The sequence below is a fragment of the Dermacentor silvarum genome, chromosome 5 (genome assembly GCF_013339745.2).
Source record: "Dermacentor silvarum isolate Dsil-2018 chromosome 5, BIME_Dsil_1.4, whole genome shotgun sequence".
In the NCBI taxonomy this organism is placed as follows: domain Eukaryota; kingdom Metazoa; phylum Arthropoda; class Arachnida; order Ixodida; family Ixodidae; genus Dermacentor; species Dermacentor silvarum.
This window is the reverse complement of record NC_051158.1, coordinates 71,367,310-71,655,667: the sequence shown is the minus strand read 5'-3', so window position 1 is coordinate 71,655,667 and position 288,358 is coordinate 71,367,310. Positions and strand designations below refer to the sequence as shown.

The window sequence follows — 288,358 nt, the reverse complement described above, 5'->3', positions numbered from 1 at the left end:
ACCATCACTAATTGGCAATATTCATGGCTCAGTTCCAGAGTGCGATGGCTTTCGTCTACAACAGCTCGCAACAAAACGTGATATTGGCCTCACCGGCTGCCTCAACTAAGCTAGCTGCTGCTATCACTTCAAGTATAAAGACGTTGCGCTGCTCCCGAAGCTGACGTCCCCAAATGGTGCAACCAGAGAGTTTCTCACGGCCATGGAAAGTTTAAAAAAGGTGTGACGGCGTTGTTCCAGGGCACTAGCTTGATGCTCCACGGCCAGAACATATATATATGTTAGAAGAATGGGGACGAAGGGGCCGAATTTAACAGATAAGGACGCCAAGGACAGCACAGGCGAAAGTAATGTGTAATGAGTATCGATAACAACAATGTGCCACCGGGGTGAACCCAACCTCCGCATTACTGGTGCGCTGCACTACAAATTTTACAAATTTTTCTAAGGCGCTGCGGTTCTCTGTCGGCATACTTGGGTACTTTAGTAGTATGTATGTAGTATATACAATGAAATGGCGCTAATGTAAATTTACAGTTGCATATTCAGGTGCGGCAACGTTCTGTTGGAGTGGAATTGAAGACATTAAACCTTTCGAGCGACGTCGTCACAGACACCCACGTGCCCGGAACTGGCAAGTAATGGCCACAAATGAGGTATTCAAATGAACATCACGCAATATGGTACCTATATGCGGATATCACCCTCGGTTTTGCTGGGAAAGTTATGTATATACATTCAGCATGTAACGGAAGCAGGCGTAGCATTGGTCATTCAGATGAAACCCGCACTTTTGTCAGCGAGTAAAATATCGCTGGTGATTCAAAGCGCTGGCCATTGAAGGTACATTCCACATTTCATGTGACTTATCCGGTCTCTACGGGAAACATTTTGAAAGTGGTTCACTGTGATGGACCGAACAACGCGACAAACTAGAAAAGGGACTCGCAATGAGACGGAAATGACGTCCTCGGATGTATGCGTGGTAAGGACAAGCACCAAGGACCCGCACTGAGTTAGTGATGCCAACAGAATGGCGAAATGCATCCGGAAATAGTCGAGCATGCTTACCTGAAATATTTAAAAGCTTTCCGCTATATAAAATAAAACGTCACTGTAATTATTAACAGCCTCCATTCACCTGGCTTTTGCACATCTGGCATTCGGGACGACGCTGACGCATTCCAAGTTTCATTCGCTTTAAACACAGGAGAGCGGAATGAACGAAGTGGGTGGTGTTATACATATTTCTTGCAAACATTCTTATCGAAGGAAAAGTGTTAGCTTTAGGTTCCAATGTATGCTACGTTGAATGGTTAAAAGTGGGCTCGGTCGTTGTGCTATGGGGCGCTGAAGAAGCAAGGCGCGCAAAAACTTACTGGGAGTCGAATGCCAGGCCCAGCCTTGTTTTGTTCCCGCCGGTTCTTGCAATTTTAGCAACTTCGAGGAAGTCAACGAGAACTCCTGTAACGGTCCATTGTGCACCCGTGCTGCAGGGCGGTTCTCTGCACACAGAGTCCAGGTATATCTGGTCGCAAATGCCGTCACTAGGGAGCTCCGACTGCTTCGAAAATTTTTGAATGTTGTATGTGCAGATCAGCGGTGGCCCAGATGGAATAGGTGCTGCTGCGTAAAATACGAGAAAACATACACTGTTGAAGGATATGAAAAAAAAACGCGAGTTGAAAACTTCATTTTTGAGAAGCGCGCAAACTGATAACGAGAACGAAACGAAGACGAGAAAAAAGGATAAAGCCACCTTCCGTTTATTTAATAAAGGACGAGATCGCTTTTATTGACCTTTCTTGAATGCCGTGACGAATATCATAACCATAACTCACATGTGTTCCTTTTCAATGATTATATAGCCTCTTACTTCGAAATCAATATTTTAGTTGTTAGACATGTGCTTGTCCTGGTGTCGTTCTGTTGTTGCCAGTTTGTGCACTACAAACACGTAAATAAAAAATATAACTAAGTGAACTCTAATTGCTTGCTAACTTGAATTTGATCGTTCCCACTGCTGCATTAGAAAATAAATTTATTTATTCAGAGACATTGCGTCTTTGTAAAAGATCTTTTCATTTGGTAAGTAAACAGAACTAACAAACCATGAATATACCAGTGCATAATGCCATTGCTGCAAAAAATTTGCTGTTACTCCCGCACAACGGAAACGGAAATGAAAAGAGAACTGCGAATACATTTGCACACGATGCCTTGAATGAAGATGCATTTCGAAATGTGACAATATTTCCCGTGTTAGTGTTTTTTTTAGACTGGCTCTTCTAGTTAAATAGTGTCCCTGAAAAATATCAATATCGAAAGCAGTTGCCGTGTAGTGTTAGCAGGACAATTACTAGGACAATTACACACTATAATCCCACATTACTTTCTGCGACAATGAAGGGAAAGTTACGGAAGACAGACGTGCACAAGAAAAACCACTCCTTCACAAAGTTCCGCATTCTATTGCGCGTTAGTTAAAGCTGAGGAGAACTAATCAACCTGCCGACAACAGCGAGACAAGACAAAATACACCAGACAGAGTTTCATTTGACATATTTTTTTTCTTTTCTCTCCTGCGTTTGCCCAAATTCGAAACCGCCGAACGTTAAAGCTGCGCTGATTCCCCCCCAGTGTCTGTTCCAAGAAACAGAAAGTGCTATGAAACGCAGCCGGACTACTTGGCGCACTAACACATGCGCAGAAGCTCCGAGCAGAAAAGTTGTCCGCGAGTAGAGCAGCGTAACCACTCACAAAAGTGAGGAATGCCGAGATGTCTTCATTTGCCTTCATTTAAACTGCCACTTCGAGAATAGTCCCTTTGCGCAGGAATACAGTGCTGCCGGTGTTCGTGCAAGTTTGCCAATATGGCTGGAAGTATTCAATCTTGTTTGAGTAGAGCACCTTCGGTGACTGCTGCTTGATTTTATCAATCGTGTCAAACCAGAAACCCTCGGGCCGCGCTTTTAATTTTGGGAAGAGAGCAAAATTGCTGGGAGCTAAATCTCCGGAGTGTAGGTTGCGTGTGGAAGAACGAACGAAGGAATAAAACATTTATTGAAAAGTTATATGTTGCATGCGTTGTAAGACATACACGTGTAGAAGAGAAACCATGTTGTTTCTGATGGGAAACTCACTCGAGTATAGTGCTCATTTGCAGTGTGCATTGTCCTTGTACAGTATCTAGATTATTCTGCACCATACCTGGGGCTGGTATTCCCATTCTATTTCTCTGAGACTCGTTAAAACTTGGCTCGAAAACAAGCTGTAGAGGGCCCGGCTACTCCAGACGAATTCCCCTATCCCGACGCTGTGAATGTGTAAAAAGAACATGAGGGAACCTTATCAAGTCTTGGTCTTGCTCAGTCTTTTTTTTTTTTTTTTTTTTGTCTTGAAAGCACTGCGGTGACTCTTGCTTCGTCTAAGCGTAGTCCCCGCACACCGGTTTTGTCCCCAGTGATGATCTTCGAAAGAAAAGACATAGCATTGGCCAGATTGGGGTCCCACTGACGTCATTCAAAGTTCAAGGTCAAATCTTGGCTGAAAGGTGACCGTTCTGACAGACTCGCTGAAATCGAGCACGATTCGCACCAGTGGCTCGACTCGTATAGGGATAATACTGAGTCCCAGAAACTATCTCAAGAGTGGCAGGAACACAGGGAGTGCTATTTTGCAGCACAAGCTGACTATTTGGAAGGTGACAGTGTCAGAATATTCATAAATGAAATTACTTTCTCCAAAATAAAGCTAACCTGGAAACGTTTTGAGACTGTTTGGTCAGGCCCCAGAGACTGCGGCCGGTTTCGTTTTCTTGCCAATGATGGTGCCGCAGCTGCAAATTGCGTTTCACGCAGACCACGACGAGCGCTGCTTTCTTTAAATAATATACGCTGCGGCCTACTCTGATCCTCATGGGCTTCTATTGGTCCAGCTTTATCAAATATGAATTAAAAAGAACTCGATATGATATATTTAAAACGTTGTCGATATCCACCAGGCAAAGAAGCGGCCGTGACCAGACACAAGCTGAGTCCATAGTCGATGCAGTTTTCACTGTGCTCTCGCCGCGCGGGGTTTCACGCCCTCTTTTAAAGCGAAGCTTCCTTTGCCTCTTACTTCGACTTTCCTTCTCCTCCTTTTTCGCCTCGTCCTTCTGTTGCTACCGCTGCTGTCGTTGTCATCTCGCCGAATAGATCTTACCAAATAGATCTCACCGAATTCGTGGGTCGTATACAACGTGCCGTGGGAATCGGTTTTTATTGGTGTTATTCGAGGATGCCGTTCCTGCATAGCGATCATTTGCAATTGAAGAACACGCGACCCACTCACACAATTTCGCTGGGAACTACCGCTCGCTCAAGATAACCTCGTTGCGCTCAATGGTTCACAAAGCACGCATGACGAAGACTGAACGACCGCGATGGCGTGATGACGACTGCATAACAACGACGCAAATATGACAATGACGTGATGACGGAATGACGTGATGATGGTTGTCCAGCCATCAGTGCCGATGATGGTTCGACAACCATGGGATGACAACGCTGAAGTCTCGACTCATTATCAGTCTCAACTCATTAGCTCAACGAAGAAAAACACCGCGGCGGGCACTGTTTCACAAATCTGTATTGCCATCGCCCTGACCTTCGGACCTCCCTTTTAGTACCACCTGTGTGAACATCGCGTCGACTTTTCAATTCCATGAGTGGGCAGCGTATAACTGGCTCTACAAATGCATTTATTCGGTAGGTTTTACCCCTGGTCATGAGAAGAATGGAACTCGCTTCCCGAATCAATCGTCCATGAACGTGACAATTCTAACTTCAGGTGGTTAGTGTCAGCTCACTTTTATTGCGATAGCAATTATATGGACACTCAAAAGCAGATTTCTGCCGTCGGCGTCGCCGTCGCCGTCGCCGTCGCCGTGAGGTTCCGTATGACGTCATTTGGAGAAGAAATCGTCGCCGCGCGCCGAACGCTGTATGTGCGAGTGAAAGGGCGCGAGGGGCGCGTCTTTCACGGGGAGTGAACGCACGGCGGAGAACAAACGCGCGTTCTGCGCCGTGCTCGCTTAAGGGCTGCAGAAGTAGGCGTCTCTGTTCTCCTTCACAATCACCATGTATGTAGAGCAAACGCGCCTTCTTCCAACGAGCGAGAGGCCGTGGGGGAGGGGGAGGGAAGGGAGGCGACGTTTAGCTGCGGCACGCAGTGCCTATTTATATCAGAGGCTCCGGCAACAGTCACCAACGCCGCACGCATTTTGAGCGAACGCGGGCAAAACGCCGATGGCGTCGACAACAGTTCTGCGTGTTGTTGCTACCAAAGCCGCTCACCTTACTTCGTATGACATTGCTGTGTTGCTATCGCATTCATTGCTTCGCCCTTAGGGCGAAACTGTGACATTTTTCTAAACTAACGTGATCAACAGCGGATGTCTTCCTCACCTTGCTGAACCAAACTTGAAACTGGAATTTCGCTGTGTAGTTGATTTTTAATCTTATTTATAATATTTTGCCCTGTACCTTTACATTATTTATTGTAACCTGTGCTATAAAACGCTGTGCTCTGATTTTCCTCGCTTCAATATAGTTGTATTATGTGACCACACCTTCTTGTTCGTGTACTTGTAATATTGCGCTTGTATTATTGCGATAGCAATTATATGGACACTCCAAAGCAGATTTCTGCCGTCGGCGTCGCCGTCGTCGTCGCCGTCGCCGTCGCCGTGAGGTTCCGTATGACGTCAATGGAGATGAAATCGTCGCCGCGCGCCGCCGAACGCTGTATGTGCGAGTGAAAGGGCGCGAGGGACGCGCTCTTTCACGGTAAGTGGTTCTTGAGGGAAAGGGAAAGGTTGGCGCTATCTTCTGCAGCCCTTGAGGGAGCACGGCTCAGCGCCAAACTTTCACGGGGAGTGAACCCACGGCGGAGAACAAACGCGCGTTCTGCGCCGTGCTTCCTTAAGGGCTGCAGAAGTAGGCGTCTCTTTCCTCCTTTACAATCACCATATATATAGAGCAAACGCGCCTTCTTCCGACGCGCGAAAGGCGGTGGGGGGGAGGGGGAGGGAAGGGAGGTGACGTTTAGCTGTGGCACCAAGTGCCTATATATATCAGAGGCTCCTGCAACAGTCGGCAACGCCGCACGCATTTTGCGCGAACGCGGGCAAAACGCCGACGGCGTCGACATTAGTTCTGCGTGTTGCCGGCGCTGCTGCATGTCCAAGTTTATACAGCTGATAAAGCTACTATCATTACTCCGTATAGCTCTCTACAAATTTGCTATCGCAATTGATGCTTCGCCTTTCAGGTGAAACTGCGACCACTTTTTATCACTATATGGATGCTTTGTAAGTACAAGCGGAGACACATTACATGTTTTTTTTTTTGTTCTATCGAAATGTATAACCTTAGCATGGCGTCCTTGTTTGTGATACTTCATTGTTTAATAACATGACCGTGCATATATTTTTTTCTTTGGCTACCCTCCCCTTATGTAATGCCCAAACCCAGGGCCCTTAAGGAACAATAAATGATGATGATGAAGTTACGACGACGATTTGACGACGACTGCGTGGAGCAACGTGATGTGGTTGCTAGAATGATGTCGATGGTATTACGGCGGGATGACGAGGACGGTGTGACAAAGGGCATTATGGAGCTGAAATGACAACGAAGGCATCACGACAGTATCATGACGATGATAAAACGATTGCCCTGGTTTGACGACAATGGCCGTACGGCATTGTTACGACGATGCTGAACGGAGACTCTGTAGTCTTGACTATGTAGCCTAGACGACAATGGGAGCCACTGCGACAAAATGACAACGGAACTACCACGATGGCATGATGATGACTGCATGACGACGATAATGAGGACGATCACCCTACGATGACGCAATGGCGTTGTCGATCTGATGACGACGGCATGAATGACCATTGGATCACGACGCTGGATTGATGACAGCGGCGTGATGACAACGTGATGCTAATACCGGAGTGATTCCAATACAATTACAACAATGTCATGACGACTACTGTGTAAGAAAAAATAGACGCAGCTGGGTTGATGACGATCGCATTACGGCAATGGGATGACGATGCTAAAATAATTACAATATGAAATGATTACAAAGAAAGCTTCCCTTTAAAGTCTTGCCAACACGGTGATCGCAACGCAAGGTCGCGTGCAATGGGGCAGTCAGACAGCGATGGAACTGTAAAACAGCACTTACGTCAGAGAAAAAACGCACACATGCTCTCTAAGCGATATAATGGAGCGTAGAAATTGTTTCCTCCTACTGCCAGACGCTGATTATTTTCGGCTATTGTTACCACTCGTTGATGAAATGCGAGATAGTGTATGACCTTCCTAGAGGACTATGCATGCACTCCAAGTGCTGCATAAACACAATGACAGTTATTTCTGTGCTTTATATATTCGGCAAGAAAATGTACTAGCACGTATGAAAAATGAAAAGAGGTGCGCAGACAAAAGGATGAGAGATTTCGTTTTAGAGAGTTCAGTATGCCATAGCAAGTACAATCTATCAACGTAAAACTGGTGCTCATCGGGAGTTATAGGCCTAGAAGGGCATGCAATTTGTTGCAAAATCTGCACGATTGCACGGCTATGGCCACCCCTAAATAGTGTTAAGAGACTCGGGCAGCAAGGCTAAGTGTTATGCAACCCTTTTGAACACGCCAAAAAGTGTCCATCTCTCTAGGGAGTGAAAAGGCCGGAGATCGAGGCAAGAGCAGAAGCCCCAAGCATGCGATAGAATTATTATACGCTAGAATTATTGTTCGCAGGGTGTTTCATCTAACTCGTGCCAAGCCTCAAAATATCCACGTGTAGGTTAAGACAATTCAGCCAACTTAGTATTCCTCACTATCCCCTTGAGCAACTGTGAGTATTTTCAGTATAGCTTAGGTAATAATAAACGATGAATAAGTGATCAACAATAACAGCAGTTCTTAAAACGTAAAATCTTCTAGTGAGAATTTCTAATACCTTCTTTCCGTGGTATTAGTCAGGTTTCATGTGTTGCAAAGCAAACGCTCGAAATTTGATAAAGTGATGAACCGCTAGTGCGCAGCAATATCCGTGACCTAAACATGTTACCACGGAATATTTGCCCTTGAAATTAACTCCGACTGCATGTCCCGGCCCTGCCGAGCTCGTTTTTATATCTTCATTTTCCTCCATACACAAGTTACTCAAAAATACTGCTGCTTTAAAGCCTCAATGCAATTCAGTGTAACGAATTAATCAACAGCAAGGATTCTGTCTCTTAAAATGAGCCCACGTTGTAATGTGAGTTGCATATTCTAGTGACTGAATCTCCCCATAGTGGGTGGAATTTGAGCATTCCAAGTGTGCAAGATGACACCGCACATTTGAGTGCATGCGCATTTGTTCCATTCTGACTCATAAGTTCTTGGTGCTGTGTATGAAACCGCTCAATTTTCAAGGACTGCCATTCTCCATTGAGTTTGCTCTGCAGCTTTTGTTAGTTACTTTGAGTGCTCCAAAGCGTAATCACCTGGCGGTGTAGGACTTGGCGGAGCAGGAGTGACAGATGATGGAACTGCACGAACAATGAAGTAAGTAGTGATACCAACGTCATCATCGTCAACACGCGTCATATTCCCTGCCGCGAACAGTCGGGCAGCTTGGCTCGCGAGCCACGAGCATGAGGGCGAGCTTCGTCATCAGTCGGGCTGGACGCCGCAGCCATCGTTCCACTCGTGTTTCTACCTACGCCGACGGCAGGACAACACGCAATATACAAACGTCGGCTCCCGTCACGTCGTCCTACTCTTTCTTGACGCGCGCACATAGTTTACCCTTCTTCCGACGACCAATTTTCGCCTCTTAACCAATGGTTGTCTAATGGCTCGAAGCAAGACCTACACCTTCTAGACAAGATTTTCAGGCATGCTTGTAGCACGCCGGCCGAGAACACTGCGGCTACCGGCCGCCTCCACTGTGGACGGGTTGCATTCGCTCGCCTCGCCGCAGCTGGCGCATGCAGTCGTTGTTGAAGACAATGATTGCATGTCCTAGTCTCGCGACTTTTACATATCCTACTTTCACATATCAACATATCCTAGTTTCGGCGACTTTCACCGGTTTGTAAATTATTAAGGGGAGATTCGGCGCTAAATGGTCTACATCTTAAGCGACGTGCGAAATTCGGCAGCCGGCTTTGTCTTCTTGACGTTAGAAAATGTATCTATTTATTTACCCTAGCAGAAATAGAGAAAAAGTTACACATGTCCCATTCAGCTAATGAGTGTGTCACCTTGGTAAGACTGTTATTTTAAAAATGATAAAGTTACAAAATATGTTCTGAATAATTATCTTCTGGACGCCCAATACTACAGGATAGGGGCAGCTGTTTGCAATTTTATGCTTTCTTTCTAGAATTTGCACAACTTGAGTATTTTCTGGTTCTCTTAATGTGATGAGTAATCTAAATTTTTTTCAGTGCGGCCATTTAGAAAATCAAGATGGCAAAGTCTTGTTCATCACAAATTCTCCACCTAGAAACAATCATGCAAACAGTTTTCTCCCTGGGAGTTTCAAAACTATAGCCTTCCTAAAAGTGCTAATTGGCCAAAAATGTAAACTGCGTAAAATCGATTCAAATATCTCAAAACATGCCGAAACATGTTCGCATTGCAACTGCCGTGTAATAAAACTTATTTTCTATCTTCTATCACCCAGATAATAGCCAGACTTGTCGAGGGGCGTCTGTATATCACAGAAAATTACAAACACACAAAATATAAAATGCACATTTCTGGCGAATATTATGATTTTAGCCCCACATCCCCGCTTATGTGTTAATTTTTTTCATTAAATTTGAAGAAAACAAGAGAATGCTCAGACAATAAAGGGTAACATACTTGCTAATAAATTGTTTTCGCATATATCCGAGTGTAGCTGTTTGTGCAGTTGCTCATTATGATATGGGCTTTAACACGCAGGTGTCAGTTTCTAGCAAATTCTAACAGGAAATCTGTACTCTTTCCGCTCTGTTTCACCTCCAGGGAAATTCCTTTTTTTGTCTATTTCTACATGCTTGGGTTTATTATGTAATGATGTGATCAGTAATTCAATTGGCGAACTTGAAGCCTACGTTTCTTTTTTTTTTTAGAGCTGCTACGCATAAGCAGTTTCTCTCTGTGCAATGAATGTTTTTCGCCGCGCATCTTCCCTTCTTTATAAAATGTAGTGGTTAAAATTTTAAAACGCAGCTGAATTATATACAGAAATCCAGAAAAATCGAGAACGACTAGCCAAGAATAACGATTATATTTAGTAGCGCTCCTAATAACACTGTATATCTACTTAATACACCAGGCTTTAAGAAACGCCACCATCAAATCGAAACAAACCAATTTCGGTGTTGTTTTATTCTTAACGAACCTAGGTCATGACGATTTCCGTACATTATGAACAGTGACATATGGCGTTATATTATGTCCCCCTCGTACTACAGCGCGAGCCGCACCACCGGCGAAGTCACAAGTCACCAGTGAATAGTGACGCAATTGACGTCACGTCACGTGACACGTAGGCGTGAAACTTGCCAAAAAGATGTTGGCAAGAAACGCGTGTATGAATCAGAACGCTCCCGAATGCTGTCGCCGATTCTATCTGTTGTCCGCGTTGTCGCTGAACCTTGTGTTCTCAGATTACATTCCAGACGAGAATAGTTGTGTACAATCTAGAACGTGCGCTGAATCCGCTGGAATGTAGAATCAGTCATGCACAGACAGCAGAAGTGGTTCTACCGTAAATGGGATTTCGACGATCGACGACTGTGGTCGCCGTTCTCGTTTGGTTCTGTGTGTTTTATTGCGATAGCAATTATATGGACACTCCAAAGCAGATTTCTGCCGTCGGCGTCGCCGTCGCCGTTGCCGTCGCCGTGAGGTTCCGTATGACGTCAATGGAGATGAAATCGTCACCGCGAGGTAAGTGGTTCTTGAGGGAAAGGGAAAGGTTGGCGCTATCTTCTGCAGCCCTTGAGGGAGCACGGCTCAGCGCCAACGGGGAGGGGTAAGTGGGAGCGAAAGAAGGGATAGAGTGGAGACGCCATGGCTGGGCGAAGCAAAACCGGCAGGCATAGGCGGCACGTATCAGGCCGAGATGGAAGGCCTTGGCGTGCTGCAGAGTCTGCAGGGGTGTTGTGCCAGGCCGGTCAGGCCCGGGGTGGAGTGGGAGGCCGTGAGGCCTTCCCGCTTGTAGAAATGTCCTTAGAGGCGTGCGGAGAGCCCTGACGAGTCAAGGAACTCCACGACGCCTCGAAGTGCAGAAAGGTGGTGTCGGCCGGGGAAGAGGAGATCTTCCTCCTTGCCACAGGGGAGGCCCAGGCGGCGGAACTCCTGCAGGAGTGGGCCCCGCTGCTGGAGGTACGCCGGGCAGGCCAGCAGGAGATGTTCGATCGTCTCCGGCTCCCCGCAGGAGCTGCAGGCCGGGGACGTCGCTCGTCCCAGTCGGTAGCTGCGTGCTGCCGTCCAGCTGCAGCCGATGCGGAGCCGGAGAAGGAGCGAGGTCTCCCTGCGAGCCAGGCCTCGCTGGGGGAGTGGTCGTGGGGGGCATCCCAGTGCCACCCGTTTGTCTGGGTGGTGGGTCGCCAGGTGTCGCCGCAGCCTCAGTCCTGTGAAGTCGCCCTCCGTCACGGCCCGACTGAGGGGCACAGTGGTGTGGTGGGCGTCCTTCGCCAGGGTGTCGGCTGCCTCGTTGCCCGGGATCCCTACGTGGGCGGGGATCCAGTGCAGGGACACCGGGTGGCCTGCGTCCTGCAGCGCTGTCAGCCGGGTAGACAGCAGTGCGACTCCAAGGCTGGCGCTTTCTGGCCTCTGCAGGCCGAGGAGGGCTGCCCTGGAGTCGCAGAGGATGGCCGCTGGTACCCCAGGAAGCTCCTCAGAGAGTAGGTCGACGGCCAGGTGGAGGCCTGCCACCTCCGCTGCAGTCGAGCTGGCGTGTCTGGGCAGTCGACACTGCCTGCTCTTCTGCAGGGCTGGTGCCGTGCAGGCCGCCGTGGCAGAGCCGGTGTCCGGTACCACCGAACCGTCGACGTACACCAGGAGGTGGTCTCCGAGGGTCTCACCGCGAGCCTCCGAACGCTGTATGTGCGAGTGAAAGGGCGCGAGGGACGCGCGCTTTCACGGGGAGTGAACGCACGGCGGAGAACAAACGCGCGTTCTGTGCCGTGCTCCCTTAAGGGCTGCAGAAGTAGGCGTCTCTTTCCTCCTTTACAATCACCATATATGTAGAGCAAACGCGCCTTCTTCTGACGCACGAAGGGCCGCGGGGGGGGGGGGGGGGGGGGCAGGGAAGGGAGGCGACGTTTAGCTGCGGCACCAAGTGCCTATTTATATCAGAGGCTCCGGCAACAGTCACCAACGCCGCACGCATTTTGTGCGAACGCGGGCAAAACGCCGACGGCGTCGACAACAGTGCTGTGTGTTGCCGGTGCTGCTGCATGTCCAAGTTTGTACAGCGGATAAAACTACTATCCTTACTCCGTATAGCTCTCTACTAAGTTGCTATCGCAATTGATGCTTCGCCTTTCAGGTGAAACTGCGGCAACTTTTTTGTTTTGCTGAGCACAAGCTTGTCCAAAAAATGTCACAGTTTCGCCCTAAGGGCGAAGCAATGAATGCGATAGCAACACAGCAATGTCATACGAAGTAAGGTGAGCGGCTTTGGTAGCAACAACACGCAGAACTGTTGTCGACGCCATCGGCGTTTTGCCCGCGTTAGCTCAAAATGCGTGCGGCGTTGGTGACTGTTGCTGGAGCCTCTCATATAAATAGGCACTTGGTGCCGCAGCTAAACGTCGCGTCCCTTCCTTCCCCCTCCCCCACGGCCTCTCGCGCGTCTGAAGAAGGCGCGTTTGCTCTACATATATGGTGATTGTAAAGGAGGAAAGAGACGCCTACTTCTGCAGCCCTTAAGGAAGCACGGCGCAGAACGCGCGTTTGTTCTCCGCCGTGCGTTCACTCCCCGTGAAAGAGCGCGTCCCTCGCGCCCTTTCACTCGCACATACAGCGTTCGGCGGCGCGCGGCCACGATTTCATCTCCATTGACGTCATACGGAACCTCACGGCGACGGCGACGGCGACGGCGACGCCGACGGCAGAAATCTGCTTTTGAGTGTCCATATAATTGCTATCGCAATAATAAATAGTTACATCTTCCACTAGCGTTCTAGCACTTCTGTTCGTCACAGTCATTTTAATATAGGTGCATGCAAATTTCTTCCTTTCTGGCTCAACCACTCTTGAATTTTTGCATGAAATCGCTAAATTTTCAAAGACCGCATTCTCTGTTAAGTTTGCTGTGTATGTTTAGGTAGTTCTTTTAGAGCGCTAACAAGATGGGTACTCACCTGGTGGTGGGGGACTAGGCGAGGCAGGAGGGACTGGAGCGGGAACAACTGCAAGAATAATGACGAAACGTGTTGATAGCAACGTCGTCATCGTCAACACGCGTCGTATTCACCGCCGTGAATCTCAGGCAGCTCGGCTTGTGAGCCACGAGCATGAGGACGGGCTTCGTCATCAGTCGGGTATGGACACCGCAGCCATCGCTCCACTCATCTTTCTACCTACATCGACGGCAGAACGTCATGCTACGTCGGCGGCCATCACGTCATCCTAGAAGTTCTTGACACGCATACCTTGTTTGTCCTTTTTCCGCGGACGGAATTTCACCTCCTAACAAATTTTATTTCGAAAAAAAAACCTAAATGCTCTCACAACGAGGGTATTGCATAGGGCTGTGGCAAAAATTGCATGACAAACTAAAGAAGCGCGATACATGAATAGGCAGCAAGAAGCAAAATGTCACTGATCCGCAACACTCATTGCAACGTAATGAACAAGCACTACATAATAAACTGTACGGAAATAAATCTAACACATTGCGGTGAACGGGGCAGAAGTTCATGACTATTTCTCGCATTCATTTAAGTCGCGATCTTAAGAGGCCGCCAGTTCCACTCAGTAATGGTTCTGCGTATGAAAGATTTGGCAAAATAGTCAGTTTATGGTTAGGCGCAAGATCTACACCTTTTCAACAAGTTTTCCGGCTTGCGTTCAAGTATATGACCAAGTATATCAAGTATATCAAAACGACCACCTAGAATAAGGATTATATTTAGTAGCGCACCTAATAACACCGGAACTGTACTAATAGCACCAGACTTTGAGAAACGCCCCTGTGAATTTCGTTGTTGTTTTCTTCATAACGGGCCTTAGTCATGCCGATTAGCGTTCATTATGTAGAGTGAAATGTGGCTTTATATCATTTCCCTGCCGTACTATACCACCAAGGAAGTGCTCGGTAACAAGTGACCAGTGAATAGTAACATAGCTGACGTCACGTTACGTGGCGCGCAGGCGTTGAACTTGTCAAAAAGATGTTGGCAAGACGCGGCTGCATGCATCGGAACTTTTTCGAATGCTGTCGCCAATTCCATCTGTTGTCTGCGTTATCGCCGAACCTTGTGTGACCAGATTACATTCAAGACGGCAATAATGGTGTACATTCTAGAATGTGCGCGGGATGCTTTGGAATACACAATCCGTCGTGCATAAACAACTGAAGCTGCTCTACCTTAAATGAAATGTTGACAATCGACTACTGTGGACGCCGTTCTCGTTCGGTTCTGTGTGTTGTTTGGCTTTCTGAGCACAAGTTCGTCCAATAAATACTTGCATCGCTAACTAGCCTTCTGGCGCTTCTGTTCATCACCGTCACTATAATATCGGTGCATGCAAATTTGTTCCGTTCTGGCTCATCCATTCCTAAAGTTGTGCATGAAACCACTAAATTTTGAAATGCGCCATTCTCTATTGAGTTTGCTGTGTAGGTTTCGTTAGTTTTCTTAGAGTGATCCAATGTGTGCTCACCTGGTGGTGGTGGACTTGGCCGAGCCGGAGGGACTGGAGCGGGAACAGCTGCACGAACAATGGCGATCACTGTTCATACCAACATCATCATCATCACCACGCGTCACCTTCACCGCCGCGAATCTCGGGCAGCTCAGCTCGCGAGCCACGAGCGTGAGGACGAGCTTCGTCATCAGCCTGGCTGGACGCCGCAGCCATCGCTCCACTTATATTTCTACCCACGCCGACGGTAGGACGTCATGCTACGGCGGCTGCCGTCACGTCGTCCTTGACACGCGTACCCTGTTTATCCTTTTTGCACGGACCGCTTTTCACCTCCTAACAAATGGTAGTCTTATGGTTCGGAACAGGACCAACACATTCTAGACAAGTTTGCAGGCCTCCTTGAAAGAATATGACTTTATAGCACGCCGGCCGAGGACATCGCTGCCACCGGCCGCCGCCACGTCGGCCGCATTGCATTCACTGGCCTCTCCGCAGCTGGCGATTGCAGTCGTTGTTCAAGACATGTCTGTCTTCGTTTGTGCGGTATTTTCGTTTAATTGTAGCCGAAAAGGATGGCGCGGAAATGCCAAAGAAGTGTTGTTTGCAAGTATGTTCCGGCAATTACGACAGAAGAAAAAGGTACAGATGATTCTTATTATGATTACCGTGGCACTCTGCCACGTACACATTTCACGTATACGCAGGTGTGTGCAGAGCATTTGAACTCGTCTTTTCTATAACGAGCACATTTCACAGAACCAATATCGGCGAAGGTGCTTGAAGTGGAACGGGCACCTTCAGACCGGTGCCCTGTTTCTGTACTGACAATATTTTCTAAGTTCAAAGCTCATTACAAACGATATTTGATGTTTATTGCATGCAGACTGTACATTATATATGCCCGTGGGTAAAGGTTTTAAGAACTGCACGTAATCTACATCATTCGAACCCAGTGAGGAACATATCCTTGTCTCGGCAACTGTTCCCGGTTTCTCAATTATTAAGGGCAGATGCGGGGCTGAAAGGTCTTCTTTTGAACCGACATGCCAATTTAGCCAAATTTGGCAGCAAGCTTTGTATTCTTGTCTTCAGAACATGTAGCAAATTTATTCCCCTTAGCAGAAATATTTAAATATATATATAGATGTCCCATTAGGCAATTCAGCCTGTCATCTTCAGAAAACTATCATTTTAATCATTATAAAGTTAGATCATTTTTTTTGTGAATAAGTATCTTCTGGACGCCGAATATTACAGGATAGAGGCAGATGTTTTCAATTTTATGTTTCTTCTGTAGAATTTGCGTCACTTGAAAACTAACCATTTTCTAGTTGTCTAACTGTGATCCAGAAATACACACCTTTTTTATATAGGCAATTAAGCAAGCCAGTATGACCCAGAATTGTACTCTACGAATAACAGGTTAGAAACCATCATACAAAGGGTTTTCATAATGCAGTTTCAATACACTTGTCTTCCTAAAAGTGTGAATTCGTCAAAAGAAGTCTCAGTTTTGCTAGAAAGGCGAAGCATCGTTTGCGATAGCAAATTAGGGGACAGTATACGAAGTAAGGATAGAAGCTTTATCGGCCGTGTAAACTTGTAAACATAAGCATACTAACTAAATTACCAAGCACGGTGTCACGCGCGCACAAGCAAATATGAACGCATCTCACTCGATGACCGCGGAAACACGCTGTCAAAACGCTGTCAAAGCACGGCAACAGCAGCAAACGAATTGACCTTCGTCCCGCCGCTCGCATTAACGCAAACTAAGCCCCGAAAACACAGCACAGGGAGAAAGAACTCTGCCCTCGCTGCAGATGGCTTTCAAGACACAGCCGCTCGGGTGTGTCTCCCCGTAAGTTCTCCCCGTAACAATATCAACACACGCCAATATACACAGGCGTCCACGGCATAAGATAACACATTTTCTACTCTTCTATTACGCAGATAATAACCAAACTTGGCGAGGAACTTCTGTATATCATTGGAAATCCAAAACACACAAAATGTAAAATGCGTATCTTTGGCGAATGTTGTGATTTTAACCCCACATACCCCCTAAGAGGCCAATTTTTTGCATTACATCTGCAGAAAGGAAGAGAATGCTCAGAAAAGAAAAGGCTGGCTACTTGCTGATCAATTTCTTTCGCCTATATGCGGGTGCTGTTGTTGGTGCTCTTGCTGGTTATGACACGTGAATTAGCCGACAGGTGTCATTTTCTACCAGTTCAAACACTAAATTATGCACTATTTGTGCAGTGTTGGACTTCTAGGGCATTTTCATCTTCTTCAATTTTGTCATGTTTCTATGTATTCTGTAATGATGCGATAAGCAATAACCATACAGAACGCGCTAACCTGTCTTTTTTTACCGAGCTGCCATGCATCATAAGTCGTTCTGTATGCAATAGATGTTTTTTCACCATGCATCTTGCCTCCTTTATAAAATTGTGTGGCTGAGATTTTTACAATGCAGCTGAAATATATATATAGTAATCCAGCCAAATCAAAACGACCGCCAAGAATAAGGATTATGGGGACCAGTGTGCCGAAGATTACTGTGAATCTTCCCTTAAGCTCAGAGTTCAAGAAACGCCACTGTGAACTGAGAGTATATGAATTTCGTTGTTGTTTAACATGCCTATGTGCTGCTATTTTCCTTACAATACGAACATTGAAATATGTCTTTATATTCTTTCCTTCGCGAACTAGGACCAGTGACAGCGCCGGGGAGGCACCCGGTGACAAGTGACTGGTAAAAGAATAATGACGTAGCCAAGTCATGTCACGTGCAGGCCTGGAACTTGTCTAGAAGATCTAGACCAGTACCGCGGCTGTGTGGATCACACCTTTATGGAATGCTGTCACGGCTTCTATCTGCTGTCTACAGTGTCCCTGAACCTTGTGTAATCAGATCACATTCGAAACGCAAATAACGGTATACATTCTAGCATGTGCGCGCAATGCATTGGGATGTACAATGAGTTATAATAAATAGCCGACGCGTCTCACCCGTACATGGGATTTCGACGATCGACTACTTTGCTCGCCGCTATCGTTGCGCTGTTTTTTTTTTTTTTGCTAGCCACAAGTTTCTCCAATATATGGTTAATACTATAACTAGCGTTCTGGCGCTTCTGCTCGTCACCGTAACCCTTACGCGACTTTTCTGAAGTTTCAATGAAACTCAGCGGCACGCATGAGTCTACAGAACTATATTTGTAGCTTAAAAGGCGTCCACGTTGTAATATGAGTTGCATATTCCAGTTGATCTATCCGCCCATAATACGTTGAATTTGAGCATTCCAAGTAGTGCATGATATCATGCTTGAAAACCTTGTGGCCCATTATACGCAATGCCTCACGACTTCAAGTGTACCAGAAAGCTGGAAGAACGCCAAGATTATACTCATTCATAAGAACGCAGACGTTAAAGATTTGAAGAATTATAGAACCATTAGCTTGCTTTCGGTACTGTATAAAATATTCACCAAGCTAATTTCCAATAGAATCAGACCAACACTTGACTTCAGCCAACCAAGAAAACAGGCTGGCTTCAGGAAGGGCTATTCTACGATGGATCATATCCATGTCATAAATCAGGTAATAGAAAAATCTGCGTAGTACTATCAACCTGTCTATATGGCTTTCATAGATTATGAAAAGCACTTGATTCGGTAGAGCTACCAGCAGTCATCGAAGCATTGCGTAATCAGGACTACGTGAATATCTTGGCATACGTGAATATCTTGGCAAATATCTACAAGGATTGCACAGCCACTTTGGTTTTCAACAAGAAAAGTAGAAAGATACCTATCAAGAAAGGGGTCAGACAAGGAGACACAATCTCTCCAATGCTATTCACTGCATGCTTAGAAGAAATGTTCAAGCTCTTAGACTGGGAAGGCTTAGGAGTGAGGATCTCAGCAACCTTCAGTTTGCAGATGAAATTGTCCTATGCAGCTATAACAGGGACAAATTACAGCAAATGATTAAGGACCTTTACCGAGAAAGTGTAAGAGGGGGTTGAAGATTAATATGCAGAAGACAAAAATAATGTTCAATAGCCTGGCAAGGGAACAAGAATTCAGGATCGTGAGTCAGCGTCTAGAGTCTGTAAAGGAGTACGTTTATCTAGGTCAATTACTCACAGGGGACCCTGATCATGAGAAATAAATTTACGGAAGAATAAAATTGGGGTGGAGTGCATACGGCAGGCATGGCCAAATCCTGACTCAGAGCTTACCACTGTCATTGAAAAGAAAAGTGTACAATCATTGCATTCTACCGGTGCTAACATATGGGGCAGAAACTTGGCGGTTAACGAAGAAGCTCGAGAACAAGTTAAGAACCGCACAAAGAAGGATGGAAGGAAAAATGTTAGGCCTAACGTTAAGAGACAGGAAGATAGCGGCGCCAGAGAACAAACGGCGATAACCAATATTATAGTTGACATTAAGAGGAAAAGATGGAGCTGGGTAGGCCATGTAATGCGTAGGATGGATAACCGGTGGACCATTAGAGTTATAGAATGGATACCAAGAGAAGGGAAGCGCAGTCGAGGACGCCAGAAAACTTGGTGGGGTGATGAAGTTAGGAAATTTGCAGGCGCAAGTTGGAATCAGCTAGCGCAAGACAGAGGTAAGTGGTGACCACAGGGAGAGGCCTTCGTGGACATGAATAGGCGGCGGCGGCGGCGGCGGCGGCGGCGGCGGCGGCTGCTGCTGCTGCTGCTGCTGCTGCTGCTGCTGCTGCTGCTGCTGCTGATGATGATGATGATGATGATGATGATGATGATGATGATGATGATGATGATGATGAAGTATGCATGATGTCACCTCGAATTCAGGTGATGCCCATTTGTTCCGTTCTGGCTCATATGTTCGTGGTGTATTTACAACAGCTCAATTTTCAATGATGCCATTCTCTATTGAGCTTGCTGTGAAGGTTTCGTTAGTTCTTTTAGAGTGATCCAAGGTGTACTCACCTGGTGGTGGTGGACTTGGTCGAGCAGGAGGGACTGGAGCGGGGACAACTGCATGAACAACGAAGAAAAATGTTGGTGACAGCAACATCATTGTCATCGCGCGTCATATTCACCGCCACGAATCTTGGGCAGCTCGGCCCGAGATTGTGGCGGCATAAGGACGAGCTTCGTCATCAGCCTGGCTGAACTCCGCAGCCATCGCTACACTCATCTGTCTACCTGTGCCTACGGCAGGACGTCATGCTACGTCGGATGCCATCACGTCATCCTACATGCTCTTGACACGCACACATAGTTTATCCTCTTTCCATAGACCGCTTTTCACCTCCTAACAAATGCTAGTCTTATGGCTCGGAACAAGATCAACACCTTCTAGACAAGTTTCCAGGCCTCCTTGAAAGAATATGACCTTATAGCTCGTCGGCCGAGGGCAGTCGATGGCCTGTCCGCGGCTAGCGATTGTAGTTCGTTGTTGACGACATGTCTATCTGCGTTTGTGCGGTATTTTTGTTCATGTGCAGCCGAACAGGTGACACGGTAATGCAAAACAAATATTCTGTGCAGGTATTTTCCAATGACTACGACCGAAGATCAAAGTGCAGATGTTTGTTATTATGATTACCATGGCACTCAGGCACATCATTCACGTATGCGCAGGTGTGTGCAGACCATTTGCACTCGTCCTATCTGGAACGAACACCTTTCAAGCAACCAAGAATGGCGAAGGTGCTTGAAGTGGAATTGACAGGGTCGCCCATGTGTCCTGTTTCTACACCGACAATATTACCTAAACGCAAAGATAAAACTCATTACAACCGACATTTGATGATTTTTTCATGCAGATTGTACACTATTAAATCCCAGTGGTAAATATTTCAGGAATTGCACTCAAGATGACAACACTGAATTTGGGTGCATGAACATTTGTTCCGTTTTGCCTCATCCAGCTCGTGGTGCTGCATTTCTAACAGTTCAGGTTTCAACGACACCATTCTCTATTGAGTTTGCAATGTTGGTCTCGTTCGTTCATTTAGAGGGATCAAGGTGTACTCACCTGGTGGTGGTGGACTTGGTGGAGCAGGGGGGACTGGAGCGGGAACAACTGCATGAAAAATGATGACAAGTGTTGATAGCTACATCATCATCATCACCCGTCATATACACCACCGCGAATCTCGTGCAGCTCGGTTTCGCGAGCCACCACCATAAGGATTACTTTGTCCAAGGAGGTTTTATACTAAAACTTCTTGAGTGGCAGCCACTGTGGCTACCTACGGGAGTGAGTGAAGCCACCGGCGGCCATATTGCCGGGGGCAAAAGAGGGCGGCCGCAGCATATATGTGGCCGCGGAATACTCGCGGCACTCGAGTGCGTTTTCGGTTCTTCGATCAAAAATTGCACAAAAAATATCTGCGTATCTTACATAAATACTTTGCGTGTGATGAGGCAATTTAGTTAGAGTAATACATAATACCACATTTACTTTTTTGTAGTGCGTGAAAGCGTTTTAATGATGAGCTTCTTTTAATATATAACCATTCATTGCCGAGTACCCCAGATCCGCGTCACCAAAGGCATCGACAGCAGCCCAGCAGATGACACGAGGTTTCATTCTAGATCAGAATTCTACATCAACTGCTGCAGAGCTTGTGGATATTCGGGAAGTGATTCATCACATCTGCGGGGAAAGACTTCAAGAGTGGCGCATTTTCACGGACTCAAAACCCACGCGGCAAATCTTGGGATCCTTCCTGCGCCACACCAGCATATCAGGTTCTGGCACTGCAGAGCACCGAGCTACTTTCATGCGCTCAAGAAAAACACCACCGCATAGTGTTCCAATGGATCCCGGAACACTGTAGGCTGAATGGTAATGAGATGGCCGATGCTGAAGCAAGGCGCGCCCTCAGCAAAGGCCTGCCAATTGTAGTGCCGTTCTCTAGACCGGACATCACATGCCTCCTGTCGGAAATAATGAGAAGATACTGAGCCCAGCCAGACGCTCGTCACGTCTGCCTTAAAAGGCTGGATTCCGATATGCAATTTCCTGTTCAGCGTGGAATTCCACCCCCTCATAAATGCCTGATACCCAGACTGCGATTAGGCGTCCCTTTCACGCGCAAATAATTGTACATCATTGGACGGACAGACTCCTCGGACTGTTCAGTGTGTGGCGTTGTAGAGACTATAGACCATGTGCTCGTGGTGTGCCCTGAGTATGCGTGCGAAAGACTGACACTGGCAGCTACCTTGAGGCATTTATACAATAGACCACTGTCGTAGGACCTCTTGCAAGGCGCATGGCCACAGAGTTGGCAGACGATGAGGCAATGCGTGCTCTTTCACGTTTCTTAGGCGACACGAGCCTGGACTCACGCTTGTGACATTTATGCAATGCGTCCTTTCACCGCCTTTCTCCCATTATTATTCCCATTGTAACCCTCTTCCTTCCTCTCTTTCCGTTCCCTTACGTAGAGTAGCAGGCCATATGCTCCATTTTCCGGCCGACCTCTGTACATTTTCCAATCAATAAACTACATTCTTCTTACCCATACTCCGTAACGGAAAAATTAATACCTTGTATCTGCACAAAAATGCGTATTTTGTGAAGACATTAATCGCTATAGTAGTGTAAATGTATTTGATTCGTAGCTTTATAAGCGATTAGGAAAACTTAAACCAATAAAAAATTTATCAGAGAAAGTACACATAGGGATACATAGGGCCCTGTTGGAAATGCACGGGGAAGCATATACGAGTGGCCCAGTTTAAAACTTGGCGGTTTACCAACTTGAAATTCGGGGTGGGCCCATTTAAATTGTAGGCGGAACAACTTCTAATTTGGAGGAGGGCCAACTTGAAATTTGAAGGTGGCTCAACTGAAATAAGGGGTAGGCTAACTTAAACTTGGGGTTGGGCGTACTTCAATTTGGCGGTGGGCCAATTTGAAATTGGGGAGTGGGGCTAATTGAAATTTGGAGATGGGTCAACTTGAAATTTGGGGTGCGCCAACCTAATATTTGTGGTTGCGTCACCCAGAAGTTTAAGGTTGTCCACCTGAAATTTCGGTTGGCCCACCCCTTCTATGCAAGCTTCCCCATACGTTTTCTGTGGAGCCCCATGTATTCCTATGAGTATTCTGTCTGACCAATTCTAACGCGACAGCGTTAAGGTGCACGTGTCGCAGAAAATCTGGCACTTTTGACCTCCTAACAAACAGACTGCTTACGGCTCGGAACAAGACCAACACATTCTAGACGAGTTTTTCAGGCCTGCATGCAAGAATATGATTTTATAGCACGCCGGCCGAGGACATCTCTGCCACCGGGCGCCGCCGCTGCGGCCGTTGCATTTGCTGGCCTCTCTGCAGCTGGCGATTGCAGTCTTTGTTGAAGATATCTCAACCTTCGTTTTTGAGGTATTTTTGTTCATGTGTAGCCGAAGAGGATGGCGCGGTAATGCCGAACAAGTTTTGTGTGCAGGTTTGTTCCGGCAATTACGACGTAAGATAAAAGTGCATATGTTTCTTATTATGATTACCGTGGCACTCAGCCACATATTTCACGTATACGCAGGTGTGTGCAGACCATTTGAACTCGTCTTTTCTATACCAACACATTTCACAGAACCAAGATCGGCGAATGTGCTTGAAGTGGAATTGACACCTTCAGACCTGTGCCCTGTATGTGCACCAACAATATTTCCTAAGCGCAACGACAAAGCTCATTACAACCAACGTTTGATGGGTTTTGCAAGGGTTGGAGTTGCAGTAGTAGCAGCAGACGAGTTGTCGTCACCGGGAGCCATGGCGGAAAGCTGGACGGTGCGGCCGCTGCGGAGCTCCGTGGTGAGGACGGGGAACGGCACGCTCCACCAAAATGTTACGCGAACGAAGAATTAAGGACAGGAGACTATTTACACGTATATTTACAAAACATAGCTGCAGTGCTGGCCAGATCAGCCGATAGCTCGAGAGCCCAGAGCAGTTCGTCTTCTTCGTCTCGGCGCCCGCGCGCCTCGTTCAAACAACGAAATACCACACGCGTGTAGCAATATTATCCACTATATAAGCTCATTGGTAAATATATTAGGAATTGCACTCAAGATGACAACACGAACTAAGGTGCATAAACTTTTGTTCCATTCTGGCTCATCCGATCGTGGTGTTGTATTTGAATCAGCTAAATTTTCAATGACGCCATAATCTATTTAGACTGCTCCAAGGTGTACTCACCTGGTGGTGGTGGACTTGGCCGAGCAGGAGGGACTGGAGCGGGAACTGAAAGAACAATGACGAAAAGGGTTCATAGCAACGTCATCATCGTCATCACGCGCCATATTTACCGCCGCGAATCACAGGCAGCTCGGCTCCCGAGCCAGGGAGTATAAGGACGAGCTTCGTCATAAGTTGGGCTCGGCGCAGCAGCCATCGCTCAACTCATATTTTTACCTACGCCGACGGTATAGGACGTCATGCTATGTCGGCTGACATCACGTTGTCCTACTCGTTCTTGACATACGTACATAGTTTATATTTTTCCGGGTGCCGCTTTTCACCTCCTAACGAACGGCCAGCTTATCGCTCGGTGCAAGGCCAACGTCTCCTAGACAAGTTTTTCAGGTCTGCTTGCAAGCAGACGAGGACAGTCCTGCCACTGGTCGCCGTCGATGCGGCCACGTTCCATTCGCTGGCTTTGCCACAGCTGGCGATTGCAATAGTTGTTGAAGGCATGTCTATCTTCGTTTGTGCGGTATCTTAGTTAATATGTAAGCGAAGAGAACGGCGCGTTAATGCCAAGCAAGTGTTGTGTGCAGATATGTTCCGGCAATTCAAACGGAAGAAAAAGGTGCAGATGTTTCTTATTGTTGCGATAGTAATTATATGGACACCCCAGGCGCATTTCTGCCGTCGCCGTCTGTGTCGCCGTGAGGCTCCGTATAAAGTCCAAGGTTCATAAAATCATCTCCGCGGGCCGTATGATTGTGTGCGAGTGAAAGCTTGCGAAGGTGAGCCGGCGATCACGCCTCAATCTCGCGAACGCAAGGGCGGTAAGAGGGAAGGAAGTGCGCCGTCTTCGGTCCCGCGCTTTAGTGCGGGACCGAAGACGGCGCGTCCATGGAGGACGTGCTCCATGGCAATGTTAGGGTGGGGGAGAGGCCTTCTACACCGGGCAGCCCGGTGGCTGTGCGCGCCCGCCAGGGAAGAGGTATCCTGAAAACCATCTGTGACAGGGACGCAGTCCTCCGTGCGTTGCGTTTTAGTGGCTTAGTTCGTTTTAATGCGAGACGCAGCACAAAAGTCAATTGCCTCGTTGCTGCGGCGGCGCTTCCTCACTCCAGCGTTTTGACAGACTGTCTGCGGTCATCGAGGGAGATGTGTTCATGTTATCCCGTGCGCGCTTGATACCGTGCTCGTTAATTTAGTTCATATGCCTATGTTTACCAGTTTACATGGCCGATAAAACTGCTATCCTTGCTTCATATAGCTGTCCACTAATTTGCTATCGCAATCACAGCTTAGCCTTTCGGGCGACACCGCCACGTTTTTATGATTACCGAGGCACTAAGGCACATATTTCATGCACATGAAGGGTCTGCAGAGTATTTGCACTCGTCCTATCCAGAACCAACACCTTTCACAAAACCAAGAACAGCGAAGGTGCTTGAAGTCACATCACATCACTTTATTTTCCTTAAAAACCCCTATTGGAGTGTTACATAAGGGGTGGGGTTTACAAGATGCAGGCGTTTACAGAAGTCGAAAATGTCAATGGACAGGTTATGGCAGCGATATGGTGGGGAAGGCCGTTCCAGTCGGTTGCTGTTCGTGGAAAAAATGAGTTCATGAAGGTAATAGTACGGGCTCGTGGACGCAAAACTTGGAGAGGGTGACCGATGCAATGGTATTTGCGTGGTGGGGGTGCGCAGATGTATGGTTCTTGTCTTAGGGGCGAATAAAAGAACTTGATACAAAACAATACTGACAATACGACGGCGAGCAGTGGAATTGACAGTGCCACACATGTTCCCTATGCAAAAATAAAGCTCATTACAAACGACATTTCATGGTTTTTACAGGCTTCATGGTTTGTACACTACATAAGCCCATTGGTAAAAATATTAAGAATATCACTCAAGATGACAACGCGAACTTAGGTCCATGAACATTTGTTCCTTTCTGACTCATTCATTCGTAGTGTTGTATATGAAACCGCTAGATTTTCAAATACGCGATTCTCTATTGAGTGTGCTGGATAAGTTTCGTTAGTTCTTTCAGAGGGCTCCAAGGTGCACTCACCTCGTGGTGGTAGACTTGGCGGAGCAGGAGGGACTGGAGCGAGAACAACTGCAATAACAATGATGAAAAGTGTTGATAGCAACGTCACCCCCCCCCCCCCCAGCATAAGGACGACCTTCGTCTTCAGTCGGGATAGACGCAATAGCCATCGCTCCACTCACCTGTCTACCTACGCCGACGGCAAGACGTCATGCTACATCGGCTGCCGTCACGTCATCTTACGCGTTTTTGACATTTGTACATTGTTTATCCTTTTTCCGGGGACCGCTTTTCACCTCCTAACTTATGGTAAACTTATGGCTCGGTGCAAGACCTACACCTTCTAGACAAGTTTATAGGCCTTCTAGCAAAAATATGGCGTTACAGAACGACGGCCGAGTGCACTAGTGCCAAGGGCTGCCGCTGCTGAGGGCGCGTTGCCTTCGCTGGTCTCATTGAAGCTGTCATATGCAGCTGTTGAAACCAGGTCGGTCGGCGCTTGTGTGGCATTTTTGTTAATGTGTAGCCGAAGAGGACGGCGTGAAAATGCGAAACAAGTGTTCTATGCCGGTATGATGAGATGGACTTTCCCACATTGCGTAAACGCCGAGTCGATGCCAAGAACTGGAGACTGTTTACCAATGTACACACGTGGAAGCAAGCCATGCACTTGGTAGTGTGCGCGCGCTCATGCGCAAAAGCTAGGCGTAGCTGGTGTCTGCCGTGCTTTGCAGAAGAAAGGACCACGTCAACACAGGCGAACGAATCTTAGAAACGGAGCAAAGGAACACGTGTTGGCTTAGGTCGGACGTTCGGGAGGCCAACAGTTGTATTAGGGACCCGGTCGAGTGCCAGCGCACTGAGGGAACCTTTCAACGACACGTATTCTGCTCCCGTCACCCATCCTTACGAAGAAGATTCAGCCAGAGCTCGCCTGCCATCCTCTCTCGTGCAGATCATCGAGCGACGCGCCACACCAGCTTCGTGAGACGGCAGTCAAATTTCTGTGATCGCGGTGTCTTACTGAGCTGGAATGCTTCAGAAGGACGCTGGGATATATTATCGCTTGCCCCCGTGTCCTGTGTCCTTGTATTTGCACTTCTTATGATTCAATATATGTTTGTTTGCCGTGATTGTTGCAATTCCTTTCTTGCTGCCCTCGGAATCGTCTCTGACAGTTACGAGAGAGAGAGCACAGTTTTATTTAAAAATGAACCCCAGTCCGGGTCCTACTAAAAAAAACGAGGCCTAGTCTTCAGACATGCAGGCCTAGAAGACTAAGGTGTACGAGCCGGGCCTTCATAATGTCTGGGGAGGAGTCCGCCAGTCACACCTCCAGGGTCTCAGGTCTTCGTGTAGTAGGTATTCGACTGAGGCTCCCGCGCGTGGCGGCATGGGTACCCGGATAATCCCACAGAACACTGGCGTTATCCGTTAAGCCACTGCAAGCCGCCTAGGTTCGTAGAGAGTGTGTTTGCGCACGCATCACGAGGGCCGCCTCGCGTCGCGTCAAGGAGTGGGGTTGATTACGAGAAATTCTGCAGTGGCTAGGCATCTCGTCTAATCATTCGCGCCGGTCGGAACGCGCCAGAGCAAGTAATTCGGTAAGCTTCAGTGAATCCGGCCACTAGACGGATTCACAGGGCCCGGGAGACTTACGCGGGACGTTGCATTTGCCACTTCATTCCCTCTGATCCCCGAGTGACCAGCTATCCACTGTATCCGCACACGTGTGGAAGGGTGGGCATTAAAGTGGTTGGCTACTGTAATGTAATGCGCGTCTGTCGCGAGGGCTCCACAGGCTGCTTGACTATCTGTGCATATCAATATATTACGGGCATGTGGGTCGGGCATGGTAATGGCCTCTACAACGGCAGTGATTTCTGCTAGGCATTGCGTGCTGATGTTGTAATGGACGCCCCAGGACAGTGGTACTCCATCGGAAGCTATTCCCGTCCGGTGGCCCTAGGAGTTCTGAGACGGAGATGCGTCCGTATATAGACAATCCACTCTCCTGTGTTTTTGGGAAGATGTTGGGCTCATGCTTTGCGTGGTCCTGGTTGTCTGTCTGGATTAAGCCTGCTCCCCGTACTCAATCAAATTAGGACGGAGAGAAAAAGGTGCAGGTGTGTTCTTTTAGATGGAAGAAAAGATGCGGAACAAGTGTATACACATGGTTCCAACGGTGGTTATTATGCTGACTACGTGCATTATTGCATGGCGCCCTTTTTATTTTCGTTTATATTCAAACTTTACTGCAAATGTAATATTTCATATCTGAAAAGTAAGCTTAGAAACACGTTACGTGAGTGGTTTTCGCATTCCGTGGCTTAGTTTGCAAGCTTATCACTCGTGAACGACGAGAATTTGTTTTTTATTTTGATTGGCATATAGCACTAATGCAAATAATTCACCTATGCGCAGGTGTTTTCACACTATTTTCACTCGTCCTGTCTGATCTTTCACAGAACAAAGACAGGCGAAGGTGCTTGAAGTGATATTCGCAGTGTCACATATGCGCCTTGTCTCTAGACCAACAATATTGCCTAGGGCGCGAAGTTGAAGTCATTTTACTCATCTTCAGCCAATTTGTTTATGTCCACTTCAGGACAAAGGCCTCTCCCAGCAATCTCCAATTATTCATTTGCGCTAGCTGATTCAGACTTGAGCCTGCAAATTTGCTAATTTCATCGCCCCACCTAATTTTCTGTCGTCCTCGACTGCGCTTTCCTTCCGTCGGAAACCATTCTTCAACTCTAATGGTCCACCGGTTATCTGCCCTACACATTACATGGCCTGCCCAGCTCCATTTTTTTTTCTCATATGTCATCTAGAATATCAGATGTCCTCGTTTGCTCTCTGATCCACACCGCTCTCTTCCTGTCCCTTAACGTTAGGCCTAACATTTTATTGCGATAGCAATTATATGGACACTCCAAAGCAGATTTCTGCCGTCGGCGTCGCCGTCGCCGTCGCCGTGAGGTTCCGTATGACGTCAATAGAGATGAAGTCGTCGCCGCGCGCCGCCGAACGCTGTATGTGCGAGTGAAAGGGCGCAAGGGACGCGCGCTTTCACGGGGACTGAACCCACGGCGGAGAACAAACGCGCGTTCTGCGCCGTGCTCCCTTAAGGGCTGCAGAAGTAGGCGTCTCTTTCCTCCTTTACAATCACCTATATGTAGAGCAAACGCGCCTTCTTCCGATGCGTGAGAGGCCGTGGGGGGGAAGGGGGGCAACGTTTAGCTGCGGCACCAAGTGCCTATTTATATCAGAAGCTCCGGCAACAGTCACCAACGCCGCACGCATTTTGTGCGAACGCGGGCAAAACGCCGACGGCGTCGACAACAGATCTGCGTGTTTCCGGTGCTGTTGCATGTCCAAGTTTATACAGCTGATAAAGCTACTATCATTACTCCGTATAGCTCTCTACAAATTTGCTATCGCAATTGATTGCTATCGCCTTTCAGGTGAAACTGCGACAACTTTTTCATTCCATCGCTCTTTGTGCGGTGCTTAACTTGTTCTCGAGCTTCTTTGTTAACCTCCAAGTTTCTGCCCCATAAGTTACCACCGGTAGAATGCTATCATTTTACACTTGTCTTTTCAATGTAATCCCCGTCAGGATTTAGTAATACCTGCCGATGCGCACCAACCCGTTTCATTTTTCAGCAAATTCTCTTCTGATTAATGGACCTCGATAAGCGTACTCCTGCACAGACTCTAGGGAGTGACAAGCGATCAGGAATTCTTGTTTCCTTGCCAGGCTATTGGGCATTACTTCTATCATCTACATATTATTCTTCAGCCCCACTTTACAGTACTCAAATTATTGAGGATAACGTCCTCAATCATTTGTTGCAATTGATCCCCATCATCGCTGAACAGGACAATGTCATCTGCAAACCGAAGGGTCTTAAGAAATTCGCCATTTATTCTGACTCCTAAGGCTTGCGTACTTCCTAAAATAATTCTCACCCATATATGGGTACTGCTTTTTCTGCACTCACTGTGTTATGTGCTTTAGCAGGCAGGTATCGTTTTCTACGAATACAATCACAGAATTATGTCCCATGCATGTTCGCAGCGGTTCACCTCTAGGGATATTTTCTTTGTTTGGTCACGTTTGAGCGTATCCTGCAATAGTGGGTGCTATAGTTGCATTATACGAAGTGTTGTCTTTGCTTTTCTGTATTTTGTTTAGCTGCGATTTATCATCTGCAGTTTTTGTATGCAATAAATATTTTTGCCATGCATCTCGCCTGCATTACAAAATGTTGTGGTGGAAAATTTTAAAAGGCAGCCTTAAAGTAAATGTAGATCTAGTTTAATTAAAAATGCTCCAAGAAAAATGATTAGATTTATTATCGCGCCTTATGTTATCGTAAATCTTCGAATCACTTCGAACTTCAAGAAATGCCAGTGTATCCGCAGAACACGCTAACTTCGTTTTTTTTTTTTTTTTGTTTGTTTTTTTGATAGCGTGGCTATCTACGGCCAATTTACGTATGTTACGAACAGTGACATATGCATTTTTTTTTCGCTTGCGCTAACACTTGACGCGCCCTCAGCGACGCACGCGGAAACCACTGACCGGTGAATAGCGACGCAGCTGAGGTCACGTCACGTGACGTGCAGGAGTGAGCGTTGTTGGAATGTAAGATAAATCATGTATAAATATGGAACGTGTGTGACCCTAGATGAGATTTCGACGATCGACGACTGTGCTCGCCGCTTTTCCTGTGCTCTTTGCGTTGTTTCTTTTGCTGGGCACAATTTTGGCCTGGGATATTCGAGCACACCTAAGCACTTATCTTTTGTGAATGCGAAATCATTAATGCCCATTTCAACGCCGCTGAGCGGTCCTTCGCGTTATGAAATACTCGCGGGCAAGCGAGCGCGTTGAGGCGCCTGACCAATTAAGGCCTCCTAGGGAGTACAAGGCCGATGTATTTCGATCCGAGGCGTCATGCGACCTTGTCCGACTTCCATAGAATCTAATTGGGACGCTACCGAGTAAACTGCGGTGATTTTGACGTCATCGCTTTCGGCACGCAGCGCTCGGCAATTGAAATTTAGGTCTAGGTAGCATAACTTCATAAAACAGAGTGCACAGACGTGCTATCTATAAGACACTGGTTCAGCCAAGTGAATAAGACACTCGGCTTCTGAGCGTGGAGTCGTAGGCTCGAAACTCACTACCGCCAACGTCTTTCCTTTTTGAATGTAGGCTGTTTTCATACATTAATTTCTTTATAGCGATTACCAAGCCGCCGTTAGAACCCAGGTGAGAGCTAGCGCGGACAAAAGGCTTCCGAGAGCGAGGGCAACGTGGCGTCGTGGTGATGCCCTCTCCCCTCAGGCAACTCCTGGCACGCTATCGCGGCACCCGGTGTTCGCTTTCGGCCGATCTGCTCCATCGAGGCGCGCTCAATCGTGACGTGGCGTCACAGCCAATGGAAATTTAGGGGCCGCTTTTCGCTTGTCCAGGCGACAGACTCCGGTTTTTTTCTCTCAATAGGCCATTTGATGAGTCCGCATCAATAAATAGTTAAATCGTCAACTAGGGTTACATGGCACTTCTATTCGTCACCGTCACTTTAACGTGACATCTGTGTTGCCGTTTTGAAGTTTCAAAGCAATTCAGAGTAATGTATTTAAAGCGATCATGATGATGATGATGATGATGATGATTTATGTACAGAAATATTTCTGCGACTTACAACGCGCTCATGTTGTTATATGAGTTGCATAATCTAGGGACAATCTCCATCTATATAACGTGCTTAATAATAAGATAATAGCGCAAATTTAGGTACATGCACATTTGTTCCTCTTTGGCTTAACACTTTCTGGTGTTTTATTTGAAGCAGTTACACCTTGCAAGATGCCGCGTTACATTCAGTTACCATGCCAGTTTCATTCGTTCTTTCAGAGTGTTCTAAGGTGTACTTACTTGGTGGTGGTGTCGGTGAAGGAGTGATGGAAGAGGTTTCAGCGGTATTAGCTGCAAAGACAATCACCAAAAGCGTTTATAGCGTTGTCGTCACCACCATCCACCGTAATCACGAGTGATATTCCCCACCACTAATCTCGCGTAGTTTAGTTTGTGAGCCGCGAGTGACCGGATGAGCTTTTGTCTTCAGTCGGGCTGGACGCACGCGGTGACCGCTCCTCTCAGATTTCTACATTCGCCCCCGGCAGGACTTCATGCTACGTCGGCACACGTCCCGTTGTCCTACACGTTGTTTACGGTTGTGCACAATTGAAGTGTTTCGCATTGTGCGTGTGTGTGAGCCACAAGAGATGTAATCTACCGGCACAAAACGGGAACGTGCTTTATCGCATGAGGTGCACTTTCAGCTCACGATGAGATAGAAAGAAGCCCTAGAATATACAATATTGCCGTGCAACTGCACGCTCGAGACAGTTTGTGTGTATTCGCGGGCTTGTTTCGCGCTCAGAAAAATACTTTTATGTAGAACGTATTGGGCAACAAAAAGATGTATGGCGAATTTTTCATGGTGCTCTACAATGTTCTCATTAACACTTTTATCTATATATAATATTTGAGAAGTTTATTATTTAATTAAGACTAATCGTATGAATGGGTGGAATGCAACAAATAACTTGAGTATCTCAGAGCGAAGGCAAACAACATTGCACTGATTCTGTCCAGCGACGTGGCATTTGCATATTTTTAAATCTTGGTGCATGATAGTTGGAACACCCTGTATAATTCGGATGCCTTCGCTAATGAGGGAAATTTTCTTTCTAACGCGAAATTCTCGCAATAGAAAGTTTTAAATTACGAGAGAGTCCGGATGGGCTTTTGAAACACATTCAGCACGATCTGTGATTTTATTTCCTCAAATAAAACAACAATTTAAGCACTATTGCATAACTAAAACCAGCTTGCGTTACAGTGGCGGCCATTAAACCATTCACTTGGATCTTCCAGCCTGCAGTAATGTAATAGTCACAGTAATTGCAATAAACAACTTAACAGCATTCACAATAAACAGTCATTGTGATAAACAAGTACGGTTACATTAAGAGGCCTGAGCACCTCACAGGGGGTTTTATTCCGCCCTAAACGCTGCATTGGTCAATAAACACTTGCCAACTCACCATTACCCGTCAAGAAGCTCAAAAGGAAGTACACAGCGAGCATTCCTAGTGCCAGGAGTGCGAGGACAACGACCAGTATCAGTATGACAGGCGTCGCACTGGGAAAGTAGTGGTTTATGCAGTTAGTGGGAACCGAAGTGCCCAAATGTTGGCTAAAAATTTATGGGTGATACGTTATTTTGAAGTAAACACTGCCCTAGCAGAATTTGTAGAAGGGCCACAAATACAATGATGTTGGCCCTACGTGATACCACGTTGGCTTCATGAGGGGCACTGGGAGAAAACCGTGGTACCGTCAGCGGCCGAGTGACGTGTTAAGTTTGATTGCTTGCGGAGTTTCGGCTTCGGCGGCACCGGGCGCTATGCGTTTGCCATCGTTCGCGCACGCAGTTCTGGCCGTTTGTGGCAACGACGTTTATGCAACAATATTTCACGTTTTATTAATTCAGCTTTTTATTGCGATAGCAATTATATGGACACTTCAACCGGATTTCTGCCGTCGGCGTCGCCGTCGCCGTGAGGTTCTGTATAGATAAAATCTTCGCCGCGCGCCGTATGCCCGAGCGGAAGCGTGCGGGGACGCGCGCTATCACGGAGAGCGAACGCACTCAATCTCCCACGCGCAACAAAGGATGCGGAAAGCCAGCGCCGGAGGGAGCGGGGGGGGGGGGGGGGGGGGGCACTTTTCTGCCAACAACCGCGCTCGTCGCTCGACCGCACCGTCTCTTATCTCCACACGGCTCTGACCTTTATGCACTGTGCATTCGCCGCTCAGTTTCTGTTGAAGCGATAGACCGCACGTACCTTCGCCCGCTGCAGCGTATGGGCTTGCTGCCAGCGTTTTGACAGTCGTTGTCTGCAGTCAATGAGTGTGATCTATTCATGTTTGTTTGTGCGCGCTCACACCACGCTTGTTCATTCAGTTAGTAATAGTCGGGCCACATTTTCCAACGCACGCTACACATGTAATGCTGCCCGGATCGGCAGTGCAGCGCTACAGGTGTGTCCCTTCGCACGCGCTGCCCACGGGAAGCGCTTCTCATCAACACCACCGTTTCACACGCGCCTTCTCGTGGTCATCGAGTCTCTCTTCATGTCGGTCTACTTACGCCGCAGCACACCTGCTTACTTAATCAGCTCATGTTTACTACAATTCATATTGCTACCAAAGCCGCTCACCTTACTTCGTATGACATTGCTGTGTTGCTATCGCATTCATTGTTCCGCCCTTAGGGCGAAACTGTGACATTTTTTTGTATGCTGGATGGCAAAAGCCGGGCGTTTTTCAGCAGCCTTCTATGAAACATGATTTATTTATTTATTTATTTATTTATTTATTTATTTATTTATTTATTTATTTATTTATTTATTTATTTATTTATTTATATTTCCCTCAGCGCTTAAAATGATGCATTACAGAGGGGAGGTGCGAATAGATGATTATAACTATACAACACAAACGAATAGAAAACACGAATATGTACTAATCACATAACAATGCCTGGTACAATGTAAACATACCGCAAGTTAGAGCGACACAATAAGCATATCATCGTAACAAAAATAATTATACAAAGAAAAACATAATACATTGGTAAGGCAGATGAAACATAAACCCATGATTAATAGTGTGAGTGAGACGGTAAGAACCTAAAATGATCCAAAATAAGGTATAATACAAAACATACTGTCTGTAGATTAGGTAGACAGGGAAGTAGAGGTAACTTATAAAGAGAACTGGTCAGGAGAAAACAGAACTGCTTCGCTAAACATTCACATCGAGTTAACGATGTGAATGGTGTCGAGCCAGGTGCTGCGTGTGCGGAGAGGACATCACCGCGACGCCACGTCACCACCAGGCCTCGATGGAGCAAATACGGCGACGCGACGCCGCGGGGCTAGACGGGTTGTCGACGGCGAGGCAGTCACTTGACGTACTTCCTCGGTCTCTCCTCGCGCAGGCCGTCGGTGGCAGGCAGTGTTTCCACCGCAGGCTGCTGCTGCTTGCTGGCTCGGGCAGCGCGTACCGCTGTGGTACATTACTCGCAGTGCAAAACTCGAAGGACTGCTCAGTTGCGTTCACTTGTACATTAATGCTTTCGCATTCACAACTCATAATAAGTGCTTAGCTGTCCTCGGATTTTGTTAAGCGTGGCGCTAAAGGCTTTTGTGTCAGAGGCCCGGAAATATATTACAGCGAGTAGCTCTCATTGCGCGCACGTTTCCACGGTGGTCGGTAGCTGTCAGATTTCCATCACCGCTGCAAAGACACCTGCCGGTGTAAAAGTACGCGTGCTCTCGCGCAATCAAGTGGCAGCCGGGCGCGTTTCTCACCAAGTGCCAACTATAACAGTTCTTTGGGACGCATGCACAGTCGCGCCAGAGCTTTGGGGTGTCTGGAGGTTTCCGTGCCACTGTCGAGAGCTCGGGATGTGCAGCCCTCAACTTTTCTCAACGCACCTCCCACTTGTGGCGGCTACGAAAGAGGGCTCCGGCAGTGGGAAACAAGGATGGCAGTCGCCTTCCAAGACGATGTTCCCGCCGATGGGGACAACACACACGTGGCGAATAGGCTTACATATGCAGCTACCTAGACCATCGTTACAAGAGTGCTGAGTAACCGCTGTGTTCAACGGTTCTGTTCAGAATTACGCAATGCAGCAACAAACGCTATTTATGCGTCGTCATTGCAGTAGATATAGACCCTTCAAGCTCGCCATTTCTTTACTGAAGCTAACTTCTTTCTAGAAACATGCGACTATTCGTTTACATCACCAACCATTGTAGATGGTTTCTGCAATTTTTTTTAATGCGAATCATTTCTTGGCGAACATTTGCTACTTTGACAGTATCTATCTATCTGTCTATCTAGCTATCTATCTATATATCTAGCTGCCTACCACTTTGTGCTCTCATGGTGGTTTCGTTAGCTTCGTTTGTACCAAAATTGGCATACTATCACAAGAGTACATGGCGAACATAAATAATATGTCAAGGCATGAATGTCATGACATGCTTGTCATGTAGGTCATGAAACAGCCGCGTACGTCTTGGTGCTCCCATGGTCGTTTCGTTAACTTCGTAGGTACCAAAATTGGCATAGTATGACCGGAGTGTGACGAACATAAATGATAGGTCATGACATGAGTGTCATGTAGGTTATGACAATGACCTAGCAAAAAATACTAACTCTCAAAAACCGCTGAAATGGGTTCGGACGTGGGTACTAAGGGAAGGAAACACTAAAGGATGCTGATAGAACTTATAGTCATGAACATGACTCAGCAAAAATGACAATGACTTAGCAAAAACAGATTAACACTCAAAAACCACTGGAACTGGTTCGGACATGGGCAATAAGTAAAGGAAACACTCAATGATGATGCTAGAAATATAGTCGTGACCGTGACTGAGCAAATATGACATTGACTCAACAAAAGAAGACTAATACTCAAAAACTACTGAAATGGGTTCGGACGTCGGTACTAAGTGAACGAAACACAAAAGAATGGAGGTAGAAGTCAAAGTCATGAGCATGACTCAGAAAAAAATACAATGACTCAGCGAAAAAATTAACATTCAAAAAACACAGGAAAGGGTTCGGACGTGGGTACTAAGTGAAGGAAACACTAAAGGATGGTGGTAGAAGTCATGTTCATTAGCATGACTAAGGCTTTCTCCTTAGGGTCTCTTAGGTGTAGTTAAGGGACTCATTAGTACTCATGACATGAATGTCGTGAGATGCGTGTCATGTAGGTCATGAAAGAGCCGCCTACGTCTTGGTGCTCTCATGGTCGTTTCATTAACTTACTTGGTAGGCTCCCCGCGCACTGCTTCACATGACATCGATTCCCAAAGGGCGTGGTATCTGCCGGATTTTTTTTTTTTCTACGATGTAGTATGAGACTTGTCTAATCCGAAGGTGGAGTCACGGTAATGCACTGCTCCTGAACTGTTATAGTGTATTACCTTGGCTCATCCAGCCGTTCAATGAGTGGCGATGCGGCGGCGGAGCGAGCAGCGAGCGCAGTCGTGGAGCCCGCTTGTACAGCAGGCGCAGGAGGGACATCGTCACCACTGGGGCCGCTGGTCGAACCCGCCTCCGAAGTGCGGGTTTCGTGGGATTCCTACGAGAAGTATTTGCGACTAGCCTACAGATCTGATAAACTTGAACTAACCACATCCTCGTATCAAATTTATACTCAACACAGTAAGTTGGGCGAATTGGTTAGGCTAACAGTTCTACGTGTATACGTACAGCGCGACCCAGGCGAGGGACAAGGAACTGTGCTCAGCGCTCGTGTCATCTATTCCTTGTCCCTCTTCTGTGCCGTGCTGCACATATGCGTACAAATTTATAAATCTGATAAAGTTAACAGTGCGTCGCGTAATTTCAACTTGGTAACCGCGTAGAGCTACCTATATTGTTGCAAACGGGAGGCATCTGTTACACGATGTTGGTTTGCGAGAAAGGCCAGTTATTCTGTGCAAGTGCACTTTAGAATATTCGTGACTCACGCGGTCGCGGGATCGAATCCCTGCCATGCCGGCCGCATTTCTAGTGGGGCACTATGCAAGAACACTCGTGTCCCGTGCGTGCAGTGTGGTGGCACATTAAAGATCCCCTGGTGGTCAAAACTTTATCCGCCGCCATTATGGCGTGCATCAATCAACTCGGGGTTTTGGTACGGGACACCTCAGAATTCATTCAAACCAGCATAGTATCAGTCACCTTTTCTCGATGTACAATATTCTAATCCATGCCGGTCTCCGATGCCGCGGTGGCCGCACTTCAAAAGGGGCGAAATGCAAGGACGCCCGTGTCCCGTGCATTGGGGCACGTTAAAGATCCCTTGGTGGTCAAAATTAATCCGGAGTCCAAAAATTTAATTCGCTATGGTGTGCCTCATACTTAAATCGTGGTTTTGGTACGTATAACCCCTCAATTCATCCATTCAATTCAGCATGCCTTAGTTTATTTTGTAAGCAGAAGTTGGTGTGTCTTGTTTTTTTCATTCAGCACGGTGAGTTATCAGTTTATATTCTCGCAAGAAGTTTAGAAGCAACAGCAAACTGCGCTCGTTCCGCAAGTGGAGCATTTTTTTTATCCCAGTTTCATTTGTAGTTCTGTCAGGGTAATGGGCTAAATTCTGTGGTGTTTGTACAACACACTGATAGTGTTCTGGGGGGCTTGCAAGCGTTTTTTTTTTTTGGCAGTTGCAATTAACCCACACAATTTAAACTTTGGCTACATATCACATATAACGCGTTCGTTATTTCTCTAAGTTCAAAGAAGGTGCTTTGTTTAGCTCACCGAAGCCCCCTACATGACCAACTACAAACATCGGGCGATGAATTAAAGTATAGAAAAAACAAGGGCTCAGTAATTTATTTATTTATGTAATACATACTGCTAGCCTTATATATAAGGCTGTAACAGGGTCGGGAATTACTTGAAATACTTTTGATTGGGCGCCTGAAAAAATAACATTTTGTTGCACATCACGCTTATCATGCGCCCCGGGGCATCTTCACCATATGCAAACTCGGTGTAACGAAAAGTTCTCTCTGGGCATCAGGAAACAGTTGATAACAGCCGTAGGACGCATTCGAAAGCTTACTCAAGAAGCTTTTTTTTTTTTTTTTACAAAAGCTCTAGGTAATTTTTTGACACTCTCGACACTTTGCGCTTGCATTACACGCTTATAAACCTGCGAGACATTTGTATAAGTAGTTTTCTTACAAAGGGTGTAATTTAACTATTCACTTCAAACGTTTCATACACGGAATTTGTATCAGGATCTCCATTATTTACAAATACTGTAGAATTCTTGCCACCTTTAATTCTTACCCAGGGCAGCGGGAAAACTGTATAGGCTTTCATAAAACGCTTTCTAACAGGCCGAAAATTGACGTGTAGCCATTTTCATCCAGCCCCGAATTAACCAACGCACTTTAATATTTTCCTACATTTCCACCCATCCTCCATTCCCTCTAAACACAAACTTGGTGAATAATGGTCTCAAGAAATCGTGGAAGCCGGGATATCACGTTTTTGAGTGCCTCTACTCGCACAGAAATCTCGACTGCAAAGTATGCAAGCAGAAGAAAAGTTTATGAAAGGAAAAGTGTCAGCCACCCACCGGAAGCACGAAGGTATACATAAATGCACACGACAATGAATCAGCAGAATTGAATTTAAATTAACGCTCCCGCTGCCAACATCTTTGTCGTGTCTGTTTTTTTTTTTTTTTTTTTTTTTTTTTTTAGAAACAAGCGTAAAGCATGGACTCCTGCTTACTGTGACGGCCGATGCTGTGCTGTCTGGAAGAGAACATATTAGAATCACGTTAAGTTCATAGGATACATTCGTTTTGCTGCCATAATTAGGGCAATGGAAAGCAAACCGAAACTGTTTATTAAATGCCGTCATGCAAAACTGCCATGCGGAGAAATCAGTTGACCACACATGCCAGGCTCTGTATTCCTTCATATAAGATTTATTGATAAGCTTTTTTTTTAATTCGTGCTTGTTTAAGGCAGTTTTAAGAGGCACATTAAAAAAAGCGGGACAGAGCTGATACACACACAACTGAATTTGCACTCACGAGAAGGAGCTTCTAAATGTACAAATGGAAAGTTATGAACGTCGCAAGCACGGTCTACCTAGCTCAACTTTTTCTCATCGGCTACTTATGTTGTTTAACCATCGCTTTCGGGCTCCCTAGCGATGCTCTGACTGTGCATAACACATTCTGATCTATAACAACTGCTTACTACTGCTGTGTATTCAAGCAAGAGAAAAGAAAGTTTATTTCACAGAAAGCTCTCAGCAAGGAAAGTCCGTAAGCACATTGAAAGGGAAGCGCGAATGATTATTCTCTTCTTCGGAAAACTTTTCACTCTTAAACGTTCGCGCAAGCCTTATCTACGTTGCCCAGACAATGCGCGCGTCATGAAATAGTTATTATCAACCACGCCGCAAAAGACTGAGTGCGTCATCACATGCGTCCATCAAGTCTCACATGATGCAAAATAACGTCTTCATGCGCTACAAGATCAGCAGCCGAATTCATTAAGTTTTTCATTCGTGGATGTTTTAGTCATTGCGTGATTTCATTCACTATCATGTAGAGTACCAGAATTGATTGGGACAGACTTGCTCTTACGAACAATTTTACAGCAAGAACTTTCTTTGTGTAAATATACCTACTCCAGTGTGACAATGCAGTGTAACTATCTCTTCAGTATTGGTATGGGCTGGCACCTGTTCTTGTGAACATTCTTGGTGTAAGAACGTCTCCCTCCATACGAGTCCTGAATTCCACACATTGCACGTTCCAAGTCAAATGCGCACTACGGTGAGGCTTAAGGGATGGACTTACAAGAAGTTCTTACGCTACAATCACCCGTAAGAACTAATTTCAGGGAATGCTGAGGCTGGAGATAATAGCGAGGGTGGCTGACCAATGGCAACGAGCAATTACGAACGAAAAACTGTGTTCATTCAGGCTCAAAACTTCACCTGCATTGCCTGTAAAACGTAGTGGCCAGTGTTCATCAATTTGAGACTAATTGACCTTCACCTCTCGACTGGCGTTAACGCCGGGTGTGGGTTGTAATAGGCACCCAATCTTTCTGCTTAGCACTAGCCTGTAGCAGCTCCACTGGACAAGGTTTAGAACTGGCGGTCATTTTCAGCTGTAAATTCTGCCGTGTTAACAGCTCGTTCTAAATCCTCATCGAACTCGCAAATCGACGACGATCTCTATTCTGAAATAACATTCGGCATAAAAGTTAGAAAAGAAGTTAAGAATGCTCTTTCATGACTTTCAATGCGCTGTAATCTCGCGATGCCTTTTGCGTCAAACAATATTGTTCAATTCATTTGGTTGTTGGTATTTAACTTTGCCACCCACTGCGTTGCCTGAGCAACGATGGGGTTCTACAGCTGAGCACGGGGTCATGCGTTTGATTTCTTGTCACTCTGACTGTACACGGAGGAGTAAGAATTAGAACACATCAGTGTACCAAGCTTTCGCTGCACGTTGAAGCATCCCCAGTGGTGAAAATTAATCTCAAGCCCTGCACGATACGGCATCTCTAGTAGTCTTCTGCTCCTCTGCGACCTTTGAAAACATCAACAAACAACCAACCAGTCAAGCATATATGTATTCTGTTTGTCAACTCCACTAAATGTGTATTTTTCTTAACGCATTCTGTACTACCTTCGCTCTTTCAGATCCGCCACTCTACGCTCTACAACAGTGTGCAAATTTTTCTTAGTTCTTTCTCTGGCGCCATAACGCTGCTAGTAAGCGAACTCAATCATCACTTTTGTTTTGCTAAAATAGTTTGTCAGAAGAACATTTTATCGACAAAAATACCTGTCTCTACTTTTTTCAGTATCCCTAAATTGATCATGTTCCATGTCGGCCGAGCTCACTGAATATTCCAAAATTAAAGCTCAGTTTTTTTCGCCTACATTGTGAATACTGACGCATAAGTTGCTCAAAATTGAACGGTAAAATTCCCTAAGGTGCACCGACGCATTTTAGTTAGCGAAAACAAATATTTCAGGATACTTACCTGTTACACTCCTTGGCTTGTCTACTGCGACACAAAGAGAGGTAAAATAAAAGAATTTAGCGAATGAAGCAGTCAATACTGTTCGTCGAGAAGAAAATATGGATTGCATATGTGATTGAAAAGAAAACCAAAGCAATGTCCTTGTACGTCTTTGCGAAAGAACAACGTGGCACTGCAAGTGTTAGCAAGCGATACGACCAATACAGTAAAGGATGGAGGGGCGAGTTAGTTGGTTCACATTCATCTTCGGTACATTTAAAGTGCAAGAAAAGCCTTGTCCTATACTTTTTCTGTATTTCTTTATTTTGCGGTGCTCTAAACGTTCCCAAGATCATGAATGGGACTGGCTAACGCTCACAGCGATAACTTACGAATACGTGTACATCAAAATCCCATAAGGCGTTTGGTGGGCAGCCGTCTTCGAAGCTCAGCGGGTACAGAACATCGCACGCGTGTCCTGCGGGACACGCGTGCGACTCGCGTGCGACTCCTACCGGCATGTAAGGATTATTTTCCGTTGAATTATTTTTCCTATTAAAAAGGATAAGAAGCCTACCTTAAGCATTTATCAATTATACAGTTCAGCTTCGTGTGTATCTACAGGTGAAGCTGTATATGCGTGTGTGTGCGCACACACACACACACATTTCACACAATGTGCAGGGTGTGAAATACTCCCTTCCTTCTCCTCTTTCAATCCCCTTTCCCCCTTCCCCGCTGCAGGATAGCCTACCGGGTTCAGCCTGGTTAACCTCCCTGCCTTTCCCTTATGACTTCTCTATCTCTCAGACAAAGTGCATGTAGTCAATAGTCGATAACAGATAACTCCCTAAACGTTTTACAGCGTAAGCTGTTATGGGCTCGTTCCAACAGTCGTTTCGGTTTGCGATGGTGTCCGCCGCCACCGCCGTGTAACCGCTATCGTCGGAAATGCGAAAAAAAGTACCCGGTCTCCGCCGGGATCGAGCCCAGGCCCTCTGCGTGGGAGCCGGATAGTTTGCCACTTCACCACGCAAGCGCTTGCTATCAGGCAGCAGAAAAATTCCCTATAAACGTGCCCTAGGCAGGCACGCAGGCGCAGATCACCCGAGCCTCGGTCAGTATGGTGGCGCCATCTAGTTAAGGTGACTGCAAACGCAGTGTGCCTGACATGTAAGTTGCAGTTGTAAGGCTTGATCGGGCTCAGCAGACTGCTGTGCAGAGAGTATTACAAGCCGCAGCTCGCCGTCGACGCCGGGCGGACAGTTCACGTCGTTCTCGCCAAAACGAGGCGCAGCGACTTTGCCGCGAAGGCCCTGTTTGCATGGTGCCGAAATTGGAGCTACTCTTGAGCCACTCCACCAGCTTAGGGCCCATTCACACTTGCGACTAGGCGAGGTCGCGCGACCAAGTTGGTCGCAAAGCGACCAGTCGCAAGTAGTCGCAAATGGTCGCTTTTCTCGAAATGCGACCGCTTCGGGCCAGTCGCTCACTGCTCAACTTTTCAGTCGCGCGACCACAGTCGCAGAACAGCTGAACCAATCAGATGCGAAGGAACAGGACGTCCGTATACGCAGACGCTTATTTTACGCGGCGATGACATTTCAAGCAGACGTGAACGGCATATCGTGATACATTTCGGTTTAGCGACTCGTCGGTCGCATTTGTAAGTGTGAACATCGTTCGTCTTGAGTATAGTTTTCTGGTCGCCAGTCGCAATTGGTCGCGCGACCTCGCCTAGTCGCAAGTGTGAATGGGCCCTTACGCTGTGACTGCGATGCGTGTGCCGCACAGACCTGTGACTTTTTTTAAGCCATAGCACGAAACTACCCTGGTAATCGCCAGTCGCTGACTTGTCTTTACTCGACAATAAACGAAGCAATCTGTCATTATGCTTACGAATATACAACATCCGTACGCCGATATCCAAACGTCTCCGTTTTACAATATGAGATTCTACGAAAACCCTTCCAGCGTCATTGGAGGACGAAATAATAACAAGCCGTACGCGCTGAGCTTTCCACAGTAAACAGGAACACCATTTGATGCAGCTTAACGAGCGGACAGAGACACAGAGAATAAGCTTTATTCAAGAACCCCGGTCCGGAGTAAGCAAGTTGAGATTTGTGTTGACGCACCGCAACACAAGAAGAGGGTCGCGCTCGAACGCGTCAGCAAGAATATTATCAAACATTGGTTTGATAGGTTGGCTAGCGTTGGAGTGGTCAAAACTCGGCGTCCAACACACAGACTAACATCTCCTAGCGTTGGGAAAGTCGTTTCCTTTTCTTCGTAGCCCTAGCGGTTGGCGTTGGCGGTACTGGGGCGATGAATAAATGTCGCAGCCTAACTTACCCGGTTCGCGGTGTTTACGTGAGGGTGGATCTAAGAGAAGAAAACTGCTTTATTTTTATTATTTTTCCTTAGGTATAAGCTGCCGTAATATGGGTTCTTTTTGTCGATAAAAAACAAAATATTTGTGGTTAAACGAACTGGAAAGACGAAGGAAAAGGCCGAATTTCTTTTCAAGCAGCCTATACTAGCTTTCTTGGACTTTCAACCTGGCCAGGGAAGACACACTAGATGCTTTTTTTGTCCGACAATTTGCTCTTGCGTGAAAATTTGGGGCTTGGTATGTGCGTCTATGTCACGGCATCTTCAAGAAAATTTTGGTATTTGCCCTTCAATTGCACTAAGCCAACGCTCCGAAGTATGCAGCAGTCATACATCAAATCACGTTAAAATATAAAAAAGGCCAGTAAATGAGGGAAATGTAGAAAGCAAACAAAAAGACATTGAAAAGACGCAAATACAAGTGACCACAAAAGAGTACAATGAAAACGGACATTTTCTTGCGCTAGCCATCGAAATACTTACTCTGTTGCCGGTCAAGCAGAATAATCTCATCTTTATTCTCCAGTATCACATTCTAAACATGTTTATGAAGGTACATCTATCATGATGGCGAAATTGACTGCTAACACTGCACAACAATGGTCATGCGCGGGTAACCTTTACTCAGAGTAAGCAAAATTATATTATTTTTCAATAACACGTGACACCGGGTTGCTCTTACTTCTTTGGTGGTAACTGCGTGGGTGGAGCCAATGCTGTTATTTTTTTTAGATTTCGCATAAATCTTTGCCATCTCATTTCTGGAACGATCGCAAAACATTCTCCTTCTGCCTAGCTGGGCTTGGATACTGTATTTTGAATAATCTCTTGAAACGGTGACTTTCAATATCTCTTTTATAATAGACACGGGAGCAGAAAGTTTTTTTATACAAATTCCACGGTACATAATGTATCGTAAAGCACTGACTGTTAATATGAATGTAGTGCCTACACGCTTTGCAGTAAAAGTAAAACGGTGCCTTTGTATCTGACTTTTCCATAGTCGCAGCAAATGTTGCTCAGTGATACTTTCGTACCATACTTGCTGCTTTCTGCAGAACTTCTTCATACCGGACTTGCGCAAACTAATGACAACACTGATTTACAGTTAGTCGCGGGTGAATTAAAATAATGATAAAAAACGAGAGCTGAAAGCTTACCCATGCTTTCAAAAATCGGATGAAGACCACAAATAAGAATGGCCTGCAACTCCTGGCGGTGATTAGGTCCTAGTCAGTTTGTCAAAGATGCGCCACCCAGCCGGGAACGTTTTCTCACGCACTTGAGTGAAAAACAAAACTCGAAATGCTTAAAGCCTCGATGGCACACAACCCGTCCAAGGTGCCCTCGTCTTCTTCTGCCACTATCTTGTCAAATGCCTCAGTACCGATGAACCGAAAAAGAAGAAAATCACGGGCTGTCTTGCTACCCCCCGAATATCATGTATTATGGCCAATCTCTCTCTTTCTTTTCATTCTAACATACCAATTCCAAATTTTCGTTTCAGGTATCTTACAGTTCTTATTTTACTCTGAAATAGGTCCCGTTATTCATCCGTCCTCCGCATCGTGTATATACCCCTAACACAAAGGCTCTAAATGCGAGGTCTGTTAGAAAGGTATCCGACTTTATTATTATTTTTTTTTTGCGAACACCTGATGGATATGAAACAAGCGCGCTTGCATCAGCCGACTTTGAAGCTTCGTGCGCATGCGCGAATTTCTTCGCGCCTGCCGATAGCGTCAGTCGCTTGAGTAAGGAAGTGCGCAGTGCTGTCGTCGGTTTTCTTACTGCAAGGAAAATGGCGGAGCGACTGGAGCAGCGCTACTGAATCAAATTTTGCCAGAAACTGAGCGACAGCCAAGTGGAAACCATTCGGAAGATTCAGACGGCGATGTTCATCATCAACATCAGCCTATACTTATGTCCTCTGCAGGACGAAGGCCTACCCCTGCGATGTCCAATTACCCCTGTCTTGCGCTAGCGTATTCCACCTTGCGCCTGCAAATTTCCTAACTTCATCACCTCACCTAGTTTTCTGCAGTCCTCAACTGCGCTTACCTTCTCTTGGTAGCCATTCTGTATCTCTAATGGTTCACCGGTTATCTACCCCGCGCATTAAATGGCCTGCCCAGCTCCCACTTTTGTTAACGTCAACTAGAATATCCGTTATGCCCATCTGTTCTCTGATCCACACTGCTCTCTTCCTGTCTAATAACGTTAGGCCTAACATTTTTTTGTTCCATCGCTCTTTCTGCGGTCCTCAACTTGCTCTCCAGCTGCTTTGTTAAACTCCAAGTTTCTGCCCCATATGCTAGCACCGGTATAATGCAATGATTGTACACTTTTCTTTTCAACGACAGCGGTAAGCTCCCAGTCAGGATTTGGTAATGCCTGCCGTATGCACTCCAACCCAATTTTATTCTTCTGTAAACTTCTTTCTGATAATCAAGGTCCCCTGTAGCAATTGACTTTGATAAACGTGCTCCTTTAAAGGCTCTAGAGGCTGAGTGGCATCCTGAATTCTTGTTTCCTTGTCTTCTGCATATTCATTTTAACCCCATTCTTGATCTTTCTCCTAAAGGTCCCCAAGCATTTGTTGTAGTTCGTCCCCATGGTTGCTGAATAGGACAATGACATCTGCAAACCGAAGGTTGCTGACATATTTGCCATTGATCATCACTCCTAAGTCACCCCAGTCTAAGAGCTTGAATACTTATTCTAAGCATGCAGTGAAAAGCATTCGAGAGATTGATTCTGTCTCTTTGCCTGACCCCTTTCTTGATAGGTAACTTGCTACTTTTCTTGCAGACAACCAAGGTAGCTGTGGAATCCTTGTATATATAGATATTTGCAAAGATATTCACGTATGCTTCCTGTACTCCGTGATTACGCAATAACTCTATGACTGCTGGTATCTCTGGTAAATGAAATGTCTTTTCATAATCTATGAAAGCCATTAGAGAGGCTCATTGTACTCCACAAATTTCTCGATTACCTGATTGATGATAGGGATATGTTCCATCGTAGAATATTTCTTCCTGAAGCGCACCTGTTCTCTTGGTTGATTGAAGTGTTGCCCTGTTCTATTCAAAATTATCTTAGTAAATATTTGTTACAATACTGAAAGCAAGCTAATGGGTCTATAATTCTTCAATTTTTAAACGTCTCCCCTCTTATGGAATAGTATATTGTTCGCGTTCTTCCAGCTCTCTGGTACACTTGAAGTCATGAGGCATTGCGTATAAAGGGCCGCAAGCTTTTCAAGCATGATATATCCTCCATGTTTGATTAAATTGACTGTTATTCCATCTTTCGGAGCACCTTTTCGCCTGGTCATATCTTGCAAGGCCCTTTTGACTTCATCGCTAGTTATAGAAGGAGCCTCTGTACCATGTTCATCACTTCTTCGAATGAAAGTAGCTTACCTGCTCTGGTCACTGTACAGGTGAGTATAGAATTTTTCCGCTGCTTTTACTGTCTCAGCGAAATTTGCAGATGATATTACCCTGCTCATCTTTCAGTACACACATATTGCCTTGTGGAACTCCGCCCTATCGCTTGTTGGCCCCTAAAGCGGCGAAGCCACTTTTGTGCTTCTTGAGGACGACGGGCTTGTGTCAACGTCTGTGACTATTCGTTCAATAACACACGCGTCAGCTAACTCACCGCTAATTTTCTTCTTTCCTTCCCTCCTTTCTCTCCCTGTCATCTTTGTGTTCCCCTTTCCCATTCCCTCGGTATCGGGTAGCCAACCGGACGTTATTCTGGTTAACCTTGTGGGAATCCTCGGGTCTCACGACCGCCGCACGCGCAGCGAACATCGCGTCAGGTGCATGCGCGCCAAGAAGAGTTGGGAGAGAGGAAACTTTCCTTCCGTGGGCGGCAATCGCAAGCGCTATCAGCGCCACCGGGTGGGTCACGTGAGACCCCGCTGACGTCGCCCGGGTCTCTTTGGTACCCAGCAAGCGGCGATAACGGAAGTCTCCGCCACCGCGCCCGTATTCCCGCACGTGGTTAGTTAACCGCGTTTTTGCCGCGGCAAACGCCGTGGCCGCCCGTTGTCCCGAGTTAGTAAGTCGGAAGCCCTTCCTTACCTAGCGTATTATTCTCTTCGAGGGAACCCTCAGCGATATCAACTATAGCTAGCTGGCCTGCTCGAAGTGTTAGTTGTAGTCGTAATAAATGCTTTCCGAGTGTACACGTGGTTGTCGTCTATTGTTTCCTCGAGCTTTTACCGGACCGCGGTTGATGCGCAGGCATGCGCCAACCGCGGGCTCAGTGTGTCGAGGCAGAGGGCCGTGGGCAATCCCCCCATATCCCGACAACCTCCCTGCCTTCTGCCTTTCTCTTTCCTCCTCCCATCTTGTCTTGTCCTATGCCAAGCTTTCTTCACACTGATTTCATGCTCTGTCCATATTTTACTGCTTCCTAGTGTTTTCCACGTTATAATTTCCAATATCCCTTACTTTCTTCTTGTTGATCAGTTTTTGCAGTTGAGCGAATTCTATCTCTAATCTCTTGAGTTTGACACTTTCATGTTTAGACGTTTCCGTATCATGTCCGTTGTTTACATGGGAGAGCTTGCCTGCTGGATGCCTTGGTGCCCTACCTCACACTTCAATTTGTTGCTTTTGAGATATGCCTAGTTACGGTTTCATTCATTACCTCTATGTTGTCTTCATCTTCTTGTTCTAAAGCTGCATATTTGTTTGCGAGCACCAGCCCGAATTGGTGTGCTTTTACCGTTACTGCGTCTAGGTTGGCCTGTTTCTTCTTGACTAATTTTATTCTTTCTCTTTTCAAATTGATAGAAATCCTAGACCTTCTTGAATGAATACCTTCTTCAGGGATCGCCGCAAAAGGAAGTGGACGTGGAAAAGTTCTAATGGAGAACCAAGGAACTCAGCATAGTGCAGGATGTAGAAGTGTTGGGTAGGGTAAAGTGCAGTGACCATTGGTTAGTGAGGTCTAGGAAAATGGTACAAATAAGGTAATCAAAATACTAGACAACAAGACTAAGGTTATAAGTAACTGCTAAAACTTCGAGGGGTCACGTTCCAACACTATATTGTCACGTAAACTATTCCATTCTTCAATTGATATAGGCAAAAAGTATTATTAAGCCGTAGATACGCTGCAGACTTAGAGAATGGAACAAACTGGATGAAGTACAATTGGGCGGCAGAAAAATCGTACTGCGTAAATATAGAAAGTTGTAGTAGAACTTTTTAAAAAATTATACCTCCCTTCCACTCTGTGAAGATGGTCTAACAGCGGCAAAGCTGTGTTAGTTACACTGAGTGTTACGAGTGTTGCATGTGCATGTGTTGCGCGTGATGCAATTTCGTAAACACAAGTAAACACATATCTACAACACGAACTTATATTGCAATGAAACGTTGCGAGGCAAGGAGCAGCGACTTCCGACGCTACTCAACGACTGTCCAATTTTGTGGCCGAAACCTGCTGAGTTGCCGCCAGAGGCATCGGCTGCAATCATGTACACCGCGCACGTTCAGCGCGAACGCGGGGAAACGCGGATGGCGTCGGCCGGAGCTCTGCGCGTTGCGCGTTATCCGAAAGGGGGCGCCGCACAGAAACACCTTCTCTTATACATATTGCCTCTCCTCCTCCCACCAGCGCGCGCCCTCTCATTGGTCGCCTCCCCCAGCGCGCCCCTCCTCCTCCACAGGTCACGTGACCTGCCCTCCCGCGACGCAGCTAACATCCTCTCCTTGTTACGTGACCGGCGTCACACCGGTGGACGGACGGCGCAGCCTCAACCTCCGCTGTTAGAAACATAGGTGGGATATTTTGTGATGGTGCTCATAGTAAGTGGTTCATGTGGAAAGGGGAAATGTTGACGCTATCTTCTGCAGCCCTTGAGGGAGCACGACTCAGCGCCAACGGGAAGGGGTAAGTGGGGGAGAAAGGAGGATAGGGTGGAGTCGCCATGGCTGGGCGAAGCAAAACCGGCAGGCTGTGGCGGCACGTATCAGGCCGGGATGGAAGGCCTTGGTGTGCCGCAGAGACTGCAGGGGGTGTTGTTCCGGACCTGTTAGGCCCGGGGTGGGATGGGAGGGCGCGAGGCCGTCCCGCTCGAATGGATGGATGTCGGGGGATTATTTAATGTTAGTAGCAGCTAGTCAGTACAGTTGCAACCCTATTGAACAAAGTGATGACTACGCTAGAATTATTATTGCGATAGCAATTATATAGACACTCCAAAGCAGATTTCTGCCGTCGGCGTCGCCGTCGCCGTAAAGGTTCCGTATGATGTCAATGGAGACGAAATCGTCGCCGCGCGCCGAACGCTGTATGTGCGAGTGAAAGGGGGCGAGCGAAGCGCGCTTTCACGGAGAGCAAACGCACGGCGGAGAACAAACGCGCGTTCTGCGCCGTGCTCCCTTAAGGGCTGCAGAAGTAGGCGTCTCCTTCCTCCTTTACAATCACCATATATGTAGAGCAAACGCGCCTTCTTCCGACGCGCGAAAGGCCGTGGGGGGAGGGGAGGGGGAGGGATGGGCGGCGACGTTTAGCTGCGACACCAAGTGCCTATTTATGCCAGAGGCTCCGGGAACAGTCACCAACGCCGCACGCATTTTGTGCGAACGCGGGCAAAACGCCGACGGCGTCGACAACAGTTCTGCGTGTTGCCGGTGCTGCTGCATGTCCAAGTTTATACAGCTGATAAAGCTACTATCATTACTCCGTATAGCTCTCTACAAATTTGCTATCGCAATTGATGCTTCGCCTTTCAGGTGAAACTGCGACAACTTTTTCGTTAAATCAGGAAGTTCGTAAAACCCTGATAAAAGCCATCTATTGTACCACATGTACAGCTGACTTGCACAGCCGACAGGAATATTCCGATTTTGCGAAAATCTTATGCCAAACACGAAAGGCATCTCCGATGCCGTTCGGTGGTCGCGGGATGCGCCTTCTGTTGGGGCGTTCCTTCGACGACTAAAAAACCACCGTTCTCTGAGGGCTCATGCTCTTGACGTTGGTTCATGGAGGCTCATGCGCTTCAGACAGATAAGCAGTAAATGAGTTGATAGGGAATGATGAGGGGTTATATGGTTCTCATCAAGGTTGATAATGGCTCGACGCGGATGGATAAGGTACCAATGAGCGATAAAAGCTTATAATGGTAGGAACAGTTTTTATAAGGTTAATAAGTACCGATAAGGGTTGATAAGGGTCGCATCAAGTTAGATAAGGGTTGGTAAGGGTCGGATCAAGTTCGATCAGGTTGATAAGGACCGATAAAAGTTGATGAGGGTACGCATCATGTCCAATAAAAGTGATAAGGACAGATAACGGTTGGTAATGATCAGATCAAGCTCGATAAGGTTGATAACAACCGATAAGAGATGAAAAGGGTTTATACCAGTCGGATAAAGTTTCTTAACAGTGATATCGACACTAGGCTGCGTGAATATGAGGAAGTGGCACCGTGCTTACGCATACTTAGAGACCTCCCAGAGGAGCTTCTACGTGATTTTTTAACTCCCTTGGCTCCGTTGAGGCGCTAGCCAGCGTTGTGGCAGTCTAAGCCAATAAGAAGTTTCGCTGTGACAAACGCCACCGGCTTTTTCTCTCAATGGGCCATTTGACGCTTTCGCATGAATATTCAAGGTGAGGTGGCACAAAAAGGTGAAGAAAGTTTTAAGAAAGGTTTTATCGTCGATTAACCAGTATGCGTGTGTCCTGCTGCGGGTGTTTGCATGCCACTGCCTGCTGCATGCCGCAGTTTCAAGGCTGGATGGAGCGAGAAATTTCGTAAGATGTCTGAAAGAATAAATTGTGCAATTATTTAATCGTTTATTAGTCTATTACAGTTGCCGCCCAAGCAGGCATTATGATAATTATGAACAGTATGATTGAAAGGTTTATTACGCCGAACACAAAATTCCCATGTCTCTCATTCGCGTGTCTCATCTGATCCACGTGTCTGCTTACGGCATGTTCATTTTTTACTTTAAGAAAATATATTTATGAATCACGTACAGATGTTCCAGAATGCATTGGGTAAAGGGAAAACTATGGTTACATTAACGTAAAACAAGTGTTATGCAACAAGGTAAGACAAAACGCATCAACGTAACAAAAGCTTTATTGGCACATTGTAATAGCTTGCAAGATCATACAGTCAGTACAAAAAGTACACTGAAACGAAAACTACAATTATAGCAGGAAGTACGCATGGTAAGATACTAGTAAATATTAGACGAAAATTGTCGCATTACCTGCAGAGTAGCCGTACAACGTGGCAATTTCCATATCAATTGCTCAATCGCAAAAAAATAAAAGAAAAAAGGAAGAAAGACAAAGAAACAACAATGGGCACTTCACTTTATTGTAATTTTTTCCTAATTTTATGTATAGGCCCTCTCAAAATTTCTGTTAGCATTTGGTTGTCTATTCATGTTGAATGTCTGCCTTTACCCCCCTTTGGTATTTTGTTAGACTGCACTTTTCAAACAACCCAATGTGGCCAATCCCCCCTGTGGGTAGGAGCCATGTGTGGAGGCAACAACTTTGCCATCTACTATAACCTACAAGTTCAGAAACAGTGAATGGTGTTTGTATCCACACGTGATTTCTTTAAAAGAACATATTATTAAACATTACTACAAAATCAATGGATAATAATATATAAATGTACTGGAATAAATAAAGGCACTAGACAACTAGATGATTGAGAGGTGAAAATATTCGGAGGCAGAGGTCATACATTTTCGGGGATATATCCTGTGAAAATTTTCCGCAACATGTGATAAGAGAGGCAATGCTCACATTGACACCTCGTGCGGTCTACCTTATATGGCTGCCTTCGCGTGCGCCGGAGCCGTCGGCTAATAGCACCATCCAGGAACAGCTGGGTGCGCGCTACATTACAATTTTTAGGTGGGGCGCGCGCCGAATGGGACGGCCGAAGCAAAACCTGCCAGCGCGCACAATCACGGAGATCATGTCTAAAAAGGCCACCGGCGGAGCGCTGAGCGCGCTAGGTGGTCGTGCGAGACAGGCCACCGGCACACCACAGAAAACGAGGTGAATATGCCAAGGGAGCTTCACTTTAACACTTGACTTTCTTGTCACCGTGGTTCATTAAAAGTGAAAAACTGAGCAGCGCTTTTTCGGGTTCATGGCGGTTCCGTTGCCGCACTTGAAGGCATTGGCGAACTCCGGGTAGTTGGAAAACGCTGTGTTGAGCCTGATCCTGGCGGGAGGCCACGGTGCCTGCGCCAAGACACGGGCAGTGTCCTCGTGCCGCTCGCATAAGGTCTGGCCATACATGAGGAAAAACAGCTGGTCGGCATCTACGTTGGGAAGGTTGGCCAGCGACATCTGCAGCTTCTTGTAGTTGATGAATTCGATCTTGCGTAAGTGCAGCGACATCTTGAAGACCCTGTGCAACACGGGCACGATGGCATTGTCCGCAGCTACCATCCTCAAGACCCTGTGTCCGTTGATCTTTGTCTTGTTCACTGCCTGAAGACACGGAGGCAAGACAAATAAATCAAATTTTAACGGAACTAATCTCACCTTGATTGTCGACGTTAAACGTTTGTTTAATGCTGTCCACTCCTGTGCACAAATTTCGGCAATTTTTTAAGCTATTTTAGTGCTTTCGAGAAGTCCTTATGCATAGTGTCAACTTCAGTGGTCAACAGACATTTTCAATGGCCGCCTTTAAAGGCGTCACCAACCACGTTTTCACCAACTCGGCTTCATAGATGGCAGCCTCTTGTTCCGGCGGGTAAGTCCCGTTCACCCCCGCACTTTTAGTAGTTACTCTCGTGACATTGATGTTTGGTTCATTTAATTGCCTGCATGGGACAGAAGAAATCTTCGGCGACAAGATCTGTAAACGCACTTAGTGACGCCAAGTTATTTCTTGAGAACAGGTTTTTAATATGTATGCTGTAGTGGACACCATTCATGACACGAACATGACACCATTCATGACGAGCCTGGAGGCATTTCCTGCGTAGTGTCATCATCGCTGCATCTACATTCAACTGCAATGTTCCTAATATGTTCTCATATTTTCATGCAATCACATCTTGCTGATTATATTATTAAGTGAGACAGGAAGAAACAATTGAATGAGTTACGAACAGCTCCTGCCGCAGCAAAACGAAGGCCGCCTGTCAAAGCAAGTGCAGTGGCCGCAGACGTGCGTCAACGCCGGTCATTTTTTCCCGTCAGAACGAATGCACCACAAAAACATGCCAAATAACGGTCGGCAAGTGCAAAGTAACACATAAATGCACGACAACCAAGGAGTATACCTAAGAGCACTGGGTACATCGGGCAAATCCCCTCCTCGGTCGACCTCCCGCCCGATATTTCTCAGTATCGGAATACTTGACATAGAGTGACGTGCGACGACACACGCCTGCCCAGCCACCCCGCGTTCCCCAGTAGTCTTCCGCATCGGTACGAGAAATGGCGCTATAGTGCTCCGATTCTAGCGCCACCTGACGGCGTGGATATTCGGGCGCCAGCGGAGCAGGCTTCCGCCTCTTTGGCTTGGGGTCACCTGCGCACGCGGACGCCTCGCGCGCCCGGCAGCAAATTTCGCGGAACCATCCCGCGATAGGCTTCAGAGCGGGGCACCGGCATGAACGAACACGATCGTGCGAATGCGCCACCGTTCGTGTAACAGTACACGCGAACGATTAGGCGTTGGTGTCCGGCATGGTGTGCACATATATTCGCTCGACGTCCTGTCGCGGTGAGTTAACTTCCTCGATTTCTCAGCACCCATCGGCATGTTCAAATAGTATTTATTCGACTGGCTATATTGGCGCCTAGAAGGTGCAATAAAGGCAGATCTGGTTTGTTTCCACTACTGTGTGGTCGTTCCTTTAATTGTCCCAAGAGCAGTTTTGAGACCACACACATGACAAGGTCATGAGGACAATGTGATGACCAGTGCCTGAAGAAGATGGCGGGATGGCGGCAGTATGACGCCGACGATGAGATGAAGATAATCAGATAACGAAGCTGGAATTAAGACGATGGTAGGACTGCGACGGCATCACCGCGGCGGCATGACAACGAATGCATATAAAAATTTTTAATTACGGGGTTCTAGGAGCCGAAACCACGATCTCATTATGAGGCACGCCGTAGGGGGATACTCAGGAATAATTCGGATCACCTGGGGTTTCATTAACGTGTACATAAATTTAAGTACACGGGTGTTTTCGCGTTTCGTCCCAATCGAAATGCGGCCGCGATGGCCGGGATTTTATCCCGCGACCTCGTCGACCTCGATCAACACCATATAGCTACTAAACAACCACGGCGGGTAACGAATGCGTGACGACGAATTATAATGATGCATTGATAACAATGACAATACTGGGCACGAGGCCAATGTAGTGATGACGAGCGAATGCAAGCGATGGAGTTTCGGTGAGAGTATGATGACGTAACCATCACGTGACGACGAGGGCATGACGATAATCGGGTGACAAAGATGAAAGGGCGACGATGGAACAATTTCAATGTATATGCATCATGTATAAAGTACCACGACGAAGGCGCGATGATGACAGCAGTACGACCCGAGCGTGACAATGATACCGCGACTACAATAGGATGACGACGACGGCATCATGAGAGTCGGGTGACGTGGCTGGGATGACCACCGTGCAAAGACCATGACGGCATCATGACCACGAGGGCATCATGACCCCGAGGGCGTACGTTATGGCCCAAGCTAGTTGACAACCAAGAACAATAAATCGGAATAATAGGCGATGGCGTCATGACGACGGCAGGACGACAGTCGCATAACGAAGCGGGAATGACGACGATTGAAATATAAAGACAGCATAACGGCCCCCAGGACATACCTAGTGACCCAAGCTAGTGGCCCACTTGGACCAATGCGTCGAATTAAGAGGACAGATAGAAAATAAAGAAACCACTCAACTCACGCTGACTGTCGACAGTGTTACAACTGTCCATCCAGGACCGTCGAGGTATCGTAGGCCTAGCGATCTGGACCTTAACCAGCAGGGCAGAGACGCGATACGATCGACGTAACGTGTAACAAGGCACTTTTAATTACCTCGCTACAGAGTATTCCCGACGGAGATTTACTCACACTCCAGTTTGCGCAGAATGCTGAAGTCCGTTGAAGGTGCGCCTTTTACAGCGTCTTCGGAAATCGCTCATTCAGGAGAAGCAAAGAGTGAACGTTCTCCGCACTTCCGGCCGTCGCTCGGTACATGGCAGTGAGTTCAACCGATTTTCTAACCCCCACTGGCCAGCAGAGGGAAAGGCACTGACGAGCACACAGACACTGCCGGCATCTTCCGCGCCGAGAAGGAGGAGGAGGAAATGCGCACACGAAACTTAACTGTCTCGCTCACTGAAGGCAGACAGCACTAGCAAGATCACTCAGTCATCAGTCATGAGGGCGTCGCGCACGCCAGAATGCGCGCGAGGAGGACAGAATGCGCGCGCAAAGGTTGACGTCTTTTCGTCGTTACAGCCTCCTAGGCGTTCTTCAATGGTTGCGGGTGGATCGGCGTACATGAAACGTCTGGGCTTTCGGCATGGCTTTGGCAGCGTGACACAAACTGGTCATCACACAAGCCAGACATAACAACGGTAATGCGATTAGCATTCGGCCAATGCAGAGACGCACCGTATTGCTGAAGTCACGCCTATTGAAAATCGGTAGGGGTCGTTCTGAGACTCCCGTTGCTTTGACTATATGCGACATACTCTGTCTCCGGTATTCGCCTATTTTGGTGTGAGTACGGCCGACTTTGGCTTGCCAAAGTCGGCCATGAGCATTGCTGCATGACAACTGTATGACGACGACGAAGTGACAACGATGGAATGACGCAGCAGTAATGGCGTCGATGGAACGACAAAGGAGGCATGACATTGAGATGACGATTGGGAAATTATGACGATGTTATAACGATGACAGCGGGACCGCGACTGCATGGAAGCAGTGGTATGAAGAGAAATGTATGACGACAACCAATGACAAAGCTAGATTGACGACGACGGCATAACAACAAAGGCATGACAGCAATTGTACGACGAAGGCGTGACAACGTTGACATCATCATTAGCAATTTTTTCTATATATATTTTTGCGCACTGCAGGACGAAGGCATCTCCCTGCGATCTCCATCTCTTGCGCAAACTGATTCCATCTTGCGTCTGCAAATTTCCAAACTTCATCACCCCACCTATAGTTTTCTACTGTCCTCAACTGCGCTTACCTTCTCTTGGTAGCCATTCTGTATCTCTAATGGCTCACCGGTTATCTGCGCCGCACATTAAATGGCCTGCCCTGCCCAGCTCCCACATCTTTTATTAATGTCAACTAGAATATCCGCTATGCCCGTCTGCTCTCTGATCCACACCGCCCTCTTCCTGTCTCTTAACGTCACGCCTAACATTGTTCGTTCCATCCCTCCTTGTGCGGTTCTTAACTTGTTCTCAAGCTTCTTCGTTAACTTGCAAGTTTCTGCCCCCTATGTTAACACCGGTAGAATGAAGTGATTGTATACTTTTCTTTTCAACAACAGTGGTAAGCTCCCAGTAAGGATTTGGCAATGCCTGCCGTATACATTCCAACCCAATTTTATTCTTCTGTAAATTTCCTTCTCATGATCAGGGTCCTCTGTGAGTAATCTAGATAAACCTACTCATTTACATACTCTAAAGGGTGACTGGCGATCCTGAAATCTTGATCCCTTGCCAGGCTATTGAACATCTCTGTCTTCTGCATATTAATCTTCAACCCCACTCTTACACTTTCTCATTTAGGGTCCTCAATCATTTGTTGTATTTCCTCCCCATTATTGCTGAACAGGACAATATCATCTGCAAACCGACGGTTGCTGACGTATTCGCCGTTGATCCTTTCTCCTAAGCCTTCCCAATCTAAGAGCTTGAATACTTCTTCTAAGCAGGCAATGAATAGCATTGAAGAGATTCTGTCTCCTGAATAAACAATACTAAGTAATCCCCGACCTCTCGGCGGATCGTTGTTGGAACGGTCGGCGGTGGCGGTTGCCTGCTCGCTCCCGATTCAAAAGACACTTAATGGCGACGTGCCTGTGGCAGTCCCTGGTACTCGCAAAGCAGACTGCTCGCTGCAAAAGGTCTATAGCCTACTTCATGGAGACTTTCTTTTCATATTAACTGTCCTGAGGTCTGTACGCACTGTATATCTAACATCATATACAATAGAGCTCAATGCTACCTGTTTAAATCTGCTGTGAACACTTCAGTTTCAAGATGTACCTGGGACCCGTTTCGCGCTTTAGCGCCCTTTCTTGCTCCCCATTGCGTAACTGATGGTAATACTTTACAGATTTAGCGTTTAAAGGGAAACTAAAAAGACAATTATTTCAGGAGCTGTGTTAGTGACATGCCCTTCTGGAATACTAAAAATGCACTTTTATCTCGAGAAAATGTTTGCTAAGACATAAAAGGCAAAATAGAGAGATGGTCCAAACCATCTCTCTTGGTTTGGCCTTGAACTTTCCGCGCCATCTTGCCATGACATCATGGATATTGACGGCGTTCTGCAAGTGCCTATTCAATTTCTTATTGACAGAAAGTGGCTCAAATCTGGGTTTAGAGGCGCCAAAGGCTAAACTGAGGCACATTCAACAGCTTTTACAAAGATACAACGCCCCAAATGCGAAGTAATAATTTAAAGTCTGTGGCGTCACCCTAGCGCACCAACGTTAAGGTTACGTCGCGAAATTAAAAAAAAAACGGAGCGTAGGCATTTTTTTTCTCAGCTAATGATCAAACTATTACCATTGAATTAACTAAAATAAATTTCCTCCAAAGTAAATTGTTTTGTGGGTCTTTTAGTGTCAATTCAATAGGCGTCGTTACCCGTGAAGCAAATTATTTGAGCGTCAGCAGAGATGGGATACAATCTATTCACATTTATCTTTATTTTACATTGGTTGAGTGGCATTAGGTTATATTAAAATTTAATACAGTGTTCATTTTTTTTTGACGTAATTCAACAAAAGTACAGGACCTAAAGACGCACAACAAAGACGGGATCCGGAGTCGCTACAACTTAAAAATATACACCTCGTAGAAAAATTTTCACACATTAAGTAAGCAGCACAAGAAACACTTCGCGTAAAGACAGGGGTCATCTGAGTAGTTTGGAGTCATTAGAATGATTTTACCGATTATCAAGTTGTTTTTCGGCCGCTTAGTGGCATTCGCGCATTCTAACGAAGCGTGCCTAATATTGTACGTGTCCGTTATGAATCTACTCAATGTAAATTTTAGGTATTGTGCATACTGTAGATAATTAAATATATATGTACACTAGATGCATAGACTCTGTAAATCTGCTTCAAACAGGACCCCAAGAAGTACTTCCAATAAATTGACTTATTTGCTCTACTTAAAGTCCTTCTGCAGCAGAAAACGCTGCGCTATATGGCGTTGTGTTCATTACCTTTGATGCGTACTGCTTCTCAAGGCAAGCGATTGCGGTTGCATTGTTGTGGCCATCGTGAGTCGAGCCAGCCGATGAGAACAGCGCCCTCTCATGGAACGCCATGTAAAAGAATCGCATCATGGCGCCCCCGAGACTCGCGGACTCCAGGAAGAACTCCTTGTCCTCCTTATGCTTCAGGTGGCTTATAGAGATGGGAACTAGAAGCGTGCTCGTGTCCGGGTCGAAGTCCCAGCGAACGTTCAGATGGTTTTCCTGGATTTTGCCTCCGGAGGCGACCACCACTCGCAGCCAAGGCTGTGTCATGGATACCATGCCCTTTACGTAACTGCGGGCGATTTCCTTGGTCGGTGTGATCGCAATGCTGCTGTAGTAGCTGTCGACGTCCTTCATTACCATGAAGTACTTGACTTTAGTGTCACTCAAGGCCTCATCAATCGCGATTTTGGCTTTGGAAGTAGGCTGGGCCGATGTGATGACGTGCCTGTGATTGCAAAAACGAGGGAAACCAGCTCAGCTTGGTAACGTTACACATGATGTGCTGATCTGCTAGTACATGGTGAGAAAACTGGCAAGGTGCAAGCGCAATATAAACTGAAAAAATGAAAAAGTTCATTCTTGTGTGTATGAACCTTCAAATTTCAAAGCCAAGGCAATTTTTGTAGCGTGATCAGAGTGTCAGTGACCGAACATGCGAATCGTTACAGGAAAAATGAAGCGACCGCATAAACGCTGCGTCCTTTAGCTAAAGATGTGAACGCGAGCTCGCCGTGTTCTGAAATATCCACTATAATGGTAGTGAAAACGTGCGAACGCCCAAGATAAAGAAAGTGCAATGTTCAAGCTAGCCTACCATAGACGAACGCAGCAAGTAAGACGCTAGGGTTGCAGTAGGCCTCTTGCGCTGCTTTCGCTCGACTTTCGGAAACCGCCAGCCAATGGAAGTGCTAGTGAACTTGGGAAAATAAAGGGAATATATAATGGTACGTCGCAAGAAAACTCCGCGCAGACTAGTGAGAGAGGATTCGCAAGCTCAATTTAAGTTTGGTAAATGTATCGAGCTCAAGCGCATGTTGTTCCTGCCTTCGTCCCTTCAATCACGGATTATGATACACTGTTTATAAACACATGAAACTTACATAATTTTATGACAAGGTATTGCAGACTCCATTAAGAGAAAGGTCAAGATGGTAGAATGACTCTTTCTGCATTTTATGATGAGTCATCACAATTACAGAGTGATTAGGTATCTAATTATTGTGCACTCAGTAATGATACGTTTCTTCATAAAAAAGAATTGAATCACTAGCGCGAATTACTTGCACAAGTTAATTATTGGCTGCAAGCATTACTAGAAAGAATAAATTTTTTTCGCGATTGCCACAGAGATGTCCTACGTCACACCTCTCGTCAAACTCTGTAGTGTCTTCTCCAAAGCGATCGTCAGTAGTGATACATTTTCCTCGGAAGAAAATGAGGGTACTTGAGGTAAGAGGAACGTTCAATTTGCCCTAAGCTTCATTTCTATGGCATTTCCTTGCCAAAACTACACAGAAGTGGCAAAAGTAAGTCGCGTCCACAAATGCGTACACCATGACTGAAGGGGTTAGTTATCCAAGCAACGCGACGTTCTGCAGGGTTCTAATAAAGACGATAAACACAGCCTCACTTGTAGGAGCCCTTCATGGTGACCAGATTCCGATGAACGCCAAAGGCCACCGCCAGAAGGTACGTTTCGTTGAACTCCTTTAGGAAGGCGTACCTGTAGAGGTTGTACGTGGCCAGTGTGCAAAGCTTTTCGATATCTTTCTTCTTAGGGTTGTCCGCCAGCTTCCGGAATGGAATCAGTGCCATAGCAGCCCTGAGTTTGAGAAACGAGCGCACATCGTTCCTCGAAACCTTGCCGAATACATTTACTAGATGTCTCACGTACTCCGGAGACTTCACAATGACGCAGGAGTCCGCCTTCACTGAAAATGCCCCGCTGAGGAATTTCCTCAAGTATGAAGTCCAGTCAAATGCTGCGCTACCCTCACCAACCTCCGAGGCGGGCATGTCACCGTATTCATTGAGGTGGTTGTACTGCTCACCACGCGGACCGGAGTACTTCTGGAGTTCAGACTCCACCTTGGCTGCAGAGCCGATGAGGTCAGTGATGTCATCACTAATTTTTCCTTTGTGCCCGAGTAGGTCGGCCGCAAAATGTTGGAAGGACGTCGAAAACGCGTGTGGCACTTGGAAGATGCGATCAGCCCCGTTTCCATGGGGTCTCGATAGGAGCACACATGCTTTGTGGGACGCCTCGAGTACGGCCACGTGAATCACGGGAAAGATTTCGAGGACTCTCGAGAACGTTGCCAACATGTTCTCGACAGCCTCCAAGTCTCCGTCCAGTTCCAAGTACTTCCAAGTGTCCTCGAGCTGGGACCTCCAGGAAGACAGGTCAGTGCGACTTGACTGGCAAGCGGCAAAGAACCGCGTGATCTTTTTCGAAATAGCAGTTCTCCGGGAGAAGCCGGGGTCTTCGTAATTTTGTATCACGTCACGAACTTCGCGCAGATACTGCGTCACGGCGTGGTCATAGACGTTAGTATGCAAGTGGTTGTTGTGGCAGACGTACTCGTAGAAATCGGCACACGGGTTCAAGGACCAGGCGACGTTCTTTCTCAGGTCTTCGCCGACATCCCGACACGCGCTCGAATCACACTTATAGTCAAGCGGCAAATGTCTCGTCTTCCAAGATGTCTCCCAAGGGTCATCGAACAGTGATCCGATGTTCAGCATGGATGGCAGGGGCTCAGATCGCTGTCGGCTGTGGGGAGAAATAGCGGCGGAAACGACGACGGCCGAGGAACTCATGACGAAAACGGCCGTGACGATGAGGCCCCGTCGGGACATTAGGCAGGAGGCTGGCGTAATTCCTGTGAATCGCGTGGCATGACCAGCGCCCAAATCCTTGGTCCGCGACATCCGTTGAGGCATCCTGCGCCCTATCTTTCCGACTTGTTTGCTTGTTTGTTTCTTTTGAACAGTAGCTCATACCCACTATGGGCTTTAGCCGAGAATCGGGCAAGTTAACAAATTGATTAAACGAGTCTCAAGATAAGCACTATTGAAAAATGTTGAATACATAAAAGATAATGAAGTCAGATAGATATTTAGCAATTTAGCACGGAAATCGCCCTGCTTCAATTGCATACCTCACAACGCGGGACCAACATCCCCATGATAATGTCCCAGAGAAGAGGCTCCCAAATATAGAATATCAGGAATCGCTATAATCAATCCAACACCATGAAATTGTCCTTCTAAAGTGTGATTTCCTAATGATAAAAAACGACGACATGAAAGGAACAATTTTTCTATTGTCTCATGCTCACCAAAAGATCAGCACACGGAGTAGGGCGCGAGACCAGATCAATACAGATAATCCTTTGATGTAGGTATTCGACATCAAAATTTGGTAAACAGGACTTCAACTTTCATATTACGACAGGAGTTTCTGCACCAAGAAAATTATAGGTGTCGGTGATCGGTTAAATTTTGTTTGCTTTGCTTTGCTTTGCTTTTCTTTGCTTTGCTTTGCTTTGTTTTGCTTTGCAAGCAAAGCAAGCAAGCAAAGCAAATCGTGAACTACCGTGAACCAACCACTAACTGGGCGAGACCGCCCAGGGTCGGGTCACGAGCTGAGTTTACTTTTTTGACAGAAAAAAGGCGAAAGAGAGGGTGGCACGCAGAGTATGGTTCCAAGGCCAACTCTCCCTGCAACTCTCACAGCACTGAAAGACATTGCACTAAACACGTACACAACTACATAAATAACGCGTATTTTCTATTTCGGCCCCCATGACATAATGAAATTACTTGTCAGCTGACTTGCACGCAACGAATTACATGTTAATAATTACCCGGGGTCAATTACATCTTTGTAATTTTGTAATCTATCAATTGCTTTGTTTACTCATTAAGGCGCTCTGTAATTCAATTATATTTTTCAGCAACCAATCTGATGTAACCAGTTACTTTTATAACGAGACAAGCTGCAACAAGTGAGGCCAATTTGAGAACTTGAATTTGGTAGTAGCTGCAGTAGAACGGACGAGATCGTGTCACGCAGCAGCCTCGCCAGCGGCTGTTCAGGCAGGCAAACCCGGGGACTCAATAATTGTTTTCTCATCGTGACGCTCCACCAGATGTTGGCCGATGAATTGAACAGGTGCTGGTATTTCTCGATATGAAAGGCCACTTAGGATGTATATGGCGGGAAATCGCATGCTGATAGTTTTCCCAGCAACAATGAAGCACTGCGCTTCATAGAGGACCCGGATTCTGAGTAGCAACAGTATCGTGCGCAAGATTCGTATACGTTACAACTTAGCCCTACCTCCCCAGCGCGCATATTGAGCCAATTGGGAAACCTTCCAGTCTTTCCCTCGTTATTTCCCCTCCTCGAGCAAGCTGTCAGTGTCGCTACTGATGTTTTCACAAGAAAATCGAGGAACGTTGACCAAGGATTTTTTTTATTATTTCAATTGCAAGTGCAGATAGGCATTGTATGAAGGGCTGCAAAAGGTGGTCTTAAAAATGCCAGGCCAGCTCTTTCTGTGCACTGCATTCATGCAAGGTTATTAAACGTTGGGAGGAAAGTGACGTAAATGCAATCGATAACTATTGAGTGATTCCTCAATTACGTTGGTGTGGCAGTAGTTGGGGGATGAAATCAATCATATTTTTGAATGAAGTGATTGTAATTGTAATCGGTAACATTTTTTTACTGTAAGACATAAAAGTTTGTTTGTCATTGCACATCATGCCAAATAAATTGTCGTCGCTAAATATTACAATTAGCTGCTATGGCTAAAATTATTGCGCCTCTGGAATATGAACCTCATAACCACACTGCACAAAACCCAAACAGTGTGGGCGAACAAAATACGCTATGAATTAAATTTGAAACTCAAACTTCCACGTTGGCTTCCAAATTACGAGCTTGTCAAAAAAAGTTTCACACTCAATCACCCAGGATGCATCGAATAAATGCATATGTATCTTCAAGTGGCTTTAATAGGAAGATTTTGCTCTGGGACTCCTATCTACATACATGGGAACGGAGAAACCATTTCTCTAGACAATACCTGCACTAAATTTGGTTAGGTTTATTCCATTTACAAGAAGTTAAAACCTGGTTACTCATGGAAGCATATTTTTTATTTAGGCCGTCAACGTTTTTAAAAAAAAATCAGTTTCACAAATTACAAGAAACGACACTATCAATTTACCAACTTGTATGTCAGCAATAATAATGATACTACAGTTATGTAAACTGCACCTAGACATACATCTAAAGCGAACAAAATTCATGTATCGTACAGTCCTCTGAACTAAACGACTAATTTATCAGTACGACTTATTCAAAACCTTGGTAAACATCATAGCAAACTCACGCAAGTTGTAAATTCATATATCAAAATTTTTGCTTTAGGAGCTTTATGGGACGCAGTTAACATAACTCTGATATATGCATTCTTGATGCACAATTGCGAATTTGTAAGCTTCGTTCTTTTTTTAACTTACATTTTCGGCAATTTTGGTAAAAAATTGCAGGCTTTAAATCAAACTGCTTCCTAGATCACTAGAATTCACCTTTTACTTTAAAATTCAAATAAAAATTATTCAAACAGGTTCAGTGGTTGTCTCAAAAAAGATCTACGCGTTTAACATGTATTTAAATTGGTGGCATTGGAGTTGGCTCTTAGTTACAGCTTCCTCTTATAATAACTGGATGCTCCGTATGAGCAACATCGGAAACTAGGAACGATAGCGTAACCACAGGCTTCCTTCTGCACCCAGCGGTGTGCGACTGCCTCAGCCGGGATTAGAAGCAGCGACGTCGTCGTCGGCAGGATGTCATAACTACTTAACCAAAGCGACCTCTGTCATGAAACTAACCCAATCTGTTACGTGCCCTTGGTCTGTGTTATTTCTGTACACTTCATGCCGTCAGGATCAACCCTAATGCACCTGTACCGGTTTATTTTATAAGCTCACTACCAAAGCAATATCGAGATCTAAATCAACAAGCAGCTACGAGTCCCGTCAAAGTGGAGAATTTGCGAATTTAAGCTCTCTTAGGAGTATTCAGGTTGCACATTAAATTATGCCATAACTGCATAATCCTGATTTCCACAGCGAACTTCAACGAGAAGTCGAAGTCTTCGTCGTTTTGAAATTAATATCACAATCACACTGACCTTGTACCACAGCAACGTGGAGCTGGCCACTAAAACCATGTCACCGATAAACCGAAATGCCACATAAGATGAATGTGCACGGTCGCACAGGGCACAAATGGACAACCGTTATTGATCCACCTTAATAATTGTGGCTCAGTAAATGATGCCACAGTGGCGTTCAAGTAAAGGCCAGTCTTGAGCACTGCTTATGTAAATGTTTGTTTGGTTGTATAAGTGGGATTGCTAGGTCACGTTAGAGGGGCTCTGAACCACCGCTTGAGTTTGGCGAAAAAACACATTCCGCAGATAGCGTACGCTGCTGCGAACGTCTCAGCCAAAATTTGCATTCGTGCGTGGCACGTGGATTTCGCAAGCGGAGCGCGAAGTCACCTTTATGTCAAACGTTTTTTTTTTCCAACAGAAACCTGTTTATCACTCTTTTCTGGACGCGGAATTTCGTAATATAGCAGACACCCATACGCGGGTGCTATTGGCCAATAGTTGACATCAATCAAGAAAGGTGTTTGGGTCAGTGCACTTCTTCCTATGTGTATACTTATTGACGCAGTTGAATAAACAGGATGAAGTTAGCTAAAACCTGCTTTCGAATTTCGATAATAATTATGCACTTCCGGAAGAAGATCACTATCGCCTGCTCACGCTTGGCCGCGGCCACCCACGTAGGAAGTAAATTTTGGACAACCTGCTCATCAGTGTCGTAGCCGTCGGGTCTTGCTAATTTTCGACTAGTTTGGAACACTCAACTACCCTCTAACCACGCGAAAGTTAAGGTCAGACCACACGCACGCTTGCCAGGGCGCGCTCACTCCTGGTAAGACGCCTTCGCAAACTTCGCTTCGTAATGAGAACGCTTCACAATGCGCAAGTTGGAAGTGGCTACTATTCATTGGTCAAGCTGGTGCAGGAAAACGCCGGTCCGCATTACGTAGCACAGACAGACAGGAGTATATGAGCGCGAACGCGCGCTCTAGCCCTGTCGTGCTCAACGCAAACGCTGCATGTTTCATGTAGCGTAGACACCGCGGCCGCCTGCGGGGTTCCGCAACCAGTCCACTCTGGTTCGCGGACTGCAACCCCATTTGGCACGTTTTGCTATCTTTGGCGCGTCGTAGGCGTGAAAATCGGAAATAGTGGCGTCTACGTGAACATCCAAAATCAAATTTGAGCTGCACACCACGGTGATGTTCAGTAGGCGGTGCGTTCTGCGCCCAATCCGCTCCACCGTAGCCTTAGCAGTGCAAATCATTGAAGAAAGAGCGGAAGCACCACGAACGATTTGTTTGATTGCCAATAACTACACTTCTACTAAGCCCACTAAACTTCTTGCGGCAAAGTATTTCTTAAATAGTCTAATTTACCATCAACTGCATTTCTAGATTTGGATAAAAAGTGGTTCAGGGCCCCCTTTAAATGTACATTGCAGTGCAGCTGCTTAGTGTAGTCATTGACACGGGGATGTTCATTCGTTATCTCTCTTTCTTTCACCCTCTTTATTTCCATCTCGTCCGGTTTCAACGGAATTATCCACTTTCCGCACAAACGGTACAGCTGTAAATTCGTGTATTTCATCGTGACGAAACCAGTTTGCCAAATGAGTTGGCAATTAAGTTTCGCTTCGGACACGCCCAGGCAATTCTTCAGCCACGGCGTCTGATTCCCGTGTGCTGGAATAAAGAACGGAGGTAGCATTATTGTCCTCCTCTCAATCTGAGGGCGTGCGGGAAAACGTTCGGGCTATCTGGGCAACTTTCGGCATTAGTACGGCATGGACGACAATGATGATATGGTTGTCGTTACGAAGGTGATGATGAAGACATCAATAACTGCTGCCTACGATCTGAGGAATAATAATCAGAAACGGCAAAGAGATGCCACTAGCTTTTTTATTTTATATACGTGCTGAGATAGATAGATAGATAGATAGATAGATAGATAGATAGATAGATAGATAGATAGATAGATAGATAGATAGATAGATAGATAGATAGATAGATAGATAGATAGATAGATAGATAGATAGATAGATAGATAGATAGATAGATAGATAGATAGATATCATCTAAGCTAAGTGCAGCAAAGGCGGCACATTGTGTAAGCAGAACTATACTAATCGCAAAGATATGTGATTTGTGCATCCGTAGATCACACGACGCACGACGGCCTCCTACGATAGGTAGCATATGCCTGAAAGCAAAATATTTCAGCCGCAGGCTGATCGCAGTATGTCATGAGGACGTGCATACTTTAACTTTGTATTTCAACGTCACATGGCACAGCGAGTCGCGATATTACTGCCGTTTTCGTCTTCAGCGCATTTGCATGCTCTCGCAAGCGATAGTTCATATAACACCCACTCTTTCCAATTTAACGATGACTGTTAGAAATCGTGAATTCGTAGGCCAGACTTATCTTACACGGGATGAACTGCCAGTGGTCACTCTTGTCACAGGCTTCACTGGATGAATTCGCATTTTTGACAAGTCAGCAAAGCTATCCAAGTTTACTCTCGGTGGCGTAAACCACCATCAGGTCAAAAGCATCCCGACTTTTGTAAACTAAGACTCACTTTAGTAAACTTTAAGGCAGATTACTGTTATTTCAAGCAAATGGTGAAGCTTAATTTTCTATAAAGATCTAAGAATGTGCACCTTTATTAACTTTACCGTGTTTAGAGTGTACATCCAGGAAATATTTTAAAACTCGGCTGTGAAGAATCAGGTGTGTGAAATAGCCACACCCCATCACTATAATAAAAAGAAAACAGTGTGGCCCATGCACAGGTGTGTACGGTACATCTTACACTCTGCGTGGACTTGTTACGTTATTATTATTATTTTTTTTTTGCTAAGCCCGCTTCAACTCCCAGCCTTTCTCTGCGCTTCCGAAGATCCAGGGAACAAATTCTGCCGCCTGTGTTGAGACAGTGATAGTGCGAAGGTTTTAAGCTGTTTGAACGGAGGTTATTGCCTTATGCTGATGTCCGACGTTGATTGCTGCACAGCGCTGGCCTTTCGGCTTCGTCGCTTCTTCGGAAGTATTCCTAGGCATCTCCAAGCGTCTCGCTTCACCTCCACTCGGATTTATACCACAATATTGCCTGTGAATGCTTACATGTGAGAGCGCACTGCTTGGCATGATTGGTGTGCTTATGCTTCACCTTTAATGCGTTAGCATTCTTAGGGGGAAAGTAACCGTCTCGTACGGGTCCTGGTGCTCTTCGAAAAACGTTGCACTTTACCTGGCTGGTGCCACTAAAATCCTTTTCGACGCCCAGTAGAACTCCGCACAACAGTTCATGCCAGGAGTAACATTTAACTGCTGGGACAGCAGTAAACTATGTTCGCCCAACTATGTGTCTGTCTATGTCTCTAACCATTTTTCCGCCTACCTGGGCCATTGGGTAGTCCGTGGTCGAATGGGTAGCGCGTCAGGCGGCTGCGCTAAGGAAACAAAGTTCGAAACCAACTTATCGGACCCACTTGGGTCACTGCGCATGTGGCAATGTGTACATATGTGCCACTCTTCAGTGAACAATAATGCCCTAGAGGGCGCTGTAGGTATTGTATATAAATAAATAAATAAACCTCCCGCCAATTTGGGTCACTGAGTATGTGCCACTAAGTGTACTGTAAATGAGAGAAAACTTCTTATTGTTTGCAGGCACCTGTGCGCCACGCTTTTCATCTCGGAGGCCACGCATGGCTTTCTCCCCAGCGCCACTCAATGGCGCAGCGCGTCCACAAGGACGCGCGAGAGATGAGCCCTGCTGCCACATGACGCGTTTCTCGGCGTCCGCGCGCACTAGTCTGCCATACATTTCGGAGGCCAGGCACAGGCTTCGTGGTGGCTCCGCTAGATGGCGTCGAGTTTTTTTAGGGAAGCGCCTAACTGGAGTCCCGCTGAAGCACACGCCACGTACATAACTCGTTTCTACCGGTGGCAACACTTTGCATCGTTATATTGATTCAATACTAAACGCATTATTGCTGACAGTCATCGTGAGATGAGTTCTGCCGAATTTGTTTGGTGCGTGCGTTGTATGTGCTGTGTGTGCTCGAGAGACGCCAGACTACCACCGCCAAGCAAACCCGGTAGAGCAACTGCCGAAATGTTCCATTTAAAACAGCTTGTCATCCCAATACTTACGATATCCACGTTCTGTATGTCGACGGTCTGCACCACGAGCCAAACGAAGTCGTTGCCGGGCTTTAGTGTTTTCGACTCCCATGTGAAGTCTTTGTCCGAATTTATCTGGGCGTCGTTGATGCTGACGGTCAGTTGGAAAGTAACCGTTTGGTACGGGTCCTGGTGCTCTTCAAAAACATTGTACTCCACCTGGCCGTTACCACTAACATCCTTTTCGACGCCCAGTAGAACTCTGCGCAACAGTTCATGCCAGGAGTGATATTTAACTGTGGGAACAGTAGTAAACTATGCACGCCCAATTTCATTCCCCATTTTAAGACCAATATAGCTTTATTGAAGTAATAATGATACCTAAGACGTTTTGGGAGGTCTTTTTTTATTCCTAATTTATTGCAAACCGCGGCGGGGGGTGGACCTTTTTTGTCATTATTTTTATATCCTGACTGCACGCTGTGCTGTATTCTTTGTCGTATGTCATTGTAGTTTTTTGCGTTGTGTCTCTTTCATCTATATCCTAACCGTCTAACTCGTATTTAGTATAAAACCGGACTGTCTGTTCGGGTTGCCGTTCCAGCCTCGATCTTTTTATTCTTCTCTCTGACCTTCTCTTTGTGTTTGTCGTTTCATACTTCGTCATTGTGGCGCGTCATCTTTCTTTCCTACTCTCTATCGTTATTCCTATTTTCCACTTCGGCGTTTTTATCTCAAAGAACAGGCAGGCAATGTGGCCTATCTGATGGCAGTTGCCAGCCTGTCCCTGCTCTTCTTTTTTCTTCTAGATTGTCTCAGTTTCTTTGCAGTCTAAATCCAATAATAACACTTGACTACATTAGCGGTTTTGCATCTGAACTCAAATGTGCCAGAACTCAGCAGCGCTGACCTTGCTTTATTATATTGTGCAGCAAACTGTGAATGGATGCTTCCCGTACCTACGCAACCCACTATCAATCTCGGGTAAACATGACGGCATGTTCATAAGGAAATTTATTCACCCGTAGGCACACTTACCGCCGTATTCAGAAATGCAACTTCGCTTCAAGTCCGTGCTTGACTTGAGTTAAGTGACGCCTATTGTGAACGTGCCGCAACAAACGCAATGAGTGTCCATGGCATGTTCACGCCAGGCGTCCTTTAAATTAAGTCAAGCATGGGCTTCAAGCTAAGTTGCATTTCTGAATACGGCGGTTACTGTGGTATGAACGTAGAGTACAATATAACGTCCAGCACGTGCGTTCAAAAACGTTGTGAAAACTTTAGAACATGCGATCTCTGGCCCCAACCCTTTGTACAGGACCACATTACATACGCTAGTTACTCTCCAAACAAGTTACAAAAAATATTGCTTCCGAGTTCCTCATAATGTTTCTTCACAATATCACTGACGCTGTAACTTCTAATATGCTGAAGTTTTATCTGTAATTTCCAATAGCGACGTTCGAAAGGCAGATACAGGGGACCTAAGGCCTCACTTTTGCAGCCAACCACTTCGATGCGACAAGAAGAAAAAAATGTGGCCAGCTTGCACTAGTGGTGCAAGGCTGGAGTAAACAGCGGAGCTGGTGATCGACCTAGCTTCTCGCAGGTTTTAGTAGGATTGGCTAAGTTTTGCTAGAAAATGCTAAGTGCTGCTATGCACCGTATTCCGAATCGGCTCACTGCCTACGCACATTTTCTCTCTTGTAGCGCGACGCGCTTCAAGATTAGCGGCTTCTTCTTCGGGTGTCCGGATTGTCTTTGTTCGTCAAATGTCAAGGGCACATGTACTTGCGCCAAAGAGTCAGCTAGAGTTCTGCCGCCGTCGCAGCGACTCCGAGCTTTGTCTCCCCGGTGACGTCACGGCCAAGCTGCGCCTCCACACTTGCCGGGGCGTGGCTGGTCGAAACTTGCCGAACCGCCGCCAGAGATGCCGGCTGCAGCGCGTTCAGTGCGATCGCAGGGAAACGCGGACGGCGTCGGCAGCAGCTCTGCGCGTTGCCTTGTTGGTGCTGCTACAATTTTTTTCTCTCTCGCTCTCATTTTCTCTTTCTCTCTCCCGAGCATAGCGCGCACCACGCACATGCTCTCCTTCCCGTTCTTAACGTCCCATGTCAAGGCAACATGTGCACGGCACGGAGAGGAAGCAAAGCACACGCCGCTCCGCGAGGTGGTTGCCAGGCAACGCGTGGTGACGTCATCGCCAGGCGGAGTTTTTACAGCGTAAGCTCTTTTGTACTCAATCCAATAACCGTTTCGGTTCGCGATGATGCCGCCGCCGGCGTTTAGCCACCGTAACCGCTATCAATGGAAATGCGAAAAAAGTACGCGTTTCCCGCCGTGATCGAGCCTGCGCCACCTACGTGGGAGCCAGATACTCTACCACTGAGCCACGCAAGCGCTTGCTATCGGCCACCAGAAATGCCCTATAAGTCAAGCGCGCAGGGGCAGACGACCCGAGCCTCCGCCAGTATGGTGGCGCCATCTAGGTAAGGTGTCTACAAACGTGGCGTGCCCTACATGTAAGTTGCAGTTGTAAGGCTTGATGGGGCTCAGACTGCTTAGCAGAGAGCATTACAAGCCGCAGCTTACCGTCGACGGCGGGCGGACAGTTCAGATCGGTCTCGTCAAAACGAGGCGAACAGACTGCCGCGAAGACCCTGTTGTGCGTGGTGCCCAAATTGGAGCTACTCTTGAGCCGCTCCACCTGCTTACACTGTGACTGTGCTGCGTGTGCCGCGCTGGCCTGTGACTTTTTTGTTCGCACTACGCGTCCTAACCAAGATCTTAAAAAGCTCCGCTGTTAAAAGTGGCATCAGACGCTGAGCGCGTTGGACTGTTGCAAGAAGAAACGCAGTTGAAGGCGGCGGCACCTCCGGCAGCAAAAGACGCCGTACGGTATTCATTGCATCCTTACATCTATCTACTCCCGATAACAGGAAAGCCAGCAATTGTTAACAGTGGCTGTTCTTAGTCGAGCCTTCGCCGTCTGTCCGGTGTCACGCAGGTCACGTGACCAGGAGAAGAAAAGAGCGGCGCTGGGGGAGGGCAGGTCACGTAACTAGCAGAGGAGAGGCGCGCTGGTGGAGGAGGTGACCAATGAGACGGCGCGCACTGGTGGGAGGAGGCGACTGACGAGAGGCCGCACTGGGCGCGAGGAGGACAGGCGATGGCTATAAGAGGCTATAAGATGTTCTAAAGTTTTCACAACATTTTTGAACGCACGTGCTGGACGTTATATTGTACTCTACGTTCATACCACAGTAAGTGTGCTTACGGGTGATTAAATTTCCTTATGAACTTGCCGGCATGTTTACCCGAGATTGATGGTGGGCTGTGCGGTGCGCCCTTTCGGATAACGAACGCGCATCGCAGCACAGACTACGTGAAGACTACAAGCAGTGAGGTACACCTGACGAAGAGGCTGCCTACCGCGAGTGCACCGAGAGTGGGCTCGCTGACGAGACAATGCGCAGAGCTGCTGCTGCCGCCGTCCGCGTTTCTCCGCGTTCGCGCCGAACGCGTGTGGTGTCTGTGACTGCTGCCGATGCCTTTGGCGACGGCTCGGCAGGTTCCGACCAGAGAACTGGACACTCGTCGAGTAGCGTCGGAAGTCGCTGCCTCTTCTCGCCTCGCAACGCTTCAACATACTATAAGTTCCTGTTGTAGATGTGTTTACTTGTGTTTACGCAATTGCATATATAAGTGCAACACATACAGATGTAACACTCGTAACACTCGGTGTAACTAACACAGCTTCGTTGCTTGACCATCTTCACGGAGTGGAAGTGGCGGTGATTTTCACTTTCTTTTTTTTTTTTTTTGGGGGGGGGGGAGGGAGCGATTAAGAAATACTACGAAAACAAATAGGCAGTAATGATAAAGCCTTCCCGCAGTGGCGTACGCATGTTCTCGTTATAACAACCTTTTTTTTAATGATATGCGTGTTCATTTCATTGTGAGTGTGACTTGTCTGTGCGCCTCTTGATTACAACATAAACAGATAAATAATGAAGAAATTCCTAAAGGACACCTCCCAGTAAGCTGTACATGGGGGCAATGTGGGCCATCATTTTCCAATGTACGGCAAATGAAGCCTAACGTCGAGCCTGCATCGTCTCAGCTTTCTCTGTTAATTTACAGCTAGGGCTCCCACGAAAAAAGAAAGAAAACTCACATAACAGTGTCACGTGTGTGAAATGCAACCATCTCTTCACGTGCCATCTATACATTTACATGCAGTCATTACAGTAATTAGTGAAGCTACGCAAGCGGAGGATTATGAGAAATATATAGAGTCGAACCCGCATATATCGAATCTGAAGAGAATCACGAAAACTTCGATTTATAGATAATTCGATGTATAAATAAATATTTTATACAAAACTTTTCAATGGGATTTATACTGCTGTTCATTATACAGAATAATTCGTCATATATGGCTTCGATATACATCCAGGTTATATCCAGGTTCGACGGTATTTACATCTGCTATCGACAGCTTCTGCGCCCAACTCAGCGCCAACTGAGGTCATATTTTGTGGCACAAAGAAATGCGCTAAGTTAATCAGTAGATGAAAGAAAAAGACGGAGACAGAACGCTCATAGTAAGCTCTTTGCAAGGCTTCTGTCGCCCGCCACGCTACCTGAATCTGATTCTTGAGGGTAACATTGTTGCTGCTGTCGAACTGCGGCAGCTGAAAGTTCGCTTGGAGGCAGATGTAGTCCCCTGTTTTTTTTTTTCCGTCGTATATGTCCAGTGCATGGTCCCTGTGGTTAGACCACTTGTTTTTGTCTCTAATGGCAGCGTACGGCTTCTTGTATAGCGAGGGACCGCTGTGTCCATTTATGCCAACTTCTATGGTGTAGGTGTCCTTTGGATTTGACAGCTGGACGACACCACTGAGTGGTTGAGAGAAAGAAATGTATTGTCCGTTGTAATTACGCGAGGTCTCGAAACTGTAAAGTTTTCTCATTTGTGCGAGGGCATTATCTCACATAAATAGACGTAACAAATGTCCGGGCAGCCTGAGAATGGAGCATCCTAGGTCACGCAGCACCGAGATGTAATATTGTTGCTTACTCCGCTTTGCAGTTGTATGCATTGTCCCTATGCCTTGAGTGGTGACCGTCTCCGTATAGCTGAGTGGTGTAGCACGAAGCAGGACAAGGAGGCACAGAAAAAAGGAGGACGTGCGCTTTTTCTGTGTCCTCTTGTCCTGCTTGGCGCTGCACCACTCAGCTGTGTGGAAAACCAACTAGCTCAAACCATCACCATTCTAAGTGACTGTCTCGTTTGTTTGTGTGTGTGATTGCGTTTCAGTTTCCTCGTAACATAATTATATTTTCTCGTATATTCAAATTACAATCCGACGCTATCATGTCTGCAGGTTGTGATTAAGCCGTACTTTACGATTTTCTGACGGATATTACTTTCAGAAATTCAATTTTGTTCAATTTTGGACAATTTTTTAAGGGTTACCCATTCATTAGTATAGCTAGACGGTAACATAAGTCTAGAAGCAACTGCCGTCGATGTAACACCATTCCCGATACGCGCCTCTGAAATGAGCGCCATTATGTCAGGATCCTTGATGTCATCATTTGCGAACACCGCCTTGCGCCGCGCGGAGGGCTGGCGTGGTCGGGGTTGTTCGGGATGATTTTCTTGGCCGGGCAACGTCCCCGACGCCGACACGGGGCCCTTAACGCTATGGTGTTAAAAACAAGAATACACAACATATCACATGAACAAGAAACATACGCCTCAGTATAGAACAAAGAAAAGGAAATGTGTCAACAATCGAACGCACATGTAAACATAGCTTTTCGAACGTGAGCAAATTCACAATGACGCTGCTTCTCTAATAAGTTGTTTCCACATCAGAAATTTCCTACAGGTCATAAATTCGTATGCACGTGTCAATTTGGCACTCTGCCGTACAACGCCGCGGGACTGAACTGAACAAGTACGCTATTCGTTCTTACACTGTACGTTCTCTTTGAAAGAATACTCATACTCTCTGGGATAATTCTTTAAGGGTTACCCATTCATTAGTATAGCTAGCTGGTAACATATGTCTAGAAGCAACTCCCGTCGATGTAAATGTACACACCATTCCCGATACGCGCCTCTGAAATGAGCGCCATTATGTCAGGATCCTTGATGTCATCATTTGCGAACACCGCCATGTTTTGAGCAGAATTACAAGCAGAACGAAAACGAAAGTTATATCAGCTTGAAGCCTATACAGTACTTAATTGCGTTAATAACACTATTATATCCGCTACGTATCAACCGTTTTGGAAAGTAGGGATAATAGTAAAGGGTAAAGAATATGCATGGTTCTGTGCTACACGTAACAATGTTTAGACTAACTGGGTCAGGAATCGCAGAATGTAGAGAACGCCCATGATATAATTATTACTTGGAAGGTTAAAGAATAGCTTCTCGGCGTTGAAATGTATATGACTTGATTGCCACCTGTTCTTCGACAGGAAGCTCGCAAGGCTGCACGCGTCGATTCTTCTGACAGCGGAATAAGTACAGAGCGCAAATCTTTCGTGCTTTATCAGTAAGTCAGAGTGATAGACACACTATATATATATATATATATATATATATATATATATATATATATATATATATATATGCGGCCAAGGGCTGGAAGTTTCCTAAAACAATGTGCATTCAAGAATCATCACCTCTGAGTGAAGTATAATCAGGCTTAAGAAACTGTAAAGTCTGCTCATTCATTAATCGTTCGAGAATGCATGTACCGCACTTCGAGATGTTGCATATATGCTGGGGAAGAGAAAGCTGGGGAAGAGAAAACATAAACAGCTTATTAGCAACAGTTAAATAAGATAGAACACACCACTGAGTGTAAAAGATTACTTATTTTGCGGCTTTTCCCTTCCGCGTCTGGGCAAACGCGTAACAGCCGCACGTGGAGGCTGCGTCGATTCAGCGTCTGTTCCGAGCAACCAAAAGCACTGCCAATCACTGTCAAATACACGCAGAATTGCCGCGCGACTGGCCTCTCAAGGCACTGTATTGCCGGGCTTCTTTCACGCTCGGAAAATAACTTTTATGTAACACGTATTGAGCAACAGAAAGCTGTATCGGGAGTTTTTCATGTTGCTCTACAGTTTCTCATTTCCACTTTGATAATTAGGACAGCACTTCTCGAGTTTGATAATTAATTACAATTACCTAATTAAATCTCAGTAACGAAAAGATTTCTGGCGGCTACTCCACTGTACTGGAAACAATACGCATTAACTTTGCTTCGCGTAACGCCGTTCCTCTTTTTTTTAAATCGTGCTGCGTGATAACTGGGACACCCTGTACATACAAGACCGAGCGCAGAGAAGTGACAACGGAGGGACGAAGAGCAAGTGGAAATATATTAGGGCAGCAGGTGCGCCGCGTGTAGGTGTCAACCTTTTTTTATATGGTAAATCAGTTCTGCGGAAGCCCACAAGGTGGAGGAAAGTTAATTAAAGAGGAAATTGCCATCCACACGAGTAGCAGAAGGCTATACAAAGGAAACCCATACGGGTATCTTCGTTTCCCACTTGAAGAAATATTCATACTGGTTTAGAATTTTTCTTCAACTGCGAAGCTTTCTTTTTGAGAACACCGTGTGTGGGTTTCCTTTATATAGACTTGTGGTATACAGTCAATGAATGACAATTTTTCCCTTACCTGAGCTTTCTATATGTGCGTGGACGCTGCAGTGAAATATTTGCGCTGCAGATTCGATTAAAGGCCTTTCATAAGGGAGGGGCGTTGCAAAGGAGCGCGACTAGTTTGCGACCAATTCTACGAAAAGCAGTGAAAAGAAGCGTTACATTAGGTATGTTTCGAAGATATTCGTTTGATCTCATTCTCATTTTGCTCATATAAGAAAGTGGTGTATTGAACAGTTTTTACGTTATGCGGGAAATAGCTAACACGAGACGATTCAAAAACAATATTACTTCTTTGAAGCTGGTAGGAAAAAGCCGGCAGATCCCACGCCCAGTGGGAATCGATGTTATGCGAAGCAGTGTGCGGGGAGCCTACCAAGTTAACAAAACGACCATGAGAGCACCAAGACGTAGGCGGCTGTTTCATGCCCTACATGACACGCATGTCGTGACATTCATGTCATGAGTCCTCAGGCGCCCCTTTCGCTATGCCTAAGAGACCTTAAGCGAAAGCCTTAGTCATGCTCATGACTATGACTTCTATCATCATGTGTTGGTGTTTCCTTCAGGTAATACCCGATCTTGCTTTCGTCTCCAACTCTCTCGCCAGATGTGTGAAGTGGTTTCCGGATATTGAGAGGCATGGGAGTGATCACATTCACACTTATCTTAACATCAAAGGCTTGTCGTCTAGATCTGGTCCACGGAAGACCATTCGGAAGATTCAATGGGCCACCTTCAAGTCTGATATGGAAGATGCTTGCCGCGAGGGCCTACCATCTGGGTTAGAGCAAACAATTAAAAGTACGATGCAAAACGCCACTCGCATGGTGACGATCTCTTCCACGCGAAACGACTTCGACATAGAATTAGAGCGACTACGAGCACTTCGTCGCCGGGCGGAACGTCGATATCGGCGTACAAAATCTATCCATGACCTTAGGGCGGCCAGGAGGATGGAAAAGAAGATTCAGCGTCGCATGGATAGATTAGCATCGGAACGTTGGGCAACGTTTTACTAGAAACTAGACCCCCGGAAGCTACTGTCTCACATTTGGAAAACGGTGCAAGGTCTGCGTTGCCTTCTGGAGCAGCGTTTTCCATTCAAGGCGCTCGCGCTCTTCCAAGGGCGGCAAGTCATCGATGTCGCAGAAGACTTTTGTGCGAGGATCGCCGACCAAGCGACTCGTCCAGATCCTCCAGCCCCAGGTGACGTCCCCCATTCCCGTGATTGCCGCATGGACCTTCCTTTTACAATGGAGTAGCTCGAGGCGGCACTAGCTCTCTGCAGACGCTCTTCATCTCCGGGTCCAGATGGTATATCATACCGTGCCTTGTGCTATCTTGGAGAATCCGCACGGAAAGAATTGTTGAGTCTTTACGACTCCTCATGGCAGGAGGGAAATGTTCCTGATGAATGGAAAGTAAGCCGCCTGGTGCCACTCTTGAAGCGAGGCAAATCCCAACTCGAGCTCACCTCTTACCCCCAATAGCGCTGGCCAGCTGTGTAGGAAAGATAATGGAACGGATGATCCTTGGCCGCCTGGAATGGTACCTTGAGCACTACAAGATTTATCCGAATTCCATGGCTGGTTTCCGACGTGACCGCTCTTCCATCGACAATGTAGTTGATCTCGTTTCATATTTCAGCACGAAAGGTCCCGTAAGCGTTTATCTGCAGCTTTATTCTTAGATGTGAAAGGCGCATACGATAACGTACTACATGAGGCCATTCTCGATGCTCTTGCAACGGTTGGCCTAGGTGGTCGAGTCTTTTTGTGGATTGCAAGTTACCTATCTGCAAGATCATTCTTTGTGTTAACTGACGATGGCCCGACTACGCGACGCTATACCAGCAGAGGCGTTCCTCAAGGCGGTGCTCTCAGCCCGACGCTATTCAACCTCGCTCTTCTTGGACTTGCTGAATACTTACCAACTACCATCAAGATTTCAATATACGCAGACGACATCTGTGTCTAGACTTCGGCAGTCACACGTCCACAGATACGTGCGCGGCTTCAAAGAGCAGCAACTTTGACAGCGAGCTACTTGTGTAAACAAGGTCTCAGCATATCACCAGAAAAATGCGCACTAGTGGGATTTACTCGTAAACCAATGACGCCTTATGTCATCTCAATCAATAGGCGGACCATTTCCTATGTCAGAACCCACAGGTTTCTTGGCGTAATCATTGACCGAGACCTCTGTTGGAGCCCGCGCGTGGCTTACATGAAACGGCGCCTGACAGCAATTTCCCAGTTGTTTAAATACTTGACAGGAAAGACGTGGGGGATGTCAGTAGACGCAATGATGAAACTCTACAGAGCTCTCTTTCTCGGTTTTTTAAGATATAGTCTACCTGTACTCAACAACACTTGCAAGACAAATATTCGTGTTCTGCAGGCAGAACAAGCTCAAGCACTCAGAGTTTGCCTTGGTTTGCCCAGATGCACGTCAACAGAGGCAACTATTGCGATTGCTGGGGACCACCCGATGCAAACTCACATTACGGTGGAAGCCCTGAGAACGCACATCAGACATTTTGCACGTGCCCCCTATCACCACCTTGCTAACACTACCTTCAGACAGGAGCCAAGCATCGTTCTCTAAACTATCATCAAGTTCAACGACAAACTTCCCTCGGGCTTCACCGCTGCATCTAAACCATCGATGCCCCCTTGGTGTCTTATTAGCCCCACAGTACATCTCAGTGTACCAGGAATCAAGAAAAAATATGAGCTATCGTCACCTGTGCTGAAACAACTGTCTCTGCTTCTTCTACACGAGAGGTATGCGGACAGTGTACATATTTATACTGATGGTTCCACAAACCTCCAATGTTCGTCCGGTGCTGTGGTTGTCCCAGCAAGAGCTACTACCATCAGCTTCAGGACTGACCACCCAACGACTTCGACATCTGCGGAACTGGCTGCTCTTCGTGCTGCACTTTGTTTCGTCAATAGGGAACCACTTCGACAATGGTCAATATTCAGTGACTCTAAGGCAGCCCTACAATCTGTGCTATCAGCTCTGCGTTGCGGGCCATACGAACAGCTCGTATTCGATATTAGGCACCTACTCCATACATCACATGAGAAAGGACACCACGTGGCATTTCAGTGGCTTCCAAGTCACTGCGGTGTCATAGGGAACGAAGACGCCGATAATGCCGCTCGGGCAGCTCTTGACGACACACAGGAAGAGGCCATACCACTCTCACGGTCCGACGCTGCCAGCAGACTTCGAGTGCTTGCCCAGGAGATCACGCTCTCTCTATGGTGCACACCCAGCGGCCAGACCAACCGGAGCAATCGTCACTACCACCTGCCCTCTTTGATGCATCTCTGTATGCCATCTGGACTCCACCGAAGAGAGGCCACTATGCTTTATCGCCTATGGCTAGCGGTGGCATTCACTAAATCTTATTCATTTCTGATTGCAATGGCCGACAACGCTCTTTGCGATGCTTGTCTTTGCGAGGAGACGCTGGAACACATTCTATGCGACTGTCCTGAATATAATGTTCAGAGACAGTCCCTGGCGTCCGTTCTAGCGCACCTTGACAACAGACCAATGTCAGCTGAAGTGATTTTCACACGTCGTCGACAGAAGACATCGCAGCTGAAGGCGACGAAGGGACTACTTCGGTTTTTAAAAGCAACGGGCTTGGACAAGCGGCTGTGACAGTGATGTCAGGTACCACGCAAGAGTGACGGACTGTGACTGACGATGCGTGTGCTGTGCTGTGTGCTCTCTCTCTCTCTCTCCTCCCCATCTTTCATTCCCCCTCATCCCGCTCCCATGTGTAGGGTAGCAAACCGGTTGTGCTGAACTGGTTAACCTCCCTGCCTTTCCTTCTCCACTCTTTCCTTCCTTCCTTCAGGTAATACCCACGTCAGAACCCATTCAGGGGCTTTTAAGTGTTAATCTTTTTTGCTGAGTCATGTTCATGTTTGCTTAGTCATGCTCATGACAATGACTTCTACAATCAATCTTTAATTAGTATTTCCTTCACTTAGCACCCACGTCCGAACCCATTCCAGTGTTTTTTGAGTGTTAATCTTTTTCCGCTAAGTCATTGTCATTTTTGCTGAATCATGCTGATGACTATTACTTCTACCGTAATCGTTTAGTGTTTCTTTCACTTCGTACCCACGTCCGAACCCATTTAAGTGGTTTTTGAGTGTTAATCATTTTCGCGTGGTTATTGTCATGACCTACATGACACGCATGTCATGCCATTTATGTCAAGACCTATCATTTATGTTCGCCATACACTCTTGTCATACTATGCCAATTTTGGTGCATACCAAGTTCAAGAAACGACCATGAGAGCACCAAGACGTAGGCGGCTCTTTCATGACCTACATGACATGCATGCCATGACATTCATGTCATGAGTCCTCAGGAGTCCCTTTAGCTACACCTAAGAGACCATAAGGTGAAAGCCTTAATCATGCTCGTGACTATGACTTTTCTTCACTTAGTACCACGTCCGAACCCATTTCAGTGGTTTTTGAGTGTTAATGTTTTCTCGCGGAGTCATTGTCATTTTTGCTGAGTCATGCTCATGACTATGTCCTACCACCAGCCTTAAGTGTTTCCTTCACTTAGTACCCACGTCAGAACCCATCTCAGTGGTTTTTGAGTGGTAATATTTTTTCGCTGAGTCATTGTCATTTTTGCTGTGTCATGCTCATGACTATGACTTCTACCAGATTCCTTTATTGTTTCTTTCACTTAGTACCCACGTCCGAACCCATTTCAGTGGTTTTTGAGAGTTAATATTTTTCGCTGGGTCATTTCCATGACCTACATGACACACATTTCATGACATTTATGTCATGACCTATAATTTATGTTCGTCATACACTCCTGTCATAATATGCCAAATTTGGTTCCTACCAAGTTAAGGAAACAACCATGAGAGCACCAAGATGTAGGCGGCTGTTTCATGACCTACATGACACGCATGTCATGACATCCATGTTATGACATATCATTTATGTTCGTCATATACTGTTGTCATAGTATGCCAATTTTGGTACATACCAAGTTAACGAAACGACCATGAGAGCACAAAGTCGTAGGTGGCTAGATAGATAGATAGATAGATAGATAGATAGATAGATAGATAGATAGATAGATAGATAGATAGATAGATAGATAGATAGATAGATAGATAGATAGATAGATAGATAGATAGATAGATAGATACTGTCAGAGTAGCAAATGTTCGCCAAGAAATGCTTCGCATTTAAAACAAGAGCACGCCTGGGGATTAATGCATTGATCATCAAGAGGGAACACCATCAATAATTGTGGAGGAAATTGGCGTGATTTTATGTTTGTTTACTTTGTGTTCCTTTAGCCAAATGTCGCGATCATAAGATCCTGGACAACCTGCTTGTGCATAACTGTCCCTCGCTGAACCGCGATTTCCAGCAACAGGGCTAGGGAAACAAGGCTTTAACAACGCATCGGCAACTACCCCCTCTCAAAACTGAGGCTGCAACTTAGTGCGCGATGTTACAGTATTATTCGCAAGATGGAGCCACCAAGCCGTGAGATGCGCGATGTGCATATTTGACGCCAGTAGAACGTATTGGCCCTGTTTTCTTTCCTCGTCTGTCACGCATTTGACCTTGTAGGCGATAGTCCACCACATCTTGGTTTAATTTGATCATTCATGGTCATCAAGTACTAAAAAATGTTCATCAGGATGCAACAAATTTCCGTATCTTCGCTTGGCATGCTGGTCTTCAGAACCGCTGATGCCTGAGGCAACGCCTCCTCTAGAGCAGGCTAGAGGAGGCGTTGCCTGAGACTATTTCCACCATCCCCTAACAGCTTAGTTTTCCACAACCTACCCCGTCAATAATGTGATAAACACAAATGAAAAAGTTCTCAAGCGGCGCTTCAGGTTGATTTTAGCTCTACGAAAGGCTGCGCCTAAAGTGAAAATAAAACCTAACACGATAAGACACGCCTGCCATCTGTCAATAATAATCTGAAGTGTTTTAGTGTTAAAACATTGCTTCCGAGATGGCCGCGTAGCATCTATCGTTGCTTTCGTGTTTTCGTTTCTCAAAGTTGTCACAATGGGTACTAACGAATATGGCGCAGCTCAGGCGTTCTCCGGAGGGTTGTCTGCAAGCGACGTAAATATAAACACGTTTGTGCTGTGCTTCATAACCATTGCACCCTTCGTAAATATGTTGTGGTGACAAGGCCTCGAACGAACCTTGCAGTGACAATGATCCGTGTGTTCGTGCCCACTTACCGCCCAGTGGACGCCCCGAACGGGCGTCAACACGTCGTCTACTGCGTGGAAGTGACCGTATCGGGCGTCTGTCACCGGCTGGAGCGCAGGTACAGCACATTCCATGCCCTCCACAAAAAGGTTAAGCGCATGCTCGGAAGCCAGGCGCCCTCGGGGTTTCCCCCTAAGCGTCTCCGCGGTCTCAACCCCAAGCTCCTGGAACAGCGACGCGCGGGGCTCGAGCGCTACCTCCAAGACTTGGTCCGCATTCCGGCCCTCTCGTCGCAGCTGCTGTCGTTCCTCGAAGTGCCTACGCCACTGTCGCCCGCGGCGAGCAATGGTTCTGTCGACAGTGATGACCAGGAGTTCAAACCGTTGCACCAGCCCGTCCTGGGTTTCCCCAAAGACCCCTATTTGGACACATCCAGCAGTGACTCACTCCCGGATATCGTCATGCAAGGTGTCATGACGGGCCTGTTTGGCTGTGACTACGACGACTAGGGAAGTTACGCGCCGTATCGATTTCTTCCTATGCACGCCCATTCACAGTCAGCTCGACCAGTTAATTGTCACATCACGTTCGAAGTTTGTTGCGGAAAATGCATTACTACGCGGGTATGACAAGCGAACACTGCTTGCGCGTAATTACTCGAATTTACCATGTGCCATCGTGGTGTAGCCGGGCGCTGTATAGCCCGGTTCCACTAGCCTCAACAGCGAGTGTTTATAATGATTGCCCACCGGTGTCACGCTGTACTGGTCAATAGATTTCGTTGTATCGTTTTGCTCAGGCGTGATACTAGAAGTACACTCGCTTTGCGTCACTTTTCCTCGTCCGCTTCAGCCAGTTGTCACCTTTGCTGTCCGGTATTCGTTGTAAGACAGGCAGCACGCGATGGCGAATTTAACAGATTTGTAGAGTCACAGTTTTTGTTGTTGCTATACCTCAGGTGAAGCCAGAAGCGTACTTTTAATCCTTGATACTGTAGACGCACATTTCAGTGGCCTTTTATTTGCTTTCTGCACACCCCTTGTCAAGCCTTTACACCCATTTACAACGGTGGCAGGGTGCGTAGTATAGAAATATTTTTCATATACCTCAGTTAACTGCTGTGTTACAGTTTTGTGTTGTTTACAGAATGTTTTCTTGCTTTATTGTTACCTTAACATTATTATTCAAGTTTAAAACTATGATACGTTGTGTAACAATATGCAAGCATTTAGCCAATGCAAGTCACAAGTGCTTATGCCTTTTCAAAGAAATTTGCATTAAAATGTGTGCTGTCCCAGCTATTTGACAGTTATTTTCCACCTGATGCACATTTCCGTCAACACAAGATGATAGAAACCAGCCTTGTTAAGGCACGTGTTGTCTGCAGCAGCTCACATGCAGTGAATTTCACTGTTTAATCCAGAGGACCTGCCTCGGGATTGGGTGAGCACTCTGCTATCCCAGTCGCAAATTGCTCCATGGAAAGCAGCGTGCTCTGCACTATATCAAAGTGGAAGATCCGACACTCGTTTTCTCTCAAAAATGTCTTATTTTATGCCGACGTCCCCATGATAGCTATTTTCATGTTTCAACAGCTTTAACAGCTAGATCAACTGCTCCTATCACCACATCTGAGCTCAGTGTAAATAAACGATGAATGCTGCTATTCTAATCCTTGCAAGACGCCAAAGTGACAAAATTCCTCAGCTTCCAGCCTAATCTCAATCTCAGAATTCCTAACATAACTAAAGAACCATATACCACAAAGTTTAAAATCACCTTTGGAATATTGTTGATTTATCAGTGTCTTCATTGTTTATAGCTCTTATATCTGTTGCAGTTCAAAACATTTGAAGTGATGCACAACGTGCCTAATATAGATATTATCATGCAAGATGACCCATTAACTTCTCGAAATTCTTTTAATTCAGGGTAAACACACCTGGATGATACCGGTTAGGCTACAAGCAAGCATCTTTGGCATTTACTAATGGTAAAATATAGCAACCCATAGGCCAAGTTATGCATTTATTTAGGATTTCTTATGCTAGTCATCAGAATATGACAAAGTAGACAAGTGCTTTGATGGGGCTTGAGAACTTCGCTTATGTGATGCTGCGACATATGCTTCAATGCTGTCCTACTGCCACCCCCCAACAAACATTTTCCACAAACGGACAAGCAAACATTTATTACGTAAAGGTTCAATGTAGCAGTGGCGATGCAGCTGCTTTCATTCAGCCAGCATGAGTGTGCCAGCCACATTTTAAAGGAGTCCTCAGGTGGTGTGCAGACCATTTTGTTGGTATATCAAAACTGACAATCCAAAACAGTTCAGACATACTCAGTCAGCCCCTTCAGTGCCTAAGCAGGTATGTCATGGATGCTGTCATGTTTTTCTTCCTCTTCAAATGACAACTGTATCTCCACATCGCGGTTCCAGCTAAAGTAGAAATTAGTCTTCCTAATGGCATGCACCGACATGCTCTTCGCTCCATATCTTTAAAAGGTGCATTGCTACTTTCTAGAACTACCCCATTCTTGGACACCCTACTTCGTGACACATGCATCATAACAAACGAACCTTTATATGTGTATAGTCACAGCCACATAATTCCAAGGAATGCAAAGGTAAAATTATTTGTATTTTTTTTAATTGAAGTGTAGGAATGACAAGTCAAAGGGAAATGACAGTGGACAGAAAAACAACTTGGCCTACTGGGAGCCAAACCCACAATTTCCACATTATGCTTCCATTGCACTACCAGTTGTGCTACAGCGGCGGCTGTTCCCACATCCACATTTTTTAGTATTTATGTACTTCTAATAAATCTAACTCGGGGAGTGTTAGCCAGTGCCACTCATGGCCATGGCCGCAGATGTGGAACATCCTTTTGACCAAGTCACATAGTGGGTGAACTCCAAGGTATTGCGCTAATTGCTTTTGGCATCTACAATTCTGGTGTCAGTCTTGAAGCCTACTTGTTATCTTTGTATATAAAAGTGCGAGCCCTTAATATGATGAAATCTGTGTGATTCATTCTTGGTGTATATTTTCTCAGTTTCTTTCAAACCTGGCTTGTATATTACTATAAGCACCCCACTCTGTTTTTGGGCAATGCCATTTTCTCCCAAACTTTCTTCATGAATTGGGCTTAATACCAATCAGATTGAAACTTATTTCTCATGGTAAAGCATCCTACTAGAAAAGGCAGTCATCAAGTGGCATCTTTATACCATGCAATCGTTTAAATCTTCAAATCAGGGTCTTTGCCAGGCACCTGCTTCAACTGCTCTGGAAATGCAGTCATTCATAACAACATACTTTTGTCAGAGGTTGCTAACATCACCAACATTGAGCAGTGAAAAAACATTTATGACCACCTGGTAAACATTGTTAGACCAGGGCTCTCTTGTAAGTTGCAATTGCCAACAGAGACTACCACGACAGCAAGATCCTCTGCAAAAGTTTCTCAAATATTGTATAAAACTGTGGTAAAGCTGTGTAAGACATTACCGGTAAGAAGAGAATAGACTTAAAATCATGGAATTTGCAACCATCCACAGCCCATCTCGCAACAAACTCAGATTATTTAAAGGCGTTTTTGCTTGCTGACAATGTATAGAGCACTCCGCTCTTAAAGGGAATGCTGGAGTGCGTGGCGTCTGCTTGGTGCCACCGCCGGCCGTTGGCTGCAAAGGGTTTCGCACAGGTGCAGTGAGCGCTGTGGGCGGTGCTCTTTCGTGGCCTGCCACCGTCTGCTGTCGCGCTTCGGATAGTAGCGAAGCAAGCCGATCACACCTTTTTAATGTTGGCCATTGCAAAGCTGACAGAAATTTACACGAGGCAAAAGATTAACTCGCAGGTATTTTTGCCGTTTCAATGAACAAGACAAACATGATAATTTTTTATACGGACGTGTCTTTGTGGCACAGCCATTTTGAGAATATTTCTCCGTGCGTAGTGCCCATTTAATTTTTACTAATGCATATTCGAGCCGCTGCAGTGCGTAGGCTGAACAAAGAATCCCCAAGCGCCTTTAAAGAGCATATTAATTTATAAACAGCTATCACTCGAGCTATCGTTGAATCATGGGAATCGACGCACACAGTAAACATTTTTTTGTAGCGGGCAAATCTTTATGGAACGCAAAGGTGAACAAGACTTAGAAGAACTTTCTGTGGGCCTAGTTGGTGCATAATTGATAAACATTTTAAATGGCAAACAAGAGACAAGGCATAAAATGAAGGTCAGACACAGGACAGGCGCTGTCCTGTGTCTGACCTTCATTTTGTGCCTTATCTCGTTTGCACCTTAAAAATTTTATCAAACGAACAAAAGATGGCAGTGTCATTGCTGCTGTTGTTTAGGGCATTTATCTGATTATAAATCAATGCAGTCACTTTCCTTCCAGCTGGAAGCAAAGTGGCTGCGTTTAAATACGAATTACGCTATCTGCTTGCTTTGCGACGATCCGAAGCGTGAAGACCGTAGCATTCAGCAAAAGAGCACCGCCCACAGCGCATGCGTGACACTCAATGTAGCCGACGGCAGACGGTGGCGCCGAGCAGACGACACGCGAGCCACACGCTCTGGTGTTCCCTTTAACATTGGACCGCTCTTTACATGAGCAAAAATTTTAAATTGAAGAAGGCAACATTTTGGGTAGTTGGGAGGCACTTATTTGAGGCAACCTTTGTATCGTGCCTGTGAAGCTGATGTTATGCCTCCCAAAAAATCAGTGCTTATTGTTTTCTATGATTTTTAAAACATGAAGGCTCAATGAATGATGAAGGATTGCACCACTTTTATTAAGTTTATACTGGCACTTCAATTTTAGCAACACCCCTTCCCCTGATTTTGAGACCATACTTATAATGAAGTGCACAAGGTGCATTTCTCTGAAAGTGTACATTAGCACCCTAATGTTCCTACCACAAGAAACCTAAACTATAAACCTAAATCTAAGCTACAGGCAAACTAGCTTTGCCACAGATGCAGCAGTAGCAAAGAAATGACTGCATGCCACAATATTATAATGTTGCCATATGGCACATTTGCAGCCCTTATATTAAGACAGGATATCACATTGGTGAGAAAACTTAGCCACAACAGAAAAAATAAGTCACGCTGAAACAGTCACATGTATGCAAAAGAACAGAACATTTATATACATGTTGTGCTTTCAACAGTATTGGAACATATTTCATCAACACAAACAGATGCAACAAGAATATATATAACATTGCACAAGGACCGACATGCACCTAGAGAGTCGCTGTTTGCTGCAGCTGGTCACGAAATTCAGGGTTTTCAGTTTTCTAGGCATGAGTATTCGAAATTTGATGTACTGTAACAATTTATTTTTAGCCTTAGAACTTTCAAATGCTGGCCTCTCAAGCTAAAACAATGGTTGTGCGTTTTCTCCAGCAGTGACTGCAATAACCCGAACTGTAATATGCCAAAGAAACTAACATTGCTGTTGTTTCCCTAATGCATTGGGTCTAGAACTGCACTTTCGTATTGAAGCGGTGTTAAGAAAGCAATCTATGGTTTGGATGGATTAGCATAATGAACTCTGCAACTGGTCACTCGTACTTCCCACTCAAAGTGGATTTCCAGTGGTTGAATGGGAGCATGCAGAACTGCTTGTACTATTCTCATGAGGGCTTGGCCCAGACCTCCGAGCCGTTACATTAGTACTTCATTACTATTCAGTGCTCCTGTCGGCCCACTGGAAAATGTCATTTTAGGTTTAAGCACTGTCCTGCAAAAAGGACTGCTGTAGACAAGGTTTATATGAAGTGATGCATTGCTCATGACCTTACCACTAATAAAGCTTTTGTTATGTTTTATTTAAAACAAACTGGGAATCAGACATCTCGTTCATTGGCAACTAACCGCGATACTTTATTAGCTGCATGCAATGTACATTGCTAGCATAAAATTGTTCTTTCTTTTAGCAGTTGCAGCATGGTTTGATAGAATTATGCATCACTCAGCATGCAGCACAATCTCTTGGAAAAGTCACGTAATAAGATTCTAGACCCTTTTCATGTGCACTTTATGAGATGCATCACATCCAGCTGCAACTAAGTTGCTTGCAACAGCTGTTACCTGATCCAGTTTATCATATATCTGCACACAATTTTATCTTTTTTTTCTTAGATCGTAGTTGGTACCAGCGAGGGAAGAACACAAAGCCAATAACATACAACAGTGATTCGCTTCTAAACACCAAACATTGGAAAGTGCATGAAGCAGGGTGCCTTGCTTCGGGAATCTATGAAGAGAGAAAATGTACAACTGTGGGCACAGAAACACGAGTACCGCAGCCTAGGAAACAGACATCATATCACAAGACACACTTTGACTATGGCTGCCACATTTACACTCGTCCGCCTGCTCTATTTTTGTCCAGCTCCTCACATCTGGACCGACTATGCTGAAGTGTGGCTTACAACAATCTGTAGGGATACTAAAGAGAAGAAATTAGGCTGGTAGAGCATATTTTCAGGACTTTGCTTGCATCTCTTTGGTGGGTATTGGCCATGTCTCGCTGCACACGTCGGTTATAGTCGAATCAGTCAAGCTAAGCAACATTGTGCTTGGTCGGTATTTGGGTCCCTTTCTTTGTGGCCAGAATGGCTCCCAGCTTAGTGCACAATAGTTCAGTGAGATAGTAACGACATTTGCAGCACTCTTGCCAAGAATTTTCTGTCTGCAGCAATAGATGAATTTATATATAAGCAAAGAAAATCGAGTTTTAGATTTGCAGTTTTTAATTCTGCCCCCAAATTGTGGCCTCAGTAATGTGTTGTCAAAAATTTCAATGTTTTGATGTACTACCAGCATACATTCAAATATGAACAAGTCAAAAATGATTGAAACACATACTCATGTTTGTATGTTTTCCTGCACTTGTAATGGTGAGCTAATGAATGCTCCAAAACCTACATTTCGGACTATGCAAAACTTAAAATCCAGATACAGAGTTCTTACACTTCACATTCCAATGCAAATATATGAAAAAGGTGTTCCAAGAAGGTTTTTTTCTGTTCATATTTAAATTTCTCCTCATGGTTCATTTGCCATACATGTGAAAAAATGTGTAAACATTTCTCCAGGCCGAGCCCTTCATTACTTTTAAATGCAGTGTAATCCTTTTTTATCAACAAGCAGTTTAACAGCTTCCAGCAGCCACTATAAACATTTTTTTCACTATGGCAAAGAAGTGTGGGAATTCAACATACAGTTGCATTTCAATGCCTGTCTCGGTTACTTCTCTTCATACTGTCTTTTGTTTTACTGGATTCCGCTTGAGCTGACATCTACCAATGGCCCTACCAAGCTACTTTACTCAAGGTAGTTTTGACACACTTTTGTTTTATAATTTTTCCTGACTTGGAAAAGCTTTAGATCATAATCAGGCCGACATAATCTGCCAGCATAACTTTGATATTTCTCTTTAGTATGCCTTTTGGAGTGCTGCTGCCACCTCTAAAATTATCACACATAGCTTTAGATCCGCAATTCAAAGCAGATGCAGTAACAAGTGTATACTCTCTCTGCAACAGCTCCTCCCACCAATAGCATGGCATGAAAATTTTGCTGGGGCTGCTAGCATTGGTTTGGTATACCACTCATTTCCACACCGCATGGTCCAGTACAAACACTTGCAGAGAAAATGGGCCCTTGATCAAATTTGCACTAGCCCAGACAGCCGAAGCTACCTCAGTATTGTTTGCTGACATGCCGGCTATTTTTAGAGCTTTCTAGCACAAGAATAACTTTTCTTTGCTCTTGTGACAATTATTTCCATGGCTATTTTGTTTACATCACTTAAAACAGCTTCATGCACTGGAGGCACTGAGCAATTACAATTACATACTGTATGCAATAGGTTTGCTACTGCAGCCTTTCACAGGTAATGCAATAATCTTCTATAAGCTCCCATTAGTCGTAAAGCAGAACAGTGAATTTAAATATTCCAACTTTCTGGGTGCCAGTTTACGCACTTCGAGTTGCACCATGTTTCACATTAGCGTTGAAAATTTGTAGCTTCATAGCTGCTTGAGAAGCCAAGCCTACATGAACTTCATTTTGAGTTTAATGGAAAAGTTGTAGCAACAATGAAGTGGTAAAGCAACTGTGAAGTGGCACAGGCAATAACATTTTTATTCTGAGCCATATCTTTAATGTTATCTCAGATAATTTCATTCAAGGTTATGTAGCTATGAAAATTATTACAAAGGTAATACTGCCATAGTGAAACAATGTAGACACTTTCAGGCAATGGTACAGCAGCACTTTGAATTGGCCTTGTGATATTCTTGAAGCCATGCACAGTACTTAGACTAAGGCACCTCTATAGTGTTCTCTGCAGGTCTTATACTTTCACACTGTGAGATATATATTCGTGTCTCACTAACTCTGCACTGCTTGTGTTGCGCTTTGCTTTGCTCCCTGCTTAATATTACCCAGGTTCTATGTTACTGGCTATAGCTACTGACCTGTGCAAGATAGAAGAGAAAGGAAAACTTTCAAAGCCAAACCCGAGCTCAAGCCGCTGTCCCAGCCACAGAGTCTGCCATGTCAAGTGTGTTTCATTATCTAAAGCTCACTGTTTTATCTTTGACCTAAAATCTAATTCTGAGGGCACACAAAATTTTCCAGAACAATGAACAAACTTCTATCACATGAACTCATTTGTCATAGCCTCTCCTTTGTGGCAGCCTGTCTCACACCAGAAAGGGATACAACAATGACGCTTACAACAAGCACAGAATGACAACAATCAAAATAAATTAGAGGAAAACAAGATGGCGCCCAGCACCACTGAGGATCCGTACATACTTTGAAATAAATTAGGAGCGACAACTCAAACCACACTTCCCAAAATATCCACCAATGTGACACTGAACTTTCCATCGTCCATGGGTATGCTCAGATACATGCTGGCTTTCTTTGACTTGGAGCTACATCATAAACCCACGAAACGAGGAGTCGCCTTTGTGAACTTCACAACTCCCCGCACAAGTGCTTGGCTTGAATTTAAGCCTTCTGAAATGCATTGTGTCCTCTACAACAGAAAGCCGTGCTGCCGAGCTCTTCAGTCTGGACATACACTGACACCAATCTTCTGCTGTGGCACCAACACACTTCGCAGTCATCACTGTTTTTCACTACAGCCTTGTGTAATGTCCTCACAGTTTGTGCACATGTGGTGCTACAGTTCAGCCAAGTGACTGTCACAGGCAAACATTAGCTGCCAGCAATGTCACATCTGAGAAGCTGGCCTTGTGGGAACCACGTCCTTGCCTCTTGGTAGTCGAGAGGTGACGGCCACACGAACACACTTCATTTGCCCCCACTGTCGCTGCAAGGTCCATCAAGCAGGTGCACTACGTTTCTTCCGAGTTCCGTAACCTCACAAACAACCTGCCCTTCGTCCAAGGATTCTGCAGGCTCAGCGGCTGGAAATCCGCGCTCAGACAGCGCTCGCGTGAACCCACGACAGCGACGAGGCAGAAGTCTGCAAGCCTCTCGTCACCGTACAGCGGGCCCGTCCTCCCTTTGGCGACCACGGCAGTGTTGAGCTGCCTCACAACAAGCTCGACCACTTCCCGGGCTGTCGTCTCGGGCGTGACGTGAAGCTTGATGCTAGTGCCAGGCGGTAGACCCGACTCGTACGCGGCGTACACCCTAAGGACACTGGGTGCCAATGCCGCTGCAGACGTCAGGGTGTCTTCCGCGCTCTCCTCGTCATATTCGTCATCGTCGTTAATGTCAAACGACACGTTGCCGGTGGGACCGTCGCGCCCTTCGGTCGACGATGTCTCCTCGATGTCGTCCATGTCATCCTGCGGCCTCTCCAGCGCCAACCTGGATGCGGACGCGCAGCGTCTGATCTCCACGGACGCACCTCCTGGCGCTCCCGAGGCGTTGACACCGCCCACCGTGAGGAAGAGCTTGGCGTCGATGAGGTCGTCGACGCGGGAGACCCGGCGCGCCTGCGCGGACACCGTGGAAGGAGGCACGATGGACGGCTGCGTCTGGCGCCGGCGTGTCGGGCTCGACGATGTGGGAGAAGGCGCCGTCGAGCCGGGCGTCGTCCACACGGCGCTCATAGGAAGGCCACCGTTGAGTGAGCGGTCGCGCGCGAACGAGAGGGCGTCCATGATCCAGCGCATGCCGCGCCATGTCTGTTCCAGCTGCGCCTGGAAGTCCTGCAACTGCGTGAGCCGGCTCCGAGCTGCAGCCACTTCGGGCGCCGAGAAGGCCTGGTAAAGTGAAACAAAAAAGCGGGCATATTTAGAAAGTGGGATAGAAAAACAAAAGCACATATTATGTGGACTAGTACAACGTTTATGGAAAGTATGCAATATCCCACATTCAGTATGAACGAAGCGATCGCACGTGTCTGCTAGGGGCTACTGCATGCCTATATGACGCGACGCAACTCGTAACACCCGCAAGCGGCATTCATTTGCATTAGGAAATATAACTATTGAGCGCTTTCTGCTCTGACCGGATGCGATTGACTGTCGCTTCGTTCTGCAGCTTTACAAGCCATTAACAGTGCCTGATCATCCCAACTCTGACGACCACAGAAGCGACGCACCGGCTCGAAACGCTTTGAGCAGGAGCAGTGCAAAAGACGAGTCATAGTCGTCCATACGTACCTCTCTGTTGGCATGCTGGGCGAGCACTGTGTCCGTCTCAAGCATGGCGGAGACGCGCGCGTATCGGGCGATCAGGGGCGCCTGGTAAGTGCCCAGGTGCACCACCTCGAACACCTGCACCGGCAGGGCGAGGCAGTCGGCGCGCGAGGTGAGTTCGTCCCGCTGGCCTGGCACGGAGCACACGCTCTCCACTGCCGGAAGCACCAGCAGGAAGCTCACCCCTTCCGCCAACTCCACCACCTCGGCGTCGTACAACCTGTGAGCAAGAAGGGCCGGGTTGGGTCGTGTTATGCTCGAAGCAACGTAACAAGCCTTTCCTACTATCATGGTGTACTCTAGCAGGACGCTGTGCGCACGCGGACGCTCGGCAAATTAACGCAAGAGCGAAGCGATTTAATATAGCAGGAACGTATATACACGCGAAAAAAGCCTGCCTTCTACGTCGATGTCGTCACAAGGTTATGACCGTGCATGGAAAACGTTCTTGCGTTTCTGTCTTCTATTGGTCTTCTACAGCTGTGAGGGCTGAAAAAGTCGCAGTTACACAAGAAAGGCGAAGCATGGGGTCCCTGCTTTGCCCAGGGGGCGCTGCGAAAACGGTGCTAAAGAGCGCCCTCTGTCCTGAGCTGGGTAGTACCAAGCTTGGTCGTCTAATTCGGAAAGCACGTTTACAATACGGACCCGCCACTTTCGGTTGTTGTACCATGACCTTCAGCGAATATCGGGTGCCGAAGATTTTTTTCAGGGATGGCACGCTACGTAGAGGCAAGAAATTCTGCAACGCCGAATACGTGTACGCCGTTCAAGAAATAAGCGGCGCAGTTTTAGCGCGGTGTCAAGTGCAAGTGAAGCCAGCCGCGGACGAAGTTGAACTTCAGGGTAAGGTTTGGACACTGCTAGATTCAGGCGCACAAACGCGAGGAAACGCTTGCTATAAATGAGTTCACAGCAGCAATAAGCAGACATGTGTACAGAACTGCTCCAGCGCACGATCATACGCGCCGCGATGGCAGCGGTCTTTCAGCATGCCGCGAAACGGCGGGCCCTCCTGCAATCTTTGTTGACTGCATGCCGCTAGACAAGTAGTTATACCTGCGCTGTAGTAGCGGCCATCTGTGCCTTTAGCAACTGATAAATAACTGATGCAATGCATATGAGCACGCAGTAACGTACGTGCGAATCGCGCGCTGCAGCGCGAGCTATTGTGCGCTTCTGGCTTGATGTAGCCCTTAATGACAGCGCTCGAACATCGATGTGCTGTAATCAGTACTGCCTTACTGCGCTGCGTTAACGTGTTGACTTGAGGTCAAGGATGAGCACATTTAACTCTCGAACTTGTGCTGCTCGTAGTGGGGTAGTGAAGTTATCCAGCGCGCCCGACGCTCCACTGCGTGAGGCCTTGAAGAAACGGTAGAATCTGATGCTGGGATTCAGGTCTTCTTACTCGTGGCAGCCCACGGCGCAGCAGTAACGACGGCGACGCTTTTTCGAGGCTGAGCTAGGTCTCTCCGGATCGGCGTCGCCGATTCCTTCTGCTTCCAGCATTACCTCCCACGGCACACGGAGAGTCCGTTTATATAAAACTAGGCTGCGGCCGGCTCGCAGCCTTGAGAAGAGACGAGCCTTTCGCACTCGCAACAGGGCGGAAAAAATACGAATCAACGCAAACTCGTGCTGGAAACGTGCTTCGCCACAGCCAGGGCTCAATACTACCCAAGCTGGTACTACCCAGATAACTTCTCTCGCCGCCACCAGGCGCCGCTACTATACCTCAAACTCCAACACAAGAGGCCCATTCATAGCAATAGCAAAGTATTAGGCTACAAGAAGCGAGGTTCCTAGTTCTATCGACCAGTATGAATTGCAGTAAACAGTCCCTTACTAATTAACAAGTATGGCGTCACGTGCCGCGCAGGCAAACATGAACAGATCTCACTCGATGGCTAAGAACGCTCGCTGTCACAATGCTGGCCTGAAGAGCGCAGACAGCGCGGGGCAAACGCTTTATGCTTCTCTCGCTTCAACACGTCTCCGAAATTGAGATTGCGGGAGTTCAAACACAAGGCGTGCAGGAAGTCAGCGCACACGAAGCCACCAGCCATCTTGGCTCGCCCATGTTTTGCACCCGCCGGATTACCTTCAAGTTAGAGCGCGCGTACCGCGTAGGTCACGGCCAGGCTATAGAGGAGGCTACGCGGGCTCGCCTGCCTCTCTCCTCCCCCGCCCCTTGCGACTGGCTGGCACCTTCGTGCTCGTGGTGCTGGAGCCAATCGCGACAGCCGAAGTGGACAGTCCACTAGGTGGGCTCTTACAGAATACCCCCCCCCCCAGGCTGTCCATATATTTTCTATCGTAATAAAACAGTTTAGTAACATGCACGTCTTTTACTGGAAGAAACGTGAAATGATTCTTGCAATAGAGAGAACTGCAGTATCCCGAACAACAGGTGATTTCACTACTCGGTACAAGCACCGTATTCACCAGGTTTCTTCAAACTAATGCCAACCTTGAAAGGTGCGAAACACACGGATGAGTTTACAAAAAGGGCACCGGTAGCTTATATATAACGTAGGCGTCTCGCGCAGTGCGTGACAACGAACCTGTGCGCGTCATAGAGCTCGGGCGGCACCTCCAGCTGCGCGAAGAGGCTCCTGGCGGCCGCCGAGACGGCCCGCTGGAAGCGCAGCTGCGACTCGTCGGGCTGCAGCTGCGGCCTGCGCTCGGACGACGACTCGCTGCCAGCGTCCGGCGCCACTGAAGAAGCACCCTCGGGCCGCAGCTCGTCGCTGGACGGCGGCGACTGGCTCAGGTCACCGAGGCTCTTGAGCCACTGCCACTCCTCGCTGCGAAGAATATATATGCACGCTGCTAACTTTGCTATTATTCCGCTGGGTGTCAGCGTCTCGGTGCGACCTCGATCACCACATAGGTCATACATTGCTCGAATGCTAATTGCATTGCCGACGGCAGTCATCGTGATTTGAGTTCTGCCGCATTTTTCTTTATATATTCAACCTTCCTGGGTTATTGACATTACTATGCGAAAAGCATTCTAAGAACAGCAGTCGAACAAGACGACGGGCGAGTTCGTTCCGAATTTCAAGTCCGTAGGTAGCATGTGCAAACACGCAAACCACGTCAGCAGTTATGTACGTGGAGATACATTTTGTAGGGCAGACACCATCAGCCGATTTATTCAGGTCGGAAAAGACAACGAAATCTTTCCCGAGACAAAGAAGTCGAAGGTCCCAATCGGTGCAAGTTAAAGGCCCGTACCGTGAGACGTGCGGATTGTCCCTGATGCGGCAGTGGGGTAGGACGTTCGGGTTTCGGTACGGTACTAGGACGCTGATAAGGTCCATGGAGCTCTTGAGCTTCAGGTATCCCAGGTAGAGTCCCCTCGGCAGGGGCTTGCTGCTCGTCTGGTTGTACGTCATCATCTCCTGCAACGCAGAGCGCGTCCTTTGTGTCAGCGATTTCATACAAAGCGCAGTGCTTGCGCATCGTTGTTTAGCAACCAGGAAACACCCCTAAGAAAGAGAGAAAGCTCTTTTAAAAAATTGAGAGAATTTGTCCAGTGTTTACCGGTATATAGCAGCCCACAATCATGGGGAAAGCGATTGGGAAGGAGGAGGACTGCAAAGATTACACTTAACGTGCTGCTTTGTTTGAGAAAGAGGCCAATCTACGCAGCTTCTTTCAGGCCCTCAACAGTGATTCGAACGAAGCTTAAGCCCAAAAACTAAAGCAAATAAAAAAAAGTTCAGGAATGAAATTTAGCGTCCGGTTCGCTACCGTACAAAAGCAGGGAAGAAAGAAGAAAAAGAGGATTAAGCAGGGAGAAAGAAAGCTGATGTTCCCTGCGGCGAAACCTACTACGCTCTCGCCTGCGACTCTTATCGCCGTGCCTTGTAGCATAAACTCAAACGAGTTGGACACTTGGCAAATGACGTTAGCAGTAGAAACTCCGAAGTTTGCAATACAGTAAAACCCCGCTGTTACGTTCCCGGGTGCTGCGTTTTCCCGGCTGTTACGTCGTTTTCGGCCCTTCCCGGCACAGCTCCCATAGAACCCAATGCATTGGTAATCCCGCTGTTACGTCGAAACTGTGGGACCGTCCCCGCATCATACGTTGCGAACTGCCACCCCGCACCGGCCCGAGCGGCCATTTTGACTTTTCATGTCGCTTGGCTTGGTTGCTTGACGATGGACAAGTGCCGGGGGCGACACTTATTACGTATTTTCGGTTTCCGCCAGCAAAAGTATGGCCCTTGAGATCCGCATTTGCTATCCAAAGATGGTGTCTATGACGCGTTGCGGCCCTAAAATTGGTTTTGGCTAATAGATGTTATGTATCAAGTCCCAGGGCGATAACGCCGTCGCCGCGCGCCGTATAGGCCGTTTCACATGGTGCGATTTTACACTGCGATTATCGCACCGGAAGTGCGATTTCCGTCGCATGCGACGAAAATCGCAGTCGCAGGGCCGTTTCTGCGATTTTCGGCTGCGACCAACCGGTTGGTCGCAGCGTCGCAACGTCGCAGCAATCGCTGCGATATTTCCGTCGAAATTGCGCCGAGAGGTATTTCGCGGTCTGTTTTGGAAAATGGCGGCGGTCGCTCAACGCAACGTTTATAGATACTTTTTTGTCTATAAATATTGGATCAATGAGCCTCGAACAGTGCAACTAATTGAGTGGAGCCTTGGATTACGCAATCGGTACGTAACATCAGCACCGACACGCGAATAGTGCAGATAAAAACTCGTAGGTCAGATTCGGTTCTGTGATTTCTACGAGTTTGTTGACACGCTACGTTGCTAATCTGACGACGCTGTTTTTTAGGTTGGCTTCGGGTGCTGATAGTACGTACTTTTGCGTGATTTTCCGTTATTCACACGCGCTGCGAGTTGGTAAATACTACGAGGTGTCCCTCACGGGAAGGCATGGCCTTCGGATGTCGTCCCAATTTTCTGGTTCTGGAGACAACTCGCGATATACGAAAACGCCACAGTTTTATCGCCGTATGCTTTTACGGACGGAACAATTTAAAGAATATGCAACTACGGACAAATGCTGTGGTCGCGCGTATAGCGTGACCAAATGCTTGGTCACGCTATACGCGCGACCATTTAGTTGCAGTTGGTTGGTTAGAGCTTTCATGCGCATTTTCCCCAATTAATTATCTCATTTCAAGGTTCTGTTACTTCCGCTGCGAGACGCAAAGCGAACGTGCAAACTGGATATCGTAGTGAATGTTCTACAATAGCATATTTCACGCTTTGACTGGGAATAAGCAGTATTGCCAATTTATTTTCGAAGCAATATTAACAGTTTTTTTCTAATTTTTCTGATGCATCATTTTTCTCCTGAATAAAAAAAAACCAATAAACATTCAGTGTGTTGCAGACTTTGCATCCTTACTGCATCTGTATTAACCCTCACATTAAAAGGTAATTGCACATTTCGCTTACTTCAGTGCATCGAATTACTTTTGTTTATGCTGGTTGTAACATATCGCAGTACTCTAAGAAACTACTTAGCCATAAACATCCTTGCCTTTTCTTGCTTCTCTGTCTCTACTTCCTGTAAAACACATGCAATAATGCGAAAAGCAGGCGAACACCTTGTTTTTATAAGCAGTAGATAACTCATTAAACAAAAGCAGATCAAAATTGTGCAGTGAAGTCAGCCGGTTGCATTCCTTCGTATGAATGATAGTATCTTTTCAAGTGTGGGTGGGTCTTGCATGTCCACAGCTCATAAAGTGAGGCGTAGGTATAGCCCATCAAGATGGAGGCAATGTTGCTAATGAGTCTGCACTTACATGTATTACTGCATAAACTCGTATAACCATATCCCATCATTACTCAATCGAGCTTGCTCAGTCATATTCACCAAAATTCTACTTATCCGAGCTTGCTCCTACTCATATTCACCAAAATTGTACTTGGCCGAGCTTGATCTGACTAATATTCACAAAGATGCTACTCAGGCAAGCTTGCACCGAGTCATATTCACCAAATATCTACTTAGCCAAGCTTGCTCCGACTTATATTCATCAGAATTCTACTCAGATGAGCTTGCACTGAGTCATATTCACCAAAAATCTACTTGCCGAGCTTGCTTTGACTCATATTCACTAAAATTATACTTGGATCAGCTTTCCCCAACTACCACATGACAATATTCACTGAAAGTTTACTCAACTGAGCTTGCTCTTACTCGTATTCACCAAAATTCGACTCAGTCAGGCTGAAACGAACTCAGACTCACGGTTAGTTCGAAGTCTTAGTGAGCCGACGTTTGAGTGAGTTCACCGTGCTATGTATACATTACATTATGTGACCTGTGCGGTGAATAAGCAAACATTGTCTATGAGTATGTGTTGCATCGGGTGAAATAAGGACAACTGTAAACACTGCAGTTAGTTTTCTAGAGTTCAACTGGCCGTTGCGTGAAAGCTTCGCCTCATGTCGATTCAAGCAAGTGCATTGGATCTGCATCATATTTTTTGCCAATCCTGCTGTCTGTCCTAACCATTACTGGGTGGCCACATTTTGTACATTTCAACACAAAGTTTAATAAATGACTGTAGTGCAATATATTAAAAAAAAAGATTCTTGCATCACTGCACGTATAACAATCAGAACATGACACAAACACATGCACATAAGATGCACACAAACGATAAATACATAAACAGATGAAATCAGCTAGCCACCACCTATTGAAAAAAAAAGCACAGGACTACGTATAACCATTCCCCTTGCCAGGTACATGGGCTATAGGAGAAACACGTGCAACCTAGCAGTTACCTCGAGGTAGTAGCTATGGACGCTTTTGCATTTGCAGCTGGCCACTCAACCACTCAAGTGTGTTCAGTGTGCACTTGTACTTAGGCACACTTTTTATTGTCTGTATCTCAAAAATTTAATGTGGCTCCTCAAAATTTTGAGAATGTTTGGATTCTGAGGCTTGCAAAGGTAAATATTTTTATTCCATTTTCGTTCAAGGTGAAGGCTCATACAAAAGATTAGAGATATTGTCAGTGCCCCTCACTTTCTCTTAGAACATAAGTGGTCTGTTATTGAGATACTAGCAGCTTTTCAATAGCAAGAAAGGGAATCAGCTTCCCCTGTTTTCAGCATTGGGTTAATGCAGACACTTCAGGGAGGCATAAAGTTTTGCTAATACAATAGGTTCGGGAATACCAGATTAGACTGTACCTTGACACTTTCCTTGCACTTTCTTATTTTAGTCAAATAACCCAGTTTGAAATGGCTCCAGTTAGCATGCTCTAACATTGGTCTAATATAGGTTAAGAAAATGACTAGCTTAACAGACTGGGATGCTGGCTTTCATTTCCAGGAAAGGAATCATAGCACCTGCTCCAGTTGCATATGTTTTTGGTTATCAGGGGTTATCAGGGATAACGTGCTGAAGCAGGTAGAAGCACACGCATGCCATTAGCGGATAGTTTCGATAGCTTCTTACCTTACACTTGCCACCATGAATACAAAATTTTAGCGTTCGATTTTGTTATTAAACAAACAAACGTACTCCTAACAAGGTATTTTAATGTTAGCCGTGTGGCTGCGCTACGTACTGCAGCATATTAACTTAAGCTTCTTGATACAGATTCACAGCACACTAACAGCGCAAGAAACAGGACGAGAAAATAGACGACGCCCATGTCTGCCAGCATGATACGATTCTACGTACACAAGTGACTGCAGCTCCTAAAAAAATGTGGTGTCGGCTTTTACTCCTTTCGAAATATTCAGAGAGCACTTGTATGAATAATTACAGCACAGGCGCCGAGACGGACGAGCCAGGCTGGCGCTAAGATAAACGTTCACAACACAAATTCCATTGCACGTTCAGTAATTACACACAGATCATTTGCGGCTTTGTTCAGGGGTAGACGTGAGCTTTTGGGTTGGTGCTTGCTGCTAAGTTTTGTGCAAGAATATTGCTAGGAGCAGGAACCACTAATGCGCAATCACGAGCAATACACACACACATCCGTTTTTCAGAAGCTGACGTTAATCACGGGTAGCGCGAGGGTCTCTGCGTTGACATGACGACTCCGCCGAATCCCGAATACTGCATATGCGATGACAACAGCTATAGGGGCTTGTTGATAGGTCCTCTTGTAATTTGTTTAACCGCAGGTAGAACGACACAGGCATAAAACACACACGAGACAGCACACAACGCTGAACGACGACCTGCGAACAGCTGTTTACGTCCGCCATTTCTCCTCGTATTGAACTTCACAAACCGCTGTTGCGCACTCCAAAACAAACTAAACTTTGAAGCGTTTTTAAATTACAAAACGCACGTATTATTTGATCCTAATAAAGAGAGGTCAATTATATTATAACGCGCACGTTTTTTTCATTACATTAAACGAAATTATGCGGCGTGTGCGACAAAATCTGGCAGCAAGCAACCCTGGGCGTCGCAGAATCGCATTGTTGACATCGCACCATGTGAAATGGCCGTTGCGAATTTCGCATCTGCGAAAATCGCAGCTGCGAAAATCGCAGTGCAAAATCGCACCATGTGAAACGGCCTTATGCTGTATGTGCGAGTGAAAGCGTGCGAGGGGAGCCGACGACCGCGCCTAAATCTCGCGCGCGAAAGAAAAGCAGGGAGGAAGCGCGCCTTCTTCCGTTGCGCTCGAGGCGCCGGCGAGAGAGCGAGGGGGGAAGGATAGCGGGCAGCGTTGTTCTCTGGCATCATACTGCGCGGCGGCGCGCGTGCGCGCGGGCCCTACCTTGAAAGCGATCTGCGTGGGAGCAGAGTCTACGCAATGTAGGTGCGTCGGCGGCTCGTAGCTTTGTGCGTGCTGTGTGTTCTCGGCGCTCAGCTTGCGTTGAAGCGATAGACAACAGCACGAAGGTCACTTCGCTCGCTTCTGCAGCGGCGCTTAAATTCCTCACGCCAGCGTTTGACAGCGCGTGTCCGCGCTCATCGCTGTTTCATGTTCATGTTTGCCTGTGGGCGCTTGTTAATTAGTTCATAAGCGAGTGTTTACAAGTTTATACGGACGATAAAACTTTGTATAGTTTATCGGAATCGATACTTGGGCTGTCGGGCGAAACTACTTTTTCACACGTAAGAATTAAAATAATATTGTGCGCAGTACAACACCCATTTCTCAGTTTTTCCTGTTTCCCGGCTCTTGCGTTTCCCCGCTGTTACGTTTTTTTTCTTTTTCTTTTTTTTTGCGATCCCGTGACAAACGGAACAGCGAGGTTCTACTGTAGAAGACTGCGCCCTTCCCTCTAATAATCCATCTTCGCTCGACATATTCCACAAACTGGCAGGCAGCTCTAGTATGGTTCGCCCCCTTCCTTTCACCTTGGCTTTCTAACTATTTAACGCTACAGTCATGCGTACTCTTTACCATAGTCAAGGCAACCGCAGTACAGCGAACTAAACATCTAGCACTCTAACCGCAGCCTCAAACATTCACCAATGCATTAGTTGGCGTATAAAGGAACAGACAAATTCAAGCATGTACAGTGCTAGCGACCTTCAGCAAGACACGCGACCCCAGCTCCGTGCTCACCTGTATGGAAGAGACCAGCATCTCGGCGGCCGATGGCAGCTCTCCGCCGTCGCTGACGCTGGGCATGCGTCGCTGGATCTTGGCCAAGGGTATCCAGCGCACCGACAGTGCGCTCACCGTCTTCGGCTCGCTCACGTACTTGACCACGCACACGACCGCCGTGCCCTCGTAGTCTCGCAGCGGCTTGTAATAGACCTGACCCAGGTCTTGCACGCCCAGCGCAGACTGCGCGCAAGATATGGAGGGTGGGGCTTAGCACGACAGGTGCAGGCTACGCGGGAATCACGCGGAGTCGTACGCAAAGCTCAAAGTCACTTTGCACAGAGAACGCGGAAGCTAAATTTAACTGTCTCTCCTTACGAAGGAGTAGAGAGAACCGAGAGAAGGTGTTGCGAGTGTCGCGCCTCACCTGCATTTGTTCGACGGTCTGCAGCAGCTTGCTGCGAAAGTGCACGTTCGACGAACTGTGACTCTTCTCCATGTCCAGCCGGAGCGTCTTCACGTCGTCCCACGTGCACGCAACCTGAACGACATCGCAGAGGAATCGTCAGAGAACGTATACGCTAACCGCAAGAAATTCAGCAACGTACTGCGCTACCTCAAAGCAAAAGCCAGGGCAGGAAATGACCATTACGTGACCGTGCTGGCCGCTCGCAACGTAGAGAATCCAGCGCACCAGACCAGATGCTATAGTCATTTTTCGCAAGAGCAGCGAGCGCGAAATGAACGAAACATTGACGCGTCGAGACACTGCGTTTGTACCTATGCGGAGCTTCTTGTCAGTTTCACAACAAGCGCCTATAATTCCTTGCCTTTGGTGCAACCTAACATGAGAGAGCTCGCAAATTACCATATATAGAGCCCAGCAACCTGATCGCGAATATCTCCTGATGCATCTGCGTCCCCAGCGAGACCGTAGGATGAAGGGCTCGGAAACCCACCACCTTCGAAAAATTTCTATAAAGCGTTTACTACTACTACTCTAAAGCGAAACTACCGACCAATCAACGTGCAATGACTATAACGAGCTCTACAGCTTAGTACACAAAGAATGCCGATCGTCTTGCCTTCATGAGCCAGTGGAAGTCCGTCTGGAAGGAGGCCGGGTAGCAGTCGTCCACCTCCAGGATAGGTAGCGTCTCCTCGGTGGTGACCAGGATGCGGTCCTCGTTGTAGAACAGGCACGCCAGGTACACGCCCCTCTTCAGCGTGCGCTGGAACTTGGGCGCCGCCGCAAACAGCTGACGAATGCTCTTGCGCATCTGCCGCCTCTGCGAGACCAACGGCGCAAAAGCATAAAGTTACGCGGCAGTTCTGACCGTATACGCCATAAATCCTTGGAACTAGCTCTTTCACTCCCCTTTCCAAGGTAGCTAGCTAGCTTCCCCGTACAACGAAAACCTCTCTACCTTTGTCGCCTTGGAGGCAAAGATGACGAGCACTTTTCGTGTTTCTTCCCTGCAAATTCTTGCGCTACTCCACAAATGGCGTGCGAAATAACGTCGGCGCCCTTCAGACGGAAATCAAGCGCATTGTCGGCAAGCCAGTGCTCGGCATGCACGCGCGTGCTACAACAAGTGAGCCCTAGTAGTAAGCAGCGTACCATCGAATTTCAGCCGCATTTTATTTATTACTGTGGCGGCCGCGGGAGGCATTTTCGCTATGCTGGAAAAGCAAGTTGAAGGACCTGGAGCGGATCCTGGACCACGTACAATAGAGACGCGGCAAACGAAAGCCATACCTAAGACAAGTGCTACTTTCCCTTTCTTGTGTATCTGCTTTAATCGTCTTTTCCTTCTGAATAGTGCGCTCGCTTGCCAAACTATTGCGATGCTTTAGCCTATAGATGCAACACGAAAAAAAAAAAAAAAAGCTGGGAATAAGAAACGAACTCATACAGCCGACGGTCACACCCTTTGCGACAAAATATGCGAAACACGGGTGCTTTCTTTCTTCTTTTTTATGGTGTGCCAGCGCAACAACTCGACTAAGACGAACAAAGATGAAACGATTCTTTATTCTTATAAAGAACAGAATAGCGGCCTTCCGGAGGGTCTACCTCCGGAAGTAGTTGGGTATGCCCGGATGTGAACTGCGAACGTACGTACCTGCTGCATGGGCGTGACGTCGTACAGCTCTCCGGAACCTCCAAAGGACGTCGCAGAGCCCATGCCTGCGGACGGGTTGATCTTCTGCAGCTCGGAGCATCCGTGTAGGGGCCGCGACTCCATCACTTGCAGGAAGAGCGAGTCGAGCCGGTCGATGCGGCCGGTCCACCGCGGCGAGCAGTCCTCCAAGTCGCGCCAACCTGAGAGCGCCACAACAAGTGGGCTTGTTAGTGAACACGCGTCCACTTGCGGCACTTTGAGTGCTATACTTCAATAATCTTAGAACATTAACGTGTTCTGCATCTGCACGGTATACTTTACTGTTAAAGGGAACGCACACTTTATTATTACGCTGTCGGTTATCTCTAAAATATGACGTACAGGTACACAGACCAATGTTTTTAACCATACGTCCAGTGGATCGCATCAGCCACTGCTTTCCAATGAAAAGGTAGAAAAATGAACCAATTGTACAGTTTTTATTACTAGGTAGCTCTTCCCGTAAACAGTGGACCACACTGTACACATTCCGTGAACTATATCGGCGCCAACGCTGTACTTGTTATGGTGTAAAAGGATGCGCAACGATATGACGTAACGACAGGACATGAACGAGCGTCAAGAGAAAGGTCCCGTTTCCTTACGATATGAATGTCCATCCCTCTATAACGTCTCGCGCTCTTCTACACCATAACTAACGACCATGAACCAACTAACCCAGCAACAAGTAGTGGAACGTAGCACAGTTTCTCGATTGTTGTAGTACACTACACGACGACATTCGAGCTTAAGATTCGAAGTGCGCGTTTCAGGAAGCGCTGAGGTTGGTGAGGCAGAAGTCGTAAGAAAATCGCGAATCGAGAGTTACAACAGCATCCCCTTGTCACGCTTGTCGCAATCCTATATATAGTTTGAACAGATCCTTACTTGATGGCCTGGCGCAGGGAGGCCACGAGGTTTGGTAAGCGCTGAAGCCCTTGGCGTTGCCGGCAGCCACGCGTACGAAGTAGGGCGTGCCTTTCTCCAGGTCCCGGATGACGTACTCCAGGAACTGGACATCGGACAGCTCCTTTGAGCCCACGCCGAGGGCGAAGTCCTCGCGTTCGCACCATTCAACTGCGGACAAGCGAGAAAAAAAAAGTTGTTTTTCTATGTCAGTACGCTCTTAGCACACGATGTTACACTTGACATACTGTGAAGACTTCTTACTGTGTAGCTCGCGCTGGCATCTCTAAGGCCCATTTGATATTTAGACACACAGTTCGCGAGAGACTCCCGATTTCTCCCTCTGCAACCGGCCGCTAAATTTGGTGGGTAGCAAATTAAATACCAAGACGCAATAGTCTGCTAAATATTCGGGACCATCTAGCTGCTACCAGTATTACACCTTTATAAGTAAAACTTAGTTTTCTGCAGTTGAACTTCTCTAACTTGAGACACTTCAAGAACATATAACCATTGTCGACTACTGCGAATACAAAAATTTAGAACGATCGTTATTTCCTCGTTTTTCTCGTTTGCAACATTGGGTACCAGGCACTTGCGACTGGGATTTTTTCCCGCAGTCACAAGCACAGTGCGGAGGTGCACAATGTGTCGCGGAGGCCATGGACGTTAAAAGACGGCGGCAAGAGTGCTTACCTCTGTACTTGGTGACGAAGGCCCTGGCTTGCACCGCGGCCAACGGCGGCTCGGAAATGCGCACCCGAAGCGACTGCGTACCCACCACTTCCAGGGTCACTCGGCTGGGCGGATCCGGCGGCCCTGCAGAGGCCACGGTGACAGTCCCTTCATTAACCAATGGGAAACTGAGCAGACGGGCGTACGAACTGAGAGTGAGACGATTGCAACCAACAGCAAAAAGAGCGTGGGCTTACGGAGTTCGTCGAAACCGGCCTTCATCTCCGAGATGAGCTCCAGGCGCCTTTTCCATAGGCTCAGTTGGCGCTCCTTCTCCTGCGGCACGCACATAGAGAACGAAATTGACGTGTTGTGCTCCTTCTGAGGCTACTACACATGTACGTTCAGTAGCCTCGGAGCATGGCCTCTGAAATCTGTGCGCGCGCGTGGGCCTTATCAACACCGCGCGTGCAAATCTCTGATACCACGCTGGGACACTCGTGCTGATGGAAAGCAGCACAAAGGGCTCCAAGTATTTTTGTCTGCTTTGAGAGTGCCTCTTTTGTGTTCGAATCGAAGGCACACAGTACCGTACAACTTATACGAACCACGATTTCACAGAACACCGAACATGCAGTAATCAGCGGCGTCGTATGATGGCGTAATCTAGTGACGCCGAGTTTCGCAGAAACAAACAGACCATGAAAAACTTAATCCTAGAGAGCTGCTATAGCGCAAAGGCGTTCTGTCTCGTGGTTGAGCAAACCATCAGTGTATATTGCTATTAGTGCTGATGCCGCCGGCAACTTCTCCGATGCTCTAGCGTTCCATTGACGGCAATACGCGTCATCATCAATTTACTTGATGTCCGCTACATGGCGGAGACCCTCCATGCGATCTCCAATTACCACTGTCTTGCATCAGCCGACTCCATGCTATGCTTCAAATTTGCCTACTTCATTTTACGGCGAAGCTGTTATGATGATGTCATCACGCGACATTTGGTGTGAACACGTCTTCACGCGACGTTTGAGGTGGTTTGGTCATAATGTCAAACGTGACGTCACCACATGGTCGCATGTTTTTTGGTACCATCGGATGTTAACGCCAGATTTTTTTTCGCTTCATGGCCCCGCCCATACAGTGATTTCGTATTCATAAAGAATACCCCCAGCTCTCTAGTTGTTGCAGTGGCGGTTTTCCACAGCTTTGCTGGACCTCCACTTTCGTTGTGCCGGGAGGGTGAGTCATTGTTCTTTTTTTTTTCTGTTCCCGTCAACTAGCATACCAGCTGCACCCTCGTGCTCTCCAATCAACCCTGCCATTCTCGTTTCTCTTAATGTTAAGCACCCGCGGTTTTCTGTTCCATCAGCTTCGTCCTTGGACCCGCTAAGCGTCCAGCGCGCGAATCGCTGTGTCCCCTCGGAACTCGGCAGTCAGCAGGCGTGCGCGTTCGTACGTACCTTGAGCAGTGCGTTGGACAGGCTTCCCTGGTTGGCCGACGCGGAGGCCACGCACCCGGCCAGGTCGTCGACGCAGCGGTGAGCCTCGCGCAGCAGCGCCGACAGCTGGGTGGCCCTGGCCTCGGGCGTCGGGAACCGGGGGCTCTCGCTGGCGCCACGGGACTGCAGCAGCCGGGCCAGCGACGCCTCGCCCGTCAGCACGGCCACGTCGAGCGCCGTGAAGCCGTCCGTGTTCACGCTGCGAGAAACGGAACGAGCGGTGTCTCGTTACCACTGCTTCGCGGTGATCCGCGAGGCTGTGTAGCGGTTACCAACGATACCGATACATTACCCGACGCGAATGAAGAGCTTTATGCTTTCTTACAGCGAAACTGTTAGTCTCTAGTTGGTCAGGATTTTTCGGGTCCGCGTGAGCGACCTTCGATCACACAAAAATGTGGGCCGATCCCGGAGACTGTGCAAAGCAGAAGCGCACAGTGTGCTGCGCCTCCAAGAGGCTACACATGACGTCACCAGTTGACATCAACACCTAATGATGACGTCATCGAGTGACGTCACGTTTGGAGTGATGACGTCGTCAGGCGATATCGTGACGTGACGATGCCGTTATCACGTAATGTTCGACGTATATGTCATCGCGCGACCTTTGGTGTGATTACGTCATCACGGGACGTTTGAGGTGATGATGTATCACGTTTCGTCATATCAAACGTGACGTCCCCACTTGGTAACATGGATTTTGGTACCATCGAATGTTAACGCCAGATTTTTCGCGTCATGGGCCATGTAATGATTTCGTATTTATAAAGAATATCCCCCTGAGCAGTTGTAGTGGCGGTTTCCCACAGCTTCGCTGGACATCCACTTTCGGCGGGCCAGGATGGCGAGTCATTTTTTTTTATGCTTTCGAGGCAGAGAATACCGCGTAGATGGCAATAAGATATGCGGGTGCTCCACAACTGCCGCTATGTTCGTTCTAAGCCGTGCAGGTTCCCATAGATTTGTTTCCTGTCTGTGGTCACGACCAGTACGATGCCATAAATTACGCAATGAAGCACAAAGGAAAACGTTAGGGGCCGAATGGGGGAGCAGGTTGGGGGTACGGAGTCTGAACGATTCCGTGTATGGGTGTACTTTCCAGTGAGCACTTCCGGTGCCTGACCTCAACATTCGTCTGGTCTGCATTCGTCTGGAACTACCTCTGGTTAACCTCCCTGCCTTTCTGTGCATACTTTCTCTCTCTCTCTCTCTCCTCCGCACTGAGAGTTATGGTTAACTTTTTTTTTCTCACATGGCGGTGAGCACCGAGTTGTACAATGAAGAACCGTTCTTCAATTCGTATAGTATTCATTCTGTAGCGAAGAAGACTGGCGCGCACTGTGGACGCACTGTCATGATTGACCCGCCGACGAAGAGGGGCTCGCACTCTCGGTGTCTGACGCTCGACTGAGATCGCGTTCCTTCGAGCATATACTCTCGTTATAGCAACTGAATTATTGGGTTCTACGTGCCGAAACATGTCATTTGACTATGAGGCACACGGTAGTGGGGGGACTCCGGATTAATTTGGACCAACTGGGGTTCTTTAACGTGCACCTAATGCACAGTACACGTGCGTTTTTTTTTTTTTTTTTGTATTTTGCTCCCATCGAAATGCGGCCGCCGCGGCCGGGATTGGATCTCGTGCCCTTGGGCTAACTCTCGCTACAGTAAAAGTCAGGACGTATACGATACAAACCCTCCTCACAATCCTCCTCTCCCTTATCGCTACAAAGTAACCGTACCGCGTGCTTTACGACTCGACGAATATGTTGGTTGACTTACAGACGATAAAATGAAGGCAGGATAAATAAAGAAACACCAAAGAGAGCAGAATGACCGGGACTCACACGTATTTGCGCTTCATCGTGCACCACCGTCGGTCGACGCTACAATGCACTTGTTACCCGGCCATCTACCCGCGTACAACGCTTCACGTTGCAGGCACACCGTAGTCCACGTAGCCGAACATGCACCATACTTTCAGAACACGTGAACCCGTTCGCTATTCACAAATGGACGACTCGCGCGGGTCACAACACCAGCGACCGGCCCAACTCGAGAGACGACACCGCGCTCTGCAACGGCAGCTGCTCTGGCCCGATGTTCTACGGCCCAGCAGGCGGGCCTCCGCTCCAGCAGGAAGGGAAGGCCGCGAACCGGGAAAGCCGCTGGACCGTGACTCCTCACCCCTCGAGTTGTACACGTCGGCTGCCGCTGCTGACGGGCGGCGGACGACGTCGACGACGACTCACGGCGTTTTTTCGGCGTGTCGAGAAAGGGGCGGAGAGGAGAGATTCGGAGAGGAACGGTTTCTTTTTCGCCGCGTCTTTGTGGGGCTGTGGCATTCTTTTTGTGGAAATGCCGCGGAGAAGGGAAAAGGCCAGCGCGCGCGCGCCCCCGAGCAAGACGAGGAAGTTTACAGTGGCGCGACCCCGCCGGCGAATGGCACGTGTGTTATGCGTGTGTGTGTGTGTGTGTAGTCGGCGAAGAGAAACCAGAAGAACGGTTGCTCAAATCGCTTTGAATAAAAATGAAACCTACACGCACTCGTTATAGAGTTCATTTAACATAGTTGGACACGCAAAGACGTAATGCTCCATATATCATCTTATTTTTCCTCACGTTCAGCAGCATAACGCCACTGCCAATTAGCCACCGCGGCGGGTTCCGGTAAAGTTGAGTCACCCCTTTTCTTGCCAGAGGGGCGAAATAGATACTTTCAGCGCGCGCGCGAGTCGTCGACCCAGTTAGACAGAGACCGCGGGCTTGTTTTCCTCGGCCAACGTGGGAACCGACCCCTCGAGGAGTCCGCGAAGTGCCACGTTTCTAACTCGCGCGTTCAACTTCCCGACGTGACCAATGCGGCCGCGAGGATATCTCGCCCAAGACAGATGTTTCCAGGGCGCGCGCGTAACTTTGTTTTCCTTGGGAGTGCGGGTAAACATCCACACGCAGGGGGGGTCCCATACGAGATCCGAGGCTCGAGAGGTGGCTCGGGCTCCCTTCCCTCCCCGCGCGGCCTACGTGAGCCGAAGCACGCGCTCAACGCCCGAACCCTTGCTCTCCGACGTCCCTTTTCCGGAAGTCATCCAGCAGAAGAGCACAAACATAAAAAAAGAACGGCGCCGGAGAGAGTGTCGGTCACGCCGTTACGAGCGCGTCACGGAGACGAACACATCCAGAGCGAGGCCGAAGCCGCGTTGCTCGCGAAACACGCGTTGTGTAAACTCCCAACGACGCGCGTTTGTGTGGGAGGAACAATTCGAAACGGCCGGACGCACGCTGCATGGCTGCCGCCACACTTAAGAGGACGAGTTTGACTATGGAGAAACGTCGCTGGCGCGTTTCACCCTCTGCGATGATGCGTCCACATATGCGCGAGGTGCATGAGATTTCCCACGGCTGAAAAGTAGGCCGGAAAGTGGTCGGAGAACTTTGCGCCGCTGAGACATGGTTAATTAGTACTTACGCTATATGCGGATCTTGCATTCGTATTCGGAGCGCGAAACCGGAGAAGATACCCACGCGCACAATGAAAGATGGTAAATAGACGGCACCAGCACTGGAACCAGCGTCCGCCCCGTCTATTTCGTTTCTTTATTTGCTTGTGTGTGTGTGTTGTTCAAATTTGTACTGCGAAATACGGATGCAAGCTCTAGCAAGCAACAAGCCCGCATTCACGCACTGATAACTGTACGAGGAAACGGTCCGCTCGGCGATCTACGTACAGACATACCGCAGTGCGTGACGTCGTGAAACTGTTTTACGGCATAAGCTGCAGAATACGGCGTACTGTTGTCCCGCATTTAATTTCCCCCCCTTATATTCAACTGATTATCCATCCACGTTTGTGAAAACTGCCCTGTTCACGGAAAGGTTTCATGACCCCATATGTAATTGGTCAGCAAAGATTTATTCTTTGGGGGAAAAAACAGCGCCAATGTAGCTGCCAGTATTTCAGATACATCCACGTAATAATCACGAAGCTGCGTCGGCGCTGATGTCAAATCCCATGTGAGCACCAGTGGGACGGTGCGAGCACTGGGTGAAATTGCTCGACAGGTCAGCTAAATAGACAAAGGCAACCTTACTAACTTCGCCGGGCAAGTATTGCTTGAAGAGGCGAAGAACGATGAAGAAATGTGTCAACATGTTAGTTTAAAAACTTGAATTTTCCATATGTCATGTCAAGCAGCGCATAATTATTACCATTCTTGCGACTGAGGCGCACAGGGAGCAATTAGTCTCTCCACCTTACACCGTATAGCATCACTATATATGAGGCGTGAGTAGCCGGTAATGTTTGGCTCACCTGTTGACGTCGACGTCGCTGGACTCGAGAATGGAGCGGGCCCGTTCGATGTGATGGTGCTCGACGGCGGCGAACAGAGCTGCGCGTGGAAAGAGAATCACCCCTGGTCAGACGCGAAACCTTTCTTTTTCCTCGAGGATGCAGTAACACTAGGTCGTTTCGACTACCAAACCTATCTCTGAGCAAATATGTTTGATTTTTGGAAGGAACACCTTATAACACACAGACAGCCGTAATTCCTACCCGATCCCTTTGCTTGTATCAGTGAAACCATTACAACTGAACGCTCGAAATCCTCCTAAATAACCAATCATTAGATATCATGTAACTTCCCATGCGCTCGCTGTATACGCGGTTGGTCATCACACATCAAACGGTCTGAAATGCCGGGATCACACCTTATATGGGCCAGCGGTCAAACTCACCCTGGAGATCAATGTTGAACTTGTTGAGTTTCTCGAGCTTCTTGCGCTCGGACTTGGACAACGAGAAGCCGTCGAGAAGCAGTTCCACACTACTCTGACGCAGGCCTGGCGTCACCAATCACCGTCACCATGACGACCACCACCACAGGGGACGATGCAGGGTGCAGAGATTTCGGTTTTTGTGCAGGACGCGGTCGAAGTCGGCCGCGGAGAAGGCAAGACCAGTGACGGGGCAGTTGGTAGAAGACCGTGCAGGGTGTAGAGTGGTGGTGGAGGAGGTGAAACAGAAGGGAGAGGGGGCGTGTGTGGAAAGAACAGAGGGCACAGAGTGAGGTGGTGTTTGTGCAACCCACAAGGCGAAACAAGAGTGGAACAAGGACAGCGGTGGTGTACAGAAGGGTGTGCGACCACTCCCATGCCCTATTTGACCACGTGACGCGGCACTATATGATGGTCGCACGGAACAGGCACAGGCCCGGTGTAACAGTGAAACTTAAGTCGCACAGGCGCGGTGAACGATCACACAATGCAAACAAGATGGCTCTGCGCAATGTAAGCAGTAAAGGTTTTCGGAGCACCGTGACCCGAGAAAAACTCGAAATTACTTTGCAGCGAATTCGTTCGTCGTCGTATAGAAACATTATGAATTGGGCTACTTGGTACAGTTTTTCATGGTACTAGGGTTAGCGCAAGAGCAGTACAAAGGAAAAGGTGACAGACAGCAGACGAGGACCAGCGCGTGTTGCTGGAACCGTTAGTACCATGGAGTACCACAGTGCAGTAGATACTTCCCCGCACGACCACCCCATGGTTCATCCAAACTTCAGGCTAAGGGGCGATGTAGCCGCGAGAAAATGCAACTCGTTCGCGAGTTCCGCGCTGCGAAAAATGTCGCAGTCGGCTCTACCATGCGACCATCACGAATGGTCTAATGCAGACATAGTACGGTGTTTGGGAACCATCGCGCCCATGTCTCAATTTAACGTGTTTCCGCATTTTTAGGGCCCGTGGTAGTATGAGGAACGACACAGCGATGATGTGCTCGTGATCACAAAAAACACCGCACTACACATGCGTGCATAAGAAAATTGTCAAAAATGCCCAGTGTACCGAGTCCAGTGTTCAGTTTTCGGCTTTAGTGCTAGACTTTTCACACCATCGCAACCCTCGCATTGCAACCGCTTCTAGAGTCCGTAGAGAGGTCTATAATAAAGGTCAGCTAAGCTTGCGGACTAGTACTTCTAAATAAATCATGGCTTAAGGAACATAAATGGTGACCATGGTTCACTACTACGTCATGAATGTACCAAGTTCATTGCCAATCATTGTGAAAAACACTCATTACAAGTGGGGAAAAATTATAGGGACGCGAAATGCATCTTTTAGCTTACACTCTTACAATGCCGCACGAGGAAGGTCAGTGAAAAGATTAAGCGCACTGGCGTGTTAGCTAAAATGGCCAATATCAGTTGGCTCGAAGGACATGGTGCGGGATATAACATCATATAGGTTGCAGAAACGTTCCAACCATACACTACAGTTGCATGCATCACGCCTAGCTCCGGACATCGTCAAAAATGAAACAACCATGAAATGAACGGCTTCGATACATCACAGCTGGCTAGATACGACGAGTTTATAGCAATACATCGCAGCGTGCTATTAGAATATAGAAGAACGACGAAAACGTTGATAGAGCTTACGGAACATCGCTCGGAGCCCACGAACAGCGTTTCTAAACAAACATTCGCAAACGAAACCAGGGCATGCAACACACATGCAAGCTTGTGTTACGTGTGAAGCGCATCTCGATTACGTCACAGATTCCGTGCATTTCGTTCCGTCTACAAGAACCTCTGTGACAGTGACGAGCGCTTTTGGCATCTGTCAGCGACGAATCGCGAGAATGCGGCTGCTCGTCGCGCTTTTCCAAGAGGCGCTGACATGCTCAAGAATGCGGGAGGCAGTCAGTCGAGTGGGGGAACGGTACGAAAATGCAAAAAAAAAAAAATAAGAAGAAGAAAGAAGAAGGCTACATGCCTTCTAGAACAGTGCACATTTCTGAACTGAACCGTATTGCCACTCTCACATATCAAAGCGACACTAAAGGTGGACATCAGCTTAAGTTGGATTAGTAAATTGCGCTTCAAGAATGCCACAAAGGTCGGCGTTACAGTAAGCAAAGCATTGCGCCGAGCTAAGCACATGCTCTGTGTACATCGCTGGGCTCTTCTTTACTGCCGCTTTCAAATGTAATTAGCCGAGGGCTATCGTTGTCTCACGGCGCTTCTGTGCCTTCGCAGTGCGGCCGAATCTTGTCACCAAACACCCAAGAGAAATATGTGGCACTAAGCATCGTAGAAATAGCGAGGCCGCACCATGGAGGCGCGTCCAAACAGCTCGAATGTGCCCGTTCTGTTATGAGTGACAGCCAAATGGAACGCAATCCGGACCTATTTACGGCGTGACCCTCCGCGGTGGCTATGACGTTCTGCAAGCCGATTGGACGACAGACCGGTCATATAAGAAAAGATGAAGACCTGCGTATTCATACTAAAATAAGAATGGATTCTGCGCTGACTGCTTCTCTGTACTTGATGAAATTGTGCAGGAAGATCGCATTTTATGGCCCGGATCTTTTATTATATCGCCAGGCGCTGTTCCTTGTCAGTAAAAGACAGTGCGCGCATTTGCCTTCTACGTGTCTTAGGGCTCATTCACACCGGCGACAAGCAGAGAGCGCGCGAACAAGTTGATCCCCGGTCGCAAATTGTCGCTTTGGTCGAACAAGCTACTCTTTTGGGTCGGTCGCTCGATGCTTAATTTTTCACTCGCGCGACTGCAGTCGTAAACGTATAATGAACCAACGAGTGTCGCAGGAGCAGCACATCTGTATACGCTAACGCTTATTTTACGTGGCAATAGCAGTAAGCGTAGACGTGAACGCCATGCAATCGCGAGACATTTCGGTGTGGCGACGGGCAGGCAGGCAGCACTTGCCTGTGTAAACATCAATCGCCGTGAGTCGGTCGCCAGTCGCGGTTGGTCGCGTGACCTCTGTCAGTCACCGGTCAGTGTTTTATCGCGCGGAGTTACACGGACGACGGGTCACGCCTCGCATACGTCGCAAATACGCGTTCCATGTGGTTGTCGTTTCAGTCGAGGTTCGACGCGCCTTTCAAATCGCCTCAGCCCTCTCACCTGGCACACCCTTGGCGAGTCGACTGGGGACGCTGGGCGAATTGGGCAGCGCCCCTGGTCGGGGCGTGTGGCCAGACGTCGGCGTGGTCTGGAACGATGCCTCGTCCGCCTGTCCGTTGGCGGTCAGGCACGACGAATGGTGATGGTGCTGATGGTGGGCCGCCGCCGCCGCGGCTGCCGCCGTCGCGTCCAGCAGGCTGTCGATGCTGGCAGATCGGCGCAGGGGCGTCGACGGCACGCCCGGGAAACCCGTGGCTCTGTTCGTTCGTCGACCGAGACGGGGCAGAAAGGACCGTGTTACGTTTGTCCTGTCCCTTTATTTTTTTTTACAAATATTTACGCGGACAACGTATTACTTTTCTCAAGCTATTAAGTTACGTTGCAAACAGTTGGAAGCTGAGGGCACTGTCGCATGCAGTAAGGTTTCACGAGTTTGAAAGTGCGAAGTTCATTTAAGTCGTTTGGCCTGACCGCGCTGTATACCACAGCAACGCTTCACCGCGTTCGCAATTTCTGTGCTCGTATAGCTGTGTAGCCTAGCTTCTACTCTGATCGAGAATGCCAATGGTATCCGCAAGGGCGAGATACAGAAGAGAGATACCGCAAAGCGACAATCGTAGGATATTTAATCGCAAGATCGTCTAGTTGGCCGCCGCATAAAATGGGAGGCCCGTAGAAGGGAGATGAATGATAGATATAAAGATATTTAATGCCACGAGTACAAGCGCGCGCGAAAGAAAAAAAAATATATTTGTACATATATCAGATAAACGTCTGGCTGTTGAGGACGCTCCCACAGAGCTAAAATTTATCACAGCATGTGCCGTCCTAAATTGGTCTCAACTTTACAGTTTCTGACGAAAAAAAAAAAAAAAAAAAAACAAAGCCACTGCAGGTGTATGCTGGTCGCCGAGTCCTGGGTGCGTCGTGCTACTCCCGTGCATCTACCGGCTCTAAATGCTTTGGTAGACGAGAGCCGCAATTAGCCTCCGGGGCTTCCAAAACAATGCGGATGCACCAGGTGGTCGTGACAAGGCGTGACACTGCGGCCACGCTCAAACGGGCTTCGATTCTATTTGGCAAAATCTGCGCTGCCTCGTGTCATCGAGATACTCGACGACTCCAGGCGTAGGGCTTCGCGGCCTTATGCGAGGGGAGCAGCAGCAACACTCACGGGTCGAACACCGACGACGTGGATGAGGCGGGTCCCGGCGGCGACAGAAGCGTGCTGCTGGCCGAGGGCGACCGCTCGCCGGGAGCCTTCTCCTTTTGCATGAGCAGCCGCGCCAGCTTGGCCAGGCCGCCGCCCACGCCGCCTTGCTCTTGCCTGCACGACCACGGGAAGACGTTAGTCTCGCCTCGGTGGTCACAGAAACGGCGTCGCGCAAGGCGTAAGTCATCTCGGACTTCAGGTATATATATAGCCCGTAATTTGACGACACTCAGCTGTCGCCCATGCGCACGTGCATCACGGTTCGATTCATCCGGAAACGCTGCATAAGTTGAGCCTCAACCACGCTCGACGGCTATACCCGTCTCGAGATTAATCGTCAAGTTGTATGAAGTATATTGACGCTAGCATGTCGTTCGAACTAATCGGAATTGAAGATAAGCTTCCTGTATGGGAAAGATACGAATGGCATGACGACAGGTCTTAACAGCTCCTATATGCATACATGTATAGCCGCATATTATTCTACCAAGCATCAATGCAAGCAGTTTCACGTGATCACCGTGCTCAAGAGTCAGCAGTTCCTCAGACCTGTAACACCCTAACTATTAAGATAAAAAAACAAGAAAAAGGAAGTGCAACGTTGAGGTATACAAGGAAGAACAGATGGAGAGGCACAAACGTTTCGTATGTGACTGATCTACTTAACACGATCACCGAATTTTCAATGAACTGAGCCATACAACCACAGTGCGCATAATCCCGAATAAAGTGAATTAATGCGTGCGGGCCACATGCTTAATGGGCGATTAGGGCAAAGCTACCCTAAGGTGGATGTTACGCGTTCACGCTCAACTTTCTTTGCTAGTGCAATACAACAGCGCAACCTTACGGTTTATTACAACAAATTGCTGCACGCTATGAACGAGGATTCTTCTGTTTCAGCTATCTATAGTTACTTCACTCCACACCCTCCTCCCAACCTCATGCGACGGCACAGAATTAAGCGTTCTTTTAAGTCGCCCTACGACATCGAAGCATGCCGCTCACTTTTTGGAGCTCCCTCCATCGCCCTCGTGTGCTTCCCTGCGAGGCTCCCGATCCCGCCGACGAGAGGCTGTGGCGTGGGGACGGGCTGGGCGACACCCGCACTCCGTCCTCGTCCTCCACCAGCAGCTGGCATCCTGCACAGGACATAGGACACCGTGAGAACAGAAAAGGAAGCAGTACCCAGGATTCTGATTCACGAGAAGCACGCGTTCGCGGAACAGCAACCCATGCACTCTTGCAGTGAACACCGCGTTCTAAGCAAGCTCTTCGCGTTAACAGCTCGGCGGCTATCAAAAGAGGCAGTCAAACTGAAATACGAGTCACTCAGGTCCGCAATACCTTGAACATATTAAATAAATGCACTTCAACGCACTTTATCACGCTCGCTCTCTAGTATGGAACGCTATGGGCTGCGCTACGTGACATATAGCTCATGCGGCATTCTGTCTGTTAACACAACAGATAATGTGTATGCGTTGCAGTAAGAATAGTTGTAATACTTCTGCACATAGTGCACATAATGTGCATGTTTAATGAACGTGCAACAACGTGCGTACCCGCGCACGCAACTCCTCTACGCATTGTACAGCGCATGCGCAATTTCGTTCGAAAGTAACGAGAATGCAAGCGCAAAATAAGGCGATGTTGTGAAGCCTAAGATGCGTCGACACGTGCACGCTTTCAACGAGTGTATTCAGGGCAACAGTCTGCGGGGGCTCAGTAAATTGAAGATTGCAGCAACTACGCCCACAAACCGTATAGACCAATCCACCTCACCGGTTTTAGGCGCACCGTATGTTTATTTCGTTTACTTGCAAAAGGGGAAAGCACCTACAATTGTAAGATGCTGCAGAGCACCAAGAACATTTGGACATTGAAAAAAAACAAAGTCGTGTTTAAGAAGGCAGTGTTTCTCAATCCGTGAGCATTACACAACAGCGGCAGCTTAGCGAAATGCCTACACGTAGTCTTTCCTTACACTGATGAATCCTCGAAAGAAAGGATGCCTCCACTGTACTATTGCTATCTTTTTCTTTTTCTTCTGCGCTGAAACACCGGTGCAGGTGCATACCGCCTTTTTTCTGTTCTTTTTTTTTTCCTTTTCTTTATTTCTGTTTTCCTGTGGAAAACGAGTTAGCCGGCATAGTGCACAAATCGACCGAATTGCGTCGCATCATTTGCAACATAGGTCTTGAACATAAGTCATCTGTTGGAAGAGAGGACAGATATGAAGAGGCCTTGAGCCGAGCGGATTACTCGGCATACCGGGAGCCATGAATGACATTTTGTGCTCAAAAAGAAAGAAAAACAAATAAAGAAAGGAAAAGGAAAGAATTGAGGCGATAGAATTCGGCCATGTATTCCGGGATGAACAAGGAAAAAAAAAATGGAAGGCATTTTGATATTACAGACATGATGACGATGATGGTCCTTAAACATCGCCCGTCCCCCAAAATTGCGCATAAGCGAGGAATTCCGTGGCTGTAGGGGACGCGCAAAAATAACAGTACTAACTACAAGATCGAAATAACGAGGCAGAAAAAAGGTAAAACTGAGAACCAAGGTTTAGTGCATAACTGAATAGTCAGGCCAGACGAGTGGACAATTACATTTAAAACAGAGATAATGAAGACTAATTGAATGAGAGACGGAAAATAATTTGCAAGAAATGTAATGGGGGCCGCTAAAGAAGAAAAATGAAATTGACATGGTAAATGTCTTGTGGCCTGAATGAAATCGCGCACAGCGTCGAACACACCCCTCTGGCTGAATCCTAATGCCGGGCCCCTAAGGAAAGGTTAAGACGGAAACACCACGTAGTGGTACTTAAAGGAGCGTTTGTCTTTGAATTATTAAACCAGCGACCGAACAGAAAAAAATAATAGTAGTGATCTATATAGAGTCATTTGCCTTACAGAAATGGCACGCGTGCAAGATCACCAGAACAGATATATGTAAATATGGATTTAATGTGGTATGCGTCTATACCATTGTTGCCATCGTCGCAGTCACGTTTCGGCAAGCCTCGAAGATGCAGCAGCAGCAGCAGCAGCAGCCGGCGCGGACAGCGTACTTGGTTTCCGAAGGCCGTTAATATGAGGGAGTTATGTAGAAGGACGCACAAAGAACTGAATCCCGCAATCCAGCAAGGAAAACGGATCTCGCTGCTTCCTTCGAGACTATGGGTGAGAAGAAACCTAAACGTGCCTGATTAATAGCGCGTTCTCCTCGACCAAGGGGAAGCGTGCAGTTATACGGCTGAACGGAAAAGAACAAAGACGTCTAAGTGATGCAACCGAAGAAGTGAGGCCGTCCCGCTTTCCCACTCGGATCATATTTCTAATCTTCCCCGGGCGATCTCTCGCGCGCAGCCCGACCCTGGATATCGTCCAAGGCGCGCCAAGCCTAAAGCGGAGAACGGGCGATGAGCGCCTCGTAGCCTAAATGGTATTTACGTACACTAGCACACAATGCACGTCACTACACAAGCGTCGGTTTCACAACGAAATTCTAGGCGCTACGGGTCATTATCGGTTAGTTCGAGGTGCCCGTCACGTCTTGGATTTAATCGGCCTCGTGCTCTCTCATGGCGAGCCTATGACGAAAAGTGATGGCAGGCGCTTATAGAGGTGTGGAGAATTACTCAAGTCCCGAGCGCGAAGTGGCTGTTAAGATTGCAGATAACTGCGGCGTGAATATCGGGCGGAAGGGAGTTGCTGGTCGCTAGGGTTCGCGATCAGGGGCGTTTTCGCCCGCGCGTCCGGCCGGACAAGCTGGGAAACATCGACTTCAGGAACTATCGTGAAATTCCGCACGTATAACGCGAGGTTTGGACGGCAAGGATAAATGGGTCCGACAAGTGGCGTGTGTCGTGTTCCGTATATACGGCAGTGAACAGTATTAACTTGCCGAGCAGAAAGTCATTTTGAAAGGTGACGACGGCCACGTCGTGAAGAGAGAGACGACGAATATTGTGCCGCGCTGAGCGTATGACGTCATGAAGACAATTAGGACAACGACGATGATGGCGTAAAGACATTCACGGCCTACGACGGAAACTTCGACAAGCGGAAGGCCGGACACACACTGCCGTCATTCGCACCGTCCCGTTACGGCGTCCGTCAGGAGAGAGCTTTTGCTCGCCTGGTGCCCGTCAAAAAACGGGACGTAGGCGACATTATCAGAGCAGCCACCGACGTCACGGCGTCCCGTTTCTTTAGGAGAAACTGGCAGGCAAACGCTCTCTCCTGACGAGCGAATGACCGCTGTGTGAATCAGGCCCTGCAAGTCGCGGGCCCGAGATCATACTCTGCGCGGAAACGACTCCGGGTTTAATAGTTTCGGTGTCTCGCCTAGAAGACGTTGCTGGGGGGTCTTCCACACAGCTGAGCCACACAGCTGTATCCAACAGCTATATATATATATATATATATATATATATATATATATATATATATATATATATATATACATGGGAACATGAAGACGACATCTGCAAAGGACGCCATGAAATGTAGATGAACTATACCCTTCACAGCTAGTCATCGGTGCGAAAGAGTCGCAGAGGACAAGCTGCTCAAGTCACACGTGAAAGGTTAACGCACGAACACACTGAATAAATACAAAAAGGCAACACACAGGTTTGGCTTTGAGTACTTATTCACTGCATCTGCCCATTAACATTAACTTTCTAATTTCATCAAAACTTCGCTGTTATGAAATATATCTGCTTCTCGAGCCCCAAAGCTATATATAACTGTAGCTGCGATAACTTCAGAAGAAGACGGGAAGAAAAGTATCGCTATACGCATTGCTGCGTCCTCAGATTGTGAGATGAGCACCAATAGCCGTACGTTCGCTTCACTGAGGGTTGACATTAGCACAACGCGAACGTGGCGCTGACTGCAGCAGCGTTGCAACCTGATTCGCACATGTCAGTCACCGATCACAAAACGCACGGGCTTCATTTGCCGCCTGGGGCGAAGAGGCTTGATCGGCGATATTGTAATATAACGCTGTCAGAGCTAGTTAGGCGCGAAAGCACTGACGTCATGTGCAAGTTCGTCTTAATGACAGGTACTCCCTGTAGAAAGCGCTATGTGTCACGATTGTACTCTGGCAGGCACGCATCAACTGCACTGAACACTGAAATTACCCGAAGGGACCAGGTACAATTGTAGGCTCCCTCAGGCGGCCGCGGCCCCACAAAAAGAGGTGCCTCCGGCGGCGCCGCCTTGAGAGGGGGCTCCGTAACTGTTACACGCGATTGATATGGACAAATACATGATGCCGACGAGACGCTCCAAACGATAACGCGGTTGAACCGTGTCGAATCGGGCACGTGGAAAAAGGCCGCAATACATTATATCTTCGTTAATATGAAGTCGACTCGAGCGAGTCGAGTAAGGAGTCGAGTAAGAAGTCGAGTAAGAAGTCCTGTAAGAAGTCGAGTAAGTAGAGATAGAAGTCGAGTTAGAAGCCAAGTAAGGAGTCGAGTAAGAACTCAAGTTGGAAGTCGAGTAGGAAGTCGAGTTAGAAGTCGAGCTGACCCAGCCCGACCCGACTGCGTTTAGACGCATCTTGTCAAAACGGTTGGGCGAGTTAGCTCGACCTTTGCAGCCTGGTTGACCGAACTCGCCTCGACAATCGATCGATCGGTTCGATCGACCCGCCAGGGTTTACATGAGCCTTACGTCCGGTTTAGAGCCCGACACGCCGACTCGCCCCGCCTTTGTCACCGCCATGTAAACCCAACTTAAATCCGAACGTTCCGCCGCATGTTGCGCCCGCAGGAACCGGAGATGCAAAGATTCTCAAAACGCTGGGGCAGGTTCGCGCAGTTTCACTAACGCGGCGTGGAACTGCGCTCTCCATGCGGTATCGCCGCTTGTGCAACATGGTATAGAATTGAACGAGTGCAATCGGAAAGCGAAACCAGCGAGTTTTCGAGATACCCAGCCGCGATGGAAAAAATGAAACGGCCTTGTCCTGCGGGCGGATGGAATTAATCGCCTCCGCAGGAAGATGAGTATTCTTGAGGCCGTTCGATTTCGTATTTCTCTCGCGCGTTGTTTTATAATCAGGGCGTCGTCAGAAGTGCCCGGTATAATGGCATTTCAGCTGCGGCTGCCAAGTCGGACGTCATAAACGCGGCACCGGCTACAGAGAAATGTATCGCGCCGCGGGAACTTTCCGCCACAGGTGTCGTCCGCAGCTCATTAACGTCGACGAAAGCGACACAAAGTTAGCGGCGGCGCGCAATTCGGGAGCGCGGAGGAAAATCCTGCATCCTCTAGCGCAACGTCGGACGCCGTGCGGCGACGAATAGAACTGTACACGACAGCGACAAGTAGCGTGTGACGTCCGCAACTGTACGCGGATCGCACGTCGGCAAACTTACAACACCAATACCATACGAAAGCTCGACGAAGAAATACGCGATACACCAGCTAATAAGGGCCAACGGACGCTTTATAGGATGCAGAAAAAAGGAAAGACTATATCAATTGCCGATACATCATGCAATTAATAGATGCCTCGTGTACTGTACAAAAGACCAATGGCGTGACATACACCAAAGCAATTTAGAGCATGACGTCGAAACCCGGGTGTCGCGCATAGACACCTAAACTGCACGTCCCTCTATGGCTGGTTGGCAAAGTACAGATGCGATTGTGGCCTGATGGTTTGCGCATCGGGCTCAGCCAGATAGAGGTTCGGTCCCACCATCGGGAACTTAATTATTATCATTTTTTTAAGTGTGAGCTATTCAGCAAGACAGCAGCAATACCCAGCAGCCATGGCCAGGAATGACCGGGAGGGACGGCAAAGAAGGCTTTGAAATTGCTACTGTGGTATCGGCGACCACACGAAATAGACGTTATAGGTCTAGAATCAGCGGTTTCGGTCGCTGTGCACTGTATTCTACAGACTCCGAAGACTCCACTTGGAGAGTGGGAGATCATTTTCTGCGCAAAAACGGCCCGGACTCGAGAAAATAGTTCGATAGCCGTGACGTCATACTGACGTACCGAAACTACGGTTAGGAGCGAAATTCAAAACGGGCGAACTTGAAGCTCCATTCACCAAAGCACCAAATAAATGCACAGTTCTGACAGAACACTTTGCCCGTTTAAATTGCTTAGTGTCATTTTCTTTAGTGCGCTTTTAACGCGCAAACCAAGACGCCACGTGGACAGGTATACCGACACGTACAACTATGTATTCGCAGGAATCAAGACCGAACGGACAGGGCCACACATTTTCCCAGCGAGAAATCGAGAGTGCGTGCGCGCACTCGGGCGTCGGAATGCGCTGCAGAACGACGCGGAGGTACGCGTAGAGTTATGATTGCTGCATATTGATTTCGGATATTGGGAAAATAATTCCATCGCTTAGATCAACGAGCACTCGCTGTCAGACACTCCTAGTCTACGCAGAAGTGCTACTTCGTGCTCTCATTTGCGCAGCCCCAAGGTCGACGGCGCTGTTCGCGTTCTTGGAGGGAAAACGATAAAAAAAAGGGAAAAAAAGTAATGCGTAATTGCCAGTGAATGAAGCAACAGAGATATGGGCACGTTCAATGGCCATTTCAGTGTTTGTAAGGTCACTAGTGAGGTTTTTAGCTTAATACTGCTTAGAGAAGCAGCAAAATGACTATTCTTCAAACTAAAGAAGCAATGAATTAGTGAATTAATGGGGTAATTGCAGTTCGCAAGGTTACAGCAAAACTATGAGAAAACGCAGAAGGATGGATTTCACATTAGGCATAGAATAACGTAGCGGTCACGTGCTCACGTGCGCGCAGCGCAAGCAGCTCGCATAACGTAATGATGTGTGTGATTTGAAGGTTTTAGTTTCACGTATGCACGACGCCCGATGATGTCAAATATGTCGAAGACACGACGACACATTAGCCCAGTCGCGTCGTTTCTATGACCACGCGTCTTGTCGGGCTTTCGGATGCCAGAAACGCCGAACGATCTCAAAAATTGGTCGTAACTTGCGATTCAGATTAGTTGATAGGAAGAAGGAAGCTTCATTCATCTACTATTTGCGATTAACGTTACAGCGAGAGCGCAGCGATCTCGACACATTATACTGAAACGGGAACAGCAAAGTGGCGCCATGTTTTACAACGCCCTTTACTTATCGTACGTAGACGCTAAGTACGCTGACGTAAGCTACGGAAACGCCACAAAGTACACAGCATGCGTAGTTAAAAAAAAAAAAACCGACTTGTTTACGTGTGTCAAGACTTTCACGTTAGCTCGCGTACGCTATTATTGTAAAGCTGTCTAACAATCACCACCTAGTGCGTAAACTCCCACCCGCGCCGCCAAGGTCACTTGCCCAAAGAAAAAAAGTGTGCTTGAACATGAAATAACAACAAAGACACGTTCCATGGTCTTCGAGTTCCAGGCTTACAGCCTGGAACTCGAAGCACCCAGTGATTAGCTAGCCGTCTATGCTTTCTTCCCTACGTCAGCGAAGCATAATGAGAAACGGAACACGATTCTTTCTTCTTCTTGTAAAAGACCTTTTCGGTGGAAGACGGAGAGCTTCGCGTCTTATCGACCTCTTGCACGTGGACGCGGGTTATTTCTCTTTCAGCGATGGTGAAACTCGTACTAAAATTGCAAGACATGGCCAATTATACAGTACACCCTAAACAAGGGTATATAAGCCACGCGTTCGAGGAGTGCAGGATTAGGGGAATTCCCCCCGAAAATCATTTCTGCCTGACAAGTAACACTTGACCGGCGCGAAAAATACGGATTACAGATGGTTTTATAATTAAATGCATATATGCGAGAGCACGAACAGCTATAGTTCCCTGAAGGGAAAACACTAATAAATGAGAAATGTCCGCAACGGTCGCCAGCGGAGGGTACAGAAAATCCTGCACGACGTCCCGTTTGCGAAACCGGCCTGAAAGATTGTGATGCGCCGCGACCGTGCCACTGCGGCCGAAAGAGAATGGCCGCGCGGTAAACTGCGTTGGCGCGCAGCAGCGCGAACGTTGGCGTCGTGCTCCTCGGCGCCAAACCGGAGCCTCACACGAATGGGCACGCCCGCCACGAAGTCGCCACGCACACGTCATGTGTGCTAAGAAGAACATTGTCTCTCCGCAACGCGGACAGTTTCGGAATACCAACAACGGGGCAACCCACGTGGTAGCGCTTGCTACTGAAGGGAAATTCCCTCTTCTCTATAATCTCTGCAGATCCTCTTCCCAAGAGGACAGCCAATTACAATGCCACGGATGGCTTCTACAAATTGATTGACTGATTGATTGATTGAGTGATAGGGTAGAACGCCCCAAAGGAAGACATCCGGTATGAGGGACGGCGTCTATACTTTCGCATTCCACATTCAGCGGTGGCTTAGTGCCCACAGCGTTGTGCCTCTGATCAAGTGGTGGCGGGATCGTGTCCCGGCAGCGGTGGCCACATTCCGACTGGAGAAGGATGCAAAAACGTTCGTGTATGTACTTAGATTTAGGCGTACCTTAATCAAACCCAGGTGGTCAAAATTAACCCGGAGCCCATCCGAGTGCGACCTCCGTCGTAACCCACTGCGCCGTTTAAGGACGTTAGGTTTCCTACTTCTTTCTTCTTCTTTCGCATTCCACCAGCATAGGAATGCCGCCGTTGCCAGGGATATCGAACCCACGACCTGATCGCCAACAGCAGAACACAACTTAGCCGCAACAGCTTTCGTCAGTGTTTCCCGGTTCTTCGCTCGCCTGAGCTAGTGCGTACGTGCTGCGCATTATGACTATCGAGAGACTCCGCGCCGCGCCGAAGATTCACTCGTACACAAATACACGCGAAGCACGAAACGTGACGCAAGCGGAGGTCGACGCGCAACTGACCGTTCGGTCGCGCATGAGCAGAAAGCCCCGGGGCGACTCCGTGATTGATGGCGTCGCGACGTTCGCGACAAGCGCCATTAACGGACAACACGTCACCGCCTCGGAACGTCCCACTTTCGATAGCCATTCGCGCCACATCACGACGGAACGTCGCGCTACGACAGAACGGTGGGAAATGGAGTCGGCATCGCCGGCGTGCTATGACAAAAGCGCACCATTCATGCTGCCGTATTACATACAACGTTCCACAAGAGTTGATAGAAGGAAGTATGGCGCCAGCGTCTACGGCAACTACAGGTAGTTGAGAATGATGGGTATATATACATTATATAGTGCATGGATATTCCTCAACTTAGTCCTTCTCGCTTCCAACGACATTGCGACTGTGCAAAACTGATTATTTGTAAAAAATGACATTACGTTATATATGCAACCATAGACAGTGGTTAAGCATGTGCGCAGAACCGCATTGCCTAGTTGCGTTTGGACAACTATGAACGTTGGTAAATTTGGAGAGATAAGGCGTTAATAAACAATGCCGCAAGAACGTCCGAAGCCACGGAGGTTAGACAAATCCACGTACTACCCATTACTTCCATGGTATCTGAACGATCACATGCGCTGCAGTGTTCCCTGAAGTATTTTTTTTGTTTTGTACGAAACTATGCGTATGGTGGGCGACGTACTACTACGGCTGCTGTTGAGGCTTGAGGCCCGACTTGCCAACTGTCTCCGGCGTCTGGCTGCGTCGCTCGGTCCGGAAGACGTCGATTGTCGCTCGTCGAAACTGCTCATTGTACGGCTAAAATGCCGCGGGCGATCATCCCATAATTACCGCGTCGGGGCGACAAGGAATACTGAACATCCGCTCTCGATCACGTGACCTTATAGTATATGCGGCTGACGCTTTGCACGACTGTGAGGTGCACGTCACGCGCTTTGCCTCCGCGTGAATAGCTACTAAGATTGCTGACGTAACGGCGTTCGAAAGCGAGAGCCGCGTGTCTACGTAAACCGCGGTGACGAAAGACGCGGCCTTTATTTTTCTCGTTCAACGAACGAACATCCCGGAGGCTTCAACGAACCTCCGTGCCCAGAATTCCTTATGTGCTCAGTGGCAATGTCGCGTTACCCAATGATGTGACGCGAAATCGATGCGCTACTGCGGTCCCCCAGGGCAAACAAGAAAAAGAAAAGAGAAAAGGAAAGAAAGAAAACCCCGAATTTTTCCGCCATTGCGTTACATTAGCCCCGGGGCCATTCTGCAGCCACTGCGCCAGCCGAAGTGCCAGTGAGAGTTCAGCCAATTTCCATTTCCTGAAAGCGAATCTGGAAAGTCAAGCGGAGAAATTAAAGCTGGATAGACACACGTCGAACGCGAGAAGAAACACTCGTACACTTGCAGGCCAATGTAAGAGGGCTCCACGCCTGCCCCGCGATATGCAGTCTTATTCCCTAAGTAGCAGCAGTACTGGCGCTATTTGCTTCTGGTATAATATAATTAAGATCACTGCAGCGTGAGGGGAAAGAATGCACGCCGATTCCACGCCCTGCGGGAAGGAATCAGTGGCTTTGGTTCATGAACCGGCCAAACGAAAAAGCGCGTCTCGGCACGAAAATTAAACCTCCTTGCGTGGACTCCGCCGACTAACGCACCCCCACTCGTCAGCGAGGCGGCGAGAAAGCACCCTGGCGTGAAACGCAATACAGCGCCACCACCGATCACAGCATCCAATACATCGAACGCCACAAATCTCTCGCTCGAGAGCACGTGCGTCTAATTGAAACTGACGCGTGCACGTGCTCTCGGCGCTCGCACGCTACGACACGTTGCGCACGCTCCAGTCGTCTCAAACTTGGCGTTGGCGCGAGAGAGGTATGCGCGTGGTTGTGGCCGTCTTTCTTTCTTTCTTTCTTTCTTTCTTTCTTTCTTTCTTTCTTTCTCTCTCTCTCTCTCTCTCTTTTTCTTTCTTTCTTTGACTGGTTAGGGCATGGCATTGTGCTGGTAAACCGAGGTTCGATGCCACCATAGCCAAGGTAATTAATTTATTTTGTATTATTCGACAAGGCAGCATATCACCCCGGAAGGTTTCGCAAGCGAAGCGCCGCTTTAATTCTTCTTTTTTTTTTTATTACAGTTTTCCCGCACAAACACTAGCACAAGCAAGAGGGAAAAAGAAAAAAAGAAGATGAAGCACAACAACCAACGTGAGTCACTGTGCCTATATAATTCGTCCCTATATATTTTGCGCCATATGCCCGTACTAATGAAGAAGTGACTAGCACCAATGGAAGTTGTCCTTTCAGGGCGAATAAATGGATTTCTTGGCAATTTATCGAGCGGGCTGGACGAACACAAATATATGGTAGCAAACAACAAAATCTTATCCCAAAATCACAGCTAAATGTAGAGGCTCGACGCGAAAAAGAAAAAAAAATCGTGAAAGGAACGCAACAACCAACACATTTTACACGGGCTATAGAAAGAGAGAAAGAAATAGCTAGGAAATGCCCTGTTCAGAATAGATACAGCTCGATTCACCATAGCTAAAGCAACGCACGGTGGACGACGGAGAGCTAATCTTTACTTCTTAGCCCCTCCCCCTGCCTTCCCCTCTTCTCATCCCCAAACGCGCGAGATAAAATGTCGCAGGTTCGTGCGCTCTTGAAGCAAGGAGTAGCTGGCAGTATATTGGCTGATCAGCACGCCGCCGCGCCGTGAATCTCCAGAGCCCTAGGCGGTCAAGTTATGCAAAGAAAGGGCTACCGTAAAGAGGGGTTGGGGGTGAAGGACGGCGTTGGGGACACGATGGAGCCATTAGAGTCTGTTTATGGCCTCGCCACTTGAACTATCGCGCTCTCAGCAGAGTTTCGCCACCCCTATAGATCAGAGCGCGATACCGCTCGACCGTGTGATCTCGCCTCGCCACGTGCTGGTGGTCGGAGAATTTCTTGTCGTTTTTACGTCGAATGCCGAGGTCTCGAGTACGATATCAGGAGGAACGTTTTGCTCGGGGCCAACGCTCATTCCGCATTTCTTAATACACGCGATACAGAGAAATGACGCAGTAAACAAATGCTGATTTCATTTCAAGATAAAAAAAAAAAGTTGCATAAGGAGACGTAGAATTTTCATTCAGGGCCCCAAATTTTGGGCACACCCTTGCGGCGTGGACTCTCACCTAAGCGCTATTCATGTATGCGCTAAGCGCATACAGTGCATTATTTTCTCCCATGTTCAAGCCACCCCGACTCGCACAGAAGTGTTCAGAATCCGGCGAAAGAATCGATTTAAAAACAACTCGACCCGCCGTGGTTGCTCAGTGGCTATGGTGTTGGGCTGCTGAGCACGAGGTCGCGGGATCGAATCCTGGCCACGGCGGCCGCATTTCGATGGGGGCGAAATGCGAAAACACCCGTGTACTTAGATTTAGGTGCACGTTAAAGAACCCCAGGTGGTCCAAATTTCCGGAGTCCCCCACTACGGCGTGCCTCATAATCAGAACTGGTTTTGGCACGTAAAACCCCATAATTTAATTTTTTTTAAACAACTCGCCTTCGTCTTGACAGCACGCAAATGAGCGGATGTAGCTGGCCGGTCCATCCATACAAATTATCCTCGAGTTGGACAGCGGCGTATACGGTCACGTGAGAAAGTAGGAGAGCACGTAGAGCTCACGTGGGCTGCTTGGACTCCGCAAAGACGGGACCCACACAGCAAGGAACAGGCACGACTATAAGCGCTCAACTATAAAAATTGTTATTTTGTTGCTGGTCCGTGTCTTAAGTACAAAACGAAGCGCACACACAGCCGGAAGTCAACAAAGCAATGTTAGCTAATTGAACGCTTCATTGAGACTGTTTCTTGGCCTGCATCCAGTGTTCGCGCTGTCCTTTGACACCACATCCGCATGCGCTCCTCCCCCACTGAGAAGCGCTACCACATACCGTCGAACCTGAGCAGACTTGTACCGCGAGAGTATAGTTCAATCACGCGCATTATAGCTCCATCATTCATCGCCCTGTGGCCGCCATTGCAGAGTGCGCGGAAGCCGAGCTTCCTTCTATTTTCGTATTCTCCGAGACGTGAATTCCTCGCAACGCCGTCACCGTGCATATACGGCAGGCACTTGGGATGCATTGGGAGAATACACTGTCTTAGCCTGACTGTACACTATTCCCCGTTGACGGAATGCCGGAACAGCGGATGGAAGCCCTAGTGGTATAGCTACATGTCGCGATGCCTCGTTCGACCACAACGTGTTACGAACTCTTTTGAATTGCGTGAGTATCACTGCCGAAAAATTTCGGCAAGATCTCACGATGACCGCCGCCGTTAATCCGATTAGCATTCAAGCGATGTAGTGACACGCCGTATTGTCCCGCCGCCAGAAAGCGCGTCATGTATCAGCCGCGTACTGCAGCTGCGCTCCTCTCTCGCGTTTTCCTCCGGACACGCTGCGCCATCTATAAGCCTCCGAGATTGTGGCCTCCGAGATCTTGACGTGGCCTCCAAGACAGGTAGCACGCTGGTGAGTGCTACCGCTGCGAATTAAGGCTATAGTTTATAGCCCGGCGTAACGTCGGCGCACGCGCAGACGTTACGTTGTACGGCGCACGCGGCGCGAACGCAGACGTTCACAGGCCTTTCGCTGCACGTGAGCATTCACGGCGAAGCGCTAAAGCGTCGGGCTGCTGTGTTTTAGAAACCCTTGTGACGCGGGTTCAATGCCACGCAGCACCTGCAAAAATGTTAACCAATTTTTTTAATTCACCTTCGCACCCGCAGAATCATGGTCGCCGCCATTGAAGTTATGTGCGCCCTAGTTCAGCGTGCCATCGCAAGATGAAGCGACCAGCACTCTGGGCTCAAGAATTCTGGTATTCCGTAAGCGTTAATAGTTTACGAACGGGCCTGCAGTTTTCCTAATATCGAGCGCGAACGCGTTTTTTTTTTTTTTTTCACAAGCTTTCACGTCTGTGCACACGCACGGATTCGCAGCGAGAGAGAGATCGGGGAAAGTCCGAGTCGGGAAATCGAAGCACGCAGTCGGTCGGCGAGGGAGATACAAGCACCAGGAATGCGGATTTCGCTTCGGTGCGATAGCGGTGCGGCCACACGGGAGCACGCGTGCAGGGTACAGAGTGGTGCGCGATATTCGTTCAGAATGCCGCGCGGCCAACGCAAGGTCAGCCGCGCGTGAGCGTGTCACACGGGATCCCGGATAACGCCGGCCGCAGACAAAGCGCATGCGTTTTAAGTGGGCCCCATATATACGAAGCTAGTCTAATCAGGTTAATTACAGACGAACCCGGATAAATCGAATCTGAAGGGGATCACAACAGAGCACGATATGTAAAATAAAAATTTTCTACAAAAATTTTCGAGGTGGTTTTACTGCTGTTCGTTATAGACAATAATTCGTTATATGTAGGTTCGATATATCCGGGTGCGACTGTACTTATTTTTCAAGACTCATTTTGCGTTTACGTGGCCGAAAAAAGTACACCTTATTTGCGGAGAAAGGGCAAGGTTTTCGTTTCTGAATCTCGCGCCCGGACAGCAGCACCGGTGGGTCGGTATGACGTCAGGATTGCAGGCGGTGTGCGTTACTATTACCATTTCGCTGCCTTATTTACGTCTTCTTGCCCTCGTGTAGGTACAGAGCAAATCGGGCAGGCTTCTGGTTAACCGTTGCGCCCTTCCTCTCTTCTCTCTGGGTTACGGGTTATCCGATGCAGAGATCACAATCATGCGCATCGTGCTGCGCATCGTGCACTTTGACTCTTGTATTGTCTAAGGCACAATTAGTGGAGAAATATATATGAAGTTAGCTAAAAATAAAGTTAAACGGGTAGTTGGAGAAGAAAAAAAGAAAACGAATGAAAGTCAGCAGAAGTTACGGATGAAGGAATTTTGGCATGTTCCAGCCATTTTTCTTCGAGATAAGTTAACAGAACTCCCATGCCTCTCGCTCCTTTGAAATGCAACATATTCTTTACTTATCGTGAAACTGTAAACTATTCCTGGGCAGGGACGCTGTGCGAATCTCTCGACGTTCCGAGGCGTTAGAGCTTGGGAACTTGTGAGCAAGTGTTTCGTTTTAACGTCTTTTATTATTATTATTATTATTGACCAGTCTTTGCTCGCGGTAACACTGGCGTTTCTGGTATTTCAGACGCGTATGCTCTATACCAACGTGGCTTAACATTCTTACTCGGTGCTCATTCAGCGGTCGTTCGAACCGACGAAACAAGTCGTAAAGTGTCGAGCGTCGCTCACGTTTCAGACGACTGCAGCGTGGCTGTTTCTTGTTCGCCTCGTCACTTCATGATAACATATTTGGACGTACGTTTTAGGTGCCGCCTCACAGCGGTCGGCCTTCGCAACGCCGGCCATGGCCGGTGTATGATTTACGTTCGATATTTTTCCCCCTCGTCTCGGCAGCATGCAGGCCCGTCGATCATGTAGCATATCGCGGCTACCGCACCGTGGCGTCCATGTTAACGAGAAAACGTGACGAAATTAAAGAGGCCAACACTCGCTTATAGCAGAAGCAGACGACTGCGTTACGCCCGAATTACGAAATTCCGAAGCGCTTAGAGGAAACGGCGCAGAGAAAGGTGTTACAAAGAGCTCTCGCATTGGCACTCTTAAAACATTTCGAGCGGGGCGGTGTAGCTTGTATAAGGTATCCGGTGAGGCGGATCTTGATTGCTTCATACATGTTGCTCGAAACCTTGCCTCTCATAATTTTTGGGTATTCCACCATATAAGGTTGGCACCGCTATACACCAAAAACCGCGGTGATGATGCATGACGCGCATCTTCGATGAGCGCAAAGAAAACGTATACTCCGTTCTTTGACATATAGCATTAACAATAGCGACGCTATAAGAAATGACCATCGTCGGCGAAGTTCAGCAACGAAGCCGCCGATATCTCCATAACCCAACAATCATATGTCCTCTCATATCTCTTAAAGATTCGAACGCGATATATGCCTGCCGTAGAGGCGAATATAATTGCGTACCAGGCAGCGCTGGTCACGAGTGTATAGACACGGCCGCTGGATAAAAGAAAAAGGTATCCAGCGGCCGTGGTATAGAACTAAGAAACGCCGAGACAAACCGTGATATCGGAGCAAAGAAAAAAAGAAAAGGAAATTCAGCTCGGAGAAAATTGCGTTCTTTTTTTTTTTCATTCAACAAGACCTATGCCGTATACTTTCCAAGCGTACAAAAAGAAAAAAAAAAAAACAAGAGCATAACTGAGAACACGTCCCATCCATCTAAGCCAAAGAATTCCACGTGGCACAGATATAAGCGCACGAGGCTTCACGGACTGTGCCGCAGCGTGCAGGGCTTGGCTCGAAGGCCGCCCACAGAATCCGGTTCACGAACGAACTTTTTTTTTTTTTTTGCTTTATGCTTCCAAGAAAATCTGGTGCAAGGATTATACGAGCCGCTTGCCGCGAACAGGAAGCCCACTGCAGTATCGCTGTATGGAGCATACAATGCAGAGCTCGCGCGCGTTCCATCACTGCAGGCGCCGAATTCCTCGCCAGACAATATACTTGAAGCGCACGCCCACGTACTGTGGAAACACCACGCCGGCGCAGCTCCCAGAATTTCAAGCCGACGTGTATACCGTACACGAATCACGTGCAGTGATAACAATGAACACTATATACTGTATTGCGTCTCCGTATAGGTGCGTTCCGGTTGTAGTCTTGAGGTCTGGATCCTTAAAAGCCTCTAAGATCCAACACTCGTACCGGCGGTGCCGCTTCTTTGACGCGGGGTCTTCGGAGAGTGGGCCCGTTGTATCCACATCACGGGCTGCCCGAGCAAACCGAGGCGGATGATAGTAGCATCTGCAGTATACAGCTGCGGTTGTTTCATGTGCAGATCAAGTCTTCCATTACAACTCATCCTAGCGAATGTTTCGCTTTCTTACAATTTGTATGTCTTTAACCCCGCCATTTCCTCCCCCCCCCCTCCTATCTGAAAAACTGCTTCAATTTCATTGTGTATTCATGCGCATCTATTTGTCACTCCTAATCACCACAGTCTCCCTCACTTTCTCGCTTTCCTTTTATTCTTTCTCTCCCCTCATCCCAATGCTAAGGAGCAGGCTAATACAAAGTAGTCTATAGGCCCACCTCTCAGCTTTCTCATAATCAACACCTACGCAACGCCCGCTCCCCCCCCCCCCCAAAAAAAACAAACAAAAAACAAAAAAAACAATAAAAACATGCTTGCGCAGGCCCCGAGCCAGCCTTGTTTTTTTTTTCTTTTAATAAACATTCATTAATTCGTTCATTCATATGCACTATATATTTTAAGAGAAGCAATGAATCACCACTTCAATCAAGTGAACAGCCATGTCGGGCTGTAGCCAACGTTTCGACAAGGGGATTTACCTTGTCGACGAAACCAAGTCCCTTTGTCAAAACGTTGGCATATCTCTTGTTCGCCCACTGTTCACTTCAAGCCTCCATAGGCAGGCACGTCCGGTCTACTACCCTACGCGGAGGGAACAGGCGCGGAGGGACGAGAAGAAAGAAAAGGTGGGAACGCCACGAGAAGAAACGCCCAAAAGTGATAAAGAAAAAAAGTATAATATCTATATATAAGCTGGCACGAACGCGGCGCGTCGAAGCCAGCGCGACTGCAAGAATAAATAAATAAATAAATAAATAAATAAATAAATAAATAAATAAATAAATAAATAAATAAATAAATAAATAAATAAATAAATAAATAAATAAATCAAAACGCTAACGTAGCTCGTAGTTAAGGAGAAACAAGAAGAAAAACTAACTAAAAGGGCTCGAATTACGCTCAACAAACGCAGACGACCTAGTTCAACAACCATCCGCCGTGATAGCTTACAGGGGCTATAGTGCTACGCTGCTTAGCACGAAATCGCGGATTCAAATCCCGGCCGCAATTCGATGGGGGCGAAACGCAAGAACGCCAGTGTCCCGTGCATTGGGGACACGTTAAAGATCCGCATGTGCTCAAAATTAACACGGAGTCCCTCACTACGGCATGCCTTATAATCAAAATCGTGATTTTGGCAACAGCACCCCCGAATTCAGTTCAATTAGTTCAACAACCGACGACCTAATCATATATTCACGAATTATCTATATATTTGGCGTCACTGCTATTCTTGGTTAAGTAAAAAGCAATACAAATTATTAGGCTTTATGATTCGCCGGACTAGCTCACGCAAAACTGCGTTAAATGCCCTTCGTCTTTGTTTCTTACGGATTCATTTGCACGTGTGGCAAAACACAAAGCGCACGTACTGCACTCGCACACCAATCCCTGAAAATCTAATACTAATTGTTACGGAGAAACGATTTTGCTCACCTAATCAAATTCGTGCAAAACGCGACAGCGCCGTAGTTTACGCAAGGTAATGCTTGTTCATTAGCGAATACGAAGGCCGCGCGAAAGTCAACGACACACAGGCGTTAGCCGTGTCACTGCCTCGGTCGTTACACGTGTATTCGCCTTCCGCGATGTTTCATGTATGACGTGCGCAAAATTCAACGGACACATCGTTAACGAGATATAAAAACTGGCTATACCGGCTACAGAGTCGATGCATGACGTACTTAAGAAAGCGGCCTTTCCGAAAGGTCACAAATTACGTTCGGCGGACGCAGGCGGCAACAAAATTAACGAACACACTCCGAGTCAGTTCAGTAATCACTTTCCGAGGTTTTTTTCCTGACTTCGAGGAAATTAACATGTTGTATTCTCTAATCATAACCTCTATTCGGTAGCTCAGATTAAACTTTACTTTTCGATTACTTATCCTGTATAAAACTGCGTTGGCTGCTCTTGCGCCTCAGCTTATTATATGCGGGTTCTCGTTATAGAAAAGCCTGAGCAAGTAAGTTTCACAGCACTTATATGCAGAAATCGAGAAAATTTACTGATATCTACGCAAACACTGGATTTCGTGCACTTCATGAAGCGCGTAATACAGTACCCGCGCGCTGTGCGCAAAATGTATGTAAATATACTGAGGCGTGTAACACGGCTTGACACTTTCAATTTCCACAATTTCGTTCTGGTTTTCGAAAACTGTACTTATGAAACTTCCACAGCCCTCTATGACCCAACAACCCTCGCACAACCCTCGCAAGAAAAGAGTAGTGGTTTATAGCATGCCAAGTTACTCGGAGAGCCCATAATGTTCAACAACTACTATACGAGTAAGCTGTAAATCGGGTATGACTCGTTATCAGATTTGTATGTCATGGTGTTCCAACCGCCCGGACGGCCCTGCACTCGTAAAACCTGCAAAAAGTAAACCTTTAATTGCAGATTGGGTAGCTTGAGACGCAAACTTCGCTTTCTTCTAGCGTAATACCACTACATACTTATAGCGCCATAGCCACAGTAGGCAGCAATTTAATCGACACAAAGCAACCGGAGTAGAAATTCGCCGCTCTTTGCCTGAATTCTCGCGAACAGATAAATCTGACAACATCGTATTTTCCAGGTTTTCCCTGACGGTATGCAGACCCCGATGTAAGTGAGAGAGAGAGAGAGGAGACACAGAGGGAAAGCAAGGAAGGTTAGACATTGTATAGGCCGGCTGGCTACCCAGTGCGCTGTATAGCAGGTAAAGGGAATGGAAGGTGATAGAAGGAGAGGCGCGATAAAATAAACGGCGCAGACAAACGCGACCCAGCGCGCGACATCTCTAGAAGCCTATCGCAAAGTCCGCAAATCTTCCATAAACGGAGCAACACGCTTAAACTCCTCAGAGCCTATATAGGATGTTCAGGACCTGTGTGCCAGTCTATCTGGCGATGCCAACAGCTCTTTTCTATAATAGGCGCGCCGAAGCGATCGTGCAGTCGCAAAGGAGACGTACGCCTGCATTCGAAGTCGCAAAGGTGATTTGCCCGCAAAGCTGATTCACAGTCACAGAGGAAACGCAGGCGAAGTCGTCGCATGCAGGGCTGTCGGCAATTACTTATGCGACGGGTAATTAAACAAGCTGCTCGACTGCACCCCACAACTAAAGGCATTCCTGCGGATACAGGCCTCAAATGAGACTGTGAACAACGTTTGAGTTATTATTCAATTCTTGGGCTTTGCGTACCAGAAACACGATCTGATTATGACGCACGTCGTAGTCGGGAACAACGGAATGACTTTGACCGCTTGGGGTTGTTTAACATGCACCTACATCAAAGTTCACAAGCGTTCTAAGCTCACCAGCGCAACGCTGTTGCCACAGAACATTTGTGTTAGTGTATTTATGCTACTGTATATGTGCGTGTGTGCATTCTTTTATGTCACGTTCCTTCTTTCATCCCTCACCATATCAATTAGAGTATCGTACCAGGCATGTCGCTACAGGCTAACCTCTACAGATTAAACTTACTATCTCTGCTGTGGGTAATATATGTGCGCAGAAAAGGAATAAAGTGCCGAAACCATGCATATGGGGGCTAAACCGTAGAGTGAATTCGCGGTGCCACAGCACAAATGTTTTCATCCGAATCCACAGCACAAACTGCCGCCCTTGCGTGATGTAGAGTGCTGAGCTTATGCAAATACATTATTTGTCGATACGTGCAAACAGCCTTGGACGACCGCGATATCAGACGGAAGAAAGCCCGCAAGTCGGCTAACTAAACGTCTGCACGAAAGTCGAAGCTAGACTGCAACACGAAAACCGGCGCAAGGTCACCGCGTTTGAGCTGCGAAAAAAAAAAATAATAATGATAAAAAAGAATAGCCCACGTGGCAGTCGCCTTGGGCTGCGAAGCAGGTGCGATTCTCTTTACATTCACGTGTGGTCAAAAAATAACCGCAATGTTGCGACAACGCGAGAAAGGCCGCGAGTGAGCGGCAGTTGCAGTTGCTTCTGCGAACGCCTCGCGATGTCAAACTGGCATTTCATATGCGCACCTCTAGCGTATATTTCTGGAGTGGCAACACCTACGCCAAAGAAAAAAAAAAGAGAGAAAAAAGAGGGACGAGGAAAACGACGCGGGAGAACACATTTCACATAGAGCACAAAATTTTGGCACTGTGTTTACGGAGAACTCCGGAGAATAACACTTCAACGAACGTCAGGTCTGCCCCTGTATGAAGCATCCGTCCATTCGCGCGCGCTTGTTTGTTTGCTTGTGCGTGTGTGCGCGCGTCCGAGCGCGCGTGTGCGCGTTTGCATCTGTGTGTATGCGCGTGCATGTGTGCGCACGCGTGCGTGTGTGCGTGCGTCTGCGTGTGTGTGCCAACACATCATCCACCCGCTGCATAATCAACGGCTGAAATCTGAACGCGCCTTCTTTAGCTAACACTGAACGGTACAGATAGCTCGCCGGCACTCTAAGCCACAGTACTGAACCCGAAGTCGAGCGGAGGCGCGTGCGCAATACCAGGTACATAACGCCCTTCCCGAACGCTAGGGGCATTCAGTCTCACGCAAACAAAGCTATTTCGTACGAGTTCAATCGACTTTATGGCTTCCGGCCAACGCGCGTACAGAATTCTTCTACATTTCCCACTAGTAGAGCACGTGGGGTTCCTTGGACTGCTGCACGCAGACACTTGACAAGAGCTCGCGCCTTCGTGACGCCTTCGTCACGTTCGCATGCAGGCGCCAATAGCGGTACGACGCAAATAGGTTAAAGTCATGCAAGTCTTGTCTTAGGTTGCGTGGTGGCAGACTTTGTAAGGGCATCGGCCGCCCAAAGGTAAATCGAGGGAGGGGGGAGGGTGTGGGGAGGGCATACTTTCCTAAAGGTTTAGCGATGTCGGACACAATATGGCTAAAGACTACCCAGGCAGGTCATGTTGCCCGCGTACAGGTGTCCGCGTTTCTTATATAAACTATAGCGCATGCGTGCCCCCCTCCACGACACGTTTATCTTCTAGTTAAACAGGCATGTAGGCTCCCTATAGACCGTAACAGCTACGCAGACAGGCTGCTCCCACTAGGCAGTAAGGTCAGTGCTTTAAATATAAACCATGTGAAAGCAAAACATATGAGAAGTTGATAATGAATGCTGATCCCGCTCAGCGCTGTCGGATGCCATGCGAGGGTGCAGTATTGACCTCTCGGACTACGGGACGACGGCTATACCGCAGATATTGGGCCAAACAGCTCTGTGATATAAGGAAGCTTTATTTAGATTTATTTATTTAATTTGTTTAAACTGCCACTCAGGAAGCGTCACGTTGAATGAAGTTACGACTAAGGAGCGATCATTGCGACTACCCTTGTCTGTACAATGGCCTCTGGGTGAAAACAAATGCATATGCCCATCAAACTTTATGTAATAGCCCGAATATGGGTTCTTTAAGGACGTTGCATGAAAGTTACCGTTCGCCTACCCCATGCAGCACGCCTCTTCCTTTCTATACAGAAAGATGGTCTAACCACAGGGGCACAGATCCCTAGGTCTTTCGAGCTTTCAGCAATTCACCGCACTACAACGCCGACAACGCGGCCGCCACCGCGGCAAAAAAGAAAAAAAAAAATACAAAACTTAAAGCTCAACGATCACACGCCCTAGACGAGTTCAGGCAAGCTAAAGTCCGCCCACTTCGCGCTGTGCAACGCCGAAACGTTGCCGGCATAGATCGAAATCTGCCGCCTTGGTGAGCACACACGCCGACAAAGCCTGGCCACGGGACCCATCGGGCAAACCGGCAACACCACCTATAGACAGCGCAAGGCCTGTTCACTCCGTCATAATATCTGGCCCGAAATATCCATTGCCAAGCCTGGCGTAGCGAATTCGGTGACGTCGAAATCACCACTGCTTACTCGGGAGCATCCCCGTTCGATTTTACGGAAGTCGGGCAAGGTTATAGCATGCCATGGCGTCATGGATCGGGAGTGAACAGGCCTTGTGCTATCTAGGTAGTGTTGAAACGGGGCGATACGCAGCGCGCAGAGCGTTAGCACGAGACAATTAAAGATCGGCCCGGCCATGGCCGCACGCGTCAGATTGAAATGCAGGCCACGCCTCGATACGAGTGTATGATACACGAACAAACGACACACGACTTGATGGACGAAAGGCCCTGTGTGTATATACGCTTGGCCGATAAACGATAGCAGTTCCTGGCGCCCGCACCCTTGACTCGATAAGGGAGATACATCTTGTTTTTCCCGAGGTGAACCTCCGCATTGCCACGTGCGTTCTCGTTTTGTCGCAACACATCGCATCACGGAAGGGTGGGCGAAAATATGTGTACATAAAAACGCCAACGCTCACAGGCCGATGGGCCTCCGTCGACCAGGTGACGACGAGAATTTCAGACATTTCACAAGTGATAAACGTAGCCTCTTGCCGACATTATTCGACATCAACGCAGCACTTAAGCTCGCACCCCTCAGATCGCAACAACGTGCATTTCATGTACCGGGCATTGGGACACGTAGCTAATAACGGCAGCGGGACATTTGGAAACATTTTTCTCAGAATTTTTTCGATCAAGCTGTATGTGATCCACATGCATATTTTAACTTCGCACACGGGTTTCTCGTGGTATAGTCCGCTTATTGTTGCCGAGTTTGATCTTGGTGGCATGTGTAGCCATGTCTCAATTGGATGCGGGCTAAATCTTTCTCCTCTTTTAAAACCCAGTCATAAACTTTAGCTGCCTGCATAATTTATTGAGAATTAAGCATTTAACCCACATATTTCGAGCTTTGCATACCAGTTAGCCATATCTTGTCCCTTATTTTAAGGAAATATAAACAAGGCGCCTTGTCTAGTTCACCGAGAAACCAACTGCAAACCTGGTATGACGCACGAAAAGAAGGGAAAAAAAACGAGGGTTCAGCAATTCTTTAGAAAACTTTTATTTAAAAGCAGGAGCAGGAAAGTTTCGCCAGACATAGCGCTTAACATTCTCGCTATATTCAGTGAAATTAAAGTTTGTCTCTTGCGCGATTGCTTTAAGACTTTGGGAAATATAGCAAATAAAGGCAGTATGACACTCTGGAGCGCTTCAATAAGTAACTTTCTAAAAAAGCTGCAACTGATCTATAGAAATGAAATATTTATCATTCGTCGCGCACGACACGTAGCTTCCTACGCCAACGAAACATAAGCCCCATGCTTCGCATAGTTCATGAAGGAGACAGGCGAACAGTAGCTACATTCTGTGTATAAAGTACAAAGATCGGGAGAAGACAAGTATTCAGTAATGACCTTTACAGCACATAATGACGCTAGACACTTCCAACTTTCGGCAAACGTCACCGACAGAATGGTCGCCCTTTCTTCAAAATATGAAATTTCTGCCCTCTATGGTCCGCCCAAGGAAGAAATAAATATGTTCAACCGCTTCATATAGCGCTTCTATATGGGCCAAAAACGAGGGTTTAGCGATTTTCATTTAACCCCTGATTGACACCGATATTTAAAGATTTGCCCGCTCATTCCACTCAGCAATCATCAGACTTCCTCAAAACATAGATTTTGTGAGTGATCTAGTTTTTTCACAAAACCGTGAAAACTCTCATATAACGTTTTCGAGTATAATTCTAGTTCCCTCTTTCTTTCCAAATTCCCCTTTCCCCAACGCATAGTAACTGGCTAGAGGAATGTGCCTCAGGCCGACCTCTCTTTGCATTTAGTATCGTTAAACGATTCTCTCTCTAATCACAATAACAGCGCCGCCGTAGAAAAATATACGCATTGTGAAATGTTCCCACGAAGTCATCAGCCGCAGCATGTTGCGCGCCTCCAACAAACAGCTCCGTCTGTCATCGTAAAACGCGCGCTCATCCCATCCAGTCCAGCAGCCACCGGGTGCCTCCCACCACCAGTTGACTAGACTCGGGCATTTCACTAATGCACGCGTCTCGCGTACGCCCTTCCAAGACGCATGACGCAAGGAGCGGCAGGGCCGTTGCACAGGGTCAGTCCCAAGCATTGACCGAGCGGGCATACAGCGCCGAAGGCCTGTGGCGGTAATTGCGTGCCACTAATCAGCAGCCCCCTTCTCTCTACACGTGGTTCCCAGCAAATCAAAGCCTAAGTTGAGCGCGCTGAAAAGATAGCGAGCACATCAAAGAAACTGCGCAGAACCTGCGATGTATACCTGCGCGTAAACATGTTTTCATCGCTACCACAAAGTTTATGACACGGACGCCGGTCACGTGTGCTAACGTAAAGCCCCCGGTGGAATGTAGCCTGTCTCTTCGCTTCTGTTTTGCGCCTGATGAAAAAAAAAAAAAAAAAGCATAGTGCGCGGTGCTAGTTACCGGCTATGCGGACCGCCGGTATGCGACCGCTAATTGATCACGCAGAGATTGCATCACCCTGGGGACAGCGAAAAACCAGCGCTCCTGTTTCCCTCGGCTGATGTAACTAGGGAGCAAGAAAAAAAAAAGAGAACTCCACGAAAAATATCACTCGTGTGAAACACCGGAAAGCTATCGCCCGTCATGAGGACGTCTGGGAGCTTATAACGTCGATGCCGCATTCTTCTCATAATTCCCTACACAGCGGAAAGATGAGAAAGAAGTTATAACGATTGGAACAGCGCAGCGCGCCGAGACGTTGACGCCGCGCGGTGGGAGAATCCTCGTGTAGCTTCCCGTTTGAAAACACGCGTATAGGCCGAACACGTCGCGACAGTGCGGCGCCCCAAGCGACAGCCGCGGGGGCGATATATTTCATCCGTAGAGACGGAGAGAACGGGAAGGTTGCTTCGCAGATCGGATTAAGCGGCGATGCTTCGGATAAAGTAAAAGCGCATACGCGAGCGTGCCACTCGGGAGTGTACACAGCATGCCGCAGTGTTAATTTCCGCGCCGCTGTCGCCGCATTAGGCAACACCCCCGATAAAGTGACACACGTACTACATACCTGGCGCTCGGTCGTACGAGTGGGCAGTGTGTTTATCTAGCGGAGTTTTTTTTTCTGCACCCTCGGCACGTTGAACTTGTGAAACGAGAGATGATCCTGGCTCTCAATCACGTCCGCGATGTTTTCACTCCGCATATACGAAAGCGACGACCGCTAATGCTCGGCGCGCGTTCGCATCATTTCGGCAGGGGGCGGCGGACCATGAATTCCGAACAACTTCACGCCTCTTTAGACGAAATGAATTTCATGCGACGCCACACACGCGAGCTCCCCGCCCTTGAATGTCTCGCTCTGTTTACGCTTGCTCTTCTTAAGCAGCCTCGGGCGGCTCCAATTTTTCTTTTGCGCTCCACGGAGGTTTCGAACTCGTTTGCACCGCTGTTTTTCCGCACATCTGTTTAATTTGTTTGGCAGGCGTGCCGGGCACCGTTATAGCTCTTCCCGGTAACGTGCAAAGGTATTGAGAAACAAGCAGAGACATCGCCCGTTACACAGCCGGAGGTTGGTAACAGAACAAACAGCTCTGTATTGCATCATCGCCAACTGTTTACTGTGTTTTGCGAAGACGCCACTGTGCGTGTGCCAGGACAAGTAGTTGTGATGCGTTTTCGTTCGCTGAGACGAGCCGAGCCGAGCCTAGCCGAGCTCACCGGTATATGAGCGGTATTATACCAGGTGTCACGAAGATGCGGAGAAATGAGGACGTAGTTATCCTGCCCGGGGCATTGGGCTTTTATTAAAAACCAGTAGGGAAGAGTTGAAGAATCTGGGGCCGGTGGACAGCTAGTAAAAGAGGCCTCGATGCTTGGCGGCATACAGGTGGAAAGCACACTTTCAAGTTCATTGGTTTGTTCAACACCAACTACGGATCCTAAGCGTCGAGAATAAAAGCAGCAGTTAGTACCGGCTTAAGAGGTACTAGCCACCACCTCGTCTCAGAGGCGATGCTCAACCAATCGGTCAACCAATCCGTCCGTTCGTTCGCTACCTAATACCGCCAACTTCGTGCACTACAGCAAAAGCTACGAGTCAAGTGAGCCAATCAAGAAGAAGCAGCCGTGCGTTGCGCAGAAAGGATGAGAGTTGGACCGTTGTGAGCCACTAACACTTCCTTGATTCAGACAGCGTCGCGCCCGTAGAGATTGTAGACAACGAGCGAGCATTTGTACCACTTGTATAGCTCCTCATCGACTGATGCAACCTGTAACTTTGACTGCAATGCAGGTAAATGGGGGCACGGAATCTCGTTGATACGACCTTCACGGGAACCGGGAAAAAGCGTATCATCCGAAAATCGTATTATTAAACCAAATCCGATTATCGGGAAAATAAAATGTAACATAATATCCAGAAAAAAAACGTATTATGCAGATTCGTATCAACGAGATTCCACTGTATATAGCTCCTCGAGCGCATGCGGCAGCCGATCAGAGGCACACGGCTCGGAGAGCCACAGGTCTCTGGAACGTGGCGAGTGAATACCCCATGCTGGCACGTGACCACCGCAAGTGGTTGTATAATACGACTATATTCGCCTTGCTTTTGTATATTTGTCTAGTTGTCTTGCTTTTTTTTTTTTTTGTATAGCCACCGTACACTGTTTGTCCCATTGCTTGAGGACTAGCGGAAAAAAGAAGTTTTCGGCGAGAATATGCCAGAGCTTCGCCAAAACTTGGCCCGCGAAGTAATACGAAAACGGGCGGCCGTTTACGTGGATTACACAGCTACGAGGGCGGTCCGATAAGTACTTAGCCTCCCCGCGAGAGCGCGACTCTATCGCATGAGACATATACTGACGTAAAGCTAAAGATGCCCGGCGTGTTCATCTAAGGCGCCTGAAGCCGATGTTTCCGTGATAATATTCAAGTCGACACAACTCATACGCAGGTATTCGCGAGAAAGTCTGACGTGCGTGGTGAGCCCCGAAACCACTGCGATTTGTAATAAACCATACATGTAAAAAAAAGAAGCATCCTTTTGGCAGATACGCGTAGGAGTGCAAAAACCACTCACGAACTAGCTGCACTACGCTGCACACGCTAGCACAACGCGAAAGACGAAGCACGTAACTGACACACTAATACAACGCGCAAGACAAAGCACGTAACTGAATCGTCACCGAGTCAAATCAGCGCGTACAGCGCGTCGTAATTGCAGCCTCCGCGATCAACTTCAGAAACATTTTCAGAGCTAATTGCGGAGGCCACGCTCCGCTGTGCTGAGTACGGTGAACGCCACCTAGGTGGCGTTGGTAGTGCTTCTTGATGCCAGCGTCCCTTCGAATGCTGGCATCGAGGCGTCGTAGTACTGAGACCACCGAAGCGTTCACTGTCGGTGCGCGTTAAGGCCGGAATACATGGAGCGAATAACCGGCGTCCGAGCGAAGAACTTCGTCGGGCGGCGAACGTCCGACGGCCGGCGTCAAGAAATTTGCCGTCCGCAGCCGATCTGCCTGTCCAAACATTTTCGTCGGGCGAACGCCGCCGCCGGAAGCGTCTAGCGCGCAGCGGTGGACGACAGCCAATCAGGAGGCACTAGTTCCGGTCGCAATGCATGCTGGTGTTTCGCGCGCGCGCGCCTTTTCGCGTCGTCTGCAATCGCGTTGGTGTTGCCGTGTCTGCATGTCTCTGCACCGATTGAGTAGTTCCTAGTATGATCTCTCAGGAATCGCGTTGTATTTGTACATCCCATATCCGCTGATCTGCGAGGAAACAGACAAGCAGTGCAAGCTCTCTACAACAACCTTCAACAGAAATCTTCTGATCTCAGAGGTCACATGCTGTCGTCATGCCTATCTCCCGACTTCCCCGATAGATGGCGTTGGCATCGGATATTTCTTTCGCTAGGCTTAGACGCGTTCGAAACGAGAAGCGATCTCGAAAACTACTCAAGGTTATCCATAATACTCTGTCGTCGAAGCGGCCTGAGACTAAGCGAAAGCCGTTTACGCAGTCATTTGCTTCCAACTAAGTGAATTCTACAAGGACAACGCCAAATTCAGTTCGAAGCGGGCGGCCGGGACCGCCGCCAACACGGCGGCCAACGCGCGGCGGCGTTCGCCGCATGTATTGCAACACAGCAAACATCCTCGCATTCTCGCTAATCATGCATATAGAAAAATGAGAAGCACAACATCGCGGTTATCTTAAGGTTATTTACCCAACAGTTTCGGTCGGTGGACCGACCTTTGAAATGATCCCTTGAAAAAGGTCGGTCCACCGAAACGAAGGGATCACGGTGTCGTGCGTGTCGAATGTTAGATGGGAACGCCACGTGTTAGGTGGGAGTGTTCAGGGCCGTGTTACTGTCCTTCTTGCGTATTTCTCTGCGCGCGTTTTCTTTTTTTTTATTTCTTGCACGGCTTTTAACTCATCTAAAAAAACTGACACACTGGTTCCACTATCTCAAGTAATCAGGATCTCATCAAAAAAAAAAAATTGCGAGAATTGACGCGAATGACCGGTCACGTTCAAAGCCCATAAACCTCTGTGTTCTTCTCCCGACGCTGGCGCCAGCGATATCTCCGACGGGCCCCCAATCGCTTTATAAATCAGTTATTTATGAGTGCTGTCAGAAGGCGCTTTGCGGAATCCCTGTACGGGACGTGCAGCGACGTTGTTTTCAACACGGGTGCGAGGCGCCAAACACTCATGTTCCTTATCTTGTTTTCTCCCCGCTTCGCAACAAAATTCCTCACATTTTCTTCCCCGCTAATCAATTAGAGCCCAAGGTCCTCGAACGGCCTTCGTTTAGCAACGCGGATTATGCTTCGGCCGCTTTGCAAAACGGCCAGAATTTCCTCCACACTCCGTCACACGAACTCTCGTGCAGTGAACCAAACGGGTCTTGTCTGTCAATCAAGAAACGAGAATCCGCTGCGTGTCTTAGAGAAATAAGACTAAGTTGTCCAGGGGCCGCCAACGATCCTTCCTTGAGTCTATTCGGCTTGCATTGCGCACGAAGTAATTAGTGGTGGACAGCGGACGACCCTTTCTTGTGGTTCTCGTACCTGACTAGCTGGCGCGATATATAAATTCCTTAGGAAAAATTATGCATGACATTCAGCTGTATCCGAAAAGAAAGTCTACTGAAGTCGAGACCAAGTCAGCAGAGAGGTGACAGAATTTATGCAACGGCGTTTGTAAGGAATTTCGTTTGTAATAAACATTGTGTGGGGACAGCTCCAGGTTACTAAAAATAAGAAAGGAGACACAAATCGCCTTATTTATTTATTGATCCTCGGGGGGGGGGGGGGGGGGGGGGCATGTTGTAAATGCAGAGTTGAACTCAGCTGCACATCAATTCAGTGAAACCCAACTCTGGTGTACAGGGTTAGCCCCCACGTATTTCTTCTTGGCACACCGTCCTTTTCTATCCTTGGAAACGTGGTTCATATTTCTCAAAACTGACAATCTAAAGTTTCTGAGAACCTGGCCTCATCGCTCATCGCCCACATACGCGCAATAACTCTTCTCCAGTTTCTGAAAGCAAGACACTCGCCGATAAGACTCCGCACGTGTACAGTCTAAAATTTTGCCTTCTCTCTCGCTCTCTCTCGTTCACTCTCTCATTCCCCTCCCCATGCGTAGTGACGAAAACTGGAAAAAAGTCTCGTTAACCTCGCTGCCTTTCCTATACACTCTTCATCTGACCACCTTTCGATATCTGCAGTTGACATGATTGGTGCGCAGCGAAGCAAACCTCCACAGCCTCCCCGTAGAGCCACTCTCACGACACGACTAATGCCGGCCCCGAGGCAGCCGAAAGAAAAGTATATTCTTACATCGGTAGGTTTCGGGGCAGATATGTTTTTCTTTCATTCTGCCAACAACAACAACAACAAAAAAAAAAAAAAAACAAAAAAACAAGATGACGTACAAGGCTGCGCGCATGCCGGAACCAAGCCTGCCACTCTATCACCGAATTGATTCATGCGTGCCGCTATTCCATTAATCCTAATTCCGCTTATAACGTCTCCCCGTATTTCCTGCTTTGGCATATATGCAAGCACGCGCCAGATCTGTGCCAGTGTCGCAACGGGCCTGAGCTGTAGTTTCCTCCTGGGATGGCCCCCCCGTTGAGATTCCTCTTGCATTGCGTCGAAGAGACGGACACGCTCGTACTATTAAGATGGCTCTTTGCCTGCAGCCACAGCGTTTCCTGCAATAATTGCTAGAGGGAAATTTGGCGACAGTATCTGTACGCGAGCAGCAAGTTCTGCCCGCACGGCAATTGTGACTAAGTACGTGAAATTGCTTAAACATTATCGTTATGGACTCGAACAACTTGGTCATACAGTCCAACCCGGATATATCGAATCCACAGATAACGAATTATTTTTGAATATGGAACAGCTGTAAAGTCCCCTTGATATTTCTGTAGAAAATTGTTATTTTATATTACGAATTACCTATATATCAAACTTTTTCGTGATCCCCTTCAGATTCGATATATCCGGGTTCGACTATATTACAAATTGATTGTTCTCAACAAAATATTGCGTTATAAATGCAACAATTAGCAGTGAATTACGCATGCGCAGATATACTGATTGCCTTCGGTTGTTCAGAAAAAAAAAAAGATTTCTTGGAAATTTCGAAAAATAAATCGCGACGAATAAAGCCACGAGAACGTCTGAAGCCACAGACACGATGATTAGACAAGTTCCCATGGCAGCCGAGCGATCGCAGCGCCACATTTTCTTCTAGTAACTTTAGAAGGAAACAACGCGTGCTGCGTGCAGCCTCAGAGATTCGCAGCAGCGCACCGTTCTCGGGGGCCACGCGCGCCGCAACGCCAGTTCGTCGAAAGACGGCGTAGAGTGAATTCCCACTGCCCTCGGCGACGAAAAAAAAAAAAAAAATTTCGCGTGAACCACTTCGGCGCATGGGAAAAGGCTTTAGTCGCTCGGAAACCGAATCCTCACTTTGCCCTCATCTCGAAGCCCGCGTTTTGAGAACGCTCGTACGCGTCGCAACTTTTCCCGCAGGCTCGGATTCCACAGAGTGCACGCGCTGAAAAAAAAAAAAAAAAGAGAGAAGGCAAAAAGAAAGAAACGAAAAAAAAAAAAACTCTTGCCGTGCCAACCCGTAATGTTCGGGGCGACAGACGGAAAGAAATGGTCGACGTCGCTTAACGGGAGTGACGCGCGCCAGTCCAGCGGTCTGAGCGCACATTACGTTTGTTTCGTTTCGAAAGAGCGATTCTCGAAAACGTCGAGCTCAGAACCTTACTCACTGATGATTGCTTCAGTGTACTAGCGCGGAAGAATCATGTATACATACAGCAAAGCTCTCGACACTATCCATGACGCTGCCGACGCTGGCAGTCTTGATGCCTCGAGGTAGCATACACGATGCTCTATTGGCCAGTTTCCTGCTCCTAAGTTCACTACTACGTGACGCCACATACGCCTTCATGGCCGTGAGTGGCGCTGCCTAACACTCCCAGAACGATGTTTGCCACACATGGACAAATAAATACCCGAGAAAATGGTCGGGGGGTACACGGGCACCTCCGTATAGTCTAATTGGTTGAGCACCCCACGCGTTAAGCGGAGGTCGTGGGTTCGTTCCCAATTAAGTCGTTCACATCGACTAAATCGGCAGCAGAACCACCGATAATAAAGAGAGAGAGGCGGAAAGGACTAGAGAGAGAGAGAGCGTTCGAGGGACGTGTGAAAAGTGATAATTAGTTGATAGATCGACGAGCACTAACAACGGCTTAATATGCCAGCGCACGATGACAGGACTTCCGGATTCGACGAGTCGCGCGGCAGCGATAAGCCTCAGGCCCTCGTTATATTAGGTCTCCTTAAACAGATGCGCAGGCAGCTTATTCGAATGCAAGGCCGGGAACAAACACGCCAACTATGCCGCGCACAAGAGGATTCTGCACTGCGCAGTCGGCGGCGGAGGCACTCTTCTCGAAATCCGATCACGCGCTCTCCTAGCACGCGAGAGAGTCTTGGGGACAGATGTCGCTGTACACGCTGCCCATGCATACAGCTTGATTGTTAAGCGGTTGGTTCCACGCGGAACTGAGGCTGCAGATTGAACTCTCCTCCTCTTCGATCCCCCGCATAGCCGCGTCGCGTCGTGAATTCACGATGACCGCAGGTTCATTTTTTTTTTTTTTTCTACGTTCGTCCGGGCGGCGGCGACGGCGACCGACAGTCGGGCGCCGGAGGGGAGACTGCGCATCGCCCTATTCCGCGGACTAAAAATGGAGCTTGAATACTAAGAGAAGCGAGCACATAAAGATCGGCTCGCGAGTGCTGTCACCAGCGTGAGAGCAACCCAAAAGAAGAACTTAAAAAAAAAATAGTTCAACAGGTGGGAAAAGAAGAGGACACTGAATTCGAATAACGGCACATTCCAGGGCACCCTTTCTTCACCATTTCTATTCTCGCTTCATTTTGTTTTCTCTCTTTCTTTCATTCTTGCGAAGGTATTCTCGTTTTCCCGAGTCGCATCCTCCTGGTTTGCTCCTCGAGGCCTCGGGCGGTGGGAAGAATTTGCCGAATGCGAAGAGGAAAAACCCAACGGCTGGCGACTTAATCGCGCGCGTCATCGGCCCCCTGCGATACAACGGGCCAGAAATTCCGGAACACGGTGGGCACTGAGATCATTGTCTCGTTGGTCGTGCATGTAAGTATGCACATGCCAGAGGAGAGCTAAGCGAGATAAACGGGGGACGCCCCCTCCCCGATGTAAGGTCAGGGAAAAACACTATCGAGTACGCACGACGACGAAGATAAAATACGAGGAGAAATCGCTCTCGGTATTGTGTATCTCGCTCTGTATATAGAGAAATACGACGATAAACAACTGAACAACGATAGAAATAGGGCAAAAAAAAAAAAAACGCGGCAAGAGGCAACCAAGCACAACAATGTACAGCGAGGTTTCATCTTATAGATGATAAGAAGACTTCAGAGTTATCAACAATGCGAGTACGGAAATATACGCTGTAGTTTATATGTCAAGAGGCCAAAACGCAGGAGACATCATTCAGCCCTCTGTTAAATGGAATTCCTAATTAGCATTAGGGTGATCGATTGCAGCCGAGATATGCGATGAAGGGTTGTGGATTATTTTTACACATAAATATTTACCCAATGTACTACATCAGCCACGTTTCATCGACACAGTCGAAGCAATATTGCAATTAAAATGCCTTCATTGCCACTTAGGTGTTCCCCTTAAGCATCGTGAACCATACACTGTATCCATACTGTCGCCTTATAATGAAACATGCAGATATAATACAGCAAGACAATAACTGTACAACTATAACGCTGTTGTGAATCAAGAATCACATCGTTTTTTCGATATCGTCGCCATGTTGGGAGAAGGGCAAGCTCGAGAGAGCTTCGCCATATGGGCGCGGGCCACGAAAGTAGTAAGAACGACAGCTTTCGTTTGCTGGTTCGCGCACAAACGTTACGTCACCGCCGACAGGCATATGGCATAAAGCTAGCAACAGCGCGAGCGTGAATATGCCGCTGTATAGAGTCGAGCGCGATCAGTCACGGGCGAAACGCAATCGAGTGCGTGCAGTGCCTGCTCGTTTTGTTCCGTTTTCGCAAGACGCATTAGCTGTTCGTTTTAACATGAAATGACTAAAAACGATGGTTTGTAGAGCGAGTTGGTACTAAATTATTGAGGTATAAGCAGCTCGAAGAAAAAGCTCCATACGAAGGAAAGAGAGACGACACGCATCTCTGAAAATGTATGTGGTTCGCCAAGCAAAATTAAATTCTACCCGCCATGGTTGCTTAGTGGCTATGGTGTTGGGCTGCTGAGCACGGGGTCGCGGGATCGAATGCCGGCCACGGCGGCCGCATTTCGATGGGGGCGAAATGCGAAAACACCCGTGTACTTAGATTTAGGTGTACGTTAAAGAACCCCAGGTGGTCCAAATTTCCGGAGTCCCCCCACTACGGCGTGCCTCATAATCAGACAGTGGTTTTGGCACGTAAAACCCTATAATGAATTAATTAAAATTAAATTATGGGGTTTGAGGTACCCATACAACTGACTATGAGGTACACGTAGTTGACCACCCGGGGTTCTTTAACGTGCACCTATATATATAAATACCACCGCGGGTGGCCCGCCAAGAAGATTTCCTGTTTTGTATTAAGCTTTTCTTTTTTTTTTCGCGCAGCTTGCCTCAAGAAAACATGAACACATCAATAAGAAAAAAAGTTGAGGATGACATTATTTGATCGCCAAAGTGAAATACTATGGTTCAGAGCCCATACACTCGTTGCTCGATATAGCAAGCTGACATTTAGGAGTATAACTTTGGCTCCGGTGATCCTTCACGGTTTTCATCCAAGTTTGCATGCAAAGTGGCAGCCGTTGTATAAGGTCGCGCGCTTTCTAGCATTTTGCGCCGCGGTTGAATGCCGAAATGACAAACGTATAGTTGCCGGAGTCGGCGCGTCAGCATCGCTCTGTACTGTTCAGTGTTTGCCCTGTCGGATCCCTGGAACGCTTATTACCGAATGCATGTATCAGGGCTTGATCTATATATTTAAGTAGACTACTGCGGCTCAACTAGCTGTTCCCCAGAAAATGTGTAATTGTTTTGTCGCGTTGTCAACTTCTGACTTCGAAACCGTTTCATGTCTAGTCGGGATAATCTGCTGCTTTCGTAATCCTGAGTTCAATGTGCATTGCATTGAAGAATAAAGAAAGTCCAGTCAAAATTTATTTTAGTTTTTTAAGGTGCATTGACAGGCACGCGGAGACTTTTCGCAGTCCTTGGGAGTAAACTGCGGGAAAGGTTTAATTCAGTTGTTCCCAACCAGTCAGATCATTGCGGAATGTTTACCTTTAGGATGTACTGTATCTGCTTATTTCGTGCACTCGAAACACGGTACACGGGCGTCTTTTCATTCTAAGCACCATCGGAATGCGGCCTGCGAAACCGGGAAGCGAACCAAGGACCTCGTGTTGAGCAGCGGAACGCCATAGCCACTGAGTACCCCCCTTCTCATTATAAATCTCATTATTCCGTCTATTTAAACGCTGCGCGCCACACAATACATTCCCCAAACTCACGGATGTATTCTATTATAGCTCAGGAGACCGCTGATCATCTGTTCCAATTGTAGACCTGTTAAACTAACTTCTTCCAATGTCAACAACAGTATAGTCGGTTTAGGTCCGTCATCTAATCAGTCGCAAACGGAAACTGGTCAACTCACGGGGAGGAGGCGACGGCTGTTCGTCCAGTTCGTCGTCGGTGGATCCCAGAGAGTGGTCGCTGTAACCGTTGACCCCGCCGTTGACGTTAGACACACGTTTGGCCGGCGAAAGAGACTTGGCCCTGTGGCCGGGTGCGTAGCTAAACGCCGAGCCGTGCCACGGTTCGGGCTCGGGGCTCTCGCTACCGGACAGACGCGGCTCGGGCGTCAGGCTTCGGCAGAAGGCCTTGCCCCTGCGGACCACCTTGCTGAGCACCACGACCGAGGCCTCGGACCCGCGCCGGGCCCAACGGGACGCTCGCCTGGACGCCTGCGTCGGGGCGTCCACTATGATTCGCACGGGGCCCTTGCCCACGGGCCACAGCGGGTAGGAGACGCAAGGCGGGCCGGACTTGCGACGTCTGAACGCTTTGTCCATCATGGTGATGCCGGGCCTGGTATCCGACCTTCAGAACACGAGGATTGCTCTTGGAAGCTGCACGCAGCTTCCTGTGCGTTTGAGAGTCGTCGAGCAGCCTTTCGAAAAAACGTTCAATTAAGAGTGAGTGTTGTTCTTTTCACGGACGATTAAAGTACTAGGACGTAGTTGAAGTCTCTTGCAGCATTACGGTTCTTTTCACAGGCACATCCTTTTGAGGGCGTTCGGAAGACGTCTTTCTAGCAATTTGGCATACGTGAGTGGTAGTTCTAAACTACGCAACACGAGCACCGGGGCAGTGCCCAGGGCAGAGATCACAGGTTACTTTGGTAGCACGCTCGCGTTAGTTATTTGGCACCGTTGTATGAGTCCAGCTCGGTATAGCATCGGTTGACGTTTTGCAAGATCTCTGCAGTCACTCCCTTCTAACCAACAGAGGGAGGATGCTCAGAAATGGCGGGTTCGTAGTCTAGCGAACTCTTCCAGAATCATAAATGCCAACATTAATTAAAGCCTAAAGTGCAAAGAATATGGAGAGTGGTATATGTCTTTGGTGACGACGTAAGAAAAGAAAACAAAGATGCTGAATAAATAACCAAGAGCGGTGACGTCAAACTGTTCACACACTCATGCGTTGACGTACAGTCGGAGCGTTGCACCCACAGGCCGACACCCGTACGACGCGAATGAGACATAACAGGTAAAACGAAGTGTCAGCATTCGGCAAAATGTTCTCGGCTCAAGGGACATGCCGACGACATGTCCAGGCGTACCATCAGTTGTCACCTGGAGTAGAGGCGCACGAGACAGCACGAATGATTCACCGTGCTTGAGGTAGTAAAGGGCGTGCTCGAACACATCTTGAAGCAGCTCTTGAATTCAATCCGTCAACGATGTGGGCCTTTCGCGTAATCCACACGGCGACACACGGTCTTGGCAGTATATTACGGGAGCCTGGCACTATAACGTAGACACCGCGATGGAATCTTTGAACATCGAGCACAACGTGAAGGCTGGAATCGACACAGCATCGGCGGTCCAGTGAATCGTACAGCGGGCCGAATGCAAATCCAGTGGCTCGCTTACGTTCGTGCGTTCTTGCGAGTCTGTTTCAAACGACGACTTCGCCGAGAAGCGACCGACGGCGATGAAGCAGAAGCCCCTCCTCTTTTGGCCGTAGTGAGCGCTCGGCGCCGCATCAATCATGTCCTCATCCAGGGGGCGACCTTTCTTCCAGATGTCATCGCGCGTACACACACATACAGACACAGCAGGGCGCGCAGAAGATACACACTCGCGTCGCCTGCGAGGGCACTTTCCGAAAGACAGGCACTCGGAAACAAGAACCGCGAAGGCGTGCCGACAGCGTTGTCGCCAGCCGTTGCTGTGGCCCAGAAATGGTGTAACGGAAACGCGCACCCACACACGCAAGTCGCGCACGCCGAACTTGATCTTCCCGCGCAATTCCCTCCTCGTTACTTCGCTCGCCGGATGATCTGGACGCTGAGGAGCCGGCGATGAAGCACGTTCGCGCGCAACGACGTACGGCCGCGTTTTGAGAAAAGGCAGCCGTCGAAGTAGAGGCCGGTTGTGTGGACGGAGCCGGCGAGCAGCCTTGTCCTTCGAGGGGGGGGGGGGAAAGACTTTAGGAAAGACTTGTCTCCATCTCCGCCGCGTCTCCACTCTCGCCCTCGGCTTCCCGCTCTTTTCGCGTTTCTCGAAAGACGGCACGTTTCGCGAAGAGACCCCGCCGTGGCGGGGTTCGGGAGTGAGGGTGAAACCAGCCGGGATGAAGAGAAGGGTGGGTGCAAAAGACAGCAAACAAACTCTCCCTTCCCTTCCCCGCCGCGCGTACTGGCACGGCGGCGGTCGTCGCGACGTGTGGGCAAAGCGATGACGCCTTCCACTTGTTCGGCCGCTTTCGGCTGCTGCTGCCCGGCCCGGCCACGCCGCTACGCGCGATAGCGTCGGGTGAGCATGAAGACCTTTTCCGCGCGCACTTTCCGGAGGTGAGAGGCCGCCGCCCCTCTTATCTCTTTAACACTGCTGGCCCCGCAACGCTGAAATGGCAGGGGAACGCGACCTTTCTACTCCTCTCTCTCTTTACTCAAGGGTTGTACCACCACTGCCGTCCAGAACGAAGCGAGAAAAAGAAAGAAAGAAGAAGAAAAAGGAGAACAGAGAGAAAGAAAAAGACACGTGCGGCTGCCCTGCACCGAAATCTGGTCGTCACGCACGCCACCCACGGCTTCGGGGCGCCGACGGGTTTCGTCGACGCCCTGGCGGTGTCGAACACGCAACGCGGTCTCGCGAGTTAACCGCGCTTAGACGTCCGTTCGGAAAGCGCTTTGCGCTGACACAGCGCTCTAAAAGGGGTGTCAAGTCATGCAGGGCCATTCACGAAGCACCTGATGTTAAGCTTGCCGAGCAGATTCTTTGTTTTCGTCGGGAAAGCGGAAGGGGGCGGGACCGCGAAAGCATGCCAGCGGAGTAGAGGTGGTGGCTCCCACTGTTGCGCCAAATAATGCGCTGCCCTACGTCGAGACACTATAGCGCTAGCTAACCGCGGTATGCGTCCGATCTTCGAACGCGAGACAGAGTCGAAAATGATCTTTCTCGAAAGTGTTTTGAAGAAACTGCGATGCCGGCATTATGAAGTCATTTGTGTTTCAAAAGAACACCTTCGCTCTTGCGTTTACTCTTCACCACATAAGTTAGTGGGAAACCACAATGGATCGAGGTGAGCACAAATAGCTTGTATCAATTTTGACATATACTCTCCGTGTGGCTATTTAGTGCAACTGCTACTGGTAAAATACTCCTACAGGCATACAATTAATGATTATTTTTATTTTTCTGAGAAGGCTCGCACGTAATGCTCTGGCAAATTTTTAGTTGTTTCTTTTACATCCTCTTGCAGCCCGCCGCAGGACATTTTCCAACCCCAAAGCATGCCCCATGGATGGCAACGTGATACCAGCGCTGACGGTTCGAAAAAAGAGGCGTTGTAAATAAAGCTGATCTCTCTCTCTCTCTAGCTCTCTCTCTCTCTCAGTTTTTGCACGTGCTGAGGGCTTCCAGTGAAAGCTACCAGCTGAAATGAAGCGAAACGTATGCGCGGCTACAAAAATATTTCTTACCACCACAATCGTGGACAAAAAACAACTGATCGTTATTTATGATCTGAATAAGGTATGCCAACACGTGTATGATATCCTATCTTTCTGTACATTAAACCCTATACAATGTCAGAAAAGCTTGAAATGCATCGTATAATCATAACATTATTATTATTATTATTATTATTATTATTATTATTATTATTATTATTATTATTATTATTATTATTATTATTATTATTATTCATTTTGGGGCTCATACGTCCCAAAGCAACGCTTGGTCTGTGAAAGGCATCGTGGTGGAGCACTCCGTATTGATTGTGACCATATATGTTTCCTGAACGTTTACCCCAAACGTATGCAGAGTACACGAAGTGTTTACGTACGTCCCCGCAATCGGAACGAGGCCGCCGTCACTGGGAATCGAACCTCGTGAACCCCGGACCTCGTGCTCAGCATCAGAAGACCATGACCACTCATCTACCGCGGAACACTCCCACGAATGGATCCACAGCGAACTCGATAAACAGTGGGCGCGTTGCAATTCAACCTTCACAGCTTCCATGTATGGTGTGCCTGGTAGCGGCACAGGCGCGCCTAAATGTCTTTTTCAATGGCTTAATCCAAAGTGACTTCGCGCGGACGCCCGAGGTCGAAGACCGCCCCCGGAGTGCCATTTCCGGACAAGCGGGAGGCCTCGGGTATAGCTCGAAAACCTCCACTTGGATTAATTCCGCCTCAATTAGCGCTCTCTGAGTGATCCTGTCTCCCCGGTCAAACAGACGGGGTCCCGCACAGCTGTGACCTCCTTTACTGAGTGTTACGTTTTGTTTTTCTTTGTCAGCAGCGGCGGGGATTAACATAGGAGCAAGGCCGACACTGCCTCACTGCTGGCAACTATGCACTTACGGGCACCGTGTCGACAAACTCAAAGCGTATTCTACACGCAAGGATGCAAAATTAGCACGGCGCGCCAAGACATTTTACTGCAATAGGTGGATAGCAAATTCTCGGTTGTCGCAAGGGATTGTGGGGTACGGCGTATTCTGCTACAACTTCCGGTTCGAGACCACGACGCCGTCTATGTCGCCGTCACTTCATGCCCATGCTTCACGCGCTTGGTCTTTTATATACTGCGGAACTTTGGTGAAAAACCACGCTGCAGGTACCGCTGGGCAGTTCCAAAACGTAGGTGTGAGCCATCGCTCCTTCGTACTTATGTTGGCGCCCTTAGACTCGTCTATTTTTAGGTGGCAGGTATTTCATGCCCTAACGTGTTTGTGTCGCGTCAAATAGTCATATAACGTTTATCTAGCTCAAACGTTTGTCGAGCGCAAATAAACGTTCGTTAGCTTAAGAAGTAGCTTTTAATAAGTGGTAAGTCAACCTAATAAGTGGCTGTTTCTAACGCTTCCCATAACAAACGGTGCAGTCGATCGCTTCGTCCGCTGTTTTGTCTGCAGCGGTGCCCAGCGCGCGCCATGTCGTCGGCTGCTGTGCCTTCGCAGTCTCCCGTTTTTTCTGAAGAGACGCATGTCGTGTACAACTGCAGAGAGACAGCACTGATTTAAGTATCTGAAAAGTGCACGAATTATTTTGACGTTACCTCTCCTCCCTCTTTCGTGCAGCCTCAGTTGCCTTTTCGTTGTACCGAAATGAAGACGGCACATAATCAATGTGCTGAGGATCCTTGCTGGGTGCACGTGTGTGTATTTGACTGATTGTTAAAAAGGGTGTATTTGTACTAGAACGTTAGTAGACGAAATTATTCGCCAAAACACTTGCCTGTGGCGAAATGATCTTCACACAGCTCGCCGTTAACTGTCGCTCGTTTGACGGCAACTGCCCATTTACGTTTGTGCACTTCATTCCATGGAAAATGAAACATTTTTTTTCCTTTCACGGAAGAGTTCGCGCCCCATAATGCCTAGCAGCCAACCATAATCACGTTGCTGAAGCGTGTTTTCTTCGCGAACAGCGAGATGTCGCGCTGTAGAAACTGCTGACAAGGCTGAACGAAGCAACAGAAGCGCTAACGCTCGAACCGGAAATCGTTAGCTGACGGCATCGTCATCTTGCTATCCACCTATTTATCAGTTGAAAGCGCAAAACTCGATTTACTGTGTCCACCCCACCCGCCCTTTTCGTTACGCTGCCGTTGCCGTAGCCCTGCCACTTACTCAACTTCAGTCGTCCCACATGGCGAAATAAAAAGCAGAATGCTTGCGAAGAATGATTGACAAAGTTAATCGATAGGTTCCCGCTATAGGCCTGCTCAGGTATGCTGATAAGGACACTTATTGGTTAGCTCTATTGGTTAAAGCTTTGAGGCGTGTAGGTACTCTGAAGATGCATTGCCTCCGGGATCGGCGCGCGTTACAAACCGCATTAAGACCCTTGCAAAGAGATCGAATCGTGCACTAGAGCATCAGGATCGGCCCACCAATTCATCAACTTTGACTACACTGTCTCCGGGATCCGATTAGTGTACTTGACCAAACAGCTGTCAACGGAAGAAGGGGAAAAAGTGAAATAAGTGCGCGGTTAAAGAGAAAAGCAATGTGGCTAACCCCCACCTTAGGGGATCGAACTCACAAGGTAAATGGTAGCGAAGCTTCCATAGAAGCCCATACGTTCAAAACATGGTTGCTTACCGGCGGTTCATGGGGCGTAGCGCTATCTGTGTGAGGAGAGAACACTTCCGGTGGAAGAAAAAAATAATTTGACGTCATATCCGTCAAAAACAGAAGTGACGCGAAATTTGTTTTCGGAGGCCTGCCATTACAGCTGTATATTCAAATGCCCCGCCATTCGACTTCATGGACGTTCCGAGTTTTCAGCGCGAAAAGCGATGCCGGAAAAGATCAGCCGTACGGGTGTCAAAATCGCGTCGCCGCACAGAACATACTTTCTTCGGAGGCCGACGAACATTTTGGGCTTAGATTGCGTAGAGTGCTCGTCCTTTCGTCGGACGCCAAGCCCGTCGGCCAGCGCTGTTGCACGAAAACAACTAAAGTAAACAAGTATCTGACGGTCGCAACTCACTACTTTTGACTGCACAGGTTAAGAAACAATAAAACTACCCTTGTCACCTAATTCAGACAAACGTCGACATGCAACACAACACATATGAGGGGGGCATATTGTAACAGATGAACTTTACGAGCGCGCCTTTCCACGCACTCCAAGAGCTGAATTGCATTGCAAGTGATAGCGGCGTCAACGCCCGCCGCTATCGATGGTCGCTCTCACGGTGGGCCCTGAAAAAAGGTATTTATTGATAATGATCTAGTAAAATACAGTTGTATCTTTTCTCGCCATGCATATATAAAATGAATTAGGAATTTTATTTTCGTTGAATGAATCTAACTGTGTCTCGCTTTAATTTAAAAACGCTTTTTTTTCTTTCCCAGTGTTTATTCCCTCCAAACATAGTCGCGCTTCTATCGCTGCTCCCATGGGAATAACCACCCTTGCTGATGTCGGTGACAATTGGTTCTGAACCGCTTTTCGCCCGAAGCTTCGCGACCTATGTGAATCGACCTTGGAACTCATCCCTGGGCGGATATGCGCAGCTGCGTGCCGGATGCCCTAATCACTAATTCTTTTCTTTTTCTTCTTTTATTGTATCCTTCGGGTTATCATGCAAAATTTGCGTGCGCTTGTCAACCTTTGCAGGTTTTTGTCATCACGTATAGACTTTGAAAGAGATGGCGTATGTGCCTGCATTTCGGGGCCCACGGCAGATAATAGACGAAGTTGTTGTCATCGCACAGAATAGTTGTTCTTGAGAGCATGACAGTGTCGGCTGCAGTAGTCCTTGCCGCTGTCGCAATAAATGAGCAGTGACAGTCAGTGGGTTCGCTGAAATCTCACGGTAATTTTTTTTTTCTTCTGCCGCTTCTGGACGAAGAGAAACAAACGCAAGGGGTGCTCTGATGCTATTCCTGTATCGAACATGTTAGACCTCCCGCGTTTCGTACTCAGCCGCGATGTTGCATCTACAAGTGTGATCAATGTGAAGACCACATGATGCACTGCTCGACCTTCACCATGGTCCAAGTTCACGGACGTTCAACGTATACATATAGCGCGCCGTCAGTTCTCAGAATCCGCCCCCCCCCTCCCCGCCCACCTATCCCCTACATACACACTATACTTACCCGCGCCTTCCTTCATGAATCTTGCCTAGATGTACTTATATGTACATATATCTAAGCGCGACAGTCTGCGGTCAAATCTTGTCACTGTTTGTCCACCGCAGTCTTCGGGAGTGTTTCTATATCTGGCTTAGCATCTTCAGTCGGGGCGCGACACGATTTCGGTGCACCAATTTTTCTCTCTAACCGTGACAGCTTTGTCGACGGTGCCATGTCGTTCAGTGACATCTCTCTCATATCGCATGCAGCCACTTCGACAGCTTGGCAGACGTGAGCAAACGACGACTCACACCAAAGCAGGTGTTTGCAGACCGCATGGCGAGTTATAACAGTAAGGCTAGCAGTTACTTTGCATCTTGTTTGCTCCCTCGGCGGGAAAAAAAAAGGAAAAGAAAGAAAACTGTAGAACCGGCGTGGGAAAGGGCAGAGAGAGGACTGGTCAGCTGGAAGAGCAGCAGCGGAGTTACGTGAATGGTCCCGGCGCAGCCTTTTGAACTTGTCAGTTATTGAACGTTCTACCATACACGTAATCTCGTTCCATGTGAATTCCGTAAATAAGATTAACATTTTTCCAAATATGTTCCAGTTTGTCGGCAGAAATTATGTGCAACAAGATTAAGAGCACATATGCTGAACTTGACATAGAAACAAGCACGAAAGGGCAGCAGAGATGTCGTAGACTGGAGAGAGCGCTAACTTGAAGTGTGTTCCAAGAGCGAAAGTTTCACATAACCGTGGTGTTTCACGAGCATCGGTTATCGGCGCTATCGTTTGATTGCACTCTCCCAGTGATGTTAACTGCGAAAGGTTGGATCCCGAGTCAATTGTAAGAATGTTCGTTGCCTCTCTCACTGCTAACAGTGTGAACCAGCCTTGTCACACACAAATAGATTAGGCTGGCCGATAATGTTGCGCCGTTAGTTGTTGCTGCTTATAGTCACAGTGGTGAATCTGCATGGGCTGCAGCTACCACTTCGTTATGCTGACGGTCTATACAAGAAAGCTAAAGTGGTTGAGTGATGTTGTGTTGCTGAGTACGATTGAGCGAGTTCGATTTTTAGCCACGGTGGCTACATTTAGATGGAGGCGAAGTGCAAAAACGCTCGCGTACTAAATTTACTTGTACGTGAAAAAAAGAAGTCAGAGGCCTGCGCGGCACACGCAGCACAGTCACAGCGTAAGCTGGTTGAGCGGCGCAAGAGTAGCTCCACTTTCGGCACCACGCACAACAGGGCCTTCGCGGCAAAGTGTCTTCACCTCGATTTTGACGAGAACGATCTGAACTGTCCGCCCGGCGTCGACGGCGAGCTGCGGCTTGTAATGCTCTCTGCACAGCAGTCTGCTGAACCCGATGATGCTGGTTGTAGCCGCGCACGTAGCTCTACGATTCGCTTCTTCATCAGCGGTTCGTACCTTGCGAGGAGACGCCATAACGTGTACCAAAACCAAAGAGGTACCGAGAATATGTGGCGCACATATAACATCGGGATAGCGTTGATTGCGCGCCTCGTCTGAATCGCATCCTGTTTTCTGCGCCTGCGCGCGCGGCGCTTGCAGGCACTTTAACTAGATGGCGCCACCATACTGGCGGAGGCTCGGGTCGTCTGCGCCTGCGCGCTTGCATAAAGGGCGCGCTTAAAGAGAATATTTCTGCTGTCTGATAGCAAGCGCTTGCGTGGCTCAGTGGTAAAGTATCCGACTCCCACGCAGCGGGCCTGGGCTCGATCCCGGAGGAGAGCGGTTATGGCCAAACGCCGGCGGCAGTATCATCGCGAACCGAAACGACTATTGGAATGAGCCCATAACAGCTTACGCTGTAAAAGAAAGAAAGAAAAGAAAAAACTAGTGGTCAAAATTAATTCGGAGCCTTCCACTACTTCGTCTCTGACATGGCATTGTGTAGGTTCGCGACTTCAAACTCTACAATTTACCTTTTCCTTACGAGATCAATGCTGCTCGGGTACGATAACGTGTTTCAAGATAACGTTGTCCATAACGACAAGCATTGTCACTACCACGCTATAGTCGTGAAGATGAATGTGCTTCGTCGCTAAAATCACGACGATTCAAGGAACACAACACACGTGACGTTGGCAAGCGCGCTAATGCACGTCCCGCGATCCGAAAGTGCACTTGACGCGTGAATGAATCGTGCGTGTTTGCTCTCGTTTCGCCTGACAATAAAGTGGCCGTCTCGTTTATCAGTATGCACCTACAGAAAAAAAAAAGATAGAGTGATGGACGAGGGCCAGAAATGCCTTCGGGAAACAGGCGACCTATAGATATGCCCTGCGAAACTAGAGAGCGGAGATCCGTAGGTACGTAACGTCAGCTTGGAGCAGTGACGTCTGCGACAGCCTGACAGAATGGCGGCCACGCACTGACACTTCGTGCGAACTTTACAGCGACGACGAGCTTCGGAACGTGACGTCATGAAGACGCGGTCGTGCTTCCGTCACTGGGCGAGCGTTATAAGGACATCGTCACTATAGTGTGGCTATCATATACGAGGTGTCTTTCATTCCCTATAGAGGGACACTACAGAGAAGAATGAGATGCATAAGTAAATCACCGCTCTGCAATACCAAAAAAAAATCGAAACAAAAGGGCCTCTTTAGTCAGAGGAGGCTCAGTAAGCCAAAAAGACGTAATAGCAACTCGCCGTGGCGTCAAAGATTTTAAAGGCCTCTGCGCGGGCATAAGCAGTTTTTAGCAGTAAATACGAGCAATATTGTCTCCTAAAGCAGCCAGAGCCCGAACTTGGAAAGTTTCAAGAATGTTTACTGAACCAAAACGGCCCAGAAACAAACAAGAAAGAACTACACTGAAGCATGTGACGTCGCAGTGAGGTACCGGCTCTGGGATTTCGGCGCACAAGGAAAACAAGAAATAATCAGAAAGTCAACTTTCATCTTGTATTTTAATAGTCAACCTATTACCGTGTAATTAGGCAATATATAGTTTTCAAAGAATACTCGGTTCGTCTGGACTGATAAAATGCTTCTGTTTACCCCACTTCAACTCCATAACTGGGACCAGTGGCTATGCACCCCCGACTATTGCTCCTGGACACGTTCAGAGGCTCCGTTGTGATATTCAGAACTCCTGCGCGATCCCCCTGGAAAACACTGAAATATCTCTCGCACCACCTAAGGACTACTGCACAACGTTAACAGGATCGTCCGCAATCTAAAGTTACAGCCGAGAATCGGGATTGCGACCTCGTGCTCGGAAGCAGAACGAGCCACTTCTCACCACGGGGAGGGTGTGTGTGTGTGTGTGTGTGTGTGTATGTGTGTATGTATGTATGTATGTATGTATGTATGTATGTATGTATGTATGTATGTATGTATGTATGTATGTATGTATGTATGTATGTATGTATGTATGTATGTATGTATGTATGTATGTATGTATGTATGTATGTATGTATGTATGTATGTATGTATGTGTGTGTATGTATGTATGTATGTATGTATGTATGTATGTACATGCGTGCATATGTGTGTGTGCGTCTGCATGCTATGCATGCATGCATGCATATGTGTGTGTGTGTGTGCACGCTGGTATGTGTACGTGCGTATATAGTGCAACAGCTCCAGCCTAGAACGATACCGAAAAAGAAAAATTCACGCGTATTACAGGGAGGCATGCTATCTTTCCCGTGGTTAAGTGCAAGCGGATGGCATGAAAATGAGAACGACACAAGCTGCACGAGACAGGCTCATCCCGAACGCGAGCGACGCGCATGTCTACGTAAATGCAAATCTGCTCATTTGCTCAGGTACGCATTATGCGGCCGGTGCATTGCAGCCTACCGTGAAATCGAGGCAGACAAGTCTGGTATTTGTTTCCGTTTCTCGCGACGCGCCTGGGGCACCTGCCCGAGTGGTATACGAGAGCGGCCGGTGTGTAGGTGCGCACCTTTAAAGCACGCGTTTTGCTAACCCGAATAAGTAAACCGAACTCCTGACGCACAGCCACGACGTGCGCCTCGCAGCAAGGTGCCGATCAAGTTCCGAGAAGAACCAGAAAAAACCTCCTCCGAGTTTACCAGGCAACACAAACCTCTGCCCCAGACACCACAGAGCCTGTCGTGGCTGACGGTTTTCTGAAAAAGCATCTCAATAAAGTTAGTCATCCACCCATAAACGAAAATCCGTTCTGTTGTAGGACACCTCACCTTCCCTGCTAAAAATTAACAGAAAGAACTCCTACAGAGTTCATGTAGACTGCTTTTCATTTCTTATCGACTTCTCGTTTCAGCTGTATGAAGCACATACACTGTCCATACAAAGAAAAGTCACTAGCAAGCTTTTCCCTAGGGTTCATTTGCGGCCCATAACTTTGGAACCGGTTATATGCATTAAGAGGATATATAGTTGTCGCGGTAGCTTTATCATTATTATCGATATGTTTATTATAATATTTATGCGGCTGTAAAACAACGAAATGGACTAACCGAGGTGTTTCGAACTCAACCTATCGACAACAACTCATATAAACAAAGCTAATAACACAGAGCCAGAACAACACAGCGCACACGTAAGCATTCTACAGACGTCATGCCAGACCATCAGGTGAGCTAATATTTCCAGCTTATCATTAAAGCCAGAATCTCTCTCTCTCACTCTACAGAATCAACCAAAAACTTCAATGGAGGTTCCGGAGACTCTTCAAATAATTTTCTATGAAGGTTTCGTCTCTTTGGTGGCTTACAAAATGTCCAGCTAGCTTGCGAAGCCGTACATGCTAGTATAGAGCCTGTGCACGTATCCCGCACGCACCTACAGCCCTCCCTTGCTTTCTACAGGGCGCAGGTGAGGTTCCTGTAGCCAGGCATGACCTTCCGTGCTTACAAATACACATCAGCCCGGGCAAATTTAGCCGGGCTGCTGCGCCGGATCAAAAGCCGCCGGCGAACTAAGAAATAAAAGAAGAAAACAAGCAACAGCTCGAGAAAAGACTCGCTGTGAAAGTTTACTCAGAGATCGTAAATCACACACCCGGCGGAAAGAGAGAGAGAGAGTGCCAGCTTGCGCGTGTGTGACGTAGGTGGACGCCACGTGACCGGTTCGAAAGGGTGCGCTGGCTCTCCGCAGTGATTCATGGCCGCAGCGAACATCGGTGTGTTGCCCGCTCTGTGTTCTCTTTCCAGGCTCAACGTGCGTGAAGTCGATGAAACGGATGCAAAAAGAAAGGAAAGTAGCTCGTAAAAATTTCTCTCTGTGGTAATTCAGAAGACGACCCTGTCAGCAGTTTGACGGCCCGTTAGGAGATCCGGTTACGTAGCGCAACGTTAGAGTAAGATTGCAGCTGCCGCTGGCAGGCTACCCGCATTACACGTGCAGGTGCTGCGTGCGATTGAGGCACGTGGCCTGATGGCCTGACAGCGTCGTACCACCGGAAATAAAGGCTGAAGGCTGTCGCGTTTTACGGTTCATGTTACGCGGAATGCTACAATATATCGCGCTTCGGAGTACGTAGCTCTACAGAATGGAAACTTTATAACCTTCTTCAGGATAATAAAGTCGCGCAGACTTGATTTGACAGCGCGAGCAGCATAAATGAGAAACACGTCACTCATTCATACGCTGCCACGTTGCATTGTGCGAGTACACTGTGATGTGCTGGCCAAGAAAAAAAAAAAAACAACAATAAGAATAAAGCAGCTACACAAAAGTAAAACCAATAAAATTAACATAAATTTGTCTACGAAGTGAATTTTCAGTCGGAATTTGTGCCTACCTATCGTACGCCGGCAGAGGACCACCTAAAAAAGAGTTATTTCCAGTCGCAGATTCGGTAGCTGCCGCGGAGAAAGGGTGCGGACAATACACCTTAAAATGCGGTACTTTCGGAGTGACGCGAGCCTAAGGCCTCCGGCGATGCGAAACTTGAATGATTTCGCTACCACGACGTCCTATATTCACACAGAACGCGGCAGTCACTTTTATGCACCATATTGCGCTATATACAAATTATGCAATGCTGTCTGTCGTGTCCGCACTTGAAGTGGCAGCTGTCGAATCGACTGGCCAAACGCCAAATTCGTGAACATCTTTGCCCTGACGGCGGCAGGGCGAGTTTGGCATTCCCGGCAACGTATACAGGCGCCTGGTATTTGCTGGGAACAAGTCATTAACCTACTGGTATAGCAATTCAACTGAGGGTAATGACATCTCTTGTCGCTGTTCAGCAGCTCACAGAGTCGTGACAGTAAAGGTCACCGTGGTCTAGTGGACAGATTGTCAGAGAGACATCCTGAAAGAGAGACAAAATAGCTCGCCTTACAGTTCCAGTGCCACAGCAAAGCACAGGAGCTTATGACTCTATTGGCGTTGGAAGTTTCTTTTACAACTTACGCTCCCTCGTAAAAAAACGCTGCTGTAGTTTTCGGCACCGACAGATCCTGATGTTCGTAAAGACTGCGTAAGTTCGGTTAAAGCTAACATATCACTGCGTTAATTTAGATCTTATCGCATAGTAGCTGCGTGAATGAAGAGCCAGCAGCGATCAAGCAGCGACAAGACCGCCACTTGCGACACGCGCGCCATAGTTTGGCCAACCCTGGTCTAGTGACGAGGCAGGGAGCTGCATAGGATAGTTGGTTGCCGTTATTCAATCGGAAGACACAGTACACGAAGAATCAGCACCCGACTAGGGCAGCTGGAACTAGCAACTAAATATTTGGGGAAAGATTGGAGGCATTAAACGTAGTAAGGCAGCGCAAGACGCGCGCCAATGCTGCGTCCCTAAGCCCCACTGATAAACAATTGATAATTCTCAGTGGTGTTGTGCAGGCCTGTGACACGCAAGGCTTGTATAAAATTAAGTCACGTCTGATGCTTTTTTTTTAATTTTTGTTCTCTCTCACTCTTTCTCTCATTTTTCGTGCAATGAAGTTTTTTGGCAAGTGATTATTCATGTGAGTTTACCGCAAGTGCTTAGTCATGTCACTCTACTATAATAAATTTTCGTTGATAACTCCAGCTTGTCCCGTCGTGTTCTCCTATGCGTACTGCGTTGTCGTCTAGAGCTTTCTCGCCGCGCTTGGCATGGTACATAAAACGGTATATCTAGCCTACGAAAGCGTGGGCGTGGGAGGCTTCGCTGCTGGGCGCTGAATTATAAGCGGTATAAGCGGCGGTTTATCCTCCCTTTCGTTCATCCGCTCTGTAATAAGAGGACCATTAATAACGGCGGATGCATTCGTATATCAAGGCACACAGTCATAATCTATATGTTTGCATGAATTATTTAGACGGCGCTGATATATAGTTTCGAAGCATCATGTTAAAAACATTTAACGCGAAGTGTGACGTCTTATAGTCACGTTGACATCGTCAAGCCTTCGACAAGAATTTTCAGGGTTCATGCCAGCACCTGCGATGCTGGAATAGACTTGAAATTAAAAACCGCATGTTGGAACATTCCGTGCGTCAATGTTGCATACGACCTTTTTTCGTCTATAAATGTCGCAGCTTTCTGGTCCCAAGATGTTTTCTAACATATATCTGGAAGCGAAGAGACAGTGACCGTCTCCGTGTCATTCGTGTGTTGAGTTTCTGAAGTCAACGCAGAAATCTTAAAAGTCTACATAATGGCAAAGGAAAGTCGATCGAAAAGAAGGACTGCCGAGGAGAGGAAATAATTTGCCAGCTTCCAAAAATTCCACTCTCTCTGGTCAAATGCCAGAAACAGAGCTGGCCTGTTTACTTTCCTTCAGCGAAACTGTCCTAAGGGCACGAAAATTTCCACCTGGCCTCGACAGTGATTTAGTCATAAGGTTGCGTTTTAGATGAGGTGTTGTGTTGACATAACAGAAGGCTCTGCATGAAACGCCCGGAGTGTTTAGAGACTGTTTGTTTTGTTTTTAACACTGGCTATTTATTAGATGTTTTTTTTTATTTGAGGTGAATGGGGGTAACTCTATATGTAAGTCTCAGTTCGTCACCGTATATATTATGTTGCGACCGTGTGACCAAACTTGCAAAACTTGTAATGTTCATGCAGAAGCGTCGAGCGCTATTCTTTCTCTATTGTACAAAATTAAGCACTATTGTGTAACTTCCGTTGCTATGTCACAGCGCCGGCAATTATGATGCCGGAGAATATTGAAGTGCACTGTTTCCGATCTGCATGCGAAGTAACTTGCTGATAATTTTTAGCAGTATACCTGTTGCGCACAACACGGCCTCAGAGAGACGCTGTCTTCAATGAATGCTCAAGATGTCAGCCTGGCTGACGTCCTGCATGCTACTCCAGGTGTTGTTTGACATATGCAGGGCGTACCAACTATCATGCACCAAGGTTTTAAAGATATGCAAATGCCACGTAGCTGAACCGAACCAAGGTAACGTTGTTTGCCGTCGCTTGGAGATACTCAGATTATTGTTTGCATTCCGCCTTAATTACATAATTAGTCTTGATTATTTATTGAACTTCTAAACTATTATAATTAGATGAAAAGTGTCAATGAGAAAATTGTAGAGCAACATGAAAAACTCTTGATACAGCTTTCTGTTGCTCAATACGCGCTAGATAGACGTGCTTTTCCGAGCTTGAAAGAAGCCCGCAATTGCACGCAAAATTGCCGCGCGACTGGCCACCGGATTATTTCGCTCTCAAACAGCAGCGTCGGTGCGACAGTGCGGCGTCACAGATTTTCAAGTTCATTTTCGTATTCGGGCCGCTTTAACGTAGCAAATGTTAGACAAACTTCCTAGGCTGAGATCGCGGTTTTGTTAGAACGTAACGTGATCCTTTGTCGGCGAATCGTTGAATAAACCGCACACGAGACACTGTCAAAATAAGCTACTTCACGGGAAGCTATAGTGCGGTAAATTCAAGGGGGGTGGGCCCGTCTTTCTTCCTTGCGTTATAAAATCGGTCGTCTCGACATTCTCGGCTTAACTTCATTGACCTCTGTTGAATAATGAAATGGACACAAAGAGATAAATAGGTTGACCTGGATTAGAAAATCGGGCATCTGCAACACCAGAAAATTCACTCTTAGCGTTAGAGGAGGATTGATCAACGAGAAAAGGACGCGAGAGCGAAAAGTCCATGGTCGCGCCACTTTGAAGTTCCCGCGCCAGCTCGCCGTGACGTCATCGATTATGATGGCGGCTGCTCATGCCTATCGTTAATGCTTTTATTGCTAAAGATGGACTACATTGCATTCTCGATCAAGGAACAAAACACTGAATTCAGCGAGTTCAAAGAGCATCCATCGCCACAACAAACACCCCAATACGAGGAGTGCCTTTGAAATCCGTGACGTCACAGTCACGTGAAATCGCCTTTCGCCGCAAAATTAATAGCTGGAAGTTTGGCCCCGATTTCCTATTCCAGTAATCAGCATTTTACCGCGGAATTGACGGAACCAATGTTTTGAAAGGCATCAATTGGCGCAGGCTACCCATTTTCACATGGAAATGCTTATTAATAATGAAGGCCACAGATACGACAAAAAGCAGATAAAAGCGCACTCAAATATAAAGTCATCTCATACGCATGAGCCAAACAGACTTAAACCTCCGCAAAAAGGTGAAACGCACCCAGTCCTAAGGTCACGTAACATTTAAAAAACTGAAAAAAAGAAAAAAAAAAAGAAGAAGGAACACATAAACCACTGAAACTTGTTAAGTGCTTGCACTTGCTCATCGGCCTCCAGGGTAATGGCGTCAGCGAAAGTTTACGTATATATCCCCTGCAAGAGGGACAGCTTCCGTGAATGTAAGCCATTACCTCAGCGCGCTATAGTGGTCCCGCTTCGTTTGCAAACTTGTCTATATACGCGTTCCTTGGAAGCCGACCGGATGGCGCGCATCGCGTGGCCCTGCAGCGTCCGCTCGAAATGATGCCTTCCCTGCGCGGCGAAGGCGTAAAAGCCGACCAAGGCGCCGCGGCTCATAAACACCCCAGGAATAGAAAGATAATAAGCACAGAAACCTGGCCTCGGGAAAGCAGCCGCAGAAACAGACGTCAAAACCGGAGAGCGCGCGCACGCTTGAACATTCGGTGAGGACAGCGTTGCCTGGTGGCTGACCTTAGAGGTGATGTACATACGCTCTCCCTTTCTTTTTTCTCTCTTTCCCTTCAAGGATATCGGCAGCTTACCGATATCCTTGAAAAGGAACGCAGAAAGTGTGTCCATTCGACGTGTACGAACCTATACGGCACTGAAATTTAAGAGGCTAACGCAAGGGCTTGGGCTAGAAACACGCAATGGGTTATGCAACCGCAACCGATATAGGCGTGACGTTAGGAGGCAGGAAGACGGCAGTGTAACTGTTGTAACTTGAATTCTAGTCGAGATAAACAGTAGAACAGGTGGCTAGCTAGGAAAGAGAAACCCTGTCCAGGACAGCCGAACACTAAGTGGTTTGATTAGATACGAAAATTTGCGGGGGTAGGATGCAGACGGCTGACGTAGTGCAAGGGTTATTGAATATGGATATAATCATCATCATTATCAGCCTATTTTTATGTCCACTGCAGGACGAGGGCCTCTCTCTGCGATCTCACTACCCTGTCTTGCGCTAGCCGATTCCAACTCGCGCCTGCAAATTTCCGAATATGGATAGGAGAGAGAGCGATAGCATCGTCTTATTTTAGGCCCCCTATTTTATAGGAATAAGACAGCGGTCATAAAATAAGATGATGCTATCGCTCTCTCTCCTGAACGTAGCCTTTCAGCAGCTTTATCCGCGATTCGAGAAAGACACGAAAAAAGACATAAATTTCTAAAAAAAAAAACGGCTCACATTATTTCTCTAAAAAAATGTATCCGAGTGATCGAGACTATACATAATGTTGTCAGAAAGGACGTCCCACACTAGATGAAGCGTGCCGCATTGGCGGCGGTTACTTATTGTTCCGATGTCTCCGTCAGCGGATAGAGATCTGATACCACGTACTGCGTGGCACGGGTAAACACCCGCGGGTGGCCCACAACGCCCACTGGCGACCCCGTCCCGTGAGGCAGTTCAAGGTCAGCGCTCCGAGGAGCCGGCACCATCGAGATTCCGTGAGCGCACCTGTGACGGGGTACGTTCGGTAGATCACAGGCTGAACGCGGTCCCTGACAGGGATGTCTCCGTGGGTTTTCGTTTTTTTTTTTTTTTGAAATTTAGTTTGGGATCGCTTCCTATGCGCTGGGTGGCGTTTTCGACAGTGGTGCGTGAACTCAAACACGGTTCCTTGAGCCGCGCACGTAATCCCACGCCTCGTCACCTCTTCCTCTTTCTCCCTTACACACCAGGCTACAACACTCTCGCATTTTCAACGCCGTACACTGACGGCCGCTTTGCCGAAGAGAACCGGTAGTTTGCCTTTGGCACTGACTAACACCGGCGGTTTTTGCCGGTCTGTGCCAGGAACTGTGCGTTGATCAAAACACGGTGATATCATTTGATTTGATCCAACTCTAAGAGTGGTGTACCTATGCTTGCTGTAAAGCAATGACCATCAATCATATTGTATACTCAGTAAAGGCTCATTCACACTAGACCGACACGACACCGATTTTGGTCTGCCGACTGTTGGCCACAGCGTTTTCCGTTCTGTACACTGCCGTCGCCTAGAGTCAGCAGACCGAAATCGGTGTCGTGTCGGCCTATAGTGTGAATGAGACTTAAAGGTCGCTTCGCGGAGGACTCGCTAACCGGGCGTGTCTTGCATACCCGGATTGCGCCTGCTGCATGCTTCTTCGAATCGCGGAATAGCCTCCTAGCGTTCTATAGTGGTTTCCAGGACTTCTCACAGAGGCCCGAATTACAGAGGCCCTGAATTACAGAGGCCCTGACAAGCCCCAATTTACGCCAATGTTTGCCTTGCGTACTCCATCGTCACCGATGGGCACGGTAGGTCTGTTATATCAAATGCGCTGTACTTGGGGCAGCAGGGAGAACGAGATAAACTTCTTCAGTGTGCACACAGCTTTCGGACACCCAATGTCCCGGATGTCTTACCCCACAAGCAATAATTAAGTGCATTCTAGACATTGGCTTCATTGGCTCGTTCATCTGTACGGGCGCAGCAAAATGGCAACAACACGCAAATAACTTGATAAACATGAGTTTAGTCGTTTATTACTTTTTGCGAACTTCACCCTGTTGTACTTTCTTGAATTATTCTCCGCACATGTTTTCTTTCAACTGTCTTATTTTCCATGCAGAATTGCCTTTGTTGGTGATTCTCTCGCCACTTGATTGAATGATCCTTCAGTTGAATTCGATAGCAGACAGACAACAGATTCTATTCTCCCTTTGAATGTTTCCATATAGCCGAGAGTTGAATAAGCATACTTGTTCCGATAGAGCGGTGTGCGTACGCCAAACATTCAAATCACGATATCGCCCCTATCAAAATGGAATGTGGGCGCCAACTTTTCTTCTCGTGGAATTTTCTTCGCCTCGTGTGTTTCAGCAGATATCGTACGAGGAATGCAAAAGAGCATCGATGGTGACGAAGAGCGTCTTTTGCGCTCCTTGCTGTCCATTTCGTCTTGCCAGGCGCTTCAATTTAGGGTCATCGAAGCAAACGTATTTATAGCCTTGCATAGCTGGCCCAAGGTGCTATCGATTGGCAGGTTGACAGTTGATTTCCTAAGCTATTCCAGAAGGCAATAGATAAAGCTGAATTTAAGATGAAGTCATTATTTTTTTCTCACGACGACAAAGGGCGACGCACAATGAATCTCACACGGCTGAATGATGCGACGGCAAAACGTCTCTTGAATTTGTTTCCTCGAGTCGCCATGGCTTTGCGCTGGAGCTTGGTACGGGCTTTGTCAAGCGAGTCCCATTGAGTAATCGGTGGCACTACGGCTTATGAAACCGAATGGCTTTTCTTGGCTGAATTTCGCTCGTTCGCTCGTTCTCGCGATGGTCGAACTGTCTCCGCCGATGCAAATGCACGCGCTCTCGCCTAACCGAGTCGCGGGATGCAGTTTGCCGTCGAATGCCAACTATTGCATGCTCTTTGAGAAGCAGGTGCTGTCGCGCGATAGCTTGATTGCGTCTGAAGGCTTACATTGCGTGGTTTACATGCCGTGGTCGGTCATGGCCGGCACAGCGTCGGGTTTATCCGCCGTCTTGGATGACGGTTCCCGGGCGCATCTCAAGTCGAGAAGCGCCGTTTCGTTTTGCCGGATGATCACGGGCTCCGCTGATCGACGCCTGCGGTGTGTAGGATGTGCACGATCTTAAAGCAAGTGGTCGAAGGCGTATCCGCGCAAGGCCTGTTCACTCCGATCCATGACGTCATGCTAGCTGGCCCGACTGCCATAGAATCTAATGGGGATGCTCCCGAGTAAGCCGCGGTGATTCTGACGTCACCGCTTTCGTCACGCTGGGCTTGACAATGGAAATTTTGCGGGTCAGGTAGCGTGACGTCGTGGATCGGAGTGAGCAGGCCTTGTGCTATCTGGGTGGCGTTGCCTCAGTGGACGAAACGAGCAGCGAAGAAAGCGCAGCCCTTCTCATGCCGTCTTATAGTCACGCTATAGTGTACTAGAATCAGTCACGCTGCCGTGTTTGTCACACTATGATGCTGTCTACCAAAACATGTCGACGATAATTTGTGTGCCGCAAACATCAAACGCCGCTATGACGTCAGCGGTACGCTTCCGAAATATTTCTATTGAGTGTATCATTTCTTTTACGCTGTCCGCTTAAGCTATTGCTCCAATCATCTCTAGTCGTTCCTGCAGCAATATTTTTTTTTCCTTTGCGATTTGAGTTCATTGATCCTATGCCTCCTACTTACGCTAAATTGGCACACAGTGCGTCGGCGAAGGCCACGCTGTGCTTTACTAGGGCGATTTCGCTCCATAACAATGGAGTGGTGCCTTGACGAGGTGTTTGCTCTCGTCGCGTAAGTCCGTCTACAATAAATAAAAAAAAGTTGAACTTAACCTTTCAGAAAGCGAGCAATATCTCGTGTGATGCAAGATACCGATCGAGGAAAGGGCGTTTCCGTCAGCCATTTCTTTCAAGCCTGCAGCCGCTTGGGCACTCACTGATATAACTCATAATGGAAAAGAGGCTGACCTGCCCTAAAGGGCGGTCAGAGGTACTTGATGGCCAAAGCACCTGCTCACTGCTTGGGGGGCTGAAAGCGTCATTGCAGCTTCATTTGCAATCACTTGACCGCTCTGTGCTTTGTTGAAAGCACGTTGTTGGAAGGTAGGTGTCTCTAGTTGCGTGTCCCGAGCTTTGCTGCAGAACGATTCAGGCATTGCGTATTCTACATGCTATATAGTACGCGGTAATAGCGGAACAGTAACTTATAAAGCGTGCGCCAGCTGTGCGTATTCATGATCCATGCCGTGCAAGTGTCATTTTCTTTAGCACAGCTGCGGAAAGGCACTGGTGACGACAGTGTGTACTCAGCACTTTTGTCCATGCGTGCGGTCAGTGAATGGCCGTCGAACGTGTAAATCCAATGTCGTTGGCATCGTGCTACGGCTGGGCTGGGTCACTGGCAGTGCGTTTGAGAAGCGCGTAATGATTAATTTTGCGTTTATCTTTACCGTTCCGACTCAGTTACATTCCATGGCTTCAAGTGGCCACGTTTCGCTTACGTGCTTGTGCCTGATCGACCCGAACAATCCCTTTCGAAGTGCTGGGGCGGAACCTTGGTCGGAGGAGCTGGCGAAGCCACGTGCAAGTACGATCCATTGTTAAATTGAACAAATTGAACGCTGGAGCCGTATTTCGCGACTGATTACAGCTCAGTCTTGCCACGAGGGCCCCGGCAATAATCTTATACCAATACGAGCCTGTACCTAACGCATAATACCAAGCGCGTTCTTCCAATGAAGCTGTTGACACGTGGAAATAATAATGGGAGCAGTCGCGGTAGCTCAGTGGCTATGGCGTTCTGCTGCTGAGCGGGAGGTCGCCGGTTCGTTTCCTTGCTGAACACAATAGAGCTCGTCATTTAGACTCACGTTAAAGAATTTCAAGTTAAAGTTAATTCAGAGCCATCCACTATGGTGTCGGCCATAGGTCCCCATTGTGCAGTTGCCGGACGTTTAAGCACACAACTTAGATTAATAAATTCATGCTACGTTGATTTGAATACTAATTAGGTGTTCCCTTTAAAGTGGAAAATACAGTATACACATGTTTGTAGGAACCCACGGTATGCTTTCTTGTACTTCGTGAAACAGAGCGGTATTGTCGGAAAGATTTCGTCTTGCGGGAGCCTAAAGAAGGCAAAGACAAAGCGACCTCTCAACCGCGTCGCACATATAGAGATGCCGACGAGGACAATCGCTGCGTCAGGGCGTTGCGAAATCGAGAATATGCCGCGTTATCGGCTCGCATCTACTTCGAGAACCGGCCATATTCCACACCTCAAGCCTTGCATCTTAAAGCTGGCAAAAAAGAAAAAGCGCAGGAAACCAGAAGAAATGCGCGGGAACACGTTGAGCAGAGAATGCCGCTCGGATGCAGCAACGTCGCGAGAGTTTCGCGCGGGCGGGCGTCGAAATTAGGATGTACGCCAACGGGCCTTCACTCGATCGCCGCAATTTTTTTTTTGCCGGAATCGAAATTTTACGACCGACGGGCGCCATAGTTTGACAGACGGAGTCGCGCTTACCGCTTTACAGTCGTCATGTTAGGCAACACCTCCGCAGTGGCACCAGGCGTCGCACGTCTCGGCTCAGAATGCGGGTCTCCTTATCAAACTTACAAGATGGTTGCGAGGCATGTTCAGCATGCATTATCTACCTAGACGAAAGCCTTCGATAACCTTCTTTTCTTGTTTTCTTATGTTTCGGCAAGCTTCGGATATGCGCTCGAGAATATTTTGTGCCCAACGTGGCACCCGGACAAGATGCTATCATGAATAACGTATTCCGCCAGCCTGTCTCGACCCTCGCTTGCGCGTCCGTGGAGAATTTGCAAGTTGGAGTTGCACACCTGTGAGAGTCAATTCGGAGTGTGCCTCGGACGCAAGCACAGTGAATGCTGCCGTCTAAAACAGCGCTTTGGTGTGCGTAGTAGTAATTACAGCAGCATATTTACTCTCTAAATGAGTAGCTGACACACATGTCTTTTTCACTACTCATTGCGCATTACACTGAGAGTGAGGGGGGGGGGGGGCGTGAATGAATAGAACATTGTTTCAATATTTACGTCACAATGATAGTGCTATTCATTGTACACGGTTGCACATCTGTTAGCGGTAAGAAGCACTACAAGAAAAATCAAGATGCACAAAACAAGTTAGACAAATTAGTAATACACAATGCATATTAAAATATATCACAGCAGAATGCTACAACAGACCACATGAGAAAAAAAATTGTCGCATATATAATAGATATTAGGTACATAAAAAAATCAAAGTGTAGAAAGAATAATTTAGCACTTGAAGAGAATCGTACATCAATATCGTAGAAGCCATGCAGCACGCTTCTCGCATGTTAAAGGATAGAACATAAATGGTACGAAGACTGGGAAACATATGTTAATTTGACACTTTTAGTTGTCTCAAAATGCCGGACTTGACGTCGTCGACGTAATACGCGACGACATGACACCGAGAAAAATTGGCTGATGTGTAGAAATATGAATAGGTTTGATGACCTTGTTAAAAATAAATGAAAGTGCTGCGCGCGTTTTCTTTTTTACAGCGAATCTGTACATAGCTAGTTTCCAGCGGATCGATGTCCGTAGACCGAAAACGTGGGCCGATCTCGAAGATAGTTCAATACCGGGCCGTCCTGCGGCGGATGTGAAACAGGCTTCAAGCACTGCGCGCCAACTTGCGAAAATAAGTTTCATATCTTGGGTCAAAGTAAAACCCGTATCAGATATTAAGCTGATAAGGACAGATACTACACTTTGACCCGCGTCGGCCATGTCTACGTTCGCACCATACACGTGTACGCCATCCCGCGTATTCAAACTAGTGCCTACCAATCTGGGTGTTTTCGGTCTCCCGATGTCATGCTCTACGTAGGCTCCTTTCATCTGTTTTGCTCTGACTGCGAAATGGGTAGGCCGCGTGTTGTACGGTCTGAAGAAGAACAGCGTGCCTACCGAGAACGACGGCGTGAGCAGAAAAGGGAACGGGCGCGGCGGCGGCGGAAGGAGACCACCGACGAAGAGCAGGCCGCGGACGCGAAGCGTAAGCGCGCTGCCCACCGGGACCGCGAGGCGGAAAGAAATGCGAACCGCCCGTGTGGCCCCCATGCCGCAAAGTTGGAACGTTTAACAGCAACAACAGTCAGTCACCACGTACACAGCTTCGCTCGTCATCCACCTTCACAGAGTGAAATGGCACTGATCTCTTCTTCTTTTTTTTTTTTTTTTTGTGGCAGAGCGCGTGTGCCCGCCGAAGCGACCGCAGGAACTGAGCGAGCTAGCTCACGTTTCGTGACTTCATGACCCCCTTAGCTCGTGGTTACCGAAACCGAAAGTGGGTCGTAGAAAGTTCTATAGTAAGTTATTTCGAGACAACTGCCAGTATATGGGGGGAGGCGGGTATATAAAGGAGTCTGACCTTATCTTAATGTGGGAACACCGGGTAAACATGTCAAAAAAATGTCATGTTGGTACTCTTTACGGACCAGAGGCGGCCTGGGCTTGTGCTTGTTCAATGGCACTGCCGGTTAAATGCTCTTCAGTTCAGGTTCATTGCCTGTTCAGCGTTTGTTTCGGTCAGCAGAGTGTGCAGTGCGTTGTCGCATATCACAACGGCCCAAAGCAGACTTCAAGGCAGTTTAACAGCGCAAGGCCACCAGAGGGGGCTGAAGAGAGAACAGAGCGCTAATCAGCGCTCTGTTCTCTCTTCTGTCCTCTCTGGTGGCCTTGCACTGTTAACCTACCTTGAAGCATGTTTTACCAACAAGCCCCAATCTTACACCATGCTTAAATACACACCAAAGCAGACACCGCCCACCGGCGTAATATTTTTCCGTCATCGCGATTCCGTCAGCAGGCTGGCCAGCAGCGGCCATATTGGCAGAGTAGATGAGCACGAAAGGAGGAGCATGAGCAGTGCCGTGTCTCGACATCAGGTTCGTGCTTCGTCAGAGGGCGCAAGAACGCAATTTGGCACGGACTCGCCGATACCATAATATATTTTGTCCCTGCCTGTACATGGTATATGAATTTAAATGTTCTCAAATTGAAGCAGTAAAGATGATGCACTGTTCCAGTAATTGCATTACATTTGTGCGTTATTTGCACTATTTTCTTTCTCCCATTGTCAGACTTTTAGTTTGTTTCCAGACCCTCTATTTGTATTATTCGTGTCAATTTGTTTCGTTCGCTTTTTCTTTTACGCGCATGCACATCGACGTTGACTTCCTTCGCGTTAACTTCGCTTGACAAGCTTTTCTTCTTTTTGACCAAGACGCCAGGTGGGCTCATCTCGGAGATGGTGCTGTCTATGGTGCAATGTGCTTCATTTTCGACTATTTTGGCGCTAAATACAACCGTAGAGCTAAATTTACCTACTCTGCGACTAATCCTCGCTTCTTGTCTCGTTGAAGCCTACATTTTGAAACCTTTTGCAATTTTACAATGCTGTGGAGGTGGGAAAGGGCCATTTTTTCACCAAGAGGCCAAGTAGGTACGCAGGTACGCCAAACCCGTGTGAAGTCGCCAAAGAAGACCTCGTCTTCAAATGCTGACATGGGTCAAAGCACCCCAAATATATATATATATATATATATATATATATATATATATATATATATATATATATATATATATAACGCCGGAACCTTCGAACCAGTTTCGGTACTCAGCGAGTGTATGTGCGCAGTGTTCTTCCTACCTTTTTTTTTTTTTATAAGCAACGTCATCAATGTAGCCTTATTGCTACAGGACGTCCGCAAATTTGACGCCATGATAAGGTCGATGACGCCTGGACCGGCATTTCGAGACCAAGGCCGCTATAACGCTATTCCCCAATCTGCTTTATTCCAAATCGGCCATTCGCTCTCCGTGATAGGTCAAAATCGCGCCGGCTCTGCCAATTTGGGCGTGGCGTCCACCCATGTGCGAGCTGCATGGACTAGAACCATTCTGACCACTCACGGAGGGCTAATGTCGCATTTGGAATAAAAGCAGATTGGAATAGCCTTATAGTGGCCCAACATTAGTATCACACGCAAATATCTCGCAAGTGTTTCTTAACCTCCATATGCGCGCTATATGTCATTGCTTTACGTTCGAAAAGCTTATTATAATTTTTCTACAATTTCGAAAATATATGTGTCGGTATTCCTTTCAACCACAAATGGGGTGGTTGTGAGGCTAGCTTAGATATGTCATGTAATTTCCAGTTAGACGGCCCAAAGCCATCTATTTGTAGCCGATCACGTGGCACAGACGCGCAATGCCAACGGTGACTCATTGTTGGAAAGATTTACGGAATTTACCTGAGCCGGAGCCTCGCCAGCTTCGGGAAACCCGACAGCCCCACAACAAACCCGCTGCGCACATCTCGCCTCTATCGGGGAGTTCAACGGGGAAGCCAACTTACCATTTTCCCTCCTTAGCTAATGAGGCAATTAAAGCGAGTTAAGCAATCGCAGTGCTGCGACGTTTTAAGCGCGCACTTGAGAGCTAACCGGGAATAACCAGCACGCGTGGTCCCGGATTAGCTGCGCAAGTCTTTGAGTCAGCCTGGTAATCACTCGGACGCCTCGTAAAGATAGGATCGCTCTTAAAGCAAGAACTCATGACGTCAAAGTCCAAAACGCCCCTCTTGACGCTCGGTCGGCGAATTTAAGAATCGCGAGGGCGTGAGCAGTTTCGCGCCGGAAACAATAAAGTTTCTTACGCACATCGCGCCAGGAAGGTATACGTAAAGGCGACAAAACAAAAGTGTTTCGGTCACATGAAAAAGTGACAAGCGTCATGGGTCCGATGAAGCCGACCAAAACAAAGGGTCATAAAGCTTATCACAACACTACGTGATAAACTCGCAGACGAGGGAAATAACAACCTCGCGCGCAGAGTGATGACAAATATGCGGACGACAACGTACACGATGGTGTGAACACAAAGGAGAGTTTAATGTTGGGCTCCCAGTGAACGACACTTGGAAAGTAAACAGCGTCAAGAGAAAAAAGAAAAAAAAGAAAAGAAAACAAAAAAAGGCGTGGACTCGGGCACAACCCAGCGCTAACATAAATTGTCAGCAAAAGCAAAATATTTGGTGGCACGGAACAGACGAAATAACAGACGAGGGACCCACAAAGCCAGAAACGCAGGCTGTGTGCGCGAAAATAATAAGTACCGAAGCAGGAGAGACAAGAGAGTGCAAGAAAAACAAAACACACACACAGGAAAAAGAAAAGAAAAAAAGCTAGCTTGAGTGGATTTTACGAGCCCCCGTTTACGACCATTGGAACGGGGACGTGTATCTCCACAGCCCACAGAGAGAGGATAACACAGCAGCCAAGACAGAAGCTGTGCTTCTCAGGACTAGAAGGGGAAAAAATAATAATAATAAACCAACCGCTCCCTCACCTTTACGATCGACTCACGTCCGCATTCACGGAGTCAGGAGCCACGTGGAACGGAAACGCGTGGCCCCCGGGGTGGTTTTGCGCCACGGGACCACACACATGCGCAACCAACCACAAACGTGCTTCGAGCCAGCGTACATCCAACGTCAACATAAACGAGAGCGCGCCTCCCATAGACGCACGAGAAGGTGATGTTCCGGAGCTAATACGGCACATGCCAAACGTTATCGCCTTAATGTTAGCGGAAGCTCCGACGTAGGTTGTTTCGCACAAATGGCGTAATAAAAACCTACCCGCATGCATGCAACCGCGGTAGCCTGCACTGACAGGTACGATCGCCTAATCAATTCGAGAACCTTGGTTCAACTACCGATTTGCATTAATGATTTAATCAGCCTACATTCTCGTCGGGTGAAGATTAAGCTCGCTCTTCTTCGTATCAGACTGATAAGAAAACAGTTTATCACTAATGTAATCACGCGCTGGAATTATTACGCTTTAAATTTAATTTTACATAGAATTATGATGTTAATGAGATGTCGGGGCCTTTAATTGGCGCTGACTACTTTTTTTTTTCACATAGAAACGCAAGAAATGAAGGCCAAAGGTATGAAAAATCACATAAAGCCACACTCAAGCTTAAAAGACAACGCATATAAACAACTCAAACACACATCAATTCAAGCAACACAGATAAGTGAGACACGCTCAGTCTTAAAACAATGTGACATTAATACGTAGTAACAATGTCACCAGATTTATGTATAGGTTGACAGATTGGTTGCTGCTATCTAGGCACAAGTTCGCCTAATAAGGAGTTAGCGTGTGTCATTCACTACTGCTGCAAGTATTGCAATCTTGGCACCATAAGAATCACGCGACAATACTTCCACTGGTTTTCTACCTCTAGCTGTGAGAAAGTAAAGGAAAACAGACAGAAATGAAACAAGGCAATGTGTGTTCAAAATAATGCGCGCACAAGCCCATAAGCATATATGTGCATTCAAATGCGTCTGGGCAGCAGCATCCTTCAAAGGGACAGTAAAGAGAAACACTACATGATTTTATATTGATAATGCATGTATTCCCTCCAAACTCAATTTTCGTTAATTTGGCTTTGATATACTCGTTATTAGCAGAAAGAAATGAAGGTACGTTTTATCTTTCAAATTTCGCGCCAAACCCCAGCATCGGTACGTCACTGTGACGTCCGAATTTCAATAAAATGCATTCCCTATTTGCGCGGCTGTGGCTCAGTAAATGTCCTAGAAGTTTGCGAAGTTTATCCTTTGTATCTCTGAAAATACAATGGAGTCCATCTTGGCGATAAAAATTCAAGTATACTCGCGGACAACTTTCTGTGGCAATGAAGGGAAAACTACGGGCGCGTGGATGCTGCACATGTGTTACCGCGCTAAGTAGTCCGGCAGCGTTTGACAGTGCTTTTGGTTGCTCGGAACAGACGCTGAATCGACGCAGCTTCCACGTGCGACGGTTTCGCGTTTGCCGAGACGCGGAAGGGAAAAGCCGCAAAATAAGTAAACTTTTACTCTCAGTAGTGTGTTCTGTCTTGTTTAACTGTTGTTAATAAGCTGTTTATGTTTTCTCTTCCCCAGCCTAAACCAACGTGGATTAAAACGCCGGACTCTTTGCAGAAGAGCTCTCACTTGTGCGCGCTTTGCCTCCGTAGCTTTCCTTTCACTGCCACAGAAAGATGTCCACGAGTATAGGTCTCAGTAGACGCCGTAAACATCCATGACGTCACGGCGTGCTAGTGTGAGAACTTCACAGGGGCGTCGCCACAAGTCTTTCGTTCTTGAATCTTTTCTGGCTTGCAGAGAGGACTCTCGCAGTAAGAGCGGTCTTATCGGCATTGCGGAAGGGTAATTTGCTAATACAACTCAAGTTACTTTTATCTTTAGTTTTTCTTTCATAATCGCTACATGAATTCGTACTTCGTGACAACCTCCGTTAATAGAGTACAAGTCCCGCCCCCAAAACCACACTGCACCTGCTGTCTGCATCTCTGCGCGCGGAAACATAGTTCCTGAGATGTGCCGATATTGAAAGATGTTCACCTTCGCCACGACGTCAGCTATATAAATGAGAAAACATAATTGGCTGGCGCATCTGTACGCGTTTTCTTCAAGTTGGACGGCTGTACATTTCTCACTGCGTTCTTTTCGGTGTCACGGACTGTAGCGCGTGCTCCCGACGAAGACGCTCGAGGTACCAGCATTTTCAGTTCTTGACCGATGTCTGGTGTCCAACGAGCGTCAAGTTTAACGCAGAGGATGTCGTTTGGTCATCAAAAGAAGGGCCGTTGGAAAGGCTATAGGTCTATGGTTTCGCCGATACACCAGTATTGGACGAAACACTGCCAATCGTGTCGCTGAGATACGAGTAAGCGTTTGTGCACGCGGCGCACAACCATCAGCCATATACAGAAAACTACCTTAAGAGGATCAGTCGAACCCGGTTATATCAAACCCACGTATAGCGAATGATTGTGCATATGGAACAGCTGTAAAATCCCCTTGAAAATTTCTGTATAAAATGTTTATTTTATATATCGAATTACCTATATAGCAAACTTTTTTTGTGATCCCCTTCATATTCGGTTTATCCGGGTTCGACTGTATAGACCTTTTTTTATATCACAGGTCGTACGTGGGTAGCTCACGCCCGATTTTGTTACATGCAGTTAAATGTCTTGTAATTTAGGTATGCGTAGATACGGCTGCCGTCTCTCCTGTGAAACTGTCAACTTAGTTGCATGTTTCCAGATTCTCCAGTGCACTTTCACTTGTTTACGAATCTGTGTGCGTGTCTCTTAGAGGCATTTTAGTCTCTTTCGCGGCTTCCTTCGCTCGTGCGTGGAAACGCGCAAACTTTCGTAATATGTGACTGTCTCCAGTGCTTTTCAATCTTTTTCGGCGTTTATAGTATTTCTTGCAGTGCGAAGACGAGTAGCCGGCTCCAATAAAGGAGCCTACACCTTCTTTATTTGCATATGAATGAATGATAAATAAATAAACAAATAAACAAACTAATTGATAAATATACCAGGCTGCCGTTGAAAGTGTTTCGAAAGGTAGACGGAGTGCAGACGCGAGTAAAGAATATTTCGTTGAATTCCACTGTTTTTCGACCGCATACATATGCGTACATATGCGTAAGCTCTAGAACTGACGCTGCTCTGAAGCCAGTAAAGAGTGCAACCAATGCTTGCACCTTGCCAGGATCCTAACGGCCAACGAATCGCATCTGTATTTTTTTGTGAACTTATTTACAGAAAAGCAAGAAAAAAGAAGAAAAAAGGAACAGGAATGAAGCACGAATTGCTTAGTGACACACCCTTCATGATTTGTGGCACTAATTTAAAAGTGTGACGACTCAATAATATCTCGCTCCCCTGAACACAAAACTCGGGAATGTTCTTTTTTTTTTGACAGGCAGATAGTGATTTATTGCTAAGGAAAATACGTGGGGCTTGCTCTGAAGGCTATACTTCGCTTTACCGTAACCTTCGCACGTGGAAAGCTGCGGAGCATTATTCCAACATGCAAAGCCCAGTTCTCCGCGCAAGCAGACATATCCGTACTCTAATGTAATTTTGGCAAACTAATAGATTCAGAATGCAGCCGTAATTGTTCCAGATTTCTGAACATACAAGTATGCACGTTGTCAGCAATTCCATTTGACAATATTTTCATTGAACTGAATGGGACCACTATACATCAATTTCAAATTGAGGAATACAAGACCATAGAAACCTTCAGTGCATCTGTTAATTAACACTCGGTTGGTCGTATGCCGTGCGGAGGGTTCTACGGCATTGGAGCTGCTTAGGGCAGTCACTGACCGGGATTGAGAAGTGCGCGCGAATTTTTCCGTTTTGGAATTGTATTTCATTAGTCAACATGCACGCAACCATTCCTAGCAAGCTCACAGACTATATGTATAAATGAAAATTCCTTCCGTGTTTCATGAGCTGATGGGGGCTGTTTCACCCTTTTTACGTAAGTTTATCGTGTTTCGCTGGACCGGTTAGCATTATTAATTCATACTGGGTGCATACACACAGAATAAATACAGTCGATTATAAACGGTCAAATAGTTTGCAGTGTCTTTCTACGTTTAGGAGCTTTTAACTCTTCATTCGTTATGCTTGAAGGCTTCTTCGTGGAGTTATTTTCTGATTTGCTTCGCCCATGGCATCGTATAATCACAGTGGCGTAAACTACCGCATGACCAACGATCCTTCTAGCGCATGCGCGTGTAAAAGAGGCAGAAGACTACGTACTTGGTTACGCACTTCGTCCATAGTACGCGCTACGTTACAACTGCGTGACATCACAAAACCCTGAATCACTTGAAAGAGACGTCACGACGACAGCTTCGCGAAACACACTTTGTTACAGCTTTGAAAAAACTCACTAAATATGACGCGCTTAGCAAAAGGGCGCCCATACAGATGACGAAAGCGCGTCGCGTTATCACGTCAAGGGAGGGGGGGCATGCGCGACGCCACCGAATTCGCAATTCAACTCCAGAGGCATTTCTCTCCACGCACGGCTAGCTAGCACCGCGCTCGTATAAAAGGGTGTGACCCGAGGTTTTCGACGAGGCGCGCTAAAGGATCCGCAGATATATCCATACATGCATGGCGGCAAGCAGGCGTGCAGCGCATGACGCCCTACATTATGCACAACGCCAGGCTGGGGACCTTGGCGGCGCGGAGACAGTTACTCAAGCCTCTAGCGATGTTTTCTTCGCACCCGCGCTTATAGCAAGCGCTTCTTGAGTAAGCGAATAGCCATGGCGTCTCCATTCCAAGGTGTGTGTATGGCTCCTGGCGTGCGTGTCGCAAGGTGAGAGCGCGTAGCCGTGGCGCGTAAGGCACCGCAGCAGCAGCAGCGGCGGCGTAGACGTGTCTGCATGCCGAGGTCCTCGGCCCGACATGATGATGTTGCGCCGCGGGGCACGTCAAGGTCGCGTGTTCGGCTTACGAGCGTGTGTTCATTCATGAGTGCGTACAGGGGAGGGGTGAAGTTGCAACTCATGTGCCCTCGTGAACCGCGTTGCAACATTGCGAACAAATTAAAAAAAAAACAAAGAAGAGCCACGCCACGATTAAAGGTACGTCCCCCCCCTCCCTATTTCATAAAAAAATCATAAAAAGAATAGCTTGCGCTAATAAGGAATCGTAAAAGTCACCAAGAAAGTAAGTGGTCCACACAGAAACTAAAACTTCGCCCTACTAAACGCAGATATAGAAAAGGTACGTTCGAACGATGATACTACTAACGAAGACAAGCGCATGAAGCATATCTGGGCATAAGCTATATTCTTAATGAAAATTATGACTGTACAGTCTGTTTCACACTTAAGGGAAAACTCGGAGCGCATTGCAAGGCGCTCCGAGTTTTCCCCGAAGTGTGATACAGACTGTACATACGGAACGCACTATTATTTCGTGGTATACTGCGGTGATTACCTGATATTGATACTGCCACAATATCAAAACTAGAGAAGCAGTAAACATGGTGGCGTACTTCTGTCGCCAGCAGGCCTCAAAAGTAGGCATTTTCGCGTAAACATTAACCGAAATTAGCAACCTTGCTCACGAGCGAGAAACAGAACTCCAGCGGGACGTCAACCCATTCAGCACTGTTCGAGCACCGATACTCAGCTCCGATTGGTCAGCTAGGCTGGGTTAGAACCTGGTGAAACCAGGATCGAAAAAAATATATATACACGCAGAACGCAGATACAGAGCTGAACACCACTCACTGAACGCGCTGTGTTTGCTTTTTCGCGATCTTCGTTCTAGGAATGCAATACCAACAAGCAACCGCACTTGTTAAACCTAGTGTTGCAACCTTCGGAGCGTCTGTATAAGAGCCAGCTGCTCATGAGATTATATTCTTCTGCGGCGTATACGCCCTCTAACGGACGTGCGGAATTCTCAGTCCACAGGGTGAAGTTTCATCTATTGAATGAGGGCTGGTCGAGTCGTTCTGCCTTGCGCCTGCAGCTGTCCAAGCACGAGCCACGGACCAACAGTCTAAGCTGCAGTAAAAGCTAAGTTGGCGACAATAAAGCACGCCCCATCTTTTATACCCTCTGTGTAGCCACACAGCAAAACTAACAGAACCCTAATCAGACGGGCGGACTGCAATAAGCAAAAGTACACCACCCTTAATTCTTTTTTTTCCGTTGTCGCATTGCGCGGGCTTTCTTTTTTGAGGCTTGTAAAAAACTTTTATTTAACACGTATAGAGCAACAGAAAGATGAATCTGGAATTTTCCATGACGGCCTACAATTTTCTCACTGACAATGTTGCCCCGTTTAGAACGTTTGAGAAGCTGCAAAATTAATAATAACTAAATATGTAATTAGGCAAAATACAAAAATAGTCTGACTTGCTCCAAGCGACGGCCAACAACATTACTTTGGTTCTGTCTAGCCACGTGGCACTCGCATATTTTGAATTTTTGGCACAAGTTACGTTTGGCACCCCGCACATACATACATACATACATACATACATACATACATACATACATACATACATACATACATACATACATACATACATACTTCCATACAAACATGCATGCATGCATACATACATGCATACATCCATACATACATACATAGAAACAAACAAATAAACAAAGCTCTTCTAAGCTACCCCCCTCCTCTCTACATCTACCATGTGACCGGCTTCCCACACTTCCCACACATTCACGTTTTTGCCACTTTGACACTCCTAACGATAACGAATTAAAAGTGGCTTGTCCTCAGAACGTCGGTGCCCAGTGCACAAGGACCGCAAGTTTAAGCTTCTAGACGGGTGGACCTAGGCGTTATCTATGTGGTCATCAGTCAGACAGCTGCAGCATGCAGTCTTCAAGAGGGCTCTATGCATTCGTTGCTTCCATAACGGGTTGTTTACACGTTTAGACTAGCCGCCTCATGACCGGACGCACTTGTTAGACGCATGTGTGCGTTTACGTGAGTTATGAGTGAGTATGCAGCGATATTTTTGTGCATTATTGAAATCTGCCGTTTTAGACTTTCTATAGGTAATAAAAGAAAAATCCGACAGTGGTTTTCACGTCCAGCTCACACTGTATATTGTCTCAAGGACCTGAGTTCGACTCCCGATGGCAGGCAATATTTTGTTTTCCTCCGCCCCACGAAGAGGGTGAGGATACCAAGGTGGCTTCACGACGATGAGATGACAACGATGATGATGGCAGTCGGCTAACGGAAAGGAAGGACGGACACAGCAAACGCCAAGAAAGCGCTGCTGCTTGCAACGGTGAAATAATCGAAGGCTGGAAAGGGCATGCTGCGCTCAAGAAAGTCTTAAGCCACTAGAACGAGGGATCAGGGTTCACCACGGAACGCGACGAGAGTAGAAACTGAGACACCTCTTCAACTTTCCTAATTGCACATACAGTAACGTGGTTTATTTAATGATCGAGTAGCGTCAGTGGCGTGGCGGAATACCTGACGCACTCACATGCCGAGCGGCAAGACTCGCGCTCATATCTCGCAGTTCTTCAAACAGGACACGCGACGATCTGCACATGTCCTAATCTTATCACACCTCCTAATCATTTGCTGTCTTCGACGGGGCTACCACTCTTTTGGCACCCATTTCTATCACTCTAATAGATCACCGGGTATCTCTTCTACGCGTTACATGATCTGGCCAACACCATCTTTTTCCTCTTTATTTCCGTAGCAAGTCGAAAAGCAAAACAGCCAGAGCTAGCCTATACGTCTGGTCGATTTGGAATTGAGGTCCACTTGCATGGAGTCTGGGCGATCTAGAAGATTACGCACGATTATATTTTTTTAGCGCCGACGTTGATTTACGCGCGACTAAACGCGAACACTTGGCTCGAACGTGACCACCGTTGTCAACAACCGCGTGACCTGACGGCCCTGAACTCAGCCGGTAAACGCATTAGCCACCCAGCAAGCAGACGTGCGCAAGGATGCACGCCACTTTACGACACGAGAAAAATACAGTCGTACCTCGTTATTATGACCAACGCTAATATGGACGACTCCAACTGCGAACACCCATCGTGGTGGTGTTGTGCTCCTAAGCACGAGGTCGCGGGATCAAATCCCAGAAAACGTCTGTGTCCCATGCATTGGGGGCATGTTAAAGATCCCCAGGGCGTCAAAATTAATCCGGAGTCTCTCACTACGGCGTGCCTCATATTCAGATCGTGGTTTTAGCCCGTAAAACTAGAGAAATTATTGATTTAATTGTGAACAAATTTTGAGAACACCGAACGTTTTCAGTAAATTTTTTCGCCTTTAATATCGGAGCCATCTGTGGCGGGGGCACAGTCCGTCCTCGCTGTGTTTTCGCGGCTTAGCTCGCGTTGATGCGAGCAGCGGCAGGAATGTCAATTCGCTCGCGGCTGCCGCCGCGCTTATTCACTCCAGCGTTTTGACAGCGAGTTTCCGCGGTCATCGAGTGAGACGCGTTCATGTTTGCTTGTGCGCGCGTGACACCATGATGGTTAATTTAGTTACTAAGCCTATGTTTACACATGTTTGTACCGTCGATAAGGTACTCCTTATACTTCTCGAATAGCGGTCCACTAAGTTGCTATCGCATCGATGCTTCGTCTTTGGGCGAAACTGCGACTTTTTTTTATATTGACTTTCTGTGAACGGAAGATTCATCATTAAAAATTCAATTAACGCGAAGTCTGCCGTCATAGCAGTCATGGGGCAAGCAAGGCTTCAAACTGCACACCGATTTTTTTAGATTGGTGATCAGAATAAAAGACTTGAGTAACTAATATGTTTTTCCAAAGTTAAATTCAAGTGTTCTGTCGAAAGCGCATAAACAAAGTTTAATTAAAGCGCTTTTTCTAAGATGTTCCTCGTCTTTCATCGAGGTTCGTTGTTTCGGATGGCTTGCTTTATGGACAGTGTCGGTCAGCAAGGAACCGAAGTGTTCATGTCATACTGAAGAGGCACGGCTGTACCTGTGATGTACTTCCACGAACATAATATTCCTGTGTCACACTTATGTGTACACCGGTCGCGATAGTCGCATTGTAATGGGCTTGTTGAGTGCAACGGATACTGACAGCTATTAATATGACCTGTTTTACCGCTCTGTTGCGTATACGTGCACACGTATAATGAAACTGAGCTGTCCTTGCTTGTTTTTCTTTTTCTTTCTGTTGGCGGAAGCAAACCTGACATATAAAACATTACATCGCTTTGGGAGGAGGGAGAGGGGGGAGGTGAACTGGAAGGACGTTGGAAGGACGTTCAGCGTCCTCCCTGTCCCGTTGTCTTTTCTGCTTCTATAACGTGTCGCCTTTTCGCCGTAAGCGCTGGCAACGTCTCAGATCTCTAAGTCCCATGGCCTTCTCACTTAAGTGCTGCAAATCTGACACTTGGCATCGGAGTTACGTATAGTACAGCCTCGTCGCTAATGGAAGCGTCTTTTAATTAATTAATTACCCACCGTCTGCAATGCATGGAACTGGTCTAAGCGTCTTTGCTTCCCGTACGCTCAGCGAAAACGCGGAAGACTATATAATCTCCTGCAGGGCTCGGATTTGTCGAGGCCAAAGACGAAAGCCCACCTCCCTGTTCTCTCTCACCTTCTCCGATAAGGAAGACAGAAAGCAAGTTAGAAAGCGAACAGCGCTGGAGACGACGTCTCCGAGGCGGAACCTGCCGACGAGACGCGTACGGGGAAGCTTAGTGCTCACTCTCTCGCCGTTTGTTATTTTGTCGCCCCGGTGACCTTAGCGTGACAAGAGGTAATGAGAGAGCGACGCCGCCACGCGCGCCAACGAGCTTTAAATGGGCGCTAGGCCTTTCGTGCGCACCAGGCGGAAGGTTAGCGCTGGCCCCATTATATGGGACAACGCGACTCTCGAACTCGCTGCGTCTTACGCCAGTCGATACTCGCAGCTGCCGATCGGAGAGCCGTATGGCATGTTAGCCGTCCGTGTTGCTTGGTGGCAAACCTATACGCTCCGTCAACGAAATTAATGCATTTTCCGTTGTTGTTGCCCATGTTTATATGTAAGCACAACCCTTCGCTCGCCGTGAAAGGTCTGTGTGTCCTGCACAATCGCGCTGAGATTTTGTTCTTGTTATTGGTGGCACCGGCTGAGTCCCGGTGACCCGTGCTTCGGGACCATGACTTCTCAACACTGATTCCTAATGTCGGGAGCGACTTTGACAGTATCACGTTCTGTCGACTATACGGGGTGATCATCTTTAGAGTTTTACGGAATATTTAAAAATCCCCTTTGGTAGTTAGCATAATTTTTGCCCTTCAGCTGGATTATTCGAAAAAGCGAACATTACTAGCACGACAAATCGAAACACGTATTCAAATAATTAAGAAAATGCACTAATTAACTTCTTAAATATTTACTTTACGGCCCAATATTGCAATTTACGAAATGTAGCCAGTGAGTTTGCAAGACGTATCCACTTGGAATGAATTTCCAAGAGGACACCAGTTTCGAGATATAACGTTCAAAAGTGTGGGAGGAAATACATCGGCGTTCCAATTACTTTTGAGCTTCGATGAATAAACTAGCGTTTTGGTGAAGAAGTAAGTGGAACAACAGTGCATTTTTACGGCGACATTAATGGTGCACACCTCAAAACTGGTGTCACTTTGGAAATTAATTTCAACTGGATACACCTTTCAAACTCCGCGGCTAAATTCGTAAATCGCAATATGTGCCATAATGTAATTAATTAGGCAGTTAATTTGTGAACATTTGTTATTAGATGAAAATGTGTTTCGATTTCTCTTGCAAGTAATCTCCGCATGTCTGAATAATCCAGATCAAGGATTAGAATGATGTTATCTGCAACAGGCAATTAAAAAAAATTCCGTAAACCTTAAAAGCGATCACTCCCTATAAGCACAACCCTTCACTCGCCGTAAAAGGTCTGTGTGTCACACAAAATCGCTTTGAGATTTTTTTTACTGTTATAGCACCGGCTGAGTTCTGCTGGACCGTGCTTCGGGACCGCGACTTCTCGCCACTGAAGCCTAACGTTGGAAGTGAATCTGAGAGTCTGGCGCTCTACCGACTATATACATCGAGGCGTATATATAACAGTGCAGGGATTCAGCGCTAAGGGACGCCAGAGCGGACAACCACGGTGACATCGTGCGGCGTGGAAGAAGAAGAAGAGGTACACATAGTGCCAGCCGAGTGCTGGCACTGTACATGCTACAGTTCTCGTTCATGTCTTGTTGTATACGCAGAAATACAGTTGGCCTTCATTCGAAGTATTCGTGTTCAAACGCGAACGATCGAGTATGAAGAGCGGCCGATGTCATGCCTCACTCGGACCGCACGTACGCAGCTAGGCTACAAAGCGCGGTGCACCTTACCGATCAAAGCAAGCACATGCATTTCTGCAATATGCACAGTCACCTTTGTCCCAACGTGCCAATGCGCTGCTTCGCAAATCAACCTACGAGGTGCGACCACTTGGTATTTGAAGCTCCGCGTGGTTTGAGCGTGCGACGTATCATGCATGCGCTCGTCAGAGTCTTGACTTCAAGCTTTGTAGCAAACGCCGAGCGACCCGGATGAGCCAGACATAGTGCGCCCGTATACTTATCTCGTGTGTACGTGTTCCTCAGGCAGACAACGCACGCCAACGCGCCCTGCGCGAGATGAGCTGAAACGTATACACGCAAATCTGTCAGCAAATATGTTTTCTACCGCTACCTGCCATTCAGTTTGCGCTGCCTCCACAATGCCATTAGAGAACCTCGAGCTACGAACGTCGAGAAAGCGGCGCGCATACGCGTCGCGCAAGGCCGGAGGCTCGTGGTACATTGCAAATAGCTCCGTGTGCACGCAATGCGCGCGCTGTGCTTTGAGTATATGCGACATGCTCCGTTGCATGATTCATCCCTGTAATCTGCATCAATATGCCAAGCGTCATGCGAAACCAAGCTAACGTCATTAGGACCCCTTTTCCTCTCTTCGCATACAGAAGTTGCGAGCCGGCGCAACAGTGGCTGGGAATGCATCCAAAATGATACATCGCATACGTGGAACGGCGCCTCCAAGTGGGCCTGTAGTACCATCATACAGCAATGTAGCTACCGCCATGGGAAAACGTCGCGATTGTGCACCACCTCCCCCCCCCTTTCCGGAAAGTCGGGCGCAAACGTTGAACGATCGCGACGGCGTTTAAACGGCGCGCTATAACGCGCGTCGTCCGCGAGGCCATCGAAAGAGCATCCCTCTAGTGTATATCATCGCGAGCAATATCAGCGCCCAAGGCGAGGTCGAGGGCGATCGTGCGGCCGTGGCCCCATTAAGGCGCAAACAAGGAACACCGCCAACGGCGAACATATAATGCGCGCCGCATGCAACTTATGCACGCGCATCGCACGATGGTAAGCTCGCACGAAAGCGCAGGCGAGTCTGTATACGTCGAACGAAAGTGGCGCGACGACAAGGTATATACATTATGCCACGAACACCCCGATAAGCGGGTATTAGTATGCGGAGATTCGCAGCCGTCGCATATTCGGAGTTCCAAAAAAAAAAAAAAACACACTAACGCACACAAAGGCAGAAAACCGAGGGAAATGACGCGCACCTGTATACATACCATAGAGTTTCCTGCAAAAATATTGCTACAGCGGGAAACCCGGCGCTTCGATAGTTCGGGCACCGTGAGAATGATGGATAGTGCACGGATCTTTTTAGTCTTCCTGCTTGTGGCTTTAAATGTATTTGTGGCATTATTTATTACTCTTTACGAGGGGTGTTCGAAGAGGGAAATTTTCAAATCGAATAGAATGCAGATATTCGTGAAAAATGACCTACGAGTATCGAACATTTTCTCATTCCTAAACGAAGCGAAAAATAAGTTTGTGTGGACTGCATTTAGTATAGCGGAATCACATGGAATCGATGTGAAGCGATGCTTTACTCAAACGGTGTTATCGACGATCAACGCCTAGCATACTAAACAACTAACTGCGATACTTACAATTGTGTTAACTCTCATCCTAGGCAGCTTGCGAAATGGTGCAAAGTTTACGTTTATATATCTGCCACATATGTCAAAACTGCGATATCGTGCAAGTTTATACACCGTTTACACCTTATACACCGTTATCAAGCTATGCCAAATGCAAACGCCAAATCCAGAGGATGCGCAGAGACGTCTGCGCAGCGATGTGACGAGGCCGAATGCGATGCACGATGGTTGGCGAGGCAAGAATAATGATGGCAGGAGTATGGACGCAAAAGAAAGACACGTATCTGGCTACTATCAAGGATACTGCACCTCTTGCTTCACAGTGACACATTCCCATCCTGGAGGACTGACAAAGTGTTTCATCTGTCTCCCTCGCTACTCCAATATTAGTGTTGTCCCTTTCATTCGATCACAAACGAATATTCGACAATTTCCAATAGTGAACTGTCGAATCGAATACGAATACAATAGCAAAGCCTCTTCGATTCGTACTTGAACTTTCCAATAATCTCGTGCCTCTTTATCTTTCTAAATGTTCAAGAAACTATAATTTTCTAAATACTACACGGCAATATCTCTCCGCGCCCATGCATACTCATTGCGAATTGTTGCGTTCATAACGCAATATCTTCCTTACTTTCCTAGAATTAGCTAACGTAAGGTAACGTTTGTAACTCGGACACTACTTCTTCTATTCAACATTATTTAGTAGCGTGACCTGCAGTGACCGGCCCTACCGTGTGTGACCTGTACTGTGTGTTCTACTTCATTCTTTGCGATTTGTCATCTCGCTCTTTCTTTCGTCTTTCCTCCCCTCCTTCCTATCTTCCATTTCAATGTTTCTGTCTCCTCTTCTCTGAAGAGTAAGCAGGCGTTGTGCCTCTTCCGGTGGCAGTTGCCAGCCTGCTCTTCGCTTTCCCTTTCCTGTACAATGTATATAGGTTATCAAATAATAATAATAATAATAATAATAATAATAATAATAATAATAATAATAATAATAATAATAATAATAATAATTGTTGAAAAAACGTGAATGCTGATCAATTCGCAAAGTCGTCTGAAGCCGGAAGGCCAAAGTTCAGGCGAATCCACGTGCTATGCCCATCATCATCGCTCTGTCTGAACCGCAATTTATACCTGCGCAGCACGAAGCAAGTCGGCAGCCGTCTTAACGAGTTTGCGGCCGTTCGCGATCCCAGACTACATATATATATATATAGCGCAACGTGGCACTGGGACATTTTGTGACACGCGCTGGCAGTGGCGCACCGACGGGGGGGGGGGGGGGGGTTCGGGGGTTGTAACCCCCCCCCCCCCGAGGCCGACTTAACCCCCATCTTTTGTTTAACCCCTTTTCTTTCCTTGCGCATTTGGGTACTGCACCTAAGATATAAGACGCGCAATCGTCTGCACACTCACAAAAAGCGCATTTTTTTACAATTTCCCGTGAAGAAATTGAAATTAGTGCTATTTAGATGGTATTGGCAAACTGTCAACCCCTCCCCTCCCTGGCAGAGATCCTGGGTACGCTACTGCGCGCTGGTGAAACAACGGTGGTGACGAAACGAAGAGGCTCATTTCTTTAGGATCAGCGGCGCGCGATCAGAGACGCGGTTGTGTTTCCGTGATACATTCGATTGGGCTAATGCTGGTTTTTCGCATGCATGTTGCGCGAGCATTGCGCAAAGAGGTTGGCATATATACGCACGAAATACGAGATGCAAAGGCAAGGTTACGTCGTGTCATTGTCTGTCACATATATCGCGTGTACCAATTTATTTTTCGTCTTAGCGGTTATAACAATTACAGCTGTATCTCCAGCGCGACGTGCGGCGCCATCAATGACGCCTCACACGGCAGACGGATTGCAAGAAAATCCATCACCGCATCCGCACAGCCATTAAAGCATGCATGACAGAATTTCGTAACAATACACGCTTTCCAATCACGATAGCGAATGAGGTGATTGAGGTATTGTCGTTACGCTAACTCATCATGGCGATTCATTTTCTCTGACGTCAAAAGGAAGAAAGAAGGCCGCCAACACCGTTGTTATCTGCCAATGTTGGCAATGTGTAAGTATGCGGAACTGAAGCCGCATAACGACAAGTTCTGTATAGGCAAACTGTGGAATCGTCTTACAGCATACTTATGCCTTGGTATAGGAATGCAAATACAGCGTGATAGGCGCGAACACATACACATGCAATTCATTATTTAAAGTCTGGGGTTTTACGTGCCAAGGAAGGGAGGAAGGAAAGAGTGGAGAAGGAAAGGCAGGGAGGTTAACCAGTTCAGCACAACCGGTTTGCTACCCTACACATGGGAGCGGGATGAGGGGGAATGAAAGATGGGGAGGAGAGAGAGAGAGAGAGAGCACACAGCACAGCACACACATCGTCAGTCACAGTCCGTCACTCTTGCGTGGTACCTGACATCACTGTCACAGCCGCTTGTCCAAGCCCGTTGCTTTTAAAAACCGAAGTAGTCCCTTCGTCGCCTTCAGCTGCGATGTCTTCTGTCGACGACATGTGAAAATCACTTCAGCTGACATTGGTCTGTTGTCAAGGTGCGCTAGAACGGACGCCAGGGACTGTCTCTGAACATTATATTCAGGACAGTCGCATAGAATGTGTTCCAGCGTCTCCTCGCAAAGACAGGCATCGCAAAGAGCGTTGTCGGCCATTCCAATCAGAAATGAATAAGATTTAGTGAATGCCACCCCTAGCCATAGGCGATAAAGCATAGTGGCCTCTCTTCGGTGGAGTCCAGATGGCATACAGAGATGCATCAAAGAGGGCAGGTGGTAGTGACGATTGCATTGATTTACGTGCCAGAAACACGATGTGATTATGAGGTCGTAGTGAGGGACTAAATATAATTTAGACCACCTTGGGTCCTTAACGTGGACCCAATGCACGGAACACGGCCGTTCTTGCGCTCTTTATTTTTTTTTTGTTATTTTTTTGCGAAACAGACTTGCACACATGCATTCGTAATGTTATTGCGAATACATGTGTGCAAGTCTGTTTTGTTGATTACGCATGCACATTTCATAATGTCTTTCATGTTACGTCACATTTATATATGTATAAAAGCACTCGACTTCCTACCACTAAATCCAGTTGAAAGTTTGCGCTTGTGTCTGTCGTTCCTATAGTCCTCGTTTCAAGTGATGCGCAAATAACATGTATCGTTAAATGTTCCATGCCTCATCATAAGTATACTATATTACATCAGGAGATGCAGGCGTTTGTGTTCTCCTCGTCGTTTTCCTTGCGTCCGTGTTTTGAGCGCCTGACTTTACGTACAATAGGTCCGCTTGTAGTAAGCACAACTCCTCCTACTCTAAATTACAAATTTTACAATTAGCAACTCCGCACCAGAATCATACATCGTGATGATCGTGGTCTCAGGAGCACGGTTTCTAATAGAAACATCTGTTTACCGAGATCATGTCGAAGCCAGAGCGCGCTTAACTCGTGTAATATCGGTCGTGCTAAGCGCAATATTAGTCGGTTGGTCGACACAAATGACACATTATGGGGTGCAACGGCGCTAAGCAACTCACGGGCTCAGAGGGACGCCGTAGAGGAGATGCTGCGCACCGATTTCGACCTCTAGCATGGTAGAGGAGCTTTGTTTGCGTCACACGCTCCAACCGAAATGCAACAACCACGACCGGGAATCGAGCGCTCGACCTCCAGCTTAGCAGCGGAACGCCATAACCACCGATCCGCAGCAGCGGCCATTGATAAACAACCCCGTTGTCCATCCTTTGCTCTAGCCCGCGAATGGAAACAGGAAGATAATAGGTTGTTTGTCAAGTGCTCGCAATCCGATCCAGGCGCCCTCTGCTGGGGGGAGGGGGGGTGGTAGAGGGCTGTTACGGCCTGAGAACCGGTCCCGACCTGCTTTAAATCAAAAGCGAAAGGAAATCGCGGCTGCCACTTACCCGCGGGCGGCCCGGAAAACGAGGCCCACGAGGAAGCCCTGAGGCGGCGTCGTGTGTGGACGGCGTGACTCATCGGGACTGGAGGAGGAGGAGGTGGGCGATCTCGCACTTGTGAACAACCACGCTTACTAGATCTTCAGACAGATATTGCGAATAATTTATGCAGTTTTCGTTCAGTTGTAAGAACAGTTGATAGCTCTTCATTTTTTTTCTGAGACCTCTGGCCACGAACGTTCGAGATTGCCCTGCGAGTAGGGGTTTCGTGTACTGGCAAGATACATGCATTGTGCGACGACCGATAGGGCGAGAAATGGTTGGCGTAACGTTAAGAAACAGGAGGACAGCGATGTGAATAAGAGCGCAAATGGGTGATAGCCTATTTGAGAGTAAGAAGAAGCGGGGTTGGGCAAGCCGTGCAACGGGCACACCTGGTATATGACCGGTAGTGTGTCAGAGTAACAGAATGGGCAACAGGATGGTGAAAGGAGGATGAGGAGGATGCGACGAGAGTAACAGGATGTGAAATGAGCATGGCAGAGGATGGGGTGACGTGGTTAGCTTAGGAAATTTGTTGAGCAGAGGAGGCTGTCGATTGATACTTGGAAATCGCTGGCCTGTCAAGTGACGTGAAATATTGCAATTTACAAATTCTAGCCGCGGTGTTCACAAGGCGGATCCACTTGCGACGAATTCTCAGGATGACACCAGTTTCGAGATATTAATTCCAGAACTTTGAAGATAAATGCATTGGCGTTCCAGTTACTTCCTTAACAAAACGACGTCGTTTTGTGCGTTCAAGCAGTAAAGTATAACTGGAACGCCAATGCGTTTATCCTCAAAGTTCTGGAATTAATCTCTCGAAACTGGTGTCATCCTGAGAATTCGTTCCAAGTGAATCCGCCTCGCGAACTCCGCGGCTAGAATTAGTAAATTGCAATATGGGCCATAAGGTAATTAGTTAAAAACCTAATTAGCGAATTTTGAGTTAGTCGATTATGCATGTCATCTGTTTGTGCAAGTATTGTCCGCCTCTTCGAGTAGACCAGCTCATGAACTATAATCGTGCTGTCTGCCACAGGCAACCTTTAAAAATGTTTGAAAATGTTCGCTGAAACAGCCGGTATAGAGCTTAAAACGTAGCGCGCGTTCTTGTACTACTGAGAGCGCGTAGCTTTGTCACTCCATGCCATTTTAGGCGCTGCAAATATATTTTATGAGGGCCAGGATGCTCTTGACAAGTGTAAATCATTTTCACTATTGTGAGTAGGCTTTATAGCTGGAAAGATATACGTTGAGATTTTGAACGCGGCGTCGCGCACTGTCGTGCACGCGTTGACGCGTCAATGCGTAAGTTTGGGCACGTTGAAACTACGTTGCAACGCTGAACAACATGCAAGCCTTGTTCCGTTCTCTACACGACTCCGTGTGATTAAAACGTGGTGGCTGTGCCTGCTATATAGGTTGGACATTTGCGCCTGTATGCTATTCGGTACAAACTTCGTCCACGACAGTCCTTCTGTTTCCGTCCTCGCTATTGCCCCCGGCAGTGTGCGTGACGCCAGATTTGGGTACGCGGCTAAGGTTGCGAAAACCACAGACAAATATAGTGTCTTCTATGTATGGCATTAAACATTTCAAAACCGCACTCGTACTAGACGCTGTATATTTAGCCGTACGCTAATTATGCTCAGATTGCATTCATGTTTTGACTGATTCAGGACGTGAATCTTGCATTGGGGATGTTCGGATGAATGAAAAAAATGACAGCAGATCCACGAGGTGAATGATGATGAGTGGGCGAAGCTCCGGAGGGAATCATCGGATCTCCCGCTTAAGGGGACGCTAGCACAAACGCGTTAGAAACGTGCAGTACTCTCTAGTAAGGGGGAGCGGCCACAGCGTCTTACGCAGCCATTTACACATGCCGGAACGTGCACCGCGTTTGCCGACGCCATCACATGACTGCTGAGAGAGTATACCCCCCGTATTCATAAACGCTCCTCGACTTGAACTTGACTTGCCACCGCTTTGGGCAGCGCGTTCGAAACGCGTTGAAGGTAAGGTGGAGAGGCCACAGCGTCTTACACCAGCTTCTTACACGGGCCGTAACGCGCTAGCACAAACGCGTTAGAAACGCGGCCTTTCGTTAATGTTGGGTATTTATAGCCATCGTGGTGCGTTTGTCCATGTCCGCTTCGTGGCGTAGTGGGCTAACGCCGCGCGCTCGGAAGCGAGGGGTCCCTGGTTCGATTCCGCGCTACGGACACAACTTCGGAATTTTTTTCTCATTTTCTCAGACTGGTTACACACTACTACTACTACTACGACGGGGACGGAACGGGTGCCGCTATAAGGAGCTTCGCCCCTAAAAGTCATCATTCGAACGTGTGCTGCGCGTGTCAGTTTTGTAACAGTTGTTTCTTTTTGCTACGCGAACTTAAGCTTTGGCTTTCGCGCGCCCGGTGTTTGTATATATATTCAAGTGTCCTTCAATTGAATACCTGTTGATAGTCTGCGCTCCTGTTTTTATTATGTCCCGACTTCTTTTTCTTCGCAGGTTCCAAGAAGTCGAGAAATTGCAGCCCTATCACGCCGGACAAGTTTCCTTACAAAGCCAAATTAGGAGTCTGGTCAATGCAATAAAATAACCCGCGAAGCGGCTTGATCTGTGGAAGCCGCAACAGTGTTCTTGCCTGCAGGTACACTGATCGTGGACGACAAAACACTCAAATAAAACTCTGGTGGATATATGAACATCATGTACATTACGTATACATTATTGGCGATACAAAGAGCTCTGATGTTTGCGCTAAAACTCGACACTAAAAGGAATTTATGCACGAAACTAGCCGCAAACGTCTTCTAACCGGAAGCAGGAGGCCAGCCCAAAGTGGCAAAACAAGTGGGCAGTGACTCTGCCGACAAAGCACAGAAATAATCTGCTTCTGCCAGTTTCATAGCGTTCCATCATCGCTCCTAGCACAGCACACAATAAACAAGCCTTAATTACGATAAAAATTCATGCGCAAAACACCCAGCAGCAATGTTTAATGTCTCACCTCGCGTAACTCTATGGGCGAAGCCAGAGCGTCGCGGAGCGAACGACCAAACTGCGAGGGCGAGCGACGAGAGAAAGCGCGAGCGTTGAGGAGACCAGGAGAAGGAGAGGCCGGGCAAGGAGGAATGCCACTACCTTCAGTTGTTTTTCGGCGGGCTTAGAGCACACTAGAGCGCGCGTTAAAGCAGAGCCACCTAGAGTAATGTTTAGGGGGCTTTGAGCGAAGCGGGGAAAGAGAAAGGAGGCGAAGAGTCGCGGAGGAGGAAAGTAGGAGGAGGCGCGCTGGGTTGAGCTCTTCTGGCAGTTGCTACGGGCTCTGTGTGCGCTATGGACGTAGCGGGTTCGTCTCGTGATAATTAACATCGTCCCTGTGCGACGTATTGCTGTATGTGCGAGTGAAAGTGTGCGACGGTGAGCCGACGATGGCGGCTAAATCTCGCGCGCGCAAAGGAGGAAAGCGGGGAGGAAGCGCACCGTCTTCGTCGCGCGCAAGGCACCGGGGAAGGGAGGCGTTCTACTCCGGCTGCTGCTGCATATGGCGCGGCCGCGCGCGCCCTATATTAAAGCGATCTGCGATGCGGGCGGAGTGTAGACGTCTAGGCGCCTACACTCCGCCCGGGCCAATAGCTTCCTTGCGCTATAGCACCCATACGCTTGCGCGTCAGTCGCGTTCACGAAACGTCGCTGTAACGTTTTTGGTAAACAGTGATTTTTTTTTTGCTTCGCACCGAGTGTAGTACAATTCAAATGGAAACTTTTTACTAATAGCGTTATGCTGCGTGGCAACCCTAGCGAAAAAATAAAGCTGCAATCACTATTTTTAAGTGACATGCATAATGAGTGGAGTTGAAGCGCGAAACAAAGAAAGGGCAGGAATTTTGCCTTTCTGTCCGTCCGTCCGTCCGTCCGTCCTCAATGAATCTCTTTCATTCAATAAATCTGTTTCACGCTTACTTGGATCACTGTGTAAGTACGTGCCACTCGGTCCGAGCCATGACGCCAACTTGGGTAACTAGGTATGTGCCACTGGCAATGTGCCACTCTAGAATGACGAAAGAGATTCCTTAACTTTCTGCTGAGCTTAAATTCTGCGCGGAATCGAACCGACGTCACGAGGGGTTCCTCAAGGGCAGCAACCGGACGCTGCCTTTGAGGGCCACAAATTGGGCCACAGATGCACTGGGTGAGTGCCGCTCTTTAACGAAACTCTCGCCAACTTGAGTCCCTACATATGTGCCACTGAGTGTGATCAGCCTTCGCAGGGACCAGCGTGCCATGCTCCTCGTCTCGAAAGGCACGCTGTGCCATTAAATGGTTCAGCGCATTCAGAAAGAAGCGCGAGAGAGGAGCCCGTTTGCCGCATGACGCGTTTCTCGGCGTTCGCACGCACCGGCACGCCACACATCTCGGAGGCCGCACGCATGGTTCGTGGCGGCGTCGCTAGATGACGCGGAGTGTTCTCATGGAAGTACGAAAAGCGGAGTCCAGCTGCAATACATGCCTCGTACATGTAACTCGTTTCGACGGTGGCAGTATGTTGCGGCACAACAGTAATTCAATGCTAACGCATAACCGTCGACACTCATTGTGAGATGGGTTCTGCCACAGTTTTTTTTACGCTTGTTTTGCCGCGGAGCCTCGTGCCACCCATAATGCCCAAGTTGCACTCGTTCATGCCTATAGCGCACGTGTTAAAAGTACGAATCAAGGCGTTCGACTACGTGGCACCTCTCTTCACGTGCCAGCATCGTGCTGTTGCCGTACCGCTTACCGCTCGGCGTTAGCAACCGGTCCGCGTTATCTTGTGCTAAAAAGCCGCAAAACAATCATTTGCGAACGCAGCCTGAATAAGAGCGCCAAAGTGCATACCCCAATAACGAAGAAGCCCGGTGACGGTGACGTCAGGGCATCCCAACGACCACTTGACGCGCGTTAAAAGGCATTCTATGTATTTGGCTCATCACACCGTGGCCTTGGAGCAGACGACTTTTCGTAGAGACGAAAACACACCGATGACGCAACGAGTGGCGACTACCTGGATGTAAACAAAGTCTGCTTAACTACGCACTAAGCTTCCTCCAAGGTAGCGCCGGACGAGAAACTGCTCTTGGAGAAGCGCTCTTTTGACATAGCCTCGCTTACTCCGCCGCGGTGGCTGCGTGGATACGTCCTTCCGCTGCTGGAGGGTTCGATTCCCTGCCGCGGCCACCGCTACGGCGTTCCTGATCCACTGTGCAGCTTCGGGACGTTAAACGCTATCAATATTTTTTTGTTGTCCCGGCTTGTGGATAAGGCTATCATGGGCGAGCTGCACTGTCCTTAATATTTGGAGGACAGAGGATAAAATCCCGGCCGCAGCGGCCGCATTACAATGGGGGCGAATTGCAAAAAAATTTGTCGCAGTGTCACCCGAAAGGCGAAGCATCAATTGCGATAGCAAATTAATACAGAGCTAAACGGAGTAAGGGTAATAGTTTTATCAGCTGTATAAGCACGGACATGCAGCAGGACCAGCAACGCGCAGAACACTTGTCGACACCGTCGGCGTTTTGCCTGCGTTCTCACCGAACGCGCGCGGCGTTGGTGACTGTTGCCGGTGCCTCGGGGGGCGGCTCGGAGGTTTTCGACCAGATAAGAATGGGACACTCGTCGAGCAGCGTCGGAAATCTTACCCACCTTCTCGCCTCGCAACGTTTTTATATAAATACGCATTTGGTGCCGCAGCTAAACGTCGCCCCCCCCCTCCCTCCCTCCCGTCCCCCCACGGCCTTTCGCGCGACGGAAGAAGTCGCGTTTGCTGTCTCTATATGGTGATTGTAAAGGAGGAAAGAGTCGCTTAATTCTGCAGCCCTTCAGGGAGCACGGCGCAGAACTCGCGTTTGCTCTCCGACGTGCGTTCGCTCCCAGTGAAAGCGCGCGTCCCTCGCGCCCTTTCACTCGCACATACAGCGTACGGAGCGCGGCGACGATTTCATCGCCGTTAACGTCATACGGAACCTCACGGCGACGGCGACGACGACGGCAGAATCCGCTTCAGAGTGTCCATACATTATATATATATATATATATATATATATATATATATATATATATATATATATATATAATTGCTATCGCAACAAAACGTCCGCGTACCGTGCGTTGTGTGCACGTTAATGATCGCCCAGGTGGTCGAATGTAATCCGCACATCCTCGCTACAGCGTGCCTGATAATCATATCGCGGCTTTGGCAAGTGAAACCCCCAATTTATTTAAAAATTTAATATCTGGGTCAATATCTATTTCGTGTGGTCTTCACCATATTTCTCCTGGTTATTTTTTTTTTACTTTTCAAAGAGTAGAGACAAGGAAGTTAATTAACGATTCTCTCCAGTTGGCTACTCTAGATGAAAAAAAAAGGGGGGTACGGAAGATGCGAGAAAAGAAGAAAAAAAAGAACGAAGTGAGGAATATATAACATACTACTATCTGCATGGGCACAGCCACAATGGGTCGATGCGTCAAGTAGTCGCACACAATGTCTGCGTCACATGCAGGGACACAGAACGCCACGCACCGTGACCAATATTTGGTAAATCTAAATATACCAACTACACGCTCGGCGACTTCTAGTTCCACAAGCAGGGTGCTCCAATGGACTACGTACACGCGTTCTATGTTCCGCGCACGATATCCAAACAAGGTTGAGCGTGTCTCCCTCAAAGCACGGCGCCTAAATCAGGGCCTTCTCACGCTCTACATAGCGCACTCGACTGCTTCGCTTGTTATACCACGCCGACACGGACGTTATTTTTTCGCAGGTGAAAGCAAGGGTGCTCAGACAAACACGGCTATCAGCTGCGCCCTCGTTGACAGTGCCGCGTAACGGCTCGACAGAGCAATCACACTATGCGGACCGCCCGAAGCTATTCGCTGAGAAAGGCAAATGAGCACCGGGTGAAGGCGCTATTTCCCTTCTGCATACCATGGGAAACTGCTGCGTGGGGCTGTCGTCCTCGTGTACAGAGCTGTAGGACATTGGTGGGCGCTATAACTAGCGCTGTAAAGAAAATTTAATTCTGGTGTTACATGTGCCAAGACCACGATATGTACCAGAACCACGCCGTAGTGATGGACTCCGGATGAATTATTGACTACCTTGGTTTTTTTTTTAACACGAGCTCAATGCATGATACACAAGCGCTCTTACATATTTTTTTTTCAATTTATCTCTCTCTGTCTAGCTTGACGCTTTTAGGGCCTATGTTGTCCTCGAACAATAATCTTCATCTATCTTACGTGTATTTTCTTTACGTAACACTTTGGGCTCGCTATACCTTCCTGTCAGGAGTGCTATGTCGTGCTAATAAGCGCATGCCGTTCCTAACATAAAGGTGCAGGGAGCTCAGCGTTACAAAAAATGTGCGCAAGATAGGTGGGGACAATCGCTGAACAAAACTAGACCCAAAGCGTGCAATTTTTTTTATTAAACTGTAAAGGTGTCCCCTAACGTTATCGATCGAGAATGCGACCTCAGGCGTGTTGTAGCGTAAGTATCTGTTGGCGTTAGAGAACGTTGGTATAACGGGAACATGCGGGAATCTTATTTAAAATGAGCTGTCGGCTAGGCGAACCACGCGCATGTCAGATGCATTTCCATTTCTATAGGTGAGGCATGGGTACACTATTGATAATTATGTACATAAGCAACGCGTGCAGCTGCCTTTCTTGCTTTTATTTCTACTACTGCCGTCCGTGGATTAAACACCGAAAAATTGATGACGTCGAGAGGTGCCATCTGACGTGTTTTCGCCTGCCTGGACTTCTATGAAGAAAGGTTGTCGCAGGCAGCTGCGCGGGCCAATGGGTTAGTGTTTGAACGAGGAAACGTGCTGCTGTTAAAGAGCGCGGGGGCTAAGGCACTGCTTCATTTTATCACGCGCTCGTGATCGTTCGCGAGATAACGCGCCCGATACGCGAGACCAACTTTCACCCGCGCCGACTGCCTCTTGGAGGGAAACCTGGCATCACAGGCGCGCGCTCGGAATTAGCATTTTGGACGGTTTCCCATTTCGTAGGATTCTCCTTGTTTATGTGTGTTTTTTTATCGTCGCCACTGCACGGCCGCCGGAGGCGGCCGATTCCGTATGGAGAAGATCTGCATTCTCAACGCGAGACCGCAGAGATACGAGCCACATTCCCTTCTTCGAGCCGCATAGAAACAGTACTCACTGGGCGCAATGTAACGCAGAATGGGCCTGACGTCACTTTTATGGGCGGCCTTTTTTGGTTATCTTACTCTTTAATTGTTGTACATTATCCTTACAGCCGTGCCACGGAGCTCTGTTATACACGGGGGCGTTTGTGCGTACAGCCGACGGAAGTTAAGGGACGTGGTTTGTGGGATCAAGCTCGGACTCTCGGACTCTCGCACCGCAAACGCTTAACGTATCGGGATGAGAAATCCCCGCGTCGCGTCGAGTTTAGGCGGCGGAACCGGTCCTCCTGACTCGTTTGGTTAGGGGCGCGTAAATGCGATATAGTCGCGCTACCAACTAGTTACAGCCCATAATATAGAGTGGGACACGTTGTTCTCATTGCTCTCATATCGTTTTCCAGGTTATAGCACAGGCGTCGGCAGGGCTTGATGACTAGGCGGAACTGCGGGGGTCGGGATTGGGAAGTACGGGGCTGAGAGTATAAAGCAATGAGATGGAACATGAGGCCGTGTTCCTCCCGTGATTCGAAGCTCTCTAATATGCTCCGCGTCAGACTATAGCGACGAGATTGGTGTGGGTGGAAGTGCTAAGGACGCCCATCTGGGCTTTCGATGTGACGGGATTGAATTAACTCCATACTGGAGGCAAGGCGTAGTTTTCACATCCAGTTTCCTAAAAATACATACAAAAGGTACACGTCAGCAGCTATGAAAGCTAGATATATCGCGAGAAAAATTGGCCCTCATCTGCTACGTCAGAAATCCAGTAGAGAGAGAGAGAGAGAGGAGGAAAGTTAGCAAGAGTAACCATGGAGCTGCGCCTGGTTTGCTTGCACCCCACTATGAGAAAAAATAAAAGGAAGAATTACGGCCGAAACACCTTTACGGGCAATGATCGCGGTGCGCAGCATTATATAGTGGCTCCTTATTTAAATGACCAAACACTATATGGATGGGTCAAATGGTATCGCCCATATAAAGCCACAATGTCGAGGCATGCTTGCAGTCCTCGCAAGAGCAGAAGCAGCTGTGGATAAAGTCCCTATATAAGAAAAGTACCGCCATCTACTCTTTCCTCCGCCGCCTCCTCTCCTAAAGCGCTTGCTTTTTTCTTTACTTTTTGCTTGCGAAAGCCAAGTCGACGGGGGCGCACCTAGAAAGTCCACGTTGAAGCTTTCAGGCCTGGCGCGCGCCGCCGGCGCCGGCGACTGCGGCTGCGCAGAGGACTTTCAACATGGCTCTGAGGCGGAAAAAAAAAGAATATATAAAGAAGTGAAAAGCGCGCGCTATCATCGTCCAATCGGAGATACCGGAGAAAGAGAAGTGGCGTTTATCAAAGGATGGCGGTACTTTTCTTATATAGGGACTTTAGCTGTGGAGAGTGCCGAGCGGTGCCTGGTGTCTAATCATTGCACCAATGAGCGCACGCCAGTTTCGCGGTAGCTGCAAGGAGGTTTAAAGCCTAGTTGGGTAACTGCACCTATAAGGACAGAAGGAGGCGGAGCTGCGGACTTCATTGCGGGTGATGTGACCTTTGTGCCGAGAGTACCTAGTATTCCCAAATTATTGTGTGCTCGCGTGACTCGCCTTATAAGTTAACCCTTAGTACGTCGATAATAGGGATGGGCTATTTTCAAACTCCTAAGTTAGCTTATCACTTCGCACTCATCACAAAACCAAGAAATTCAGTTGTATTTTAAATTTCAGCAACAACTGCACATATCCTCGTGATTTTTAATGTTATAGGCAATATTAGGTCTAGTTTAGGATTGTTCACCGGTTTCGTAAGCGCTAAATTACTTTTTTAAGGTGTGCCGAAAAATTGAAAATGATCTTGCTGAGAGCTTCCTATATGATGCTTTTCATTAAAATAAAATTGAAAAGAAAGAAAAAGAAAGAAAGAAAAGAAAAAAAAAGCATCAGAGACAAATTAGAGCAAACCGCGCTCTAGAGCACTGTTTTCTATAGCGGTCGCTGCTGAGCCGTGCAGTACGCCTAGTTACATTTTCTTCAACTTGGTTACAAATTCAGAAATAAAGTAAAAGAAGCGCACAGCTGCCATTTGAAAGTCAAAGCTGCAGCAGGTTCTCAAACGCTACCACTTCCAATTTAAGTCACGCAATCTTTCCAGGCGCACGAAAAATGGCGAGACAAATGGAACGGCGCCGTCCATCTCATGCTTTAAACGCGCGATTTAATTATGTCAGCACGTAGCGGAAGTCGCAAGATCTGCGACAAACCGTCCGCTAAAAGCTGCGCTTAAAATCTTTCATCTATCTCCACCTTTATGCCGAGCCTTCGGCGAACTGCCTTCTCTGGAAAGCATGAACAATGGTGCCCTCCTCTAATAAGATAAAGATGTCGCATAGCGAAGCAAGGAAGCACCTGCACTGCCAAGGGTACGATATGAAAAGGATAACGTCCACTTAACTGGTAGAAACTACATAATGGAACGTGTCAGAATAAGAAGGGCCGTTTCTGTTTCTTTTTTCGCACGAAAGGACGCATATTCATATGCATGACGTTGCATATTTGACTCACTGGCGCCACTCCACTGGTCATTAACAGCGAAAAGACAAAGAGCTTCCTCTTTTGCGCTCACTCTCGTGGGCACATCATTAACGAACGTCCTCACAGAGCGACCCGACAGGTAAATAAAACGTGCACGGAGCGTACAATTATCATCCCAGAACGTGTGCAGAGCTCGCGGAAGGACATAAGAAAAAAAAGAATAAATGAGATGAGACCGTTTGTCCTTTAGGGCGTCACATTTTTGCCAAGGACGTTCGTGTTCTCGGTCACGTTCCCTTGCTCGGTAACAGGCGTTAGTCTATATACCGTTTGGAAGAGGTTAAATTTATGCGTACGTACGGGGAGTAACAGACAAAAGCTAACAGGCGTATTGACGTGAATACTAAAGCGCGGTTGGCGCCGGCTATCGCGATATAGGATAGGGCGACGAAGTGACCCCAAGTGACGTCCCGTCGAGGCTTCGAGAGACGGCCGCCTGTGCGCAAACAGGATATTGCGATCTGTGGGCGTTTTAAAAAGAGGAAATAGAAAGTGCGCACACGCAGAGACGACAAGTCGTGCATCTGTTACCGTGAGATTTCGCCGAGCGGTGTTAATCGTCTTTCACAGAGCGGTAGGGTTTAAGATCACCAATCTGCGGGCCATAGGTTATAAAAGCGCACAAGACACCGTATGGCTTATGGCGTTGCGGAACGAACGAATGTTGTATAATCTTTAATTATCGCTTCGAACTTTCCTATAGATACCCTACGTGAAACACTATATTTATAATGGCACAGAGTACAGTATAGTTGGTGTGTGCAGAGCAAGGAGCTTCCATCCTATCCTACCAACTGCGCTCTTTTTTTTCCTTCTCGTGACATGGGTCATAAACGCATATATTCAGATGATAGCGACAATTATATTACATAGAGGTCAGGCTGGATGAAATGTTTGTGAATGGTGTGAAGTATGAATAGGAATGGCAGAATGCATAAATGTGTGCTGGGGCAATAAAGCAATGTTGGTAGTTGCACGCCGTGCTTCGTTTCCTCCTCCTTAAGTAGTCATGTATTTCGCCTGTGCTGCAAACCCCCGAATACAAACGCTTATGTGCTGTCCAGTTTATTGCGATAGCAATTATATGGACACTCTATGCGCACTGCTGCTGTCGCCGTCGCCGTGAGGTTCCGTATTAAGTCCAACGGTGATAAAATCGTTGCCGCGCGCCGTATGCTGCATATGAGCGACCGAAAGCGTGCGAGTGTGAGCCGGCAATGGCAGCTGAATCTCGCGCATGCAAGGGAGGAAAGCGGGAAGGAAGCGCGCCGTCTTCCGCCGAGCGCAACGCTCCGGGGGGAGGGTAGGGAGGCGGGGGGCGTTCTACTCTGGGAGGTGGCGAAAATACAGCGCACGGCGGACTGTGTCCCCGACGCAGATCGCTTTCAAGAAACAGCGGCCCGCGCGCGGCCGAAGGAGCCGCCTAAAGTATAACGCCCCTCCCTCTGTATTTTAACTAAACGCAGAGAGATAGAGAAGGCAGGAAGGTTAACAAAGTGTGAATTTCCGGGTTGCTACCTTGTACGGGGGAAAAAGGCTTATCTAAGATGGCAATCTCAGCACCGCCGGACACCCATCGGTGGAACGAATGCAAGTGCGTCCTTTGCCCGGAGCACGACTTCAATGCGTGGGACGCGCAACCGGAACCCGCCTATCCAACTCCGCAGCGTCCCCGTTTCAACCAACAGAACAGAACGCCTTATGCAATATACCGCATCTGTTGAGTGCTGTCGCAACAGAACGAGTACATAGCTGCCAAGGCTTCGCGCACACTCCGAACAGTCAGCGTCATCTGAACACACCGCAGACACAACGGGCGGCTGCTTTAGTGGGCGATGACGGAAAGCTTCCTGGAGGCGCAGGAATAAGCGTCGATACAGAAACCGCGAGTGGCAGACACGCGCGCAAGGACGCACAAAAGACAAAGAGAGTGGCGCGCAACAGAAACGAACAACCGAAAATAACCGCCGAGTGTGCGTTCCCCGCCGCGCAACCTTACATAAACACGTCCCCTTGACTCAGCGCACGTGGGCCCGCAGCGAGCTCTCGGCGGGTGCTTCCCCTACAAACACGGTTCTTCTTCCTCCCATGACGTACGGTAGCGACAAGGACGTTTTCTGACTCGAAAACAACGCCACGCAGGCTGCCGCGCAGTCGAACACTACACTGTGACGTAAACCCGGGGTGATGAAAACCGGCACTGCGTTCGGCACAGCGTCTGCATGCGCGGCAATGCATAGGTCACCGCGCACGTGGGTGCCAAGTCCTACAGACGAGGGTCAACAAACGAAGATGAAAAATAAAGGAAACGGAAAGAACGAAGACATTGGCTTGTTGTGGGCACGTGATCTGGGACCATCACCGCACTCCTGCGTTTTGTTGCGTTGCAGCAAATGCGAGGGAAAGAAGTTTCCGTTATGACAGTTACAGCAGGGAGCTCCCGACATTTCCATGACGTTTTCAAGCTTTGCGTTTTCTTGCGACGTGTGCGTTGACTTCAAGTACTCGAGACTTTTCTTTTTGTTTCTAGTTTTCTGAGTTCATCATTTCTCTCTTGTGACGGGGCTACAGCGTGATGCATCATAACTATTGCTGACTTCTTAGAAGTACGCTTACTAATTTCATAATATAAAATAATAAAAACGAGATTTCGGTGAATCCGTGTGAGATTACATCTTCCCAACAGTCCATACTATAGTTCGTACTCGTTGTACCTTTTCAAACAAGCAACCATGTCTGTGCGTATGTACGCAGCTGTTGTCTCTACAACATTTCCCTGTGTACTAGCCCCGAGTCTACAGTTGATGACGTTGTACATGACGTTAAATGGATATGTTGTTAGCATACGAACCTATGAAAGCTGTAGCGCATCTTTAGCTCGACCACCTATCTTTAAATCTTAAAAGAAAAAAAATTCACGTTTAAGCTTCAAATAACCAGCCGCGCCGAATGTGCGGTGCCTGCTACCTGCCAACTTAGGAGGAGGCGGAAAAAGAAAAGCAGAAGGCAGGGAGGTCAACCAGAATGACGTCCGGTTGGCTACTCTACACCGCGGGAATGGGAAAGGGGAACACAAAGATGACTTAAATGCCAAGTAGCCTTCCCCGCTGCGAAGCAACCTTTCCGTAGTTTCTAAGACCAGGAGTGGCGTTCACGAACGCTTATTCTTTCCGTATAGGAATGGCCGAGAGTCCGAGGTGCGACACTTGCGGATGTGAAAAAAACACCGAACCTGTCCTGCATGGGACGTCACAGCGTGTCTCTTTCCTGCCAGACCGTGTTAAACAGGCTGCACTCCGCAGCACAGGCTGAGTCTAAAATATTGGGATCTTGGCGGCATCCACTCCAAGCGCATCAAGCTATTCGCGCACTAGTGCAGTTCTTGAATACCAGCCTGAGATCCTGGCGTATCCTGCTGGACGTCTTGTTCAGTAGCAAACCGGACGGTCAACTGGTTGACCTCCCCACCTTTTCTCCCATTGCGCTGTATTTCTCTCCCTAATCATTGATACATAATGGGAGCGCGCTAAACATAAAGGGCGTCATGACTCCCGAATCATTGCAGTAAGAATGTACAGCAATATCATTCCTCGAATACGGCACGGGGCTCACACTAGATATTAAAGCGAAGCCAGGGTCTTTTAACTGAACTGTATACAGCTGGGTTAGCTGGCACTCCAACCTCCCTATAGGTGTTCATGTAGCAACCAGTAATGCCAAACGCGCCATTGAGTTCGCTTAAGATCACCAGGGGCCCAATGCTAGTCAAACACTACAACCTTGCTACAACCATTTTCCGTAGGTGTGTGCTTTTTTATTATTTTATGCTTGCCATCAGTGATTCCGCATCCTTTTTTCTAATCCTCAGTGTTTCAATTATTAATCAAGTAATCTTACGTCTAACGATGCTGCAACGTTGCTGTACGTATGACTATCCGTTTCCGTAAATTTATTATTTCGTACCTGGTCAGTTTCTCCGCGTTAACTTTCGATGCGCCTTCGACACGTACCGGTACAAAAGCCGGCACGAGCCGTTTGGTCAATCGAGTGTTACGGGTTGCCGCAACGCTATAACCGCGCACGCGAAGTCCGTCGTGTGCAGTGTTGTAGTAGCCGCTAATCCCCGCTTTGGCGCGGCCGGAGGAAGGAGAGAGCGAGCGAGAGAAAGAGACAGAGGCGTGCAAGGAAGAGAAATAGATCGTGTCCGGCCGGCGCCCGAGAAAAGCATCGGACGGGCCAGTGGACTCGTGCTGGCCGGCAGCGCGTGTCAACAACTGGGCGCGAGACCGCTCTAAAGATAACCTGCTAGGGGCCGAACACGTGTCAACAGGTCAGTCGGCGTGCCGCGCAACGGCGACCAACAGGAATATTACAAGAAAATAAAACAGATATACTAACAAGAGCCGCGTGTGTATATACAGAGCGTGTTATTCTCGCGTCCCAAGCGCTGCCGGCGAACCGTCTTGTCTCCGCCCGCCGCTGCCGGTTGCTCGCTCTATTGATATAAGGCTGGCCGGAGATAGTGCTGACCTGTAAAGAAAGTGCCCAAGCTGACGCGGGCTCCGTTATGTCACCCAGTGGTCGCATCTTATTGCGATAGCAATTATAACGGACGCTCGAGGCACGATGGCGCCGTCGCCGTCGGCGCCGCCGTGTCGTCCTGCTATCGACGGCGCATGCGCGAAGTGTAGCGCACACACGTGACTGCTCCTGCTGAGAAGTTATGTGCGTACCAAACCGTCGTGCATACAGTGGTATGAGCGGAACGGACAGTTAACGTCAAGCTAAACTTAGGCAATCCTTTCTTTGCATGCTGACCAGCGCTGACGGTTTTGCCGTCGGTCTCGTCTCAAGCCCCGTCGAGGTGGCACGCCTGCAACGCCGCTGGTTGCGCTCGTGTTCCGGCCTGCGTGCCGAGACGCCTTCAACGAAACAATAAATCAAGTTATAGCTCTCCAGTGCTTCGCCTTTCTGGCTAAACTATAAGTTTTTTAAACGTTTCTTCATTTACGATGTATAACTGTAATTACTGTCATCCGATTTGTCTGCGCTCACGCGGGCTGCAGTGTGCAACCCACCGGTCGTCTTCTGCGAGAATTTCCTTGCTTCGAATTTCGCACTATTTCGTAACAATCTCTTATCCGACTATTGAACGATTCTTCTGTTCTTTCCGCATCATCGATCGTGCAGAGCGGCCAATACTGGCTGTAGTTGGGTCGCGGCTTGGTGCGTGCCAATGAAGGACGCAAGAAAATGAAAAATGAAAAGGTAAAAAAATTAAATAAAAAATATTAAAAAGACATTACGAAATACGTACCCGAGGGCCAGATATTGAAGCGATTCCTTTTATTTCGCCTTGCCTTTGTCCTTCGTCAACAGTTATATCACGACACTGCGTCGCCGTTATCACCAAGGTCGGCCACTTTGCGCGGCGCATCGTACAAACGAACAGAATAGAAAGATAAGGATCACTGCAAAATACAGCCCTATAATGCTTTCTTTCATAACAACTTGTCATGTGAGTGGAAACTGAGAGGTGTGCTCCCGAGACTGCGCGAACTGACCAGATGATACACGCATAACTGACACTGACGATTGCGCTGCACTTAGAGCAGAACCACGCAGTGACATACAAGGTGTTTCAGCGAACACTTTCAAAAATTCCTAATGGTTGCCTGTGGCAGATAGCACAACTGAGCTGGTCTACTCGAAGAGGCGGACATTACTTGCACAATGAATTTGAACTGCATAATCAAATAATTAACAGAAATTCACTAATTAAATTTTTAACTAATTACCTAATGGTCCATATTGCAATTTACAAATTTTAGCCGTGGAGTTCGCAAGGCGGATCCACTTGGAACAAATTCTCGGGATGACACCAGTTTCGAGATATAATTCCCGAACTTTGCGGAGAAATGCATTGGCGCTCCAGTTAGGTTCTTAACAAAACGTCGCTTTATGCATTGAAGCACAAAATTAACTGGAACGCCAATGCATTTCCCCGCAAAGTTCGGGAATTAATATCTCGAAACTGGTGTCATCCTGAGAATTAATTACAAGTGGATCTGCCTTGCGAACTCCACGGCTACAATTTGTAAATTGCAATATGGGCCATTAGGTAATTAGTTAAAAACTTAATTTGTGAACTTTTGTTAGTTAGTCAATTATGCATTGCAATTTATTGTGCAAGTAATGTCCGCCTCTTCAAGTAGACCGGTTCAATAAATAGAATTGGGCTATATGCCACAGGCAACCTTAAATACATTTTGAAAGTGCTCGCTGAAACACCCTGTGTACAGGAGAGCCGACTCTGGCTTCCTTAACAAAACGTCGTTTTATGCATTGAAGCACGAAAGTAACTGGAACGCCAATGCATTTCTCCGCAAAGTTCCGGAATTAATATCTCGAAACTGGTGCCATCCTGAAAATTCGTTCCAACTAGATCCGCCTTGCGAACTCCACGGCTAGAATTTGTAAATTGCAACATCTGCCATAAGGTAATTAGTTAAAAACTTAATTAGTGAATTTTTGTTCATTAGTCCATTAGGCATTTCAATTTTTTGGTGCAAGTAACGTCCGCCTCTACGAGTAGACCAGCTCATGAACTACAATTGTGCTAACTGCCACAGGCAACCTTTCAGAAAATTGAAAGTGTTCGTTTCAGAAAATTGAAAGTGTATATCTCTCTCTGATAGTGCGCGTGATTCCAAAGTGACTCGCCATTGGGTGAGAGCCATGTACAGTGTGCTTCCTGTAAAACACAACCGAACCTCTAACTTGCCATACGGAGACCTTCTTGCGCATATAAATCCCAAGTACTCACTCGCACATTGCATGTATGGTAGAACAAAAGTGCGTATGAAACGAGAACTGTACCATTGTTCCGCTATGCTTGTTGAGAAGAAGCTGAATGTGCCAACAACAAAATATATGGAACGGGAATGCCAAGTCAAACGACAAAAGTGTCAACGTTCTAAAGCGAGAAATAAACCGACCAATCGGTTTCTATAACGAGGAGAACGATAAATTACGCGTCATCTGTGCCGTTTCAAAGTGTACCGTCGCACCGTGCAGTGACACATACGCAGATATCACATTTGCATATTTAGAGAAAGACAGTATAGAGAAGTACACGACCACACCGAGGTTGTTCGGGGAAGAAGCGACTAAATACAACCAGAATATGCCCTAAGACAGTTTGAACAGCTAACACGAAAGCCGCGACTATGCCCACGCAGAAGCGATACTTCGCCATGTTGTCCACCAGTCCACTCACCCTTCCGAAGCAGACTATTAAAAATTTTGAAGATAAAAATTAGTGCGAGAATCGGCTTAGGTCGCAGGATCGAATCCCCGCCGCAGCGGCCGCATTTCGATGGAGGCGAATTGCAAAGACGCCCGTGTGCTTGCGTTGTAGTACACGTTAAGGAAACCCAGGTGGTCAAAAGTAATCCGGAGCCCTCCACTACGGCGTGCCTCATAACCAGAACTGGTTTTGGCACGTAAAACCCCAGAAAGACGGAGAATTTTTTAACACGAAAGTGTTTTATGCCGGGGTCCACCAAGACTTCACTGACGTATTTCCGTCACGGAAATACGTCACACGAACATACACGAACATAATACAAAGAAAGAAACCAGAAGAAAAATTTTATCGGTTCCATGTCTCAAATGAACAGCAATTAGAGTTCGAAATTGTTAAGAGAAAGATAACAACATACTCTCACGCATGCATATTTCGCGTTTTCAAGGTGGCCGTTTTCTACCAAATTATCAATGGTATAAAATTATTTAATTAGGGAGTTTTTAAAACTTCGATTTGATTATGAGGCACGCCGAGCGTTTTTGCATTCCGCCGGTATCGAAGTGCGGCTGCCACTGCCGAGATCGAAACCACGACCTCGAGCTAAGTAGCGCAACAGCATAGCCGCTGGGCTACCACGGCGGGTATCAATGTTATCGAGTTATCGCTTGACGCAAGACACGCATATTGTGTCCTCAATTTCTCTATTGTCGCAAACCTGTAGCTAAGAGTCCTGTCTAATCAGATTGAGCGGTACGCGTATAGGCTTGCCCATTCTGCCATGCACGCGACCACCAGCGATCAGTACGGAATGTATAAAGAGTGGGCGGACTTGATCCATCTTGACTTGACAGGGTGCCGGTAAGAAAACAAAAAAAAACCAAACACGGACATTAAGTTGAGAGTAAATTTAAACCTCGGCTCAGTTAGTGTAGTTCGATTTCACTTCAATGTGCTATTGTGCGATGTGTCAATGTGCAATGTGCTCTATTTAAATATGTGTGATTTCACACATACGTGAGAAACAGTAAGGGCAGATCATACCGAACGACCGCACAATCCTGCAAGCACGGGCGGACAAGAATACCAAGCAAACTTATAGTATCCGAAACTCACCCCAGTAACAGCGTTGCATGAACAAAATCGTCTCGGTTTCACTCTCTTTTCGAAGCCAGTCCAGAAATTTTCCTTCGCTAACGTTCTCGTCTGCGCAGCTCATGCCACGAAACTTTAAAGTCGTTGAGGGTGAGGGAGGCGAATGAAATACTGCGAACGATGGAGTCGACAGTGTTCTCGTACGCTTTCGCAGTGGGCGATGGTCAGTGCGCTTTATGCCTGTTTAAGGACACGCATCTGTGCAGCTTATGTAGCCCCTTAAGCGAGACTTTTTGCCAGTGATCGCGGTTATATCTTCGGTATACCTTTTTTTCTCGTACTTCCCTTCGCTGGTCTTATGGTTGCTGTGCTTAACGATGTTGCGTGGCCTTGGTTGTCATTGTAATGCCGCAATATTCTGTTATTTTACGAGGATATGACTAACCTGCTTCACATGATGATGATGATGATGATGATGAATGGAATCCCCTTTGAAAAGAGGCGGTGACAAATAGTTACTTAGCCTGCTTGAGTTAATCAGGTGTGTTATACATGCTTTTCATTCTATCAGTTCTATATACACCTCCATAATCCTTTTATCTTCCTCATTTGTTTGTTTTTCTCTCCCCTATTCTTTCAGCCTTTCATTGCCCCTTACTCTTCCCCCAGTGCAGGGTAGCAAAACAGAATATTTTCGGGTTATCCTCCCTGCCTTTCCCACCCCGTTTTTTTTCTCTCTCTCTCAAAGCTTTTATGTCTGCCTTGTACCCATGCCTGTAACAGATGCGGTCGTATCAATCTCTTCCTTGCTTTTTTTTCCCACCAATACTATGAACAGGGAAGATTTAGGAGTGATGATCAACGGGGGATATCTCAGCAGTCTGCGGTCTGCAGATGGCATTATTCTGTTCAGCAACACTGCGGAAGAATTACAACAAAAGATTGAGGACCTTAACCGAGAAACGGTAAGAGTGGGGTTGAAGAATAATATGCAGAAGACAACGGTATTTCAATAGCCTGGCAAGGGAAGAATAATTCAGGATCACCAGTCAGCCTCTAGAATCTGTAGAGGAGTACGTTTATCTAGGTCAATTACTCACAGGGGACTCTGATCATGAGAAGGAAATTTACAGACGAATAAAATTGGGTTGGAGTGCATACGGCCGGCATTGCCAAATCCTGACTGGGAACTTACCACTGTCGTTGAAAAGAAAAGTGTAGGATAATTGCATTCTATCAGTGCTAACATATGGGGCAGAAACTTGGAGGTCAACGAAGAAGCTCGAGTACAAGTTAAGGACCGTGCAAAGAGCGATCGAACGAAAAATGCTAGGCGTAACGTCAAGAGATAGAATGAAAGCGGTGTGGATCAGAGAGCAAACGGGGCACAAACCGATATTGTAGTTGACATTAAGAAAAAAAAATGGAGCTGGGCAGGCCTTCTAATGCGTAGGGTAGATAACCGGTGGACCATTACAATTACAGAATTGGCGCCAAGAGAAGAGAAGTGCAGTCGAAGACGGCAGAAAGTTAGGTCAGGTGAAGAAATTAGGAAATTTGCAGGCGGAAGTTGGAATTAGCTAGCGCAAGACAGAGGTAATTAGCGATCGCAGGGAGAGGTCTTCGTCCAGCAGTGGACACATAAAAATAGGCTGCTGTTGCTGATGATGACGATGATGATGATGATAACTTTAAACGTCTTTTGCTTATCTTGACGGCTGACCGGTTGATGCTTCCATCACCTCTGGTGCGAATATTTATTCCGGCATGTTTTTGTCCTTAGGCAACCAGCTCGAGCCTGAAATATCAAAGCACTGTCCTTTGTGTTATCGCAGAGATTTTCCCTTCAAATTTTTTTCTTGCCACTCTTGTAAATGTCCGTGGGCTTTTTTGTTTCCATTCTTTGCATCCAATATACTGTCTCTGTTTCTCTCGCTTTATTTTTAATGGCTCCTGGCTGCCTATATACATTTTCAATTACCGTGCAGTTTACAAACTTTCTGGACCTGTTCTTCCATCCTGTGTCCATGCTTTTCAGGTATGATACTTGCGCACTTTAGCCGCCCATTTATTTTCGTCCTTGTTCCTGAGTCCTTCTTCATAACTAATTTTGCTCTGCGCTTCTCTGACTCCAAAAGTGGCTTGCTTTCTTGCAGACTGAGACAGATTCTTCACTGGGAACAATAATTAATCGATCAATTAATTACGCCTAACGAGAGGAAGCAACAAAGAGGCTGAGCCACACAGAAGCGCCCAAGAAACATTTTGACACCCTGGGATTATTTAGCGTGCGTATAAAGCCCGGTCCATGAGCACTGTATAGGTGATGTTCAAGACATGGCGACCGTGACGTGTTTCCAGCTCCGTACTCACTTCCGGCGCACGCAGCATGCGAAAGCAGCTGCTAGAGCCTTCGAGATATGTTTCTGTTATTAAGAGGTTACCTTCGCTGTGGCGTGGATTTCAAAACCACTTATGGGCCCTCCCATAAGAACGCGGCCGCTGCATGCGCCGTGGTCGATGAATGGCTAGGGCATCCTGCTAAGAGGTAGCGGGTTGCGGAGCCGAACCCGCTACCTCTTAGCAGGATACATCGTTGCATACCGCCTCATTGCCTACCGTTGCATACCTACCACCTTGCATACCGCCTTCATTCTGAAGGAGGCGGTATATGCAACGAAACTGGTGTATGCCGGGCTTCGTATGAACATTAAGGAACCCGGTGTGGCCGAAATGGACAAAGAACTAATTCCTGGCCTACCTATCCTGTGGCAGCTTAAATCCTGTAATTGTATTCGTCATCTGGGTGCCGTGCCTAGTTTTGAAACCGCGGCCTATACTCAGCAGCGGAACAGCCGTAACGATGGGTTGTTATGATTCTCCATGGGTTGAGAACTCAATATTATGTTATATAATTTCGTCTCAGGGAGCCAAGTGAAGTTGGAGCTTGCACTCGTATCCCCCCCATTCCCTCCCTCCTCTGCCAAAGGGCGGCTGCCAGGAAGCCGCCATCGACAGAATAACATAAGCAGTTTATATTTACGCCAGAGTGCCTCTGCAACCATTTCTTCGGAGAGAGCTTGAGGTTCGTTTGATCTCGCCGACAGTCTCGCAATGAGACTTCGTAGAAAGTAGCGTCTCCCGGTGGTTATAAGATAAACAAAAACAAAGACACGCAATGCAGATTCCAACGGCACTTAGAAGCGGGACCTCAGCTTGGCGTTCACAGAATGGGGTGCCGAGGGCCGGCAAAAACAGTCGAGCACGGCCGAAGGTTGTTGGGACGAGATTTTTGTTTTAAAAATGCAGGCATAAGATGGAGTCATATACGCAGCACGACAGTTGGAAATCGCAGGGAAATCTTTTCATCCTGCAGTGCACGTAAGTTAGGATGATATAACAAATGGTGATGAGGATAATTGGGAATTAAATCACCAGGAAATCCTGATCGGCTCATGCAGTCGAGTCAATAACGATAGGCACGAGCCTTACTGTGTACGCACCAGAAGTTTAGCTTGAAATGACACTGCGTTATTTATTTACGTGATTTCATAGAGGAGATCGGTGCCTGGAGGTGGCGCCGAATACTTCAGTAGCATGCTGAATTGACCGTCGGTTGTGCTTCAATGCATTAAACAACGTTTTGTTAAGAAAGCCACCGGAACTGCCAATGCATTTCTCCGCAAAGTTCGGGAATTAATATCTTGAAACTGGTGTCATCCTGAGAATTCGTTCCAAGTGTATCTGCCTTGCGAACTCTATGGCTAGAATTTGCAAGTTCCAATACGGGGCATAAAGTAATTTCGTAAAAGCTTAATAAGTGAATTTTTGTTAATGAGTGGATTATGCATTTCAATTTCAGGGCAAGTAATGTCCGCCTCTTCGAGTAGACCAGCTCATGAACTAGAATTATGCTCTCTGCCACAGGCAACATTTAAAACTTTTTGAAAGTGTTTCTGAAAGTGTTGCACAAAATATGCAGGAATGACGAAAAAAAATGTAAGAATACATCGTACTACTTTAGAAACGGTGGCGCGCAACCATTGTTTGCGCAATGTGTATAAAGGTTGTAGTGGCTATCCTGCAGTATCACGCTAAGGCGAGCACCGAAGCTTGAAATGGGAGATTTTCGATCCCCGAGGAGGCTGCAAAGATCCCTGACGGAGGCTGCAATCACGCGAATCCCGAACGACGCCGCTAAAGGGGTCGGGCTTATGCGAGTTTACGTGTTTTGTGCGCGTGCTCCGACATAGCTGTATGAATAAATTAATAAATAAATAGTTAATAAATAAATACTCCCATGTTCATTTCTTTTTTGAGTCATAAGTTTCCTAAATGGCCAGACAATAATATACAGGATTGTTTTTTTTTTCATCGAAGCATACATTTATGCACACTTTAATTCAGAGGTACGGGAGTCCCGGAGCCGTGAAGCTATGCCGCACTCGAGCGCATACGTATTGCTGGCCTATTCACGGGTTCCAACACCACATAGGGAAAATACTCTACCCGTAGAACCCCCTCCCCCCCCCCCCCCCCCCCCGCCTTTCCTCCTCCGCCTTTTATTTTTTCTTTCTTTCTTTGCACTCTGGGTTTTCGCTTTAGTATATCTTCATGCTGAGCGCGCACGCGTCAAAAGGGGCCGTGCCAGTCCATGCAACATGGACGATTAGAATACCATTCTGTTCGCTGGTTCACTGGGCCAATCTCTCTCCTATCTCTGCACGAGGCTCGGCAGTGCGAGGGCCTGATAACGTTCAAATTGCGTTTGTCGTCGTTGAGGGTCGTCGTTTCATTACAGAAGTGAAGCAGAGACGCCTTTTACAATGCAGCCAGTAAGAGGAAACCGCATTCTCGAGAACCTGTTAGAAATGACTGCTATAATAGCACGTGGTTCTGGGCCTATTTCCTTTATGGCCGCAAATAATAATGACGGTAATAAAGAAACAAAGGAAAAGAAAGAGGTGTCATTATGGAGGACAACGAAATAGCGTCCATCCTGTGTCCTTTATCTTGGCGCTGTTATAAGCAGTGTTTCTTTCCCTTTACGACCTGTGACCCTGAGCAAAGCGCAATTTCTTCCTGGGCGCAGAAATGTTTTGTTGCTTGGTGAAGAATGTAAAGACTATGCACTCAGAGGGCCGCTAAAGATAAAGGCTAAATCACTTTACACTGATAAAATATTCTTCTGAAAACCTATTTTTTAAATTTCACCGTAATAACTTGATCGTTAGAACAGAAAACTTAATGACGAGAAGTCTCGTTCATTGAATTTTGTGCCGCAACACCAGCGCCGGTATACGGGAGTGTGAAGTCGTGAAATTCAAAGTATTTTCGAGTCTATCGGCCCATTGTGACCCTATAAGGGTTCATAAAATTCAGTCCTTGGCTATTTTAGAACACAGTGTATAGTGCAAGCAATAAAAAGTAAGCAGAAACTCCAGTGGAGTTGTCTAACCTATGCGTTAGCATATCCTCAAATTTCAAGTCGACGCATCCCCAAACTTAAAGCTGGCCCACCCTCAAATTTCAAGTTGCAATGGTTTACCCATAAATTTCGAAGTTGGGGCACCCACCAATTTCTGTTGACCCACCCCTACTATAGGCTTCCCCGTGTATTTTCTACGGAGCCCTATGTATCCCTATGAGTATTCTCTCTGATCAATTTTATTTTCGTTTCGATTGTTCCTTATCGCTCATCAAGCTACCAAACATCTACATTTACACTATTATAACGACTAAAACGTGTTGACTTCGCAAATTACGCATTTTTGTGCAGCTACAAGGCATTAGACGTTTCGCGTAATGGACAGAATTTGTTGGGGTACTCGCCAAAGAATGCTTACGCATTAAAAATAACTATACTCGAGGAGACGCCATCAAAAATTCATGACGTCACGGCGAGCTGGCGCGGAAACTTCCAGGCGACGTCGCCAACCGTCTCTTGCAGTTGTGTTTTAACGCGATAGCATTAAGGGCCCCGTGTCGCAGAAAATCCGGCGTCGGCGTCGGCGTGCGGCGTCGGCGTCCGTGGCGGAGCAAATCATCCCAACCACCCCGACCGTGCAGGCCTTCCACGTTGTGCAAGGTTTTGGCGAACAAAAATTGAATTTCTCACAGTGAAATCCGTCAGAAAAAAATTCGGATTCGGCGTCGGAGTGTTTACCATTCGGCGTCGGATTGTAATTTGAATTACGAGAAAACATAATTCTGTTACGAGGAAACTCAAACACAAACCCCTTTTCCAGCATTTCTACCAGATCTACAGCCGTGCGCTCGGGTACTTTAGCTGCGAAAATTTTATCCAGATGGCGCTCGCATCCTCGGCAGGTCAAATTGGGACTTCGCCTGCCTATTACGTTTTGGACACGCGCGCGCGTCGGGGCAATAGCAAACAATTAATTAAAAATTAAAAAAAAGGTGCTAGGGCCTTCACATTTTCATATAAGATCACTATATTCCCCTAGAAAAAAGTCTTCTCAGCAATGCATTTCTGTTTAAAAGTGAAGCCGACTCTAAGGGGATCGGTGTAAGCTTGGTCTTTGTAAGCTGGCTTTCCAACGTTCTGTGTTGCAGTGAAGCGCTTCCACTGAAAGAAAATGCGATGCCAACGGGGCCCGATAATGATATCGCCTTCTACTCTTAAAGGCGAAGCTTAAGCGTCCTCCAATTTTTTCTGGCCTACCAAGCATCTTCTCGCCGTACGAGTGGCTTTTTTGGTATTGCGGAAGGATCATTTACTAGTAACGCTTAACTTTTGTTTTTGTCTCTTTAGTGTTTGTGTGCGATCGAACGGCAACGGTTAGGCGAAAGCTACCGAAAGAACGATCCGGAGGCTCTGTGAGCCGGCGCAGCGCCGCTTGCGTCAAGTGAGCTCCAAACTGCGTAGCGAGCGAAAACAAAATGAAACAAAATAATGACCCCCCCCCCCCCCCCCCCCCGCCCTCACCACTGTCGTTTTCGTTTTGAAGCGTCCTAATAAAGGTTGACGAATGAGATAGGGGGCAGAAACACGAAGCTGCCATGCGTCAAGAGAAATGCAACCAGGATCAAATAATGCGCGCCATATCCAGAAATAGATTGACGCTCCCACTGCTGCTGCATTGAAAAAAGGCAGGGGACAGATATTCAGCAAGCACACGGCAGCTTGCTGAATATATTGAGCTTGCTTGTTTCCTTAAAATAAAAGAAAACGAGAGAGCTTTTAGTCACTGAACCCCTGCAATGATTTACATCGCAACAATAAACGCAAAATACCGTAAGAATACATGAAGCACCACAAGTTCCGAAAAATCAGGCACCATGCAAGGCAGCTAAGAAGAGTAAATGAGGTCCCGACGTAGCCCGTATAGCGTACGGGACAATATAAGTAAGAACAGCGAGGACAGACTAGACAAACTTTTATGCGCGTTGACTTCAGAAGAGCTGGAAAGGCCCTTTATCCTCGTATAACAATAGTCTCACTCGCGGGGTGCACGAAGGACTAGTCAAAAGATTGCGAAACCCGTCGTGGCTGTGCCGCTCCCCAGCTGAGCCTGAAACCGCAGGTAATTAACACCACCATCCACGGCAGCCGCATTCTGTTATGATTATTATTAGTTATAATAATATTACTATATGAAAATATATGCCTGTGTTGAAAAAAGAGCCAGAAAGGCATCGGGTAATAAACTCCAGCGGAGGCACGCAATTTCATCTTTAGGTAGACATTATATATATATATATATATATATATATATATATATATATATATATATATATATATATATATATATATAGGAACATCATACCTTAATTAGAACTTAAGTAAATTGGTGTTTCTGTTTGCAAACGTGGAATATGTAGTTTTTCGTTAGAATGAAAGTCAGAAATGCCGTCAGACATGCCTGCTTATATGAAACTACTAGAAAACATCTGAAAACCTTTATTCATTCATTCATGCATACTATGAGAAGGACCGTGCTATGAGCCTCGCTTCGTCTCACAGCGTGCGCTGTCCGCGAATACCCCGCCATCCGTGCCGTAGCGCTAAACTGCCGACGGGCGCCGCATTCCCGTCTCTGCTCCCAGATGGCGGCACAAATTCAAGCGCGCTATAGGGAGCCTGCACACGGGCGCGTACGTAGGTTCCCTAAAGTCCACTAGAGCGCGCGCGACTATATAGCTGACGGTATAAACTCGTCTTAACCCAGCCTCTAACGAAGTGAGACCTAGATATGCGGGTTTTAGCGCAACGGACCGTGTCACCACATTTCACTAACGTCCGAGTGATTTACGGGGCTTGATTTCACTAGAGGCATAGGAATTGGAGGATCCCCGGTAGTGTTTACGAAGCGCGTACGTTTTCTTTCACGTTTGGATTGCGCGCGCTTTTTTAGCTTCAGTGTGACCGCTGAAATTAAACCATTACAAAGCCCAATATATTCGAGATATCTGTAATGCGACACCGACAGTATGCCTGATCGGGGATCTTAACCTTAACTGGAAGTAGAGAGAGCGGAATATAATTTGTAGGAAGGGACAAAGACTGCAATTTAGTTTTATACCTTGTCCTATTGAGGACAATGCCATCCACGTGAAATACGGTGACATAATGAAAATTTAACAGGCCTCCTGAGCTCCGTGTGACAATGTCAGATAACTGAGAAGTCTGCGGAACATGACTCTATATGGTCCTAAACTGAATCGCATTAAATTATGCAAGCTTATCAGCCAAAAGCAGCACACAGGCTGTGAGAGACGACTTAGTGAGGGGTCCGGATTATTTTCATCATCTACATATATTTAACCTGCACCCAAAGCATCTATACCGAACTTTATGCACGAGCTTCTTAACGTCGGCCGTTAAGTCTTCAATACAGGTGCTCGACGCGTACTCGAGCCGCTCATTGCAGCCGTTCGGTAACAAATCAGGAAGCTCCAATTTCATGCGTTTTTCGTGCACGCGTGAATGCGTCATACACCGGTTTATCCCCTTGACGCTCATCGATGTCCGGCATGTCTTTAAGGACCCTCCCTCGCGAGGCGTGTGCAGTTGCCAAGATGTACAACAATCTGCATTGAGGTATGTTCGTTCCATTTGCAGCGTCGCAAGATCGTGCACCCATCACCCCTATAATCTGCATGTCCTCATCATCACCCATTCCCCTCTTTTCTTCCCCTTCTCCTCTTCCCGCTGTGCAGAATAGCAGTCTAGAGCACACTAGCTCAGGCCGACCTCTCCGCCCTTCCTTGAGAAAAATGTCTCTTTCTCTTAGTCTCTGACAAAGCACGGTACAGGAGCGTAACTGCATTTCGTCGTCGTTTGCGTCATGCGCCACGTCCCAGCCTAAGCTTCAGTCTCGCCGTAAGCGAACGAAAACATAACTTTACCGCCTCTGGGGACCAAACTCCTGCCCCTTCGCTAATATTCTGATCGCGCGGGCAGAGGCTTTTATTTTTGTTCATTTAGGCTTAACAGTAACGAATGTCCCTTCGGCAATGTGCCATAGTATCGTCGGAAGAGTAAACCGCTGCGATATACCACAGTTCTTTCTTGAACACATGGGAAACGCCACCGAGGATGTCATACAACAGAGAAAACATAGCTGCGCACTGACTTAAAGCTCGGGTAAACACACACACGCATCCAACAAGTGTGTCTAATGCGGCGGCACTACACCACAGTGTCGGCGCTTGGCAATTTCTATGCGGTTTTGTGAGCCACGCAGACTCTGAGAGAGGTGGCACCTGCGTACGTATTTCTGAGGCCACAACATGCAATGCTTTAGTGGACGAAGGCGACATCGTGTGCATTGCCAATAAGTTGGCGAGACGGCTCGATATCAAAATCTACAACATAGCCATTTCCTCTATTAGAGCGTGCTGCTGTCGTTGTAAATATGCTGGGAGCCGAACCAATCACTAAACTATATTGTCTTTTTTTTTGCCCATTCCCATTTTGCCCATTCCCTACAGTACAATCACCGCGGCCGCCGGGAATGAAACGGCATGGCCTCCTGTGTCTCAATATATTTGGGAGAGAAATTCTGATCATCGCCAAGAATTCCTCGAAGATGTATAGCTTCTCCTTCCGCCAAGGGTGACCTTCTCGTGCTTGCTTGGTTCGTAACTCATGTTGAAAGTGGAAGCTTCCTACGGTTGTAGTGAACGTCATATCGCGCACGTGTGCTCCGCCTCAGGGTTAGCTGAATCATTTTGCGCCGCATATGCGCAGACGTCGACCGACCGTTACACAAGAGTATACAGGCTCTGTGAGCTATTTTGACGCATGTACGCAGAACGCAACGTAAGCGTGTACACGAACGCAAAAAAAAGAATAAAAAATAAAAGAAAAAAAAATAGAAGAAAAGTAACACCATTTATTTACGCTTACATCGGTGCTTTTTTTTTTTTCTAAAAAGCTATGCGACTTCAATACTTTGCAACAGTTCGCCTACGTGTATACGCGCATAACCGAGTTTGCATGCGGTAACGCCCTGCAGTAGTCTTCCAGTAGGCATGCTGTCTTAAGTTTACATTTGTAGTAGGACAAACAAACAGTTCACAAAACGTAACTAGATAAATTTCATCAAAACGTGAGCACGTATACGGATACGAAACGTTGTGCGGGTAAATAACAACTCAGGCCTCATAGAAAGAAGCAGGGACGCGCGTGGGCGGTGTTTCAAGAGAACACGGAAACGTAAACACGAGAAAGGTAAACAGAAAGAGAGGAAGGAAACTGTCGTATTGTTTCTTCTTCTATTTTTCATTTATTTATTTATTATTATTTTGCTTTTACGCTCGCTACTGAAAAACTTGGAGAGGAACGTGTTGGCTAGAAAGTAGGATGCACCTTTTTCATCCTGAAGCCTTGAAGCTCTCTGCGTCGAATATGTAAGCTGGTTGAAAGAAATAAATGAAATAACTTCCAACCTTACCCCGCTTTTTTTTTTCCACCGAAAAAAAATTCTGCGCTGCAATGTCCTCTACGACGAAGCAACTCCTGTAAGAACGGGAGAAGGCACCGTTATTTGCTCACATATTCTGCGCTGAATAATTTATTTAGGCGCTGTCTGTCGGCTCAGCTAACATCTAAAGGTGCGAAGTAAGAAGCCGTATACGAGATTACACGGAAGCTGCGGATTTTAGCTTTCCGAGAGGGTGCAAGAGGGAAATGTGTTTGATCTTATGGTTTGTTTCTTTCGATTTTGTTTCTTTGGAAGTGTAAACCTGACATTATATGAGCAAAAATACGCTTCTATTTGCAGAAAACTTCCGTCCCAGACACTTCATGCAGTATGAAAATACAGCGGTGATTTCATATGAAGGTTTATTCCGGGGCTCTGGCGTTTTGACTCCGCGGCTTCTGACAGCGGCTGCTGGTTTCTGGGTCAGCTTAAGCTTTTTGCGAGATTTCGTCCGCGGCGTGAATACATAAGCAGCGATCAAAACGTAATTTCATTGAACGAGCGAGACATACATTTTCTCCGAGAAAAACGGGACAGCTAAGTGTGACCTGAGCTGTTCTGTTTTCTGTATTGTAAACAATGGTTTTCTAGAAAACAGTTGGCTACTCGATTTCCGTCAGTTCTACAAAACAAAGTGCAAGTAAGAAGTATATGAAATGACCGTAAAGATAACGACAATCAAGATAAGGCTGCATGGCAAACCCTTGCTACCGTCCACGCCGGATGCAGTATTGCTGTCTTGCATGTCACTGATTATCAATCAGTCCGGGTCATAGACGGTCACTCAGTCCTGTAGTTTTTAGAAATCGCAGCAGCGCTTTTGTGGCCTTTTGCAGCTGTGATATTCGAGGCCATGGTCCCAAGATCTTGCTCAAGTGAACGGTCTTCTATCTAGCCTATTGAGAACGTTGCAGAGGTCATGTCTTTCGTTTTGAAATGATGGACAGTAGCATAGTAGGTGTTCTATAGTCTCATCGACACCGCAGGCATTACACTCGGCGCTATCAGCCATTCCAATCAAACACGTGTAAGCATTGGTGAAAGCAACACCCAAGCGTAAGCGGCACAGCATTGTTTCCTCATTTCGCGGAAATCCAGGCAACAGCCGCAGCTGCATAGATGGGTCGAGAGAATGCAACCAATGTTGGGCGAATTCAGTTGTATGCCACTTCTCCAATGTCATAGTTTGCGCTAGCTTGCTTAGGTGTTGGGCTGCGTCAGTCCTCGATAAAGGTACAGAAACAATATTTGCTCCTTCGTGTGCTTTCCTAGCAGCTTCGTCGGCGATGTCGTTGCCGGTGATACCGCAATGACTCGGCAGCCACTGAAACACGACGTCGTGTCCTTTTGCGATCGTATGGTGGTGCATTTGTCGTATCTCCGAGACGAGTTGTTCGCAGGACCCGCGACGGAGAGCTGACAAAAGACATTGTAGGGCCGCCTTTGAATCACATAATATTACCCACCGATTAGCCGGTTGGTTGTTAATATAATCAATGGCACCTCGGAGGGCAACAAGCTCCGAAGCGGTCGATGATGTCACGTGAGAAGTCTTGTATGTGATGCTCATTGATCGTGATGGTATAACCACTGCGCCGGTGGAGCTGGTCTGAGTGGAAGAGCCATCCGTATATATGTGGATTCGGTCAGAGTAAAAAGAGTGCAAGCAATCGAGAGCTGCTTGCCTCAAGGCCAAAGTGGGCATGTCCGTCTTTTTTCTTATTCCTGGAACGTAAAGGCGCACTTCAGGTTGTTTTAAACACCACAACGCTGACGGTGAACGTGCCGAGGGTGTGAACCCCGATGGTAGGGAGGCACTATGAATGCTGACCACGTTGGAGAATGACGCCTGTGGTCGTCGTTCTGGCAGGGAGGCAAGAGAGCTTGATTGCATCCGTGAAACGTGGCGAATATGGGCCCTAAGCGTGTCGATGGTCATGTAAGTCGTGATCGGATGGTCTTGAGCCGTGATAACTGTTCCTGCTGTTGAGGCGCTCCGCGGAAGGCCGAGGCAAACACGTAATGCCTGTGCTTGCACGCTCTGAAGGGCTCGAAGATTTGATTTGCATGTTTTAGCAAGCACGGGAGAGCTATAGCGTAGGAAGCCGATAAAAAGTGCTCGGTACAACTGTAGCATAGAGCTCACTGATGATCCCCACGCTTTACCGGCGATGAATTTGAAAACGTGAACCATAGATGTGAGCTTCTTCTTCAAGTGGGCAACCTGAGGGCTCCAGGAGAGGTCTCGGTCAACAAAGACACCCAAAAACCGATGATTTCTCTTGTAAGAGATACGCTGGCCATTGATGCACACTGGATAACCAGACATCGCTTTTCGCGTAAAAGCGACTAACGCACATTTTTCTGTCGAGATGGTTAGGCCTTGTGTGCAAAGATAACCAGTTGCCTGTGTTGCTGCCTTCTGTAACCTTGCCCGAACCTGCGGCCGAGTCACCGCTGATGCCCAGATGCAGATGTCGTCGGCGTAGATGGAGACACTCACTGTTTCCGGTAGGGAATCGGCCAGCCCAAGAAGTGTGAGGTTAAAAAGAATAGGGCTTAGAACACCGCCTTGAGGAACGCCACGGCATGTGTAGTGGTCAGTAGTCGGACCATCTTCTGTGCGTACAAACAAGGACCTTTGTGTCAAGTAGCTTTGGATCCATCGAAATACTCGCCCTCCTAGTTCCAATGTCAAAAGTGCGTCTAGGATGGCTTGATGGGAAACGTTGTCGTAGGCGCCTTTCACGTCAAGAAAGAGTGCTACTGATAAGCGTTTCCAAGACTTTTGCTGCTCAACAGATGACACTAGATCGATGACATTGTCAATCGATGAACGGCCTCGTCGAAATCCCGCCATAGAGTCGGGGTAAATATTGTGGCGTTCAAGATACCATTCGAGACGCATGAGGATCATGCGCTCCATGAGTTTTCCGACGCAGCTGGCGAGTGCTATAGGTCGATATGATGACAGTTCTAGCGGTGACTTTCCTGCTTTTAGCAACGGTATCAAGCGGCTGCGTTTCCATTCCTGTGGAACGACGCCATCATGCCATGACCTATTAAAAAGGTTGAGCAGTTCTCGTCGCGCTTCTCGACGTAGGTGGCGCATAGCATTATATGTGATTCCGTCGGGCCCTGGCGAAGACGAACACCGACATAGCGCCATAGCAGCCTCTAACTCTTCCATAGAAAAGGAGCATCCATACTTGTATCTCGTGGACCAGGAATGTCGCCTAAAACCATGTCTTGTGAACGGTGAATACGGTGCAGACAGGCGATGTCTTTACAGGCACAAGTGTACATATATGCACCGTCTTTGTCAGAATATGGGCTGCATAGATCATTTCTTAAATAAAACAGAGGAGATAGCATCGCCACCGTGTCATACGTGCAATGTACAAGAGGACTTAGTACACTTATTCTCAGCCTCTTCACACTCTAAAGGATCGTCGTAAACTCTGCACTGAATGTGCTTCAAAGAAAGCACTTTGCGCTACGAAATGTGCCTGGACCATGGACTAGGGCCTCTCGTGCGTCCCGCGCAAAAAAAAAAAATGCTCATTATTTTTATTTATATTTCCTTTTTTTGTGCGAGAGACATATACTTTTCTACATCTTGTGTGTTTTATATGTCTGCGTTATGTCTTATGCGTATCCTTTCATTTATCATCGCAACAACCTGCAGTAGCATAATAGACAAACCTCGCCAGTTTTAGTTAAAGAGCATCGCGTTTCTTTCACTATTTTGTTGCTAAACGCACAGCGAGCGACCACGCACTGAATCCAAAGAAAGACACGTTCAAACTGACTTAAGAGTAGTATGCTTACCTTCTTAATGTTAAGAAGGTATCGATATTCCAAAAGCGAATAATTGGATTATTCTGCAAAGTGCTTTATCTGTCTTACGCAGTCAAATTATTTGTGAAATTACACATTGTATCATTTTGCTCATATGCATATATATTGCTTATAGTACGAAATACTGTTGGGTGTGATGACGACGAATTAGCGCAGCGTTGTGTATAATGATGAAGTTTAGCAATTTTAAGCATCAGTTCTTTTTGTATGTTCTTTCTTTGAATAATGCAAGTGCAAATTATTTAATGCAGTTTCTACATGAGCCCAGAACGGGTATGTTAAAGGTTGTATTTTCTATAACGTGGGCTTGGCTTCGTAACGAGGCCCTTGAACGCCGCCATACGTCCTTTTTAGCACCACAGTGTTATTTTTAACGCTTCGTCGGCTCAGTGAAGGGATTCGTGCTAGGTCGTCGTCGTTCAATACGAATTTCCCCCATTGGAGTCTTGAGTGGCAGGGTTACATAGTGTTCTTTTCGCCGTTCCAATCTGACTGAATGAGTTTTCTATAGCCTGCGTGTGATATAGTTCAAAACGCATTGTACCATACGTAGAACCACGCTATATCTAGCCGCGGTTAACAAGTAGTATTGCGCTATACCTACGCGACGTCGCTTTCCAAAGTTCCCACTTATTTAAGCTAAACAGTTCTGCTAAAATCGGCATAGTGGAGAAAACTTGAAATCAGGAAAGAATGACATCCACATGAAAGCATAGGCTGTTGCTGATCGAAGCAAGCATATACGCGACTTCAACAAGCACTTACAGTTCTTTTTAACTGCGTCATGCATCCTGAGCGCAGAGTATTTGAAAGCAAATACAATATTGTGTCTCTTTGTCGGCGTCATCGAGTTGTTGTTGTTCTTCTCCCGGTTTTGCTTTACTTTTTAATTTTTTAGGATACTCGTACAACTGTTCCGAATATTAGTTCAATGTTTTAAATCCGTTTCTGTAGAAATATATTGATTAAAACATTTCACCCACAAGACCACATAATGAAGAGGAAGGAATGATTGGCGGACAGCGTAAATGAAGGGAACAGGAGGGAACACGAGAGGTACTGCACATAATACTTTCGCACGTCACTGGGCGTTCTACATGGAGCTGCCTCATCGTCAACAACCCGAATGTCTGTTTCAAGAATAAAAACAACGAAAGCCCATAACATAAAGTATGCGTTATTGGAACTCCTTGGACGATACAGGAACAGATATTCATGCTCGGATCGTATTGTTTACTGCACCTTGTGGATGTCCGCTGAAGTTATTTGCCAAGGAACAATCTGGCAAGTAGGCCAAACTGACAGTAGAAAAGTGCTGTTCCAGCATCTGCTAATGGCACGATGTCAGTTTCAGGGTCCAACGTTACACGACGTCGGTTCGTCTGCCATCCTTTCTCAATCAAAGCGAATCGTCCAGCTTGCGCGTGTAAACGACCGGGCCACCAGAAGCAATAAACTCCGCGCCTTTGGCTTCGTCTATAGTGCGCTACGCATTCGCTGCTCAGCAAGCTTCGAAAAGCGCAACGTTTACCCTGTTCATGAGCCACCAAGAGCAGACGGAAACAGTCGTCGGAGAACTAATGAAAGGTCACTGGGCTGATTGGTCTGACATGGTAAATATTACAGAGCACCAAGATAAGGCCACAACACACAGAGCGCCGACTTTCCACTACACATCAGATGAAACCCTTCACTACGGGTTAGGCCTTTGTTTAGGAGACAGCGAATAGCAGGTCGCAAGCGATTTCGTTAACCCTTAGACAACGTCGCAGAACCCATTTCCACTGTGCTCCGCAGGGGCACACCCAGGAAGCGCAATCAGTGCAATAGAAGATTAGGGTGAGCGTTATTAGTCTGACATAAGGCTAAAAGCAACGCTGAATGAAGGGACTACAGGAAAAACGCAATCACGGGCAACGAAACGAAGGAGGTAACATTATTGCTAATAATCATGTAAACATATACAAACAGCGCGAAAAGAAATAGTAGTGGCCTAAAATTGTCCCGAAACTGAATTCGAGCTTAAGCACATTTGATGCGGACAATGACAGTTTTTTCTTCTTTCAGTTTTTTGTTTCACCTCATTTCACAAAGTTTCCGAAAGGGCAAGCACATGTATCAACGTCATATTTTGTTCGACAGCAGTAAGATTTCTGGCTAGACCACCTCTTCCTCCTCACGCCACTCGCAAAAAATCTTCGCCCGTTATCCCACCCTCACTATAGATTAGCAAACGGGATTTTATTTTTCCCTCGGTCTTTTCTATTGCATTTACTGCGGGCACCCCTTCCCACTAAGCCCGTCGTGACTACGCCCTTAGCTAGCAAAAAAGCAAACAGAGCGGACGCAGCTTGCGAGCTAAGAAGAGCGCCCCGACGTAAACAGCCACTGACACGCCGTCCGCGCTGTTGTTACAATGGTCGACGCAGACGCAGCCGCCGCTCCCAAAGGAGTCTGTCTGGCTCGGCCGCGCCGTCTAGCGCGGTTGCTTCACGCTCGTCCCGACGGAGGCGATTTCACGGGCGGCCTGCGTATACAGTGCGCGGCGTTACCCGCCTGCTACCGTGTCGCTCATCCGCAGCGTTCGGCTCGAGTAAACCGTCACACGACGGGGCCGGGCATCGTGCAAGGCGTCGGCGTTCATTATAGGAACGATACGGTCTGCCGGAAAGGCGGTGGGGCTCCACCGGGACGACGCACTCGGTGCGAGCGAGCGGCATCCTCGAAGAAGGGGCCCGCTGCGTCTAGCGTGTTCCACGAGGCCTTCCGGCTGACGAGGCTAATCGCTCACCCGACGAAGGGGGTCCGTTAGGGCGTCGCCGCGCTCCCTGGAGGCGACAACGGTCGAGAGTCTGCGCGCGCGACACGCCATCTCGTCGGCCGCTAAGACGAGGAAGGCGAATAACGAAAAAAAAAAAAAAGTAGACGGAAGATACGCGTCGGAGGTGAAGAGTCCGGACAAGATTGGCGACGGTGAACGACAGGTAATAATAACAGGAAATCAAGGAGTAAAAGATAGACCAAAAGAAGCGACAACGACAAGCGACCCTCATTTAGGCAGGTAAAAAAAGAAAGAAAGAAACACTGATAAAAAGAAGGGTGGAGAAAGGGGTTAAAGGACGTCCCGACTGCTCCATAAGGAGGGCCAGAAATGACCTTCTCTAGGACGCCAGCGGTTGCGCCACGGCGACAATCGATATATAGAAGAAGAAGAAAAAAAAAACAGAAAACCTAATTAGGAAACACAGAAAGCGATGGAAGCGAGATAACCGAACGTAACGACCGAGAAACCATTACGCGCGGAGGAGAAAACAATGTTCTGGTGGCACGAGGTCGAGGCCGGAGCCAGCGAGGCGGCAGGCGACGACGCCGCGATTGCAGGAAGGCCGTAAGCGCACTGCGCGGTGGCCGCAACGACGCGTCAAATTGCTCGACGCCCCTGCCCTGCCCTGCAGCTGTCCCTGCTCGGCCGGAGCCCTAATTCGCCGCCTGATGGCTCGGACTCGGAGTCCCAATACGCGCCAGCGACCGAAGCGTGAAAAAACAATGAGGCTGAGGCTTCTAACACACTTCAGACAAGTTGGAAGCAACAATTAAGGAAGTCGTGGACAATTTCTTAAACTTTTCCGCCCGGCACTATACTAGAGTTCCGGAAGTGGTTGTTGGTTGCCAAGTTCACTCGATGGATTTCGAGCCGGACATTTGGCGCGTGCAAGAAGTTTGCCGGGCATCGCGTTGAGTAAGGAGACAAACGCTGGTTGGGCGCTTCTTGTTTCCGCTTAGTTTTACTGCGCCAGAACCACATTTCTGGTCTATCGTTTCCTGCTCCGGCGAACAGAAGGGGGCCTTGGAGGCAGGAAGCTGTGCTCAGAAATCGATAAGTAGCGATGACCGCAGTCGAGCACGTGTATTATATACGACCCCTCCATGCCGGACCACTTGGTCTCGATGAGCCATTCTCGGCAGAGGAGGCCCAATCTGGAAGAAGCAAATGTTGCAGCGGCAGCACGTCGCCACCGCTGTATAAACGACAAACAACGCGAACGAGTTGTCGATGACGTCGTGATATTCATTATTAACATTATTGTGTAATAGCACTGTACCGGCGCGCCAGTATTGAGACTTTATGGGGTCCTTCCTGGGCACGGCAGTTAAACCACTCATTGACTGAATAGAGCAACGAAACGACATAATTATACTGCCCTGTGACACGAACAAGTTTGCGACACACTTGATAACATTACTATACTATAAGATTAATGAAAGAAAATGATCCAACTAAACTGCTTTCAGACACTAATGAGGCACGTGGTTAGTTACCTATTCGTAGCTTATAAAAGTAACGTTCTGCTTTAATAGAGCTATTATACCAGATCCTAACATATGCTGTCCCTTTATATTGTGAAGCCTACCGACAAAGATCAAAAGGGGAATATGAATGGAATGAGCGTCGCCAGAGAACAGTATCTCCGCAGTTCTCGGTAACCGCCACCTGATTTCCCAACAGAATGGAGCAGGAAAGGTTCTGTACTTGGACACAGTCGAGCACGTATCATTGCTTATAGAAGAGAGCTTTCAGATAATCAATATTTACCGCCGATAATGCGCGCGAAGGTATTATTCGAAAACAGAAGTCAATTCAATGTGAAACATAATTGCGCTATAAGGACGCACGCAAAATACGGACACTAAGAAAAACCTCCTCGACGACACGGACGGTAATAATGTCTCACAGACGTTGACAACTAGGCCAAGAACAAGTTCGTTTAAAAGAATTCGCTGCTCTTGACACGTTATATCGTTATCTTTATAAAATCAGCGAAATATAAAATCAGCGAACGCGTTGCAAAATAGCCTCGTCGGCCACATGTTGCGCGACATCACGGCGAGATGAGAAAACAGAAGGAAAGAGGGACACCGGTTTCATGTATGCTTGCACCCCCCGTGCCGAGCGTTTATACATACCAACAGTTTCTTCAATTTTAACTTTCTTGTTGCACGCTCGCGAACAAGAACCTTTTTATTACAATTTTATAGGGACGCACAGTATCAACCGGAACCTTGGAAGCATTCTGAGTAAACGGTATGACAGGTTACCATGATTGGCCCACTATATTCTTCTGTTCTTACGCGCTCGCATGCTGTATCAGCAACTGTTCTTACACCCGTGGTATTAACGTTACAAACCACGGTTTCCGAAGGAGCTGTAGAAAGAACGGCACCACTCTATCCTAATGTATGCGTATCTTGCCGCGGCACTGCAACATGCGGACTCGTCGACGCTGCGTCTGCCAGCCACTCACGTGCTCCCTTTCATAACCATGACGATTGTACCTTGTAGTAGCATGGGCCTACATTCGCCGTTCCTTAGCTTGCAACGTTTCTGACTCCACTGATCCAGCGATGTAACTAGCCATGTAATTAAATTTATATCGAAAATCAATTTCGCGAAATATGTGCGCGGAAGACGTGCCCTCCACAAAGCCACTTTCGCCACAAGCAGGGTATTGGTGAGGAGAAGCGCTCTTCCAGGAACTAGAAAAAATTGTGTTGGTCAATAATTCCTGTCCGCAATGTTAGACAAATTGTAGCAAAAGCTGTACAGCGTTGAAAAACGTTACACTATGTGGCGAATCACGTATTGCATTAGACAATCCCTATCACTCACCGTTACTCTTACGTGTGCTTTGATGAACGGGTGGCGCAGTTTAAACACATCGACAGAATCCGTGGCGTTATTTTAGGCAACACCGACTTCGGATTAGGCAGTCACTCGAACACAGGCTGGCATGCTGGTTATTATACAGACAATAAAACAATTGGTGTGTCACCAGATTGAAATATTTGGTATCTCGGAACAAAACCTCGTGCACAACGCACCATCTCAAGGTATTTGTATATACAAAGCTTACACGAGAAATAGGGTTTACGACGAGAAATGACTTTCAATCACATTTTGACGAATGACACCACTACATTCCTTTGACTATGGGGCGATGCAGTGTATAAGTTTTATGTCAATGTGTCATCTATTCAAAAATGAAATTTAAAAGATGATTTGGGGATAGTGGCGCACGAAAGGTTGTAATCACGTTGAGTTTCCTGGTTTTTAAACCTTTTGCTAGCCGGCTTGCATCATACAGGGTTTTTATGTATGTGTTATGTATATGTATGTAAATTCAGATCTTCAAAATTTCCATTGGCGGCTTGCTATCGGGCCTGGCTTAGACGTGAGTACATGCGGTACATATTCTGCACGTGTTCACACAGCCCACAGTCAGAAAAAACAGCTCATACGCGGTACAGTACGTGTCCGCGGAAACCCCACCGCGATAACCAGGAGGTCGATAACCAGGTATTAGGGGAACATAGCCGCTATCGACACAAGGACACGGTTATAACAGCGCGTGGCCTGCACAAAGTGGGTTGTCCCCTCAAATCTAGGCTCCTGCTCTCGCTGTCTAGGTATTCTTCGGCCGCGCATCTATACAAGCACATGGAATCGGTGGAGTGCCTGACCGCAAACACGCATACAGATGCGAGCGAGCAAGCTCTATACAGCGTCTACGCATCGAATCACCCACCCAGCTCACACTATCGTTCTGCACGAAGCGCGCTTTCCTCTGGAGTAATCAGAGTGCCATTCTTGCGACGCTAGCACTTCGCCTGCAACACGTCGAAAAGGGGGGTGGGGGGAGTGAGCAGATAGGAAGTGTACGCAGAAGTCAACGAGAGCAAAGTGAGAAAGGAAGCAGGGTGGCCGCCGCAGCCACGGCCGTAATAAAAATTTACGGCGCCAATATCGGAGGAGTCGTCGTTGACGACGTCGTCGGCATCGTCGCGGCTTTCGCTCGGTGACGGCACCTAGCGGCTATTACTCGCATCTGGCTCACATTTCCTCGGCCCACAATCCCTGGCCGTTTCCGATCGCACCATTCCCCACTCTCTTATTTTTCGCGGACAACCAAGCCAGCCTGTTGGATCTCGCGGTGCCCTCCCTACTCCCTCTCTACCGTGGTCGTCCCAATGAAAGCTCGGCGACCTCGGCAGAATCGTCTTAGGGTTAAACAAAAAAAGAATGGAAAAGGCGCATTTGCGCAATAGGAGCACTGTCCGGTGGCAGTGACGACGGCTCTTCGAGTCACCCGATTGCGAGGAAGGCTCTGCCTACGTTGGACTTTTCACGCGTTTTCTTTGGATAGCTACCCTCCCCCTTCGGCTTGACACCACCAATTTGTTTTCCTCTCCCGCTCGAGTTGTCCGTCTTCGTTAGGGCTTCCTCCCTCGATTACGAGACGCACGGCTCGGACTGAGCGACCGGGCCAACGTCACCGGAATGTGGTCGGTCGAACAAAAATGTTAAAAAATACATATATAAATGAGCACGTGCGTGCTCTTAGTTCTGGCTCAGCAATAACCTCTCTTTCGTATGTCGCTTTTGGGTATACCGCTGTGCCGCACATTACGTAAGCATTCCCGATTATACTTTAGCGCCGTCTCAATCAAGTCCTCCGTGGTGCGAAAGAGCTAATGTCCTTGCGACTGACGGCCATCTGAAAAAGGAAAGCTTAGTAATGTCGTTTCATCGGAGTGAGTCAATTGGATTATTCCAGGCTCTCAATACTCTCGTATGTACTGAAGGACTCCGCTCCTGGCACTATTTTCGGATTGCGCTTTCGTAGAAAAGTGACCGCGCAAACTAAGGTCGCCACACTTGAACATTTTTCCTTCATACTGACCTGCACATTGGTGGTGAATGCGACCTAAACGCGTTTTTTCCGACACCGAAATGGAAGCAGCGCGTCCGTTTTGTTCCTCTATTGCGGTAATATTTGAACATGAACATCGTGATTTTAACATAGCAGCGTACTTCTTTCTGTTTTATACGTCTTCTGTACGTCGCTTCTTCTTTTTTCTTGTTAATTAAATGTAAAAACTAACCCCAGGTAAGGCCGGCTCTCCCAAAATCATAGGTAGAAAAACTAACAGAAAGAAAAGTAACGAAAATACAGAACACTGTCAAAACCCTACGATGAAATTGCAAAACAATAACAGAGCAACTACGCAGATCATTGAGAAAGCAGAATCCGAAAGAGGTGAAGACATACACAAGCCTTTTCAGTCAAAATTCACTCCAAGTACATCAGAGAAGTGCAGGGAATCCAAGTTTGGAACAGTGTTTGTTTCGTTAATTTTTTTTAACCACCGCGCAGTCAGGCAACTGGATTTCATCGAAGTGTTTAGCTCTGTGTCTCCTATTTTTCTGTTCACTTCGATGTTTGAGGCAATGTTAATATCGTTTAATGAGCGCGGTGACCGCTTTTCTCCCGACTGCTCTGCCCATGCTATCCTTTACAGCTTCCTCGATTACTGACGCTAGTTTCGAGACAAATCAAAACCTTAACATTTCGCGGGCACTATTTATAAATCAACTGTTGTAAATCATCCGTGTGACGTGGTACTTCAGGCGGGCGGACTGGGGCATGGTCAAAGCGCGAAGACTGCTTGAAAGCGATAAAAAAAAAGTGTTTTGAAGGAGGAAGTAAAGAGCATGTAACGTCAACGTGATTTCGTATGTCCTGTAGTGAAGCGAATTATTTCTTCACGTGCCTGCAGATAAAGATATAAGCAACTTTCTCCGAGTTATAAAAATTACGCGAGTACGAATCAGCCCGATTGCTGAAAGAGACACCAGCAAAACTGTTATCTGGAAACTGTTATCGGCGCCGTCGATCGGCACCCGAGCGGGCGCAATCAAACTGCGTTCGGTCCCATCGTTTCCGACTTACTACTTGAGCTGTCCTGACCTCGTGTCCGCAGAGCACCGCCTGATGGACTGCGGCGAGTCAGCAGTCGAGGCTGCGGCGGAGATGCCTCTGACTTGTCCGGTGAGCCTGCATGCAACGGTTCAATAGGTGTACTGTAGCTTCGGCAGTACAAGGACCCTCAAGATCTTGCACATCTTGTGACCTTGCACGACGCAGAGCGTAGCCAACTCTACGGCTAGCCAAGTTCATCTCCGTAGCCAACTCTACTACCTCCGACCACGTTCCGCTTCAGAGTTAACTCTAGCTATGGCCAAATTCAGCTGCGGATCCTCAGGTCAAGCTCAGCTCTGTAGGTAACTCTAGTTCTGGCCAAGTTCCCATCTTCAAAGTGAACTCTAGCTATGGCCAAGTTCCGCTGCGGAGCCAACTATACCTCAGGTCAAGTTCATCTCCCTAGTGAACTCTACCTCCGGCCAAGTTCAGCTTCAAGGTTAACTCTAGCTATGGCCAAGTTCCGCTGTGGAGCCAACTATACGTCAGGTCAAGCTCATCTCCGCAGTCAACTCTAGTTCTGGTTTCACTGCGGACTAACTCTATCTCTTTCCTTTTTTCAAACTTTGACTTCAGGTTGTGGTTTCTATTGGTAATTTCTTCTCCATGTTCCTGTGAATGTTCTGTCATCTTAGCATAGCTAGTCTACTCTATCGTCGTCATCTTCACCCTCACTTTCTTCCTTTTTCCTTCTCCACCTTTCCTGCTCTATACACAGATAAGCACACCAGACCCAGCGCAACTCCTGTAGGCCGCTCAGCTTTTCTCTCTGTGTTCAAATTCTCGCTCTCTGATCAACACTGCAACACCAGCGCCCGCTGGTGTAGGCTTTCTTACAAAGCGCGCTTCCGCTAAGCTGCGCCTTGACTCTCCTTCAGCGCGTTTTCGCAGCAATTAGCGACTTCGGTGTATATAGTGGCCTCATATTGCCTCTCTTAATGATATCGTCTATTCAAGGCGTTCACAGTGCGACTGCGTGGATGCTGTTGTCTGTGAGAAAAAGCGATTTATTTAAAGGCAGCTATTGCTTGTTGACATTATGCATATATCTCTGTGACCATGGAGTGTTATTTCCTTTCTTATCTTGAGTACATTATAACTGACGTACATGTACTATTCATAGCAATGTAATTTTATTCCGCACTGTTTAAAGCGTTTCCTCTTGTTTTGCGTACTAGCTGTATAGCTGTTTTCGTAGCTCAGTATAAGCCTAGACGTTCTGTTCAATTGTGGCAGACATATCCGTCTATCTGACTATGCATAGAGTACGGCAGGCTATGTTAGGCTTCGATAATAGAAGCTGAGCTTAAGATTGGGAGTTCATACGTGGCAGATATAGCCGATGTAAATACGCTCAGCGTACCGCAGCCTACTCTAAATTTATGTGATATTTGATTTCAGAATTCATACATAAATCCGAGCTTTTTATCGCATTTGTCGTTTTTCTTTCTCTTTTTCCTTTCCTTTTTTTTCTTTTTCGCATTAGTCAGTGGGATTATTGTTTGTGGATGTTTCTGGGATAGCCGGCCAGACGGTGTTCTATGTTCCCAGACTCACATCATTTAGTAAACAACAAGAACAACGACACCATGATTTCGTCGGGGCCAACGCAACCCACTGAGCATGCATGTGACGTAATTAGTGACCTATCATGGCGTAAAGACAGCGCAAAGGCGGCACAGCACTGCGTCGAAACACCCGGTCTTGTTCGCACACGTGACCAGAACGCAATGGCCGCTAAAAAAAAAAAACAGCGCCTCACTATATCGTAGATTACGTAAACATCGCGACGCGATTTAAAGCAGTCAGTCGTATTTCAACAGGATACAGTCTGGAAGGTAGCTCGTTATCACGGCTAAGATTAATTCCTTTACCTATAAGAAGGTTCCTACAACACATCATAAATTTATAAAGCATTAGTAGCAAAATATGTGCTAGGTTTTCCTCAGCCGTACAGTTGTTTTATAAAGCCGTTTTGCCACGCTATATATTTAACGGGTTCGTTTTGAGAAGAACACTCCACGAAACGGACCACTGAGCACAGGCAAAAGCTCAGTCCCTGACGATCTCGTATTGGCGAAGCACAAGCGAAATCAAAAGTAGGAGCACGAATGTAATTACGTGAGTACGCCTCGATGGCAGATTATCGGAGGAGCTGGGTGCCCGACGGAGCTATCTCTAATTCTCTACTTAAAACGAGAAGATCACCCTCGGAGAAGCGTCGTCGGAGCGGAACCTAAGAAGCTCGGCACGTAGCAGGAGAGCGCTGGCGGCGATCTACAGAAGACGAAGAAAAGCCGCAATCCGCGGGGCTTGGACGCACCGATACGTGAAAATGAGTTAACCTTTCTCATAATGTCTCTTCCACAACAACTGTTACTTTTCCTTTTCTTTTTTTTCTTTTTTACCGCAGCGCTGGAGTTCTCAATTCGGTGTTAAGAAGGTCGCTCAAGAACTCTTAGTATCCCGCTCACGAAATGCTTCTAGAGAAAGTCTAAGTCTGTGTCGACGCAATACCGTAAAAAGACAAAAAAAAAAAAAAAAGACGCGAAAGCGAAAGAATACAATAAAATAAAGGTAAAAAAAAAAAAAACGTCTGCAATCCTGGAGAGCATTAAGGAACACTTACACGCACGAGATGTCGCTGCAGTTTTGTTTTGAAACGACAACATTGCAGGTCATTTACAGATTACTCGCACTGCACGTTCCTATAAACTGAATGACGCCGGCGCTTTAAAACTTTATCAACACTTTAAAGGAACAAATCAACAGTCTGTTGGTGGGACTCGGCACAATAAAACGTGTTTTGAAATCTCCTCAGTCAGCGTTGCCCGTACACTGTAGCTTGTCCACACTGTGTTCGGATTTCGAAAGTATACGGTTTGTTGAAATCGACCCTCTTATTATGCACGACGCAAGGCAGCAGCGCTCTCAGAGGTTCCCGATTGCGTGGTCGCGTGGAAGGTTCGGATAGGAGTCGCACTGCAGCCGCAGGCATAAGCGTCTGTTTTCTGACAGTGCCGAAGCACCAATGCAAAATGAAACATTGCTGCCATTTCCAGCATTGTTATATGTTGGGCTGCCTGCAGGGCGCAGATAGATTTTCGCTGTGCTCTAGTTTTCCGTACAAGTTTATTCGGTGGCGGAGATGACCGCCGTTAATTGACGGCAGCCTTTCGCCTTCCTGAGCTTCACTGCATCACAAGAAGTGAGCTTGCGAACGAAGCGACGACAAACACACACACGAAAGACGGCACGTGGGAACTTGTTTAGAGAAAACACAATGTGGAGTGACTTGTTATTCAGACACGAGATAAGTATGCCTGAGGACACGATCATCGAATGCAACGCTAGCCCAATTTAATAGCTGGTGTGTGCAAGAGTCCCTATTACAACGCTACCTCGTTCCGCGTATGGTGTTCAACGGCTTCGAGGGCAGGGACATGCTCTGTCATAGCGCCTAGTTCTGAGTTCACGCGACGCTTTGTATTGCATGAGTCTACACGATCTTGAAAACTAATAGTCACGGTAGGAAGAATTACGAACATTGTTAACATCATAAAGGTAATTTATTGCGCATGCAGACTGCGTTGCAACATGTACTACATGGCTCAGCCACAACAACTTGTCGATAGGCAAAGGCAAGAAGCTCGTTGACGTGATCTCGATGCCGACGGGCCGAGTCAGAATTTGAGCTGACTCGAGAGCGTTCATGCATACTGCCATGAGTGACCTCTTATACTCAGTGCTCCGGTGACCGCTTTAACCAAATTATAACTGATATAAAACTACCGCAAGTAATTGCTGCATCGGAAACTTCGCGAACATTATGGCGTCGTGGTTTGCTTTGAGAGCGAGATTAATGCACGTTAATAAGATCGCACGGAGGTCGGCCCAGCGACTGCGGTGCAATCTATTATTATGGGTGCACAAATCACGGGCATTCTCTATAGCCCCGTCATACAATTAGACGTCTGCAGCCTGCTCGTGCCATTATCATTGCCAATTAAGCGTTCCCTAACTTACTCGGCGCGAGTTAGCCCATTAAAAGCTTTGATTCCTAATTCGCACACTTGTGGTAGTATTTCCTGCCCCCTCACTGCAACCACGCCATGAAACTACATGAACCCGTTCATGTCGAGCCACGGGTTCATGTCAAGCCGATACATTATTGGCGAAAGAAGGTATACTGCGCAGAAGTCATCGCGGCCGCCCATGAACGGCTGATTCAGTGCCACAGCGTTTAAAACGCAGCTTGCGAAACGCGTCGGAAATAGCCGTCCAGTTTCATCTGGCGGGCCGACCCGGCCAAGCTCGATGCTCATAGATGTCGGCCGCCGCGATTGTACGCGAGCCCTTACGCAATCCGACAGGCCGACGCGCCATGATTTCGTCTGGGGTTCGTGCACGGAAAGGAATTAGAGCTTTTGTTTCAGTGCCAAGACTCGCCGTCTGGGACGTGACGGTTGTAAAGTATACTGGCCCAAATAGCGGCTGCTTGAAGTACGAAGAAACACTGCCTACCAGCGGAATTTATACGCGAACAGCAAGCACGCAGGACTGATGCTTGAGTGCAACAACTCTGATGCATGAAGCAAGCTGTTCTGGGAGACTACACGTATCACGATGACAGAGCATTAGCGCAGAACACGTGCGCAAATGGCAGAGCGTCCTGTATTGCGTCCATTAAGCAGGGCGTGTGAAAAGTGCGTGGTTTTCTGTAAGGGAGGTAAATTGCAGGAACACTAGCCATAATCAAGACTGCGTCGAAGCATCGGCTGGCCATGTGACGAACTTTGTCCTGATTTAAAGCATAAACTCGCTAACAGTAAAATAACAGTAAAGTTAAATATAAATCTTTCTAATTTACGCTTTGGCCGTACATGTCTTGATCAATGATATCAGTGGTATCAATGGTAGGTAATATGGCGGGCCCGTGATGTCGGTCGATCACGTACTGGGGATATCCCTTTGAGGACACTGACTAGTCCAGCGGAAATGGCTGCGACGAAAGCGATTGTACCAGCTCCCGTAAGAGCTGTTTTCAGGTCGCACAATTCTTAAATGTAACGACAGTACGGCTACTCCTATGCGCCAAGGCGGACTCAACCTAACGAAAAACTCAAAAGTATAACTCTGAGAGTGATAAGGATCGTAATTACAGCTCTTTTGTTCACCCTGTCCTTAGATGGAAAGCAGTTATCTCTACAGCAGGTATACAGTGCAAAGTCGGCTAACGCAAGAAACAGGCAAATGGAGATTGCTCGGAGAGGCCTTTCGCGTCCTGCATAGATGTGATAATGACGATGATGACGGTGTTGATGATGGCGGCAATGACACTTTCGATCTATGTCTGATATAGCGTGCCAACAATAGTTTATGCGCCTACAATTTACTAGCGTGCTCACGCATACATGTAATCTAATGGACGGGCTCGTGTGCGCATGCCCCAGAGTATGTACCGACCTCTCCGGGAGTCGCCCTGCGCCTGCTTCTTCTTGGCGTGGCGCTGCCGGTGCTGCTGCGTCATGGCGCCCGCTGCTCCAGCCACGACGGGCGGCTGCGTGCCGGCGTCCAGCTGCGCCTGGATGATGCACAGGCTGGGAGTCACGATGGCCGGCAGGGTGCGCGCCCGCAGCAGCGGGGCCGGCTTGCGCCGAGAACCGGACGACGACGCCGAGGAGCCGCCCAGCAGCAAGCCCTGGGCCAGGCACGAGCCGCCGGCTGCCGACGAGGAGGTCGACGAGACGCGCTCCGACACCTGGCTGCAACGGGAGCGAGAAGAGGGTCTCGGGTCAGGCCACGGTTACGCCAGGAATCCGCGTACATACAACACGTCATGTGGAATTTTTGGTGCTTGCTTGCTCAACATGCTTATTTCTTTCTTTGGATGCGATAATCCGCTTGGTATCGACCACATGAATCAAAGGGCAAAGAGGTGGGGTGTAAGGATTAGCGGTTTCAGATATATTGAGCCAAGTCGCCTCGTGCGTACATACAGAAATAAGCTCTCGAAGAATGTTTCTTGTCTGTCCGGACCAGGTGGAAGGTGTAGCCACGAGCGTAGCTGCGCGGTCCTGGGCGTCCGCTGCGGCATACACAGGAATTTGTGTATGTGTGTGTGTGTGTTTCAACGACAGCTGCCTCCAGTTACTTCAATATTTCCAGCAACGCAGTCTGTAGCTGATGCTGGCGCTTGCAGAGAGACCCCTAAAGTCTGCAGAAGTTTGAGAATGCCCCCCTTTGCGGGCACATACCGTCTTAAGCTCACGCACTGCACGAAATTTCGAAACTGAAGTGATCAAAGCTCAAGGCATGCTGGTTTACTACGAATCCTGGGATTAGCCCTAGGTTCGATATATTTACCTCTCAAAATTTGCCACGAAATATATAGGTGCTTCTCATAGTTATGTCTGACAGTTCGCAGGCAATATTTTCTTTCGCCAAGCTGAAAGCAATGGCGGAGAACCGAAGGTAAAGAGTACAAATAAATAGCATCGAGAGAGACAGAAAAAAAAACGGAGAGAAAGTGCTTGATAAGCTAGTTCCTTTTCATCAATGCTGCTACACGTAATCCTTTTATATCAGACTATACGTGAAAAAGTGATGAAGAGACTGTTTCGAAAACAAGCGGAATAGCCTGGAGCTAAACCGGAGAGGCGCCATACGACCCGCTCACGTACCTCTATCAAAGCGGCAATGAACGACTTCCCCAAGTCGCTAAGGTGACTTAGCCACATAGTAACATGACTGCTCATATCACACCCCAATGAGAACATTGAAGGTTCATCTGATCAGCGGCGGTGGCTCGCCGGCTACGGAATTCAGCTGCTGACACCTAGGTTGCGGGTTCGATGCTCGACCATGGCGGCAACGCTTCGATATGGGCGAAATGAAGGTGCACTCGTCTACGGTGCTTCGGTGTACGTTAAAGAACACTCGTTGTTGAAATTAATTCAGAGGCCCCCACTACGACATCTATCATAGCACCAGTATTGCTCTGGGACGCCACACCACATTTTCTTTAGGTTCAGGTGTTCCCTTACGCACAGAATAAGCCCACACCCATTGAAAAACCGCACATGCACTGACGGACAATAAACACGAGGAGGCTATCGTCGCTCAATTTGTGCACACCACGTAGCCGACACTTTAGAGAGCTGAAGGGTGTGGAGAGATGAGCTAGCTTGGAGACAATTCATAGCATTGCTGGGCTAACAAACTCACGCAAACCGGGACAGGAGATGCTGCGACACTTTGGCAGTTGCACTGTGCGAGGAAGCATACCTGGCATGTTGTGGCAGTGGGTTATATAGCAACAGGTTTAGCCTCGCGGTCAAAGCCGGTAATTTATCCGCCCTAAACGTCTCTTGCAGTGTCACTGGGGTATTCCCCACATGTCTAGCAAGGAATTCTCGCTTAGAAATGCAATAAGAAGACATGATGCTTTCTTGTGGGCTATAAATAACCCTTATGAAAACAGAAGGTGTTGCAGGTACGCATGCAGAAGACCAATCTTTTCTAGGTCCTCAGAAAACGCGACCCTTTCATCATGATGTCTTGGGCATGACCAAAGGAAGTGGTCGATGTCGCCTGTCCCGTCGCATGAAGTATAGTTCGCATAATCGGCCCGCCCTGTCTCAAATAACCATGTTGGCGTATGAGCAGATTCTTTCCTTAGAAATTATGCTTGCTTCCGACGAAAAAGCTTAGTTATACGCGAAGTACATATGTGACATTTTCCGAAGGTGCTCTCCGGGAGCTGGAGCCGACGCACATGATTTCTCAGAGTCAATTCGTTAAAAAGCATTGTGCGTCGATTAAATTACGTCACCAAATTGCACCACAAGCGGCAGCTCGCGATGGTCGCCGACCCGAAAGACCGGAGGCTGGGCGCGAGCAAGAGAAAAAAAAAAGTCAGTTTCACCCGAAAGGCGAAGCATCGATTGCGATAGCAAACTAGTGAACAGCTATACCAAGTAAGGATAGTAAGCATAAGCATAATAACTAAATTAACAAGCATGGTGTCACGCGCGCACAAGCAAACATGAACGCATCTCACTCGAAGACCGCGCAAACTCGCTGTCAAAACGCTGTAGTGAGTAAGCGCGGCAAGAGCAGCGAGCGAATTGATCTTCGTCCCGCCGCTCGCATCAACGCGAACTAAGCCGCCAAAACACAGCGCAGGGAGAAAGGACTCTGCCCTCGCCGCAGATGGCTTTCAATATACAACCGCCCGGGAGGGAGCGCACGGCGTATAGTACGCGGCCTCCCTTCTCCCTACTCTCTCCGGAGCTTTGCGCGCGACTGGAAGACGGCGTGCTTCGTTCTCGCTCCCCTGCGTTGCGTGCCGAGATTGAGTCGCGATCGTCGGCTCACCCTCGCACGCTTTCACTCGCGCATAGAGCATACGGCGCACGGCGACGATTTTATCGCACGTGGACTTTATGCGGAACATCACGGCGACGGCAACGGCAGAAATGCGCCTGGAGTGACCATATAATTGCTGTCGCAGTAAAGAAAGATTCAGCTACCGGGCCAGAAAGACGGCAAGTTGCTCTGCTGGCCAGCCACCGCTGGCGTCGGAGCCGGCTACGATAAAGGTACATAGCCCGCAGGGTGCCTGCGGGCTATGTACCTACAGCTATGTACCGGCCGCCTACAACTCAATTACGTGCTCTGTGTGGAATGTCGTTAAAGATGTGGCTGCACGTTCTATTAAGCGCTTCAAAACTAAATTACCGCGCACGGTGGCGTGGCCGCAGTAGCCGTGTTCCCGGAGGAGGAAACTGATTGTGCAGTATTTGTGTTTTAAGCACGACCTCGAAAGAAACACGCAAAAGCAGACCGAAAGTACTTTCGCATTCATTGTTTCATTTTCCAACCTCCGTACAGTATAAAGTGGATGCACGGAAAAGTTCATCGTTCCTATCTTTGAAACATTCGGGTATTAAAACTTACTCAGCCCAGGCGGCTCGGGGTTGGGCGAATATGAGATCAATTCTCGGGGAAGACTCCAATGCGCCGTCGTTCGACGCCCGTGATTATATAGCTCAACGCATCCCGCGGTCTATATGTGAGCGCCGCGGCTCCTAGACCCCGTACTCAGCTCGAGCCCTGCATCTTAACGAGGTCCCTTGGCTGCCGGCGAGCGGAAGAAACCAACGCAAGAAAGACAGAGAGAATGGGGAAGGGCGATGCAATATCGCGCGGTTCTCGGAGCACGCAACGACCGCCACGTGCCTCGATTTTGTTGCTGCTTCAGCGCAGGTTTCCCAGCGAAGTGAACATTAAAGTTCCAGGGGTGCGCACAGAAAGAGGGGGAGGCGACTCACACCGCGTCCTCTTTATTAAACGATGAAGCCAAGTCAGGCACAGTATGGTGGCTCGAGTTGGGGAGGATGAAGCGGGAACGCTCGTGAGCCTGCGCTCTTTATTTAGTCACACCGTGTTCCTGAGTGATGTGCGCAACACAGGTGTTGCGAGGCGGCCGAAGATAGCAGGTTAGCTGCCGCCCTTTGTGGTGATATGCACTTTAAAGGACTCCGCAAAGACTCCATGGGATCAACAAGAGGCAGACATTTTTTTTTTCGCCAGGACGCACAAGGAAGGCACATTGTTTAGGACAATAGTCCCAGAAAGTACTTTGTGGTAACGTGTCGTGTAGAGGTATTTGAAAAAGCGTCTAAACCTCTTCCGGGTTCACAAATCGATCATTCAATTGTTCTGTGAAATGGCAAAAAATAAAAGACAGAGAAGAGAGAGAGAGAGAGAGACAGAAGTCCCCACTTTGCCATCTCCACTGACGCAGAGAACCTGTGCTGCACCCTGCCGGAGAGCCAAATGTTTTTCGCTGCTCGAACGTGCGTCGAACTCTGAAGTGGGGGGGGGGGGGGAGGGGTATATAACTCCAAATTTCCTCTCGTATATCTATCGAAGATTTCATGCAACTCCTATCCGTTTATCTTTTGTCCACTGTTGTCAACTTCAACAGTGATCTCATTGTTCATACAGGCTATTCACGAGACCATTCATGACTCTTGTCCCGTAATTAGGTACAGGTTAGAGTAATAGTTTCCTGATTTTATAGATGGTTCTATGCTGACCCTCAAACTTCCAAGGGCTCATTGCTATTTCTTTCAAATGCAAGTTTTATTGTTAGCCATTGTACCCCTCACTTATTTCAGTAAGCTAATGTATTTCATTGCTTGCTTTCGTTCCTTTCTCGCAAATACTGACACGTATCAATGCATCCGCTCAACACACCGTAAACGCAGTCGCAAGAGAAAAGCGCTGCGAGAATTTAAAGGGGTGCGTTTCGGTGCTGTCTGTACTGCAACTTCTACGTCGGTACACGCTGTGTTCCCTCCTACGCTACGAGTGAACTTTCTCTCGCCTTCAACTCCAACGAACTCAAATAATGAAAGCGAGACGACGATACGCGAGCTAGCAGCGATGCCTGTCGCGTTCAGCGCGCCTGCGCACTCTTCTTGGCTGTACGAGTGAACTTTCTCTCGCCTTCAACTCCAACGAACTCAAATAATGAAAGCGAGACGACGATACGCGAGCTAGCAGCGATGCCTGTCGCGTTCAGCGCGCCTGCGCACTCTTCTTGGCTGTTAAAAAGCGCCTGCACAATTAGCGTGCCGTTACGGTGACGTCAGTACGTCCGTACAGTCTAAACTGGGACGTCGACGACAGAGCAGAGACGTTTGACACGTTCGCACTTTCGTCACGACATGCAAGTGAATTAATTGAAACGTGAGTGCCTTATTTAGGTGCGAAGCTCAGGCTTTGAAAATCCAGCTTCCGTGCACGCGAACACAGTTGTAGCTTCTGCACCGTTGCCTTGTTTTGCTCTGGAACATTCTCACTTCAAAACCTTCCTTCCTTTCCGCTTTCGAGGAGGAAAACGGGGCGACAGCGTGCGTACGAATGGCGACATGTGTCTGTTAAAGTTTGTTTACAACTTTAAGCATGAGGAGATAGAGGTGAGATAGAGGTTGACTGAGGGAAACAGGTGCTGACGCGTGTGTTCGCACAAATCGAAGTTAAAATAACACGCCCATTGGGAACCTCTAGCTGTGAGTGCGCCGAAAAGCCCGAGCCAAGTTGGCGTACGAGCACTACAGTCTGCACGCGGGAGGAAAACGCTCGACAGGAAGACGAGGCGTCGGCGGGAAATCTCGGCTGACCCATTCGTAACCCGTCGGCGCTTCTCGAGTGGCGCTGGCGTTGGCGCTGTAACGAGAAATGCAGCGCTCAGACACGGTCGCCCTTTAATTAAGCGCATTCGCCACGCCTAAGATCCGTCCTGCTGCGCGTGGCAGATTTCACGCGTCGAGATGAATTCCGAACGGCGACTGCAATTGGAATGCCACGAGCGACTCGCAACATTTGCTCAAAGGGAAAGTGTCGCGCCTTTATGTGATGCCACCGGCACTCGCCTGATATTCGGTTCCGTCTACTGGTATCCGAGTACGCGCTAAGGAAGCCCGATTAACTTTGAGATCGTTCTTGGAGTCCGATGTCCTTTACAGCACCAGGCTCTGTAATCTTGCGGACAGTGCGTAATGAAGGTGTAACATTGCAAAGCGTAACCACCTACAATGTTTAGGCATGTCCACGCTGGAAGCTCGTGTTCAAGCGGCCAGGGTTTAGACTTTGCGGACACAGTTACATAAGGAACTACAAACGAAAATGAAATGGGGTTAACGGCATCAAGGAGCCCTACAAGCTTGCGTCATACACCCAGGACAGCTAACAAGGTGCATATACGCTGCCCTTATAAATTAGGTAAGTCACAAGAGCCATGTTCCTGCGAAGTAATCAATGAACCCATCCGAGTCATAGCGAGCCGTAGCCGAAATTGCATGCCGTCTGCTAGCTGGTTCAAACACACATGAGCCGACACATATCTACACCGTTGTGCCATTCTGCGATGTCAAAAAACTGAGAATTCGTAAGAAAGATCGCACAGTTACAGAAGTGCTTTTTACAGCTAAGCTATTACAATGAGTTTTACAATTTTTGTGCGGCGTGAGGGCATAGCCGGTCTCTAATGTCGCAAGCAGCCTGCCTCGGAGCCCTGAAGCGACCGTATGACTGGATGTTGAGGAGAACGTGAAGCCATACACCGGTATTGCTTTGAAAAAAGCTCGGGCATAGTGAATAAATTGCAGAATAATATAGTGAAGCTTTTGCAAAGTGCTCGGTAGATATCACACAGCGGCAAACCAGACCCCTGGACTTTCGAGGGGTGTCAGATGTCCCTTATAGAACCTCCCTTTCTTTGGTGTAAGAGTTGCTCGGGCTTGCAAGCATCTGCGAAAGTTCTTTTTTTTTTTTGTGCGTGTAATAGCCACACTACAGCCTATAGCGCGAACATCTGAAAAAAAAAAGACAAGGTGCGAGCGAAAGAGAGAAACATGCTTTAATGTGATGCTGGAGATGTTAGCCTGGAAATTCGCCTGACCTGCTGCTCCAGGTGCTGGGTGATAAATTATGATACATACAGCGATAAACATTTAACAGTAGATACAGTCACACGCACACACATATTGCACCATTTGCAAAGTTTCGTTAAGGCTCGTGGCTCGCAAGAACGTTAGCAGCGCTTTCGCGGCTCATCGTCGTGACAACATATTTCTTGCAAGTGTTTGGGGCCGTCACAGATAACAGCAGTGCATTACGGGTGGGCATAATGATCGGCATCAAACTCGCACGCTGACTCACACAAAACAAAGCTGAAGTGATGAGACTAGACATAATAATTCTATATATTATTAACGCCACTACGAAGCACGCGGGTCATTAGACGGATATTCGCTCCACGAATGAAAATGGGAAAATCACAGAGAGTCTGCGAGGGAGATATCGATGGTACGACGCTTCGCTTGCCATGACGTCTCTTTGACGTCACTGATTTCGTAAGGTTCCACGCGCCCGCTATGGCGATGACAAAGTATAGTAGAGAAAAAGGAGGTAGGTAGGGTTAAGTGGGGGATAAAGAGCGCGCGACCAAGCGAGCAAGAAATCAGACGTCTGGTCTAGACGGCGGCCTCCGCGTCAACCTAAAGCTCACGAAGATTTTTTTTTATTTCTCTCTCTCACTCTCTCTTTTCTTTTTGCAAGCAGTGTGCGCTGTCGTGAAGGAAAGCGTAAGAAAAAACAGAAAAACCACCGCGTGCCGTCGTCAGACGTCCGCATGACAGGCGTTTCCCGACCCGTTATGTCCGCAGACGCCATATAACGGACGACACCGCAACCGCGCGAATAGGGTGATCACATAAGTGACGGCGACGTATAAGGTCGCATTTTTGCACACACACACACGATAGCGAAATCGCCTGGCGAATGGCAGGAGTAAGCGGAGTTTTTTCGCGAGTTAAAAATAGCCTCGTCTCCAAGGTTGGCGACGGGCCTCTGTATAGAGAGCCTCGTTTCATTTATTACTTTATACTTTTACTGGGAGACGGCTTACAACTTCCGCTGTTCGGCTGGCGTCAGGAAGTGGCGATGACAAGGGAGAAGAGAAGGAAACGCGATTGGAGCGGGTCTGGCAAGCATTTGCCCGGCAGCGAAGCTTGAGGTGTTACACGAGTACAAGCTTTTTGGTTTCAATTTATGTTCATTGTAGAAAGATGTAAGAGAGCTTCTGAAATGCAGATTTCTGAGACGTCCTTTGTTAGAGGCACCCACTCTCACCCAAACTAGAGAATGAGACGTCACTAGAGTTGAATCCGTGCAGAAAACGTGACGTGGTTGTGTGCATGCGAATGGTTTCCTCGTTTATTTTTAAGCTTTCTTGAGGGGGTTGGGATATGGTGCGGGAGAGGCTTATGAAACGCGAAACGCCTATGTCATTCATTTTTCGAATGAAGAAGTTATGTTAAATATTTGGACAGAATGGGCAAAACAAACTTAAGTGCTAAATTTGCTGCATCTTTCCACATAGATGCGCTAGATTTGTATTCTTACTTCACTGCCACGTGCACATAGCACATAGTTCCGACTTTCTAACTCACTGAATATTATATATACAGTGCATACACGGCCTGTATACTCATTGACGACAGCAACAAACTACCCGATAGCGCTTTAAATGAGCTCAAACCCGAGAATATTACAGAGTGTGTAACTAACTATTAAAAATGTTAGTAATTTGAGCCTCATATTTGTTCGCTTCCGTAGACGGCCTATAAGTGCCGTTTTGTAAGACTCTTCTTAATTCGCCCGTATTTCTGTCATACATTTCTTTTTCTTTTTATCATGTTGCATCATTTTCATCGCTTTCTTCAAACGTAATACCTATCATGGAGTTGTTTAAAATTATGACATTAAAAATTCGGTACTGAAAGAGTTAACAAAAAACCCGTAATTATGAGGATCCTCACACTGTATTGGCTGAAAGTAGAGTTACTGACTGTTTTAGTTACCCCGTTACTTCTTGGAAAAACTGTAAAAGCAACTGCATGTGCGGGGATCACAAAACAGCTTCAGACGTCTGTCTACGCACCGCTTAATAGCCTGAACCCGCACTATCGGCCTATACGACAACTCCCCCTGAGCAACCGTATAGACTCCTAAAAGGCCTATAGTACGCCACGTGCGGACCAAAGAAGGCTTAGCGAACGGCTTTCTCTTCCCATTTCGCAACATGTACACCACAATGCGCTCGGAAAGCTTGAGAATGCAGAACGTGGGTCAAGGTTTTACGTGGTGCAATGTACTTCGCTCTAAAACCCGTAAACTTGCATACAGAGGGCGCATCTATATCTGATGGTGGCGGGACTAGCGAGAGTCCCTTCCCTAAATCCCGTTTCGCAACGAGCGCTTTCACAGAGCTCCCGCAGATCAGCGTGTTATAACCGCAGTGCTTTCCTCTTAGCTTATTTTATGACCAGAGGAGCAGCGTGGGTCAAACACTTATATCTAAAAAAAAAAAAAAAAAAGCAACCTTATTGCGTTTCTGCACGCGAGCGATCCGACTTGATATGTGCAGGTCAAATTCTTCGTATAACAATGCCGCTGTCGATGACATATTGGTGCATGAGGTGCTACTTAGGAAGTGGTGCGACCTCGACGCGTTATAAAGGCATATATGCTGCACTTTTTTGTATTATTTTAAATGCGAAGCATTTCTTGGGGAACATTTGCCACTTTGAGTGTATCTATCTAGCCGCCTACGTCTTGGTGCTCTCATGGTCGTTTACTTAACTTGGTATGTACCAAAGCTGGCATAGTATGACAAAGGTTTATGACTAACGTAAATGATAGGTTATGACAATAATGTCATGACATGCGTGTGATGTAGGTCATGAAACAGCCTCCGACGTCTTCGTGCTCTCATGGTCGTTTCGTTAACTTGGTATGTACCAAAATTGGTACAGTATGACATGAGTGTATGAGGAACATAAATGATAGGTCATAACATGAATGTCATGACATGTGTGTCATGTAGGTCATGATACAGCCGCCTAAGTCTTGGTGCTCTCATGGGTAAAAAAAAAGAACCCGATGAGGCAAAGAATCGAGAATTAATGATGGTAATGGGTGCAAATAAGGTTATGATAGCAACAATATTAATAGAAGAATACATTTACGACTCAATAATTACCATGACTAAGCAAAACATGATAATGACTCAGCGAAAAGAGATTAACACTCAATAACCACTGGAATGGGATCGGACGTGGGCACTAAGTGAAGGAAACACTAAAGGATGCTGTTAGAAGACATAGCATGACTCAGTAAAAATGACAATGACTCTGCGAAAAATGATTAACTCAGCGAAAAGAGATTAACACTAAAAAACCACTGGAATGGGTTTGGACGGGGTCACTAAGTGAAGGAAACACTAAAGGATGATGATAGAAGTCATAGTCATGAGCATGACTTCGCAAAATTGACAATGACTCAGTCAAAAGAGATTAACAATAAAAATCCGCTGAATGGGTTCACACATGGGTACTAAGTTAAAGAAACACTAAAGCATGATGGTAGAAGTCGTAGCCATGAGCATGACTCGATAAGCAAAAATAAGAATGACTCAGCGAAAAATGATTAACACTTAAAAACCACTGAAATGGGTTCGGACATAAATGATAGGTCATGACATGAATGCAATGATATGCGTGTCATGTAGGTCACGGATCAGCCGCCTACGTCTTGGTGCTCTCATGGTCATTTCGTTAACTTGGCAGGCTCCTCGCACACTGCTTCGCATCACATCGATTCCCACAGGGCGTGGGATCTGCCGGAATTTTTGTTTTTGTTTTGTTTTTATAATTTTTACAGCGAATAGAAGTCATGAGGCAGGGGAGTCGGTTTAACTTGTCCCTTAGTATGTCTGCGCCCAACAACTACGGTGTATCAACTACCATACGATACAGTTTACACGTTCAACTGTGACGCCACGCCTATACAGGGTGTCCGAAGTATGAAGCACCAATACTTAAAAATATGCAGTTGCTACGGAGCTGGACAGAACCAAGGTAATGTTGTTTGCCGTCGCTTGGACATGCCCAGATTATTTTCTTGCGTTCCGTCTAATTAGGTAATTAGCCTTAATAAATTAATTAACGTCTAAAATTTTATAATTCTATGAAAAGCGTCAATGAGAAAATTGTAGAGCAATACGAGAAACTCCCGTTACGGATTTATGTTCCTCAACGCGTGCTACATAAAAGTGATTTTCCGAGCGCGAAAGAAGCCCTCAAATACGCGCGAAGTGCCTCGAGCGGCCTCCCAGTCGCGCGACAATTTTTGCGTGCATTCGCGGTCTTCGCGGACACTAGTTGAAAGATGTCTCCTCTCTTTTCCGGCGAAAAGCTTGAATGTTTGTTTTCAACAGGATGAGGTCGGTTCTACAGGCAGGACATTCAGTGGAAGCCGTATAGGTTAAATTATTGGTTTCCGGATCTTGGACGTCGATGGTGGTAGCGGCGGTGTGGCATAGGCCGGCAAAGTAAGTGGAACCCATTCAGAGTCACTCATAAAAAAATATATTTTTTTCTTAGGGCTCACTTGAATTCAGTCTTACCAAAATTCTACTTAGCCGGGCCCTGTCGCTTACTCAGACAAAACATAATTTTACTCAGCCGGGCTCACTAGACTCAGACGCGACATCGCTCTGAGTTTGATTGAATCGACTAACTAATGAGTGTGCGAGCTATGTGGTGTGATGAATGTGCGTCACAATGATCCATCGTTTCAACCACACATCCGTATGTACCAGAGCCCACACGGCGATGACAACGTCTATGTGCGCACTTTCTATGGCAGGGCCACAAAATCAATGCACGAATAATTATTGACGGATATAGGCAATTCGCAAAGCTGGGCTAGCGTATGTTTAACCTTTAAAGGTACAAAAAGAAGTTTAAGCACCAAGGGCACCAAAAAATTGTGAGAAGAAGCTCAGCAGCGGACCAGTATTTACTTATTTTGTAATATTGGACTGGCTTAATTTATTGACTCGTGGATAAGTGCACAGACTGCCGAGCGTGCCATTTTGTTGTATTTTTTCTATATTGACTTTTTTCAAGCACGTTTGCGGAATTTCTTTACTACAGGAGCACCCTTTGATAGTTTAACATTTGATTTTTACTGCTGAACCCAGGAGTTACGAACATTTACAACTTCATCCAAATAAATCAACGATAAAGACCCTGGAACCTGTAAGAGATGATGATGATGATGATGATGATGATGATGAATAAACATTATTGAGCAGACTGTTGTTTTCCTGCTATGCTGAGAGGCCTGCCTTAGTCGAAGAGAAAGGCATTTTTATGGCGGCTTACTACTTTCATAATGGACGCGCAAACTCGCAAGGGTAGCATCTGACTCGAACGTCGTAAGACTAACGGTCTTGGCCGGACTCAAGCTTATAGAAAAGCGTCGATGGATCGCAGACAAGAGAACACAAAACGTGAAAGGGGTTTCGTCCACCTAAATATTTTACACATGACGCCAAAGCAAGTCGTCCGAGGAGGAAGCGTGAACTCTCAGACACAATTACGTAAAAGGTAGCGGACCGGCTAGGCGCTGTACTTCCCAGCTAAGCTGTCGCAGCGCCCAGAATAGAAAACTTCCAGGCACCCACGTTGCTGCCCTCGCAGTCTTAGCGTCGCCAGTAGAGTAATTCAAGCGCTGCTCCCCGAACCTCGTCGCGAACAACTTTCAAGAGAAAGGTCGGGGAGAGAGCGTAGAAATGGAACGAGAAAGCGCCTCAGGGGTGTTGAGAAATTGGGATTGCGATGGAGTGCCGCGAACAGCAGGCCGTATGAGGCCACTTTAAGTGTCCCGAACGAAAGTATTAATACAGGTCTCGTACAAAAGCGAGAAATGAAAAACGTATTGACTTCCTTATCGGTGACAAAAGTGCAAGCAGCTCCTGAGAAGAAAGTGATTATCGAATGCTGGAAGAATAAAAATTTGGGGATAATAAAAGTTGCCTCATCTTCTGGGAACATACGTACACGAAGCATATAAGTGACGTGAACCGGAAGAATGTCCCATTGGCTACCTTGAGCCCTGAAGTGGGAGGAGTTTAACAGAAATATGAGATAGAGAGAAAGGGAAAGTATCCTGCATGAATAATAAAAATGAGAAATTGTCATCCACCCGAATGCAGCACGAAGCTACAACTCAGAAAGAACGCTTCGCAGTTGAGGAAAAATTTGTCATGGTCCGGGATTCGAACCCGGGACCAACGCCTTTCCGGGGCAGCCGCTCTATACCACCTGAGCTAACCAGGAGGCTAGCATATTGCAGCGCGAAGCCGAATTAATCGACAACTCGTAGTACATCGACACAAAATACGGCAAATCAGTTCTGCGTAATATACGGGTGGATGACAATTTTATCCTTTCATGATGATGATGATGATAATGGTAATAATAATAAAAGTTACGTCACATGCATTTCACTCGTACTGCGTAAATGAGTGTTCTCTCTAATCAGACAACAATGGAATGTTCTTTATAAACTAAATTAAAGAGGCCGCCATATCCGTCCTCGCTAAGCAGCCACGTGCCAGTGCACAAGGGAACAAGAAATGTGATAGGAGTATTCATACAACGTAAACAACCGACGTTAGCGGAGTTCTCACGTAATGCCAAACTTTTAAGTAGCCAACGCTCGCGCTGATACGAGACGGCTGCGCAGTTGTTCGGGATCCTATGAGAAGAGAAAGTGCGGTGCTAAGAGGATTATCGAAGCGAGCGAGCGACACACGGTGAACCGGCCTATACGGGCGAAGAAGAAAAATATGAGAAGGAGCTCACAGCATTCGTCGCCTCAGGCTTCCGCCACGGCCTAAAGCATTTTTGCATAAATAAGACATTTGGAATATGTCCACCACGCGCGAGTGGAATGCGTGCAAGCGTATGCGCCCCGCGTGGAGGAGGCGATAGCGCAAGCAGAAGAAAAACAGTGAAACTGTATTTCAGGCCGCGTAAGAGCATTCCAAGGACCTCGCGAGCTACTCGGCTTTTTGGCCGTCAAGATGCCGGCGGCTGGAACTAATGCGCTATACGATAACAGAAAGAATGGAAGGATGCGACCGAACAACTGAAGCGTCGTGCGAACCACGCACGACGTGAAGCGCACGACGTGAACCAGCGCACGACGTGAAGCGTCGTGCGCTGGTTCAGCAGTGAAATTACATAACCGTGTCATCGCGAGGGAGGTGACATTTTGCAGCTTCAGTGGTCCTCGGTGACGGCGGTTCGCAACACGATGCAAAAGCAGGGCGCTGCATATTACGCTTGTTTCCCATCGAAAATGGATACTGCAGTATTGAGCATTGAAACCTAATACGCGAATTTAACGAACGATAACGAGCCTGACAGTACGCTTTATCTGTATCGCATCTATCTATCGCATCTTTATCTAACGCTAATCTGATTCGCGTCAAGCACGTATTAATAACTCGCTGCATTCGTGCTTGACTCTCACGTCGAAGTTTCACACCGAAAGCGTTAGGTAATATTTTCGGAATTATTTCGTTTTGCGATCGGTCGTCTGGGGGCGCTGAAATTGTGGCGCTATCACGTGCTTGTCTTTGCACTTCGCGGGTTTTCTTTAAGGGCAAGTAGAATTGTACTTGGTTGCAAACACCGCAGTCACCTATTTTTAAACTGTGATCTACAGCTTTCATATTGTCAGTTCCTTGCTGAAGCCAGTATTTAAAAAGTGAAGCGATTAGTTTATACTAATTAAACAATCAAGCATGTGTGTTGCCGGAGCTGTTTGAACTCACAGAAAACGCTTACATGACTTCGTTCTAGGCAACCGATAAATCTTTCAAAATCAATTTGTTTCATTCTACATATAAAAACATAAAAGTAAAAATTTCATGACTGGAATAAAAGAAACAATATTGTAAATTTAGGGAAATTTCAAAATAATTCCTAATTAGGTTCATCATAGCGCAACTTAATGAAAACAAACTAACGAGCGCCTAAACTAACTTTATTATTGATGTCCTGCAAGGAGCAGTTGACAGAATCGTGGTGTCTAATTTTGTCGCAGCATTACCGATTGTAAACGCAGACATCGTAGCTGAAATGTTTTCCACGTACAGCAGTTCTCGTAAATCTATTATTGACCCGCCGTGGTTCCTCAGTGGCTATGGTCTTGGGCTGCTGAGCACGAGGTCGCGGGATCGCATCCCGGCCACGGCGGCCGCATTTCTATGGGGGCGAAATTCGAAAACACCCGTGTACTTATATTTAGGTGCACGTTAAAGAACCCTAGGTGGTCAAGATTTCCGGAGTCCCCCACTACGGCGTGCCTCATAATTACATCGTGGTTTGGCACGTAAAACCCCATACTTTAATTTTTAATTATCTTATTAATATTAATATTGCGTTACCACTAACAGTGCCAGATTGGAAAAGAAGTGTGTTTGTGGAAAATGTGTGAAAGTGCTGACGTGGTAAAGGTAGAGGGGGACGCATGGTTGAGCTTAGAAGAGTCTGTATGTTTATATGTATGTATGTATGTATGTATGTATGTATGTATGTATGTATGTATGTATGTATATATATATATATATATATTGCAACGGTATTTTTATATGCGGTATATGCAGAATTTTGTTTTTCGTATTGAAATGTCCATTAAGAAGGCACAATCTGTTCCCTTGCTCTATGTGTTATTTGTTGGTGTGGGTTACTTCATCTTGGTGTGCCCGCAGTTCGACGTAAACGGGTCTTCCTTCGTAGCTTATACAAAGCAGAGGCGTTCGCCCGCAGAGAGTTCTTTTGACATTGCACTTCTAATGCTCTCTCAGCGGGATTCCCGCTAAAGCTGACTCTACATTCGCAACAGTACCCCGCCTGTAGTAGTTTGCTCCTTCCTTCAAGGAATTCAAGCCAATAGTTATTGGGCTGCTTGTTTACTCAATGCTTTGCGTTATTACGTCAGCTTGTCTTCGATTGAAACGCTACAAGTTGCCCATGGCTAATCAGGACTTCGCTATCACGTCGGTACCATCTCCCTTCTTACGATGAAACTTCGACTTATTTTTTTTTTTACCCTTCCACCGTAGAGATCGAACTTCACAGTGTGCAGCGTCACCGCAATCATGCCAGCATAAATTGTGTTTGCAATATAACCTATTCGATCCTATAAACATTGGGAAATTAAAAATAAACAAAATCTGTAAATTGCTCCAGAAATGAGCATGCACTAGAGAGTTTTATTGTCTGCAATATAGGTTTACACGTCGGACGAGCTTCGGAGCACACAATTGAATTTACATAATGGGAGCTGCAGGTTATACGCGAAATTCGAGTCAATACACGGGCCCCTTATGAAAGGCGGGAAATGAAATCAGGCGAATCCGCCGCCATGTCATCTAATCGCCGCGTAGTTCCGTCCCCGCGTATTACGGCAGTCAGCACGCTAACAAGACGCCTACGCTTAGCCGCGGCGACGCCATTCTGCGGGGGCACAACGCGAATTCCGTCGGGTTCGAGGCATTTGAGACGATGCCCCAGATTTCGTTTGAAACAGCGAGAAACGATAATGGATGAAGGCAGCTAAGGCACCGAAGCAAACTCCTGCGCAGTGCATTTTTTTCCCCCGGAGATTGCCCGCCGCCGCGGTGTTAAGTCGCCTAAATACTGCTCAGATTACCCGCACGTGTTACCGCTTCCCTGGGGAAATTACGCGGGTAAATCGTGGGAAGGCGTCCAGCGCCGCAAAAGACGAGTTCTCATTTTCCTGCCGCCCTCTTTCTAGTCAGCACTTTTGCTTGCGATCTCACCCTGCCAACAGCTTTTTTTTCTTTTCTTGTTCTTACAGCTTTAACACCTATTCCTTCGCTACAGCAGCCGAGTTTCGAACTCTGTTCAAAAGCTTCAAATGTTCGAGAGCGAGAAAGTTTACTCGACAGCCAGAGCGGTGTCTGAATGCACGATGGTGGCAACGCGGTCTCGTTGGACGTTCATATTTATGCAGGGACTCGGGATGCGTGGAACGCACAACGGAGATACAAACATAACAAGAAACAGCAGGCACGAAGCACTTCGTGTCTGTTCTTCGTCGCTGTGTCCGTGTATCCTCGTGTTTCCCTGCCCTACATCCAACTTCAACTTGTCTGCAGACACTACCGCTACAGGGACGAATTTCTCTACCTTTCAAAGGAAGGAAATGAAGAGATTAGATGAACTTTCTGTGGGCCTAGTTGGTACATACTTGATAAACTTTTTAAAGCGCAAGCAAGAGACAAGGCACAAAAGGTTTATGAAATGAAGATATATTCACACTGCCAGAACCGCAGGTAGCATCTACCCTACAAAAGCGCTGGAGTTTCAAGCTGACGAGACCGTAATTAACTGGTTCGTTCCGTGCTCACATTGGTTTCGACGGGAATTCAGGGCGCAGGCTCCTTTCCCAAGCGTATCACCCCTGAAGGAAGCCGAACGCCAGGCCGGGGTACGCTTGTACCCTTTTGAACCAGTGGGTGCCCGGCGGCGGTGGGAATCGAACCCACAGCCTCCCGGATAAGCAAGATACGTTTCGATTATTGGTGGGGAAAGAAATTGACTGACGATTACGATACTCCCTAATGAGAAATTTGAGCGCACCTCTATACGTGTTTTCATTTCGCGATATATTGGCCGGCGCGGACAATCTGTCTCGTGCGGCACGTCGCAAACGGAGCGAAGTGTGGCGCAACTGTCTCGTTAATCGGGAGATCGCTAGAGGCAGCGCGTGGGTGACGCGTGGGGGCGATTCACAGCAGCCGCCGCAGACAGACCCCCGCTCATGCAGCGCTTTGTTTGCGTATATGGTATTGTTGGATGCGTTCGCCGCATGCCGTCGGTGAATAGATGACGGTGCGCTACTCTGGCGCCATCTCGTAGCGGTCGTCGCACGTCTTGTGCGGCACTACGCTTTTCTTCTCAAGCTTTCGCCATATCTCCTCCTCTGCTTTACCCCTCGCGCTCTCTTCGCTATCGCCGTCTTTAATTGCCCGCTGAGCTCCGCGCTCGCTCCTTCATTCTTCGATCTGCTCGTTCGCTCGGTTACGCCGAGGTACGCCGGGCGCCTAAGAGTTTCGCTCTAAAAAAAAAAGGCAGGGAAGAGATGGAGCCGGGGTCGTTGCAGCCACAAGTAAAATACGAAGATAGAGGTTTCAACATAGAGAAATAATATACAGCGGAGATATTCAAAATGCTAGACTGTAGTAGACGTAACAAAACCTGAGTAGATCAAGCAGGCTAGGTGGCTACTTGTCGCTGCCACGTTTTGAACGGCGTGCCATTAGAAATAATCAATGGTCATCACCATGCATCCCGTTACCTCCTTTGGCAGCTTAGGGCAGCAAACTGGATGTGTGTTTGACCAACTTCATGTATTTTCTTCCCACTTTCTATTTTAGTCCCTAAATGAAGAGAAAAAATACTAAATTGAACAGAAGTTACCGACTATTACGTAAGACACTGTCTAGGGCAGCAAAGCTTTTTTGAAATATTACAAGCTGCAAGATTTATTGCTTGAAGTGGCAGCAGTAGGCATGGGATAGTATATTTCCGACTCTAAAGGGTCCGTAGAAGTGATAAAATTATTTTATTTTCATGTAGATAATCCAGTAGCTAATAAATTATGAAAATATTGCCATGGGTTCTCTCGCTGCTCATGAGGTCTGTTCTCAGTGGTACCGAGTCACGTCGGAATATTGGGGAACGAGGTTGCGTAGCAGACTAGCTATTGCAGCCCACACATTACGCACCCTGACATCCGTGACGTCTTCTGTATCAGACGTCAAGAATGTTCCTTGCACTCTGCGGCACAAGCTTTGCAATGACATGTGGTTCGATGAACCTGCAAAGGCTTCAGTCCTGTACAGAGTTGACCCATCCCTGCGGTTCTCATCGAACCAAAATATTGAAAGCGCGTTCGACACGCTTTTTAGATGTAGCCTACACGCTGCACTTCTTGTGTAGCATCAAAAGATGAACGTCCCCACATTGTAGTTACTGTGATGACTTCGACGCCTCAGTGGGGCATATTGTCACGGGTATAAAACTCTTTACACGATGTATTTACAAGAGATACATAAACAGCAGCGTAACAATATTATCCGTAACAATAATATCACATAATGTAATGAATTTTACCAACAGTGGGTTCGCCTGCGTGATTGTTTGAATGCCCTTGACAGACGTCCTCTCACAGTGAGTAAAGTGCTTGGACTGCAGTCGTGCCCTGATAAGTAGAGGCGTGCTCTAAGTGCCCTTCGAGATTTTTTTTTTTGTGCGTACTAATCTGACCGACTGCCTAAAGTGAAATCACTATTTTGCCTTCAACACCGTGGTTATCTTTCAACGCAGGTGTTGTTGTTCTTATGTGCATATGAAGAGACTTGCGTAGACCCCTTTACTCCAGTGTAATGAGCGACCGTCCTATAGTTAGAGGACTATGCGTTCAGTGCTGGCGCCCGTAGGTGAGACAACCTTTCTTTGTGCGCGTGTGTTCTGTGGGTACCGCGTTCTATTTTTAAATTCTTCAGTCTCTTAATTTTTATTTTTATTGCGTAACGAAGTTGGGATTGTGGGATAGCCAGCTCTAACAACCTACCTTCCCCTACTTATACATTTCAATAAAAAAAAATGCGAGACATTGAGTAACACATGCTTGTTATACATAGACTCTGTGCCTACTTCAGCGATGTTTTTTTTTAATTTACTTTTCATGGTAATTTTCACATCAAGAAAACGTTGAAGTTAAAGGAGCAATTACTGTGTATTCCACTGGGTTCATTTGGCGTTATTGTCGCGTAAGGCGCACAGGCGCGCTAGAAGGGGTGGCAGCCGTGACAAAAGCGCTCGTTACCGGCCCAGCACCCAACGAAACTGCCGTCTCAGCTGGGTTGCTTTCTCGCTTTTTTTAATTTTTGCACACTTTCTTTCCATTGTCAAACGTTCCACGTGTGCTATACTCCGAGATTTGCTGGCTTCCGTTCCTGATCTTATCAAACTGGTGATGAAAAGCAAAAAGAACAGGTTCAGGAACACATATAAAAAACCCACAGGAAAAATTGAGAGACGTATGTATGTATAGAATTTCCAGCAGCTAGCGCAAGCTGAAAGGATGCCGCACTTCACAGAACAGTATCATGAAAACTGCTCTGGAATATAAATAAAACTTCGGTTGGGGCTAGTTGGGACATAGTATTTTAAGGTGACAAAAATTCAGCGCGAACACCCAGAACAAAACACAAAGAGACGGGACAAGCACTGGCGCCAGTGGTTGTCTCGTCTCTTCTTTGTGGTTCTGGGTGTTCGCGCTGATTTTTTTCGCCTTAAGATACTCTGGAATAGAACAAGCTTCTCTGAAGTTTTGAGAAGGAGGGTACTTGCAAGGAACTTCTTCACGCACATGCCGCCCTTGTTTACAGTCGTACAAAAGAGGCGGTGATACAAATAAACATGAAACAGACGATGGAAGACAGTAGTGCATCTTCACTTACTCGTGTAAGGTGCCACGACATTCGAAACTTGCTTCGGTACAAGCTGCTGGGAGAGCGTTGTAGGAGTAGCAATCAAAATGTAGAAAGAAAAAAAACACTGACTGCGGCCTTCGGCTTCCCTTCACAGCGTTCTGCTCATGGCGACTTCCTTGAATGCACGTGAAACCGATCCCTCTTACACCGCTTGTACGCTTGTAGTAGTAGTGTACTTTTCCTAGCTAACGCACAACAGTGAACAAACAACCAAGTGAGTCGAACTCTGCTAACTTCTTACTATACTTGAAGTTTCTGCTTGTCTGCTGTTTTTTTTTTCTCTTCTCTTTTACATGCCTCTTTAATTTCGTAGTTCCAGAAAAAAAAAACGTTCAGCTTGCTGGGATACGACGTAGTCGGTGTCCAGCTACTAATACCCACCGGAACCCGTCGAGTTTCTGGCGGTGTCAAGTGTACCGGGGAGAGTCGTGGCCCAATTGGGAACTAGATCCGCACGCGTCACTCTCCGAAGAAGTTGGAACTTCCTTCAAGTGGGGTTCGGTAGACACTTCTAACGCTACAAGAAGACACACTCGTCGAAGAGGCCCTAAAGGGCATTCGTGAGAGACCGGACGCCTATTTGTAGAAGATCCGGTCATTCCAGAACACCCAACTAGTCTTCGTTTCGTCCAAGAAAGAATAGACAAAAAAGGACGAAATCGTCGAGGACACGAAATGGATACGCTTTTCGCGCCATCTGTTTGATCTCAGTGTAGTCTTTGATTTTCTTCTTTAGTTTATTCCAGGTAAACTACCGTTTCTCCGTTCCAAGGCAGCGTAGTTCTCGACCAAGAGCCATGCGCAACAGATTTTATCTGGCACTGTCTTCCTGCTACCTTACGTCACGCCTCTGTCAAGAGGCAGCTTTGGTTCACGCCATCGCTATTCTAAGCGGTAGCGATGGTGCTGGTGTTACACGGAGGCGGGATAAGCTTAGCACGCGGGCCTGCAATTGTCCCCCGAACACCTATTACATTGATAACACCGGTGCTTCAAGAAACGTTCATCAACGTGGATGAATACAATGAACAGGCGTAGAAACTTCTTTCGTGATCCAACCGGGTTCTTTGGGGAACAGTACGGTTTGGAAGCTCGCATGGCTAACAACTCGTCTTGTAACAACTGTCTTGTACAGGCTGTGAAGGAAGACTTTCGTTTTACGTCGAACTGCGGGCAAAGCTAGATGACGTAACCCACACGTAATCCATACCAACGCCTCAAAGCAAGGAAACAGATCGTACCGTCTGGAACAACAAAGCCTGTGTGTTGCCGGAGCTATTCGAACACACTGAAGACGCATACATGCCTTCGCTCTCGGCCACCGAGAAATTGTTCGAATACAATTTGTTTCAGTGAAAAAATAAATTAAAACTTGAAACTTAAATGACTGGCACAAAAGCGAAAAATTTCATACATTCAGGTAAATTTCAAGATAACTCATAATTAGGCTTACCTCTCATTTCTCCTCTTATATATATATATATATATATATATATATATATATATATATATATATATATATATATATATACATAGCTGCACTTCGCTACTCGAAGAGGTAGGACGTGTGTGTTGAGTCGGCTCCTGAACAGACTTTGCAATGTGGCGAACGTGGTTTCCATCGTGGATCCGGAACCTCGAAGTGGTGCGAGGTAACGCTGACGCATTTTTCTCGCATTTACCTCTAAATCGGCACTGCCGTTCTATTATTATGATTTATTATTGCGATAGCAATTATATGGACACTCAAAAGCAGATTTCTGCCGTCGGCGTCGCCGTCGCCGTCGCCGTGAGGTTCCGTATGACGTCATTTGGAGAATAAATCGTCGCCGCGCACCGAACGCTGTATGTGCGAGTGAAAGGGCTCGAAGGGCGCGTCTTTCACGGGGAGTGAACGCACGGCGGAGAACAAACGCGCGTTCTGCGCCGTGCTCGCTTAAGGGCTGCAGAAGTAGGCGTCTCTGTTCTCCTTCACAATCACCATGTATGTAGAGCAAACGCGCCTTCTTCCGACGAGCGAGAGGCCGGGGGGGAGGGGGAGGGAAGGGAGGCGACGTTTAGCTGCGGCACGCAGTGCCTATTTATATCAGAGGCTCCGGCAACAGTCACCAACGCCGCACGCATTTTGAGCGAACGCAGGCAAAACGCCGATGGCGTCGACAACAGTTCTGCGTGTTGCCGATGCTGCTGCATGTCCAAGTTTATACAGCCGATAAAGCTAATATCATTACTCCGTATAGCTCTCTACAAGTTTGCTATCGCAATTGATGCTTCGCCTTTCAGGTGAAACTGCGACAACTTTTATTGCGATAGCAATTATATGGACACTCCAAAGCAGATTTCTGCCGTCGGCGTCGCCGTCGCCGTGAGGTTCCGTATGACGCCAATGGAGATGAAATCGTCGCCGCGCGCCGCCGAACGCTGTATGTGCGAGTGAAAGGGCGCGAGGGACGCGCGCTTTCACGGGGAGTGAACGCACGGCGGAGAACAAACGCGCGTTCTGTGCCGTGCTCCCTTAAGGGCTGCAGAAGTAGGCGTCTCTTTCCTCCTTTACAATCACCATATATGTAGAGCAAACGCGCCTTCTTCTGACGCACGAATAGCCGGGGGGGGGGGGGGGGGAGGGCAGGGAAGGGAGGCGACGTTTAGCTGCGGCACCCAGTGCCTATTTATATCAGAGGCTCCGGCAACAGTCACCAACGCCGCACGCATTTTGTACGAACGCGGGCAAAACGCCGACGGCGTCGACAACAGTGCTGTGTGTTGCCGGTGCTGCTGCATGTCCAAGTTTGTACAGCGGATAAAACTACTATCCTTACTCCGTATAGCTCTCTACTAAGTTGCTATCGCAATTGATGCTTCGCCTTTCGGGTGAAACTGCGACAACTTTTTATTAATAGTTGTATTATTATGCGAGAAATGGAGCAGTGGCGGCAACATCTGTACTTTTTTTGTAACGAAGAAGAATGGGAAGATAGGCCGCTTGTGAGCTATAATCCGTGAATTGAAAAAAAGTACTACCAAAAAATAAAAGTGAAGACAGCAAGGAAGGAAGGAAAGAGTGGAGAAGGAAAGGCAGGGAGGTTAACCAGCTCAGCACAACCGGTTTGCTACCCTACACATGGGAGCGGGAGGAAGGGGGATTGAAAGATGGGGAGGAGAGAGAGAGCACACAGCACAGCACACACATCGTCAGTCACAGTCCGTCACTCTTGCGTGGTACCTGACATCGCTGTCACAGCCGCTTGTCCAAGCTTCAGCTGCGATGTCTTCTGTCGACGACATGTGAAAATCACTTCAGCTGACATTGGTGTGTTGTCAAGGTGCGCTAGAACGGACGCCAGGGACTGTCTCTGAACATTATATTCAGGACAGTCGCATAGAATGTGTTCCAGCGTCTCCTCGCAAAGACAGGCATCGCAAAGAGCGTTGTCGGCCATTCCAATCAGAAATGAATAAGATTTAGTGAATGCCACCCCTAGCCATAGGCGATAAAGCATAGTGGCCTCTCTTCGGCGGAGTCCAGATGGCATACAGAGATGCATCAAAGAGGGCAGGTGGTAGTGACCATTGCTCCGGTTGGTCTGGCCGCTGGGTGTGCACCATAGAGAGAGCGTGATCTCCTGGGCAAGCACTCGAAGTCTGCTGGCAGCGTCGGACCGTGAGAGTGGTATGGCCTCTTCCTGTGTGTCGTCAAGAGCTGCCCGAGCGGCATTATCGGCTTCTTCGTTCCCTATGACACCGCAGTGACTTGGAAGCCACTGAAATGCCACGTGGTGTCCCTTTCTCATGTGATGTATGGAGTAGGTGCCTAATATCAGAAACACTGCACTGATCACTAAGACAAGTCACAAGCCACTCCCTTCTCCCTGGCTTGCCCCCTGCGCGTTTACTACAGGGTCCCGTGGATCTCCAAACACCACTCGGCATATCCGTTCTAGTGTCATACGACGACGCAAATAATGCGTCCACGTGACGCCGTCAGACAATAGCAGGGTTTCTTTTCCATTTCACCCGACAGCGAGGCACGCAACGTGCTAATTAACGCCGCGCCGGCGGTGAACCAGGATCCTCCTGATGGGATTACTGCGGAATCACGTCATGCAAGCAGTCTGAAAAGAAAATCTGTCACGAAAGAACGTAAAGTACACATGACTGAAAGAGAGCTGAGCACCACCACGGCAAGCGAGCTAACAAGCGACACTTCGCCCACGCAATCCGCGAGCACGCACTCAAAACAGACCGTCGCATCGTTAACGGGAGGAATCAACACGGTCGCTAGCGCCGGGCGCGCGGGCATGACAAAGTGACACTTCTGAAAGCTAATAGGCAAACGTGGCCGATTACAAAACCTTGGCGCAACATTTTGCAACCTCACGCCAAACCACCTCCCCTACCCTCCGCTTTTTGTTTTTCCGTCTCAAGAGCGACTGTTCAGATTAACAGTTTGGTCCTTTTCTCTTTCGGTGGGAAACGCAGACGTCGCACGTTGCCTCGGACTGGAGACCGAAAGAGAGAAGGAGAGTGATGATCTCTAATGAAATATCAGAGTTTGATACAATGGGTAAACAGTAGACATCAAACGTTGCGAATCTGCTGGTGTGCCAACGCTAAATCCATGAGGATGGGGAAATGTTTGGCAAACTCTGAGGAGATCTAGATTATGCCGACAAACAATGGTAGGACAAAAAATACCACCAGTCACGTCCGTAGACGCTCCGAATAAAACCAGGCGGATGCGATAAACACCGAGATTTGCTTTACAACCGTTTGCATAACCTCTGACCCTGGAATAGGTCTATCGGGCTGGGGATGTCCGATAAAAAGGTTGGAAGCAACAAGCTGCCAGGTACTGCATTTCTCCGTTCCGGGAAAAAAAAATCATTCTCTCAGAATAAAATGAGGTCATATAAAGATGAACTGACCTAAACGAAAAGATAACGCGACGCAGCGTTTGGAACTCGAGAGGCTTCATTTTCGCACACCGCGCGCACAGAGGGGAAAATTGTGTTCAGCCCCCGAATCCGTGGATATCACCGCTCATAACCATTAATGCCATTAAAAACCCGCTGTTGTAGACTATAGACTACTGCTGCTGTGTCACTATTACCTCGCTGTGAGTTACTGATGGTATACTAATACTACCGCGACCCCTAGTCTTCCTTCTAATTAAGACATCGCTTGTTCCTGGTGACGCGATACATACACATCGCGGAACGAACGCCGCGGCGCTAGTTGTCCCCAAAGCACTCTGGACGCAAGAGAGAATTCGACGAGAAATGTTGGGGTCTGTTTCTCGTTGAGCCTCCGCAGAGAGCAGCTTCAGAGACACGGAATCGGGAGAAGGTCAACACCATACCGGAAGCATGCTTTTGCACTCTCTTTCACGAAGGCTTCGAGACACTGTGTGGGTGTATTTGTGAGCGTGAGACGCAGCGCAGGTCCACTGAGAACGCTTGTGTTGCGCTATTTTGCCGTGCCAGCGGGTTGTCTTTCACGAGTCCCCGTTCATTTCGCGTTTCATTACCTCGTCGCTCAAAGCGATGGCCCGAAGGGAAATGGAGCGCGGAAGTGGCACCGAAGAAGGAAGGAAATGAAGGAGCAACATGAATAGCGAGGGGACACTCAATCGATCCGTACAGGTCTTCTGACCCTTGCAGGTTGGAAACTGCAGAGAGAAAAGATGGATGTTTTTGTGCCATTCGTTTGTTTTCGTTCGGAAGCATGGCAACCTAGACGCTTACGACTAGCTTCGAGAGTCTGCGTCGTTCTGGGTGTGTAAAGTGCGTGGCACGTGAACAGAGCCATGAGCGACTAAGGTGCAAACTACTGAACAGTTGTCTTATATTACGTACGTACAGGAACCTGCTTTTAGTAATAATCATGAAAACTACGGCTAAGTTCACCTGACCGTATAGCTCGCGCTCTAACACCCGGAACGCGCTTCGTTCTGCCAAATGCTTCCAAATGCAGGACCTGTACTGTATTTTTGACGGTTAAGGTAGCCATGCAATTTTCACATTTTTTTCATTCATCATTGTTTATTAATAGTATGACAAAAGAAAAGAAAAGTACGTTTGTCTTATTTAAGAAGCTGATAAAAAGGCACGGATGCGTGAAAGAGAGAGAGACAAAAGGGAAGGAAATACAGGCAGGTTAGCCAGTGGAAGTACCGGCTGGATACCCTTTGTTAGTGAGAAGCGTAAAGGGAATAAAAAGTGATAGAACAAACAAATAAAAAATAACATCAGAAAATTTATACAATAACGCGATGCTACGCACTACAACTTTCAAAGTCGGTCGCACGATTAACAAGCCCTTAAGAACTTGAGCAGAGCCCTTAAGGCCTTGAGTGCCGAAACCCGTCTGCACCAGTGTCCTATAGAACTGACAGAGTTAACTACATTACCTACACCTTAACTAAATAACTCGTCTCCAGTTTCTTTGTTTGCCTACAGGGCGCGGCAACACGGCATTTTATAGTCAAATATATTCGTGCACACCTTCTCCTACGAGATGCTACGTAACTTCCTTCGTTGTAATCTGCGGAGAAGACTATCTGCTATTTCAAATGCTCCTATGCTATGCGCATTTTCTTTGATGAAAGGGATTATTACAAGATTTGAATTGAAACTGAACTGGAATAACGATTGATGCTGAACAGAAAAGAGCGAAAAGAACGAGAAGCTAATCGTGGCGATCCGCAGGGCGTTCAAGACCGCCCTGGGGATACCCCAGTACACGCCAACCCACAGGCTCCTCGAGCTGAGCGTACACAACACGCTCGAGGAGGTCACCGCAGCTGGAGAGGCTGTTGGGCACCAGAACGGGAAGACGAATCCTCGACCTGCTCGGGATTCGATATCACGAGGCGCGGGGACTGAAGGAAACACTGCTACCGGAAGTCAGGGACGCCATACAGACGAAAAACATGCCGAAGAACATGCACCCGGTGCCTGACGTGCAAATACGTAAACGAAGGGCGGTAGCAATCCTCGAGGAGCACGGAAGACGAGAAGGCGTCCTCTTCGTCCATGCAGCCAGGTACCCGCGGCCCGCCGGTAACGTTGATGGGGACGATGGACGACGATCACTACTGCCACTACAACGGAAAATGCGAGACGAACCGGGGATGGGATGCCAACACCACCATCACTACTACTACTACGACAAAAACGGCAGCAGCAAAAGCGGCAACATCAGCGACACGGCCGGCCGACGGCGGCAGCGCCCGCCTTCTCCATGCAGTCGTAGATACGAAGGGAATGATCCGAGTCACGGCATCAGCAAGGCTGCCGTCGGCCGAAGCAGCGGAGTAGATGGCCATAGCCCTCGCGGTACTCGACGAAAGTACGGAAGATAGCCTGATCATTAGCGACTCCAAATCAGCGATCCGGAACTACACCAAAGGTTGAGTGTCCGCACATGTAGCGCGCATGCTCAACGCCAGAGCCGGGTACTTCGTCTCCGGCACGATTACGGACAAGGCCCTGAAATGGCTCCCCGCGCACGTCGGGGAGCTTGACACCACCAAAGGCAACAGCCGCGACAACAACGACAACAACAATACTAACGGCCGAAGACACACCGGCATCCCGCCCAACCACAACGAGCGCGCCCATCTCGTCGCGAGGCAGCTTACCAGCCGCGACGCGATCCCCCAGAGGGCAGCCGCCGCCGTTGTTGTGCGAGACCCCAACGGAGGAGTTACCAACACAACCCAAATCGCGGCGGACGGAGCTGAGGGCCACGTGGACGCCAACCGCGATATCGAGGAGCTTCCGGCCTCGTACTGAGAGGTTCTTGGTCACTACAAGAAAGGACAGAAGAAATATCCACAACCCCACGGGCGGCTGGGCAGGTCCCAGGCAGTCGACCTGAGGCGGTTGCAGACGGGCACTTTCACCAACCCCTACCACCTGCACCGCCTGTGGCCCGCGCTGCACCCGTCGCCCGACTACCCGCGGTGCGAGCACGAACGGGCTGATATGGCCTATAGGAAGGAAGCAAGAAAAGGCAGAAGGCAGGGAGGTTAACCACAATAACGTCTGGTTGGCTACCCTACACCGGGTTAATGGGAAAAGGGAACACAAAGATGACAGGGAGAGAGAGGAGGGAAGGAAAGAAGGGAAATGAGCGGTTAGTTCGCTGACGCGTGTGTTAGTGCACTAATAGTCACAGACGTTGACACAAGCCCGTCGTCCTCAAGTAGCACAAAAGTGCCTTCACCGCTTTATGGGCCGACGAGCGATGGGGGCGGTGTTCCAGCAGCACCTGCACCGAAAGCGTCCGATTGTCCAGTTTTTTTAGCGCGTTAGGAAGTTCTTGTCTTTCTTGGGCATATCGTGGACAGTGTCACAGCAGGTGGTCAATAGTTTCGTTGGTGCCGCAGACCTCGCATGCTGCACTGTCGGTCACTCCAATTAATGTCGAGTATGCCTTTGTGAAGGCAACTCCTAACCAAAGGCGACAGAGAAGCAAAGCTTCACGTCGAGGAAGTCCGAATGGAGGTCGGAGTTGTAGTGAGGGGTCTAATTGATGTAGTCGTGTAAGTCGTAAGTTTGGCGAGTTCCACTCGGTCAGTGAGAGACTGCGTGTCCATATGCTTTGGGAATGCCAACGCCATGAGCAAGACGCACCAAGAGGAAGGGAGAAGACAACAGCAGGACCCTCTGAAGCGGGGCGCCTCGCTGAGAGATGGCAAGCCGCCCTCCTCAGCGAGGCACCCAAGGACCAGGAGTGGGCGGCCGTCCAGCGGGCCAGGGCCATTGCCGAGGATCTCGGAAGATTTTTCTCCGGCGATGGACCCCTGGCAGCCTAGACCCGGGCACCAACAGCCATAACCGTTGGACGAATAAAGTTTATTCCTATCCTATCCTATCCTGAACAGAAAAATAAATTTTATTGAAGGAAAGGCAGAGAGGTCGACCCCAGCTAGTGTGCTTTAGTCTTCTACTCTGCACAGGTGAAAGAGGAAAAAGCACAGTACATTTACGAGCACGCAAACGGGCACCTTCGTGACCGCTCCAATGCCAACAATAACAATAGTAGAGAAGACTATCACTCGTTGACCAACGTTTAATATACTTCCATCAATTCGCATATTAAAGAAAAAGCAGAAAGTATCAGCACGCAATGAATAGAGCGACATTACGTACGACTACCAACATATCGTCTTCCCTTCGTTCCGGTGCTACGACGACCATCGATAAAAAAAAGAAAGAAAGAAGAAGCTACTGTAGATAAACGCCCTCCGAGAAGATCCTACTGCTATACCAAATCTACATTTGTATGACGAGAGAATGGCCTGTTCCGTCGCGCCCGTACGCGCTCTCGATGTCTCTGTCTTCGAGCGCCCCTAGCGGTGGTGAGAGGGAACGACACGTTTCTTTTTTTCTCAGCACTTCCGACAGGCAGATGTGACACCCTCCGCCCGTTGCAGCGACCGAAGAGAGAGTTGAGCAGCGGCAAAAGGTGCGGTCAGACACGTCCCGATGAATCTCCAATTAGCCGACTAGTGAGAGAGACGTCTAACGCCTGTCCTGTAACCGTGAGCTGGAACGACCGAAGAGAATCGTCTGGGTAGGAAGTGGCGGGAAAAAAGAAAAAAAAATAGAGAGAGAAAAAAAGAAAGATAGATAGACTACGTCCGTTCTGTTCCTGCACTCGCGTGCGGCACCCACCCACTTCCTGGTGCTGCACAGTCGCGCTGTGACGCTCTGATCATGCCTATTCTTTCGAGTGCCGGCGATAATACATGCGTGAAGTGGCAGTCCGAGCACGAATCGGCGGAAATGGAACGAAGCCGGCTCTACCTAGCTGAACCGGGAAGTGAGTTTCAGGTGAAATCGAAATGAGTTTCAAGTAATGGGGCTGTAGAATGTGTTGTCAGTACCGTATTTAACGAGCCGGGAATAGGTGGTGGAACGGAAGGGCGTGAAAAGAGATGAGGGGTGGCATGACACAGCACATTAGTAAGTGGGCTATTGCTCTGGTCCTCGACATCACGAGTACGCAGAGAGGAAGGAAACTTTGAATCGAAAAAGTTCCGGGAAACTGAATTTAGGAGTGGGCAATTGAAGTAGCTCATTTAAGGAAAAAAAAAGTTTTGTTCTCTGCTTCAACGGGTCTCGAGCGTTGCCGTGTTAAGCTTGCAGTAAAAGATAAACTGTAAAAAAAAAAAGAACTTCATACGACAGAACTCCGCAACACAAGCTGTGAGCATATGTCCCGGAGCGTATGTTTTTTTTCGTTACCTGATGTGATGATTTTGTGAATGCAGTTTTTGTAAGCCCTTAACCACAGAAACGGGTCCGGCCACACAATTCGTAACTGATCAAAACAATATACTGTCAAATTTTAAAGAAAAACAAAGCATCACTCGTTAAACAGTGCTAACGTTCTACCAGTATGCCGTTACTGCTTCTGCCAGACGGAGGGTGTTATAGAGAGATATATGACAGCCAGCATGAGTGTTAACCAAAAATTGTCCGGTTGGCTTTGACGCTGGCTGATGAGGAATAAGGAAATAGAATTATGCAACAGACGGCAAGAGAAACGGCGAGCACGTGCACACTGCTAAGTATTCAATTAATCGCATAGGAGGAATGGAGCTAGCACAATAAATGGCTGCTCACTCTTGAAAATAAAATGAGCTTGGCGCCATGATATCACAAGTCAGTACATAAACGAGATCATAGAGGGTAGCTAGCTTCAAGTTTACCAAAAAGACCGCTAAGAAATCAGCTCCTGCCACGAGACCCCTCCCCCTCTCCCCCCTTCTAACGCGTTAATAAAGATTCTGCTAGAATACAACGCAATATTTCGGTGCACGACTCCGTAATCTGTTGCCTGCCATTCGCAGGCACTGAACATTGAGCAAATTAACTCAATCAGCATCCCCTATCATCGCTATGTTGAGGGCAGACGTGCTTCTTGTGCAGCCAAAGCTGGAGCGAATAGGTGCTGCGGTGCAACTCTGCTTAACCTACGTTAGAGTGCAATTAGGCGTCCCGCATGAAGTTGCTCTATCGATGCTCTGTGATTGAATAAACTCTGAAAGAAATTAACCCACGTATTCTTTTCTATGCGCTTTGTGTTCTCTCTTAACACGACGAAGAACCAGGACGAAGACGGGACAGCAGAACAAGACTCAGCGCGAAGTTCTGTCCAGTCGTCACATTGGTTTTTCGTTATGATAACTCGTCAACTAGCTGGCTTCCGCACTTTGTCTTTGACAGTCGAAGTAAACTCTTTCGCCAGACTCGAACATCACGTGAGTTGCCCACAATTCCGAGAAGCGCAGCGCGCAACCACGGCAACTTCGCTTTTGATTGCGCGCGTATACACTTCGGGGTCACAATACCGTCTTCCGTACTCCGCGCTTTGTGTGCAAACCAATTTAGGCGGGCAAATGAGCAACAATAGTAGCCGTAGAGCGGAACGTACCCAGTACAAACGTAAGCCAGCACACAACCGCCCAGTCTCCCGCGATCCCCTGAATGCACCCGGCCCTCAATAATTAGACTCTCGTCAGTGGAGCCCCACGAAGTGCCCGATTCTCCATCGGTCTCAATAAGAGCGCCGCCGTCACAGAGAGTTTGCCTTTCCATGCAAGCCACTCGCTCTGATTGCTAAGAGCTCAGAGGCAAAAGACGACAGGACGCATACGTAAGAATGAAGAAGGGCTCTTCGCAATGCAAATATATCGGGAGGAGAACAGCGGAGTGAAGAGCTCTCGCACAAATGCATACACTATAGCAAAGGAGTCTTTGTCGTAACGTCAGGTATTGATGTTTCCTGAGCCCTTTTGTCTCGCCGACGTCTTCAAAGGGACGAAAACAGGGACCTGACCACGTGACTCGAATAAGGCTAGCAGTGGCGCAACGCAGGCCTCTGGCGTCAGGGAAGCCTTTCAGCTGCAACGTCAACCAAGAGGCCCCCCAAAAACTTGTAAGCATGAAAAAATAAATCATACAAAATGTGTGGTTGGCAAGCGAACAAGAGTCGCCGAGTATACAGTGACCAAATGTGATATCCTAGCTCAAAAAGTGCTAGTTGCTAATCATTACAGAGAAGAAATTTAAATTAGAAAACATCAAGTGATGCCGTAACTCTGCGTGAAACATTTACCGTGGCAAGCGTGAGCAGACCGCATTGAACATTGAGCCTCCGAAAGGGGTTGAGATTGGTTGTCTTAATTTTAGCTGTGCTCGATATTACGCCAGGTTTCAGACTGTACGCGCATGCCTTTTTGCTTTTAAGGCAACACCCTTATCCTAATTATACTATCGTGTCAAATCCTGTGTAGGTGTGTAACACCTGCGTAACAGTGTGTATGACTTTGCAAACCCTGTGTATCTTTTTAGTAATGTATTTAGTAATTTCCCTGCCTTTTCCGCCTTATTCATATCTCTCTCTATCTGATAACTGACAAAAAAGCCGGCAGATCCCACGCCCTGTGGGAATCGATGTTATGCTAAGCAGTTAACGAAACGACCATGAGAGCACCAAGACGTAGGCGGCTTTTTCATGAACTACATGACACGCATGTCATGGCATTCACGTCATGAGTCCTCAGGAGTCCCTTTAGCAACGCCTAGGAAACCTCAAAGCGAAACCCTTAGCCATGCTCATGACTATGACTTCAGCCATTGACCTTTAGTATTTTCCTTCACTTAGTACCACATTCGAATCCATTGCAGTGGTTTTTGCGTGTTAATATTTTTTCGCTGATTCAGTGTCATTTTTGCTGAGTCATGCTTATGACTATGACTTTCACCAGCATCCCTTAGTGTTCCCTTCACTTAGTGCCCACGTCCGAACCCATTCTAGTGGTTTTTGAGTGTTAATGTTTTTTCGCTGAGTCATTGTCATTTTTGCTGAGTCATGGTCATGAATATGGCTTCTACCATTATCCGTTAGCGTTTCCTTCACTTAGTACCCACGTCAGAACCCATTTGAGTGGTTTTTGAGCGTAAATGTTTTTTCGATGAGTCATTGTAATTTTTCCTGAGTCAAGCTTATGACTATGACTTCCACCAGCATCCCTTAGTGTTTCCTTCACTTAGTACTCAATTGAGAACCCATGTGAGTGTTTTTTGAGTGTTAATCTTTTTTACGCTGAGTCATTGTCATTTTTGCTGTAACATGCTCATGAATATGACTTCTAGCATCATCCTTTAGTGTTGCGTTCACTCAGTATCCATGTCCGAACCCATTTCAGTGGTTTTTGAGTGTTAATGTTTTTTTCGGTGGGTTATTGTCATTTTAGGCAGCTGTTTTATGACCTATGTGGCACGCATGTCATGACCTATCATTTATCTTCGTCATACACTGTTGTCATAGTATGGCCATTTTGGTAAATACCAAGTTAACGATGTGACCATGAGAGCACCGAGACGTAGGCGGCCAGATAGATAGATACTGTCAAAGTGGCAAATGTTCGCCAAGAAATGCTTCGCATTTATAATATTGCGTTTTCAATGCCTTTTGCAGAAGCTTGTGCCGTGTTCTACAAAATGCAACACGCCACACGTGTCACTGCATCGACAGTAGCACAGTGCTCCTCATATCAGCAAATAATTGGACCATTGTTCAGCAGAAACTGCGAGGACTAGTCACAACTGCCGGCTCCGGCAGTACCGACGTTTCACGGTGCCTCGAAAAGAAGGCTCACTGTGTACTGGGTTCGTTCACCGAACCCTGCATTGTCCTCGTAAAACGAGCATGATGTGTTTAGTTGCACAATTACACTCCACCACACTATAGTTCCGTGCACTGTAGCTAAAGAACAAGACGAGCATTGCCCCAGCCAGGAGATACAGTGCTAGCGGAGTCTCTCTCCTCAGTCCCAATACTTAGTATGACCCTTTCCTAAGTAGTCAAATAATATAGATATATAGATTTAGTTAGGGCATAAGTTGGATAGTTCGGAAGCAAGCACCTCTTGCTGCTCCATTTCGCTATGTATTGTGCCAAATGAACAAAAAGAAACATTACAGGTTTACTCGTCCCGTGTGTCGATTCGCAATTATTCGCAAAAGTAGCAATATTCGATACCTCTGCACATGCGACTGCGAGATTCGTCGTATAAGCATCTTAACTACGAGCTTATTATGTAGATGGACTGCATACAATTAGAAAGAAATCTCCGACCGCGAGCTTTTGGAGCCAAGGGCGGGTAAGAAAAACCGCAATATCAGATGACGTCAAATGTCGTCGAACCTGTCGAGTTGAAAGGTATACAGTTGGTTTCGTGCACCGGGCACACCGCACCCGTGAAACTAAGGTTCAGTGAATACTTGCGACTTCTGCGCTCCAAAAACTTGCGCCTTGGTCCTACACCAGAATGATAAGTGCGTACCCCCTCCCTCCCCTTTCATTTAAATGGAACCTCGGGCCTTGCTGCACCGTACTGCAGTCGTACGTATCACCGAGGGAGTTTGGCGAGGACCGATAAACAGGCGGGCCATGCGGGGGGCACAAAACAAAGTCGTAACGTAAATAGGGGGCGAGCAAAGAACTGTAAAGACGACGCAATCAGACGACGCCCGAGCTCTTACGCAAACAGGGGTGTGAGCCCCAGTGCAAGCAGACAGTGCGGCTCGGGTAAACGGATGCCCGGTAACAATGGCGCCCGAGGAAACGAATGAGAAAGAGCAAAACGCTTTCGCCGTATTAACGTGCTCTATCCTGCTCTCCTCAGCTCCTGCAAATTGAGGAGGAGGAGGGGGGGGGGGAGCACGGGCACTGGACATCCCAAGGTCGCCTATATTTAGACATTCGAATAACAGCTGGCATGGAAGTTACCACGATGTCAGTTTTAGAAAGGTGGCGAAATAAAATGTTAAAAAAAATACTGCATAACACACGTCTGTAACAACTGCCAGCTGAGGTGCTCTCAGAAGGGAAAGGAGTTTAGGAGAGAAAGCGTCTGAGGAAGGTGAAAGTGGGAACATGGATACAAAGAAAAAGGAAGGGCAGGAACGTCATAGGAATGCAGGATTCCTTAATGCTTTTGTATGTGTTCTTTCTGAGGCGTGATCGAACATGTCTGCAGCATTTTCATCTCAACGTTGCTATAAAAAGTATACATGTACAAAATTAGGCACATAGGTGTTCTGCGTGCAATATGGAAGATGATATATATAAGGTGTTCCAGCTAACGTTTTCCAAGCTGTTCCGGGAATATATATATATATATATATATATATATATATATATATATATATATAAAGAGAAAATATACGATGTTAAGACCTATGGCGTTTGGTTGGCAGACCTCTGACGACCTAATACCGTGGGCTGCATAACTGTATCTTTCACCGTGTTTGTTTATTTCTTAATATTTTTTGAGCACTTTGGTTTACGTTGCCTGAGACACATGGTATAGCACACTTAATCTGCTACTGCAGCCTTTTCACAGCCCAAACGACTGTTCTAATGTTGGCATTTAATGTAATTTAGAGATCGCGCCCACAGATACGATCCCTGCTCGTATGCATGGACTAGTGCTACCTGTGCCTCCCCCGGATCTTTCAACACTTCTGCGAGACACCGGTCTCAAACGAAGCACTTAATTCTATACGTTGTGCGTTGTGTGTTTCGTTTATGTTATGTGTCTTTCGTATGTTTTGTGCACGTCATTTCAATTATTATCGCAATAAAACGTACCTTCAATCAGTCATTCATTTGGAGTAACATGCCAGGCAAACCTACAGGTACAGTGTTACGTAACCATACAGATATGCCCCACGGAAATTACAAGCAACGACTTCAGATCCCGTAACTACGAACTCTGTGCTCCATGGGACGCGGCTGAATACATTTCCCGTGTTTCTTTAATTTTATTTGATGAGGCTCCCACCGAGAATATCATCCCACTAGTGAAGTGGCGCCTAGAAGGCGTGCAGGCCAGCAAGAGAGAGATAGGCGTTTCTCGTAACGAACATCTTAGCGAAGAAGTACGGAATTCCCACAGGCGAAGGCGGACGGAAGCGCCCACTCTAACAGCAACAAAAAAGGGCCAAACGCGTGTGCATGACGTCACAGCCGGGTAACCGTCTCTTCAGTAACATTTGTCACTGAGGGCTATTTTCGCTGCCGCGCGGTCCGTGGCTGCCACGTGGAATGCGCGAGCAGCAGCACATATAGAAGCGGAGAAAGTCGCGATGATCGCGCTGCCGTACGCGATTCTCCCGAGACTCGCCAGCAGGACAGGAGCGAGAAAATCGATGGCCAGCCGATAATGGGCGCCGCGCCTCGGCAGCTCTAACCGCGGCGACGACTTTTTGAAGTGAATGCAGCGCCATCTAAACCCCTGCGATAAAGAGAAGAATGAAAGGAGCACGAATTGCCTCGACGTCATCTCTAAAGGAGGAATGTATAGCGGCAAATGGAGGTTCAACGGTGGAGATCACACAGCGGCCTCAATAGAAATTCTGCGAAAAAGCGGTGCTTACGGCCTCATGAGGACTAATAGGTAAGTGACGGAAGTTCCAACAAAGTATATAGTAATCGTGGTGAACAAAGGAAGAAAAAATCGCTGGCTCTCCCGTAATCGTGAGTAGATGTAAGCATGAAATGGCTACCATATATGGCGTCTTTTTTCTGCCAGTGGTGCCGCCGCCTTCAACCGCGTTTCTTCTTGCAACAGTCCAACACGCTCAGCGTCTGTCGCCACTTTTTCTTCTTGCCGCATCGAAGTGGTTCGGCTGCAAATGTGCGGCCTTAGGTCTCCTGTATCTGAACGTCGCTATTGGAAATGACAAATAAAATTTCAGCGTACTAGAAGTTACAGCTTGAGTGATATTAGAAACATTAGGAAGAACTCGGAAGCAATATTTTTTTTTGTAACTTGTTAGGAGAGTAGCTAGCCTATGTAATGCGGTCCTGTACAAAGGGTTGGGGGCCAGAGACCGCATTTTCTTAAGTTTTCACTGGTTTCCCAGGTAATCTCGTTTTGTTCTCGCAACTTGCCGGCAAGTTCTCGTTTTGAGTGCCCGGATAACGGCTCCAGGTTTTTCAATATCACTTGAAGGTCGCCGACAACGGGAGCTAAAAGCATTTCACGCTTTAAAAAAAGCATATTTTACTAAGCAAGACGTGCTGACAATCAGTGAATCGTCTTCACGGTGTCCATATACGCCGCGGTTATTCAAGAAAAGAATAACCTCGCTTTCACGCATACTGCTGTCCTTGGTAACCTTAGCAATGGAACCAAGCGAAAGGAAGCAATTCGCGATCTTGCGCAACCAGCGAAATAAATAAATAAATAAATAAATAAATAAATAAATAAATAAATAAATAAATAAATAAATAAATAAATAAATGGAAGGTACATGTAAGGACGTTAACCAGGACGCACCTGGTTTGATACCCTATACACAAGGGGAGGGGGCAAGAGGGCAGAAAAGCCCTCTTGCCCCTCCCCTTTCCTTCTCCCCTTTTCTCCCAGAAAAGGGAGAAGGCAAAGGCTTAAGAAGTGCTACACACAGCGTTCGCTGCGCAGTCACAGGGCGTCAGGGGTCACAGGGCGTCGTCTTCAAAAAGTGCAGCAGTGTTCTTGTAGTTCTCTGCGCGGATGGCGGTCCAGTCCATGGTCCCATAGTACCAGAAGAAAAAATAAACCAGGAAAATGGAAATAGGATGGAACCAGGAAATTAAAAAAAATTATTAAATTATGGGGTTTTACGTCCACGACCTGATTGTGAGGCACGCCGTAGTGCCCCGGGTACTCCCGAATAATTTGGACCACCTGGGGTTCTTTAACGTGCCCGTAAATCTAAGCACACGGGTGTTTTCGCATTTAGCCCCCATCGAAATGCGGCCGCCATAGCCGGGATTTGATCCCACGCACTCGTGCTGCCCAACACCATAGCCACTTTATACCAACCACGGCGGGTGGAACCAGGAAGTTTGAGCGTAATATATAGGTGATCCTCGAGGTCACATAAGGAGATGAACTTTGTCGTGATTTGTGCGCACAGTCAAGCTTAAATAATTAAGAGTAACCTTGGGAACGATTACTCGTGGGTCTTGAAACCTGTCAACGCTCGTAGCATGAGTGGCAATACACCAATTAAATAGGCCATGCAAAAAAAAAAAATGAGACGGGAAGCGGCGCATTGTGCCGCAGCAAACTGTCTCGGTCGTACGAGTTAGGAAATGAAGTTAGGAAATTTGCAGGCGCAAGTGGGAATCAGCTAGCGCAAGACAGGGGTAATTGGAGATCACAGGGAGAGGCCGTCGTCCTGCAGTGGACATAAATATAGGCTATTGATGATGTAGTATTTGAAATAGAATGCAGTACTGTAAGTACTACGCAACCCGAAAAGCGGTAGGGGCCCACTGGAAGTGATGTACGCATTACGTCAGCACAGGAGTGGAAGACGTTAGGCTAGATGGCAGGAAAGTGTTGGCCGAGCCCGCAAGCTTCGATACCATAAAACTAGATAGCACACGGGAAAACTATATACGTTTACGAAAAGCGCGCGTCGGCTGATCGGCACAAG

The 288,358-nt window shown here is 47.5% G+C and overlaps 3 protein-coding genes and 1 non-coding gene across 8 annotated transcripts; 1 reads left to right on the top strand and 3 right to left on the bottom strand.

Moving 5' to 3' along the window:
- Positions 1–53,409: 53,409 nt before the first annotated feature.
- LOC119454167 (neprilysin-1) lies at positions 53,410–62,767 on the bottom strand. Its single transcript, XM_037716161.2, has 3 exons — positions 61,455–62,767; positions 59,786–60,269; positions 53,410–53,793 (listed from the first exon to the last, which is right to left on the bottom strand). Exons 1-3 carry the CDS (start codon positions 62,765–62,767, stop codon positions 53,410–53,412), a joined length of 2,181 nt encoding a protein of 726 aa, XP_037572089.1.
- Positions 62,768–83,935: 21,168 nt separating this feature from the next.
- Positions 83,936–85,406, top strand: LOC119453485 (sorting nexin-24). The gene has a single exon (XM_037715528.2). It carries the CDS (start codon positions 84,110–84,112, stop codon positions 84,614–84,616), a length of 507 nt encoding a protein of 168 aa, XP_037571456.1. The 5' UTR covers positions 83,936–84,109; the 3' UTR covers positions 84,617–85,406.
- Positions 85,407–89,252: 3,846 nt separating this feature from the next.
- Positions 89,253–249,307, bottom strand: LOC119453483 (ankyrin repeat and fibronectin type-III domain-containing protein 1). 5 transcript variants are annotated; one of them, XM_049668175.1, is made up of 17 exons: positions 249,284–249,307; positions 243,806–243,892; positions 119,767–119,900; positions 114,345–114,449; positions 113,920–113,998; positions 109,566–109,803; positions 108,360–108,438; positions 108,124–108,270; positions 107,410–107,598; positions 106,483–106,682; positions 105,442–105,645; positions 104,784–104,897; positions 104,375–104,599; positions 98,070–98,236; positions 97,394–97,636; positions 94,794–95,049; positions 89,253–94,391 (listed from the first exon to the last, which is right to left on the bottom strand). In XM_049668175.1, the coding sequence occupies exons 3-17, from the start codon at positions 119,897–119,899 to the stop codon at positions 93,513–93,515; spliced, it is 3,258 nt and encodes a 1,085-aa protein (XP_049524132.1). In that variant the 5' UTR covers position 119,900; positions 243,806–243,892; positions 249,284–249,307; the 3' UTR covers positions 89,253–93,512. The 5 variants fall into 5 exon arrangements, with proteins under 5 accessions (XP_049524132.1, XP_049524128.1, XP_049524129.1 ...); XM_049668171.1 differs by lacking the exons at positions 243,806–243,892; positions 249,284–249,307 and adding exons at positions 117,546–117,802; positions 118,720–118,872 and having other exon boundaries at positions 119,767–119,894; XM_049668172.1 differs by lacking the exons at positions 243,806–243,892; positions 249,284–249,307 and adding exons at positions 117,546–117,802; positions 118,720–118,872 and having other exon boundaries at positions 108,124–108,246; positions 119,767–119,894.
- Positions 180,145–180,326, bottom strand: LOC119454656 (U2 spliceosomal RNA). Its single transcript, XR_005192601.1, has one exon. It is a non-coding gene; the product is annotated as a U2 spliceosomal RNA (small nuclear RNA).
- Positions 249,308–288,358: the final 39,051 nt, after the last annotated feature.

Bases quoted from the DNA above. Each gene is read 5' to 3' on its own strand.
- LOC119453483 (XM_049668171.1), bottom strand. From the start codon at position 118,820: ATGCAAAAGGAGAAGGCTCCCGGCGAGCGGTCGCCCTCGGCCAGCAGC. The intron at 107,599-108,123 runs GTAAGCACTCTT...GCTTGTCCGCAG, and splicing joins CTTCGTCACCAAGTACAGAG to TTGAATGGTGCGAACGCGAG. The intron at 97,637-98,069 runs GTACGGGCCTTT...TATTCTTCGCAG, and splicing joins GACAATCCGCACGTCTCACG to CGAGGAGTGGCAGTGGCTCA.
- LOC119453485 (XM_037715528.2), top strand. From the start codon at position 84,110: ATGATCCGTGTGTTCGTGCCCACTTACCGCCCAGTGGACGCCCCGAAC.
- LOC119454167 (XM_037716161.2), bottom strand. From the start codon at position 62,767: ATGCCTCAACGGATGTCGCGGACCAAGGATTTGGGCGCTGGTCATGCC. The intron at 60,270-61,454 runs GTGAGGCTGTGT...TTGCAATCACAG, and splicing joins ACCATGAAGGGCTCCTACAA to GCACGTCATCACATCGGCCC. The intron at 53,794-59,785 runs GTAATGAACACA...CCGTGTCTTCAG, and splicing joins AGAAGCAGTACGCATCAAAG to GCAGTGAACAAGACAAAGAT.